General features: G+C 41.7%; 5 protein-coding genes across 16 annotated transcripts; 2 read left to right on the forward strand and 3 right to left on the reverse strand.

Moving 5' to 3' along the window:
• The first annotated feature begins 6,704 nt into the window (after nucleotides 1–6,704).
• On the forward strand, nucleotides 6,705–13,457 carry zgc:63972 (protein CutA homolog). The gene is made up of 6 exons (XM_062413011.1): nucleotides 6,705–6,971; nucleotides 7,892–8,040; nucleotides 9,191–9,250; nucleotides 11,142–11,187; nucleotides 11,280–11,329; nucleotides 12,695–13,457. The coding sequence occupies exons 1-6, from the start codon at nucleotides 6,873–6,875 to the stop codon at nucleotides 12,795–12,797; spliced, it is 507 nt and encodes a 168-aa protein (XP_062268995.1). The 5' UTR covers nucleotides 6,705–6,872; the 3' UTR covers nucleotides 12,798–13,457.
• Nucleotides 13,458–43,683: 30,226 nt separating this feature from the next.
• On the forward strand, nucleotides 43,684–172,268 carry dab2ipb (DAB2 interacting protein b). Of its 7 annotated transcripts, none has more exons than XM_062412761.1 (16): nucleotides 43,684–43,798; nucleotides 96,254–96,375; nucleotides 103,777–103,895; nucleotides 138,308–138,461; nucleotides 140,346–140,444; nucleotides 143,470–144,024; nucleotides 156,252–156,396; nucleotides 157,717–157,861; nucleotides 158,545–158,781; nucleotides 158,888–159,089; nucleotides 159,701–159,888; nucleotides 161,390–162,275; nucleotides 164,498–164,635; nucleotides 168,654–168,856; nucleotides 169,259–169,346; nucleotides 170,547–172,268. In XM_062412761.1, exons 2-16 carry the CDS (start codon nucleotides 96,325–96,327, stop codon nucleotides 170,712–170,714), a joined length of 3,378 nt encoding a protein of 1,125 aa, XP_062268745.1. In that variant the 5' UTR covers nucleotides 43,684–43,798; nucleotides 96,254–96,324; the 3' UTR covers nucleotides 170,715–172,268. The 7 variants fall into 7 exon arrangements, with proteins under 7 accessions (XP_062268745.1, XP_062268746.1, XP_062268740.1 ...); XM_062412762.1 differs by having other exon boundaries at nucleotides 96,254–96,366; XM_062412756.1 differs by lacking the exon at nucleotides 43,684–43,798 and adding an exon at nucleotides 83,614–84,222.
• A 5,316-nt stretch (nucleotides 172,269–177,584) lies between these two features.
• On the reverse strand, nucleotides 177,585–198,884 carry ttll11 (tubulin tyrosine ligase-like family, member 11). Of its 2 annotated transcripts, XM_062413487.1 has the most exons (11): nucleotides 197,926–198,884; nucleotides 193,395–193,494; nucleotides 192,802–192,935; nucleotides 190,127–190,246; nucleotides 189,956–190,024; nucleotides 189,567–189,851; nucleotides 188,864–188,959; nucleotides 188,662–188,774; nucleotides 182,169–182,417; nucleotides 181,729–181,835; nucleotides 177,585–179,560 (listed from the first exon to the last, which is right to left on the reverse strand). In XM_062413487.1, exons 1-11 carry the CDS (start codon nucleotides 198,454–198,456, stop codon nucleotides 179,256–179,258), a joined length of 2,109 nt encoding a protein of 702 aa, XP_062269471.1. In that variant the 5' UTR covers nucleotides 198,457–198,884; the 3' UTR covers nucleotides 177,585–179,255. The 2 variants fall into 2 exon arrangements, with proteins under 2 accessions (XP_062269471.1, XP_062269470.1); XM_062413486.1 differs by having other exon boundaries at nucleotides 189,956–190,246.
• A 3,722-nt stretch (nucleotides 198,885–202,606) lies between these two features.
• dipk1b (divergent protein kinase domain 1B) lies at nucleotides 202,607–207,914 on the reverse strand. Its single transcript, XM_062412272.1, has 5 exons — nucleotides 207,401–207,914; nucleotides 206,426–206,560; nucleotides 205,161–205,268; nucleotides 204,752–204,928; nucleotides 202,607–204,509 (listed from the first exon to the last, which is right to left on the reverse strand). The coding sequence occupies exons 1-5, from the start codon at nucleotides 207,467–207,469 to the stop codon at nucleotides 203,697–203,699; spliced, it is 1,302 nt and encodes a 433-aa protein (XP_062268256.1). The 5' UTR covers nucleotides 207,470–207,914; the 3' UTR covers nucleotides 202,607–203,696.
• A 1,191-nt stretch (nucleotides 207,915–209,105) lies between these two features.
• LOC133975624 (small ribosomal subunit protein uS2m-like) lies at nucleotides 209,106–229,180 on the reverse strand. 5 transcript variants are annotated; one of them, XM_062413624.1, is made up of 5 exons: nucleotides 212,698–214,855; nucleotides 211,562–212,614; nucleotides 211,245–211,361; nucleotides 211,036–211,156; nucleotides 209,106–210,554 (listed from the first exon to the last, which is right to left on the reverse strand). In XM_062413624.1, exons 2-5 carry the CDS (start codon nucleotides 211,584–211,586, stop codon nucleotides 210,008–210,010), a joined length of 810 nt encoding a protein of 269 aa, XP_062269608.1. In that variant the 5' UTR covers nucleotides 211,587–212,614; nucleotides 212,698–214,855; the 3' UTR covers nucleotides 209,106–210,007. The 5 variants fall into 5 exon arrangements, 4 of the variants coding, with proteins under 4 accessions (XP_062269608.1, XP_062269607.1, XP_062269606.1 ...); XM_062413623.1 differs by lacking the exons at nucleotides 209,106–210,554; nucleotides 211,036–211,156; nucleotides 211,245–211,361 and adding exons at nucleotides 214,862–218,039; nucleotides 221,017–221,394 and having other exon boundaries at nucleotides 211,956–212,614; nucleotides 212,698–212,786; nucleotides 212,915–213,029; XR_009924770.1 differs by lacking the exons at nucleotides 209,106–210,554; nucleotides 211,036–211,156; nucleotides 211,245–211,361 and adding exons at nucleotides 214,862–218,039; nucleotides 221,017–221,396 and having other exon boundaries at nucleotides 211,956–212,614; nucleotides 212,698–214,682.
• Between the last annotated feature and the right edge of the window lie 59,178 nt (nucleotides 229,181–288,358).

Here is a 288,358-nt window from a genome sequence, read left to right on the forward strand (position 1 = left end):
ACAAAAAAACCCACGCACATCAGAGCAGCGGGCCCTTAAGCTGGTCGTTTCCTTATCGCCACGTTGCACAAAGCAACCCATTCATTAGCATTGATTTCCATTTGAATGACCATCTATCTCTTATTCTGTTCTCCACCTTGTTCGTTCCTCACCTTCCCTGCACCGCCTCTCCTCCGGCTCTAAAGGGATTCCTCCTCGCGGACGGTATACAGCGGCTGAACTCCTGTTAATTGCTCACAGCAGTTGGAGGTTATCAGCAGGCTGGCAGTGAAGGTCTGAATAATAAGGTGAGCTGAACAAGGCCCAGGTGGAAAACAATGAATACAGGAAAGAAGAGGCTGCTTTCTTAGCGGAGAGGATGAAGAAGGGAGGAGAAGAGATTAGATGAAGTGGTTGCAGATTCAGGGGGGGTGACTCATAAACAGGATAAATAGGAGCGAAGGCAGTTGCTCGGCTGATTAAGCGCTGTGTATAAAAGGTTGCCCTGAACGTGCCTCTGGCTGCCCTTTCCATGGCGATTCCTCCACATTTCCATAATGCCACTTTCTGATGCTTCGGCCTAACTATAGGCCGGCCTCAAAGTTTGATCTGTGGAATGGACAGAACATCAGTGAGGTTATTGATTTATTTTTTCAAAGTAACCTTGCATTTGCATTCCTTTCCTGATCTCCAGAACGGAACCATAACGCCGGGTTCACGCCGGACGCGTAAGCGACGCCGAAGCTAGGCGTAAGCGCAGCGCCAATCCTCTGGCTCCCATCCACTCCCATGTTAAATCGTTGTGCTGAACACACCAGACGCTGAAGCGTAGCGTTGCGCCTCGGCTGCCTCGCGCCGTGCAGCGATCGTTTTGGCGTCGAGTCTATTTTTTTCTGCTTGACGCGAGCGTATCGCGACAGAACACACACTGAAAAATGATTTCAAGCGATATTTAATATGATATAAATGATCAAATATGCATCCCATACTTTGTATTCACCTTCTGTTGTCCTGGAGTTTTAATTTTACCACTTTTAGCGACCACATTATTAAATGTCCCCCTCTGCCCATCCAGTACACCCACATAAGCAGTCATAAAGATAAAAAGAGAGAGGGGGGGGGGGCTACGTATTCTCCACATTGGTTTGAGTGGAGAATACGTAATTTACCCCCGACACCCGACATTTAACGGAGCAAACAGCTGAGAAGTTCGTCAACATGGATGACATTAAATTAATAATTGAAGTGGAGAAGTACAGTGAGTTGTATGATCCTCTTTACATGTTGTATAAAGAAAACACTAAAAAGGACACATGTTGGGACTCTGTTGCAGTTAATTTTGGAGCAACAAGTAAGTATATGCTTGAAAAATATGATTAAATGTCGTTTTTACTGCAGGCTGATAACAGCAAAAGAATGTGATAGTATAAGCGATTACGCCATGCTTTGGTGTCCGGTGTGAACCCGGCGTAAGCCCGCCAACATGTTTAATTTGTGTGTGTGATTTAATTCATTATGCTGAATGCACGTCACCGATCATAGCATCCCTATGGAGCATGTTCAAAATAAATACTTACAGGAGGGTTCGTGAGGCAGTCAAGAGCAGTACTCCCTGTTTCCGTTGCACACACACTCTTCTTCCATCAAGTCTCCACTGTTCATCCTCCACTTTATTGCCTGCAGGCACTCTAACTTGGGAGTCTGAAGTTATTATGCTCTCCCCAATTCGCCGAATTTCGGTGCACTCAGCGCAAGAATGGAGCGGGACTGAGCTAATTCTACCTGCGTCAGCACGAGGATTGCTGCAGACGGCTCGGGGAGGAAAGTTTAATGAGGAAGCATTGGGGCTTGGTTTCTTTCTGTGTGTGTGTCGCGGAGGTGGCTCCCTGCGCTCCGGATCGGCTTCTCCTTCTCAGCCAATCAAGCATGATGTGATTCAAGCCTCCAGCCACTCTCCCAAGAAAAGATTTATGAAAATGTTTCACTTTTCCTGTACGACAGCTCCGGAGTCTCCGGACTCTCTCAAAATCCAATCACAGGAAGCACCCCATTTTTCTCTCTTTGTCTCCCCTCTTGTCTTCCCTTCTTCTGTCTCTGCAGCTCACTTTTGTCCCCACGGTGCTTCTCCATTTTGCACATTATCGCACCTTTGTCCTCGCCTCCAAAAACTGGGGGAATAGGGATGACAAATCCCTCTTCTCAGCAGGGATTGCTGGAGGGATTTCTCATTGACGGTGGCTGATTCTTTCATGCTGCGGTGGGGAAGTCAACGCTCCTATACCCTGCTTTCCTTTCGCGGCGGGCTTAAATGCTTACCCCGTGGTTTTGGATATGAACAGTGTGCTTATGTTGCTAAACAAACACAAATGCGCTACTTCTGCTATCTTTACTGGAGAGCAGGAGAGGAGTAAACAAAGTGACAGTCAGCTCAGTTTTCTGACGAATGGCCTGGAGCGCTCCAGTAGCTATGACATAGAAGGGTATGAAAGAAGAATGTCAATGAAGAGAATGGGAGAGATGTGAAGTTCTGAGGCTCCATTTTATCGATCTGTGTGCACTGAGCAAGTGCATTTATGGTGTGTCCAAATCAGCTTTAGCTCGTTTGTAGCGCCGTTGAATGTGTATAAAGATGGACGACATTACAGCTGCCCAAAAGAGAAGCCAACACTTCTTGATTTCCCCCTGGTGGTTGGCTGCAGTGTAGGTCACAAACCCAGCATCGCCCATGTTAGTGGATGGGACCAAGCTAAAAAACTAAAAATACAAAATCTTTCTGTCATTTTTAGGATCCAGATACATTTTTTTTTTACTTCTTTAACATTCTGAGAGATGTTCTCTGTCTCCAGAAACTTGACAATTAAACCCCAATTTGGAATTTTGAGACAATTGTTATGTTGTCAGGGTTTGAGCTGAATCAGAAAACCGAACATGGACCAAGAAAGGAACAATACAATGTATCGTGAATATGGACAAAGGGGAGAATGCAGGATTTTTTTTTTTTACTTTTGTAATTTTTTTTCAGATTTGCCAAGGAATAATTCATGGATCTTGATGAAATGAATCAGGCATATTTAGGAGACTGATATCAATGTGTGTTTGTAATTTGGTGCAGCTTGATTTAATTCAAGTGGACTGTTGGGCCTCGGCATAAGTATGCACTTTACTGTGTTCTACACCACAATAGCATAGCTCCATCCCCAGGTTGCTACAGCGCAGACTCCTAATGAAACAAGATTGGCCCGAGGTGCCATCATTCATAGAATCTTGGCTTCAATTCTGGACGGTGAGAGGCAGTCGAGATGCACCATCCATCTTTATATACAGTCTAAAGTCATGGCTGCGTTTTGGGTGTACCTTGCAGTAAACCAATTTGTGCACCCTCCTCTGTAGGTGCATTCTATCTTGACAGTGTGCCCTGAAAACAAGACCTTTGACTCCAGACCAGGTTTGTGTTAGTCCTGCAGAAAGTAACGCTCCATGAGAGCTCATTTGGTATTTAAACAATGTGGGCTCTGGAGGGGGAAAGCTGCGTCGATGTGAATCTACAGCAACAGACCGTTGCATAAGGCTTTGCGCTGCTCTGCACCGGCTATAAGATGCAGGCCCATGGTGTTTGTGTTATCCTTGAAAGGAGAGAGGTTTCATTACCTGGGGGACCTCAGCCAGGGGATGTCTTGGCGGCGGTTTATTTTTTTCTCGTTGCTTGTCAGAGATGTGGTGCTGCCACATAGACATCTGTGGGTTTTTATTTTAGTCACTCAGGGAATTCAGTGGCACCGGCAGGAGCCAGACAGGCCCGGGAATCAGCCGTGATGGATGCCTATGTCCGTCTGAGGGGATGGAAGGGTCACGGGAGTTCACAGCAGTGATGGAGACACTTCCCTGCTCGGCCCCCATGACTTTTTTAATTAACCTCTTTGGGAGCGCCAGGCAATTCCTTTAGAGATAATCACAGCCTGGGATGTCCCTTCATTAACACTTTCCTCACCTTCGCGTGTCTTCTCGTGTCCACAGTATCTTTCCTAAGGTCCCATACCTCCCATTCAGTGCAGTAATGGCACTGCCACACAGTGAGAGTCCACAGAGTTCCTTCCCCTTCTCTTATTCCCCCACCGCACTCACACATTCTTTGTTTTCTGCGCTCCCTTCATCTCTCTAATTCTCCCTGCTGTAATTTGTTTTATTTCACAGCAAGGCAACTTCATTGATCGCACAGAGAGACAATTGCAGTTTAATGGAGAATTAGTCGAGGCACCTCTTTTTCACAATCCTTTGTGCCTTCCTTCTTTTCAACTCTCACTTTCCCCTCTTCGCTCTTACTGTAGACCTTGTGGCCTCGTTATATGCAAACAGACACAAAGCATCGACGGAAATAAAGAAAAAATTATCTTATTTTTCGCATTAGACTTCTCAGGGACCAAAAGGCATCGGTAGCTTCTCCTCAGGGGAAGCGAGCCCTTCTGAGTGATGCCCCGAACAAGCTGATCAAATGCCTCTTCCCCTGGCTCCTCGCCTTTCTTCCCATCTCTCTATTTTGGCTGCCTTCTTTCATGTTGGGGAACAGTGGCTTAGGTGGCTCTATTGGAGTTCTCTGATGGGCTCTCAAAAGAAGCCTGAGTGAGCTCGGGAAATAAATTGGTTTGGGGTCTGAGGCGCCGCGGCCCCCGCTGGCGCCCCCTGCCGCTTGCTCTGCGATCCGCGTCGCGTCGGGTGAACGTGGAGGGAGGGTGTTGACGGGGAAGATGGTCAAGGAAAAACAAAAGAAAAAGGAGAATGGGATGAGTCACAAAGAGAATTTACTTTTCATGTTAGGCGATGAGAGTTTTATACATGTTAAATGCACCCTCTACATTTAATTTATTCTCAATCGAGGGAGAGGATGATGGAGCGGGAGAGAGTGATGTGTGGACCCACAGCTCCCCCATGTGGACATCCTGCACAGTACCACTTTTTATTTTGACAATCCAGACCTTCAGTGAGCTAACTTTATTCATCAATATTGAATTTTACGACCAAACCACAAATTTAGCTGCCATGCTGAAATACTTTTCCATTTACTCATCTGTTTTCCTATGTCTGGGCCCACACCATACCTCTGGTCTGTAAATGCAAATAAAATGCCAAGCAAGGCTGAATCAGTTTCTTGCATCAATAATCCAGCACTGAATTATTCATACTCCTGTAAGATTCCTGTTTGTCTTGAATCTTCATCATTCGCATGCAAGCGAACAGTGTCCTTGGATTTCCTCTGTAGCTTATCTGAAAGGACAAGTTGCTTTACTCACCGTGTGTGGTGAGACGTGTGGGTTGAGTGCACCCGAGTCACATTGTACATCTGTGTGTTCGCAGGGAAGCGTAAATTTGTTGTCTTAGTGACTGCAGTGACTTAAGTGCTTATAACAGTTTAGTTGCTGTGGTGAGGGTTTGTTTCGTCCACACGAATACGAAAGGTGTATATCGAACTTTTGTGTTGTGTAATTATATTATTTGATCTGCTCAATAAGAGGAGCCTACGGTGGCCCTGAGAGCTCAACGCAGCAAATACAGAATCACGCAGCAAATACAGAATCACGCAGCAAATACAGAATCACGCAGCAAACACAGAATCACGCGGCAAATACAGAAACGCACAGCAAATATAGAATCATCTTCAACTTCATATTGAGAAAAATGTCATTTCAACAAGATGAAGATATAAACTGCCTTGAATTCCATATGACCGTGGCGTTAAAGTTTGATTAAATGCCATCAAAACACGAGGTTGTGTATCTCAGGCATACATCGTCAAAGTGTCTCCAAACTAGACATGTAAGACACAAGTGCCGGCCTGATGACATCTACACGGAAATCATGAGAGAGAGAGAGAGAGAAACTAACTGATCCCGACAGCCATTCTGTTTTGTGTCCACATCCTTCCCGCATCTGATGGTTTTCTTGATTACAAGCAAGAGCAGTGGGAAAAAACAAATAGATAGCTCAGCCAACATGACCGAACCCAACCGGCCTTTCAAATTATTTTGTGGCGTTTCCTGACAATTATTGACAGGCTCAGCTCAGGTATCCACACACTCTTGTGCAGGCGGTGTAACCATTCTCCAGTCTACAATGGGTTTTTCGAGAGAAAACAACTTTGCGAACCCTGCAACTTATCTTGTGACCATTTAGATTACCACTTACACAGGAGTAAAGTTCCAACACTGAAGCGAATCCTTACAAAACAGTGGAGCTTTGCATTAACCTAAACGCGCACACACACACACAATATCTCTTCTCTTTTTTCACTCTGTCTCTCTCAGTCTCACGCAGGCATACACAAACACACTCTCCTTCTCCCCCTCCCTCCCTCTCTTATCTATCTATATCTCTCACACACACACTAGATCTCTCTATGTCTGTGTATGTCTCTCTCTCTCTCACTAACACACTTAAATACACTCTCTCTTTCTCTGTAACACATATACACACACACACAATCTCTCTATTCTCTCGCACACTCACAACCTCTCTCTCTCTTTCTCTCCCTCCCTCCTTCTCTCTCTCATATACACACCCACTCTCTCTCTCTCTTAGTGAGTTGTGTTCACACACAGTTAAAAACACCAAAGCCGATTATGACCCCGGGCAGGAGGCAGGGGCAGCGGATCGGTGAGCGAGCAATTTGATTGGTCCACTGTTGTGTCAGGACGAGTGAGCAGCCAATTGAACCTCCAGAGCCACCTGTCAACACACCTCTTGTTTAAAAGCGATGACATCCCACACCGCAGCTGTTTGAGCTGGGCATGGAGCGGGTTTAGAAATGACAACCCACCAGTTATACAGGGACAGGGACTGGTAATGAATGAACTTGTGCACGGTGTGACCCGCCTTGTGTCTGCAGCAGCTGGACTGAGGGGATGACATTCGCTGCCACCACCAGGATGCTCCTCCAGTGGTGCCACAAAGAGGCCCTCTCCCACTCTGCCCTCCGCTCGGTGCTCTTCATGTCATTAATGGTAAGAGATTATTTTGATGGCCTACGGAGGGATCATCTCAAACATGAGAAGCTTTTTTATGAGCAAAGTAACCCATCATGAGAAGAAATTGGAAATACTATAAACCTTTTCACTGCAGCCATTTTTACATGAAACAGTAGTTTAACACAGGCTTTAATACTTATCACATTCTTTAAAGTGATTGAAGTAACTGGTGACCACTTCTTCAAGCGTAAACATATAAAATGCCTCCATGCTGCTCCTGAGGGGTCCTCCAAGTGTCCATAAGTCCCGAATTTCCAATTTTACTAGAAACGGCTGTTTTTATCCTAAATTTCTGCTGTCATCCTCCTGTGGAGCAAGGGTCATGTTGGCGCGCACGCACTGCACAAGTTGAAGGATGTTGTCACCCGTTACTTCAATTGTATTTGACTGCAGCACTGTCTATCCCTGATTTTCATTTTTGGGTGAACTATCCCTTTAATACTCATCACATTCATTTAGGTTTTGCTCTATCGCCATAATTCATGTGATTAGTATAAACACCTCTGTTTGCCAATAATGTAATTAATGTAATGTAAATGTATATTGTGATAACTTTGTATTTGTGTCCTTTAGCATGTTTGTGTTGCATGTGTCCATGTCTGGCTGCAATGCTGTAAAAAGAAGTAGGGCAGATTATAATTTGCTTGATGCGTCCAGGTCGAGCCAAGGCCCAGCTGTAATCATTTTTCTGTGTAGGACAGCGCCAAATAATAAAGGGATGAATAGTGAATCCAATCCAAACATGGCAAACCTCTCAGAGGGTGGGAGATAATTAAATTGCACTTCCCCCCTCGTGCAGACGTATGTGACAACCAGATGTTCACCTCATTTATGGACAGACCCAATTGTCAGCCGCCTCTTTGAGTCTGTTGTTGACATGTCAGCGTCCCCTCCAGCTGCTGGTCCTGTCTGTGTCCCTGTTTCCTGGGTTGTGGTCCATTGGCGTCCGGCTTCACTCAGCCCTCACGGGGAGCTACGTGCCAGGCCACCACTCGGTGCTGCTCCTCAACAGCCCCAACGAACAGGCAGCCAAAGACATCGGCAGGTACAGTGCTGTAGGTCACCGCAGTTGTTTCAGGTTATGTGTCACAGTCTCTAAAACTGAATGGCAGCTATTCGAGAGCATAGCTTCACCAAACAGCCCCCTTGAATTCAATCAGGCCACACCATTTATCACCCACTCATAAATATCAAATCCTTCAACGTTCCAGATTTTTGTCATCAAGATGCAGGAGTTATGCCCATCAGAACGTTGTTAAAACTGTCACAATGTTAAGATAAAGATAACAAAAAAATTCGCTACTTTGTTTGGATACACACCACAAATTGAATAAGTACTTTCCTTTTTACAAATCTGAACTTGAAATCAAGTAGTCCAAGACTTGCATAACATATGAAAAAGAAATGATAATCATATCCCATCCACTAAAGTTGAGGTGGCAGGTTTATGCCCTATACTGCAGCCAACCACCAGGTGGCGATCAAGAAGCATTGGCTTCACTTTCGGAGAGCAGTCACGTCGTCCATCTTTACTGTATATACAGTTTATGCTAGCTTCATATTTACCTCACAGATATAAATAGTATCATCTCATCCATCTCTGCAAAAAAAAGTCAATACATTCTGGAATTTTCCTCAAATCTGGATGCTGGTTAAATTTTGTCTCTTCGGTGTCTGAATTGCGATTTGTAATTTTATTCGAAGTGAGGGTAACACTCGTAGTCAGTGAGGCATTAGTGACTTTTCTTTACAGAGGGGAGAGACACAATCTTGTCAACCCCACAACTGGTGGAGCGCTGCGTTTGCACTCTCATCTCCCTGTTTTTTTGTTTTTTTTTTGCTGCATGTAAATGAGCTCAATCAATTTACCACATGTCAAGACGAGAGAGTAGCCACAGAGCAGACGCCGGAGAAGTAAATCACTTCGTCTTCCACGAGCCCCTGGTGTGAGGAGGGAAGATTGGGGAGCTGGTGATAAACTACGATATTAGCTGAGCTGCGGCGGAAAGCAAAAGTTTACTGTCTTTTCCGTAGAGGATTTACTGCATTCCAGTGTTTTTCCTGCAGCTCACTTGAAGAGCACCATAAAGAAAAAGGCTCTGTTTCATGATGCAATTGATAAACAGCTGGTGTGACCCCCCACTCCCTTCCTTGTTTCAATCCTTGCTCACTGTTGTTCTGTCTTCTCTTTTCAGGGCGATCATGGAGAGGCGGCTGGCAGCCAGTGTTAACATTCTCTACAGGACCTCCACAATGTAAATCATATCTGACCCCCACCTTGACACAACTTTCTACCAAGCCCAACATACTGCTACTTTTTGGGGTTTGAAAACACATTGATTCTGCCACATCTTCACCCAATGTCTGCACGACTCCAGAGTTTTGGAGCCACTAAAATGGAAATGTTTGGAAACGCTGTTGAACATTTTTGTAGAAAACTCTGCGGCAGCATTTTAGTCTGAACATAAGGACACTGAGATGTTTCGAAAACGATGATGCAAACAATCTCACGCCCTGATTGGGTCTGTTCTGATACAAGGTAGCCTTCCCTTATTCGTCGGGCTCCTGTCACATGACCCCCCCTTCAACTGGAAAACAACAGGCATTAACCTCGGCTACCGATGTAGAACGCAACACGGATAATCAATTGCAAGCGTTGCTGACCCCGTTGTCTTTGCTAACAGCTGCTGTGCAATAAAATTCTCCATTTTATAACGATACAAGTGTTTACATAAGTACACGTGTAGCTGTTATACCAGCAATCTGTGACAATTGCTGTCTCCAGAGGGACACTCATGCCCATTTTATCCGCAGGGTCCAATGATGTGCCTTTTCAGACGTGTGAGTCTGGACTGAGACTGAAAATCATACGGACCAAAAACACCTGTATGGACTGAGATCATTTTAGTTTTCAAACAAAAACGTAGTCGTATAGATGATGCCTTGGTTATAATGTCTCTCAGACACGTAGACACCTATACGTTTATGCAATCTACACCAACTATATGTTCTAGACTGCATTGCTGTTGGCCGGGGGAAACCAGGGGGGTGAATGGGCGGCGTCCGATAACTTTTTTTTTTAACCGTCACTGGAAAATGTGTGGCAGTTTGGGTTCCCAAACAATGATAGTGTGTTTATATGCACGGCGTAGCTTTCCTGTTAATGTATAACCATCAAAAGGGACAAGGTAATAAAAACTCAGGTGGAGTAGAGGTGACAAGTCGACTGAATAGAAAAGGTACAAACATCAAACCTGAAACCCAAACAGAGGTTTGAACAAAATAAGGAAGATTTTGTTGGATTAGTTTAAGGTGGAAGTTGTTTTTGGAGGTGTGTGTGTGTGAGTGTGTGTGAGGTATTACTCATATTTTGAGACCTAAATCCATTTACAATCACATTATCTGGACGTGTCTTCCTTTTGTGGACAACCAGCAAGTCCCCGAAACATAAATCATTACATTTTAAGGTGAAGACATGTTTAAAGGTTGGGTAAGATGAAAGTGACGACCCTTGAGCATTTATTGTTCTGACAATAAATGCTCAAGGGTCGTCACAGGGTCGTCACCTTCATCAGTTAAGTGCAGATATCAGAAACCTCCACTGAAGTAGGTTAGCAAATTATTTATTCGCTTTCTTGTTTTTCAAAAGAATTATCACCAAAAACCAAAAGGCAGAAGAAAGTGAGAAAGTGAAGTCTAGCTGAACCTCTTCACTCCTCTTTTTCAGTCCTCCGGTGCATGACCTCATCATCATCAGGAGACATCTAATCATCTATTAATGGATATTTGTCTTGGAGATTCTCACTTAAGACAAATGAAATCCATGTACTGCTTCACATTAACTTTGGCTATGCTTGGGTGTATATTGATGAGGAGTGTGTTTCAATATTTATCATCACATTTGTCATGCAGCATTATTATGGACTCTCAGTTTGTGGCGTTTTGTCTTTCACTGTCCACAAATAAAAAGTAAAAAGAGGCAGTTAATGTCATAAAAGCCTCGAGAGGAGCAGGTCGGCGATATGACGACAAGCTGTGACTGTTGTGCTCTTTCATAAACTACCGTTTTTACAAAATGTAAAGGCTCTGAACCTCGTACACACACACAATCATTTACACAACGTCTTCTCCTCTCTGCGTCTTCAGGTACTACTGGAAAGGCGAAATCCAGGATGCAAGTGAAATTCTGATGGTAAGTGTGGTGGGAAAGTCTTCAAGTACTCACTAGGCCTGTTGAGACGGACGTCAGGGCTGTAAGATGAGACGTCTCTGTTGTTGTTGCAGCTGGTGAAAACAAAGACCTCCCGGATCCAGCAAGTCACAGATTACGTGAGGTGAGGTGTCGCCTTGTGTAATATTCATTTATTTCAGTGTTATTGCAAAAAAAACGTGGATGTATTTAAGGGTTTTATGCTTTGTTAATGCTGTGCACACTGCTGTAGACGTGCACTGTGGGTATTTTCAATGAAGGCCTTAGTGTGTGCGTGGGAAATGTATTTACTTACAAGTTGGTACAGAACAGCTTTGATTTGGAAAAGCAGTCTATGTGATCAAACAACATTTTATTCTTAAAGAGAATAGTTTATAATATAGTGACATTGCTTAGATGCTCAGTTGTGTAACTGTTGGAGGAAAGTGAAGCAGAATTAGTTGCATTTGCTTCAAATAGGGTTGTTCTTCAGAGGTTTGACTTAATAAATGATCCAAATTCAGAAGCAGAGACATTCCTAAGGGAGATAATGGCCATTGATTATTAGCTTTTCAATAGAGCTGCAGTAGTTACTGGACGTATAATGCCGTTATCTATACATTTACATTTTGCAATGTCAGGTGCAAGGTCTTACATATCCTAGGTGAAAATTACAAGGAGGAACTAATCCTTATTTCCTTTTCTAAACTCAGCATCAGGGGCTTTAAACATGCTGATCTACACAGGATATCTTCTAGATCTGCAGGTTTCAGGCAGTGAAGCCCATGATAACATGGTCTGAAGACAAGTAGGTTGTTTGCAGTGTCACCATTATTCAGTTGAAGGTCGTGTTGTGAGGGGGATTGAACAGGTGCAGCCGGCTTTTCCTCTTTTTTTGTTTTTGTTTTACTTGGAAACCTCACTCAAAACAATCTAGACGGGATGTAGAGGTTTGAAGGACGCAAGTGTAGAAGTCAAACGGCATAATCGCAAAGACCAAATACATTTATGTGCATAAAAGGGCTGTTTTTTAAATACCGTAGGTACGTGCGCCAATAGGAGGTTATTATGTTTCCATTGCTGTTTAACTTTCTCTTGGCAAGATTATGTCAAAGCTGCTGAACCATTTTATAAAAAACTGAAGAAACCATTAACCTTTGGATTTGATCAAGGGGGCGGATCCGTCCAAAGGTCATGCATCTGTAGAGGGCTTATATCTATGAACATGTCGAAGCTACATGCGGATCCAGTTAATTATCCCAATTTGTTGAATCAAAAAATATTCAGTTCAGTTGAACAATAAGATTTCCTTTCAGAGAATGGACATTTTTTCATGTATTTAATGTACGCAGTTTGCAGTAAATGTGTGTGTATATTGTAGCTGATCTGAATATTTGTGTGTGATGATGATAAAATGGCCAATCAGCCTTGGCGGAGGTACGCACTCTCCGATAGCCCCTCCAGTTTGTTTTATGTGACATGTTTGCGTTTGTGACGCTCCCCCTCCAAGGTCTGTGCATCCCTATGCAAACCCAGAAGTCCTTAGCTTCCCGGTGGAGGACGGCAGCTTGGCTTACATGAAGTGGATGGATGAGGCCATTCCAGATGACTGATGCACCACCAGAATCAAATCCGCTCTCAGCAGCAGCGGCAAAAGGAGGAAAACAGCGATTTGTGTGCACGCTGTTGTTTGAAGGCTTGCCGATCACTGTGGTGCAGCACTCGACTGAACCAAAGTTCAATACGTGACATTTACATTTTCTCATCTTGCTGCTCGGATCTTTTCACAGCGAATTCCACAATAGACTGTGGAGATATCAGCCTTTATACCACAGCCTCAGACAATACTTGTTTCTGATTGACTGCCAGCTGTCAATCTTAAGTGTATAACACGATGGGGGGGGGGGGCAGATCCAGTCGACCACAGCAGAAACCGACACAACGTGGATTAAAGCGACTGCTAACTAACTTGTGAAGGCGGATGACAACTTGTATCATGCATTCTTCCTCCACCTCTTGCATTATTGATTTGGTATGGATACACTTCTCATACAGGTAACACTCTCCTCTAACAGCAGCAATACTTTACAGATGATCACGAGACTTGGTGGAAAGATGCGGTATGGGTCAGGAAAGAACCCATTGCCCGGGGTGTTGATATGGATCAGGTGGCAGATCCTCTTTTTTTTTTTTTTTTTTTCCTTCTTTAACATTACGGAAATTTTTGTGTTTTACAGCATTTTAATTCATTTATAAAATAAAAAATGTTTTTTAAACAGGCACGTCTGGGTGACTGATATTTATGAGTGTGTTCAGTTTGGTGCAGATCCAGATAAAAATGCAGATACAGTGAATTTAAATGTGTTTCCATAAATTGAGTGCAGAGTGTCAATCTAATGCTATTTGTTATTATTGAGAATTTGCATTGGCAGTTTTGGAACATATGAAGGGTATGACAATACGTAGCACAAGGGAGATTGGTTTGTCATTGTCACTTATAGCCTCTTTCTGATCACATAATTGCCCATACATGCATACCTACACACATATATTAAATGATATGTCGTGTCGTGAATTGGAAAGTCAGCTGCGCTTTAAAAAAATGCTGAGTCCTTACAAAATAGAAACTTGCTCAGCAACACTGGAGGAAGGAACGTGATGTTAGAGCAACGTGCAGGGACCAAGCATTCAATACTTGATTGATTTATCAGGCGGTACAAGAGGAGCACAGACCCGTGTGTGCTGCCTTAATCTTTCCTTTATTGGCCCGGATGTTGTAGGTAGTGACACAGAACTGTTGCCTCATGCACAGTTAAAACTAAGATGCAACACTGCTGAATTTCAGTTCTGGTGCTCTGCTTCCAGAGGAGCGCAGCTTGATGAAACATTATAGCCTCCTCTATAACATCCAAGTAAGCTGCACATGAATAAGGATAAAACAAACAGATGTGATTGATAGTACTTTGAATTATTGTACATTTTGATCTTTAAAATCTCGTCTGTCTCTCGTGTATCGCGGTGGACTAGTGGCAGAAACTTGGACTATGGGCAGAAAAAGGTCTCTGGTTTGTCTCCACGGAGAAACAACAAAAAGGAGAACCTGGATTAATCTGTCCAAAAATCCAAGAGGATTCTCCCTACCCTGTCTAGTGCCACTGAGCAAGGCACCTTACTCCCCAAACATCTGCTCCCCGTGCGCCGTACATGGTTGCTCACTGCTCTGTGTGTCCTGCACCAGATGGGTCAAAGCAGAGGTTAAATTTCCCTACATGCATGAGTGTGCTTGTGCATGTCTGTGCATGTGTTTGGGACTAATAAATGCATCTTAATCTTAATCTTAATAGAACTGCTGCGGATGTCTCACTTGGATAACACATCCTTGATCTTCCCAAGAGTCTTGCAAAATAAAGGCCAGACTCAAATTACATTGAACAAATACAAATACATCAGGTCTCATATCAGACAAGTTGAATATATATATATATATATATATATATATTTGTGTACAACTGCATTCACAATGTCATGTGGATGGATGTATTCAAGCTGACAGTTTCTTTTCCTTAATCCTCATAACAGATTAACTGTAATTAATTTGATAATAAGAATATAACCTTAATACATTTTGAATATAAGATTAATAGATCAATTTAAAAAGAGTAATTGGACAAATGCACATGACAACAAATACAGTACATGAGTTTCTTATTATGTTTATTATGATCTGCCTATACATGTTATTCTCACTTTCAAAAACAGCTTCACTATTGTTGAGGACAAGAAAATGTCATGAGTCATGTTGTTGGTACATGGAGAACTGGTCAGCAGTGTACGCTTACCTCATGAAACAAAAATACGCTGGAAGCAGTGGTCTGCAGGGAGAGCATCCGGCGTGAGGCCTGAACAAAGAAAGTGCAGACATGGTTTAGTCCGGGTGTTTGGTGTCTGTGGAGCCAATGTAATCCTCCTCATGGCCAATGATCAGGAAACTAGTGTGTGTGCGTGCTTTTGCGCGCGCGTGTGTGTGTGTGTGACAAAGTTACAAAGCCTCATAAATTAAAAGCACACAAGTAAAACAGAATAAAAACACTGGAACATGAAGTCTCAATACAAAAACTACAATTGAGTACAATTGTGGAATGCAGTAGTAAAGTAAATTTGGTGTGAGAAGTTATGGCATGTATGATTAACTGAATACAAGAGACACTGGCCACTGTGAAAGCTGAAACTCTGTCCTGTAGTGTCAACAAATGATCACTAGATGGTGGTGTTTCTTAACGCATGAAAAACGTGAATCGCCTGAAAGTCATATTGAACTAATTGTAGTTTTTGTATTCTTTTTGCAAACAAAATGCACTTTTGTATACATTTTAGAGATGTTTAATTTCCTGAGGTGTCTTTTGAAAGGTGTCACAGCAACCTTTTTTCTCTCCTCCACCACCAAGATACCATACAACGCTCTCATCAGCTTTTTGATCACCGACGAAGTGTTGGAGGCAGTTTTTTGAGCTTTTTTTTAAACCCATGTCCTCTAAACCAGAGAAGATATTCATTTTAAGAGATATGATATATGATTTGTGTCTCAAATCATATATTAAATTGTATTTGTCCCGCCCGTATTCACAAATCACAGTTAACAATCTGTACAAGATGCAAGGACGTCTTCTGTCTTTGACCCTTGACTCAAGTCAGGACCAAAACATTTTTAAAAAACTCAGGGAGAGTCACAAGTGATGTAGCAACAATGTTAATTCAAAATCAAATTCATTCTTAATCCATGTTCCATTTAGTCGTATTTCTCATATTAATCTTTTTACCTGCACCGACTCAACTACCTACGTTAGTTTTCACTTGTCTAAATATTAGAACAAAACAAATCTCTGTATTTCTTTATTTTACAGTGTTTTCAGTGGAAGCTATGGTAACTGAGGATTACCCGTACCATATACATGAATATTCACTCAATATGTGTAAAGCCGAGTCCCTCTTCCCCCTCTTCCTGTGTTTTCATTAAATTCTCCATGGGTTGCAGAGGAAAGAACAGGATAATTAAGAAGAAGCTGGATGAGACGGACACACACAATATGCTCCCACTGTGCGATTCAATAAACTGAGGATCAATACACACCACACACACACACAAACACACACTGTGCCCATGTGAGGCAGGAGTAGTAAGCCAGCACAGACTTTTTAATAAAATTGTGAGGATTGGCTCAGAATGGCACTTGAATTCATGAACAGCACTCTAAAGAAAAGTAGTCCATAGCTAATTATGCATTTAAGGTAAATTACATTTCCCCCATTCTCTCCTTTCATACTGTGCACAACTACTAACAAGTTTGATGGACACGCATATGTTGTATGTGGTCAGCCCACATATTCCTCATGAGTTGTCATTAATGGCTTTATTCATATTAATCATTTACTGATAAGAAAACCAATCAGGTTGCCAGGTTGTGCTGAAATCTGCCACAGAAGATAAAAAGACAAGCTGTCTTTTTGTTGAGACGAGTTCTGTTGTTTGACTACAAACTGTCTAGAAACAGGTCTACAAGAAAAATTAACAAAATGGTCGACTGTATAATCTGGTAAAACCAAATATAGTGTTATCCTTATAGTGTAACTGTATATCATAATCCCGTTTTATTTTTGTTTGGGTTTGAGACATTTGGAGATATATCATATTGCCATCCTTATAATTTTGATTGAGAGTCAGTTTAGCCATCGGACCTGAAAAGTCATTGATAATTAGCAATAATAGTAATTCAAATTTATAATAAATTGATGTTCTCTTCTCCTTTGTTCCCCACATTCTCACATCGTAGACCTTGTGATCAAGTCCAACGTTGTATGTCACCTCTCACCTTTTGTCATAGTTCCATACAATTATATATTTATTTATAAGGGCAGCTCAGTGTTACAACTGTCAGTTCACAGCAGGTCACCAGGTTCACGGTTCCACAAGGGTCTTTCAGATATGGAGTTAACATGTTCTTCCTCGTTTCTGCAGGGGTTTTCTCCAGGTACTCCAGCTTCCTCCCACAATTCCCACACGCAGGTAAGGTGAGACTCTAAAATTGACCATATTGTTAAAGGTAGTTTATCTCAGTTGTGTATCTCTTGTTTGGCCCTGAGATCCGTTGGCGACAGGGGGCACCCGGCCTCTCACCCAATGTCTGCTTGGATTGGCTCCAGCCCTTCCTGTTTCCCCTCTAAAGGATAAGCAGCATAGATAATGGATGGATTTACAGGGGTATAGCACAATGACTGTGTGGTGTAAGTGGCTTTTAAATTATTTACATGCAACCTCGTATAAAGTGCATTAACAAAACTTTACTTTATATGACTGGATTCAGCACCGGCTTTAGTTTTGACAGTTTGACCCTTAATCCTTAAATGTAGTGAGTTACCATTAAAAACAAAAAAAAATTATTTCAGGTGGTTTAGGAACAAAAATGAACACAGGGTGCAAGCACACTGTGTTGTATTCTGTTTTAACACCGGTGTAAATACTGGAATCCTGATGCAGAGTGACACAATCTGGAAAAAGGCGGCTGCATCAGCGTGAATACGATGCAAATATGAGAAGAATATATTGGCTGTAGAGAGTTAACTCCAGAAAAACTGCTCATCCCTGGGGAAATGCAACATGAGTATACAGCAACTCAGACCTGCTTCATGTTTCAAAATTACATCTTTTCTGCTTTTTTATTTGAAAACTCAGTGTATTAAATAAAATGCCCCCACCATAGAACTAAATGGAATTTTTACGTAGGTAGAGAATGGGATTTAATATTTAACACAGTATGTGAGTGCATGTCACAGATGCAGCCACGTTCACGGCCCTGTTCAGATCATAGATGAACTGCTGCTGTGACTTCCCTGTGTCACATGGTAGAAAACCAACTATTCTTCTATAGAAAAAGTTATTTGCTAAAATGCATATTGTGAGAGTCCAATGACAATAGGCAAGTTCACGGGGTTGCCCCGCAATGAAAATTCTTGAGTTTTCTTTTGATTTTCTTAAATTATAATGATGATGATTATCATTTATATTATCATTATTATCCTTATTATTATTACTAGTAGTTGTAGTAGTAAGTTGTATAAGTATGATGTAAATATTTTTGCAGTGTCATTGAGAATTGGGTGGAAGGGGGTGTGGGGATGATTATATTAAATATGGAGAGACAATTTCTATGTATGTTTTATTTGTGTATCTTTGTTCTCTCATTTTACATATATATATATATATATATATATATATATCTTTTTTTTCCCTCATAATATTTCATAATATCTCCTACGTTTTCTGTAAAACAGACAGAGCTGAAAGCAGAGAACACGTCCGACAACTGGTGTGACCTTCTCCAAATGACCAGGTCTGAAATCGCAGGGACTTTGAAGTGATTCCATGCATTAACTGACTGTGAGTGAATTGATGACTAAGTTGATTTACATCATTAAAGAACTCAGCCCCCCCAAAAAGTCATACGAGTGCCTGTAAGTGCTTTTGAGGGCAATTAAGAGCCTTTTGTGAGATCCACGGAAAAAGTCCTGGCACCCAAGCATGCATAATGGCCTGTGTTAGCGGTCATGCATAATTATACTGTTTTGGAAAACACATCGCATTCCTTGAATTATAAACTGTAAGTTGAATGCGCAGAGCAGAGCCGGTGTCAGCTGACGGCGGCAGGGTTATCGTCAGCTGAAAGAGAGGAGTCTCATTCATTCTGCAGGAAGTCAAGGACGACATTATTAATAATCTCTCTCCAATCAAGTGTAGACGATGATTCATTTCCTTTAGAAAAGTGCTGGTGTGCATCTTAACACACGGGAGGGAAACAAGGAAGAGTAAAGTTTAGGACTTTGAGGTCTGCAGCAGACAGGGAAGAGGTTTTATATTTATTGCACATGACAGCAACAACTGGTTTGAAGTTAAAGGGGGAGGTCACCCCAAAAATGAAAATTCAATCATTATCTAATCACCACTTTGCCGATGGAGGGGTGGGTGAAGTGTTTCTCTCCACAAAACACTTTGGGATATTCAGGGGTAAACAGCATTGCAGAAAAAAAACCAATACAATTGAAAAAATGGTGACATCTGCTTTAATCATAAAAAAAAAACATAAAAAAACTTAGAATGCCTACATACTGCTCGTGTGGTGTCATCCAAGTGTGCGTAAGCCCTGACATTCAAAATCAACTTGAACCAGTGTCAGTTTTTATGCTTTTTTCCATTTAGGGCTGCAAATTCACTAAAGTTAAGATCCACTCTGACCCAGCCAAGCAGATGTTGTGGTGCGTGTAAGCTCTGAATAGGCTCGGTGCTCTGCTTTGCAAGGTTACACGGAGGGGAGGGAAGAGTAATGGCTCAAGGCCTGTGTGAGTGACTAAAGGTGATTGCTTTTCTTCGTCTCCTCTGCTCCTCCTCCTCCTCATCTTTCTCAGCCTCTACAAAAACCCCTCCCTCCTCGGGCTCCTCCCTGAATCTCTGCCCCTGTGCACCCCATAAATCCTGATCTGCAGCACATGTGCTCCGAGTGTGGGACATGCACAGTCACGCCCCGCCGAAAACCAGAATGAGAGAAAGCGAGAGGAGGAGAGATTGGAGACACTTGGCAGCCGAGTGATGAAAAAAAAAAGGAGTTTGTCTTCTTCTCCCATGCACCTTCCTTCTGGCTCTGCTGCTCCCTCGCTCCCTCCCCTGAGCGGCTACGCAGACTCCGTCATCAAAACACACAGCGAGGCATGCTTGCTCGTGGACACACACACACACACACTCTCCCACAATCTCACACTGGAGCAAGATGCAGCAGCAAGAGAGCATGTCTTCTGATTCCCTGTCAGGTAAATACAGAGCAAGATGTGCATCAATGTCATCCCCTCCCTTCTCCTCCATCATTATCCATCTCTCTTTCCCTCTTTGTCACCATTTAATGCCACATTCTTTATTCTTCTCGTTTCCCTGGCTACTCTCTCCCATTCTCCCTCTCTCTGCCTCTGTCTCTTTCACTCTGATCTACTTTATGCTCATGAGTGCATGTGATGTGCTTTAAGAGGTGATAACTGCGATGAGTGTTGTTGTAGAAAATCAGGAGGTGCACCTTATTTTTTTTTTCCATAAGGCAGCGCTGGAGGGGAGAACGTTGAGGTGGAGTCAGCTCCTCTGACTGCTTCCCATCCTAAGCCCAGCTGTTGAAGTATATATGGACTATTGCTTTCTTCTGACCTATATACAACCACAAGGCTCGTGCCACTTAGGATGCAATCCCCTCGTTTTCCTTCAACTTGCACCATGTTCAGTGCGCTTCCAATAAATGTCCTCATCGGTTAAGAGTTTTTGGGTATTCTGGCACAGGAAGTTCAACAGCTGAGGTGTGGTTTTGTGAACAGTGGGAGAGTGTGGTTGCATTCTGCTGCGTTTGGACTGTGGAGGCTGGAGTCGTCCTTGGTGATGAGGACATTGCTGCTGGGTATTGATCTGGGAACTGGACGGTGCTTATTCATCTTTCATTAGTTATGTACTTAATTTGATTGCCGACAGTTAACTGTTAACCCCGAGGTTAAAAAAAATCATTACTGCTTTAAGTCTTACTCCTGAGAATCAATGCATTTAAAATCTGGAGAATTATGCTACAAACTTGCTTGTGTCCTTGTTGCAAAGAATCATCTTCATTTGGAGGAGTCCTCCAAATGTACAAAAGAAGAAGTACAAAAACTGGAGAGTAGCGATTGATGAGATGAGATGTTGTCTGCAAAAATGTAAACATTAGACTTTAATGCTCTTCATTTAAAAACCCCTTTCATTATCACGTCTATTTTAAACAAGCGAGCTGCTAACAGATTTTCCTCTGAAGTAAAAATGCATTTAATCTGCATCTATGGGGATACCTGGGGGCAGAGTGGGAATATATGAAAAAAACGTATTGATCCACACACAGGGGAGCAGACAAGTCAGAATGAGGTAAACAAGAGGAAAACATAAATAAAAAGGCAGTAGAATGAAAATAGGGAATTAGAAATGCATAATACGTACGTAATATACATCTTTCTCCATAGAAATATTGTTTGCATAGAAATGTTATTGAGTAAAGGGCAGTGGCACAGGACGATTGCACAAGCCAGTAAAAGTGTATCTGTGTAAAGATATTGGGATAGCCAAATCTATCTATATTTAGCAAACTATAGAAAGTTCTATATAAATGTATAGCTAGAAATTCAACAATAGTATGCAATAAAGTATGAATATATAGTAAAGGTATATATGTCCCAGCATGCTGTGGGTAGAAGGCAAGGAAGTAACTTGCATTTGTCAAACTTAGCACTTATCCTGCGCTGAATAAAATGACTGATATTTGTTATGTTTGATATTTCGTTGCAGGCATTACAGTGACCTTCTGTGTTTTAAAGGGTCCTTCACTGTTACTGATGCCATATCAGTAATCTCCTCTGCAACTGTTCTTGGAGACAACTTTTGAATAATCTTACTTTGTCTCAGCGTCGCAGCTGCACCGCGGCTCCTTCACAAATTCTTTTCGGACTGAGGTTTTATGCTTCTTAGCTATGACTTTGCTCACCACAGCATGTGTCACTCACTCACTAACATTGTCTTGGCAAAAATGCGACCTTGTGAACGTTTCGCTCAAACTCCTCCAAAAAGCTTTAAGTTCATTCGACATCATTTGTCCTCAGAACTCGCCCAGTTTAGCTTTAGCTTTGTTTCCAGGCGTGCTGACGCTTGACATTGGCGTTTTGCAGTCTTGGTCAGAATCATCTATTTATGATCACACAAACAAGTTGGTAGAATTCCTACGTGGTTCACCATGGAAACAGCCCCTCTCAACATGAAAAGCAACATAGACATTGAAATAGACGCCGGTAGTGAGTGCAGAGTTTTTAAGACGCATGCACAACATCATTGGTGCAGAGAGGTCCGAGTCTTTTTGGCAGTGGGGATGAATTGATGCATGTGCAGTGATCTCTAGCGCCTCCCAGAGGGCAACAGGTGGTGAGCAGGTGGGACAGGTCAGGGAAATATTTGTGTGCCCTTGTGATTGTGCGTTGGTGGCGCATTGGTTCAACAGATCGGACGGGGCCAGTGCCAGTGAGCTTTGATGGTTTGTCGACTATGCATTCTAGTTCTTTTACGTGATTGACAGTCAACGTTTTTCGTGTTGACAGGTCACCAACACTAATGTGTAATGAAGATTTGAAACCTAGGGGATGCAATATGCACAATTCCTCCTTTATGGTATTGATACATGGAAAAGAGATGGAAAAAAAACAGGCGAAATCAGCACATGTTCCCTTCAGGTGAGGTGCAGTTGAGATTGGAGCAGTGGTGTGTGATTATTTCCAGTGTGCTCTAAAAACAGAAACATTGCATCTCACTTCCACACTCGGAGTCTCTTTAAACGACAAACAACTAAACAGAGTTTTTTCAAAAATTGCACCGTGGCATTTGGAGGAGGACGAAAAAAACATAATGTTGCCGCTGCTGCTGCCGCGCTAGTGTTTGTGATTTATCTGCACTTCAGACATCACTCCTGTTTTTCTGACACGCTGCCTGTCACCCATCGGCGGTTTCAACCGAGCTCCCAGGTGAAATCCTTATCGGCGCGTCCCGTCGCTTCAGGTTGATTCGCGTCACCTCCGCTGCACGGAATCCGAGGTGATTGTGGTACAGACGTACGTTCGTCCCGGTGAACTTCTCAGACAGATGGCTGTTATTAGTAGCGCACAATTCAGCAGTGAACAACAGAGGCATCATTTAGCCTTAAGTGTGTTGTATTGGCCTGCAGCAGTGGCATAGCAGGTGGCAAGCAGTGTTACATAATGTGTGCGAGTGCAAGAGAGAAGGTTCACATTGAGAAAAGTGTAAGGCACCGAAGAAATGACTTGTTAGTGGAACGACTGGCATCCTCAGCCTGTTTTAGTTTTGGGTTTCACCGCTCTTCTGTCTGATGCACATTTTGTCTGACTGCCTTGGCACAGTTTCTATAACAGTTGTTATTGAGACGTGGGGGGTGGGGGTGTTAAAAAGTTAATCAAAGAGCCAAACTGTACAAAAGAACTGGAAATCAAGATAGAATGACACACACACACACACACACACACACACACACACACACACACACACACACACACACACACACACACACACACACACACACACACACACACACACACACACACACACACACACACACACACACACACACACACACACACACACACACACACACACACACACACACACACACACACACACACACACACACACACACACACACACTTTTATATTGGTGCCTTGCCTTGGGGAGGATTGCATTGTCTTTGGACTGGGGGAGGAATCAGGAGAACAGAAAACCTTTGCAGACACGGGGAGAACATGTGAGCTCCACACAGAGAGAATCACATACATGCATACTAACATACAAGGGAATTCTTTAGCAGGATTTAGTTGTGGTTTAATTAAGACTAGCTTTCCTCTTCCAGGACAAAACTGTGCATCAGCAAAAAAGCATCAGCAGAACAATGTACAAGCTTTGGACTCATTCTATTTCAGAAAGACACACACTCGCACAAGAAATGTGAAAAACAAGTCCTGTAATCATTTCCCAATGCTCTGAAATAATGAATCCAAGAAGCTTTTGGACCCTTTTCCTCTTGTTTTCACCTTCACCCTTATCTGAAATCATAAACACTGTGTTCAGGGGAGAGGCGCAGCAATTTATTCAAACAGCAATTTGGTTCAGTTTAGATTCTTTTAGCCAAGAACTCGAGTCTGACCCTGACAACATATCTCAGTAAATGAGATGCGTTAGGTGTCTGCACTCAAAGAACAGATGGAAATAATGGAAAAGTTATCTTCGTTATAAAAAAAATGATGTGAATTTGAAAGTTTAAATGTAGCAGTGTCACATTTATCTCTCTCACACCGACACACACAATATATGTATATATATATATATAGACCAATTTCCAGAATTGTGAAGAAATTGTTCCGTCTTCAGTGTGTTCATGTGTTTTGAGGTGGGAATGTGGACCAAACAAGGACGCTGTATTCAAAATGTGTTTTATTTATGTGTTTGAAGCATTCACATAATGCCTCTATACCAATATTTGTATAAAAACAAAAAGCAAAGAAGAATGATTAGTTGTGACAGGCATATAAATAATTTACATATCCACGTTAATCATAAAAAGTGTATGTATTGGCTATAAGTGTTGGCTGCTGGTGAGAGATTGAAATGTAATTTACACGTTTGAGAAGTTAAAATCAGCGTTTTAGAGCTGATTGTTAAAATGTGTGGATTGGTTTAGGAGTGACTACGTCAGCTGCTGGTGCACCAAAACATTCCGAGCTGTATTGACTTGAGATGCCGTTCATGGGAATTTTCTCAGACGGGAACTAATCGTTCTGATTATTCCTACACCAGAGACTTCAGATGTTGTGTCTGAAGCTGATGTCCTAGTTTCCGGGGTCACGACCTGTAACGCTTCTGATCCATCACCGCTGCCGTCTCCTGCCCCTCCTCTACCACCTCTGTGTCTGGTGGGCAAGCCAGCAGCTGCTTTTTCGGACTGAAGCTTGAAGTCCCACAGGATCTTTCCTCTGCCGTGTTCAACCCTTTTCAGTGGTTCGTCCCATCGGGACTTGGGATGTTCCTGTACTCTATCCCAGCCTCTTGTTTATGCCTCTCAGGGTACACTGACCCAGCTTGCATCTTAAACCCTGCTGCTATGTGCTGGACCAGACCCAAGGGGCTTCTTTGCACAGCACTGCACCTCAGGTCCTGCCGTGGTAGCCCCCAGCCTCTATGGCTCAGGTAGGGCTGCTCTTATGCAGAGCCGCTGCACTGCAGGCCGACTGCTCCACATATCAACGGCTCACAAAGCTAAAATGAAATTACAAGTCGGGCAGCATTGAGGCAGCATGAACTGAACTCATATTGGGGCCAGCAGTTGAGCCTGTTTTGCCTGAGGGTCCGCACGCAGCTGAGCTAGAATTTCCAAACAGGAGTGTCTGGATCGTAATCGCATGCACACCGGAGCAGTTTGAGAGATTTACTGAGAGCGGGTTACCAATTTTCAAGCTCTTTACTGCAGGGACCAACAGTTTGTTTCCAAGTCACTAAATCAGAGTCAACTCCTGCATTATTATATTTGGTTGAAGGACATAAATTGGTTTCTATTACAATAGGGACTAAGGGGGGGAATAACAAAGTACACAATTTAAGAAACCAAAAGGAGTGAAGAAATCAAATCTGATTTGTTATTAGGTGATTATTAAAGCAACACTATGTCACTTTTACGGTGCTACAGCGCCCTCTGCAGCCACACATGGTGATTAATCATGTTCACAATTTATTAGGTGGTTTTGATACAAAAACAAATCAAAGCCTATCGTTGTGTTGAGTGCAGCTCTGACTGTGTAGTCCCACTTACTGAACCTGAAACACAACTTATTGCTGGATATTACCCATGACCCCCGGCTTTTCGAGCCACAAGAGCTGCTGCTGTACCAAATACACCATCTCTGTGCAGAAATCTGCCGTTTCCTGGCTGAGTATTGGAGATAACTCTTCTTTGCTGATCCCAAGTCAGTGATGCATCAAATTCATTTTGAAGCTGTTATTTATGGTTGAAAGATGTGTAATGCTGCTTTAAGTCACATGTTAGGAAAATGTTTCAGTAAAAAGTTAATTGGAAAAATAAAAAGATGTTATACTTATTGCATAAACTATAGTTTATGAATTCCATTTTTTTTTATCCAAGGCAAATGTATGTATTCATCCACAACTTGTTTCTGCTGAGGGTGAATCACAGGTAATCAAATTCTAAAGAAAAACATTAAAGGCTTATTTTCATGACTAATCCAATGTCTTTCATTGTGATTTTAGTAAGGTAAACGTTGTCTCTCCATGAATCGCCTTTCATTCCTTCTTCCTGCATTGGGGACGAGGGTTGCGCATTTTTCTCTTTGTTTAACTTTCCATATACTGCATTTCTTTAATGAATGTATATGGTCATTTGTCAAACGCTTGAAAACCTGAAGCGCCCAGGCCTCTGAAATGATATCAACCCTGACTGCTCACAGATCTCATTCTTTCCAAGCATGGCTGTCTTCATTAATACATCGTTAAGTAATGTTGCGGCCTTCTTCCTCCTCTTGGGACTCAGCTCAAGGCCATCATTAATCATATTTTAATTTAAAACCCTGTAAAAGAAAAGCAGGCCCATGCAGGTCCACCACAATCTGTGTCCTCTCTCTACTCATCAGTAAGACTTGGTGTCTGCTTTCACAAAACTTCTGATGAGTTTTTGTACTTTGCATTTTGTAATCTTTTTGTTTTTTTTATCAAATGGAAAACTGTTTATAGACAGACAGCAGTAAACTTTAATTTATGTAGTCACTATTTTGGGTCTTTTTCCTTACTCCAGTCGAGAGTTAAGGACACAGGAGGTCGCACCTTGTACTTTATAACAATTACAATTTATAATATAGGCCATATGTATCAAAATGGATTGATCATTATTCAGCTGATTCTCAAAGCTGTTGAGATGAGGACCCTCCCTGTTCATTCATCCCGTGTATCATATAGCAGCAGATGGGTCACACGTCTCAGTGTCCGGTGATACAGAGTGAGAAAATCTGGTCCCTGACACAGGACCAGACAAAATGGTGTCCAACCAGCAGCTGCTGAGAGAGTTCAACATCTGGGTCAGCTAGTATGTCAGGAAAAAAGATCCTCCATCACAGTCGAGTGTTAAACTGCCAACTCCCACTCAGCAGCTGAGAGCATTCAGTCACGACTTCAGAGCAAAGGTGACTGGAGTTCACAGCCACAAGGAGATGAAATGGAAATCAAATCTTTCACTTATTGACCTGTTTGATTCAATGGGTCATATTAGTATTCAGGTGTTATCACTTTTATTTCCTAGTGGAGTTTTTTTACTTCTGTCAAATGGGATTGTGCAGAATGAACTGAGCTGTGAGTCGTGGGGACCATGGAGGAAGCTGTTCAATTTGTGTGCCGATTCAGTTGAAGTGGAATTCCAATATTTTTAGACCGAAGCTCACATGTGAATATATGAACATTGCATACAACAAACTTTGGAATCGGTGCAGTGGATCCCCTCTGCATGCAGACTTTGTATTTTTTTTCCAACCTTTTTTCAAGAGCTTGGCCTTTCAGTTTGAGTGCAGGATTGATTTCACGTTTACATTCTATATTTCCTGCTTTCCTGAGAAATTTCACCTGTGAACACCACACCTGGCATTCTATTGTTTTGGGAATTTTGAAAGACTTGTTTCACTCAAAAATCTATCGAAAAAAAGCTCAGAAGAAATTAAATCCAAGAGCAGAGCAAATTTAAGCACAAGCAGGGTAAATTCCAGGGTTTTGAGAGAGAGCATTAAAAAAAATCTGAATGCAAAATCAATAGGTAAATAAAGATAGGAATAGTGGCAGTGGATACAATGTAGTCTTACGCGACAATTAAAGACAACAAAATGGCGACTAAATCTGTTTTTTATTTGAATATCATTGGACAGGGTAGAGCTTAAAGGTTCCCTGTTCGAATCCCACTTCGACTTGGTGTTGCTATGTAGAGTTTGTTCTCTTGAAATAGAATCAGACACATTTATGGTGTTGTGGTCTTTGAGTTGTACAATTTGGCATAGATCCAGATAACAATAGGATATATTTTAATAATCTGAATCTGACATATTTGTTTGACCATTGTGGGGATGGGTACTTTACAGAGTACTGTACTACTTTTAACTCAGTTTTTATCATTCTTTTAGCCAAAAGGATTTTTGCCATCACAGAAACACAGGGACACACGGACACAATGTTACTTGCAGATCATCTTTTTTTCCCACATTTAGTTTTCACAGTCCTGCTGTTCTTCGGATAATCTAACAAGCTAACTGTTGATTTATTTTCTCAGTCAAGCATTTTCTCAGTAAGAAAATGTAACAATTCTACATTTTACAGGCCCCCACGCTACCTCATGGATGCAGCGGGGGGGGGCCTGCTGAGATTCAATAAATTGTTGGACACTAGGAATGAGAGAACACCAGAGAGTAACTCTGGGTAGAATGAAGGGTAATGGTTAGAGCATCACTAAGTCACCGCTCAGACCAGGTATCACATGAGATCAGGTCACTCAAACCACGTTTGGAGGCGTTTTAAATGCATCCTGGGCCAAATATGAAGAACTGCCTATTCTACTGATGTCCTCTGACCTGCAACGCTATGAATCAGGTGTATTTGTACTCCTCTTTAGGACCATACATTGATTTCTGTTTTGTCCAGTAAAAAGCATAATACAGTATTAAAAGATATTAAAACTATTAAGGAGTCACCAGTTACTTTAGTTGCATGGAATTTAAATTTAAAGTTAAATTTAGCTGAGGCACCAGAGGAATCTCCTGAACTTGCCAACGATGACATCATTTAAAGTCAATAATGTGGCTGAGAATGAGGAGAATCAATCTCTAATCCTTAATCTGGTGATCACTCCTGCCCGTGCGTCTCTCACTGACCGCAAATGGTGGACTGATCCATCAAAGCTCTGCTGTTATTAGCTGACACCAAAACATGACATTACATGTCTTTTAGCTGACGCGATTATCAAAAAGTTGGTAATTTTGGGGGGTTCAGCTTTTTGCTCAAGGACATTTCGTCATGGGCTTGGATTCGAGGACCCCTCAGCCACAGCCCCAATGTCATACAACTTAATTAAAGAACACATTTACAAACATAAATGTGTTCAAACTTCAACCACACCTTTCATTTTTCTCTTCATCGTTAATCCTTAAAAGTCTAACCTCTAAAGAGATCTTTTCTGTCTGAGACAATATATGTGGTTGTCCGGCCCTCAAAGAAAGTGCCCTTTTACAGACTGTGGAATCAATGCCAAGCTATATTCCTTAAAGCATTAAAGCGGTGTTTGTGCTGTCTTAATCTCTGCCTGAGAGATCTCGTGCTTTTTTATGACATGTCATTAAAGTGCAGGCAAACACTGAAGGTCAGAACATGACATCCTGTTGTCATTGCACCATGTTCTTTCTTTGAAACCCCTTCAACTTGTATCAACACCGGAGTCTCCAAGACAACGTGCGCACCACACACTGACAGTTATTCATCAGCACGATCCGTATATGTAGAACGCTGATCTTTGATCATATCTGCTTTTGACTGAGGGGGCCAACAGTAGATGAATTTTTAATTGCTTACCAGAGGCCACAAAACTACTCGAGCTTCTTATTCAAACTGAGACTACAGAGGCTTTCTCCTTCATTTTCCAGCTGCTTGTTGCATTGACTGGCTGACGCAGCTCTTCGTGGCCAGTAGTAACTTCATGCTCTATGAGCCTGTTATTTTACAAGTATGGTTCAGTGAGACCCTTCAGTCCACTCCAGTGTAAATGAGTGGTTGTCAGTGGCAACATCCGCTAGACTCGAGCTATAAATGGTGCTAGATTGACAAAGCCTTATTTGTGCATTTGCATACTCTCATACCATTTTGGTTTTACCTGTTTTAACCCTGAAGTTGGGATTGGTGGCAACGTCCTGCCATCTCTGGGGAGCTCTGTGAAGAGTTTCAATCGCTGCAGGTTGGGGCCTTTGCAGAGTCGCTTTGTATGAGCAGAAATCACGATGACGCTTCTCATCAGCAGCTCAAACCCAGGGGCTCTAAATCTCTCAAAGCTGCACGGAGCATGCCGGTGGTGCCAGCGGCATGTAGACAGGCAGGATTTATAACTTACTGTGGGGTTGCAGTGGATGCATCTGTTTCTTAAGTGCTTCTTCAGCTGGTTTTGATGAACGCACAGACTATACCTCCCTGTAACAGTTTTTTGGGGCTATTACTTGTTGTGCATGACACAAAAGCAAGTGGTTAAGCAAGCGTGAATTCTCAAAACAAAAAAAATGGCATTTGCCATCAGTGACACTGGGATTCCTGATTGAGCTTGGCCTGAAGTCGGAGCTCAGCCAGGCGACAATGTGTGTCAAAGCACAGGGGTTACTAAATAAATCATGGGTGAACTCCATCAGGATTTTTTGGTGTCAGAAGCTGCACCAATTAGCCGGCATGTGCAATAGCAGGGTCCTGGAACTGTCAAACCTGAATGCATCGCAGCCCAAGTCCTCCCTGAGAAAGGTCTTTTCCACATCTTGTGCAGAAGTTAACACTGACAGCATCACCAGGGGGGTGCTGCTCATGTCAATGCATTTTCTGAACATGATCATGTGCACAAAACATGGATGTGCAAGCGAAACTTAAAATGTAGTTTGTTACTGAAACCAGCATGAACTCTTTAACAATGCAAAGATGCACCAGTTCTGTGATCCGCTGTTATTTCACTATTAACGCTCCTGGAAATAAATGTTGATACTTAACTCATCCTACTTGTCACAACTGAATATTACCTGAGCATTCACCCTTAAGAATCTCCACTGCTTAATCTATTTTTGTAATATTCCAGTTTGCACTGGAATCGTACTCTGCAGTTCATGTCCTGTCTACCCTGTGCCTCTCTGACTGCTTAAATGCAGTTTGTTGTGTAATTATATATTGCGTAACTTACATATTTTTTTACTTTTGTGTCTACCTGACTGTTAACACGGGGGTTTAGAAAGAAACTGCATTGAATCTATGTCCTGTGCTCATGGCAGAACTCACAGTAAAGTTGACTCTGACTTTAAAATCAGAGGGATATTGGGTTGAGAAAAGTGTCCGCGGAATTGAACCTTCAAACATTTTTTCATACTCCTGCACAAAGTCTACTTCAGGTGATCTGAGAGGCAAGAATCCACAGGACGTGGGAGTAGAAGGAGCACAGACTGTTACATGACGATCCAGTCAATATTAACCTCTATTTTGTGCGGTACCCTTGAAGGAAACCTAAAATATCCAGAAAGGTTGACATTGATGTACCTCAGATTTGTTCCAACCGCGGTCAACTTGGTAAATCTGCAGTCAGCCTACATACAGCCTCATATCTTCTGTGTTTTGAGGTTCAAAATGTCGAACCACGTCCTCTCTCCCGCTTTCCTTTTCCGTAACTCACAGGAGCAGGGAAGCAGGTATTTTCAAACAAAATGCTTGTGAGGCATCTCCTCCGAACTTTGGCGTATCGATCTGAAACCATTAGGGCCTCTTTATATTTGCTCTATCGTTACCTGATGGAAGGACTCTGTAGCAGCCGAGGAGCGGTGAGCTTTATTGTCATACTGCGGAGCAAAGCTATCGATGCTGAGCTGGGAAAGAAAGGCTAATTCTGTGCAGTTATTGATCTCAGTTGGCTGCTAATGTTTGGAACACAGGAAGCAGCAGCAGTAAAAGAAGCAGCAGCAGCAGCAGCGGAGTAAGTGGATGCAAACACAACGTGACCGTGCCTGTCACCCGAGTCTGATGAAGCATCTCGGATTGGAGCGCTGCTTATCTTTTACACACAGAGAACAAAAAACACTCGTCCATGACATCGAGCGTTCACGGACACGCAAACATCACTGCGCACTCTCCTTATGAATACATGATCTATGTTTCCTCCCCCCCCCCCCGCCTTTCATTCAGCGTCAGTAAATTGGGCCTAATTACATAACTGCCCTACAATAAAAGGTAACGAAAAACAAAACAGCACGCTGATGTGGATCCCAATCACAGCCTCTTATTTAAGGACTTTGTTGCTGCCAGGTAAAAAACATTTGTCAAAACCAAACATCCACTTCTGAAATATAATCTTCTGTAACGTTATTAAGATCGAGAATTCAAAAAATTATAATAAATAAATATTGTCCTTTTTAAGAAGATTAAAATGTTTAAATATGTTTCACATGCAGCATGTACCCAGAGTACTCTGGATTGATACATTTACACCACATGGTTGACCTTACCATTTTCTATCAGAGCGGATGTTATGTAATCAGGTAAAGCTTGTAATATGCAAAGTAAAATGACCAGTGTGTCATAAGTGGATTAGTGGAATACGTTATACTGTTAAAAGGGCTGTTTTCAAAGAGGTTTCAATTTGCAAATGGTGTTTGCGCCCACTGTGCTGGGATTCATACTGTACATCTTCTCTACTAGCTTCATCGCCTATTAAATGGTCTTCGGCTGTGGCGCAGCCCTAATCCCACATGACGAATTTTCCTTGGGCAAGATAGTGACCCGCACATTGCCCCTGATGGCTCTGCAGGCACTGTTTGAGTGATATGATACATAAAGTGCTACACATATATGCACTGGATGAAAGTGTGTTTGAAACTGTACTGTGAAGTCATGAAAAGACCATTTACCATCTCACATGACACCGTCAATACTGTGCAATGCAGCTCCACATAGGCTTTGTGGAAACAATTCTATACGTCTTTCTTCTTCAATCAAAAAGCCATTGAAACATTATGCTTTTCCATCTTGCATCTATTTCTTGTGTGGCTTTAGTTTAGATATGCCGAAATGAAACCTCTGCACTATTTAGTCTGAACAAGAATTCATTAATAAGGCCAGAGTTTTTGGTCACTGTACCAAAGTTGCAAATATGTACGGGCCTTTGTACGAATGGTGTTGAATGACCTTGTGACATTTTTTACTTCCAACCTAAAGTAACTATCTGCAGGATAAACAGCAAAGATGTGCTTCATAACAAAAAAAAAAAAAATATATAATATAGACTACTCTTCAATTTGATTCCTTTCATGGACTTTTAGTATCGTGCATGCTGGCTTACTGACATGTCTTATTTGGATGCTTACATTGGAATATAGTTAATGGTATTTGTCATACCATTACTTTTCATGTGATGACTTTCAAATATTTATTACAGTTACAACACTCCACAGAGGAGGTCCACTCAGGGAAGATAAGTACAAATAAGTTATTTATTATTCCATCACTCCTTTGTGTAATATTTATTCCATTTATCTGAGCAGTAACTTGTTCTGCGTAATGTCGCCTCTATTAAAAGGTGTTACTTTATTCAGATTTGTCATTATATTCTAGTATCGTTTATACTGTCTGTATAGAATGCAATTGTTTTGAATTATAGTGCAAAGGTCAGAAAAGCAGACATTGAAGATTTTGAGTTATATGCAGGTTTTAAATGGGTTGTGGGACATTAATAAACTATTTTTTGTTAATATCTCACATGCAGTATTTAACTGTTCTGCCACAGCCAAGCAGCTGCTATGCTCCTGCAAACCAGCTCTAGTGCGCTACCACTTATCGCCATTAGATGGCGTCTTACGCTAAACATTGATATTGAGAAAACAAGTCAACTAAACTAAGCTAATATTCTTTTTTAACCCGAAGACCCTTTAGAGTAAACACAAAACCCAAACAAACACATACACAAAAATACACAAACAAAAACAAACAAATTCAATCCGTTTCCCAAGTTGCACCTGTGTTTGAGACAAAATGGCCGCCCAGAGACATAAACAATCCATTGACAGTCTCACAACTTTGGAAAACGTTTTTTTGAACATGATATAAACATGATACAAGTTTTTTTTTCACCTGGAAGAAGAGTAGAGTCCGCAAGGCTTCAATAAACACGTTGTCACAGCAGTAAGTGCATGTTTTTACAGTTTGAATCAGCACAGACTGTCTATCTATGCAATTAGCTGTTAGCAGCTAGCAGTTAGCCTGAATCCCACTGCAGATGAAGCACCATTATCATCAGCATAGACTCAGAGTGTTTTAGACAGAAATGTTGCTGTAAGAGAACATGTTGAATAAAATGTTAATATCGGAAGATCGATTTTTTAACTCTTTAGAATTACAAATAGTTACAGCTACAACTTAGCAGCTACAGAAGCTGTATTTAACCGTTTTCCCATATTTCCTCTCACTCTGCTCCTCTGTTTATTCCATGGGAGGACTAGGGGGCCAGGATATTATCCCAAAATACATATTTTAGAAGTAACAGTTAGATTTACATCTAAAATATTTTGTGTCATTTGCCAACTTTCACCAAATACCTCCAACTTTTTTCACATTAACTCTGTGGCACAATTCTGAGATGACTGTTGTCACAGAACTAAAAGAATATTTTATAAACGGGTTAAAGACGTTCAAATCAAAGACTGAATGTTGAGTAAGTTAATGCTTCTAATGCCATCTGTTGAAACACAAACAAATACCTAAATAAACGTATTTAACACCCGTACATTCACACATTTTGTATTTGTGCATTTTAACGTCAAGGAAAATCAATATTATTTTCCCCATGTCAGGCAGGCAAAGACTTGGTTAAAGGTATTACTGATTTATCGCCATTGGTTTATTTTTCCTGCCTCATACTGTGTTATAGATCATAAAATGAATAAATAAATGATTGACAACAGAAAAAAAAAGAAACCAGCAAGGCCATGAAAAAATAAATCCACATACTTTATATCATATTAGTCCTTGAGCCTGTCGGTCGTCCAGAGTCTGAGAAATGTGGTGCCAGTGAGCTTCTTTATGGCGCTGGACCTGCCAGTGATTTGTGCGTCTGCAACTGTGGTCCTCGCTTTCTATTGTAGTTGATACCAAACAGCTGTGTCAATAGATTTAATCCATGAGACGGAAAAACTTGGCGCTGATCTCCCGCTTCAGAGATATCACTTCTGTGGCTTTATCGAGGGAAGCGAAATGCTCAACCTCCCAAGCTTTTTAGGCTTCCTCACCCTCCTGTCTCTTTTTCTGTCAGTTCTCTCCCAGTATCACCATTTTAAAGCTGGTGGAACTGAAGCTGAAATTACATAATTGAAATACCGCCCGGATTAAGAAACCTGCCTCTGAAGAAGCTCCGCTAAATGGAGAACGCTGTGCTCCACCTTCTCCTGTCCACAGCCTGAGTGTGAGCTGATCAGACAGATGCTGTCTGCAGTCACTGTATTTCTCAGTGTGCGGTTGTGTGTGTGGGATTGTGTATTAATGGGACTGTTTACTTAGACTTAAGCTACGTTCACACTGCTGGCTTTGGTGTTAAAATTCAGATTCTTTTCCATCAACTTTTTATATGTGGCTTCACTCGGGCCAGTATCAGACTCGAATGTGAAGTGGTCATGGCCCTGATGCAAGCGTTTATCCTTTAATTTGTTCTTGATGCATTCAAACATAGAACGGTTATGATACGACCCCTCAGGTTTTGCTTGTACAGACCTCTGACACGTCCGATGAAGCAGATTGACCCAGGATGCAGAGTTTTAAACAAAAGGTGTCCTTTAAATAGGTGAAAGTATTTCACAGAAAAAAACACAGGGATAAACACTGGAGTCTTACACAATGATGCAGAGGACGGGAGCTCAGGAGTCAAGGCAATACAAAAAGCATATGAGACAAAGCACAGGAGATTCAGACAAAACATTACGACGAAAAACCAACAAGGACAAAGGGAAGCACAGAGGCTTATATACACACCCAGGGGAGGCCGGGGTAATTGAACACAGGTGGAACACATGAGGACTGGTGCAGACAATCACAAAGACAGGAAGTGAAGAAAGAAAACACACTAGGAGCAGGGCCTACAAAATAAAACAGGAAACAGAACATGGAGTAGGAAAACCAGAGACGCAGAAACAACAACACATACAAACACAAACAAAAGGATATACATGAAACACCAGGTAATAGTAATTAAACAGAAAACACTCGGAAAAACTCTGAAAAATACAAAACCATGACAGATCTAGATTGATGTAAAAATGTTGCATTATATTCCGATGTGATTCAAAAATTCTGATCTTGTTTCAAACACTTGTCTGTTTTTGAAAGAACCAAGAGAAAAAAGAATCGCTCACTTCTGTGGCCTCCATGTTTATCCCCGACTTCTTGTCCTGGTTTACTTCCGCACACATGGTGACAAGGCAACCTGGGATGTGAAGATGGTGTGATGGAATAAGATGGTTAAATGATACATGACAAAAAGTTTTCATTGCATTGTATGAATAATATGTCTCGTCTCGCTTTGAAACTCAGAGAGTCTCAGAGAGAACACTGGATTTTTTTATATTCTCTTTCCCACTTTTACATTTGAGAACAGAGAAGAAAGTCACCAGTTTTCAAGTTACTCCTGGAAGCACAAACACTTTTAAGCAACTGTATAAAACAGTCACTTTTCGTCAAGCATGGTTTTAATATGAAGCATTTTACAGCGCAGCACCATTAGGCATTTTACTCTGTCTTCAGGAACTTTATTGTCATTGTGCAAGCATAGTGAAATTACAATAGTCTCATTCTCAAATCAAATATTGCCTGTTCTAATTATTTACAAAGGTTATATACAAATGGACAGATAGATATAAAAATAAAAAGTCTGATAAGTGATAAATCTCATGAACATTTCTCTGTTTATTTGATTTCAGTTGAGGTGTCAGGTGATCTGAATCTGCACTGATATGTTGTAGTGGATGTTTTTGTCCAAGTTCATTCATCAAACATGTATTTTCTTATTGTATGCAGTCAGTGTGAGGGAGCCTGTTTCACCGAACACATTTGTAATGAAACTGTCAGTCTCAGTCGGTGGTGAGTGATGTGGTCAGTGTCTCTGTCACAGTAAGCTACGTGTGGGAGAATCGATGGAGCGGAGTTTCTGGGTGAAAAAGCACATGTATTGCTTTTTTTCCTGAGATTTGTCACCTCATCATTGGAGATGGAGGATAATCCAATAAATTCCCGTTCCACTTGTTTTATTTTTACCCCTTTGTTCAGCCAACATCCGACTGAAGTGGAGAAATCCTCCAATCGCAGCCTTTTTTTTCATTCCGTGAGCAAAACAGGAATTTGCATGAATTTTTAAGTTTTCTTTTCATAAATTCTGGGTCCATTAGACTAAATCCCCAACTGGTCTCCTCTTATACTATTAATCTACTTTATCCCTCATTCTATGGACTTTTAAAGACACCACTATTTAAGCTGTTACTCCATATACTGCACAAACACCGGACACGATATGTCTTTCCTCTGCTTTTACAAATGATATCTATCCTGATCTGATTGTGTCTCTTCTCCTCCGCTATAGATGTGCGTTGTCCCACCAGACACCGGATTTCACGTGGCCACTCCTGTGAAGAGCGAACTGTGTGGAACCCGCAGTACTCTGTGGTCGCTGACTGTCAGATGCTGCTTCTGAAGGATGAGGAGGTGGTGAGAACAGACCACACAATCTCTCTGTCTGTCAAGTCCCTTTGTGTCACCATTGTTTTTCTCATCACTTGTTTGTATGTGTGAGTGTTCTTGTCATTTAAATGTTTTTTCATTTGCTTCCCCTTTTCTGCTTTTTTTTGTAGCCCTTTTCCATCCAAGCATTTCCCCATTTAGATAGATAGATAGATAGATTACTTTATTCATTCCCGAAGGCCTACTATTTGTAGCCTATAGTAACACATTTTCAATTCATGTTAATATCCAGGTTTTAATCCAGTTAAAAATAGAGTCAAGGTTACACAGGCTATGCGGCTGCACCAAACCTTTTTACCCTTCTCCCTGCTTCTGGTTCTTCATGGACGGATGCGGACCCCAGGCCCTGGACAAAACCTCCCGATTGACCCTGGTTCACAAATGCAAATAGTACACGCACGCTGCACGGGCCCGAGGGCATGTCTGCATCCACACAGCAAAGACCACTTTGAAGATATATTTGGACATGTTAAATTACTGCCATTTTCCGTCTTTCATTCATTTCATGTACCACAAATATTAATATTCAGGAGTTTACATGAATGAACGGCATAAAACCAAACGCAAATGCAGTTAAAAATATCCGACCTAATGCAATTGTCTTTCTTCTTGGGTGGCTGTGACTCAGGTGATTGAGTGGATCGCCTCCTAGCGGTGGTTTGACTGCTCGATACTAATTTATAAAGCATTCAAATTCATTTAGCATTTTATAGTCATGCAACATAAAACCATATCATCTCCAGGGTTTTAACTGTGTAGTCTGCCCTTGCATGATGTTTCAGGATTACCAAAAATAGCTTTAACACAAAAAATATCTTAATAATAAAGTGTAAGGGAATGGGCCCCATTGGCTCCTGACACTGCATCTGCTCACTTTGCCCATGTGTTAATCTGTCATTGAAGGTCTTGCATCAATCAATAATAATAATAATGAGAATTATGATAATAAATCCCCAGAAACGAAGTTATAATTGGAAACACAAGGTTCTGACTGAACTCTGCGTAGGGTGTGAATTAATTCCATCATCCCACATCAGATATCATCAGTCGCCAGGTTAAGCAGAGCAGAGTCTGGTTCTTTGCCTCTGTTGTTTTGATGAGTATCACACAGGATTACGGTAGATTCTATGAGATTAGAGGTCCTTGTTCTTAAACTCAAATGAGGAGTCGGAAGCAAAATCTAAATTAACCTCTGTCGGCAACATCCTTTCCCTGCTTTCTAGCTTTGTGTGAGCGACACATACCCAGATCCTAGAAAGGCGTTTTCACCTATTTGATAATGATATACATTCACCATGCTCTTTACACATATACACCTGCTTATTCCCACTATTACCCAATCATGCCAATAGGGAAGTGCAATATGACCAAAATCCCCAATCTAGTTACTTCAGTCCATATTCATTAGATTATTTATATCATAACTTGTGAGTCCTACATTTTCGCGTGTAGGTGCAACAACATCTATTACCTCCTTCAGTTTGGCCACAAGCAAAAAGCCTCTTGCATCATCTGAGTCAGGTCTTGTTCTCACCACTCGACTGCACTTTTTTGGCTGTAATCCACAGACTTTCTCGGCACAACTAAGTAAACGAAACAGAGACGGGACAGCAGCTTCACTTAATTTATACATCAAACATCAGAATGAGGGAAAAAGAGTGAACTCATTGACTTTGACTGCGTCAGGATTGTTGGTGCCAGACGGTCTGGTTATAGTGTTTCTAAAAGTGCTGATCTCCTGGGATTCTCACACACATGCGTCTCTAGAGATTGAACTCAGAAAGTGTAGCGAAATAACAAAACATCCAGTGAGTGGGAGTTCTGCAGATGGAAACACCTTGTTGATGAGAGCGGTCAGAGGAGAATCATCAGACTGGTTGGAGCTGACTGACTCACCAAAACAGGGAAAAAATAATTTCATATTCGAATACATTTTATTTCCGGAGAGACACTGATGGTGGAGGCAGAATTTGGCTTAATCAGCATGAATTTGTGTATCCAGCCTACCTGGTGTTATGAATCCAGACCGGTGGCACTGTAATGGTGCAGGAAATTACCTTATTGCCCCATTTTGAGCCCCTTGATACCAGACAGTCTTTGCATGAGTCCACTGTTTGAGTATTGTTGCTGCTACGTATCCGAAATTGCAAGTTGGTCGACCTGTCATAACTTTTTTTACAAATAAATTCCTGGTACATTACGCTGTAGGGTTAACACTGCTCACCTTTTTTCTTTCATTGCGACAAAGTTGCAAAAAGCATGTATCATTTTGTAGCGTTTATCTGTCTATATACAGTATATCTTCTTCTTAAACTCTGTGCTATTCATTAAATGCAATTGTCCAATAAATTAATATGAATGAAGACCATTTTAAAGCTCTAAGAACAGCAACAACACCAAAAACACTGACGGTCTGAGATCGCGAATGGGAATAAAAACAATTTCTCTAGTCATTTGGTAAAATGGCAATACATATTTTTTCCTTTTATGCCACATCAGTTCCTTATCAAACCCTATTTAAAATAAAGTTAAATGACATGTAAAGTAAGAAATCTATAGACCCAACTCAAGGAATGTCCTTAAAATTGATGGGCTATTTATTTGCCACCTCATGATGTCACATACTTAAAGTAATGGAAGAATGCAGCCTCCTGAGCACCTAAGTTGATGTGAATAGTTGATCCCTGTGGTGCTCGAACATGAATTCAGAATCAGAAAAGGATGAAGTCGTCGAACTGAAGTCGTGTGGCCTCAGTTTATTTTCTTCTGACATTTCTGACGTTTGTCTTGTTATTCCTATCGACCCATCCACAACCTTTTTCCACTACAGTGCTTTTTGTTTCACAGCAACAAAGAACAACAGCTTTTAGCCGCATCCATCCAGACACCCAGACTCTGAAAGGTCGTCCATAACACGGCAGGATTTCTGTTATGTCAGCAGACTGTAGGTCAAAACGATTATACAGTCTTGTAATAGCTTGCTCCAGATGAAGGTGGGGTGACATGCAGGTTGAGAGAGCAGAACAAGCTCTGTTGAATTAATCAGAGCAGCAAAACCGCTGTGAATATGCAATCATGCAGAAGATGTCAAAAATTTCCAAGCACGCCTGAGTGAACTGCGCAAAATGTCATGGCTTCAGATGTCTTATTAACTATTTTTCAACAGAATGATAAGACCATGTGCTGATTCAAAATATGTCAGTTATAGCTCCATAGATTGCAGAAGTTTTTAATGTTGGGGTGACAGTCATCAGTAGAGATAGAAAACTATTATCTACTGAGGAGGTCTCGACCCCTGTCTGATTGTTTGTTTGTTGTGAACCTGGGGGATGGATACGGTATGGGTTAGGAAGGATTTGGTGCCGCTTGATGGAATTTATGAGGCTGGTGGCCTTGGCGGAGGGGTGGGCTCTACTTGTTACCTTTCTAGTTTGTTAGTTGGTTGATTGGATTGTTTGTTCGTCTGCACGACTACACGAAAACAATCAAATGGATTTCCCTGAAATCTGGTGGAAATATGGGACATGGGCCGATAAAGAATCCATCACATTTTGGGGTAGAGAAGAAAGAGGCAGATCCATTCATATTTTTTTGCTTTCTTTAAAATGTAAAGTAAATGTTTTTTTTTTATACATTTTTTGGACATTTCCACCAATTTCTAACGGAATTGTGCATTGATCTTGATTCTTGTATTTCTTCCAGCTCTAGCAGATTTAGATGTGGTTTCATGAGGGGGGTTGTTGGCCCCTGGCTGAGGTTGTGTTTTTTATTTAATGTAGAATTAGAATTTGTTCTTGTTTTCCATTTGATTCATCATTCCTCCAAGCAAACATCACATGAAGCAGCATTTCTAAGAAAACATTGACGTACAAAGCTGACAGATTTATAAATCATTTTTTCAGTATTGAAATGAATGAAGTAAAAATAACAGTATGCTGAAGTTCAGCATATATTTCAATCTTAATAAATGAATGTTTGTCTTATTTCACTTTTTATATCTTAAATTTTGTTGTATTTCTACATTTTGTACAACTTCTAGAAAATGCTTGAGAGAAACTGAGAAGAAAGTAAGAAAGAAAAATCAATTTGTACCAGAGTCCATGCACAAAAGTTTTGATTTATAGTTGGCCGTGAAGGTTTTTGCTGTAGGGCTTTTAATAAACAGTGACTCCATTTTTATTTCTTGCCCTCTCATTGAATTGATCAGAGTTTCTGTTTTCTATTGTTCTCTTAGGACGTGATGGAAAACAGAGAATTAAAGTGCAGCATCACTGAGAGCAGCTGATGCCGATAGAGTAATTTGTAAAAGGACGTTTACTGAATGAAGGACTGGCCTTATGTGCCAAAGCGATTAGGTCCTCTGCCTTTTGTTCAATCAATTTGACACGTCCCTAATTCTAAGACAACTATGCTTACCCTATGCTGAAAGAAAGCCAAAAAGGAAGATTACAGAAACCGAAGGCTATGCGAGTGTGGATAACAATCTCAACATTCCCCAAGTGTGTCACATGCCTTGAGGCCTGCGATCTGAACCTAATAAAAGGGAGAGAAAGGTGTGATTCCGAAGGGATTTCCAGAGTTAAGACGTTTCTCATTTTCACCTGCAACTCGCCGTGAAGCCTGCAGTTCTTCCTCAAACTCATGAAGCCCATTTTGAGCCAAAGTAGTGGAGAAGGTACGCTCATTACTCTCATCTACATTTCTAAAGCTCCACATGATGGCCAGTAGAGGGGACTCATGTTTGATTTTGTGGTTGTGCCAACAGCAAGGGTTTGCAGATTTATGCAAGTACTTATACTGAGATTTGCCATTTACATCAGTGATTATGTCTGTGGCCAAATCAATAACCTTAAAGTATACCTATTTTGCTTCTCTCAATCTCTCTTTCCTCTACTCTTTTTACATAGGTTTTCTGTTTATGCAAAAAGATAGTAAAGTAAAAAAAAACGAAGTCCCCGGTAAACCTCCCCACCCCCGACAGAAGAAACTGATCCTGAAGCTCTTGAAGCTCCTGCAACGCCTCGTCAGCAGTCCGGCTGATACTTTTGCATCATTGTGATGTCACAATGCCCCACATTTGTATAATGCATGGCTAGCAGCTAGTCGTTCATGTCTGCTAACAAAGCCACAGCTGTGTTCAGCCCAGACAAAAAGTAAATGTAAATGGTGGTGTGTTGAACCCCCTGTAGAAATTGGCAAGCCGTGCAATTCCAGGATGGAGAAGGCCATTATTAGAGGTGGATGACATGGCTTTGAATATGTGTTTATTGTCTTTATACTTCAAAATAAACGTCATGATAGGGTCTCTGCTTTGGCCATCTGGAATAGCTGCTTCTAACATTTATAATTAATGTTACACATGTGAAAATATAACCCCCTTATCAGAGGTAATAACTTATCACTGAGTATTTCTAATTAACAATTGGATGAGTGTGTGAACTCATGGATTTTCAAATGAGTCATTATTATAATTAGCCACAGATAATACAGCAGTCACTGCTTATGACTCATTCACAATTACAGCACAGTACTGTATGTATCCATGTCACCCTGAGTTAACGCAGCAAGGTTAGAGTTACAGCTCGTCTTGCTTTGTCATTACAGCTCAGACGCGCAGACACTGTCACTGTCATTACATCAGAGAAAGTGAGAGCGAGCGCTGTCCTCAAAACCAAGTCCCACGTGGCGCGCGAGTAAAGAGGTGACTCGCAGAGAGGACGAGAGAGAGAGAGCGACAGGGAGATAAACAGACAGACATGGAAACGGAGCGGCCGAGGAAACAAGACGGACAGGGTGCTGCAAAGAGTTGAGGTGTGAGGATGTTCGATAAGCCCATTATCACTCCGTGTGCTGGGCCCTTTCTCTTTTTTCTCTGGCCTCACCACAGCCGCCCTCCTTCCTTTTGTCTGTGTAATCTGCTGAAGCCAAACATTTGGTATGCAAGCAACAGGAAGATATGGGATGACACAGACTGATGTGCTGCTAACGCCCGCTCGGTATTAGCCAATGACTCCTCATTTATCAGGGCCTCTGCAGCTATTGTGGGCTACCGGCCCAACAAAGCATTTAACACGTTTTTCCAGAATGACCACAACAGAGAAGATAAGGAGCCTGTGTGACTATTGTATGTGCATTTCTTTAGTTTATTACTTTTCTTTGTGTTCTTTTCTTTGTTCATCCTCTATCTCCTTTTTGTGCCCACTTTTTATCTTTGCCTTTTGTTCAATGTATTCAGCCTTTTATCTGTCTTGAATTTCTTTCTCTCTGTCTCCATCTTTCGTCCTTTCTTTCTCAGCGGATTCCTCCCTTGTTTTTGCAGGAGAGGCGCTCTGCGTCATGCAAGGTTCACCTCCTGCGACGCACCATCAGCGTTCCAGTGGAAACCCAGTTTCCAGAATTCCACAGCCAGCTGTCCACTGAGAGCGGTGAGTAGCCCGAGGACATACCTCGGCAGTGATGAGGATGCGTCACTATTTCCATGCACATAGTGGAATTACTTTAATTGCCTGCTTTACACTGTTTAATTAAATTAGAACAAGTAATAAATAACCTTGAAATCCCGATGTTTAACACTTGTTTAACGTGAGTATGGACACATTAAGTTTAATGACTGTGCAGCCTGTGGAGGAAAAAGTGCTTTTTTTATGGTTTGGCTCCACTTTTTGGCCTTTTTCCTGCAACTTAAGCAATCAGGCAGATGCTTGTTAGATACAATGTTAAAATGGGCAGTGTAACTCAAGAAGCAATCAGTAGCTCTTCTCTCAGCTCCTCAGTGACCCTGTTCAGACCTGCTATTAACAATCCATCCAGTGTGATAACAAGTGGACAGCTCTAAGTACATGTGTGAATGTCCCAAAATGTATCCTGAGATTACGCAAACCACATTCAGCGGTGGTCTGGGACACATGTGGGCCACATATGAAGGACGGCCTACTCAGCTCACGTCCTCTGACCTGCTACTGTTTCATGATAAATGATCCAAGTGTATTTCCAACCTTCTCGAACCTTTCCAACCCATACATTTATTTATTTACGACCACCGTCACAATATCAACAATGACCAGCAGGTAATTATTGATACTTTTTCCTCGTCTCCTGACTCCTCTCTCTCTCGCTCGCTCGTGCTAACACACCCGGACACAAACAGAGACAGTGACATCAAAAACATCTGTAAACGTGGGGGAAAAAACGCAAATGACGCACAGGATGATTTGCATAAAGGGCAAGCCGGTGAGACATGATCTCATGTGGTCACAGGCATTCAGAGACAATCTCAGAGCTGACAGTTTGTGATCGGACGCCTGTCAATACCACGTCGGAACAGAGCCAGTGACTTCACCAGTCATACACTTACACACGCAAAGTGAGCTTTGCATTCATGCCTGCATGAGCCTTTTCCAGATCGTTGACTCTCCTCCCTTCTCCCACATATCCACTAGATGGAGAGCTTGCTGCTTCACAGCGCTCCACTGCACTTTATGTCTCGTCCTAAGAACTCGGACAGACACTGAAAGGTTTTGCAAAATGCTGATGTCATGTTGCATTTTCCCTATTGCTTTTATGACGATGTAATAAAATACAGTTGCTCCCTGGTTATGTAGACTTATGACTATGGACATGATGGAGCACTTCAGTCGGACTTGGTGGATTTGTCTGAATCAGTCACAGTAAGATACGAGGTGGCTCTGAGGTTTGACATTCAAGCGTTTGCATCCCACGGTTACCGTTGCTGGGTTGTTGGCAGGCATGCACCATGTAACCTACTGCCTTTAAATCAGTGTGCGCAGCATCTGTTAAGTTTAAGTACTCTTTCATGATGTCATTGCATGGTTTTGTCTGGACCCTGTATATAGTACAGTACATTGAGTGGAGGTTTTATTGAGTTAAGTGTTTTCCTGAGGTGTTGTTGCATTCTATCCCTGCGACGGTGTGTCTAGACGGCATAAAGATCGTATCATTTCGGACTTGGCAGTGTTGTGTCAGTATTTTTTAACCAATATGATAGTTGCACGTTTCTTGATTACAGTGATGCTTTGTGCTGTGAACTGAACGAAATCTTTCCGCAGACACTGACTGTTTAAACAGTGCTTTTTCACATCTAAACAAGTGAGTCAGTGAGTTTGTGGTTGCATGGATTCACAGTATCATCTCTTGACCCACTAACTTTTTCATGGAAGCTATTTAGTTCAGTAGTAATAATGAAATATTTACTTCGGGGCACATTTACAGATTTACTTCGTAATCCCTAAGGACATTTTTATTTATTTCTAAGGTAAATGTAGTTAAAGCATTATGTCAGTTAGTGCACGTTAGAAATGGTCTCATTTCAATGTTAAAATCATTCTATCGCATCCCGTATGTCCCGAGTGAGGTCACATTCTGCTGTGATGAGAGCCAGATAATGAAATGAGCAGCGACGTCCTTCTGTCTCCTCTAAGTTATGGCTGTTTCCCAGCATTCTCTGCACAGCACATATTTTGCCTTTTAAAGTACAAAGTCGATTTTTTGCTACAGTAGTTTACTGATGCTTAAACACACACAACAACAACCAGAAGAATTTTTAAATATGTGCATTCCATTTTGTCATCTGTTTACTGATGTCATAGTAATGCAGATACAGTGTGAGATTATCATACTGGATGTGTATGAGAAGGGAACTGGCTAAACGAATAAACATCCAGCTCGTTCACCAATTACAGAGTTATTAGCAAGTCTGTCAACAACTTTTTGAAGCTTTCCATGATCATTATGTAAGATCATTTCTTATTCACTAATTCAGATTAACATACCATAACATGCACTTCTCTGCATGTTGGCTAGAACACAACAGATTAAATTATTAATTGGGATACACACACTTTTTTTTCAGCCTCTCATGGCTGATATCTATAATTGATGATATCACAGTTTTAGTATTGAATGGATTGATTGTATGCGATGCCCACATCATACAGGGCAGGTATAGGGTCACTTCTGAAAAGTACTTGTGGCTTGGAGGGGTATTACACAAAACCCTCCGTCCTTCAGCATGGAAAAAGCTTGGCCGGCAATGGGTCAAAGCTAGGTACTGATTCAGTCTTTTTTTTAAATATGTATTTACAGTATATATATATATATATATGTACACATATATGTATGTATTTATAGAGAGAGAGAGGTATATAGATATCATTTTTAGTACAAGTATTGAGTTCCTGCTTTGATTAAAACAGACTTGTTTACCCTGGTCAGCTGTAAAATCATTTACACATGAATAAAAAATCAAGAGAAACCTTCAGTACCATATCGATAAATGGATGCATGATGCATTTGTTTATATTTGTGCCCACCGGTATGAAATTATAAATCATGCTTCATATCACAAAAAAACACTCAACACACTCACATGGTCTCTGCTTTACTCAATAATTCATTGCCATAGTTCTCACCTGCTCTTGTCCTTGAGAGACACAGGCTTTTCAATAAGCAACGCGATGAATAAAACCCACACTGAGATGAATAGGAATCCTCAGCAAATCAGAGAGCACTCTCATCTCGTCTCATCCTCCGACTGAATAGTGAGCGGAGCCACCCCATCTCTTTTGAACTCTTCGTGGTTTTGGCACAAACATGCCAGAGACGGAGAGCGCTGTTACACTCCCAACAGACCACCAAGGCTTAATTTTACTTGGGTGGGAGTATTCTTTTTTCTGGTTGATGCTTCAAGTTCTTCACTGTTGGTTCTTCAAGGATGCTGGGGCATATGCTGCCCTATTTTCCAGCTTTCATTGCTTCCATAAATATTTTTCAATAAGTTTTAGATGGGATTAAAGAGAGTCGGATAACTGACCGAAGGCTGTTGAAAGATTTTGACATGCCTTGTAGGCAAGATACTGACTCTGATGTATTTTGAATATCTTAAAATTCCCTCTGATGTTTAATTTAACTAAGTCCTCCTTGCCTCCATCTTTCTCCTCTGTTCAGAATTGCAATCTGTTTGTCATTTGTCAGAGTTGTGTTTGTTGACTTCATGCCACTAATGGATTGTTCTGCCTTGTCAGTATCTTTTCTGTTGTCACTTGTATCAGTTTAAATGAAAAACAAACTCAAATCTTCTCAAATATGGTAAGATATAGCTCATCAACCACATGTTATAGTTCAGATAAGAATGTTAACAAGGTTAGGGTTGGCTTGGCTCTATTTGCTTGTTGCATTTGAAAGGGCAGGGAAACTGTGTATACAAAATCAACAAACAGCCGTACATATGTTTCAAACCTCAAAAATGTTTTGTATTTATAATAACCGGCTGCAATCGCCAATGAGAGCGAGCTGATCATCACCAACCAGATCTAACATACTTGTACAGCTCTAAAGCAACAATACATTTCCAACTCCCATCCAGTTCGCGCTGAAAAATGTATTTGGCATTTCCGCCTTCTCAGCCATGACAACATCCATAGTTTTTTCCTTTTATGTTTTTCGCTGCAAAACAGAACACACAATGTCAGTCCTCCTCCATGTATTGTTTAAATTTTGAAGCCACGTTTAATGCTCCCCCTTCCAGTTCATAAGGTGGCAGTAATGCACCTAAAAGTTGTTTGGCAACCACCCTTTAAAAACTGAAGGAGAATCTTTCCAGATTCCTGGAGATTCCAAGTCTCTGGATATATCCTATATAGATGTATAAGAATATCTTTAGTTGCAGCGTTATTGTTACCTTATACTGCTCAAGTTGTCATTTGTAAGCTAAAGTAACATGTGCTGTTTCGTGTGCCTGATTGAAAAGTGAGTTGAAACCCAGCCAGCGAGCCTGGTCAGGTTTTGGACATTACCCATTGTCGCAGTCGTCGGGAAGTTTCTAAATTGTTTTGGCATGGTGGGGTTTTCCAAACTGATGTTGCAAAGTTCTCGTTATGATGAGAATAAATTATGCTGAGTGTGAAATTGATCAAAGTGGAAACATTCAGCCCTGCAAGCCCCTCCACCCATCTCTCTCCCCACCACCACCACAATGTGGAAACTGCTCCACTCTTTCTCTCTCTCTCTCTCTCTCCTCCCTCCCATTCCGTGCTCTGTGATACTCTCTCACTCTCCCTCTCTCTTCCCACTCTCCAGAGAGGGGTTCAGTCAGACAGATGTAACACAACAGTGGAAGCCTGAGCTGAGCTGGCAGGCTGCGGGGGCCAGACCAGAGCCTGTAGCTCTGACAGGGGAGAACAGCGAAGGGGGGACGTCAGCAGCAGAGGCAGCGGCGGCGCGACAGAAGAGGAGGAGGGATATCAGTAGTTCTAGTAGCAGTTTCACTATTTGTAGTCCAGTTGCACAGCTGACTTCGGAACATGGGTGTGTTGATGCGGGTGCTCATCACCCTGTGATTCGAACATGGACCCTGACACCAGCACCCACCCAGGGACGCAGCATGGTGAGTGAAAGATCGGACACAGTGAGAGTAATACTTGTGGATAAAGTTTAGTAGCGTGTTCGTGAACAAGGGAGTTGGGTCACATGATTTTCAGGAAAGATTTCCATTATGACTAGGCTCTCGTTTTGGTTCTAAGCCGTTGACTAGGGCCTCTGTGGTCAAATGAATAGGACTTCAGTCTGTTCTGTTGGGCAGGGGTTAGGGGTGTTACATGGCAATGCGATGAAATCAACTGCCTGCTCAAGACACTTTTTGCTCTGATGACCTTTATTTTCGTCTAACATTGTCCCATTTTTCAGTTATGTTTGTGCTCGGTTCAGTTTGTGGCTGTTTTGGTTCCAGCCTCCCAGAGCAGGAAGCTCTCCCCTCGCTCTGCAAATGGAATAATTAACTATGAGGGCCGTGGGTGTACCGTTCCCTTTTCAAAAACCGCAAGATAATTTGATGGTTATTTGAATGTGTATGCTTGTACGCTGTGTAGCTGTTTCTGCATGTGGGTGTTCGAGTTAGCGATAGAGCTACACAGAGGATTGAAAGTGGGAGACAGAGCGAAAGGAAAGGGGAGAGACAGAAAGAGTTATGTACACAAATAAATCCAGGGGGATCTCAGCTGCACTGTAGGCCAGTGAGAGCGCTCACTCTTTCTCTTCCCCCTCATTTTCTGCTGCCTCTTTTTTTCCCCATCCACTGTTCCAAATTTTCGAGTTTAATCTAGGTAGTTAAAAGGCCGGGAAAAAATTGGGTGTATTATTAACTGGGCCAGAAGAGACGATGTTTTGTCTTCATGGCCGACGGGAAGGACTCTGCTGCGCTGCCGATGAAGAATGTGGTTAACTGAATGAGTCAACAGAGAACATATTTCAAGAGAGCGTAGTTGCCCTTCGCCAGCGTCAAAGCCACATTTGCTTTATATGCACTGGGCTCCCTGCCATGATGGAGAAGGAGAGGCAAAGAGAGGGGTAAAGGGGACTGCTAAAAGATAACTTTCAGCGTTCGTAGCCATCTCCTCAGACGTGGTACTGTGCGTTTGCAAATAAGTGAGTCGTTGAGTTTTTTTTTTCTTTCTCACCTTCACAGTGAGGATACCCAAAACTGTCATGTCAGCTTCGTGCAATAATGTTCAAGTTCTCCTCTCAACCTTGTCAGCGTGAGGAGACCTGCTTTCTAAAAGGTCTAGTATAAATAGAACCAGTGGAAGTAGAAAGGACAATGATCTGATATCACCTGATTGCATTCTCACCTCAGGCTTGCTCAGTTCACGCTTCGCAAGGCTCGCGGGCAGCACTCCTCCCTCGTTCTCAGACACACAAAAACACACGCACGCATGGAGATGTTGTTTACAGCCATGCTTTTTTCTGTGTATTTTGAATAAATTGTTGATTTCGATCTTATGTGCAGATTGTGCTGCAAATGCATCCTCATTCAATACACTGTTTGAATGGATAGAAAGCAGATGATTGTTCATGTTGCGCTAAAGCCACCATATTTACATTTAACAGGAGTCACTTGAATGCATTTGTCTTCACAGCCTCAAAATAAGCATAACCACTATTTCATAGGAGGGAGGAAACTAAAAAGGAAGAGGCAGAAAAAGTCCTTATCCGTGGACATCAATGACATGTAAATAGGTCTGTATGTTTTAGTCCTAGTTGAGAAAGGTTGAATGCTTGCTCACTGACTGGAGGGGTAAACACAGGGACACAGTGTGTGTATTTTTGTGTGCTTGTGTCAGAACTATGATGAGACCGGGATTAATCCCGCTGAGATTTCTTCTCTTTCTTTGACAAAAAGTTTTCTGAGGAAAAACAAGGGCTTTTTCACTCAATTTCCCCTTTGAAGTGAATTCGAGTTTTGACTAAAATTCCCAGATTTCATCCAGATGAATCTGCGGTCTTTTGGGTGACAGCGCTGCAGGGCTTTTGTCTAGAAGAATGTTCAGCTTTTAATAAAAGACTTATTCTTGCATGTGTTGTCATGTGCTAAATTTTAGCCAGAGCAGGGTGGTACATGGTGTATAAATTTGGGAACTTTGCTGTCGGCTTACAAATTTTAATCTAGTTTTAAAAGAAGACGCATTATCTTGTACTAGGCCTTATGGTGACATTAACTTTATTCTGGGATAGACGCTTTGTTGAGTTTATCGGGTTTCACTCTTCAGCAGATGAGTGTTGTCAAAATTGTTCAGAGACCAATGATGTTTAGTCTGTCCTGTTTCAAACTGTAAACACGTCATTGTATGCAGGCCTGTGTTTGAGCATATTTCTGTATTTCCATCTTTGGAAAGCAAATCTTGATTTTTAAATCTGAGGTGGAAAGACATTGTAGATTTTGTTTGGTCTCCCCAATTTAAGTGTTTAAATGCTTCACCTCTGTATGTTCACATGAAAGTCACAATTTATTTTTAATTTCTGCTATTTAGTGCAAAGCCGGTACTCTAGAGTGGGTTTAACTGACACTTATTGTGACTTTAAATGATGCTATGAGAGATTTGAGAGTTAAACACAGCAAAACATTTCTGGCCTTCACACCAACTTGACTCACAACTGATACGGTCAGGTATCTATTCTCCTCATCCTCCATATTCCATGTTTGTAGCAATGCGCAAAAGCATGGTGGTGAATTGTACAGAACAAATATTACGATTTTGACTTTTTGACTCAGAGTTACTTCTAAACAGGGCAGGCCAGTGTTATGCCCATAGTTTTGTGCACACAGCTCTATAACAGAATAATGTTTACATTGTTACAGGATTTTATAATTTAATTGTTCAGGAACAATTCCATAAGCTTTACTGAGCCAAAAGCATGTAAGAGTTTACTTTTTTCTATTTTTTAATGTGCATCAAAACTGTCAGGTTCTGTCGACATCTAGCTGAGACTGTATTTCACACTTGGCTTTAAAAATTTTCTCGAGTGGTTGCTGTGGTGGGATTTTTCTTCCATGCTTATATTTGACTCTATTTGTGGAAGAAACTGTGAAAGACAGAGGGGAAAAAAACACATACACACATTCGCAGCCATCATCTCCAACAAGAGGAATGCTGCGGTTATATGCATAATGGATTGTACAACACTGTGAGAAACTCCAAATGAAAAAGAAAACGCTGGAAAAAGAGACTTGACAGTACAGAGAGAGAAAGAGAGAGCGAGAGAGACTGAAAATGTTACCTCCTGTCAGTGGCCCATGCCTGGAAGCTCTTTTGAGGGACACACTGCATTTAGGCCTACTACAAAGTTCTGAAACAGTCCAGAGGTCAAGGACACCTTTGTCTGACCCCATTTAGATAAACCGTGAACCCTGACTGTCCAAATGCGGCCTGAGCACTTGGCTCCTGATTTGTCCTATGGGTACCTAGGGCTGCTTCTGTTGGTGAATGTCCCAGAAGCATCAATGAGTTGGCCTGACATTCATCAAAGGAATTTGTGTCTTTTTATCAATCGGTGGAACTAAGGAGCCTCAAGGACTCAGGTCAAGACAATTCTTTTCCACAGTTCTATTCGTCTTTCCAAAGAAAAATCAAACCAGGCAAAGATGTCGTTGGATGGTACAAGTATGCGGAGAAGAAACAAAATACGTTTAGCTGAGTTTGTCCTTTACAACACTATAAATCACATAATTTTATATTAAAACACACAACCTGACAATTTCAACCTATAACAAATGTTTGTCTCCAGACCTTCAATCTCCTGTTTGGGATCAGTTAAAGTTGGAGGGTTTAATCAGTCAGTTTTATGCCCTAACCAAAATTACGGCAATTGTCACAAAATACAAACATCAGTTTGGATTCTCTTGCTTTTTCTCAGCCTCACATTTGCCTCATACTGTGGCTGTCATTTAAATGTCAGTTACAAACAATTTTATATCAGTAGTCCTAAAGCAACTTAGATATTCCTCAACCCAGGAATCAGCCTTCATCAACATCCCCCAGAAACCCTGTTCACCTCCTAGACCTATTCCAGGTTTAAAAAAACTATAAAAATGTTTATATTGTATTGTATTCTATACTAAACTTTAGAACTGCTTTTTTGCACACCTGTAGGCCATCGTAAGTAACCTTAGCAGAAAAAGATCCACAGCTGTGAGGTCCCCATGACACACAACAGATGAAAAGTTCATCAAACCGACTGGTGCTGCGATGGTGGATATAAATAACACTGCAAGAGCAGAGCTAAGCAATAACCTCCGAGAGCTGACTTGTGGCCAGCAGCAACAGTGGCACGACTCCATTTGGCCCTGTTTGTCAGAAAGCCACCCTGATGGGGGGACTCTCTTTCAGTAGAGTCACTGCCAAGAGGGGAGGGAGGGGAGACAGGGGAGTGCAGGGTATATGAAACGTTAGTGTTGAAGGAAAATTGTACTGTCACAAATCACCGCCTGTTATGTCGCCGCTAAGCATGTTTAGTGTGGTTTCTTGCGTGGGTGTTACAGTGAGCAGTAGTGTGTCCGTGGTGTGTTTTGCTGTGGAAGTGTGTCGTGTGTCTAAGTCGAAGTGACAGCGAGGCGGTAACAATTGAGCCAAACGCACTTATGAGCTACTTACATGCTCACGTGTCGGGAATGTGCTTTTTTTCGCGTCTGTGTAGGTCTTATGTAAATGTGCTGGTTCTGCACTGAGCGACGTGGGAGCTGAGAGAGGTGGAAAGTACCGACTGTGTGAAAGCTGGAAAACTGGTGGAGTCAGACATGGTGGATGCAAGTATTTCCCAGGGAGATAGGAGGATGCAGGAATCGTAGGATAAACTGATCCCAATCTGTGTTCTGTTTATCCATCCTCATTGTTTGTGTGGTTTACCCAGCTACAGATCTGTGATGATCCACCAGGGTGTTTGTTTCAGTGCCAATACTGGTGGGAAAAGGGGGTAATTGGAGCCTGAAATTAGAGCTTTGGGATTAACGGCAAAATATAACTTGAGATGGTTGATTCTGCTTGTCTCTCGGCTTTGTTTTCACCATCACAATGAAATTACGGTTATGGTCTGTACAACCCGTTAATATAAAGACGGCAAGGTATATTTGGTGATGATATAACCAGAGTAATTCTGTGAAAAAGTAACCAATTAATGTCACTCAATGTAGTAGCATTTGAAGATTTCGTAGATGGCAATAAAGGTTACTACTGTTAATCTGTTTAATTGCCTTGTTTCATTAATATAAAATACAATTGCAGTAATCAGATCCTGTATATTTCTCAAAGATTAGTCAGAAGCACCTATTATATCAGTATTGAACATTTACAAAAGGAAAAAAAAGCTCAGCGCTTTCTCATGAATCCTCTTTCCTAGAAATTTAATTTCTGCACAACTGAGCTGCAACAATTGTTTCGTGGGCAACATATTCACTGGCTGTATTATTTTCAAGAGGCAACCTATTTTTGAATAAATGCAACACTACCTTTTTTTAATGGCTGTGCTTGCAGAGGTGGTTGAAGTGGAAGCTGGGCATAGACAATGCATGACTCTCACAATAGAGAATAGGCTCCACATCCAGAGTCCAGTCTGTTGTTGGAATTTATCAACAAAAGTAGGCTTTTAAGTAGTTTGTAAATTTAAAAGTTATAATTAAAAGTTCATGTTCTGTTTTTACTAAATCAGAAAATACTTGTTGCATAACTTTATAAAGGCTTTGCATAAAGATAACCATGATTCAACTCCTCGACTCACTCTTGTGTTAGTGCTTCATTGACCGTTGGTGCCTGATCGTCATTACGAGCCCAGTTTCATGCTTAGGCACAAAACCTAGCCGGATTTCAAGCTAACGTGCCATGCTAGCTATCAATATAATGCTGAAGAGAATTTGCTGCCTTTGCCTCTGCGTTCCCTTCAGCGTGATTTGATTGGTTAGCCCCCATGTTTGTTTCAACACGAGCCGATTGGCTGGTGCATCCACTGCTCAGCCTCTATTGTACACAGCGTGGCAACGTTGTCCCATTCAAAGTGAATGAGCAGCGTTTCGGTTGAATTGGCCAGGGCATATGTCCAGGGTGATGCTTATATATATATATATATATATATATATATATATATATACTGTACTGCAAAATGGTAAATTCAATGTGGAAAATTTCTTTTGTGGCTTTCCAGATGCATTAATTAACAACAAATCCTTACAGTCAAAGAAAATATAATCTATAAGCAATAATGTTTCTGACATTATTAACTGCTGGGCCCCAGGATAGCCCAGTTCTAGCCTTGCAGTTTAGTTGTGTACATAAACTACATTTTTAGGAGCAATTTCAAGAATTCTGAAAAATGAATCCTTCCAGCTATAACGACTCCCATATCTCCAGTACTAGTGGAAGGAGCTACAGTAAAGCATGAAACAGCATTTCTATGGGGCTGTCAGCAGTTATAACGCAAAACAATTGTCGATTCATGACAAGGCCCTCGGAGTTCAGTGTGTCACCCTGGATGAGTTGCTTTAGGGGATCTCTGACAGTAGAGAGTGACAGAAAACATATGCAGAGAGAGGCGTGATTGGTATGTGATAAATTTCTGTACGAATCCAGGGGGGCCTTAGTTGGTATGCGGTGCATGCATTATAGACTGCCGGGCCCCAGGATGCCCCAGTTCCAGCCTTTAAATGTTGAATTCCATTTGGAATCCCTCCACCAAAAGCACTTGCTGGCATGGCAGCGGCCTGACCTCACGTGCCGCACACAAGTGCCTTTGTCTCAAAATGGCAGATGTTGGAATTCCTGACCGTCCCATGTCCAACTATTCCTGCAGCTGAAACGCACACATTCCTCCGTCTCTTTCATGAGGAGGCAGAGACGAGCCTGATGGAGTTGGACTGTTTAATGCGGTACTTCTTTACGACACATAAAGTCAGCTCTCTGAGGAGCAAATTGTTATTAAAGTTGTGCCTCAGGATAAACATTTATTCAAAAGACGCACAGAATGACAGAACGACTTCTTAAGGCACATCATTAGGAGGCTGTACACATTATGCAGATTGTGTATCTCCACTGATGCTCTTTTGTCACATCGACACTATTCTTCACTTTCTTCAGATCTCCCTTTTTCTTTCCTTTTCATCTCCCTCCTTACATCCTGTATTAAGTTTCCATTGTTGCTGTCATTCTACTGATTCAGGTTCAGCAGAAACCTAAATACTGTTTCTTGTCATCACTGTGCATATTCTTAACTTTTAATAATAATAATATACTTAATTTGTTTAGCACCTTTCATACATGAAATGCAGCTCACATACATATAGATAAAAACAAAAACATGTTCAAATTTAATTCCTATGGAAGAACAGATTTTGAGTAACATGAGAACATTACAAAATTACATTACATGTAAAAGAAAAGGAAAGAAAATTAAATAAAATACAAAAAATGTAAATGCATGCAAACAGAAAAGGAAGAATGTGATAAAAAATTGCAGGCAGGTGCAAGATCTAGTTGGAGGCTGAAATAAAGAGTAATATTTTCTTTTAAAGACGTTGACTGAATGACGTTTGCTACTCCGAAATCTAGTGACAGCCTGTTCCACAACTTCAGAGCGTAATTTACAAAAGCTGCTTTACCTTTTCACACGTTCTTTGACATAAACACACACAAATTGACTCAGGAAAATAAACAGAGTGACAGGGGGTTAGGGATCACTGAGACGGAGAGGGAGACAAACAGAGAGGAGGTTAAAAGCGGAGGCGTGTCTGTGTTGTCTATAGAAGGGAACTTTGCTGTTTCACTTTTTTGTCCATGTGTAACTCTATAGCCCACATACCAAAGTACTCACTCACTATGTCACTATAGCCTTTAGGTTTCTGTCTGTCCCTTTCTAACTCTCGCACCGTCTATTTCAGTCTTTTTCCTGGTAATTGTTTAGTTTGATTTAGACGTAAGATAAAACTCTGGCCTAAACAAACATCTTATAGGCTTCCTGATTTGACCTCAGTCAGGCTCAACCTGTATTTAATTGTTTTACATAATGAAAAAAAAATTCCCACAGTTTTATACTTGGGAATTCTCATTTCACACGGTAAGATTGACATTTTTTAATGAAGATGTGGATCAAGATTAAGTTGTGCAACTTTTCTCTCTTGTTCTAAAAGTAAAATTTGTGGACTTCTGTCATGAGCCGTTTACAGACATGAACTCTGGAAAACGTCTGGCTTGTCTTTGTTGATGCGTTCGCTCTCAATCCTGTCTTTCCAAGTTGACGTCTTTGTTAGTGTCTTATACTCATTGTCCCTCATCAGCAAAAACACACTCTGTGACAACATCACATTGAGCAGCCTCTCAGTTTACAGCTTTCTTTGGACGTAAACAGACTCATCAGGTCGAACTCATTCTTCATCTGACACAAAAGCAGTAAATGGTCAGTCATCGTACTTTTACAAACATTTCCCCTTATGTATAAGACACTATTTCTAAATGAAAAGTTTGTGTGGTAGTCTTTTTCTGAAACATGGCAATTGCATTTGAATTACATGTAAAGTGGTAGTTGTGTTTTCATTGAAAAATGTAGAAAAAACCTCACTAATTGTACAGAGCTGTTTAGAATGATGAGGTGAAGTAAACATGCCGATCCTCCAAAATGATTCTTCACAAGCTCTGCTGAGCAACAAACAAAGAGACAAACACACAACAGGATGTTTGGCTGGATATTTTTATAGTTGTGCTGAATTCCTTCAGAAGCGAGAAACACATGAAAGTCATAGATCAACGTATTTATCCCTTCCTCACTGATGTCACACACAGAGCAATTTGTATCATTTCACATTTACGAGACATGTGGAAACTGGGCGGTTTCCATTCTGGGTTTGGAAGCCACGACTCACTAAATGTGCAGTGAAGGAAACATGGAGCTGTCAGTCATCAGCTCTTTCTAACCCACTGGCTTTCATAATGCTCTGTTGAAGTAATTAGAGTTAGCCTAATTGCAGACGTAAAGGCATCTCACTAAAGGAAACATCTTGGCTCCGTAATTTTCTGCCATATCAGTCTATTTCCCTTACACTTACAAAACGTAATCATTGAATAATTAAATGGTCTATTAAAAGCTACATCAGTGTAAATACATCCAGAATCCTTCTATAATGATACAGTATAGTAGCAAGAGTGGAACCTTGCATTTAGATCTTTTCCAGATGTGCTCCTGTGAATTCTGGTTTGGTATATGGGACATATGCTTCTTATAGAGCTCACGTAAAGTGTATATCAAAGGTTTTGCATTTCTAGCCACAGAGGCAAAATGGCTCAAGGTATTACAATGTTGATCCGTCAGTCTGTCTCTTTGAATGATGGATTGCCGTGACAGTTTATACAGTAGTTCATGGTCTCCACAGGATAAATCCTGTTGACTTTGGCGAGCCTTGACTTTACTTCTGGTGCCACTATGAGGTAAAAGTATGAGAGTACGATCTTGCAAACAAATGTAGGCAGACGAAAACATAGCAAAAAGGTCAATGATTTGATCGGTTCATTTCAATTTCATTGATTTGGTCTGTGACTAAATACCTGCCAAACAAATAATGTTCTGAAAATGTTCATCTGTCAATAATGTTAAGAGATAATTAGCATGCTAACATGCTAGACTAAGATGTAAAAATGTTAGCATAGCAGAGGCCAGAGGTGACTGTGGAGATCACACGATTTTCTTTACAACACACAAAATTCTCTTGACACTTTCTATGGTGTATTGTGAATGTGTGTCACCACTTTTTTACTGGAAACATTTGTTTTTCTTTTTGTTTCTTTCATTAATTCAGTCTGTTGCGTGTTAGAAGCGTCGTCAACCCCCCGACTCGCTTGCGATGTATCCAGCCTGCTGAGTTCTCACATTGAATTCCGTAGAATTTCTCTGGACATTTTACTATGAGTCCAGGTGGAGGAAGTCTGCAGATAATCCAGAGGCTCTCACTCAGACATTTACATTCACACAGCTATAGTTGCCAGCATGACTATAGACCTAATGTTAAAGTTATGACATAATAGCGGACTGTGTTTCATTTCAAATAATATGTAAGATAACCACAGGGAAACCTCATCACATGATGTTTTTCTCATGACAAAACACTAAGCCTTTAGTTTGACTTGATGTGGAGGAGGGAAGGAAGAAGCTGAAGTAGAAGTGAGATGGTGTGAATAGCTGGAGGAGGGGGAGATCTGATGTCACCTCTGTGGACAAATGTCTTGCTTGACAAATGTGTAGCCAAGGACAGCAGCAGAAACATGAGAGTCCTGTTCCTTTGGCCGGAAGGAGGAAGGGACATGGGAAAAGACCAGGAAACATCCCAACACAGCCACAACATAGTCATCTGTGTTTTAAATAGTTTTGTTCTGCATACATTATGAACTTTGTAACACTTTAAATCCCCCCTGAAAAAGATAACATCTCCAGTGCGATAAACATTTAATTTAACATGTATTTTTCTAATTCTATTATATATATATACGTTTTCATCCTGAGATATCAATACGAGTAAAATGTGAACGTAAACAAAGAGTGCTCAAGGAACAACATTCATGATCATCCATGGAGCCACTGTAGAAAGTATCCTGAGTGCACAGCAAACTTCAGCTAATGCTTTAAAGCTGGAGTGTGGTGGGGAGGCCCGGCCTGGCCCCGCGGTTTTTGGTCAGCTGCAGGGAGGCCTCCGATTGGTTGGAAGGAGAGGTAGGAATTCAGCTCTAGAGTTCTAAACTCCTCCCCCTCCTCCACCTCCTTCTCTGAGCCCCAGGCGCTGAGGCAGGACAGCGTCCCCTGTGCACACACACACACACACACACACACACATGCACTGGCTCTCTCTCTAACTCTGTCATTCTCTTTCTCATATGAAAGGGGGTGCAGGACAGGGAGTTACAGGGATCTGAAAACAGAGAGCAAGGAAGTGAGAGAAAGCAACAAAAGGCAAAGAGAATACTCTCCTGCCCCCTGTGTGTGTGTGTGTGTGTGTGTGTGTGTGTGTGTGTGTGTGTGTGTGTGTGTGTGTGTGTGTGTGTGTGTGTGTGTGTGTGTGTGTGTGTGTGTGTGTGTGTGTGTGCGTGGTGTGTGTGTGGGGGGGAAGCTTTTTTTCTCTCTCTCTGTGAGCCTGTGAAGGGGGGAGGACCTGAACCCTGTTAAGTGCCCCTGCAGGAGTCCACAGGACCATACACACACACACACACACACACACACACACACACACACACACACACACACACACACACACACACACACACACACACACACACACACACACACACACACACACACACACACACACACACACACACACACACACACACACACACACACACACACACACACACATACTTGCTCACTCCACTGCAGCTACTGCAGTCTGAATGATTGCAAAGCAGAGAGCAAGGAAGCAGGAGTGTGAGAGAGAGAGGGGAGGAGGAGGAATCGCTGGAGTTGCTACTTGTTGCTCTTGGATTTTCTGTGTGAGGATTGAGGATTGAGGATGATAATACTTCTGCTCCCCTTGCAGCAGCGGGACCTTGTCTGAGGTGAGCACTACAATCCCACTGTCTTTTTGTAACAACTTTCACTGGCGAGTAATTCTGTGAAAGGGAAAAAAATGTGGGTCTGACTTAAAAGTTCTTGAGTATTTCCAGTTTGATTGCTCTCTTGGTGGAATGGCGGAGGGGGGGTTGAAGCAGAGGAGAAGGTGTGGAGGGGGAAGCTTTTTCACGTGCCTGGGGAAGCAATGTTTATCACGCTGATCTGTCTGTCAGAGAACAGAAGCGAAGAAGGGGGTGAAAGAAGCAAACTGTTAAGAAACGAATGAGGACAAGGAGGCTGTTGACTGAATGTCCGGCTCGCGGACACCAAAGAGCTGCAGCATGTGATTGTGAGCTGTGCCTCCACAAACGGGACAGCAGAAGATCAGAGAGAAAAGGCTCAGTCCAGCTCTCACTCTCTCCATTCTCTCCTCTGATTAATGCCTCCCTTTCTTTGGCATGTGTTTGTTTGAGTGTGTGCAGCTTCAGGGGCTGCTTGCTGAGAGGACCGGGCAGAACAAATGGGACATTTATTCCTAACCAGTCTGCTGTATATATATTCATGTGTGTGTATTCCTGTCGCAAAACACTGGGGCACAAGCGCAAGGTGGTGTTTAACTACTTCAGCAGTGTGCAGTCCTTATTTATCAGCTCCTGCTTGATTACAGTGTCTTCTGTAGCTCCACCGCCACACAGAGCAGCTCACTTGAGTCGGACTCATCATCATTCCTCCACCAACATGTGTTTACATGCTGCAGACGTGCTGAATGACAACAGTTTAGAAAGTTGCTTTTGTGAATTTAAATCTAATGAGTTATATTAATTAAACAAGCATTGTAACTTTTAAAGGACATTTGGGGAACGGTCTTAAAATGTACAGATTGAATGAAAGACATTTTGGGATGTAAAGTTTTCTCTTGCAGTAGTGTTGGGGTGTGGGGCCGGCATTGTTGTCCTATTATTAGAGCAAGCCGGGCCAGCCAGCAGCTGTGGGGAAGGAAGCAGCCTCGGAGCAGCCGGAGAAGAGGGGATTACTGGGAAACACTGAGCGGGAATTATGGACCGACCGGTGGAATGGCATTCCTGAAGCTGGACGAGCCAGTGGAGGGGAAGATGAGCGAGGCCAGAGCACCAGTCAAGGATCGGTGTGGGTCACAAGAGTAGAAGAAAGACATAGTGAACAGTGATCTGCCCTAATCCACTGTAATTGCAGATTATAGCTGTGGTACATCTGGATTACTTTGGTCGTGGATTTATTGACCTGGATTTTGTTTAGGTCGGCAAGTAATACGTTTTTCATTAGATTTATCCATTGGTTATTAATCTACAATATGAATCTATCTAAGGAGACGTCTTCCACTTGTTTGTGTCTTCAAAAGCAGCCCATGACTCGCAGCTGTTCTTAAAGCAGGGAAAAAGTCACATCAGCCACAGCCATGCTTGTTTTTTTGCATGGAGAATTACTGATATGTTGTTAGATCAATCATTAAAAACAATGCATCAGTTCTCTGCTGAACAGCTAATCAGCTGTTGGAAAAACACATCAACCGAAGTTGGCATAGAGTCTAAAGCCTGACTGCTATATCGTTTGGCCGACATAAGAAATCAAATGACATCGGTATCAGTGTTTTGTGTTTGCCGATATGTGCCAATATAAACATTGGTATCAAAACCTATGTTGGTACTAGCAGTCGCATCAGCCCCTATAAATCCATATTGGCCCGGTGTCTAATATTTTCCTACAGATCACAATACAAGTAATAATTACAGCCTAATAGAATCTCTCACTGAGTCTGCTAATTCACTCTTTGTGAAATCGTTATCTGTGAGGGGCCCAGGCAGTGGAAGCTGACTAATTGTTCCAAGTTAGTGAAAGTGGAAGAAGCTTCACACAGATAGTGATTACCCTGTGATTGACTACTGTGATAAACTGCTGTCTCATTGGCTGAAGAGATAATAGCGTCTTAGTTCTGCTCACATCTCTGCGACCTCTCCCCCCTGTAAATCTCCCATGTGTATTCCAGGGGAAAGTGCATCCTTGTTGTCATCAATGACTTTGTTACCTAAAACTTTGGACTTTGTTTGGTCATCTTTTACAGCATCGTTAACTTTATGCGTATCACCGCTGCTGAGTTTTCTCAGTATGTTTAAAGCTGTCTATCCCGGCCGTGATGTATTCTGTCAGTTTACTTTTTGGGTGAATTCGCCCATGGAGATGTTGTGAAACTGTCTTATCACCAAAGAACTGGAACAAGGAGGTTCCAGATTGAGATCTCTTGTCTTGACCGTACTTGTTAAGATTCTTTTAAGGATTGCAAAATCATTGATCAAATTCCAGCTGCGTTTACTCTGGAGAGGATGTTGTGTTGACGCGGGTGGCATGACTCTGAAGAAAATGAGAGTCACGATTTTCTAGCTTGAAGGTGATAAGTGATTTGAATTAAATCAAGTTTCATCTGGTTTCATTTCCTTTTTGTTCATTGTTTTTTTATCTGTATCTCTAAGTTTTTCTCTCGCTCACTCTAATGCACTGCCGTTTCTCTGTTACTCTGCATCATGTGGGTAAATTCTGGGTTTTCATTAGCTAAGGAAGATGAACTAAGGAAGTTGAAGCACCATTTTGGGGCTGCTTTAGATTCTTTGGAAGCAGGTTGGAGCTGTCTATTTGTTGGTCGGTTGGTTTGTATTCTTTTTTGTAAGAAACAACTAAACGGATTACTACAAACATGGTGGGAAGATGCAACATTAGTCCGGGGGGGAACCCATTACATTTTGGTGCTGATCTGCTTTAGCGGATCTGTATTCACCACGTTGTTATACATTGTGAGATAGGGATTAAAAAAACAAAAAAACGTTCCCGGAGTATTTGCAGAGAATTATTATATTATCTTGATGAAAAAAAATCTGACATGTTTAGGTAGCTGATATTTATTTGTCAAACTTGGTGCATCTTAATTGATTTTAAAGGGACTGTTGGATTTTAGGCACTCTACTGAGTGACATTATACTTATACAACTAGAATAGCAAATACAAACAAACACACTGGTCCATTTAATCAAAATATTTAGCCCTTTAACAAGATGGTCTAGTTTTCTGTATTTATTGTTGAAGTCTTGAGTTCTCTCACTGTCTGCAGTGTCTTCTCACTAGGGCTTGCAGATTTTTTATAAGCAAGGGACCTGCCCCTCATTTCTTCCACTCTCTTCCAAGCTTTCGTTTTTCCCCTCCTCCCCTCGCTCTCTGAAGAACAGCCATGTAATTAGTTGTTCATAAATCACAGACAGCAGAAGGGATTTCGATATATGTTTGACAGCAATATATGGGGGTGGCTTCACCTTGCATGTGGATTATGGATTTGGAGAGTAGAAGGGAAGTAGAGGGTGGTTGTTTAAGTTACAACATAAAACGTGTTAAACAGGGCATGTTTTGTGAGACACTGTATCTCGGTATGTGTGTGGGATCATGTGAGATAAACAATCTGGTTATTGTGTGTCTCAATTTCTTTCACATATCATGTTTGGGCATGTGGGTGCAGCTGTAACCTTTGTGTTAACTTAGCAGTAGCTGCATGTTTAGATCCAAATCAGTTTGCCTTTTAATAATTGTGGAGTAATTATTCATTGTGGCCTTGTTAGGGCAGTGAAGTGCTTAACATCTGAATTTAGGTGCCACAGAAGCCGGGAGTTCTAAATTATTTGGTCTTTTTGCACCAAAACACTCCCACTGCTGATGGAGGAGCACAAACTCACGCTTATAGTGCAGATACATTAGAGGTCCTGCTGAAACAATTTATTGAGAAGAAATTGAGTTAAAACATTTGCAAATATTTTATTGTAATTAATGTTTCTTCTACCAATGAGTGGAGGTCATATAATTGTTTTAATTCTATCCCAAGAGGAGGAAAGCAATAAATTCTGTACAGCTCCAGTGGGATCCTCAAACCTTAAGCTTTCACAAGCGCATCTCTTAATATGTCATAAAAACAACATTACAGTGGACATTTCATCTCTCTGTATTTAGTGTGAGTGTGTATTTACACATGGCTTGAGGAAGAGCACTTCAAGGTATTGGCTGATGTGCGTCTCTCATAATGACATTATAATGTATTGATGCATTGAATTTGGTTATGAATCCAGCTGGAGTCCAGATGTAGTTTTTAATAACTGAGCTCTGTGGCTCCTCCCTCTATATGTGGTGCTCCAACCACGACCGGATGACCAACCATGACCTTCTATCGAAGCTGCCAGATAAACAGATCCATGGGCTCAATGTCTCTATGGATGTATTTATGTAGGCTTAGAATTTAAATAAACACATTGTAGTGTCAGCATGTATGTTGGCCAATGCGACAATTGGGAATTTACGCCGGGCTGATGAACTGTTGGACTGTTAAACTGACCTTTTTGGCCATTTTACCAGCACCATCTCTGTGTGCCTGTAGTTGGTTGTGTGCATGAGAAGTTGGTACATTTGGTGTTCTGGGCTCACTGGGATTGGGGCGGCCGTGGCAAAGGAGGTAGAGCTGGGTGTCCGCTAACAAGAAAGTTGTTTGTTCGATCTCTGGCTCCTCCTGTTCGCATATGTCCAAAGTGTCCACACTGAACCCTAAATTGGCTCTGGCAGCTTTGGCCATCAGTGTGTGTGAATGGTGTTTTGATAGAAATGAAAAGTGCTGCATATAGAAGCGTTGTAGGAATGTGTGAATGCTGATAGTACTACAACAGCTCTAGTTACTGTAAATTCAGTCCATTTACCATCCATTTACTCCACCAATCAGTGCACATGTTCTATTATGGTGCAGTTCCAGTGTCTGACTTTGGAAAAGTAGGTTATAAGTGGAGAAATGCAACAGTGAACAGCTTGAGCAAGAAGGCAACATACTTTAGCAAACTAATGATGGCATGTGGTAAAATTAAAATAAATTGATGTCTAATTGAGTTGCAGAGACAATGAGTCAATATCCACTTTCAGTCAGACTGAGAGGCATTACCTGTAGCTATGCCAAAGGCAGTTCTGGGATGCAATTCACAATAAGTTAATGTTCTCTTGAAAGTGCGTGCACTATTTTGAATATGCATTGTTGGTGTTTATTTGTGTGTATTTAAAGGTGTGACACTTTTTGTGTGTGCCATCTGGTCTGATCCAGCCTTGTTGTGTTGCTTCCAAACGAGCCCACCCATTGAGTTTTCAATGAGCCAAGAGATAATGGAAAAATATATTAGGGCTGGTGTCTGTGGGTGTCCATCAGTGGATCAGTGTCTAGTTTAGCTGGTTCATATAGTGTTATGTGTGCAAAGAATTATGTTTTATATTGCCTGCTTATTTTTGCCTCTTCTATATTCAGAAATTTGTTTTTAGGGAAAGTTTTTATTCAATGTGTTGGATGTTTGTATTTGTGCATTCTCTTCCACAATTATTTTCCTCATTTCAAAACCAGTCCACGAAGAGTGGCAAATTGGCATTAAGTGTGAATGTTTGTATGACCCTGTGTGAGTGAATGATATCACTCTCAGTATGTAGTAGCAAAATACTTTCCTGTCAGATAGTAGACGACTCATCTCTGGCTTTGTTCGACTCCTTTTTTGCCTTGTCGCTATGCCCTTGTATCGTTGTAGTTCACTTAATCAGTTCAGTGTTTTATTCCACAGGATTTATGACCAAACAGATGAAAATAAGACCCAAGTTACAATAAATCTCTGTTACTCTCTAATGGAAATCTTACAAGTGAGGAACCTTTGATGTCCACTTTTCTTGCTCCTTTATATTTGTCTTCATCCTCTTTTCAAATCTGCCTCGAAATTGATTTACAGATTGATGATGTCATCCCAAAGTTCCAGACAAGCTGATAACCACTAAATCTGCAGGGACAAAATCTGTCACTGAACCAGCCCTCTGGCTGTTAAATCAAAATGAAATTGGAGTGGCAAACAAAACATCTACTGTGTACGTGAACTAGTCCTTCTACTGCTCTACCTGAAATCTGAGGCTGTGTTCATATCACTATGTTTTGAAAACACTGTTTTCAAGCTAAAACCATCTTTTTTCCAAATGAGCGTTTTGGATGCATATCACGGAACCGCTCACATACACTGGGCATGCGCATAACAGTGTACACAAGAAGCATTTGGATGTAGGTTATAGAATAGTCACAGATTGCTTGAATCATTGCACATCTCCTATGCAGGTTAACAATGGTATCATTGTAAACTGCAGAATTTAATTTAACTTGTTATTAACAGGGCCAGCAAATTGTAATTGATTAACCATGTTGTGCTCTACACTGGTAGCCGAGGCTAATGGTGGTTGATTTCTCTCTGGTCATGTGACAGGAGTCTGATAAATTAGGAAAGGCTATGTGTGGACTGAAAAGACCCAATTAGCAGGTTGTTGTGAGTGTTACAGCATCGTCTCCAAGCATCTCAGTTTTTGCCTGGATTTTGGAACACATTCCCTGCCCCTTTAGTTGTCCTGACTACAACAACTTTATCCTCTTAGTAGTATGGATGTACTTTACAGAAAAAACAGATTGGGGTCAACATATTTGCATAATGGCGTGAAAAAGGGGTTTTCACAGAGTAATTAAGTACTTAACTTGCTTTTCAGTGTGTATTAAACATTAGCACTTTAGATGGTACTTTGAACTCAACATGTGCATGTACTTTTATGCCTCATCTCTTTATCTATATTTAATTTGCACACAGATGTTTTTGCGTACAATTCACGAGTCTTTTATTGTTTCTATGGCAACCAGTCAGGGGATCAGTAGATTCAAATCAGCAAAAAGACTCATGCTTCCAGAGAGAGACTGGTTGATATACCGACTGAACACTAATGTTTTCCTCAATAAAAAGACAGATTCATTTTCTTTCACACAAGAGTCCTGAGAGCAACCTTATTTTTTAGTGTCACTTTCATGATGCAAACATTCTCTGTTCATCCGCTCTCTTTCTCGGGGTAGCTTAAGCCTCTTTTCCACTCATCAAAAAAATCCCACTTACATCAGGCTTTTGTCTGCAATGGGAATGGTTACATTCTGCAAACACTCCTCGGTTAAATGATTTTGCAGAACTTCCAGCGTTTTGAGTGTAAATAGCCATGAGCTTTTCTGTACTGATACTAATATCTTGGGCAAAAACGTGCAACAAAAATGTTTTATTTCCTTGTATCGTGCAAGATGCAAGCGATTTTAAATCTATCAGTTGCAGTTGACTTTGAAAGAGGGACTGAAGTAAAACATATAAAAGTGTAACGACCATAACAGTGTCACTGGTGTCCATGGTGCTTTCGCCTGTTGTGTTTAGTGTTTCCTGCCGACTATGCGTTGGTTTCCGGCGCATTCATGACATCGGTCCTGACTCACTGGCAGGAAAAAAAACTGATTGACCAACTTTACTGGAAATGGCCTTTTTTCAGATCTCAGTTGATCCCACGCTCGCACACACACACATTTACACTTGCTGTGGTTGTAAGAGAAGTCATGGTGATCATATTAGAAGTTGGCCTTACATGCTGAGACAAAACAGAAAACAGGAAACCGAAGAAACTGAACTCCACTCCCAAAGGTTCCCCCTTTCCTCCGACGTACCTCACTTCCTCTCCCATAACTCCCCACCTCCCACTTTGACCCTTCCAAAGCACACATTCTAACACTATGGAAGACGCTATGATCTAATATTTAGATGTAACGTATAGTTTGAAAGGATCGTGTAGAGGTTATAACAACCTGTTTTTTAGTACAACATTGAGCTGCTGTCTAGTTGCTTCTCTCTGTCTTTGTAGAACCGACGGGTGAAGACTGCACTGTCCCAGATAGTTGTGCTCCTCCTGTGTCCTGCCCTCGATCTCTCTGAATAGCTACACAAACACAGACATGCTGCACATAAGCCCTAACACGTACAGACACACAAGTTTTACCTTCTGTCATTTGTACTGTGCCACTTTGAGGTAAAGGTAGATTTCCTGAGTGAAGCTAAAATAAAGAACTCCATGTCTGCCCATTTCCTTCCTGACAGCTACCATTTCAACTGAGGAAGGACACAAACACACCCGTAAAGTGTCTGTGTGTGTGTGTGTGTGTGTGTGTGTGTCTGTGAGAGAGAGACCATGAGATTGCTGTTTATAGCCTGGATGTGGATTCCCACGCTAGATAGAGTGTTGCTGATCACAGTGATGAGTGCATTTAGAGCCTCGCTCGGAGGCAGACAGAATTCACTTCAAGTGTCTGTTTAGATGTTTATCTTTGCTTCATGTTTGAGTAGATCTGTGTGTGTCTTTGTCCCCACGTGTTTGTGGTTGGATTTGCTCGCAGTTTCCCACTGACTGAGTTCCTGCGGCGTGCAGTGCTGAAAAGGGCTCTTACCAACTTTTCCACATGACATGAAATAAAAAAGGTGTATCTCAGCACAATCAGCAGTTCAGGCTTTAGATTATAAGTCATCAATATAAGTTCTACTTCAATTCCAATTTTGATTGTTCCTTCAACAAACTCGCTTTCAGACTGATATAAGACAAGCAGATCAAAATATGGTGAGACCACTCTTATGGTCTATCTATCTATCTAAAACCGTTTTCAATTAAATAAATGTCAATATAGTCAATATTATGTGAATGAAGTGGATATCTATACTTTAAGTCACAAGGTGAAGAGGATACTTAGAATGTAAAAGCAAAAAGTGTTCGCGTTCATTCAAGTCAAAGGAAGGACTTAACTGACCGAAACATAAATTACCGCCAAGTCAGTAGCCTTTTCTCCAACCATCTGCAATGTGCTGTAAACAAAAACATGTGACTTTGGCAGGGAAATGCACACATCACGTCCTGCTTCCTGCGTACTCTACCCAGGCACCAATCCTAGCTTGAATGTTTCAGATAGCAGCTAAGAGCTAAATGCTAATGCCAGCATGCTGCAATGCTCACACTGACTATGTTAACTTGCTGATCCATTTTAGTTTAGCTAGCTATAATTTGTTAATTAGCACAAAACAGAGAACTGCAGAGCCAGGTGGGAATGTCATCCATTTTTCAGGTATTTTGTAAGAGCCAAAGACATTTTGACTTGATTGTCGTGCTGGATAAAAAGTCAGAGAATCGCTAAATTGTGTACCCGAGGGGTGCGTAATTGTGTGCTCCAAATTTCGTCAGAATCTATGAAATGGTAGTAGAATGATTTCACTCAAAAGCAAAATGTCATAAAACCTGAAGTAGTAGAAACGCGAGCAACACTTGTATAGAGAAAAACTTTATTGACAATAAAGCCTCCTACGTTTTTACCTCACCACAAATGTGTGTATAAACGTTCATGGCAGTCCTTCAAATAGTTGTTGGCATATTTCAGTCTGGACCACAGTGGTGAACTGACACACAGACCAGCCGCCCATGCTGCTACTGTGGCTAAAAATAGGGACAGTATAATGAAATATTGGGGGTAATGTAGACGCTGTCGAGAGCATCAACTTCTGTTTTCTGCAGGCACGAGAAAACAACTAAAAACACACCACATTTTTAATTAGTAATCTTCCTGATGTAGTGAGTCTTACACAGGCCCTGCAGGTCAGTCCAGTAATTCCCTGCATTGAATTTGTATTGAACACAAATAAAAATGAACTACTCTATTGGACACTCTGGGGTAGAAGGTCTTGACACAACTGTATAAATCTTGTAGTGATTGATGTCGAAAGATGAAAATTAAAATAAAAAGATAAAGTGATTGTTCAGGTTGAAGATATGCAATATGGTACATATGGTATGAAAAGCCATGGCTGGGCACGGCATGCCAGGACATGGCTTGATTTGTTAAGGAATTGAGTGGAATGTTATGGTTGGGCCCGGTTATTCATGACATGTAATGGTTTGGTTTAGCATTGCCTGGTTTGGCATGGAATGAATTGCATGGACATAGTACACCAACCATACACTTGGAGGAAATGTAAGCGAATTTGATACCTTTTAAAGATCTATCTATCTTTTTAATTCATGTATCATTTGTTAAAAGAGCATTCACCAGAATTTAGTCTTGCATGGATATTGCAGTAATTACCATGTGGTTATTGGGAAGTCAAAGCAGCTCATTAACATTTGATAGAAAGCTTCAACTAGACCTAAATATGTTTTATCATCCATGAAACCATGGATTGAAGTCAGCAGACTTGTTAACACTGACTCTGATGGATTGCGTGTGGCTTAAGAATGACCGAGTTGGCTGATACCTACTATCAATTTGACTTAATTCTTATGAAGTCATCTGCATTATTTGTTTCTCCTCCGCTCACGAGGAGCACTGGCATAAAGGCCAGACTCTGTGTTCCTTCATGTGATCATCCTTGCCGTATATTTACTACTACAATTAGACTGAGATGGCAGCGGCTGTTCTTATGCCATGAGTCTGTGCCTGCAGGTGAGAGTTCAGCTCAATACAACTGCACAGCAGCTGGTGGATAGAGACGTTTTTGTAGCATCATTCATTGCCGTCCTCAGTATTGCCTGTATCGCTGCCAAAGCTGCAGTCGGGCGTCCTGAGCCTCACTCTGTGGGCCACTTAAATTTCACATGGCCATTTAACAAATCATGTCTATTGTTCATATCACAATGGAGTCTCTGTGGCTGAATGAGACGCAGCGACCCTCGTGTGGGCTGTGATTGAATTCCATGAATTCCTACATAAAGAACATAAAGTATTAATGAATTAAAAGGGAAACAATAGCAGGTGTTATCTTTATTTAAATGAGATATCACAGTATTATTCAAGAATTCCACTCCATTAGTGGAATGTTAACATATCCGCTCAGGCGTGGGGGTTGTTGTGTCACACATTTGCATTGTTACTGTAGAACCAGAAGAAAGGAAAGTGAGCAAATACAGGAAAAGAATGAGAAATGCTGGTTCTCACTCACAATTACAAAGAGAGGGGTGATGTTAAAGAGAGTAGCAATAAAAAACTGAGGAATGAAGTAAGAGGAGGATAATTGAAGTGCTGCAGTCTCACTTCTGTAATGACACGTTTCTGTACCTATAAACCAGCTCCCTGCCTCTGTCTGTCCTCTTATTTGGTTTCCTGCCTGTTGACAGCCTGTCAAACACTGGAAAGAATCCTATATAGTCCTATATATACACTGTTCTTTATTATATATAGCACATGTTAAGTCTAAATTGGCCTCAATCTAAATTTAGTTGTATTTAAGTTTATATTTGACTGAAACAAGCAGACATACCATTCAACGTTAGGCCATGGACCACAAGTCGGAACCGAGCAGAGTCAGACCCAAACCTGACAAGCATTCATTTTTTTAATCAAAACCAATCCGAGCCTGATGTCTTCCCGATTACAAGCACGTGGTAGATAGAAATCAAGAAGATGGTAATAGAAGTAGTAGCACTCAACCGGACTGGACCAGGATAGCATTTCAACATTGGCCACCAAAAATCCATATTGGTCAGACTCTAATATGTGTGTGTGAGTCATTTCCCATTACCATGATTTATTGTCATAAAAACAGTCCAAAATAGATGTCAAAAAACGTGTACACTAAAAAACATGGTGCTCACACTGTAAATCAGATACCACTACATCATGTATAAACCACACCACTGTTCCTGTTCAAGATAACAGATGCCTGATTGTGTTTTGCTTCTATTTTCTGTCCGAGCGGCACCATCAGTCCTGTAACAACTGTTTTGGTAATTTTCAATATTGAGAAATTTATGAAAATTCTCCCTCAAAACAGCGCAACATCTCATTTACTCTTCCATCGCTCTGCCGTAGCGTGATGTTTGACCCTGGGATCTAAAGGGGAGTGGCTATGTAGATTAAATAAGCACAAGATTACTAAAAGGAGATGGCCAACGAAAACCTGCAGGAGAGATTACGCAGTATTATGTGTGTGGTTCTGCATGCGTGAAAACATGTGCATGTCCTCATGCCCCCCTCCCAGTGGGATCAATGAAGTTTCAATCTATTTGTATTAGGAAGGGGGTGGGGGATGTAGATGTGAGTTTGTGTCCTGCAATCCGTGGTACTTTCTCGCGTGAGTGCGTTTGCGAGCGTGGTCGCTTACTTGTTTGATTTGTTTTGCTTATTTGTTTGATCCACACAGGATTTACTGGAACAGATTTCGCTGTGCAAGCATTCACTTCACTGTCAACACCAGAATGTGGGCCATTCACACTGTAATCCCGACATTGTCTTTTTGATGGGCACAGCACATGAGCTAACTACGTGTCTGTGTATACTGTCTCTCACTGAGCGTCCGCATGGGAAGAACACAGAGTGAAGGTACATGCTCAAACAGTACATCCATAAGTTGATAGGGTATTTTATCATCTACGGGTTTTTGATAATCCACACATGCTGGTTTCGTCTTCTTAAATATATATTATGTAACAACTCCTAATTAAAATGTCTAAAAATCCACTTGCAAGGTCATCATCGGCAATGGTGGTGACGACAACTCCCATGATACCAGCTTCTGTTTTATATAACTTCAAATTTAATTTATTTATAATTCTTAGTACAGACAGACCAAGTGAATCTGAAGAGGTTTGTTTTCTCTTGCACTTTTTCTTACAATTCACAGAGCGCTGTTTGGAAAATTAATTTTGCCCATGAAGAATAATTCAATTTGAAACTTAATTTAATTAAATAGTTAGGAGAGAAAAAAGGACTTTGAGACTCTAAGGAGCCATTTCCTGCTCATTGCATCGATGCCATTCAATTGCTCTCATGCTTTTAAGTTTAAGCACTCATATGTAACTACAAGCGTCGGTCAGCAATTTAGGTCCATAGGTGTCGACTGCGGTTTAATGAGAGCTGTTGCTGTAAGGTAAACAGAAATGGAGTGGGCAGACCTCAAGCTCGCAGGATTTGCCCTGTGGTGTGAGCTCAGCTATTGTGTTTGGTGGCTCTGTGGGGGTTCATGTGATCACAGGACCACCAGTGGAGAAGGCTGATAAGAGAAGAGGTACACAGCCACAGGAGTGACCTCTGGCTATAAGCAGATCCAAGCAACTGTTAAAGCAACAGTTTGGTAACATATTGAGATTGCTTTACAAAACCCACTGCTGCAGTTTATCTTAAGCTATTCTGTGTAAATATTGTTCCTCTCCTGTGTTCATCACTGACCTGAGGCAGCGGTGGTGGTGGAGTGACCAGCCCAATCACAATTAAATGTCCAATAATTATTGTCATCTCACAGGTACAGTAGGTGGTTATCTCATGTAGTGGAGGGTAGAAGGAATATCCTTTTTCAAAAATGATGATTTAAAGCTTTCACTTCAATGCCCAATCATTGCAGGTCTTGTAGGTTGGTGCGTGTGGAACCTCACATAACTACCAATGTGGGGGCTGGCCGTGAGTGTTGCATGTGCGTTGCAGACAGGCAGCAAGGTGTTGACCTGATGTGAATAGGCATGAGGTGGGATGCCATGGTGACGCATTATTTATGGGAAGGCTAGCAGAGTCCCTCAGCGATCCCCATTTGGAATAGAACTAATTTGAAGAGCTCTGATTGTTAATTACATTTTTTCCTCTTTCAACGGAAATTACAGCCAATGTTTGAATAAGGGGCTTATCAGAGAATCTCCCAGGTTACTGTCATGATGGCTGTTCCCCAGCTGCTACAGGCCGATGACTTCATAACAAAGAATCTTTATATTATCCTGCACATCGTTTTGCATTAGGTTTTTTGGAGCAGCCCAGTCTGAGCTCAGATCTTAACTCAATGGAGATGCTTCAGAATCACCTCAAGAGAGCATATCAAACCAGAAATCCTAGAAATCTGGCTGAATTGAAGCAGCTCTGAGGAACAACAGTTAGAAATCCCTCCTGAACGTTGTGCAGGTCTGAGCCACATCTGCCAGAGAAGCTTGTTCGATGATATTCCTGCCAAAGGAGGTGCGAGGAGTTATTAAATCCACTGTTTCCACCAGAGCTGTGAATGCCTATAAGTTTGTTCAAGAAGGACACAAAAGAGAATAGATCTTCATGTGACTTTTAGCATAAGAACATTGTGTTTGGCGGTAAATGTGACTTAGATCGGATAAAGATCAGATCACATTTTGTTACCATTTAATGCAGAAAATCAGGTCATTCCATTGTGCTTACATTCTTTTCCCAGTGTATTTAACTGTTGACAAGCAGTGGACTTGTGTCACTTGTGCTTGCGTGTGCATGGACAGTGCTGTATGTGTTCACATTTCATGAAAATCCAATTTGTGAACAGTAGCTGCCAGCGCATGACAGCGGATGGGCCGTATGACTGTGTGTGCCTTTGTGTCACATTCGATATTAAATTTGGAAAACAATATTGCCAGAGGTCTTTTCTGTGCTCCCCTCAAGTGGTCACTTCATTAGCGAGATCCCTCTCTCATCTCTTACTCCCTCCCACGCTTCATATTTGTGATCTTCATTCCTTTAATCATGGCAAAAAAAAGATTTCACCCCCCTCTCCTCCTCCTCTTCTTCCTCATCCTCCCCTATCCTGCGTATCTGTTTGTCTCTGGCCAACAGTGTCACACAGACTCCTCTGTTCTCAGTCTGTCTGTAGTCCTTATAATGAGTCCTGCGCGGGACGAAGCATTCTGCAATTTGGCCTTTACTCTAGGGCCAAGAGGGAGAGGGAGGCTTGTATAAGAGGAGGAAGAAAAGGCGGCACAGATAGAAGGCTCCAGTCTGTCACTGTAGCAGCAGGAGCACACAAGTGCAGCCAAAACCTTTTGTGTCTCTGAACTTTAATGACAGACCGGAGATATAAAGTAAGCCGCGCTGCACAAAGAGACACCCGTAATTACTGAACGTACACATTTTGACATGGACGTCCTGTGTCTCACTCAAACAGTCCATCAGTTCCTCGATCCTCCTTCAACTCCTGGTTGGATGTGATTCGACTGAAAGGGTTTGTCTTTAGTTTTATATAAATCATAATTCTGCTCTATAGTTGATAGATAGAATATAATATGGAGCCTCACAGCAGGAAGGTTCTTGGTTTGAATCCCTGTTCAGTTCTCACTTATCTGTGTGGAGTTTGTATGTTCCCCTTGTGTCTGTGTGGGTTTTCTCTGGCTTCCTCCCCCAGTCCAAAGACATGCAGAGTGGGCTTAGGTTAATAGGAGAATCTAAATTGTAGAGTAGGTGTGAATGGGAATGGATGCAAATGCTAATGGCTTTCCAGGGTGTACCCCATCCAACCGAGACCCACAAAGGATAATGCAGTATAGCTAATGGATGAGTTTCATATTACATGTCCAAATGAACCTGATTCTCAGCTGCTCAGCTGGTGAATCGAGGCATCTTTTATGTCCCCATTCGTTCCACTCTGTCAGACCCCAGAGTAAACCATGTGGACAAGTTTATTATGCTTCTCTTCATTAGCAAGCAGTAGTAATTGTCTATCCCCCAGCATATAATGCAAGGGATATTGTGCTCAGTGGGTCAAAAAAGTGTGTGTCTATGCTAATTTTGTTTCCAGAGCAGAAGAAGAAAATCATTTGGAATATTTTTCCTGAAAAAGTGGTGACTTTTGGTGTGTTTGGTTTCATTTCGAGAAGTTACAGAGCATTAGGTCAGAAACCCAACCTGTGGCTGCTGCAAGAGAGTTCATGTGTCTGAATGAGAGGCACCCGCTGTAGCTGTGGATAGATAGACTTCCATTACACTATTAGAATAATTTCAACTTTTACCTTAAAGATATCAAGACCACGATCCGCAAATGAAGTGAGCCAAAAAATACTGAGATGATGTCGACCTCTCATGTACTCTACATGATGGATCAAAAGGTCATCAGTTCCGTTTTGAGTTTTCCGAAAAATGTAAATACGAAGACTCTTGTCTTATAATTATATAACCAGTATTTGTAAGAAATTATTTGTCTTCTTACAAATGGTTCAGTATTGGAAAGTTCAGAAAGTGTCCATGTTTGTTTACATGTTTCAATGGTTTGTTTCTGTCAAACCTCCATTTTATTTTGCAGAGATTGATGGATGTTTTATTTGTAAATCTCTTTGTTCACTGATGTCATTTAATTAGACAGTGATTTTAAACAGGCTCTGTTCTTGGTCTCTCTCTTTAATCCGATCAAATCCCCGAGCTCCTTGGGATGAAACTGAAGACCAGACGTCTTTTATCTGTTATTAGAGAGCGGCCAGTGATTTCTCTGTCTTTATCTTTGCCCTTTCTACTTTTTCTCTTGTGGATTAGATCAGATTACAGGATGATTGGACAGAACAAGACATTGTGATAGAGTGGGCGGTCAGCCAGCACAATATATCAAAGTGGATACCAATCACTGTCAGATCTGCTTATACGCCATTTTTTTTTAAAATATACATTGTGACATGATTCAGTAATTAGAGGTTGTGTTGAACCATTTCCCACAGTGAAATAATTGTGTGGGTTTTTCTTTCAATTTGAGTAAAACAATTATTTAGTGCTCTGAGCACCAGCTGTACATCACCATGTTGTCCAGAAGAGGTCAGTATTGGTACACATGTCAGCTACTACTTGGCTCAGTCCCCAGGATACATTACATGTAAATGTAGACACGTGTCCACGATGATGTAATGAGCGAATGACTCGGTCACGGATTAGAATGCACTATCTGCCGTTAATGTAGAGCTGAAACTAATCAATTAGTTGATCAGAGAAATATTCTATAGTTATTTGATTAATTGATTATAATTAATGTATTTTTTCATGCTAAAATGCTCCAGCTCCTTTTCATTAAGAAATCTAATGAGTTTCACAGAAATTGTAATAGAATGTTTGGATTTGTATAGACCAAACAATTACCTGAACAAACAGACTGCCAGCCAAGCCACCAGGGGTAGTCTGGGGCTCAGTATCTCCTCCAAGGACACTTCAGCGTGTGGAATTTAGGAGACTGGGATCGAACAGCTGACCCTCTGGTTAATGGGCGACAGAGAGAAAGAAAATTATTACATTACATTACATGTCATTTAGCTGACGCTTTTATCCAAAGCGACTTACATTTTTTTTAGAACACTCATCATTTTATGAGGGGCCATCTAGGGGTTCAGTATCTTGCCAAGGACACTTAGGCATGCAGATGGGATAGAGTGGGATTCGAACCGGCAACCTTCTTGTTGCAGAGCACCCGCTCTATCCACAGTTGGTTGCTCTTTACTCCAGTGACTTTATTTTGTATTTAAAAGTTTTCTATTAGAGGGAGAACTATTATCTGCCCAAGGAGATTCAAGGAGCAGCAGCCGTTACTTCAGGCTTCTCCCCCGCTTGTAATCCATACTAATAAGTTTTGTCAGTTCAAGACGAGTATTACCCAGACTCCGATTTCTACGGTTTCTTATCACACGGCGTCTGCCCTGTTATTTCCGAGTCTATAGTCTAATCCCAAAGACTCCCTCTGAGGTCGTTTTGCTCCCATTTGCAGTATGTAGTATATTTCAGGCACAACATCAGTGTGTGCCACTTGATCCATCCACTATAGAGACGATAGGATGAGCTGTGCTCGGGATCGATACAGCTCTCCTTGTGTTTTTGTTTGCCCTGAAAGTGGAATTACTTCCACTTTCCCCTCAGCTGGAAATTTCAGTGTTTATATAATAAGAAAAGTTGGTGACTTTTCAGGTTTTGGGTACAATTTTCATTCATGGCAATGTGTCTGTTGTTCTCACAGGGGTTTCAACCACTGTTTTTATTGGGAGTGTTTGCTTGTACATGCACTTATATATATATATATGCATATGTATATGTATTTTTCTTGCAGTACGAGCCTCAAACGTCAACCAAAATATGGTAAAACAAACAGCAGGAGAAAAATATAAGATTTGTAAAGCACCTTTAAAACTGAAATTGTTGGCTTGTGTTTATTGTTCCTTGTTAAGGCTGATTTATGCTGTCTTACATATGAAAAGAGATTTTGTCTGTTTCAAACCAATTTTAACCCATCACTACCCACTTACCTCCATGAGGACTTCAAGGTGGTTAAGCACAAGAGAGCAGCACAGATTAGATGGAGTATCTGACAACAACAAACCCAGTTACAGTGGAAGAGGTTGTGATAATGTACCTCTGAAGAAGAGGCAGCTGTTTTCCCTTGTGACCAGGGAAAGTTATGTCTTATAACTGCAGTAGCTTCGTACCAGCTTGCAAAGTCTTCAAGTTTGTTGTAGAAATTTCTTCCTCGTGTTTGTTGATTACCACGATTTCCAGTGGTACTGCTCCGCTTTTAGAAGACTTGCACAAATATGGATGTAATGAAGGCATAGTATTGACAGAAGGCTCTGTCATTGTCCACAGCATCTAATCTTGAGCCTAAATTAGCATAAGGTCTGCACGTTGAACTTTTCCAAGTACCAACAAGTTTATCTCAGGTTCAAACTATTGACAATTTAAATACTTTTGGCAAAGTGATGACATATCTTTTTCTCTCTAACCTTCTCTCTATTTTCTCCTATTTCTTCCATGTGTACCTGACCCATCCATCCATTGCTCTCAACAACAGGTAAGACATTAATTACTTAAAGTGTGTGTGAGAATCTCAAAGTGGCAAATAGTTCTCTTCACATCTTCCATCTCTAGCTTTCTTTCTCTCTTAAAGCAAACAATATGCAGACAGATTCTTTCCATCTTTCATAGTTATCGAGGACAGAAACTAAAATAATAGATGAATAAATAAATTACTTCATAAATCATATATGCATGGACAAATAAGTAAGTAAATATAAAAATACGTATGCTGTTCCATTTCGAAACTGTGTGTAATTTATTTTTTCTATGTAGTGAGGAAATCTATTTTGGGTGTTTACTGTATTTTTTTACAGTTTGCGTCCCCCATAGAATCCTGGGTTTCTGGTTTCTTCTTAAAATAGGACGTCAGTACGTAGTTAACCTGCAGACACCATGTTTATTTCACTATCATTCTTAACTTAATGGCTTCTGCTGATCACTGCAATCACTACAATGTGTTCATCGTGATTAAACTTCTTTCAAGTGTGTCTGTATCCGCCTGAAGAGGTCTGTTGTTTCCATACCATACCACTCTGCTCTCTGATAGTGATGGTTTCAATGTGCTGACTGACTGGAAAGTGGACACTTAAATACCTAATGGAAACGCTGAGTATCATAATGTTGAGTATGCAGAGAAACCGGCAAAGCGATATTATCACTATAACAGCCAATGGAAGTATTAAAGCAGAAAGTAAGATTACACATTATCGCAGTAGAGAAAAGGGTCTAACCCACTGGTTGCTCTAAGAAGGTGACATGGCATACATAAATGGGTAATCAGTTGACAAGGCTTCAGTCTTTTCTTAGAACATTCAGAGATGAACACTTGATTCTCCAGGTTAGATGTGTTCACAACCAACAACAGGAACGTTTCCGGAGAATTCAGGAAGGAAACGATGCCTTGTTTGAGCATACAGGAGGCGGGCATGTAGTTCCCTCCTCTGCGGAAAGCAGGTGTTTTCGTTTACGGTGATTCGACACTGGCGTTGGACCTTATTGCCAAAGGATCATGAATCTTGTTGTCTTTTCAAGTTCTCATCTTCGTCGGTTTCTTGTATGTGTAGAGCTCCTCTTTTTTACCCCAAGATGTTTGCATTCTCTACTTAAGTTTTGCTCAAGTCGTTGTGAATATGCCTTTTCTGATATATTCTCGCAGTGACATTTTCTGGACATTTTACTCGGGGTCTGGTAGGAAAACCAGAGTTCTGCCCATCTGAAAGCAGTTTAAAGCTAGGGTTGCTAATCCTGGAAAAGCTAGAAAGAGCAGGTTACACCAGCTTATTCTTTATAGGACTTGATTCATTGATTTGATACGGATTTCAACAAATAAGAGAAATAAGTGTTACGATAATTAATTTCCAACTTGACCATTAAGAGAAATATAGAATATCAAAAGTCTTTTGTATCTACTCCACTCATTTATTTTGATAATAGCCAAAAGACCAATGATCTTAGGTTTCTATGGGAAGTAAAACATTAGACCTCAATAGTTTCTCATCTGCCCCTCTTTGGCTTCCTCTTAAGGTGTTAACCTGTGGGTTGTCTCCTCCCACACCCTTGAACCCTTTTTAGACAGACATGACCTGCGGGTCAAATCCGAAGGATCGCCATTAATCCGGGGGGGGGGGGGATCTCCTGCTGTGTTCTCACTTCGACTTTTGGATTTCTACAGATATTATACTAGGAGGTCAGGCTGATAAAGTCTACAGAAACTGCGGAGCGTCTCACTCGGACATTTGCGTTCACATATGCACCTCTTCCGGAAAAAATAAGGGGAACTGTGGACGTTCAGTATGTCTGAAAGCAGCATTAGAGGTAACCGCTGATATTCACATTAATACAGCATCTCTCGGTTAATTTCACCTCAGTTTCTTGACCTTTTATCGGCCTCTCAACCGCTCACTGACTTCTTTGTCGTGGAGCGGTGGGAGGCCAGCAGCAGCGCGCAAACTCTGCACGCCTCTGATTCTCTGGTCTGCCTGTCTATAGAGCCTGCAACTCATTGTGGATAACTAGTCCCACTGTGGCTCTTATGCAGGAAAGAAGAATCACTCTGCTCTGCAATTAAAAAGGTTGTGTGGCCTCCACACGCGTCTCCTTTGTGTGCCTGAATAACACTCAGTGTTACAGCCAAATGAGTTCAGTTGTAACTTAAATTTGTGTGTATTTATGTGATATTACAAACTTGGTCTTTAAACCTAGACCCACTGCGTATATATCTCCTTTTTTCCCTTGAGAACGTGTCTCCAGGGTGTTTCATGAACTCAGCAGTAGCAGTGTGAAACCGGAGGGCCTTTACATTCCCTCCGCTACCCGGCGCGAGCCTCTGACTTGCTCCGGTGTGATATATACCTACTAATGGTCGTCCTGAATACTCTCCGTGGAGCCATGAGAACAGTGGAGCCTATGTTAGAGATTTACAGACATGTACACACACTGCTGCATTCTTTCGTCAGGAGTTTATGGGCTGAGGTAATGACACGACTCCACACAACGTGTAGTGTTATGGCCATCACCGCTCTCAGGAGCAACAAGTGGCATCAGGGTGAACAACTGAGCAACTACAGAGGAGGAGGAGGAAATGTAATGCAGAGGGAGATTATATGAGAAAGCAGGAGAAGGAGACTTCGATTATCGGTACAATCAATAGACGGTTTCCTGCTGGGACTGAATAAGTCTGAAAACTATTTCATAATCTGAATATAAGGCCATAAAAAATCTTAAATATGTTAATGTGTTAACTGGGTGTTAATTGTGTCACCATTTATTTAAAGCTACTTGCATCGTACTTAGATAGTAGTTTTTTTCATGTGAGGTATTCTATTTTAATTTAGCTTTTTACAAGAATACAAAAAAACCTAAGACTAAGGATAACTTCTGTTTCTGCCTGTAGTTTGAGAGATAATGTGGGTTTTTTAAAGGGTTATAGGCCACTTACCTTTAATTATGGGTAAGTATAAGTCTTTCCTGCATATCTGTTGCTCTTGACTAAATGTAACTCATTATGGTCTTTAAAAAGTCTTAAATTGAACAGTTTGAAACCTGCAGAAAATAAATTCAGATAAAGATTTATTATTTGTCATTTGTTGACACTTTGGTGAAATTATTTTGTTAATTTCTTTCTATTCAATCCAATATTCACCTGTCAATCACAGTTTGGATAGTTCTGTTGTGTTTGCAATGCATTTTCTCTTTTGCAGACCCATCTCGAGTCTGCCTGCACTGGAGTTTTATCTCTTTTTACCCACAGTGACTATCACTATGCTACTTCCTCTTCTGTTTTCCAAATAAAACTTTATGACCACCAATGGAAATTCAGTTCATGGTAAAGGGACCGTATTTATACATCACTTTACTGTTCTGCCATCACTTGATGTCTCATTTACACACACTATGAAGATTCAGCATCAGTGCCACCCAAAAGTTATTTATCTTCAAAGAAGAAGAAAATACACACTGTTTTTCGCACCAGTTTTGCCAAAGGAATTAATTCATGAGGAACATTACAAAAGTTTAATCGCAATTTCTGGTTTGCTCAGCATTAATTCCTAAAACTAGAATCTTTCTTTTCACTCATTGGATGGAGGCCGGAACAGTTTCTGTAGCTGTGGTCTTTTTTCTTTCTTGTAGTCCTGCTTCAATTTGTTGAGTTTCTCATGGCACTGCTTCACAGTACGGCTAATATTAGGTTTGCTAACTCTCTGGAGATCTTTAAATAAACCTTGTCTCTTATGGACCACCGCTTCCAATTACCTCTGAGAGCCTGGACTTTGTCAAATCTAAAATCGGTAGACGCCACAGGTTTTTTAAACAATCAAACAATAAAAAAAAAAAAATTCAAACTAAGGAAAATACATTTAATGGTACTAAACCAAGAGCACTGCAAGCCCCATTCAAAATATTCAGGGTACTTTGTAAGAGTACTCTCCACGTGACCAGGGACGTTTTTTGGGATGTGAAAAGATTTCTTCGAACTTAATTAAGACCTTGGTCCCTTTAGTCAAAACTTACTGCAGAGGTTCCTTGTTGCTGGGATCAAGATGCAGCTTAAGTGATACAAAATCAATCCTCAGTTTTACTTTGGAGTGAAGCCAGTCGACAAACAGAAAAACCTATGGAACTGGCTGAATTACTGAAAAATTATTTCCTCAGGTTAAGTCATATATATATACATATATCATAAAAACTATTCTTATAATACTATGATACATTCTATTAATATTTTAGTTATTCTCGACAATGATTACTTTTGAAATAATCCCTTTTCTTCAGGCCCAGTCATACATCATGATTTTAGTCACAGTGGGAAACAGCTGACACTGCTTAACCTCAGTGCACCGACATTGTGCCTGCACTTCATTGTGCCTCGCTGTGGACTATGGTCCATCTGGCTGACCCTGTCACTCTGAGCCCGCTCCGATTGGCTCCTTGCCGCTCTCGACTGCCCCATTTACATCTGTTTCTGATTGGCTGTCACTCCCTTCCATGCCTTCCTTCCTTGCCCCAGGGAGGCAAATTGAAGTTAAGTAGGAAAGCCCGGAGCGTGATTGAGAGCGCAACTGGATCGGGAGCTGCTATCGGTGAAAGGAGGTTGGCGGTGGCATTTTTATAAGTCTGACTTGTTTACTGCGCCAGATGCTGTTTGATGTCTGAGGTTGTAACAGAAAAGCTTTGATGGAGGGATGTGAAAACACCCGGATTTCTGTCTCGACTCCATTCCACTGAAGCTCTTATCTGTGCTTGTTTTCCATCCAGCCCTAAACTTTTTCAACTGTTGCTCTACATAACACACACTCTGTCTGTCCGTTCCACACACTCACACACAGACACAGGAGTTGGATATATACGTGGATTTGGACATAAAACACTTGAATTATACGAGACTCATTTAATGCTTCATGAATACAAAGGAGCTGTCTATAACATTCCTTCAGTGCACTCTGGCACTGGGAACAGGAACAGCTTTCCTGTCATTCAGGATACACGCTCACAGTGTATTCCGGACATCATGCCTCTGGGATCTCGCTGTGGGAAACTTTTGAGGGGGAGTGTTCAAAGGTGGAGCAGCAAAAACATTATTCTGAGCTTGTAGGAGAGGACACAGTATTGAGCAGAAGGGGAAGTTTGATGGTTAAATCTTCTCTTTCCCCGCCTCAGTGGGAAATGGTTTCAAGGTGGAGCGGATTTGATCCTGACACAATCCATTTGGACTTAAACTGAAGTAGATGTGTGTCTTGTCAAGTCGGTGATAAACAGGGGTTGCACTCCATGAGAACTTTGCAGGGGGCTTTTATCTGCACTGATACCAGACCCAAGAGGACTTGTTTTCAGTGGCGCCGCTGAGAGATCTTCTTGTTGTTGGCCGTCAGAGCTCGGGAACTCTAAGCACCATGGCTGGGGTCACTAGGAAGGGGTCTGGGAGACGCTCGTACTACTACAGATTCCTGGGCAAGTCTCGACTGCAGCGTCAGCGAAGCCGGTCCCGCAGCCGCACCAGGCCGCCTGCCAGGAGGGGTAATAAATACTTCTACTACTAAAAAAAGTCCTGCACGCAGCAGATTTTAGCCTTGTTTACACCCAGAGACACGTGTACAGTAAAGCCATAAAGTTCCTACACAGTGCTATAAAATAACCGTTAGTGTAGCTCAATTAAAGTCCGATAATCACTTTAAAACTTTGTGTTTTGATATTGAAATGTTTTTCTTGTCAACATTTTGTGAACAGGCAGTTCTCCTTTTCTAAAACTTGTTTCCCTTCATGTGAGACCTGCCATTTAAGTAACATTATCTTCTCAACCCATGGCAACGCTCCACTGTTGTTGATGTGTTTTGACTAGCGTGCATAGTTGGAGTGAGATGACAGCTTGGCGTCACTATTCACACGGTGACACCACTCTCAATATCACACCACCGACACTAGACTTCTCACAGCTTGGCGTTAACCTGCAGCGTTCCAGCCTGCCCAGGTGCCTTGCCGTGCAGTTATGTTTTGTATTCCTCTTAGCTTTTCCTGTGCTGCATAACTACCTGTGTTCTCTGTTTTTCCATGTCCTCAAGCTCCCCGTTTCTTGACTTTGCTGGCGCTCTTCCTCTCGGTAGCCAGCTGCTGTCCTTAACCGCTGCAGGCAGTGTTTGAACTGTTAGGTAACAATGATAAGTCGGCCCCCAAGGCTTTAGCTCAAGTTACTTGAATTGAGAGAAAAGAAGTAGCTCTGAAATCTTCAGCATGTTGATTTATTTTTTTCTTTCTCTCAAGTTAACAATTGAAAATGCTCAGTAAGATATTAAGTAGGAGTGTGTAGCGCATCTGTTGCTCTCTTTGCTGTGGAATCTGATGCAAGCATTTATTGTTTTTTAAGGCAAGGAAACATCGGTCTCAACTTCTCTCACCAAACCTTGCTTGTTTCAGTTTTCTCTAAAAGTAACTTGCCGTGTGAGTAAATGTAGTTGGGGTGAGACAGACAAAACCAGTGGAAGTGCTTGACTGTGAGAAGCTGCCTGGCTTGTATGGCTTCACTTCGCTCCTCTCGCTGATGAAAGAGGCGCTTTGAAGTCTCTGCTCTGTATCATTCAGTCCTCAAAAGACTACACACACACACACACACACACACACACTGCCTTGATCTTTGCAAATAAGTCCCCTCAGAAAAAAAACCACAACACTTTTGGGACATCACACATTAACACAATAATGCACAGACAACATCGCAAAGACACATCCAGCGACTCGCCAGAGCGTCCCAGATATTTTTTTTGCAGCGGCATAAATGAAACGGTTAACGTCGCACTCTGCATGACCCTCAACTGGTAACTGTGTGTCAGTGTTTATCAGGGTATTCCAGAGATCAGAATGTGCATCCATCGGCAGATTTCATTAGACCTCTGTTTGTAAAAATCACATGCCTCCAGAGGATTTATTATGATTTAGTCAGTAGATGATTATTGAGGCTGCGCAGAATGTTGGAGCAGCTGTTTTTAGACTTGGATAAGATGTCACGTATTATGTATGCTTTGAGATTAAACAGATTTTTTAACCAGCTCTCGCTAAGGAGGAAACTTTGTTGCAGGAAAAAATGAGATTACCCACAGAACTCACACAATTAATTCACATGTTCACCACCAATTCTGACAATTACAAAGAGTCAAATGATCAATTGTAGTTTGACTAGAACTTAAAGTAGCTACAGTCAGTATTTTCCTCTCAAAGTACCTTACAGTAGCAATTTTTACTATATTTATTTCTATAGTTTTCTTTTGTTGTGTCTTGCTTTAAAACAAATTACCCTTTGTGGCTAAACAAGGTTGTAGATAAAGCTGGAAATATGTTAGTTTAGATTCCATAGCTTGTTCCTGCCACCTCGTAATGGCTGAAACAGTAACACTAACCCGGTCAATATGATTTATTTTGGTGTGTCAGATATTAAATTCACTGGTTTGGACCAGAACGGATCTCCAATTTCTCACTGTATTCATCAATAATGAATATAGTGATAAAAGATTTAATCAATGTTTCCATTCCTTTATCTTTTCTTTAATTTCATTGAATTAGGTCGGTTAGGACATAAAATGCATGTAAGTAACAGTTCTGTGGGCCTGGAACTCGGGCAAAAGGTTACTTTAGTTCACAACTCAGCCTAGCACGGATCCGTGACTTTATCTGGAGGAAGTTACTGGAGCCCCTCTTGACGTGTAAACTGTCACTGGGACAGATCAGGTGTCAGTTGCGTGAGCTCATGTGTTATTGTTTTCTCTGCATGTGTGCTACACGTCAGTTCTTCGTAATCAGTTCCTGGAAAAAACGTATGTATCAGTTCAGCTGGTTCAGTTTCCCCTCTTCTGTTTTCCGTCTTGTTCGCTGATATTTACATCCAAAATGACGGTTTACCTCAAGGAGGGATTGTAAAGAGACGAGAGGCGTCGTTTGATCTGACTTGTTACTGAATTGTCCTGTGACCTTTTCAGAAATGCAGTCATCCATCTCACTTTTATCTACATTGCTTTTAACAGGTTTAAAGTCCTCACTAGTCGTCCTAACTTTTGTACACCCTTCTATCTCCTTGGAGAAACACAATTTGATGAAAATTAGGTCTCTGAAAAGGGGGCATGCTTTTATCAAAGTTTCTGTCTTATATTTCCTGCTTCATGTTGTGCAAATTACTTGGCTGACTTTCGCTGTCATCATGCTTGCCATCAGCTAATCTTTTTTGCATGATATCAGAGGGTTTATGCAAATATTGTGTTTATCTGTCCTGCAGGTATGTCACCCTAATCCACTGGTTGTTCCCTGGCAGAAATAACTAGCTTGTCTTCTTTTCTCCTCCATTGATCTTACTTAAAGAGCCGACAAATGTCATCTAAACAACATTTGGCAAGTGTGTGACAGAAGTGTACACACGCATTTAAGTTGGTGTCTTTCTAGATTACACAAAATTCCTTTCCTCCAAGATATCTCAGCCTCCTAACCCACACTTAACCACTTTTAAACCTCCCTCTAACCTCAGGGTCACATTTTGGTAGATAGATTTTTTATTGTCTTCATAAAGAAGATTAATCTAATATTGGCTTGTTTTTGTCTTATGTTGCATGCTGCTATGTGCAGCTCTTTCCCTGTCTCCAGTCTGTATGCTAAGCTAAGATAACTGATTGCAGATCATATTGAACAGATGAAAACGAGAGAGTGGCTGTGATCTGTCGACCAGTTTCTCAAACCGTTCCCTTTCATGTTTGGCTTCACTTCTTACACTATTATTACAGTGAATGGAATGAAGTGGTGGTGGAAGAGGCTACCAGCCAGAGTTGGTAAAACAAGTCAGGTCAAGTCTTTGCCTTGGCTCATTATCACATACAATGTAATGTCTCAAAAGGGTTTTATGGGTCCACATCAACAACAGTTACAGTATTTAAAAACAAGGAAGAACTGCGCAAAACAAAAGAAGAAATATGACAAAGGAAAAGGAAGGAAAAAGTGGAAGAAACGTTTAGAGAGGAAGCAGATTAAAACTAGAGGAAGGCAATTATATAACAAAACAGAGGTTCTACAGTATGAGATGTATGAAGCCTAATTTAAATATAACAAGACCAATATAATAATTCCCCTTAAACAAGCTTAAGTAAAGTAACTGCAATGAAAAAAGAATCCCTTCCTTCAATGTACAACGTTCCAGAAACAAGCAAAGAAGCAAAGGAGTATCTGAAGGAAACCATTTAATATACAATGGACAGTAACAGTACAGGTGATACTTCCAGCAGCTTTCTAGAACGTGTTTGAGCTGCCCAATAACAACTCAATTATGCATTACCAGCTACTGTTATTGCAAGTGATCATATCATCAACGAGTAGCTACCAAGAAACATTCTTGTTCTATGGAACTGTGTCATGCTTCATATCTTTTTGTTCAGTTAATCTGTAGCCGGATTTTCGTCTGGCAGTGCGTTGTGAGCGTGTTTGTTTGTTTGTGTATGTGTGTGTGTGCTGATGGGAAGTGAGGACAGAATCCAGGCTGAGAGCTGGGAAACGGGGGCAAAAGAACACGGACAGAACATGACTCAGTGTCCGATGCATCACAGTTTCTCTCGAAGGGTCGGGAAGCACGTCTGTATTAATTATTTCTGCATCTGGTATTAATGTGATGGAGAGATGAAATAGAGATTTAGAGCGAAGTGGTGTCAAGTTTACACTGTCAATCTGTCGCCAATGGAATCACCCTGCTTGGTTTCTTTAAAGCAGATCAGCTGCAGCAACCTCTCAGAAATTAAGATCTTGTTTAAGTAAAGACTTGACAGCTCAGGCATATGAATTCTTTCATCTTTTCCCCCAAATTCTCAGCTTTACCAATTCAATTTTTAGCACATACAGGCAGGCCAAAAGGCAGAGGGGGGGAATGAAACTGTAGGAAGGCAGTATGTCCCATCTGCTTTGGGCAGCTCTGTATAACAGGATGTGAAGTGAAAATTAATCAGTTTGCCTTTGACATCATATAAAGGAAGCACAGACATGAGACAGAGGGAAGAGGCAGTTGAGTTGATAGCAATCAAACGCAGAAGTGAATTGTCAGTATTGTCTAATTGTTTAACCCGCGATTACATAGTCTCACTTCTGGAGCCTGTGTCCTTGTCTACCCTCTTATCCCTCAGCCTGGTGCACGCCAGAAATGGGCCAGATGACAAAGTGCCTCTGAGCAACAGAAGAAAAGTCCAATAACAGTAGGACAGGTGCAGGCTAATGCCCCTTAATCCATGGATATCCACTCAGATTACGACCCGGAGCCGGGGAGCAGTTTTGGGGAAGTAGCTGCAGAACTATAGGAGCTCACCCTATATCTGCAATCTGTCAACATATACAGCTGACACAATGTGCAAATAGGGATTACTGTCTTCCCACGCAGAAGCCTGACGTTATGAAACTAGAGAGGCTCCTAGTAGAGCGCACCTCTGTCATTCCATTTCAACAGTCCCTTAAATTCAATTCATTTGCACCAAGTCGCACAACTTTTTTAAAGTAAAAATCCATACATTATATTAAATTTTTTACAAAAATGTCAAAAAGGCCCTATCTAGCAAACCTGGATCCACCCCTTTGTCCTGATCCAAAATTGTGTACACTTTCCCTGGCCCATATCCCATCTTTCCATTGAGTTTTAAGAAGATCTTTTCTGTAGTTTTTGTGTAATCCTGCTGACAGACAGACGGCAATGAATGAATAACGAATCCCTGATAGCTTTTACAAAACCAATCCACCAGATTAGATATCAACAATCATGCAAAAGAATCGAGCACATCTGTCATTTTTGTTTGTTTTTGTTGGGAGAAAGGGTCGTGTTTGCTTCTCGTCTGCGTGTGGATATTATTGGAGTATGTAGGGTCGCAGACGGCATCGCAGGAATGTTGCTGCCGCGTCGCCCCTCTGCACAAACACAAACTTCCTCCCTCTGCACCCCACTCTTCTCCTCCTCCTCTTCCTCTTCCAGCACTCTGCTCTGCCTTCCTATAACGCGTCGCAGACAAAGGCATGCATGTGCCAAACTAAACATGAAGCAGCTCTCTGAGATTTCGATTTGAATATGGTTGGTTATAGAATCCTTGTGTTTTTGAAAAAAAACAAAAACAATGCAGTGCTGCTTGATGCTGCTTATATCTGCACGTTTACACCGTGATTGATGTTTTGTAGACTGATGCCTTCCATATTTCATTTTGAGGCAGAATCCCAGCATCATTTCCGGCGGCTGTGAAATTTATGATGTGTTAGCAACCCTAAATCAGTGTAACCGAGCTCTGAGTGAATGCACTGTAGACTGTGTCCTCACGAGAAGTTGTTGTAGCATGGAACGTCTGCCGAGTCGCTCCAAGGAGACTGAGCGGCACCTCTTTATCACCCCATCATCTCTGCACAGAGTAAATAGAGCATCTCAGAGGTCAAAAGTCCAGCGCTGTCCTCACTGTTTAGTGTTAACACATAGTCCCTGTGTACACAGACGAGGAAACGCACTCCCATGTCTCTCACACACCAACACATGTGTTCACTTAACCTGTGCATCCATGCTGCGGCTGTGTGGGCCTCGGCTGGATGGAGGATGGATCATCCTTCCGCTGGCAGACGGATATTCCACTAATGAGATGCTGCTGTGTGACTTCTTCTTCCTGGCCTGATCGTACTTTGATTGATATGAATTCCTGGCTTATATTCCGGAGAGTGACACAGCTTTATTGCAGCACTTTCAGCGAGTCGAGACAAATTCCGTTTTTTCTTGTAGTTGAGTGGGGGCGGGAAAGTGATGCATTTGTGAAGGAAGGGGGGGGGGGGGAGTGGTGTGGACCCAGAGAAGACAGTCCTGCAGGTAGACAGAACACAGTAAACACAGTCTGACAGCCTGCGATTTCTACTGTATAATTCACCAGCCCATAGAGAACATATGTGTGTGTGTATTTTTCCTCTTCTTTCACCTCCTGTCAAAACACAAAAAACTCGACATTTTCTCTGAGGCTATTTTTCCTCCCTGAAGGCAAAGACTTCTTGAAATACATACAGACGCCGTTCTTCCGAACAGTCCTTTACTGTGTTTATAAGTGAGATGAACAGAGTTATATAGCTGAGATACACACTATAGTCAATATTTTGATATACAAAATGGACCCACTGATAATTCTGCCCAACACTGCAGTTCCTCCTACCTCTACATGGGTTTGTAAGACGTGTTTCAGCCCAGTGTTTTGGTTTTTTGCTCTGCAGTGAGACTAGGTTGCTTCTCTCTCACCACTCTCAAAGCGCCATTTTAGCTCACAACATGCAGCTCTTTGATAAAAAGAAAGAGATAGAAAAAAAAGTCAACATCAAAAACGAAAAAGAGTTATGGAGTTATTTTAGTCAGATCAAGGATGTCTTTATTATTCTCTGGGTTGAATTTGATGTCCATCAGGAAAAAGTTTCAACAAATAAATTAATATTAGAACTCACAATAAAAAATCTGTGGAATATAAGTAAAGCATACACTGCAGGCACATTTTGCATTAAACACACACAAATTAATTCAAAGACCAGTCAAAATAAGATATTAACATTTAAAAGGCCATTGGGAGCCAGGACAAAGAGCTACATGTTGGCAGACAGAACTACCTATATCTGCTGGACTTGTAAAGAAGCAACTTTTTTATTTATTTGTAGTTTCGAGCCAAAAGGAGTTAATATCGGTTTGAGTATTTACAGTTTGTTTTCACTACCTCCAAGTGGCCAGAAAATGTAGAGCATCCTCACTAATTAACAGTTGGCTAATGAGTCTTGGTGACTAACACAAATAAAATAACCGTTAACTTGCAAAATATTGATTATTTTGCAAGTTATCACCCCTGTCCATTTGGTTGTCTGATAGAAGCGACCAGATTTATGAGGGTGTGAGATTTAGTGCATCTTGATCGAATTTAAGGGGTTGATTAAGCCTTGGCTGAGGTACGGGCTCTATGCTGAGTTCCATTCTAGGCACCTATTGCGATTGACACAACATTTTTGACTGATTTAGCCAAATCAGCCGATCAGCCCAAACAAGAAAGTCGTAAACGTGTGTGTGCCTGTTTATGCCCAATTAGCTTGATTATATTGAAAGAATGCTTCAGCCAGTCTGTACGCATCATTTTCTGAACGGAAAGGCAGCTACAACACTCTAACTGTGTATGTTATTGCACGCCTTGTGGATGACGCATATTTTCAGTGATGTGGTGAAATAGAAAAACACTGTGGTCCATTTCCACTAGACCATAGTGTCAACACAATTGGTGCAGTGTGTAGATACTTTCTTTTGCAGGCTCATTAAAAGCTTCGTGCAACAACTTGCTCACAACAACCTTTGTGAATTCTCTCTGTCATCATGGAGCCTCTTAACCAAGCCAGCTCCTCAAGATGAATGATTATGAAGCAGACCACTCCAGGCAAAATACAAATGCGTGTTTTTAAAATAAACACAAATAAGGACTTTATGCAAAATGTTCATTATCACTTCATGATTCACTCGGTGCTATCAGTTGCTTCTCGTCTGTTTTTCTAACAGTTTTTGTGACACATCACCACCTGAATACCCACTGTGCGGTGCCTCTGCTCATCTCCTGCATGAATCAGTTATGCTTCATTCATCCTGTTTATCTTTTGCCTCAACAGCAACTGGCAAAATGTTCAGAATATTGAATATTCTCAGTTTTCAAAAGTGGAAGAAGCTTTGAACTTTTTCTGCCCCCCCGTCCTCATCCACAGTTGGAACTCTGCACACTGGAATATCCTGTGTTGGCAAGGTCTGAGGGGAAGGGAAGGTCTGGCACTGGTCACTGGATGGAGTACGCCTTGGTGGGGAAACATGCAGTCTGACTTTTATTAGTAAGAAAATATGGAAGGCAGCAATAAGGAGGTGGATAAATAGAAAACTTTCACAGTAGCTCCCCCCCAACAGTTACTGCTTCACTTACAAGAGTCTACACAAGACAGGAGCGCAACAGAAAAACAATTTCCAAGGATCTTATGTTCTCGTCTGCATAAGTTTGTTTGTTTGTTATGTTGCAGAACTATAGAACATTTACTGAACTGAATTCTGTGAAACTTTGTGACATGGCCCAAGATAACTTTTTAGTGCAGATCCAGAACAATGGAGAACCCCGCCCAATTTTTCTCCATCAGTTTTTCTGCATCGTTACCCACAGATTTACTGCAATCTATGGCGGTTGCGGGGGTGCACTTGCACTCACCTGTAACATATTCCGACTGACAGGTACACACACACACATGCAAGAGAGACATGTATTGCATGCCACTTGTGTGGACACGAACACAACTGCAGCTGAAACCATGATGTCTGACTGTATGGATTGTAAAAACGTTGGATGTTATGCTGCACAGAGTGACAATGCAGGTTAAATCTCATATTTTTTCTCTCTGTTCCAGCACTGTCTTACAAAATTAACCATGACCAGACATTTTTTTCATATACCAAGTGAAAGGACACATGTAAAACCACTGGTTTATCTCACATATAGTTTTATTCTCCCCACTTAAATTACCTATTAATAAATAAAGAAATCACAGTCCTAACAAGAACAACTTTAAACATTTGTTTAACTAAATTAACCAGATACAATGTGTTATTTTGAGTTTAGGATGCTATGGTAGATGTTATTTTTTCTGTTTACATTTTTGACAGAGTTAAGCTCACAGTTTCCCCCTGCTTTCGGTCAATATGCTAAGCTATGCTGTTATGCTACTATGTGTAACTTCACACGTAGCGTAGAGATGAGAGAGTGGTGTCAACCTTTTCATGTACCTCTCAGCAAGGGGATTATTTCCACAACTATTAAAGTGAAGTTTAGTCCTCAAAGAGACACATTCGCTCCCAGGCTGCTTCTACCTCGACCTCACACATATACTCCAGCACACACACAATATTCTAGTAACTATTATAGGCAGCTTTAGGCCCCCCAGGGCCTTCACTGGCACTTCCAGGGTCTCATTAGCCGACTGTGAGGAGGGCATGAGTGAGGGTGGAATCAAGAGGGATTGCTTTATTTGTGGGTAAATGTTAATGAAGGGTAAAGAAGATTTCTAGGGAATGTGTGAGGGCAAAGAACAAAATCAAAAGGTGAAATGAAGGGGTAATGACAGATGAGGATTTTATGTGATGTGACGTAGAAGATGAAGACAGAGGTTTGAAGGGAATCATAATTGGAGTGCATAAGAGAGGGAAGAAAATGGATTGGTGAAGGAGGATGGAAATAAGTGAAAGGAAGAAAGGTAGAGAACTGTAATGACACTGAGTGGAGTGAATACCTCCGTCAACAGCCGGTAGTTAGGCTACATACGTTTTCCTCTGATGAGGGTGTTTTCAAACGATAAAACAGTGTGCCGGTGTAAACAAGTGTAAAAGGGAAGCACTTGTTTGTTAGTTGCAGAAAGAGCTAGGCAACAAACTAAATCAACACAAATGTAAGCAACTGTATCATTAAAAAGCTGTAAAATCAGACAGTAGTTATTAAGCGAGGGGAATTTTTTGTCTATGCTTTTGCAGAGAAGCGTCTCACGCAGGTGATGAGAAATGCGCAGAAGCAGGCACTGAAGTTTCATGCAGCAATCAGTTCATGACTAAATGTGTGCTTGTGTGAATGTGCTGCGAGTGCCTGTTAAAGCAGCCAGCTGTGCACAAGTGGGGAGATTTCCATCAAGAAATTAGGAGTGAAGGGTGAATCTGATGAAGTTGAGCACAAACACTAATTTGTGAAGAGAGAAAGTGAAATTCACACTGGTGTCTTAATTGTCACCTAAGATTATTTCCTGGAATGATTTCCACTTCATTCATTTTATTGTCATGACAGCAGATATTTCATTTCAACCGTATTTTTACTGTTGCAATGAGGGGGGGCAGGAAAGGTTAAGAAGTTTAACATTGTAAACTTCTTAACATCGGCTTGGAGTAATACAACATTTTTAAGCCTCTAAGCTGCTGATGGTGATTGTGAGCTTACAAAAACACCTTTTTGGTTTGGAATACATCATTTCCGGAACACAGTGAGGAAATGTCTAAAAATTTGATACAAACGTTCACTTTGACTGAGAGGAACTCATAGGATTTTGTTTATCTGAGGTCAAGGTCCCTGTGACCTTGCATCTCTTTTGTCTTGCGATCTTAAGAACGCAAAAAGAGAATCCTTTCAAATATGCAGAGCTGTCTCTCTGTGAGTACACTGAAGTTAAACATATGAAGTGTCAGATTGTGTTTCCAAGTCCAGACAAACATTAGTTTTGTATCTGGAAGCACAGGCGATCAAAATGAATTTGAAGGCATATAAGAGCCTGTTGTGTTTAGAATCCAGAGACGTTACATACCCAGTGACTGAATGACCAGTTTGTGGGGAGCTCCCAATAAAATAAAACAGTCCTTATATATAAATGATAAATTCAAATTGTAGTTTTTGTTTTTAAACAGGATTTGTTTTTTTAATGTGATTTCATCCTGAGTAAAGTCACACTGCAACATTCAGTAATTTCATTCGTTTTCAATGTTGAAGGCAGTCGTAGATCTGGAACATGACCTCAGAGATGTAATGACCACATGTGTTTCACAAAGGCCTGTGATTCGCCATTATCATAGCAGCATATTCAGGCCTAGTCTGACAGATTGTGTCATTGTGTTTTCTAAACTTTCATCATGTGTAAACTGTCAATGTGTCACAGTGTAGGTATCACTGTGGCCTAAAACCACCTTTTATTTATCATGGGGTAAGATCAGTTCACAACAATCTGATAATCTGCTCTGTACCTACAAGCTAGCACTCAGCAGTGATGGCTATCAGAAGTCTGTAGGGACTTGCTTGCTCAACACTAACATTACTCACGGACATGTCCAGATTTGCTGCTCCCACACATCTGCACAGTGCTCGTTCCCATCTGAGGCTGCGCTGTACTGTGCCACACACACACACACACACATGCACGCACACACACACACACACACACATGCAAGATAAAAAGATAACACATTCAGATAAGTTCAGTAAACAGGGAAGAGATGAGAAGATCAGGAAGTGAAAGCGCCAGTCTATCACAACCTGAATGGGCTAATTTCATATATTCATGGAGGAATTGGTAATAGGATGCAATCCGAAGAAAACTTCTCCAAATCAAATTTTAGATCAAGAAATTTGTGAAAGATATATCAAGCCCTTTTTTAACTTCCTTTGAAATGCTTGTCTTTGTCTCTGAAACCAGAGGGGAACCAGTGAGACTGGTTCTGCACAGAGCTCATAATTATACATACCCATCTAAATTATAACTTTGCATATAAAAAAAGTATAAAAACTTCTCCTTGCGTCCCATTTTTACTTAGAACAAGGTGTCGCCTGGCTTTATCTCCATAGTTCAGGCACAGAAAATAGAAGTGGCGAGTAGTAACGATCTCCTTGAAGTCTCTGCAGAATACCAAATAATTGTATTCCCCAACATCTTCATCCACTTGATAATCATATGGTATCTATTTCACAATGCTAAAACAGAATCCATAAAGTAAAGATCTCTCTATTTGCAGAGTCTCCTCCAGAGAGGACCGGACGCCGACGCAGCGTGCCAGGCGGCTCCTCCGACAAGACCACACCCACCATGGAGGCGACGACCGCGGCCGCCACACCTTTCAGAGTCACCGTGAGTACTGTGAGTGGGTTCTTATGGACCATCTGTGTCTTTGTCCTTCTATTTGTTTTACTCTCTTGGCTTTCCTTGTTGTCTCCGCATTAGTTTGCCTTAGGACATGGGTGGGGATCCTTTTTCCTGTCATGGGCCATTTACATTTTTATAATATCCTTTGTGGGACACATAATAAATGATTGAACACATATTGAGCTGCTTCTCTTTAGCAAGCATCTGATGTCAGATGGTAGGGATGTGGATGATGCCACTCACAGCTGGTTTTAGCCAAAGTTCCTCATATAAATCCTCAACTTTATGTAGTGGCATGGTTGCCCACCCCTGCTTTAAGAGTTTGTTAGTTATATAACATGGTTTACAGAAGCCTTGTCTGGCGTCCAGATGGATGTGTGCCAGGCTGAAACTAATTTACTTCAAATATTGGAACAGGATCTTTGATGTTTGGCTTCTGAACGTCTTGCGTCTACACATCTCGTGCTCAGCCCACTATCCCCCTCTGACTTCTAAGATCCTGTGTGATTTTCACACTGAATATTATTCACAACCTGCGCAAACATTCCACACCTGTGCACTGCACACGCAATACCATCACTCACTCAACTACAAACGCACCTCTCCATCGCACACACACGTACACACAGAGTGGTCCGTTTGCCTGACATCTTGCTCTAATTCCAATCCAGACTGCTTTCGGACATGGTTAATTCAATAGATAAACAGCCAGTTAATGAAGCAAAGAAATATGCCATGAGTCATCAATTTAAAGCTAATTAGCAATTAGCAGTGCACATTTTCATAAATAAATAATGAGCGGGGAGATGAAGACCCGCAGGTGAACTGTAAACAGTAGATGCTGGGCCAGCAGGGCCACAAGCTCTCAGTGCTCAGTCATCAGCCTTTTGTAACGGCTCAGCAGGTACAGTAACGGGCCAAGTTAAGCCCTAAAACACCTTGAAGCTGTGTCTCAATTCAACGGCAGCATCATGCGGCGGATCCGGTCTAAGTAGCCGGCGTCAGCTGTATCCTCTAAATGATACGGTCTGGTCTTCCTATGGTGTCACCATTACATCCGTCGCCTACTAACAAAGCTACAGATGAAAAAGTTCTGCTGTTCATTAAAGATGTTGAAAAATGTTTACCGTTAGCTATTTGGTTAAGTACTTACATTTAAGAATACATTCTTCTGGCGTTTTCTCCTTGCTTTTTGCCGCGCTTTCCTTCTTTGAAAAATATTTTGTCAATGGAGCACAAAGCATAATGGGATATGCTGGGCCGGGAAGGAGGAAACCTCTCTTTTGTGGTGGTGGAAGGACACATTGTATCTGTATCACATCGCTTATATAACAAAGTGCGACTGTAGTTTTCACATAGCGCGCATGTGTGTAAAGTCACTGCAGGGAACATGACTGTCCTGTCGATTGCACTGAGCACTGGAGACCACTTATACAAATATGCAACAGTGTTCACCTTCAAACTTCTATTTCCAAATAATGTCCCAGAGTGCGGTGAGGGATGATGAAGGACCGCCCACTCAGCTGACTTCTCTGACCTGCCACATTTGAAACAAATTGTCCACACTTCTCAGTGTCCACACGCTCATTTGTTCGTAACCACCGCCACAATATCGACACTGATCACCACATAATGACATCCTCCTTCGTAGCCTCACTCATTCGGTCCTTCCTGACTTCGCTCGCTCTCTTTATCTACACCGACACACAGACAAACGTTGTCATCAGATACATGTGTAAAGTCAAACCGGGGAAAAACAACATCAATGTTCATCGCAAACAAAACTCACAGTGGTGACTATTTGCATATAGAGCGGGGAAGTGAGATGAGTCAAAGATTGGATATTTTCAGGATGCATTTGGCACCTGTGTGAACACACGTACATGAAGCTGAACACTCGGATCTCTAAAGACAGACTGACGTTAATACCAGGTCTGAACATGGCCAGAGTTTCGGTAAAAGATAGTGCTCAGTCTAACACCAAAGTACGATACCTCCACAGATAACTACTTGACTTGATCTGCCCTTTGAAATTTATATCGCTTTCTTTCTTTTAGTGTTAGTACCTTTTCTGTTTTGATGACTACATTTTTGCTATTTTGACTCCTTTATTTATAAAAACAATGCAAATGCAGTCGCCGAACAGTTTTTATATGATCAGGAATGTATTAGAGAGGGAGATGTAGGAAAGAAAAGAAGATCAGGGAGCTTGTAGGAGACAGACAGGGTCAGATGGAAGGGCTAAATATTGATTAAGTGTCTTTTAAGCAGCTCCTTGTACTCTCCAGGGAGGAAAGAGAGAGAGAGGAATACTACAGCAAAGTCATCCTGTCTCTATCACATGACCACTTTACTTGCCTCCTGTCCTGCACTTTTCCTTACACTGCCCCCTTCTGACATGGGATTTTATTGCAGCAACTTATGTTTTCACCAACATCTCTTGAATACAAACTAGTAAACAAATTATATGTGATTAAAAATGTTTAATTCGCAGATCAGGTTGGATGAAGAGAGGGACAGGATGTAGGCCCATTTGGCACGCAGAAGTGTTCGAATGAAATCAGGAAGACGAGTAGACAGGCGGTCGTATTCTTCTTCTCCTCCTCTCCTCCTGCATCTCCCACGTTTAGCGATGACAAACCTCCCCTCACTCATCTCCCTCCAGTAAAACAGAGTTGCAGTGACATCTAAAGTACCCCTCCTAGGCCTTGAGCTAAATCTGTCAAAATGTTTTTCTCTCATGTTCTTTGCAGACTGGGTTCAGTGTCTACACACACACACACACACAAATGGATTCAACATGCACACACACGCACATGCAAAAGCACATCCTTTGGTGCCTCTCAAAAACTATTTCTCACCAGCAGGCAAGGACGAAAGCTAAACTCTTGGCAAAGCCTCATCTCCCATGACCAATTCAAAAATAGTAAAAGATTGCATACATTAAATATAAAAGTTATTATTTACTACTTTCTCTTTTTTCGGGCTTATTTAAAGAGCCTAAAAACAAACCTTATCAATGTCTGTCAGGTCCACGTCCCGCTGACTGCACTAAAGCTAGCTGGATTGATTCTCAATAGTGACTTAGGTCCTTATCCAATCTCCCCCTGACCCCCCCCCCCCCCCCCTCCTTCTGAGATAATAGCAGGGGGTCTAATTGGACAGGTATGTCTCTTGTTTTCATCAGCTTGTGCTCGAGGAGGACAAGAGAGCCTGCTGATAGTCCAGGCACTGATTCTCTCAGCCCCCCATTAAGGAAGCCTGGAATTGCCAAGCCAAGGGGAATAGAATTAACTTGTTGCAAGCATTTGCTTTAATTTCATGAAAAAAAAAAGACATCTAAAAAAAAGAGAGAAAAAAGCACAACGATAAAATTGAGCTGTCCTCTTGTTCTGACTTAATGGGCTTGGACAGGCCGGGATTACGATCAAGTATGCGCACACACACACAGATGCATGCGCAGAGGTAACACATCTGTACTTTTGACGAGGTAACATAGTTAATATGAACAAACACATTATTTTCACTGTCATTTATGTCCCTTCACAACCAATCATAGGGTCTGTGAAAACCTGGATGCATGTTGATTTATTTTGTTCCATCCCCTCTTTCCTCCTAATTAGGTGTCAACCGTGGAAATGTGGAATAATTGAAGCCCTCATCCATATTCACAATAACACGTGACACTGTTATGCCCCCTGTGCGCAGGCTGTAATTGCCTCGTCACGCTGCTTTGTATTAGTATGTGTTTGCACCATGCGATGTAAAAGAAGTTACAGCAAATTCAGTAATTTTTACACACCAATATCAGAAATTAATTGAGCCATCTCATCATATGTTTATGGCTTTTATTCAACCAAGCATCACTGGGGAATTATAGTTCTCCTATGTGTCATTAACACATTTCTTCAACACACAATACAACAATGACATAATGTACAACGTCTCGTTAGGTGTCAGTTTCCATTGTGTGCGCCGGCATCACCGGCCGTGCTGCTTTTAAGAACTGAAAACGAGACATGGGAGTAGGGAGATGTCAAACTCTGTACATGAGTGTGTCAGCCGTCACTTTCCTGATTCACAACGACCGATGTCATCTGCTTAAACGAGTGCTGATCAGAAAATAAACCAACAGGGAGGAGGAATTCTGCCCTCTGCAGCTGGGGCCCTGCTCTGCTGATCCCTGAGCCTCCGGCGTCCTCGTTGCTCGTTTGCAGAACCTTATCCCCTCGTTTTTGTTTCATTCTGCTGCTTGTTTCTATCTGCCACCTCCACATTATGCCCCACTTTTTCCATTTATCCTTCTCCTTTATCTCACACCCGCCTCCCCTGGAAGGAACTGGTCTCACCTCTATTTCCGTCCTCAGTCTCTCTGTCTCTCTCTTTATTTGTCTCCTCGCTTATTGTTCCTGTTGCTCTTCCTGTATGAGTAGGTGCCAAAGGCAAATTAAATGCAAAAACGTGCCGTGCCTCCCTTGGGGTTTAATCTGGTGTTAATACAGGCATCAATCATCCTTACTGACTGACTGTAAGTGGGGGAATTGGCTGTTCATATCTGCTGACCTTCTCCCTGCAAGAGCATTGACAGGCAGATATGATTTCTCTTCACATGCACTTGTCGGGTGAAAAAGAGAACAATAAATACAATATAATCAAGAATAATTATAGGCCTGGGACCGGGTACCTTTCTGGCTCTCTCGTCTCCTCCTCCACCCACTCTTTAGAGTCCATCCATCAGGGGAAGGAGAAAAGTAAAAAAACACACAGAGAAGCCATCAGTCCACCTTGCCTACAGGGACGCGTTTCTGTGGATGGGAAGCATTTTAATTTTGAGAGCTGTGAATATGCCAACAACAGCAGGCACAGACTCTCGAGGGGCTAAAGGGAAGAGGCAAGGAATTATGATGAATTTGGAGGGGATTGTGAGTGATGATATGCTGAAATGAGAAAAGATGTGTGCCAGTGTTTGTGCATATGTTTGGGCGTGGGTGATTGTTCTACTTCATCACCATCGTTGCCATTCAAACTTTCAAGCCTCTCCATGAATTCTCTTGTCATGTTGTTGAAGGAGGTAATCTGAGGTCGTGCTATATGCAGTCAAGGGAACAACAATCCCATTTCAAGTGCCATCTCATATTTATCATTATTCAGAATGGTGCCTATGCTGATTTGTCCTCAGGCCAAAACGCTCAAATACACGTGTGGCGTTAATAATGGGTTTAAAGGGTGAAATGAAAGTTTGATTCAGAAAGGGGTTGTGTCACTAACAGGTCTTTTTTAATAGCTTATAATTATAGTGACTAAATCTGATCTATTATGTAGACAGTAGCCACTGATGATAATGATACATGAGCAGTTTGATTTGTCAAATTTTTTGTGACAGTAACAGTTCACCCCATTTTTAATAAAAAATAATTAAAACCAAACTTACCTGAAAAAAAAATGAGCATTTGAACAAACACCACTGTAATAAAAACTACATAAAATTATTGAATGATTACTTAGACTTTTTAGTTTGGTCCATGTCCCATCCCCTAACATAGGAGGCCCGGTTTATGACCTTTACTGTAGCCAGCCACCAGGTGGTGATCAAGCAGCTTTGGCTTCACTTTCGGGAAACTGTCACGTCATCCATCTTTACAGTCAGTCTATGATCTTTCCTGTTGGGAATAAAAACTCCCACAGCCTTTAAACTCTTTCAAACACAGTCTCGCTGTTTTAGGTTCGTCGTCTCTAAGCCCGAACTGAGTTATATTCACAGACTTTAGAAAGCTCCCCCAAGAGCCAGAAAAAAGATTATACAACTGCTTCTACAGGCTGAGGAGTCGTCCCCATGTCTACTAAACTTAACTTCATGTGCATGATCGATGGAGGATGCCTTAATTTATTCATTTTGTTCTTGTTTTTCAACATTTTTCCCGAGCTGTCTCAACACCATATGAAATTGGCTGTAATATTTAGCAGATGCAAATACTTCCTCGATTTCCTATGAGCATTGCATTGCGGAACAGCACTGGAAATAAACAACACGCTAAAAAAAAAATCAAGATTTCTTTGGGAGAAAATGAAGTATTAACTGAGTAAATGTCAGTTTTCAGTTAAGCATATGGTGCGAAACTGGGACACAGCTATTGATTCAGGACACACACACACGCACCCACACACACACACTAATGAAAGATTGACACTGTTATTGGCGTGAGCTTGAATATACCGACATTAGCTCGTCTTTGTTCCCTGCTTGGAGTGCTCCCCCGATGACAGGCGTCGTTCGTCAGGAGGCAGCGGCTTCCTCTGTGATCAGCTCGCAGCCTGTCTGGAAGTCACTCTCTAATTAAACCTACTCCATTGTTGCCCGGGGCGACCTATTCACACTGTAGGTGGTAATTATACAGGTCTGATGACGGCGGAAAGAGGTCTCATTTTTGTCGCCTGTCACCTGTCTTGTGGAATTCATGTAATAGAATGACATATGGTTGACGTCACTCGAGTTAAACGAGTGCCTTGACTGCACTCTTACCTTTTTTAGTCTGTTGTTCAGCCTGTGAATCAGCTGCCCTGTTGTTGGCTTATAATTAAAGTTGCACCCGAGCCTGTTCGCTATCCACTCACTACTTTTTCTCCTGCACAATGCGCTATGTCCTCTTCATGCTGCCACCTTGGCTTCCTGGTCATCCTTTTCTCATTCCTCTTCTCGCTTCCCCTCCTCCGTGATCTTCTTCGTCTGCATGGCCAAGACGACCGGGGTCCAAAATAAACTTAAACAGCATCCTGAGATTCCTGCACCACATCTCATTTTGGTTCATGTGCTCTCGCTCCTTATGCCAGCCGGCAGTTGCCATGGCGACGGCGAGGTGCTTGGGGGAGTGCGATTGCAGATGTTGGGAAGGAGTAAACACACAGACCCAGACAAAGGAGGAAAATTAGCAAACTAATAAAGGGGTGTACCCGCTGAATTAGTTTGTGAAAATAATTACAAAACACTGTATTCAGAGGTCACAAATACAGACACAATTGGCGCTGTTATTGTGCCAAAAGTATTTCCTACCGGCTTTTCTTCTGCTTGTGCTCTGTTGGAATCCTCTTTTAGTCACGGTCCTGTGTGTGAATGTGCTTGATGTTGCTAGAAGTTTTGAATTCAGGAAATATTGTGCGTCTGACCTTGTGCTGGCTTCTCTTGTGAACATGGCTCCCAGCCTGATATGAAAAATCTATACCCATTTGTTTCTCCTTTTACTGCTCGTGACCTCGGGCCCTGCGGCAGGTAAACGTTGGTATTAATGTATTCTGTCCCGCTGCCAAGTTGAGAGCCAGTGATTGACGTCCCTGAGACTCTCCCCAGCTGCACCTCGCAGTGACACCGCTGTATTGACTGTCTTTGTCTCTCTCCATCAGGGGTTTCTGAGCCGGCGGCTGAAGGGCTCGATCAAACGCACCAAGAGTCAGCCCAAACTCGACCGCAACTCCAGCTTCAGACACATCCTCCCCGGCTTCAGGAGCGTCGACAATGACAGGTAGGGGTTCGCTGGGTGCAGCTTTGTTTTGCTCCTGTGTTTGTCCGCCGCCTTCCATTCCGGCGCCTCGCTCCTCCTGATGGCTGGTTATTCAGGTCACAGTTGACGTTTTTGTGTTGCGTTGTCAGTATATTGTGAAAACCAGCAAATCCCGACTCTCCAATCTGTCACTTCTAATGCGTCTCGCTCTTTACTCTCGTTCTCTCACAGAAACCCATGACGAGTCTCCTCTCCTCTGTTCTGTCACGGCTTGTCTCTGCAATATCAAGGTTGTAACCTACTTACGCTAAAGTAGGAGTCTTTTGCTTTGTCTGGCCATCTGGACAAAGCAGTAGAATTAATATAAATACTGGTCGGAATAGAATGTTTCCTCGAAGGGAAAAGTAGAAACTTTCAACAGGTTGGATTGTTGTGTGTTACTAACCAATCGCTTAAAAAGTAATGCTCTAACCAAGCACATGTCATTCCTTCAAAAACGAATCAGATAACCAGAACATTCTTAGTTGGATTGGATGTTTTATTTAAACACACCACGTACAGCATGTATGATAAATATATACAAGCAGCATGTTGGTATTTTGGCTCTATTAATAAATACCAGCTAATGCTGTTGTGGTGATTGACCTGAGATACAAGACCTGTGGCTACAAACATTTCCCTCTGTATAAATTATAAGTATTTAGACTTGTAGTCGATAGTGGATTTATGTCACTAGATATTTTGTTTACATGCAATTCTTGATCTCTTTTTTCTGGTCCTTATCGATTCCGAAGACAGAAACACAAATAAATAACAAATATTTAACCTGAATAGAAATAGTTTCTCCTATAATCCTCTCCATCCACTGCCTCAGAGTCTAAACAGTACAGATCTGGGTTGGGTCTCCTGCTCACGGCTCTACAGCACGTGATAGTGTGTTTAGCTTCAGGCTGCGATAATTGCCCATTTCTGATTGAGTCTACTAATTTCCTCAGAAACTCGGCCACTTGGCAAACATTGACCCTCGCCTGACCATCTCAATTTGAATTCCAGACCAGGCCGCGTGGATCCGTAACCGCGCCTCCTGCTCACCCCTCTTTTTTCTTTATCGTGATTCCATACACGGGCGAGTAACAGCCATCATTCCCAGTGCCTGTTTGTAGCGCATCTGGAGAAGAGCCAAGGTGTCCATCTGTGGTTTTAATTAATGAGAATGCTGCATTTGAAGAGATGTTCTGCTTTTTTTTCTGTGCCTCTCTTCTCTCTCTTAATGAGGCATTAACATCACTGTCAGTCTCTCACAAGAGAGAACGCTACCAAGTGTTTAGCGTGGAACATGGCGAACTCTGCAGTCGTACAAAATGAGCTCATACCTCCTCTTCGTCCCGCTGTCTTTTCTCATTCTCTTGCCCATTTAAAAAAATGTTTTATCGCTTCTATCATTCCAGCTTCACCTCTTTCTGTCCATTTCCATCTCATCACTCTCCAATTTCATCACGCCCTCAGTTTCTCTATTTTTCAAACAGCGGAACGCTATCCTAAGCTATCAGCATTTATGTTTCACTCTTCGATAAAGTGCTCCGGGGAGACGGCAAATATCGGACAGGAAATTGGAATGTCCAGGGGGCGGCTTATCTCACCTGGATTAACACACATGCACACACACCTCACTTACAAATGCACTACCTGACTCGTATATTTAATGATCTCCATACACAGTAAAGGAAGAGAGAAATGCCATAGATATCAGTTTGTGTGTGCGTGTGTGTGCGAAAAACAAGTGAGAACGCATGTAAAGGATGCAGAACAAGAGAGTAATGTGCTGAGAGCGGGAGTCGGTGACGCTCCCTGGCAGCCTGGGAGCAGTCTCCCCACAGGGCAGAAGACACAGCAGAAGAAGAAGACGGGCAAGGGAACTGGCAGAGGTAGAGAGGGAGGGAAAAAGAGACATGAGACAAAGTAGGGAGGAGGGAAGGAATCCTTTACCCCCAACCCCCCCTCGGTGTGCAGATGTTCAGCCTTGAATATGAAAGACGCAGTGGAGCGCTTAACAGCTCGAGCGCTGACCGCTGTTGGATCTCGCTGTATGGGAATAAAAGTTGCATGTATCTCAGTTTCATAATCATATTTGTTTTGCGCAGCATCGTGTTTTACGTGTCGATGCTCAGTCTGTGTGTGTGTGTGTGTGTGTGTGTTTGCTGTGATGACATTGTTAGGCCCCGTGGCCTCAGGTGGTCTCAGGGGCGAGACCTGCAGATGGGGAGCAGCTGGACGTCCAACATGAAATATTCATCTGTGTTAATCCGAGGCTGGACACTAACTGAACACTCCTTATCTACATAGCAAAGCAGAAACACATGGAATGCACACCAGCACTGCACACAGAAAAAACAGTGATTACATTATATTTGCGTCATAATATGAATATGTAAAATCGGAGACAAGTTTTTTCCGGAACGGAATATTTCTGGTTTCTGTTTCTTGTTTAATCATACACAGGCTTTGGTGGCCCGCAGGTAAACAGTCTGTGCGCAAATTAACAGAAATGCCATTTGCTTCATGTATTTGCATTCATACACAGATGTTAATAGAGATGTCTATTTGTGTTTATGTGTCCAGCATTCTGTTAATGAGGTCGGCAAAAAAAAGATGGCAATACTAGTTACCAGCTAAAAGACTCACATACGCATTTCTTTAAGCTCTTTGGTTCACTTTAAGAGACCTTTATTTAGACATTTCAGTTTAGACAATCAGCGCTCTGCAGCTGCAAAGACACCATTTGGAAAAATGTAGGCTATACTATGTGTTTGTTTCAATACAACCAAGTGTCTCTGTGCAGTGGTCTGTCATTGTTCGGTGTGCTGACCGGATAATGTCCTCTGTCCTGTGTCTTGTTGCTCTCATCTGCTCTGTGTTATTTTCTTGTGTCGGAGATGATCTGACCCTCACTGGCTTCTGCTCGTCTCATCTGATCAACTCCGACCTTGACCGGACACACTGATGAATATCACAGTGGGTCGAACGTGTGGGCTTTTAGTATGGGTACGCAGTGCACTATGCCATCTTATTGTAATGTTTTTCCAAAAGGAGTCGGCAGATGTTATTCAAATGGAAGTTTTTTCAGATACAAATTAATTAATCACGATAAATAAGGCGTGTCTTGTCTTGGCTCTATTTTAGTTTGATATAGTTTTATTTAAAAAGCAGAACATGTACATACACATTTTGAGCTGTGTTCGATGTTTTTACTGGTTGAGTCCGTGTTTTTCCGTTGTATCATACACAACCTTGCTCATTCCCACCGCTGCTCCCAGCCAATTCCACTGATTGCCAATTGGTGGCGGCAACATGCAAAGAAGCATCTCTGTGTGCCAATAGAGCAGTGAAGTGTGTTGGCAAGAAAACGTGAATAATCCAGTAGTATGTCATATTCAGTGCTGTTTCTCATCCTCTGTTCTCTGCTGCTGTCCTCTTCACAGCATAGTCCAAGCAAGAAAATTTTTTTTTTTTGTGTGTGTGTTTGTTTTCTGTGTGTTTTTAGCCACACACATACACTCTCAGTATCTCTCTCTTTCTACCCCTCACAGACAGACAAACCCACACACTACATACAGTCATACCCAGTGCGAGCTTCATTGAAAGCACGCGCACACACACACACACACAGACACACACACACACCTACATCCTATATCCTATTAAGACAGTAGCCTCGCTCCATCTTCCTGTCCATCCAGTCCCTCACTGTGGGATCATGGGAACACTTGTTTGTCTGGAGGTAGTTGCTACAGGAGTAGTTTGATGTAGCTGATGGTTTGTGATTATGTCTCCTTGTATGCATATCTCTGTGGGTTTTGTGTGTGTGTGTGTGTGCGCCTGCTTGAGTAACTGCAGCTCTCAGCACTGTGGGCACCGGTGACTCATGCGCCTTTATGGAACGGCTGCTTCAATAACACAGCAGGGAAGCCTTTTTTGCCGTCACTCTCAGACTTCAGCTCGGAATATCAGCAGATGGATAAAATGGCTGAACAGATTTGTTACATCAGTATTTCTCGTCCCGCTCCCTCTGTCTCGCACGTCTCAGACAATCTGCTCAGCATATTCTTCAATTATGTTTGCGTTGCAGGGAGCCTTATACTGCACACTGGGAGATATATGTTCGTCAGGGGCGTAATTACAGGGATGCACAGAGGATTTCCCCCCCCCCCCCCACCACACACACTTTTTCAGAAGGCAGTATTGGACGAATCAATCATGATTTTTGTGCAGGGAAATTATCTTTAATTTGCTGCTTGCTTTTCTCCAGGCTATAGTTTTATAAGAAACACATATTTTAATATTCATATTGCTTTGAGGTGCAGGAAAGATATCAGGGGCCTATTAGAGAACTTCCCATATATGTAATGTGGTTTTATTCTGCATGTCTCCCCCTACGATGTAAGTCAATGTAGTGTCTATTTTCTATGATAAGCATTTTTTAAGACATGAAAGAGACATTTCAATCATAGTTAAAGCCAAAGCCCTTTTGAGGATTTAGGCTTGCCCCTAGTGCGTGTGTCCCACCTTTGAAATATAAACTCCACCTCTGATAGTTGGAGAGGCTCAGGGAGGATAATGGATGGACATAATAAAATGTCCAGATTTAGCCTGACCTATGGTTCTGAGAGAGTAAATAAACATCAGCCATGACCTATTAGGACTATATATATTATTAGCCTTTGTTTACGAATAAAAATAGTAAATTCGACCTGCATCCATTTATCCATTTTCTATATGGCTTATCCAGTAAGGCTCGCAGGGGGCTGGAATCCATCCCCAGTTGTCATTAGGTGAGAGGCGGGGTTGAGTCTGGACAGGTCGCCAGCGTATCTCAGGGCCAATATATACAGTGACAAACAACCATTCACTCAGCGACATGGCATGCCATTTTTGGGTGAAAGTAGCCTTTACTTTAAGTATCGAAGGGTTTTGATCATGGAAAGCGCTCACAAGGATATCTTCCCCTCACTGGGGTCTTGAGTATGAGTCCCATGAACTCTGTGTCGTCTTCCCTTGTATTGACAGTTGTAATGTAACGTTTTCAGAGACCATAAGTCAGTGAGGCACCAGCAAATAAGAAGGCTTCACTGCCTGTTACCGAGTTCAAGAGCCCTTCATACAAACCTCCCCGCCATCTCTCCGTAAAGCTGCAGCAATGGGTGCCATGGTAATTGTTGCAGGTAGGGGTAAGAGTGAGTTTGTGTGTGTGTGTGTGTGTGTGTGTGTGTGAAGCAAAGACGGAAAGAGAGAGAGACAGACATACATAAATCCAATAAAGTGATGACATTTAGAGTTATTAAATTCTGTAAACATTCCCCAGGTGGTTCGACTGCAATATCCAACCTTTTTCTATTGCTCCCTCCCTTCTTCAGCGTTGTTTCTCCCCCTCCTCGCGTCTCACTCCCTCATTCACTGACAGTCAATCCCAAAGTCTATTAACCCTTCTTAGTCCCTGCCTCTGTTTCTCGTTGACTCTCCTCTCGCTCTGGGTATGTTTATTTCATCCGTCTCTCTCTCTCTCTCTCTCTCTCTCTCTCTCTCTCTCTCCGGTGCATTCCTGTTCCACTATCATTTGTCACGTTGGTCCTCTTATCTGCGTCTCTCAGTTATGTTTGGAGCTGTTGTTTGGAGCCACAGTTCACTGGTGGATTTACGCTACATTAAGCCCAGTCGAGTGCTCAGAGACTCGCCCCCCCCCCCCCCCCCCTAGTCCCCTCTTCTTCTCTCCCTGCCCTCGCCGCAGCCTTTTGTGCAACAGCCCCAGCGTTTCTCTTCCTTGACTCTCGTCTCTTTCACATTTGTGAAGGAGACGCGGTGGACTCTGGTTCTTCTCTGGTTCGACTCCACGGAGAAACAACAAAAAGACGAACCTGGATTGATCTGTCCAAAAATCCAAGATGATTCTCCCTACCCTGTCTAGTGCCCCTGAGCAAGGCACCTTCCTCCCCCAACATCTGCTCCCCGGGCGCCGTACATGGTCGCTCACTGCTCTGTGTGTCCTGCACCAGATGGGTCAAAAGCAGAGGTTAAATTTCCCTAACTGCATGAGTGTGCCTTTGCATGTGTTTGGGACAAATAAATGCATCTTAATCTTAATTATTTGCTTGCTCCTAACCCATTTATATTATGTCTCTCTTTTGGGGAAAATGTCTCCTTTACCAGGTCTTTGTGCTCCTTATTTCAGTCCCACTCCTCTAAAGCTGAGGGCCGCTTTCCAGAGAGGGATCGTACTTAATAGTGACAACAATCAGATGTCCGATTTTGTTTTGTTGTTGCTCATCTGGAGACACACAACAGCAGTTCTTTCATTATGCTAGTTGCTGCAGTATAATTAGGCCGAGGAAGAGGGCATCCTCCTCCTCTTCCTCTCTTTTGCATCTCTCCTCACTCCATCTCATTTGCAATGTATCAGCATTATTCGGTGAAGATGGATCAGAGCTCTCAGGGTATTAATGTGTTGCACAGAGCAGGTTCCACTTACTACTGTGCGTTATTGAGCTGCATCCCGTGCACATTCAATGAAGCCATCAATAACATCTCATCTAATGCCTCTAATTTGGTCATGATAACACGACTTCACAGCCTCATCTGTCTCTGTTTCTATATCTCCTAATGAGCATTTTATTAATTCAAGAGTGATGTGGGGTTGTTTTGGTGCCCAGGCAGAGTTGGGTGTTTTTTTTATTACTTGAGAAAAAAAAGGTAATATGTCAGCCTTTGTTTTCATAAACAGAGTGCCTTTCATTTGCCTCAAGGACAGAGATGGCTCTTCAGTTTTGAGGTTGTAGCACACAGGCAGAAGAGTGGGTTTGTGAAAGAGTCCAAACAAGTTCTGTCAATGGGCATCGACAGTTTAGACCCTCAAAGTGGTGCATTACCTTAGACTGAGGACACAGCCTTCATGGGCTGTGCAGAGTGGGAAGGCCGAACCCATAGCTAGCAACATAGCTAAAGGTGAACACGGCGAGAAACTTTTAGTCGCCCCTGTGTTTTTTAACAGGCACACAGTTAGCTGTCCGGTTGAGTTGAAGCCTGATACTTACATTTGAAAGCTTAAGCGTTGGACATCAAGTCCCTTTACCGCCGCTACGATCGCTTTGGAAAAACAGTTCCAAAATCACAATTGGATTCTGGGATAGTCTCACCGAGGATGCTCAGGGTCGAAAGTACGCAATTAGTCTTCAACTGCAGCGATCCCAAGGATGCGTCCCCTGAATTGAGGCTACTCTCTACTCAGTGTTCTGAGCGAGGCTTGTTTCAGTTACTGCTTGCGTTCAAGCACTCAGAAAATAGACCATCATCATAAACTCAACGAAAATGATCCTCTCGTGTACTGGAAAAGTGGATGCTTGTGAAAGTCTGAGGGTCAAAATAGGAAAAACATCTTTGCCTTTGAATTGGTTACAGATAAAATTGTCTATAAGCACCTGGAAACATTTATGATTTTATTTATACTGTTTAGTCAGTCAATACTTTATTCAGTGTTACTGCTTTATCTCTTATTTAGTCAACTGCCTTGTCTGTTTTAATTTTTTTTTTTAAATAAATACAGTATAATCATTCTATCTGAAAACATTAACTACAAATTGGAGAGTACAGCTGAAACTCCCGCTGCTTTAAATTAATTATATGCTGCAATAAAGTTTGATATATAATTAAGGCAAACTTAAATTGTACCATCAAAAAGCAATGATAAGAATCCCCTGTTCTTTTTCAATTTGAGCTTATGTGCACATATACTCCAAATATCTTTGGCGTCACTTCTCCGCAAGTTATTTTCAGCTTATTATTTTCTTCCTTTATGGAAAATCCTCAGTGAATGGGGCAGAATGTGAGCATGATTTTCAGACTGTACTTTGTTAGACCAGTGTTGGACATTAGTTTTGATGGGTTTCATAACACATATCACTTTCCTCTCTGTGTGTAATTTGGAGCTGAATCCTCCTCAGGGTGTCCCGAGTGTTGTTGAGTGTTGTTGAGCCGAACCCCACAAGCCAGCTTGTGGGGTTCGGTGGTGTAGTTGATGTTTAACCCTGCTGGGCCATTCTGTGCGCGCGGCCAGAGGCTCTCGTCTCTTTCATTCGCTCCCCGGGTAATGAGCTGTAATGGATAGGGCCTCGAGCGTGACAGGAATACCGAGGGCCCCATCAAAGCAGCACCCTGCGCATCCCTTTAAAGAAGCGCTCAGTACACATGCAAACTGTCATTTATTCATTCATCCCTCTCTTTAATCTACTATGGTCAAAGACTTATCGTTTATTGATCCCGCAGCAGTATTATAAATATTAGAAACGAATATTGAATCTATAGGGATTGAGTTAAAATGATTGACAACAGTCACACACAGACTATTAAATTAATTATAAAAGGGAAAATATAACTTTTTGTCCAGAGATAAAAAAGCGTTTGGAAAGGACCTCGATAAAAAATGTAAATATAGAAGAAAATCAAGTGCATATGTAAAAGAGTTGAGAGAATGACAGTCCAGATGCTCAATGACTATCACAGAGGCACTAAATTACCATGGTGATGACTCTAGATGCCTTTTCACCACTTTCCCTTCACTATCAGGCCTCTCTCCCACTTTACCACTTATTACCCTGATTCACTCGGTTTGTGTGTGCGTGTAGGTGGAGCAAAAGAGTAGACTTACCATCACCATATAGCTCCCTATCATGATCAGCTGATAATGATCCATAGACTGTATATACGCCAAAGAATCTCAATCGCACGCCGGTGGCTGACTGCATTAAATAGGTCATGAACCCTACCTCCCCTATGTTAGTGGATGTGACGTGGACCAAACTAAAAAGTCAAGGTTAAATAAAGTACACGTCAAATATTATTTTCTCGAGGCTGTCAGTGATATGTCTGGAACTAGTGAAAATATACTCTCTCCTGGGTGCCATTGTACTGGGTGCTGAAGCGTCATGATTGACAGGACCTCTATACCGTTGCTCCATCCACTGATCCAAGCTGCGTAGACGGCAGCATCCATATCGGGGATATTTGGGCATGGCAAGACGAATCCTCACTGCCTCCTTCCTTTAACAGGTCCAATGATTTGGAGCAGGGGAGGATTTTCTTTTAGCATTTCCAGTCACCATCTGCCTATCCATTATGTTCAGAAAATTTAAAACAGGCAGCCTCTTTTTAGTTTTCTGCAGCTTGATCAGCATCATCCGTCCTTCTGCTTCTGGGGACGTGAGCCAGCAGTGAATTGGATTGCTAAATTGCGTATAACAGACGAGCTGGCTCCGCGTCCACCGGCCCTCCTGACTTTCTATCGACTGATCCAAGTCACATCTGGCCTCTATCCTCAGCACCTAATACAAACAGCCTGGCCTTCCTAAATGCTCTTGACTTTACCGTGCAGCCAATTGTTTGTGCAAAGATAAAGGAATCACCTGACGCCCTGTCGGACTGAATAACATCATATACCAGCCAGTGCACAACCTGTGTTCACAAGACTTCAGATACTTATGTATCCCTGATGTTTCAGTCTTGTGGAATGGCCTTCCTGTCGTGTCTGCGATGCTGCATCACTGGAAACCTCCAAAGCACAAAACTCATTTCCATCCATTGTCTGGTGACCTGCCTTCTTACATCAATCTCTTTGACTGCATCAACAATTTTACATTTTTTTCTCAACTTCCTAAAGTGCTATTGCTTCAATTTATAAAATGTTATAAATAATAAATTATGGAATGTATTATTAAAAAGTGTGTGAATAAACCTTGGGTTGATAGAACACCTCAGACTGTGTTTCTGGGATCCTGGTGTTCTTCATTATCCTGCTCTGGCTTCCTCAGACGCTGTCTCGCTAAGGTCAAACAGTGTCTGTGCTGAGGCTCGGAGACTGTGATATCTGTTTTTAAAAGTAAATACAATGACAGAGAGGAAACGCAATCCCTTCTAAAAACTTCTGCTATAAAGATTTCCCCTCTGTGTTCATTGTCTTCTTCATATTTGTATAATTCGTTCCATTTTCTTCTTGAAGTCTAATGACATTGTTTTGTTTTATTTCTTTTTAAATCACGGAATTTAAATCAAAATTCAGAGAGGTACAGATACAGAAAACGTCCTAAAGCAAAGGTCTGGACCATCATAATGTCTAACTAGATTTATGATGATTATATATTGAATTATTAGTTGTTATCAACCTCTTGTTGCCAGCAACTGACTGAAACTAAATATTTAAATATCATTCCCTTATTTTTGATTTGACAGTTTTTACATTGAAACTTATTGGGATCACAAGTAGATACTGATAATAATGACAAATAAATTATATATTTTCATTTCAAGTACACTCCTTGCCTTACAAGTCAAATTAAATACATGACCGAAAGCCTTTTTTGAAAATATGTATCTTAACATAAAGGGATACGTCATAGAAGAAGATTATAAGCAGTGAAACTTGAATTAGACTAGATTCCTCTTATTTTAGAGTCAAGATACTTTTCTTACTTTTCTCTGAGTCACTTCTCACTGTCTGTTATCTCATCTGATCGGGTGCGCCCATCAACAATGATTAGAACGCTTATTGTAATTCACATATTTGATTGGCTGAGTGTTGTCATCATCTCATGTGACAGCTCTGGTGCAATTGCTCTATGAGTTTCCTGAACAGCTAAATTAGTGCCACAAAGGCTAGAAAAGCTTTGCCAAAAAAAAGAAAAGAAAGCCCTTGTCAAAATGATTTAATAGCTATATTTCCGGACCCAGATCGGATGGTGTACGAGTCCGGATCGGTACTATGGTCCACCTCATAGTGATTCTTGCCGTAAATGGAGCAATGCTTGCGAGTTAGTTCAGCCAGCTTGAGCTTCACTGTTCTAATCGTGGAATATGCCACACTCTCCACAATCATCATAAGCCCACTCCCAATTTGGCGGTTTATTTATACAGCAATGATTTTTTTCCTTTGCTTGTCACTTCCTCTGCTGCCCTGCGTCGATATCGCTGCCCGTCAATTCAGCCCTTCCACCGCCCCAGCATCCACCTGAAGGCTCCGAAAAAGGAGTTACTGACTGAAATTAATTTAGTAGCTTTAACTTATGTTCTACGGATGGTTATGAACGTGTATAATAGTAGATCTTCGCCATATCATGTAATAATAAGGATGCAAAACCTGTTTAATGTCATTCTCTTTACTAAACACAGTTTTTTATGCGCTGTTAATGAAATAGTAATGCTGCGATATTTATCTGAAATGTCTCAAGCTGAATTAAAGAGAAGAGAGGCACTGCCATGTGGATCATAACAGCAGCGTAGCTCGGTTTGTTACAGTCCGACCTGGTTAGAAGTAAACATTGCATTACCAAGGTGTCGAGCCGTCTGTAACCCTCGGAGCACAAGCGTCGGGTTGCCGCCAAAAGTCAGCGGTGCATCTCGGCTGGGTCTCACACACCACTTGGTGTCATTCTCACGCACAAAACACAAAACGACCAATGCAAAATAACTCTTTTTGCCACTGACTACAATCAGTCACAATGTATTCGATTCCCTTACTGTGATGCAGACCGTTGCATTCTTTACTGATGGCTGTCGTTGCACTGCGTTGCATTCCCACTACACGGGGAATTGTAAATGAAGGGACAAGCACTGGATTGGAGGAGAGATGAGATGGCGCCAGACAGATCTCAGTATCCCTTTAAAAAAAACAAAAAAAAAACAGAGGCTGTGTTCTCTGAGTGCTGTCATCATGAGCTGGATTGTGTCTGGGTCAGACATTCAGCTTTTCATTGTGCTTCAGCTAACTCTCTCAAATATCTCCCTGCAATCACACTGCACTCTCATCCTGTCTATCCAAAAACATTGCATCTTTTTTTTTTTTCATATGATCCATTCTAAGGGCTTAGAGCATGCTGTGGTTTGGAAATTGTTTGCACATTACAATTTTGCACCTTACAGAAATATCAAAAGTTAAACTGCAGAAATGTCTATTTTAGGCTTATGTTGATTTTCTTTCTGAAACTGTCAAAGTGACCTGCAGTAATTGAGTATTTCTGGGATTATTAGATGGAGTCATAATGTTATTGAACGGTTGTTATTTTGCTGTTGATAACTATGGATATTATGTAATTGCTTAGCCCTAATACACCCCACACTTAATTGCATCGATGGCTTCACCTACACCCAGCTCCAGCTCCAATTCACATCTTTTTGTCAATAGTGGTACCAAGGCAGTGACCTTAAGCAGCCCGTTCAAAACTCGCATGATAGTTGTCGTTAAGATTATTGGCAACATAACCTACCGGAGCATCATCCCATTGTCTTGATGGAGCCTTGATGCTGGTGCTGGTGGGAAAGTGGTGATTAAATGTTGGCACTGGCTGCAGGAGCTGGAATCAGCGTGTTACAGGTGCAGCTAATCGGACTAATAAAGGGACGGTGATTAGCGGCTGGATGTGTGTTTGTGTTTGTGTGTGTGTGTGTGTGTGAGAGTGTCCGTGCATGCATGCGTTTGTGTAAGTGGTAGCTTTCGGCTCACCTAATTGGATTAAGTGAACCAGAAAGGATTCGCTTCTTAGATTTTTTGGAAACCGATGGGGTGATAGATAGAAACGGTACAATCTATGAATGGACCGGAGCCCAGAGGCACTGCTCAGAGGAAGTTATTAATGAAGAAGCATTCCTGATGATACCTTCATTAAGCTGTATTAAAAAGAAAAAAAGGTTGATCTTCAAAAGAAGCCACACATAGCGTGCTTCTATTAACAGTTATAAGCATGAGAGGGCTTTGCATCAGGATAAGAAGCCGATTGGTAAAAAGGAACGCTTCCTCCGCCGTTGCATGAAAACGTTCACGCAATTCAAATAAATTTAAATATGTTTTCACAATTTCTCTTAGTGTGCGCCAATCAGGGGATGAAGCATCAATGGGATAGCAAGATCCCACTGATGCATGCATTCCATCATTCACTAGTCAGACTCAGCTGTCAGTCATGGCATTTCCTCCCATTTTTTGATCATTTAATAACTAACTAAAATCATATTTACTAGAAAAACGTTTATGCATCATACAAAGGTGTGATAATTACTTTCTTTATTTTATGGTTGTTTTGACATTAAAGTCGGGTCAGTGTCCCATACACTTAAATGGGGGAGACAGGTTTTATGAACTATACTGTAGCCAGCCACCAGGGGGCAATTTAAATGCTTTGTCTTCACTTTTGGCAGCAGTCCTCTTTATATACATATTCTATGGTAATTACACAAAAATAGCAGAAATGCACAAGTATATTAATTGTATTGTTGGTAAATGAATTAGCCACAGCTGGTATAAGCCAGCTCAGCTGCAAGCACTTATAAATTCATGGAGTCACATTGACTCACCTCCAGAGATTCACACATTTGTTCATTCACTCATGAGTATATTACGTTGTATATTCTGCAGTAAAGTAATCAAACAAGGCCAAAGTACAAACTCCACCAACTGCACTGAATTGCACCTAACATCGCTCTCACTGTATGAATAAATAATTCATCAATAACACAAAGCTAGATCATAATAATATTGTTGTCCACTGTTCAAATTAGAGTTACAGATGTTTTATTTATTGCATGTACATGGTTTACTGAACCTGTAAACGTATAATTTTTTGTATAAAGCTTCATAAGTTATACTTTAACCTGAGTTTCAAACTGTCAGATTCTAACTGAAACTGAGTGAAATGAAAGTAGTTGTCTGTAGAAATATATATAAAAAAAGATATACACACTTAATAACATTTCTTAAGCTGTAAACTTGATAATATGTCTGTTCTATGACGAGATCATTGATATTTCCGACCAAAGATTATTACATCTGTTATTTTAAGCCAGCCTTAGCATGCAATGTGCATAATGTGGGTCTTACTTTCAACATGCAATTTATATCCATTATATAAATAATGAATATTATTTATTCACACAACTCAAAGCCCCCTGACCACTTCATTAAGCCTTCTCTAAATTCTAGCTTTAGGTGAAGTTATATTTGCGGCTGTAGCTTTTTCAGTTTCAGGAGGAAACAGGTGGCCAGCAACAAGCCACTGGGAAGGTTTACTGGTTTTGGTCTTTTAAAAGCTAACAATGCGCCTGTGACCTGTGCTTTTGTTTAAACTGGGTGTGAACTCTGAGCTCAGTATTTGTCCTCCGCACCCTATTGTGTGGACATTTGGTTTATGTGAGTGTGTCCAGGAAAATTGGGGGGGGGGGGGGTGATGATGTCATATTTGATGACATCATTGCAGACGTGCAGAAGCTGTGGTGGTGGCTCTGTAAACCAGCCCATAGCTCCACAGCTGCTCTGCCTTATCGGTGTGTGTCCTGCCCCGGCTCTCGCCAGTTCCTGCACCGTGTGAGCTCTAGAAATAGCCTCAAACTCAGCCCTATCTCCTCTGCCAGTTCACCAATTCTGGCTCAAATTGAGCATGGCAAAACCCTCCCATCCAAATTCCTGTCTGGAACTACAGCAGCAACCCTTTGGCTGGCCCCACCGGCCAAGTCACTTCGTCCAAAGCTGCAGCTCCAGCCTCATATGTATGGTGTGTTTTTTTCTGCCCAGGGCCCAGCATGAGCTAAACCGAGTCAACACTCTGGGCTGATTGCACCCCCCTTCCTTACCCCTTGCCTTTGCCTGTGCTGCCAGCGGTGGCAACAGAGGCAAGCAAAAGTGGCTGACAGGAAAAGCGCCAGAATTGACAGGACAAAGAGCACACAACACACACACACACCCCCCCGCTGGAGCCACACACGGGGGGGGGAGGCAGGGCCAAGCCGGGCTGCAACCACACACACATACATGTGATTAACCCCCCCCCCAGCGATCCATATGCAGGCTCCTCCCTGCGCAGGGAAACAGAGCTGGGAGGTGCAGTCAATCACTGACAGGGGGGGGGGGGGAGGGAGGGTTTAGCTGGACTCGGGGAGAGGGAGCAAGTGAGAAAAAGGGGACAAACCTTCATCATTCCGCAAATCAGAGGCAGGTTTTCGGGAGCTACCCTTTAATTCATTCATGTCAGAGTGGATGAACACAAGCATAAGAGAGAAGAGTGTGTCCCGTGTCAGAGGCAAGACAGGAAGTAGGGCATGCTCTGTGCAGGGTGTGCAAGAGAGGGTGGGAGAGAGGGAGCAGCGAGAGGGAGCGAGAGCATTATAGCGCTTATTCTCCACCCCTTGCCTTAGAGCAGAGAGGGAAGGAGTCAGGGAGAGAAGGAGGAAGAGAACCACAAGTAAGGAGGAGAAGAGGCAAGCGGCAGTCTGCATCGGCAGCAGTGGGGGGGGGGAAGAAAAAAAATGGAGCTTTGAAATCGCCTCTGCCCTTATCCATCCTAGCCTTTTTTCAATTTTTAATTTCGCTTCCCTCCTGTTCTGGCTCAGCCTCGGCTCCTCTCTCCGCTCGGCTTTGATTGTTCTGTGGAATTCTGACAATGGCTGGTGAGTGTTATCCTGCATTTCACATGTCACTCACCCTCCTTCGTGTTTCAGTTCATGCTGCTTTTCTTTCTTTCTTTATGTGCATATCTATGAATAGAGGTGTGGACTCATGTGTGAGTGTAGAGAGGATGCTTCAGTGAGACTGTTTACACTCCCCTGCCTCTGTGCTGCTGTTCGTACTCCAGCTGTGCTCGTCCCTCGTCTGTCTTTGCCTCCCTCTATCAGTGCCAATGCAAGGGAGGTTGTTCTGCTGAGCACACACACACACACACAGACACACACACACCTCCATTCTGCGTACGTTCAGGATATTCAAGCCATTATTCTGTAATTGCTTTTAGCTCCCAAAGGGCTTTCATTCAGAGTGGCTCATTTATGATGTTTGATTTGTGAATTTGCATATAACGCCTGACATAAAAAGGCAGAGGAGTAGTTTGGATTATGTGACTGTTGACCACGTCCTAAATGGCCTGTGTGACAAGAGGGCAGCCAGCTAACACAAATCAGATGACTGGGCCACGCTGTGAGGTCAGCCGCTGATTTTGGCTGTGTGGCATTAAGAGTCCCGGTCATATGTTGGAGGCAATTAGCAGTTTAAAGATAGGTGGCCGAAGGACAGAGAGTTTGGGGGGGTCTCAGGAGAGACACAGCTCATTCTATTTTGGACACATTTGAAATAGCTGCACAAGAGAGGAGGGATAAGTGGTAATGCGACTGTTGTTGGGTGGTGATCTTTTCGTCCAGGCTTCAGGAAGTAACTATTTGTAACCTGTTTCATTCTAGATGTAAAATGATCTTACTAAATGGTTCTAAATTGGTCAGCTGTCTCAGATTTGTTTTTATTTTCCAATGGGTTATTTAAAAGTATGTCCTCACGATGATTTTGTTTTAATTCATCATGCAAAAAAAAAATCACAAGGGTGTAAGACGAGCTCTACATGCCACTGACACGCATGAAGTTAGTCAGCAGCTACACATCAACTCTAATTGAGTTATTCCAGTTAAGCTGAGTGATTCCATTTTCATTTATTTACTCATTAAGATGCTGAATAAAACACTGCAGCTCTGAGTCTGCAACTTGTCCCCTGCGACATCATGAGGGAAGAGTTCAGTTAAGCAGCTTCCACTTCAACCAAACATTTATTCTCCTCAGAGGTGGCTTCACGGGAGAAAGCAATCTTTGGTTTGGTAGACACATAAATTACAGTTTGGTGGCGCTTAATGTGCTGATATGTTTCTGTGTGAGAGCCGGCGGTCCTCTTGATGCTGGGCCCTACAGAAAAGACGCTAACAGTGTGGTTCCTCTCCTCAAGCTGGGGTACTGTATCTGCATGCAAGCATGAGTTTTCGGTGCATATTAATGTATGTTGACATACTATGTGTTGATATGCTTATTTGTTTGCACGTGTGTGTTTTAGTATGTTCCAACAAGCGCGTTGATTGATAATCTAGACGGGGAATCTTAGAGTGAGAAATAGAGGTGTTAGTCATTCTAACAGTCTTGAACATGGAGCCAGAGGAAGGAGGGAGTGATTGGGGGATGGAGATAGGACGAGGAGTGTGAGAAACGAAAAATAAATAAGAAGAAATCACAAAACATAGGAGAAACGACAGACTTCAGTTGTTTACACTCTGATGTTCAGTGTGCTAGTTTATTTCCGGGTGACTAAATCTCTTATGTAATGTTTAGGTCACTGCTGTTAATTCCTGCTTCGGGAACTGGACAAACTAAACAAACTTATATGAAATGAAACACTGATGTGTCTTGATGTCAAATACATATCATAATCATCTCCTTGATAAGAATCGGGGCGGGCAGTGAGAGACGAGGAGTGGATGCAGAGCTGAGGCCTCGCACGGCGCCCCTCCGCCACTCCTCCCCATCTCTTCACGTCATCCTCTGAGTTCTCTGTCTCTGTGTAATTACTCTGTCAAAGATAATCTCTGTGATGTCCATTGATTTGCTGAGAGCTGATGAAGTGGAGCAGAGGATTTGATCAGGCACTTGTACAGGGGGGGGGAGGGAGGAGGGCCATGCCGGGCCGCGCCCAGGCGCAACGTGACTGGGGGGGTCAAAAGGTCAGACACACTGGTGGTTTAAAAGAAGGGGGAGGGAAGAGCCGCCACATTTAAAAACGCATAATGACCAACACTTACTGATGACCAACCAAACTGAACATCCCCAGAAGAGATTTAGATTTAAGAGATATTGCGATGGCCGCACCAGACAGCTGGTGAGTATGCACATTATGTACGGACGTGATACTACTTTAAATTATATTAGTTTCACCCAGATTAAACGGTTTAACCTGAGCCAGGCTTTACCAAATCAATTATCCCTGACAGATTGAGATTAAACAGACCGATTCAAATTCAGTAAATATAAATTGTTTTTTTTGTATGCACCGGAATCGGCTCAGTATCGGCACATATGCAAAGTTCAGGTATCAGTATCGATAGCTGGAAGGGACAAATGGTACCAAAACATCTATTGCAATATTCAGGTTGTCCATTTGTTATCCCTCATAAATTGTCATGTGTGCAGCAGTTATAGTTAACTTTCAGAAGTTGTCTCATTTTGTAGGTGCCAATGCTTTTGTGTTGCATTAATACCGCCCCTTCTTCCCATTAATTTATTTTGAAAGAGGAGGTTATAAATTAAATCAAGTTTGAATCAACCAGTTACATTTGACTCATCAGGATTTAAACACTTGTAAGAGATTGCTGGACTTTCTTGGAAAAACCAAACAAGCATGTTTCAGCTGAAAATGTTCAATTTGAAAAGGATTTAGAGGCAAATTCAAATGAAGCCCATGGATGAGAGGACGAGAGAATGACTCGCTGTACATAACAATGTCTAATTCCAGGGGGCTTGTATTCAGTGAGTTGAATGCTTTAAAAAATGTGTGATGCGTGTCAGCAAATTGAAGGTTAGACTGTTGACTTTGGTCGAGCTCGCCATCGAGAATGAAAGAGGGCTGCGTCGAAGGCATGCATTACCATTATTCCAGATCTCCATATAGCCGGCCTGGGAGAGGATGAAAGAGGAAGCATATGTTCATGATGGGGCAGAGTTGTGTGTTGTCAATAATTGAATCACTCATTCGCTCTCTCGCGCCCTGAAGGCTGGAGCACTGAGTCAATAGGAACAACAGGGGAGGAGAGCTCTCAAGTATCAGGCCTAGAAGTCTCTGTCCTCTCTGCTCTCAGTCTCTTTGTCTCTGTCTTTATGTGTTTCTTTTACACAAACAAACAAACACACACAGTAGATGTGAAGTCACTCTACCCCATCTCTTCACGTCAGTACTTTTCAAATTAAAATGGAGGGTAAGCTATAGGGGATGAGTTAATGGATGGAGGACGGGGCCTCTTGAATACCATATCTCTTCCTGGACATACTTATGGAGGAGAAGACATTTGTCTTAGCATTAGCTCAAACTTTAAAACACACAAAAACTTCAGCAGCTATTGACTGGGCGCCTCCCAGACCAGACCAGACCAGATCTGGATAGGGACGTATATACTGTTGACTTAGAAGTTAGGTTGTATTGACTGGATAGAGTGTACTAATGCGATAATTCGTAAGATGAAAATAGCCCCAAGAAATTCACAATTTACTTCTGTTTCAGTAACTTTAGCTCCCACCGTTAGTCTCAAGAAAATCACTGAACCTATTCTTAACAATTAAGGGGCAGCAAAACCGGTTGACATGCAAGTCACTTAACTTTGGTAATATACCAGGAAGAATAACAGGAAAGGACAGATCCTCCGGAAAATATTAACTATTGCAGCAAAATAATGTACTGTATGTGTAAATGTTACAAACTGATCTACTTGCAGTTGATTATTGTGTGGAAAGCGTCAAAGAGGTTCGTGAAATGGAAAGGTAGAGAAATGAATCTTAAATTCCATGTATCAAACAGATGAAGTATTTGTCAGAATAGAGGGGCATTTATGCTGCCTTTCATAAATGAAAAGAGATAGGTTAATTTAATGATGTAGCTGTCACTGCCCACATAATTCCATTGCCCTTTACGTTGGTATGGCTGTCAAGTCATGCATCCAATAGAGGCAGCAGAGACTCGAAAAGTTTCTGACAAAAATAGCAACGGTGGAAGATGTGTTGATAATATACCTCTTCAGAAGAAAGGGCTCCCACACAGTCCTCTACTTTTCCTTCAGCAGGATCCAACTCACATTAAAAACCTGTTCCTTGCCTGTAGTTATTTTCAAAGTTCTGCCATTGTTGACATTTTTTCCTCATGTCCTACAACCTCACTTCATTTGCATTATATATAGTATCATATTGCCCAGTCTGTGGAGAGATGACACTTTCATATTTAGCAGCAGAAATGTCAAAAGAAACGGAATAATTTGTAGCCCAGATTTACTGCCATGTTATAAACAATTATTCTTCCGGCTCTCCTCTTGGTAATCATCCTCCTTGCCGTCGTATTCATATTCTCTCCAGATGAGTCATTGGCGTGTTGATTTGATATCGAGTTGCTCTTCTCCCCGTCTTTATTTTTTTCCTCCCTCTATCAACATCTCCTTGTCCAACATGTCTCACCCTCTCTCAGTCCGCCACCCACCTCTCTGCGATGCTTGTGGAAGCTTGCCTGGAATGTGTTTCCCTCCGCTTGCCTCTCTGTCTCTTCGTCTTTACCTCTGTGCAACCAGGTGGTGCTCTGCTAAACAGGGTTAGCTGTTAGCAGGGGAATAACTTCTCAGAGGCGGGGGCTCCTGCAGACAGGCATTGAGCAGAGAGGGCCCCGTCTCTCCCACTCTCTCATGACCCTGTCCTGTCTGTTGCTGCATACTTGGCTCAGGACCCCGGCACATACCCACCCACACACTTCTTGGTATGATTTGAAATAGGTTTTTCTCACAAAATGTCACGTGGAATACAAACTTCGTATGTGTGTGTATGAGATTGCATGCATGCACTTCTCTGAACACACTAATGCAAGTACACGTGACAATGTAAAATGAGTTGTAAATGGAGCCACATGACTCTGAGTACAGAAGCCCATTGTTCAAAATGCATTTTCCTATGAATAATGGAGATTTGAGATAATTTTCTGCATTCCTCGCCGACTGCAGTGATTACAAACAAACCTCCACATGAAGACTAACCTCTCCTCCTCCTGCATTATATTCGGGAGCAGTCACACTCCAAACAACCCTGTGAAGTATGATATTATCATGACCCAGGCGAGAGGAATGAGGAAATCCCCTTGAGTGTTTAGTCTCTCAGCTTTGCCTTGGCTTTGTAGTTAACCTTTACCCAGCCATTCTCCAAAACAGCAAGGTATGCAGGCCTGTTTACTACGTGATAAGAGCAAGCAACTCTAATCCATTGCATCGGAGGCGCACAGGTACATTACACCACCTCCAGTTTCACCTCCCAAATGATATTTAAATTGTTTTGGAGCTGGAGAACCCGTCCACTTATAATAGGGTGCGAAGACCTTTACACTGAACGGTGCACAGTGACCTCCTTTGTGTGTAGTGAGAACGAGTTGATCATCGCAGACGTCTGCGGAGTTCCACTCCCTTCTTTAACATAATGATGGCTATGTTTTCTCCAGACTGTTGAATGATCGAAAAATCCTCTTGTCGTTCAAGAACACATTTCAGGAAAATAAATAATGAAACTGGCTCATGCCAAACTGGACCCGTTTTAGAGTATTTTTTTCAAAGATGACTGGCATTTCTGGGTCTTTGGCTTTTTTTTCGGAGCTCAAACATCAGTTTTAATTGAAGCGTCTCTTGACAGCTGTGACATCAGTCTTCCCTCACTGAGTCGCCAGCTATGCGCAAAACAACAACCATACGATACATCTGGCAGCGAATCTCCTCCCCAAACCTGGCTCATTTCTGTCCTCATTTCCTCCACTTCTCCCTCACTCCCTCTGTCTCTCCTCCGTACCTTCCTTCCCTCCTCTTTTTCTTTTTTCCCCAGATTTTTCTTTGACTCCCAATATCCGGCCAAGGACCCAGGATTTTCCCACAGAGTGTGGTGCTGAAGGCAGAGCTATTGTTTCTTGCTTACAGGGAAACGGGCAGGGAGGAGGAGGAGGGGGAGGAGGGGGAGGAGGCAGGCTCACTTCCTGGCTGCCAACTTGGGGTCTACATCAGTGTGAGAAAAAGCAGGGGGGACAGATCTGAAGATGACAGAGCAACTGTGTATCCTAGGGACTGACTTCAGCAAGAATAAAATATCGAGCTTTGCTCCATTTCCCAGCAAGTAGCACCCAAATAACTTTGTAAGAGGCTTGCAACTTCCCTACTTGACCCTTTTTTGGGTTGATTATTCTTTTACTTTCATGAATATTAGATATGGTGGGAGTCTGGACTGTCCTTCAGGGTACCTTAGATGAATTATTTATTTTGGCAATATATGAATACACATTTTGTTTCATTATTTTGCAATTTCCAAGCCCAACATAGCTAGCTGTAGCTATAGTGTAGAGTATATTCTGCAGAATAATGTAATAGCTCTTTATGGATGCATTATTTAGAAATTCACCCTTAACATTAAATGCTCATGTAATTTGGTTTAAGCATTACTTCATGGTAATACAATGTTGCTCTTGGCTATAGGCAGGCTTATCCTAAATTGCAACACTGTCTTTTTAAATGGGAAGTGGAGAGGGGTGTGTTATACATCCTTTGGGAGTGGTGTGGTTTAACTCTGAGGGCAGAGGCTCCAGCCACGTTCCCAGAGACTCAAAAATAGTCGGGAAAACACTGAGACCAGCCACTATTGAGGAATGTGACGGAAAAGGGAAGCTGCACGTCCCGGGGATCTAACTCGGCGAGGTTCTGCTGGACCATGTTTCACATATTCAGTAGATCGTAGGTGTCGTTTTGTTTTAATGCTTTATTCATAGCTGTGCTCACTGTCGTGGAGGGTTACAGCTGCAGCTGCACGCTGTGGTTTGACAAAAACCTCTGTCCCTGCATCCACCCACGGTCGTGGCCTATACGTTGTGATTTTATCTGGCTATTTTTTGGCGATAAGGAGGCACTGTCTACATGAGGTTTGAACGTAAAGGAAGGTCTGGAGAGTTAAATAAAAGGAGGGGAAAAGCAGTGCAGCTTAATGCTTGGAGAGGAAGGTGCTTGGAGAAAACCAAGGATATGTTTAGACTTGAACATGAAAACTATTCAGTGCCAGAGGCAGATCTTGGCTTTAGATCTCCGTATTGACAGTGGGCTACAGTGGTTCTAAAGTTTAGAACTAATAATGTGCTAAATCTGCCTCACCTGTCTAATTGTAGTATTAATACAAAATGCAACAAAGTGAGAAAAGTAGCATTTGCAGAGATCACAGGCTAGATTGTTTTATATATGGACGTTTTGTGCTGTGTTGTGTGGGAAGAAAGTCTCTACCCTTTTTGTTTTGTATTTGTTCTCTTTGTGAACTTGAGTGTTTGCCGGTTTCTTTGTCCAATGCCACAGGGATGTTTGAATATTCAGGTCAAGAAGTGAAAAAACACACTTCCTCATCTCCTCGACTTCTTTGCACATGCTGTTATCAGTGCCCTGAGCGCTTCACAGCTATGGAAGAGAATAGGCTTATTTTTACATTTTGCTTGCGTCTAATTTATACTTTCTTCAATTCAAGCTTAACAAATAGAGTGAATTTATTGTAAAGATACAGTACATGAACACAGCAGGGTCATGTGTGCTTTTACACACAGGAACTAGCACATTAGCACAGAGGCACAAACCATTTTCATGACCTTGTCTTGCCTTAGGTATTCTCGGCCACATGATCAAGTCTGATTCATACACCCCAATATGTGACTGTCTTGTCTCAAATAGTGTTGCTGTACATGTTTGTGGTTACAGCAGAGTTGTATTTATATTGTTAAAAGGTAAGGTTTGTTTCATAAATAATATTATTAATTTGTTATTTTTTTAAATCCTTTCAATGTCCCTATAAAGAAAGTCCTTTGCAGGTCCTTGCAGGACTGTAATAAATAAGACCAATCTTTTCTTTCGGAGCAAATGATACCCTGGTGTACCCCCGACCTTCCTGCCCCTGCTCTCACTGCATATAATCTTCACAAGATGGAGAGATATACACCACTGAGGCAGAGGCGATAGCCAGAAGTTAGCGAGCAAATCTCGGTAAAGTCATCTTCTAGCAGTTGTCAGTCAGTGTGTGTTAGTGTTTTTGGGGCGTAGCTTTGATGATAGGGTCAGTCGGAGGAGGTGGGATGTACCGGCTGCATATTTGTAGTGTAGCCTGCACTTACTCTTTTTTCCAGGATTACCAACCCTAGCTTTAAATGCTAGATCAATAATGGCTAATGAGGATTAGGAAATGGGTAATCCCAAAGTCAACATAAAGATGTATTTGTGACTTAATCGCATGTCTAGAGTAATACCATAAACAGCTTATCACATTGCAGTGCGTTCTCAAGTAAATATGGTAAGGGACACATTTTCAAACCACTGACACCTCATCACCCTTCATGCTTTAACAGTGAGGATTTCTGGATGGCCCGAAGCCAGAAGATATCAGTTAATTGGGTAGACACTTGGCCCGATTAGTCCGGTCGTTTCAGTATCCCTGGTGACAACTGTATTTTCCTTTCCTCCGCCTTCCATCCCTTCCCACTCTTCCTCTCTGCTGTGGTATTTTTGTTCAGAATTCATAGGTCAAAGGTTCCCTGAATAACAAAGTAAAAAGTAAAAGTCTGTTTTTCTTTGTTGCGAGTGCCGTTATCCTCGGTTCAAAATAATGAATCAGTCCTGACCTGTTGAGGTTATTCGTTGGCAGTTTCAAAGTGGACTGCGTTTGGATGGTGTTTTTTTAAAGGCCCTATAATTATCACAAACAAACAATGCTGTTTTTAAGTGTAAATATACAATAAACACATCAATTGTTGACCCACTGGTGTAACTGAGAAACCCCTTAATATTGGGTTTTAGTAATGAAGTTATGTCGGACAGAGAAACAATCGAGCTGGTCTCATTTTTCTGCTCAGCTGGTCAAGAAAAGTAGAAAGAAGAGAAAATAATATAACGACTTAAAAAACATTTGTCATGATGCTGGTACTTCTATATTTATCGGATTAGTAAATATTGTATGTGATAGTACAGTGCAATATATTTATCATATTTCACACATGAGGCATTATTGTACATAAATTCATTGTTTAAATAGACAGTTATTTTTACAGCTCTCTCTCCCTCATTTCTGTGATTGTTAGTGAACAAATAAATAGGATAATATATATTTCCAGTTCCCCTCCAAGGAGTAGAAGCTCCTACTACTTACTTACTACAAATGTATTTTTTTCCTTCAATCCCAGACCATTTTCTGATAAACTACGACTGTGTTCTTGTAGTATTAAGACTTTATTCTCAAAAATCAAATTTATTTTCTCATTATGGCCCTTATACTCTGTACGTGAATTTGAGTGTTTTTGTTTCCTGCTCGGGGGAAACCACATGTGTGTGAGTAGTCACAGCACATTGTGTGTCAGGAGTCATGAGACAGCGCTCCACCAGGCTGTGTGACTAAAACAGATATATTTACTCTTGTAAAGCCAAATTCTACCATGATGGTTTTTTTTCCCCATACAAGTCAGATTATAAGTGAATAGTTTTTAAATTAATTTACCGATCACACTGCGTCGGTTGGCTCCCAGAAGGCCATCAGTCATCAGTATGACATTCGCCCTTTGACTTTAGCTGTTATTCAGGGAGTTACTGTTTGGGCTGACCTTTGACCTCAATTTAATTTTCCTGCAATTGCGATGTGTTGATTGTCCTATTTTAATTGCCGCACTCCCAATGTAATTAGTGTGAATAAAGCGATGGTCAAACACCCACACTACCACACACTCACACATAGTGTGGTGTCATAAAAATCCATTGAACTGTAGAAGCATCATTATTTGCTCTAGTGACTGTGGACTCGTGGCTCTTAAAGCTGTCCAGGGAAGAGGAATGAGATGTAAAAAGGATGTACTACATGTGTCAAATCTTGCAGAGGCGGCCGCAGAATAATCCTCCAATGAAATCGCTGCAAATATTTACCAAACGTAAACAGTCCTCGCAGATCATTGCAGGCAATTCACGTGCTGTGTTTTGTAGATGCTAAATTGCGACCAGCAGTTCGCAACCAGCTGTTCTGTTCTCCGACTCTCGGCACATGACCTCAGAACTCAAGCATCGGCTCGGAGCCGCTCCAGAGCCGCTTCTCATTGCAGTGTTTTTGTCCCCCGCAGTGAGTGTCCTAGCAGATGTTACACTGAATTACCTCGCAGCCTAGTAGGAGGCTGCGCTCTCACTGTAATCAAGCTGTGTGTGTCTGAGTTAGCTCTTCCAACAGTTGTTCTCCAACCACCTGATCACAGTCACCAGCCAGATTTTCCCACAATGAAGCATGTCTGCTAGAGCTCTGAGTCAGGCATCCCTGCAGACTCATAATAAAGGGGGCCTAGAAGGGCTGATTATTTAGGAGATACTAAATGCTAAAGCTAACTCCTTCGTTCCCTATGTCTGGCATGTGTGTATTTGTCAGGGAGGCGTGTGCGCATGTTTATATGCGTCTCATTCTTGTCCTTAAAAGCTTCCTTCCTCTCTGTAAATGAAAGGCCATCTTTGTGCGGAGCTATTCCTTCCATTCTAAGCTAATGTGTGTTCCCCTCTATGGAGCTCTAACCGCCTCTTATTATTCTTCACAAAAGTGGTCACACTATAGCTTCATTTTTTACTTGGTGCAGTGATGCCTGGGGCAGGGTCTCTTTCTCTTTACCCCTCTTCACAGCATAATCTGTCTTTTGTGTCATGTGCATTAGTCCGCCGGCAGTGTAGGAGCCTAAAGATCCGACGCCGTCAACCAGCACAGGTGCTGCACTGCACTAATGCACTGGAGCTAGACTGACGGCAACGACGATGTATATTTTCCCTTTTTCTTTTCCCTAGCTGTCTTTGTTATTGATTTAATGGGCATTCGGCACAGCCAATTTAGGTCTTTGCACACCAAGTATAATTTGTCTGAGAATGTAAACAAACAAAAGTGTTAAATAAATAACGTCATGTTGTGCCAATCACGTTAACACAACGATCTTGAAACTTTTGTCGCTCAGTAAACAGTTTTGATTTTCTGGGTTTTCCACTTCTGTCAAAGGGCCTTCCAGAGAGTTGTTTGACTGCTCAGCTTGATAAATTATAGGCATATAGTGTGTGTGTGTGTGTGTGTGTGTGTGTGTGTGTGTCTTTATCTATGTATTTGTGTACCTTAGACATAATGCCAAACACCATTTTGGATCAACTGGATTGATCGGGACAATTGACAATTCAATCTTTGATCACAAGATTAAATTCTCCTTGTTCCTGACGGCTTCTCAGGCTTGGATGGACCTAATATATTCTTTTTCACTTTTCAAGAAGTGAGAGGACCACAAAATCATCCTCACCGTTTGACTCCAGTTTATCTCCGACTGAAATTTTCCTGAACAAATAGAATAAAAGGCCCCGTCAGACTCAGTGTGCAAGGTTTGGCTGACAAAATAAAAAATCCGCATGAAAAATGCAGACTTGGTTTGCAAAGACATCCACTGAGGTCTCAGATTGGAAGGTTGACCGGGGCTTTTGTATTGATAGTGTCTGTCTAGCTTTGATGAGTGTAGATTTTCTCTGAGGGGTTATTGGTAAAAGGAATGGTAGTTGAGGCTGTCACATTAGCTACATCTCCTCCAACTCACCCCGACCTCAAACTCTGTTTGTCTCCAGAGATCGTCCTTCCTCTGCTCTGTTTCTTCCTTTGAAAGTGAGTGAGGCTTGCTCTTGAAGGGGTCTCCTACCCGTCCTGATTGGATTTTGGGCTTGGAGGCCTGTAGCCACAAGTCAATGGTTCCGCTCACACATCCTTCGTTCTGCACCAGTAGCGTCTGACAGGATCCTTCTCGTCTCTTCCCCCTCACCTCCTCTTGACTACTCTTTTCCTTCTCGCTGCTTGCTGTGGGGCCAGATGTTTGTTTTGTTGTCTATATTCTCCAGCTACCCATCATCCAGCTGTTCCGGCACCCCTGTGCAGATGACATTTGACAGCTGGCAGGTTGATGCACCAAAACATATATTTTCACGGGCCTAACAAAACTCCAAATGCCACTGTATCGCTGAAAAACATGCGAATGAAGGACGTAAATCTGACACTGACACTGCAGTAAGACTTTCACTTCGTCTCCGAGCTGTTGGTGCTTCATTATTCACTGTGAGAATTAAGAAGGACTAACCACATCTGCTTGGTTCAAATGAGCGATCAGCCAGTGACAGAGCACTCCGCAGTGTGACAGACACTTGGTTGTTTCATCACAGCCTGTGGTCCTTTCCACTGAGTCAGCGCCAACGCAGTGGGAATAATGGACCCTTTATCGTGGGGCTTGATGCATGAATAATGGCTGATTTGTCCAGTTGCCTGTCTCTGCGGTGTGTGTGGTTTATCATCAACCTTGAACAATTACAGTGTGATCGTGCACACAGCAGGAGTTCCACCGTTAACTGTTTTGTTTTTCCCTGCTTTAATGTTTGAGTTGGGGCCCAGGTGCGAGCGGAGTGGCTGGTGTGTTGCTGGCTGGATGGAGCCTGTCAGTTTGAGCACCGTGTTACATGGCGATGCAGCTGTTCAGAGAATGTTGCAGGAATAAATTTGGTGAAAACTTTGCACTAGTGTAACCACTGGGCTTCAGGTCTCACCAAACCCCCTTGCAGGCAGCATTTCTGCACATTTTCTTTCATCATTATTTATCTGAGCTGAGAATGAATTTGTCTTGTCATCAGCATCGTCTTTGTGGTCTGTGTTTTCATTATTGGACTTTGGCTTGTTGATTACAGATAACATATCGGAATGCAGTAACATAAGGTGTTGGCCCATCACAGAGCCAAGCAGTTCCTGAAAAATTTATAAACAAACTTTCCTTAAGGATAACTCAAAGCATCCACATGGAAAAGTATTGCATTCAGTCCTGATCCATGCGTGGGGTTGCGGAGGTCGGCTGACATTGGTTGAGAGGCAGGGTACACCCAGGACAGGTCACCAGGGCTGACACATAGCGACAAACAGCAATTCACATCGACAGTCAGTTTGAATCTCCAATTGATGTAACCCCAATCTGGGTGTCCTTGGACTATGAGATGAAGCATGTAAATGCTGAAAGGCCCCCGGCCAAACCAAGATCCAGACCAAGAACATTCTTGCTGTTACGTGACAGTGCTAAATAGATTTTAAACCTATTGTGACTGTTATAACTGGGCTCCCTCTTTTATTCAGGTACCCCAAAACGGTACACCAAAATGCAATTTATTTTTATTTTAGATCAAACCTGCAGATGAAAACTAGCCTGCCTGGCTACATCTGGCTCATTAACATGCTGAACTCAAGTACGCGTGTTAATGAATGTGTATTTTTTCCATTGAAGAAGCATAAACATTAAATAACACATATTTTTTTGGAATAACTAATGTTATGCTCTGTGATAAGGATGCACTGGTCATATATATGTATATATATATATATATATATATATATATGGAGGCACAAACTTTAGCTTATGATTTCCACCATTTTCATATTCAAACCATTCACTGTGTCCTCATCCCCTGAAGGGCTGCATTCATTATGTTTGAGTAATTATTTGTTCAGATTGTATTTAACATACCATTAATGTAGCTGACACTTAATGTCCAAAGCAATTGACAGTAAGTCCACATAAAGGAGCAGGAGCCACAGAACTCGTCCAAAACTTTGTACGCCTCTGCCTGGCATGTGTTTATTTGGTCGAGCGCATTATTAACAAGTAATTGCTGTGCCAGTCTGTGAGTGGGGGAGCGTATTGATTGTTGTAGATGCTGCTCTAACAGCAAAGCAAAGTGCTGTGTAAACACTGTGTAGCCACGGTGAAAAACTGTTAGCAAGAAGACTTAACATCAGGTCGCTTAGCTCTGGAAATAAGTGAGGGCCTCTCCTGAGAGAAGTGCTTGTTGTGTTTAGGTTAGGCCTGAAGCTTAACTATGGTCTTTGGGGTAAGTTCGTGTGTTGGATGATTACTGCACAGTAGCGTGAGTGGAGGAGCAACACAAAGAGGGTATTATGTAAAGATTAACACCGCTTCACATGTGCTATAATGTGCTGTTGGTGTTGCGAATGTGATTGTGTTGGAACAATGCATATTTGTGATGCAACCCAGGTGGTTGCAGGCCTTCAAAGTGCTGTTATTTGGAGCCGCACCACATTAATTCAGCCTGTTTTCAACTATCGGTGCAAAAATAGTCCCTCGTGGTGCAGCCAGCCAACCATCAAGTCAGTGTGTCAGGGGTCTAAGTGCTCTAACGCCTATATAGGCCCATGGTTTCAGACTATATCAGATCCCAGACAAGCTATCAGATGAACTCTTTACAGGATGCAGAGACAAAGCACACTGGGTGCAGTCCAGACACACTCAGAATGCATTACTCTGCTCTGCTTTCTGCGGAGCTCGCTCCTAACTGGGTTTCTATTGAACCTCAGCAGGGCACAGTGCATCTAGTTCTCAGAATGTGCTGGTAGAATACAGATAAATAATTATTCAGAAATGTATTGATATAATAACTCTCTGCATTATCAAAACTTCTTTTGAGTCTGTTCCAAATGCCACAAAGTCTGTGAAGATTCTCAGCCGTTCAGGTCATGGTATCCTTAGAAGCTGTACTCTAGTACGAAGGCATATTGACTTGCTTGTGTTTCTTGAAGACGTTTCACCTCTTATCCAAAAGGCTTCTTCATTTCTAACTGACTAATTGGAGGTTTTAGGTCTTTAAGCTATGTAGGTCTGTATACCTGTGATGGGAGCTGTTATGTCATGTGAAATATCAAAAATGAAAGTAAGGAATTAAAGACTGGGACGGACCTTGTTGTTGTGGTCGCTGATTTTGCCTTATCTACTATAATCAAAGCATTGATGCCATGCTGGCTGTTGCCATGTGTCCTTCGAACTGGAGGCCAGAAATAAAGAATAGTATCCGTGCACATAACCAGCATCCATAGTTTGAGTCCAGATGGAGGGGCTTTTTTTCATGTACCTCCTTCTCCATCAACCCCTGATAAAAAAAAAAATACCATAGATTGAACGTGAATATGTAGAGATGAACAAATTCAAAGCAGAAAATTCATCAATGAAATAAATACATCTTTGTGTCTCTTTGGATGAAGAAACTTTCACACAAACATTTTATCTATATATATGTATGCAAATTTTTGTTTGTATTGTATCATAGTATTATACAGTGTTCTCTTGACAAAACTGCTCTTTATAGTTTGAGCTTTTCATTATATTCCCTTCTACTCTGTACATAGTTGTGAGGAGCCAGTGGAAGTTTCCAAACCGTCAGACACTTGTGTATCTTCTACATAATATGTGAAACATTCAAATAGCCAGAACGAAGCCCTGGGGACAAGGAGAGATGGATTAATTGGTAGCCAAGAGAGGCGAAGGGAGATAAACAAAGTTAAACAGATGAACTGGGAGTGGAAGAGTGAGATGGAAAGTTGTGTACCAAAAAAATCCACTTAACTTAAACAAACCCCCCTTCACCTCAGGTAAACACTCAATGAGAGGAACACAGTATTGGAGGGCTGTCAAGGACACCGCACATTTGCTGAGAATAGGCGATGCTGGGGGAGGGGAACCAAAGTGTGGAAAAATGAGGACATGAGGATGACAGTCATTGCTTGTAATGCTGCTTGTGTGCGGAGGCTGACACGGACAGAGCGTCAGGTTCGGCTTATGCAGAAGTTATGATGAGATTTCACTTGCCAGACGTGTCGTTCATTGTCATTATTACAAAGTGGCGCACAAAAGGCTCTAAATTACACGTTACAGTAGAATTGAATACAGTACCATGCAGATACAGGCGAGCATTATTATTCATCAGTTACTACTCCCACCATTTCCACTGACACTAATGTTCTTATCTTATGATATGCTGAGAGAAAAGAGCATTTCAACAGAATAAATATTTCTATATCACAACATGCAGAATATAATTCCATATTTTATATATATACTTTATATATTAGAAATATGCAAGTGCATAAGAATATTTGATAATGATGGCACAAGTTTGCTTCAGTTCAATTGTTTGTAAAACACGTAGACATCATCATGGAGGTTTTGAGAGTAGAGACACAGTTTCTATATCTTCCCGATTTCCCTCCTCCTCTTTTATTTGACTCGCTCACTGTTCTGCCCGGTACCCAGTCAGCCAATCACAAAGCAGAGCTAGTTGCAAACATTGCATCCTCTGCAGCTTTGGTAAAGGCTAAGAGCTCCTGAAACTGGATGCTCACATATGTAAAGCTGCCCTAGCGGTGTTTGCACATGTTGTGTTTCAGAGAGATGAGATTTGTGCATATGCATATGTGTGTGTGTGTTTGCTTGAAAACAGAGCGAGGGCGAAGAAGGGTGGACAGATTATTATCTACTTTGCATTGGACGGTGGATTTGACAACAAAGCTGTCCGACTGTACAACAGGGCTGCATGTGGCTGTTAATCTGTCATTACGGCTGCTGCATGTTATTCCTGGAATGCTCTTCTTTTAGTCCACAGCAGAGATGTACAGTACACACACACAAAACCACACAGAGGCTCAGACACATGCATGAGATTAGCGTGTAAGCCGTCCACAGAGGGCACTATTGAATGAATGTTCTCTCTCATTACATCAGCAATTGACCCTGTATCGTCTGCATTCCTGTAAGTATCTGAGTGTCAGGGGCTAATGTGTATGTAGCTGTTTACAACCCCCACCAGCATAGTAAGCTTCTTCAACCTCTTATCACTGTGAGAGTGACGAGAACACGGGTATGGTCGATGGCGGGCTAAAGGCGTCATTAGCATTAATGGTAGCCAAGATACACCCTCTGTTTTTGCACAAACTACACGTTCAAAGCGCAGCAGTGTCTGTCTGCCTTTCAAGAAGCATGCCTTTGCTGTACCATATCCGCTGCACTACCAATGTAATGTGATTGGATGCTGACTGCTCTAAGGACGTTATACCAATGTGTGGTTGCTATGGCCCGCAGCCAGTCGGAAACAGCGTCTGAAGCTGCAATGCTCAATGCAAACAGTTGAATTATGTTGGAATTAGCCACGACAAACAATAGCAACAGGGACAACACACATCTGGCCTACTGGTTCATTGGATTTGAGCAGGATTCGACCAAGTGTACTGGATTCAAATTGCTAACCCCCCCCTTTAAGCTCTTTGTTAATTGTTGCGTGTTTGTGAAGCTTAACGTTGGCCTAATAATAAGCTGAATGATGTGGATCGCTGCCACATGTGTAAGATCACTGCATGAAGACGCACTTGCTCTTTTGTGGTGACAGTCATTCTCTCTAACTCTTCTGAAAACACAGAAAGTAGGGCGACATCAAACACAGCAAACAGCAGAAAGCTCTTTACTTTGTCTCCTTCTATTCTCCGCCTGACGAATGGCCAAGAGAAAGGGCTCGAGGGCTGTCATTGTGAGGATACAGAATGCTTTCTAAAGTGCACTCTGGGCTCTCGTCATAAATATCCGCTCTGAGAATGCTATTTGTGTGGTGTGTGTTTGTTAAATGAGCCTCAGATGAGTGTGAGGTTTATCACCGTGAAACATTATCACATCATGAAAATAGTGCAAGTCTGACCATTCATGATAATCAATGATACAAATCGTTGCCTATTTGTAGTGTTTCCACCAGTTTGCAGAGCGGATTGACTCCTTGATCTTCCTTGTCTTTTCATTGACTCATTGCATAAAAAGTCATAAAGCATCCGTTAGCAGAAGCGGTGCATGGGCATGGATAGTTTGGTTCGACTTTGATTTTTTCTCAGGGTTGTTATCTATCTTGAATCAGCACAACTTTTACTGCAGGTGTTATGACTCATTCAGGATTTGACCAGAATAAACACATGCCACATGCAGTTAGGTTCTAATGTGTCATATAAATATATAGCTCAACCTAAATTAAAATAGAGCTTTGACTTATGATGAAGAAAAACCACACTGCTAGCCAGGTAGCCAGTCGCCTGTTTTCTTCCACTGTTTGTATTGGTCACTTAATGGATCACGATTATTCTTTGCCGTTTTCTGTGTAGCATTAATACAACTTTAATATTAATGTGAGCATGATTTGTTGTGTCAGGTAGATTTTTTCATCTGCAGTGGTGATGAAGACAACAACTCCCATGATCCCACGCTGCTTCAAAATGACAAACCAGGTCTTTTGTTGTTGTTTTGATTTGATTGTGAGACCCCTAGTGGTCAAAGTTGCATATTTTACATTTAATTATGAAATTAATAAATAATTTGTTACATTGGGGAAGTAATGAGCTGAAAAGGCTGCGGTGGCAGGTTGGGTTTGGAATATCCCAGCTCCATGGTCCTTATCAAGATGTGAGACTGTGATTTGGGTGGTGGTAGAGTGGGTCATCCACGAATCAGAGAATTGGTGGTTTGATTATTAGCTTGTCCAGGCTGATTGTTGAAGTGTACATGGGGCGGAACACTCAAACTGATAGGCCAGGCGCTAGATATAGAGGTGCTATGTGACTGTGTGTGAAGGGGTGAAAGTCAACTCTACTATAAAGCACTTGGAGTGGTCATTAAGACCAGCAAAGCGTGACTGAATGCAGGTCCTTCACCATTTGAATGTTTGCTTGGAGGTCTCGGTCTCAGTTTCTGAATTGTTTCCGCTCTAATGAACACGTGTTGATTTACTCATCCTGCTGAAAACTTGTTGACTTTGAGGCAAGTGGAGCATCCTCTCGTCGTCAGCCTCACACTTCACACCTGTCTCTTCTTTCACGCTCACCACGGACGCGCGATAATTCGTGCGGCGCATATGTTCCCCCTCTCCCACTTCCTGTCCTCAGACTCTGCAGGGTGACTCAATTCTCTCTCTCCCTCCTCTCTTAGATCTCATCTGATGCCGAGGCTGAAGGAGTCTCGCTCCCATGAGTCATTGCTCAGCCCCAGTAGCGCTGTAGAAGCTCTGGACCTAAGTATGGAGGACGAGGTTATCATCAAGCCCGTTCACATGAGCATCCTCGGGCAGGACTTCTGCTTTGAGGTGAGAGGACACACATACACACAGTCACAACATTCCCACTACTGGCTCCACTTTCATAAAATGATCTCGGTTCAATCACATATCAACATCAAAAGCAATGAATAAAATACCTTCTTTGTAACTTTAGTGTCTTTAAGCACATTGTTTGGGTTTGCTTTGGTATTTACATTCAGAAAATTTATTTGGCACTCTTTAAACGCCAACGTTTATTTGGTGGTTAAAATAATTATTAATTATTTAGACAATATTTGAATATGACATATTAGAGAAGTGTCTGACACACATAAAATACCAATGCAAGGTATAGGAAAATTGTCTTGTTATTTCATCAACGTTGTCTTCAGTCAGAGCTGACAGTGACTTCTGCAGGAAAATATTAAAAAACTCTCCGTACACAACCTGCACTGCACCATGTGTGTCAGGATTGGGGAGGCATGTGGACCCAGGATGCAGACTTTAAACTAAAGAGTATTTTTAATGAAAAGTCTTTTACGTAAAAATAACAAACGCAGGAATCTCGAAAATCAAAACTGAAAAGACAAAAGCGGACGGGAGCTCAGGAGACATGGATACAGACACACAGGAGGACAGGACATAATGACAGTTAGACAACGATCCGACGAGGACAAAGGGAAGCACAGATACTTATATACAGACACAGGGAAGGCAGGGGCAATTGGAAACAGGTGGGACTCATGAGGACTGGTGCTGCCAATCACAGAGACAGGAGGTGAGGAACACACACTCGGAGCAGGGCCTACAAAATAAAACAGGAAACAGAAAACATGCCACACCGAAACAGCTCAGACAAACATAAACACAAGGAAGTACAAGAAACAAGTGGTAATAATTAAACAGAAAACACTCTTAATGAAGAGGCTGAAAAACACTGAAAAATAAAAACCTTGGACAACAAACCGGTGAAATGTGGCAGAGGCAAAGTTAGCAACGACAGCTGGAGAACAAAGGGGGAGCATTCATATCCCCTAATGAACCAACAAACTGCTGGAGATCAAAACCCTGAGAATATTGAACCTACATTAATCAGCCAGACACGTGACTCCATATCAATCGTAATATTGCCCACATCTGCTGGGTTTGTAAAGAGGGTCTGTGGATTACACGGTGCCTGGAACAACTTTAGGAGATCATACCCAGTGTGAGTGCCGTGTTTACAGCTTGTTATGCTGCCACTTTTTTAAAGTTCTGTTTATGCAGTGAAGAAGCTACAGATTAAAAAAAAAGTTTTTAGCAGTTTGCTTTAGGATTCTGGGTCAGACGAAGTTGTGATGCTGTGTTCTGTTCCAAATTCCAATTCAATGGGCTCAGTCACACATTTTCTGGGACGTTTTACTCTTACCATTTACGGAGTTGGCAGGAAAAGTTCCGTAAAAATTCCGGGAGCACCTGACTCTGACATTTGCATTCTCAAGTCCCTCCGCAAAAATTTCAGGAAAATGTCCGCAGATGAGTAAATGTCTGGCCTTAGCTGAAGAGAGAAATGACTGAACCCTGTTGTATCCCATAATCTCTACTAATCGGTATAATCCTGCTCATTACATAATTTTGTCTTTTCAAAGAGTTTTTTGCACTGTGCATTTTTTAATCACTCAGTCATCACCCAGTCTGCCAAGCAGCCATCTCTCTCTCTGTCCATTCAGTCACTCCCGAACTCTGCCAAGTCATCATCAGGCTCCTCATGTTATCCCATATTTGTATGTGTGTGTGTGTATTTTCGATAAGCTTATTTGCAGTCACAGAACTGCTGTTTATGAAATTTTGTCAAAGCAATTTCTTTTCCACTCCCTCTCCCTCTTTGTTACGCATTAGGGGTTTAATCCTTAAAGCTCTAATTTTCTTTCTCTGTCTGCGTCGCGACGGCAGGTCACCACCTCCACGGGGAGCAAATGCTTCTCCTGCCGCTCGTCAGCCGAGAGAGACAAATGGATGGAGAATCTGCGGCGAGCGGTGCAACCCAACAAGGTGAGAACGTAAATAGGAGCGATGAGACCGTGTGAAGTAATCAACACTAATCACCTCATTTGCGAGTGTCCTAATTCCAAACCGCACCCTGCTACACAGACGAAGGCTATAAGGTGTTGACATCATGTCGTAAGTCATGCCACAACAGAGCCTGACTTTTGCATCCAGCTGTGCTCTCGCTGCACCTTGGCGGCAGAGGTCGCAGCGAAGAACACAAAGACTCCGAAAGTGTTTTCCTCCCGTGCGCATCAACGCTGTATGTAATCTTGACAAACACAGCTGTGGCAGAGGAAAAAATAAAAAAAGTCCAGATCTCTTTGCTTCCTCATCTGTCATTATTTAGCAAATTACCCTCTGATTAGAACTTTAGGATGAAAAAGATTCTTAATAGCGTTCGAGTTTCCCTTATCTCATTTGGCGAGGATGCTTTGCTTCTGTCTGTCTTTGCGTCTTTTATGATTTTTGAGAGATTAGATGCAGCTCAGTGTTTTTTCTGGCAAACGCGTAGTCTGGAAACAGATGGAACTCTTTGGAGATCGATAAGGAAGTTGTCTTTAAAGAGATTAAGCAGTTTTTTTTGTCACACAATTTACCACTTCACCTGCTTCTACTGCAGTTACCACTGTCAACTCTACTGCTTCTCAGAGATTGGACCAAAGATGAAAGCAAAGTATCAAAGTAAAGGAAATGCTTTCTCAAGCAAAGTGACAGCATGGAGATCTATTTAAGTAGCTGAATGTTCTTGTCATTTATTTATTTATTTCCACATAAAACTTATTTAGCTCCAAAAGGACTTAATGGTTAGCAAATAAATACACTGATTATAGCAGATAAGTAAATAGAAACAAACTTACTGAAAAAATCTAAACTTGAACAAACTTGAATGTGATAAGAAATACTCAAAATGGCGAAAACAGTCATTGAGCAAAATATATTTGATGGGTATTGTTACTTTTTAATCTGATCCATGTCCCATCCACTAATATGGAGAAAGAGGGATTTATTATGTATGCTGCAGCCAGTCACCAGGCGGCGATTCAGACACATTCACTTTTGGGGAGCAGTCATGTCGTCCATCTTTATGCACAGTCTATAGGGAGAACATTGAGAGGACATTATGCAGGAGGCAGACAGATCTCTCAAGCTGTTAAATTGTTTGGGGCTTTCACTCACTATTTGTTATCTTAACATCACCCTGAAGTCTCTTTTCTGTTTCTGTTGGAGAAGAAAGCAGTGCAACTTAGTAATTGTAAAATAAACTAGAATGATATCCACTGGAGTGACTACCTCCATCATAGCCCAACAGTTCCCTTGTGAAACCACATTTAAATCCACTAGATGGATTTTAATTTGGACCTGCACCAAAATTCACACACTCATGAACATCAGTCCCTTAGGATGCTTAATTATTTCAATCAATCAAGATCCATGTATTATGGAATTATGATATTGAATATGTGACATAAATTAAACAGAAATTCCCTGATCTGTCCCATTGTCCAGTCCAGTCCACCCCCCAAAATAATGTATGTGTTCTTTCTTGGCCCATGTGCCATCGTCAAATCGAAATAGATGTGTATTCCTGCTGACAGCAAGCAAACAAACAAAGCAATGGACAGAGTCGTCAACATGCAAACAACTCTCAGAGTGAATTACATTTGGCCCTTCTCTGTAGCTTTACGCCAGATGTGGGGTTAATGCTGAACCTGCACAGTTCATCTCCTACCGATCACTGATCACACGTGTGACCAAAAATATATTCCAACTCTGGATCTTCATGGAGAACAATTCTGTGGAGTTCTAACACTACAGAGTCTGAGGAACATCAGTTGACTGAGAACAAAATGTATATGACACATGGTTGTTTTTCATTGAGTTGCTTCAGAAGAAGGAGCCGTCCTTTCCATTAGGACGTGCTCACTGACTCGGCACATGAATCATACGAGTTGAGGTATCTGGCATCATTTGGGGAGATAAATAAGGAATGGAAGCGATTGCTTATCGCTGTCAGTGTCTGCAGGAGGGGTCGCTCTCTTGATTTCGTGGAGAACGGACCTGAAAATGAAACCAGAGTCACCTCACCCCGAGATTTTGTTCAAGAATGTGAGATAGTTAGATTAGTTGAGGGACTTGACATTTATGGATAAATGGGCGAAAACTGTGGGAATTTAGAGTGAGGGGAAGTGGAAGGATCTGGCCCTACTCAAGAAAAAGAGGATGCAGGAGGGGGAATAAATGTTTCTTGTAGCCGCAGATTGAAAAAGGCCATGATCCTCTTGATCCACACATGTAATGTTCTACGGATTAAATTATATATATCTATTTAATGGTTAATGGCAATGGAAACACTGTGGATGAATCTAATTTAATTGCACAAAAGATTTTTTTGTCATATAAAAAGCATCCACATAAGGTTGAGATTTCATAGCGTAACTACCAGCACTTCAAACATCCAAAGGCCTACTTATTATGAGAGGCTTCTGGTTTTCTTTCTAATTATGTCATTATTAGCTCCTCATGTCCTTCCTCTCTTCATTTTCAGCACTTGTCTTCAAGGCAATCTCAATAATGGGACAAAAAGAATGTGCCCCTCTCACGGCAAATAGCATTTCTGACATAAGAATGGGTTAGTGCTTTGGAATAATGTAGGTGTGAGATTTCTTAGCTTTAAAAGTCAGTTTTAAAGTTGAGTCAATGAAATGCTTGAAGTACTGTCTTGAAAGTACTTATATTTAAATTGAGAAACTTAAAAATCCAGTTGAGGCAGGCTTTGATTGATTGTTATCACCTTATTTCTGCAGTTATTTGATTCACTCAGTCTTGATTCGTTTTTAGGTTCATATTAAGTTTATTTATAAAGTTTATAACAAAAATTGATCATTAGTTAGAGTTAGCCAAAAGGCGCATTTTCATCTACAATGCCTTTGGTCTTGTGTAAAGGTGGGTTTTTTTTCTTTGGGATTTCACTGGTATTGGCAAAAAAGTCACTCACTAAACCCGAGCCTATCATCCTCTCTGTCTCCAGGACAACAGCCGCCGGGTGGAGAACCTGCTGAGGCTGTGGATCATCGAGGCCAAGGATCTCCCCGCCAAAAAGAAATACTTCTGTGAGCTGTGTCTGGATGATTCACTCTACGCTCGCACCACCTGCAAGCTCAAGACTGACAATGTGTTTTGGGGGGAGCACTTTGAGTTTAATAACCTACCGGCTGTCAAGTGCATCACGGCCCACCTCTACAAGGACACAGACAAGAAGAAGAAGAAAGACAAAAACAATTACATCGGACTCGTCAACATCCCCGTGGCAGCGGTTACCGGGCGACAGTTTGTGGAGAAATGGTATCCGGTGAGCACGCCCAGCCCCCCTAAGGGCAAGACTTCAGGGCCCATGATCCGCCTCAAGGCGCGCTATCAGAGTATGAACATCCTTCCCATGGAGATGTACAAGGAGTTTGCAGAGTACACCACCAACAACTACATGCTGCTGTGCTCGGTGCTCGAGCCCGGGATTAGCGTCAAGAACAAGGAGGAGATGGCGTGTGCACTGGTCCACATTCTGCAGAGCACGGGCAAGGCCAAGGTTAGTGCAAATAACACCATTGTATTTCAACCCCCCCCCCCACACACACACACACATTTATTCTCTCCACTGAGAAATAATGGATCCCAGAACCAGAAAATCCGACCATTATCTTGCCATGTGTTACAGACGAGACATAATAGAAGCACACAGAGGTTAACTAATTCTCTGCTTCTTGCTCATCCGATGAACTATTGACCCCTGCAGCCATAATATGCCGCAGACACAGACCAGACAGGAAGGTGATTTTCCTCCTGCTGCCCCAGCCTGTATTACATTTTTAACTCGAGCTAATCCTTTACATGTATCCCCTGCAGTGCTTCCCAGCATACCGATTCTGAAGGGAAGCACAATACAACCACCTCAGTCTCGAGCACTACAGACACGAGGAGATTAGTCTACCACAGTAGGAGCTAAGTCTCCCATGACAGCAGGCTGTTTGGGCTCAGATAGTACCATCTATCCAAAATAGCTGGTTTTCACTTCACTTTTGGTACCACAGCGTTGGTCTTTTCAGCGCAGTACAACAATCCTGGGCATTTTATCCATGTGTAAACATGAGAATATGAGATATGACAGGAAAAAACATCTTATTGGAAGCTGATGAGGTGTGAATAATAAATTTAGAGCTGAGCGACTGTTCATTTGGTTTAATCGACCAAACAAACAGTTAAATGTCAATTTTAAGGAGATGCATTCTTTTTAGTTTTTTCCACTTTTGGTGTTAAACTGGGTCACTCCGGCCTAGGAGGTAGAGCTGTCGTCCACTAACCAGGTCAGCGGTTCGATCACAGTTTTCCCCATTACGCCTGCTGAAGTGTTTCTTGGACAAGCTACTGAATGGGTCAGGGTATTAAACATATTGTAGCTGCAGATGTGGTCTGTTGGTCACCTGGTGATTTGGGGATTGATTGAGAAAATGATCTAATAATAGAAATGATCATGAGTTGCAGCTTTAAATAAAGTTTAATGCTTATGGTTTAAATTTCTAGTTTATTTTTGCTGGAAATGGGTGTCTATTCCCGTTACGTCTGAAGTTGTCGTGTTTGAGCTTTTAGTGAATATTGCTTCAGGCTGTTTTCATCGCTGCATCATTCACTTCTTTGTTGTCTCCCCTTTGTCACCTCAGTTTAGTTTTCTTGACAGTATCTCATCAGCATCAGTTTGAAACTTTTTCTGGCTTTATCACAGCTCAGCGGAGCGAAGAATGATTGGCGCTTAGAGACGTGACGTCTACCACAACCACTGCGTGTACCTCCAGTCTGACGGTTCAGAGTGACGGGGGTTAGAGGGCCACGACTGTTCCCTCGAAAGATAGTCACATCCTTAATTACTCTCAATTAATCCCAACCTTCTGAGCAAAGCACTAAATCGTATTAACTTATTCCTCATCTCCAAAATATTTCTTCACAGTGGGTTCTCTGCTGGCAGTAGGATGTGCCGCTTGTGAAATATCACAGGCTTCAGAGATGATGCCTCAAGATGGCTAATCATCAGAGAGAGCGAGATACTCAAATAATGTCCTTACCACAACTGTGTTCAAGAATAAGACAAAATCTGCATGAAAGATTCCTTTTAATAAAAACTTTTTCTTTTCCTATGAGGCTGTAAATACAGAGAAAAGCTGCAGCCTCCTTCAGAAGAAGAGGCGAGCAGCAGCCTTTGGACTGATGTAAACAGCGAGAATTAATGAAAGCCACTGTCTGAGTGAGGAGTGCGAGCGCAGTTACTGCAGCTTCCTCCTCTGAAAAGACTTTTATCATTCAGGGCACTGGGACGTGCTCTGACATATTTAGTACACGCTTCTCCTTCAGCCTTGATGGATAAAGCCGTCACATCATGCCAAACACAACATGCAGTCCCACCAGCAAACCACTTACCCTAAAATATTCCAAAGGCCTAATTAGGATATCCTTTACATAAACATTATTTTGGTCAATTTTGTGTCCTTTGCTCATTTCCAATTCGATGATGGAAGTTCCTCTTTCATGCGTTGCCAAACTCGGGTGTGGTTTTTCTGAACATGGCTGATTTATATTCGGGAATCGAGCTAGTTGCTTTTGCAAAGATAAAATCCAATAAGCCTACTTTGATTGTATCCCTGCAAATGTTTAATAGGCCCTTTGGTTATTTACCCTCCTTCTTCTTCTTGTTGTGTAGTTCAACTATCCCAGCTCAAGTCAAATCCATGAGTCAGGGCACTGGGTTTTGCTTAGTAGCCAATTGGAGCATCCTCTCTCTGAACTGCCGTGTGATTGGTCAAAGCCTTCTCTCATGAGGCAGATGAGGAAGTGTAGTTTTCTCTCACATCCCTTTATTTACATTAAAGTTATTATGAAATAATCTATCAATAACACCAAATATAGCTTACCTACCCCAACTTTAGTATTTACTTTCACTCAGGTAGTTAACTCAATGTGGTGTTTTTTGGTCTTTTGATTTGTAGTGTTACTTACTGTTACTAAAATGTTTCAATGGTACCTCTACAAAATAGCACAGTCTCTCACAGTGAACAGGTGTTGGAAGAATTCTTTTTGAGATGCACAAGTAACTTCTGCGGATGTGCATCGCGTTCAATCAGCTGTGCACAGGTAGGAAACAGCTTCCAACTTCAGCTGGCAACTGTTCAGAGATGCAGATTGGTGCTTATGATGGAAATTAGCATGCAGCACTTCTCGATTTCTGTTTCTGTCGTTTTATCATCCATCGCCAAATAATTACACCCGGAATATTCTGCTCCATTGCACCACTACTCCTTGTCTCCTGTTCTCCCCCAACTTTCCGTCTTTGTGTTCCTTCATCTCTCTTTCATGCTTCCTAGCATCTTGAGGCCACAGCTCTCTGGAGAGATGTCATTGCCGATGATGTATTGATGTCTGGATGTGGTGAGCACGACGGGCCCGTCCTGCATGGCTGCACAGATGCTGACTTTATGCACACCTATGTGATCACAAGGCATTAGTAGAGAGATAGCAGGTTTATCCGATTTGATGCAGGGCAAAGTCGGCTTGCAGCTGTATTAGAATTTATGTGATCTAAGGGGGGCTCTCACACCTGCTTGTTTGGTTCAGACCTTCTCACTTTTAGTTTAGTCTGAACCAACTGAGCAGGTGCAAAAGTTGCCTCAGACCACCACAAAAAGTGAAAAACGGATCGGCTTTAGGGACACTTCAGACCTTCGGACTAATCGCAGGAAATTGAGACATCATTGAACGATAGAAAAAGAAGCGGAGGTGGTTTTCAGACTTGCTTCTAGTCTTCGCCTCTGATGATGCCAAGGACGTACATATTGTTGGTAGAGATACAGTGGCAACGTTTTCTCCATTCAAATTGAAAGATTAGCCCTAGTGAATACAATGGAACAACAGACAACACACCAACTTCAGACTCACGCCCCTTTACCAACCAATCAATGTCCTGTATTGGAGGCTCCCTAAATTGCAAACCAAAACTAATCGGATCAAACGCAAACAGTGAACCATGGTCCGAACCATGGTCAGTGCAGGTGTGAAAATGTCCATAGAGAGCGCAAACCTCAAATAAACATTTTATGTAAAAATAAAACTGTATAAAACGAGCTGAACTCAAAATGAGAAGCCAGTCATATTATTTCAGCTCATTTCCTGTGTTATAAGGTCACGATGCCGCCTCATCCCCCTGTGGGACCTGCTGTTATGTCTCTACATCCAGACAGTGCTGTTAGAAGCTCCACAGTAACAACAACAAGCCCCGTGCTGCTCCGTTGCCTGGAGAAGTTCACCTTTCTTTCATCCCAAAATATCCACTCCTGGCACATATACTCTGCGTTATTGATCTAGTCTTCTCGACGCCTCAGCCCCTGGCGAGATAGGGTTCTAATTTTGTTGCCGCTCCTCTCAGCAGAGCGGACTGTTGGAAGTGACGATACGGAGGATTTATCCTGGCGATAACTGGCCAGAGGAGGGTGGCGCTCGGGTTATTATGCCGTTGTGTTTTTTATGTTATTGCTCCTCGAGGTAAACTAACAGCTTTGTTTAAGAGGCCGAAAAAATTTGAGTTCATCCTCTCTGAGAAAATATTTGTAAGCCTGCAGCGCAGCTTCAGTTATGTTAAACGCAAGTTTAATTTTAATGCGTTCAGCGCTGCCATCAGTGGGCAGTGATGCTCATTCCCAAAGCTGTTGCACATAGGAACACTTTGTTGTATGTATGTAAAACAGTGTGACAAATGATTTACTAACATGACAGGAAGCACTCTGGTAGCTCTGTATGCCTCTGGGCAGTTTTTTTTGCCTGGCTTTAATGAATCAGTCGTCCCCAGGGAGGGCCAGAGTGTTCATAAAATGCTAGTCACTTGTCAATACCCTCCACATTTACAGGGAAAATGTCAGAATCATAGCCTGTAAGTGTTGTAACGTACAGTGATCACATCTCCGGCCGATGCTGTCATTGCTTTTTCCCGTCATGTCCTTCATGCTGGTGATGGCATTGGACTCTCATGCTGCACTGTCCTGGTGTGCGCCCAGAGGGTCCAATAGCAGAGGAGAATGAGCTGGAGGCAAGGACATCTGTTACCTGCGGTTGGCCTGGGCCGTGCGTCACCCACAAAACAGCTGAATAGAAGAGAGGCTCTCTCCTCTGACTGGCTGACTGAGTTGTTCTATCTAGAGCTCCATAGGAAGCGACATTCAAATGTTTTTCGGTAGTTGAAACTACAAATATGTCTTCTTTTGGATATCAAACCCTCAAATTAAACACAGGGGGAGGTGAAAAATGTGGACCTTTAATAGCTATGATATGACTCGAAATGTAAAAACCCTTTCGGTGCATATGATGTGTTTACAGAGAATCTTTTGAATCAAATCCTACAAAAATGTGACGAGCACACTTAAAATGATGACTTTGGGAAACTGCAGTTGTGCAGGAGCCAGGAGGACACCGTTCTCTTCTTTGCAGAATAGAAAATGTAACACGGATTTGCACTTGCGGACGCTGCTCTGTGCACCTGCCTATATTGAACTAAAATGGATGATACAGGAGATAGATGTGTGTGCGTGCGTGTGTGTGTATGAGTGAGATGTGTTTTTCAGTGAGGGAACCAGGGTCACATAGAGTACAGTAGACTCGTCATGGGGCCATAGATCTATATGAGCTCTTAGCAACACAGGAAATGAAAGGAAAGCATTTCAGTGCACTTTCTCTCCTCACAGTGAGTCCTGTACAGTTTGGGTTACTGTGGCATACCCTCAGCCTGATAAATAATTCTAGCAGGATCTTTAGTGGCCGTCTCCTGCCAGCGTGCAGTGATGGAGGAGGGGTGAAAACAGCCAAACAGAGAAAGGTGAAGGTCTCTTTTTCATTGAAACTAAAATCTGCCATTCTGATTAGCCACTTAAGCTGTCTGGCTCAATGGATGGCATTGCCGGCCAGTTCAAGTATCTCACTATGAGCAATTAAAGTGAGATCATTTCATTTGTATCATTTGTCTGGAAAAGTCAATAAAACATGAAACAAGAGGAAGTATCTGAACCAACAAAAGGTTATTTTTAGATCAGGATTATAGGAGCTTAATTGTCACGTAGAAGTGGGAAAAAATGTCCTTTCAGTGATCAAATATACACTGCAGACTCATTGGCTGATAACATCAACACTAAATACGAGACAGAGAGGAATACACACAGACAAAAAAACATAGGCAACATACACAGCTAGTCGGCAAACATGATGTTCAGAAGCTGATGACACTCTCTGCAATACCCCCCCTCCAGTCAAACCTATCTTCATAATGATCACGTGCGCTAACAGCAAAATCAGGAGCGTGGCAGCCCTTCCTGTTTTTATGTTGCATGAAAAGCGTCCGCGCCTTCGGGGCGGAGCCGCTTCCATTTCGACTCGGCCTCCGGTCCTCTCCATCAACCCAGTATGACCCTCACAGGAAGAGCTGCAGGCTATGGCGCTGTAACATGAGCCACCAGTCTCTGGGGAAAGAACCCCTGGGACGCAGAGAGGGGTAGAGATGGAAAGAGGAGGAGGAGGAGAGTGAAGGATGGAGTGGCTGGAGTGATTCCTGTTTTCTCCTCTCCCTGAATATCAGCCCTTGCCCGAGGCTGGAATAACAGGCACATTGATCAGTCGAATAGTTAATAACAAACAGGTTTCAATTTCCCCTTTTTCCCCTCACATACACTCTGAGATCACTTTCCTATTCTGAGTAAGTGAGCTCTGCCTTTTGGACCACATTGCATCGGTGACAGTTCTCCAATTATTGAGCCCGTACACTTTAATTTCAAACAATATTTGATTTCCCCTATTATATAAATTATGTATTAGGCTCTTAAGTGTATGACTTCTTCTATAATGTTCTATCCATTCACTATGAAGGAAAAATCTATAAACCAAATGATCTCTTCAAGTGTCGGGCCGGGTTCGGACCAAACTTTTGAAATCATATTTGTGTTCAGTTCGGTTTCGGACAGAAAATTGCAGTGAGACCCAAACTCCACTATGATAAAAAAAAAAAGGGAAAGGATTTGTCCACATATTTTCAGAAATGAAATACTGGGTGAGCACTGGCCTGAATACGTTTCAGTTTTTTTAACCATTATAACAGCTTCAACTTTTTATAATATTTGATGCAAAGTGAAGTGCATTGATTTCCCTGTAGGTTATACATTGCAGAACAATGAAGCAGGGTAAGATTGATCTCATTAGAAGTAGCTGGAGCAGGCTGCATGATGTCGACTTCTTTGAAAAGACAGAATTTAGAAAAAAAATAGTCTCCAGAATTTCCCTTTTAAGGCATTTCATTGCTCTCGCTTTTGTATTTGTCTTCCCTTATATTACCATAGAAACACAACACACGCACAGAGAAACATTTGAGTGGGTACAAAGCATTAAACTTGGCCCTTTCCATCGATTTTCTTAAACTCTTTTCTTCCTCAAACTTTTTCAAGGTACAGCAATTGGAAAGGACAAGTCATTTCAGACATCACTGCGTCCTGCTCTTTGTCAGACTGTGAGATCCCTCATTCTAATATTGGAGATGATGTTGTTACCTAATACTTCAGGCAGAGACTACGTTTTTACATTTCATCTACTAAACTTGTAGCTACACAATGTGCAGTGGAATAAGGCCGAAGAGAGACGTGAGCACTGCACACATACACACACGGGCCTGTGCCTATGTGTTGATTATATTGTTGGACTTGACTTTATGAGTTTTTTACTGGCAAGCAACCACCATCTACAGGGAACTTAATCTTTTTCAACAGGGCCCCTCCCTGCTATATATTAGATCTGATCAGCCATGATGCATCGTCTTACCCTCCGCCCCGACCCTATCTTCATATCACCCTCTCTCTGCACTCTGTGTGTTGGTGGAGGAGAGGGGGGGCGTTGAGTTTTTTTGAAGCATGGTTCGGCTGATGAGATGTGGCAGCGATACAGAGAGCGTTCTACTTCTCCTTATTAGCGCTGTGGCAGAGGGAGGGGGCGACTGCGGGATCAAGGGAGTCGGAGGAAAAAGGCTGAGGGATGACGGGAAGGAAAGGCAGCGAGCTCCAGTCTCTCTTTAAGACGTGATTGTTCAGACTTCTATGACCCTGGTTCTCCTCCATGCGTCAGCTAATTACAACAAATCTCACGCATACTTAGCATCCCTGCCTGATCATTTTCTAAAGCATGCTACACTTTTTACATTTATATCTTTCATTTCTACGTACTGTATGTAAACATGATGTCGAGAACGTGAGTTGAACAATGTGATTCATGACAGGAAAAATAAAACTGGTGTACCGAAGAATTGGCTTCCAAGGTTTTAGAATGTGTTAAATTTTGGGCATCAAGATACATGAATTATCCCAACATCAAGACACTTAATCCCAACTGTCTATCCTCAAGAAACCAATAAAAAGAGATTAAGCCAAGTATCACGGAAATCTGTAGTTTATTGCGTAATCCTGCTGAAAAACAGACGCAGGTGCAGAGGTGAAAACATCCTCCTTGGTGGATGTAAATATTGAGGTTTCTGTTAACTTAGGCTATACATATACCTCGTCTGGTTTAGTCAATTTAAATTGATGTATTGATTACAATAAGATATATTTAAAAAAAAATGCAGTACATGGGAATTTGTTCAGTGATAGAACTGGACTAGTCATGATTTTAAAAGAGACATTAATGTTAGTACTCTAACACTAGTGCTAAACTGAGCTGTTTATTTACAACCTGCTAAACATCAGCTTGTTGATGTTATTGTGAGTATGTCAACATGCTGACATTAGTATTTATCTCAGTGCTGATACGACTGTAAATAATACTACTATTATATGCAGCACTTTTAACAATGCTTAAGGACACTTAACATATAAAAAAATAGAGAGAGCAAACAGCGGATTCACGATGGTCACTCTTGCAACTGCATGAACATGGTGTAAAAACAACTTTGATAAAAAAGAAAATCATTAAGGAGATGATCAGTTGGCGGCATGTCTATTTTAGTAGCAGCTGAAATGATAACCAACTGCCACCTGGGAGTTAAGAAATCAATCTGTAGAACATATGGTATCCAGTGAAAAATAGTCAATAGTCATAGATGGAATATGCAAATCCACCATTATGGTCGCTTTAATTTCTGTGTTGTAATTAACTGCCATGTTTATTCATAGAAATCCATGTTTGTAAGTTCTTATGTTCCACAAATAACTACTCAAGCATTATCCCATTATTATAAAAGATTATTTAAGAGGGAGGTGGGTCAAATTTTTGTGTTTAGCTTCTACCGGCAGAAAATCCCTCATTTTTCTGCCTCTAGTTTGATGTCTCTCTCTCAGTTTCCCTTCTCCCGCTCTGCCTCCCTCTTCCTCTCATTTCATCCAACCGTCCTCTCTAATCAGGCCTGGATTTGCCTCGCTTCAGCGGCCACATAAGGAGAGCCCAGCAGAGAGGATGGATGGGAGGAGAGAGGGGGAGAGAGAAGGAGAGAGAGAGAAGGAGAGGGGTTGAGGTTAGAGGGACAATTAGGATTAGGATGACATGTTCTTCCAAAAGGAAAAAGAAACACAGGAACCCTGATTTAATGACAGGGGTCCGTAAATAACCATATACTCTTCCTTCTCCAGTTTGTTCTATTAAAAATATCATACAGATGACAAGTGTAATTGTAATCATGGCGATTTTAGATTTGCTCTGACAACTTGGTATTAAATAAACAAACCAATAATCTAAACTCAATTGCTGTTTATATGAATAGGAATGTGAACAATTTAGAGCTATTAGGATTTTCGGTCTGTTCAAGGTTTCTCCTCTCTGGACTCTCACTGGGTCGCTCCAGGACATCGCTGTTTTGAGTCCGTCCCTGGGAAGCGCTCTTTATTCCTGGGTTCATTGTCTTGCAGCAGGGTTTTCCTTCAGGATTTCCTTGTTTATCCCTGCATTCATTTTGGACTCCCTGTGGCATGATGCTTCCACCACCAGCCATGCGTCTTACTGGGGATTCTGTGTTGGGATAATGTCCAGTCCTAAGCCCCTTTTCCACTGGTGAAAAAAAACAACTAATATCTGACTGTGTCTGCTATGGGAATGGACACAATGAGAATTCACTCCAATGTATAATTACTCTCTTCTTCTTCTACTTCTCTACTTTCAAAGTAGACACTGACACTGCACCTTTTCTGCACATTATGATGATGCGTATTGAAATTCCAGGATCTTGATTTTTTTTGTCATGGTCATGCATGCAATGCAAGACTGGCGAGGTGAGAGAGCTTCTTAGTTTCTTGCGTGTATTCGTGACATATCACGCGACTCACCAAAGAAATCCAAACTATATTTACACTTTTAAACCGGCTTATCCAAGTTTAAAAAACCTGCGTATATATATCTACTTATTTTGGTGTAAAAGAGGTATAACATGCTGCGAGTGCAACTCAGTTTTGGTCTCATCAGACTTAACTTCTCCATTTGCCTTCCTGTGAACAGTAGCAGAGCACCCAGCTCACTGCTGTGTGCACAATCTGTTCAATCTGAGTCTGTGAAGCTTGTAACTCAACTTCAGAGTTGTCGTTGGTCTCTTGGCGGCTTCCCTCCCTTGTCTCCTTCTTGCACAGTCTCTCTTTTTTATTTATGGTCTGTTTCATAATAATCATTGATTTAACTGTTCACCCAGGAATTTCTTAGTGGTAGAGAAATGTTCCTGTCTTCCTCCCCCGACATTTTTGTTCATTTACTTTTTCGCTGAGTTGTTCCATTTTCCTCATTTGTAGGTTTTTGCCTGGAGCACATTGACCGTCCAGATACAGGTGTATTTTTACTACAGTTTTATTTATATTACAGTGTATATATACTGCAGACAACTCTAGAGATGTAGCTATATAATATATTTTTTATAGGGTGGCTTTGACCCAGAAGGTAACTCATTGTTTATGATAGAAAAAGAGCTCCCCATAGAATTTCTGCATGAATGTGTTTGTGAATGGATGGATGTTGTCTGTAAAGTACAGCACTTTGATTGGACGATTAGACAAGAAAAGATATATTTAAAACAGTCCATTTACCATTCGGCATCTCCATTTGACCATTGATATGACTTCTAGAACCAGATGGCACCAGTGATGATGTAGAGGTCTGCACACATCACAAATCATTTATAACACATTGTATATAGTAAAGGTTGTTTTTATGTTGATCAGGGCAAGGAATGTCACATTTCATACCCTCTGTGTTACATGAGAACATGAAAGCCTCTAAATTCTGAGAGGAACTGTGCTACTCATGTCATTATCTTTCGGAATGAAAATAACCTATATACAGAAATGCGCCCCCAAAAACTCCAGACAGGCTGCTCTCGATGCACATCAGTGGGTGATTGGCTCCCCGTCGTGTATCTTTGATTAGCTGGATAACTGGCTGAACAGCGGCAGCAACAGAAACCATGTGAGAGGCTCTGTTGCTGTTGCTTGTCTCTTTCTCTCTGAACATTTGTCATTTTCCCTCTCTCCCATCGCTGCCACGCTGGTTCTCCTGGTTTAACAAGCTGCCAGGGGACCCGCATGAGAGTTCAACCACAAATTTGTTGAAGGGATCCAAACGCGGGGTGATTCATCCCCAGGTGGCTCCATTTCCGTCTCTGCCGATCGGACTTTGAATTTTGGAAGCTTCAGTGCTAGTCTCAACCTGTTACTTTTCTTTCCCGGATTAGTAATATATATCGTTTTCATGGAGATTATTCTTTCAAAAGATTTAATCATTAATTCACACATTAGTAAAAAAGCATTATAAATTGGCAATGTGTAGCTGAAAAGTGATAATAACTTGAAACTTGGGATGTGGAGCTTCCAGGCTATAAAACATAGCAGTGACTACCTACTTTTAGAACGACTCTGATTCAGGAAGTAAATTTCGTGAAGGATTATGGGTAGTGCAGTTATTTTCCTTGACTTCGTGAATAAATCAAATTTTTCTTTAAACACAGTTGATATCATACAGACTTGTGGCTTCTACAGGACCATGTTACATGGTTTCACAATACCGTAGCTTGTGGCAAGTCTACTTTTAATGGTAAATATATTAACTATCCAGAAAGAAAAGGATTTTTACTTTCAGTAACAACGCTGTTGAAGTAATAGTTATAATTAACTATTATTCTCCTTTTGTGTGATTGGGCATTTTTATGTTTCCATGCTCTCATTGTACAAATGTCAAAAATCTGTCTTTGAACATTTGAATGGAAGTGAAGAAAATGTTTGCTGCAATCACTTGAAAAATCTGAGTCCTGTCACAGTTTTTTGTTAGTTGGGTCATAAACACAAAGTTGTTTCTTTCCGTCTGTCTGTGGGAGATGTCAAACTCAAAGGATGAAATGAATGGAGCTATTTAGTTTCCTACCTTTTTATGGTAATGACAGAAATGATTCTCTCTGCGTCTTAATTTGGTCATAAAAGAAAACGTGTGTTGAAAACCTGTCACACTGTCGAAGTGTTGTGTATGGAGAGATGCACGCTTCTTCCACAGTGCAGGGGCCGCCGGTAACGCGGAGAAGTGATTCTTGAAATCATGATCATCTACATTTGTGCTGAATAAGATGCATTTAAGAGTATAATGTTCGCAATAGCTGCTAATAGAACATTCCCTTCATATTCCTGTCACAGTGTCCTGCTTTATATCTTCATAAAACTCAAGTGTGGTTAATCACATGGGATCATAGGATTGTAAATTGACCCTGTGCTTGTCTTGTTTTTTAATTTTCTGCAGGACTTCCTCACAGACTTAATGATGTCGGAGGTGGACCGCTGCGGGGAGAACGAGCACCTCATCTTCAGAGAGAACACGCTCGCCACAAAGGCCATCGAGGAATACCTCAAACTGGTGGGACAGAAGTACCTGCAGGACGCCCTGGGTGAGTCCAGCATTGATGTGGAAAAGGAGTGAAGGCAGATGCCATCAAGTTAGGGTCCATTCTGTTATAAAGTAATTATTGTTGTCTATTTCGATTATTTAGTTAATCCATGTCTGTCCCGATTAGCATTTGTTGTTGCTACCATGGCCTTCAGATTTATCCAGATTCATCCCTGGAATAATTTCCATCTTGAAGGGGGTCCTTGGCTAAGAAGAATTGAGAACCCCAGCTCTATACAATGTTAGGCTGTTTTATGATTGTACATTATAAAGATAAAAGTTGTTTAATTGTGCAAATTTGTCCAAATTCTTTCATAATATACTAAATGCGATATGTGCTGCTGTCTTTCTTGGAGTTTGGATTTTGTATTTATCCGACTGTGACGGGCTGAGACTCAGATTTGTAATAAATCATTACGAGCTGACTGTTTGACCTCGCACTCCCACTTGTACAGAGCTACTCCAAGGTTGGATCTAGAGTGTTTGTGTGTCTGCAGTCGTAACAATAAGCATCAGTATGCACCGTATGCTGTTTTCCCTCAGCCTGACTCGGAAATGTACACAGCGGTGGTTTAATCTCCGAACGGCACACATCCTTCCTGGCTCTCACCACCTGTACGCTGCTAATATTAATGCTTTGTGTGTGTTTTTATTGTTCTGTGTGAGTGTCTCTGTGTGTGTGTGTGTGTGTGTGTGTTTCAACTAGAAATGCTGCCTTTACTGACAGAAATACAGACGGCTGGTGAATTATGCATCGCTGGAGTTTCTGTTGTTTGACTTTTGGCTAAACTATTGGAATCATTGAAACTGCGACTGGGGCAACACAAGGACGGCCAAGCTTTATCTTTAGAGCACTAGGGACAAAAGCAGCTGCTTCCCCCATTTTAATGATATTGATTAGAGTGGAATAATGAAATAAAGCTGGTTGTTCACTCACTGAGATTGTAGCATTAAAGCTGTGTCTGTTACCAGAAAACAGGAAATGATAATAATGTAGTTATTATTACTCTGTTTTTGTGAGTCGAACAAGAAGCTTCTGGGTCTTTTCAGCTTGTTGTGTTTGTTGTCAAAGGTCAAACTATAGAGTTATCTGCTCTAAAACATAGCTTCATAACTATGTGTTACTATTATGACCCGACTGCAGAGTGTGGATGACAATGACAACCACTCTCCCAGCTCAGCTTCACACAACGCCAAATCCCAACAGGAAAAATAACGATCTTAGTTCTGTTTTTGTCTCATAGATACTTAGGGTAATTGATCTACAAAAGCCCACATGTTCTTTACGTACCTCTTCTTCTCTTTCATTCTTTGTTTTCAGGTGAGTTCATCAAGGCTCTGTACGAGTCAGATGAGAACTGCGAGGTGGATCCACCCAAGTGCTCGTCAGGTGACCTCCCAGAACACCAGAGTAACCTGAAGATGTGCTGTGAGCTGGCCTTCTGCAAAATCATCAACTCATACTGGTGAGACATGGAATTCAACTTGACATAAACAATTACTGTAGTAGTGTCTGATGGTCGTGTAGCTAATACTAACTGATAATAATAATAATATTGCCCTCCTGCTTTATTGCATTCAACACAACACTGAAAAGTATTGTTAATGCAGTCACAGCACTGCCACATTCTTCTTGTTTGCATCAGTGACAAATGCAGAAATAAAATTAATAATGGTGTAACATCATCAGACGCTCAAATAAAAAGCAAACAATTAACTGAAAATAGCTTATTCTGAATTTACATATTGCTTTATTTAATGTTTTTTAGCTGTAGCCTGTCTGAGGAGTTAGTCTTCATATGTTAATATAAAATTTTGTCTGTCGACTTTCATGTAAAAATGTTTTATTTATTTTATTAATTCAATCCACCACACATCCATCAATTTCTGCTACTTAACCTAGATCCAGGTTGTGTTTAATGATTAATGATATTATAAGAAATTACTATTTTACACTTCTGGGGATGACTGACAGAAATGGGTTGCTGCTGGTAAAAAATTCTATATTATATCTTTAATAATGTCATCTTTACCGGTTCTTCTTTGTTTTTCATGTGACCATGAACTTGTTATTAATAACACACTATGAATCAAATATAAGTATTAATCATCTCAAAATAAAATTCAAAAAATCTTTTATTCTCCACAGTGTCTTTCCTCGAGAACTGAAAGAGGTCTTTGCGTCGTGGCGACAGGAATGCAGCAACCGGGATCGACCGGACATCAGCGAGCGTCTGATCAGTGCGTCTTTGTTCCTGCGGTTTCTGTGTCCGGCCATCATGTCCCCATCACTTTTCAATCTGATGCAGGAGTATCCCGATGACCGTACGGCGCGCACCCTCACGCTCATCGCCAAAGTCACCCAAAACCTGGCCAACTTCACCAAGTGAGTTTAGACGCACGCTTAGCTCTCTGGTAAAGAATTGTGGGATTTTATGATAGGATACTTCTACATTACTCATTGTTTGTGTTCCCTCTCCCTGTAACATCAGATTTGGTAACAAGGAAGAGTACATGTCCTTCATGAACCAGTTCCTGGAGCACGAGTGGACCAACATGCAGCGCTTCTTGCTCGAAATCTCAAATCCTGAGACGATCTCCAACACGGCGGGCTTCGAGGGGTACATCGACCTCGGCAGGGAGCTGTCCACGCTTCACTCCCTCCTGTCTGAGGTGGTGTCTCAGATGGACCAGGTACTGGAGATGACCCACTGTATAATGTAGATGCTCAGATATCGTTAGATTTCATAGAGGGTTAGGGTTAGGGTTAGATCCAAAGCTCTTCTATTCATAATACTACAGGATTTGGATCATGCTCTACTACATTAGGATGTTTATCTTACATGAAATCAATCATTTATTGCTGCGTTACATAAACAGTGAGAGCACTGTGAAGCCTCGGAAACTGGGCGAAGCATATTAATGGTTTACCAGGACATTGACATTAGCTTCAGTAGCAGATAGGAAGCTTGTGATTATTAGATAAAGAGCAGATTCTTGTTGAGTTTTTTTCCTCATAGAGGAGCTACTTATCCTTAACCTTATCTTTCAATAATTCAGAAATCCCAGCGAGTCTGCTTGATACACCAGTCAATCACACAAGCTGGCCTACTTTATTATTTAGCGTGTTTTTCTGAATAAGAGAGTTGATTGCAAAGTGTAGGGAAAATAACTTGGTCTAAAATATATGCAAATTTAAAATTCAATCAAAATAACACTTGTAACAAATCCGATCAATGCTCCGACTGAAGTGGTCCAGAGTTTGTATTTAATTTGGCTGACTGTCAATTGTCAACTCTCTTCAGAGTGCGGCCTCGAAGTTGGGTCCTCTGCCCAGGATCCTGCGGGAGGTGAACACAGCTCTGTCCAACCCGTCAAGTGTCCAGATGACACCCGGGCAGTCCTCGGAGCAAATGGGCGCGCCGCCCGCCGAGGCGAGCTGTAGCATCTCCACTGGTCTGCAGAAGATGGTCATAGACAATGAACTTTCAGGGTAAGAAATATTCAAGATCTCAGCGAATACACACAAAGAAATCACACCTATGATTATGTATGTTTATTTGTAGGTTTGTTAGGCAGCAAAAACTCAAACCTTAGTGGAAGGATGTGCTATTGGTCAGGGAAGAACCCATTAGATCTTGGTGCGGCTTAGGGGAAATGTTAAATCAGCAGCTAATTTCCAGTGTATTGGTGCTGCTGCTTTTGACATTGGTGTCAATTATTGTAGTTCAAAGTATAAATATAAGGATAAGCTAATAGAAATGTAGCCTAAGTTAAAACTCATCAGGTCATGTTTGACTGTGTATGTGCAAAGTATCAGTCCTTGTTTATCCAGTGAAAAAACAAAAAGGCATTCAAATGTCCTTTTATCACTGAAGACAATAAAGCAGGTGTTTATAGATTTATAGATATTTTTCCATTACTCTCCAAATTATTTAAACTTTGAAGTCTTGGAACAGCTGACCTGTTCACGGAGCATCTGTTGCAGATAAATCCCAGTGCCACTTTCTGCTCTCAGCTTTGGCTCCCACTGCTTTCGTCAGCATGCTACTCTGGGCATATTTGATCACTGGCGATGTTGCGATTAGCTAATTGCAGAAAAGATTGAGACCCTCCCTCGTTGTAAAGTCAACCCTGATACTCTACACCCATTGTTTTCCTGCCTCACTAACCAGTTCTGCTGAGGGTTCATGTTTGTCAGGCGAGTGTCACCCCTATTGTTTGCCAGATGAAACCTTGTTTACTCCCCCTCGGATAAATACACACATTCGGGATGGCACCTTTATCTCACTTATCCCCTGTCCTCTTACTCCCTGGCAGAACAGTAACAAGGTGAAACTCAGAAAAGATTAACATGAAGGCACAGGGACCCAAAAGGAGGAGAGAGATATGAATAACAAGTCAGATAAAGTCTCAGGTAGATGAGTTTGCGCGGCGCGTAAGTGGAAGATGAGACAACAGGAGAAACAGGAAGGGAGTCAGACAGCTGGGATCGTTATGCTCATCGGGGGGGCTGGGATCAATTGAACTAATTAGTTAATGTCCCCATGTGACCTGATGTCGGAGCCGACCTGCTTTACTTTATCACAGCCACTGTTTGCTCACATATTGACCTGTGTGTGCATGTGTGTGTCAGCAAGCTGTAGGGATGAAACAGCATTGGAATGAGCTCACCATTCTGACTTAATCGCTTCTCATCCACCAACCAGTGACATGTAGAGCAGGAGAAAGGGAGAAATTGAGCAGAATGGAAGAGTAGAGAGAAATTAAATGAGAAAAGGGTAATGGAACGGAGGGATGAGATGAGCGTGATGTGACTGGCCATGCCATAGTGACATTTTTTGCAAGAGTGCTTTGGTTCGAAGTTTTTTTATTTTCAAGTTTACATTATCATTTTGGTATAGTCCCCTACAGGCTTACACAACGTTCAATCAACGACTGATCAATCCGTGATTGGCTGAGAGTTTAACCTGGGTCCCTTTTGTCTCTTTCAGATTGGTTGATTTTACCAGGTTACCCTCCCCAACCCCAGAAAACAAGGACCTATTCTTTGTGACACGGAGCTCAGGGATCCAGCCCTCCCCAGCACGCAGCTCAAGCTACTCCGAGACCAACGAGCCGGACCTGGGCATGGCAAATGGCAGCAAAAGCCTGTCCATGGTGGACCTCCAGGACCCACGCAGTTTGGAAGGTGGCCCTGGTCCTTGTACCTCAGACACTTTGGGTGAAGGCCCAGGATCTGGTGGGGGCTGGTCAGCCAGAGTCCCACAAGGCAACATCCTCGGAGGTCCAACCTTGAGAAGGCCAGGCCAGACCCCCACCACCCCAGGAACAGAAAGCACCCCAGGTCGACCCGCCCAACTGCTCGCCCCCCTATCCTTCCAGAATCCAGTTTACCAGATGGCAGCCTGCCTGCCTGTCTCCCCGCGTGGGATGACCGACTCAGGGTCAGAGTGCCACAGTTCTGTCAGTTCCCACAGCAACAATGAGGAGGGACCAGCAGGAGGAAAACATGCCTTCTTGAACCATGCTGGTGGTGGCGGCGGTGGTGGTGGGGGGAGCAGCGGGGACGAGTACGCAAGGCGTTCGGGCGAGTTCAATCGCCGACAACTATCCCTCACGGAAATGCAGCACCAGCCCACCGTCCCCAGACAGAACAGTGCTGGCCCACAGCGGAGGATAGACCAGCCCCCGCCTCAGAGCATCACTCGGGGCCGCACCCCGCCGAACCTGCTAAACAGCGGCCCCTACCCCCGGCCCTCGTCTGGCAGCATGATGACATCATCCCCCGACTGGCCCGGAAGCGGTGCTCGGTTACGGCAGGCCTCTTCTTCCAAAGGTGACAGTCCTGAGACCAAGCAGAGGGCTCACCACAAACAGGTACGGGGCTCACACATCTATTGAAGCTGGTATTTAAGATTCCAGACAGTCGACTAAAGCTGCTTTAGTCTGTATGATCACCTGAAATTTCACCGATAGAGAAATTCTCTCTTACAAAGTGCCCATTTGTCTCATAGCATGTTGAGGACAGGCTGTGTGGGCGGACTCGGTGCTGCACATTGTGCATGTAATGAACTGCAGTCATTGTGCATGTAATCACAGTAATTTGCATACAGGCAGCTCATCACTTTATTACTGTTTTACTGATCAAGTTTAGTGGGCTGAGAATGAGGGTGTAGGCACAATTAGCGTTTTATTAACAAGGGATATATGTGCCAGCAAGGCATCAGAAAACCTACACCCTCATGGTTCCGAACAGATCCAGTACACGACTGTGTCAGTGTATTGATGCAGTGCGTGTGTTAGCGTGTGTGGTCACAGTGGGAGCTTTCTCTTTTACGGCTGGGCTGCTGAGTGTGTAGTATTGGCAGGTCAGGACTACAAGGTTGTAATTAACAAAACTGGTCAATGGTTGCCCTTGGTGGCTGAAGGGGAGGGCATCTGCATGTCTCCATCTCTCCTGTGGTCTCCTCCCTTTGCAATAATCCACAGCAGGGACACCACACCCTCATTTAATTTGTACGTTCAGGGAACTAAGCACCCAGCCCAGGACTTTGAGTTGTGGGACCCTCCCTGCAGAATCTGGTTTTATTGCCAAGTAGGTTTGCACATACACAGAACTTGCTGTGGTTGTTTTGTGCAAGTATAAATAGGAAAAATAGGAAACAATGTCAAATGGTTTTAATCTGTAATAACTGTGATTATCGTGGTGATTTTGCTGATACTGTCCAGCATCAACCAAAATTAGCAAGTCTGAAAAGCGTCTTTTCCAGTGGTAAAAAAACCCACCAACATCTGTTTGTTTTCTTCCTGCAGTGGCAATGGATTACATCAGCAAGGCAAACTCCTCTACTGTCAGTGGGAATGGAGTCAATTGCCTTTTTTCAGTTGTTTACCTGTTTTTAAATTAAGGTGTAAAAAAGGTGCAAGACACAAGCAAGCAACGCTGGTTGTTGTACCAGAAACAAGCCAGAAGAAGATATGCTAATGCTGTAGCCATGACAACTGCTAACATCCACTCTCACAAAATTGTGCACAATTAACAAATGCTGATATTTTTCCTGACCTCCTCTTTTTCCCTTTTTGGTCAACGTGTGCACTTAAAAGTTGTCAGCCTCTGCTCCTTCTCCGCTCGGAGAGAAACTCGACTGTAAATTACGTCAAATGCAATAGAGACTCATACTGAGCTGATATGAATCGAGCAGCGTTCAGCAGTATCATAATATTCTGAAATTAGAATCAGCCGACTTTTGAAAAACAGTATGCACAACTTTGCACAGATCATTTACTTTTTGAAAGGTTTAATAAAAAACGTAAAATTAGCATATCAACAAACCTTTTTTCTTTAACCTTCATGCTGCACATTTGATATGGCGCTGGCTTCTTAATTATAGTTGTTTGGGTTATAGGTGAAATATACAAAAGTAAAAATCATATATATTCTGTTAAAGTTGATGGATCTTGATTATAATTTAATGTGGATTTATATATCCTATTCAACTGTCTCTATTAAAAAGTTAGTCAGTAACTATGGTACTGACGCCAACATCTTTGTAAAGTTTCGCTTCATGTGTGGGCCGACACAAAGTTTCATTTATTTGTATCCATTTGCCGTTTCAACATTTGGGTATTTTGACCTTTTTAAAAGCCTTTAATGCAAATTATTTGAACTATAAAACCATCCTACGTCTCCACTCATGGACTGTAAAAGGCCATCTATCAGAAAGGAGGCGGATGGAGCACACACACTCACACACACATTAGCAGCTCGTCTCTGCCTCCAAGCTGGTTTCATGTGCACACACTCACTCACGGAAATCAGGGCCTCAAAGTGTGTGCTGTGCTGCCCTGCATGTGTGAGCTTGACTACAGGAGTGTGTCCTCCATCCCACCTGCTGCTTTCAGTCCAGACGGTTTGGGTGCATTTCAAGCTGATTTCTGTTGTTTCTGTGCTATTGTTGTTTTGTTGATGTTGTTGCAACCTGCCTCCTCCCTGCTCCCCCTGCTCCCCCCGTCACTTGCACTCAGCTCATGTATGTCTGTATGTGTGTGCGTGTGTGTGTGTGCGTGTGTGTGTGGATGTTGTGTTGGTTTCACTATAGGCCCCCTCCCCTGTGAACCCAAGTGCGCTGGACCGCACAGCAGCCTGGCTATTGAATATGAATGTGCAGTATTTAGACCATGAGGGGACGGATCCCGAGTCACTGAGAAACAGAGAGGATCTGACTCTGGTGGAGAAGGTAACCTGCCTCCTCATCCAATTCTTGACCTTTTTGCCAATGCCTCCTCTTCACAGACCGCCCCGACCTGCAGCCGTTATGCTTCAACTGAACTGTCCTTCCTTTCTTTACCTCTCATTAGCTCACTCATTTACCCCCCTTCCCTTAAAACACTAATTATCTGCTGTATCTATTCCCGCTCTGCCCTCCCTGAGGTCCCTTACAAAGGCGAGACCAACCCTTATTACTTAAAGTTATAATATATGCATTGAGGTAAATAGCATATATAGTACTCTGCATGTGACCCCCTAATATCTTAATCTCCAATTTCCCTGAAATTGGCTACTCACTGATGTTGAAGCAGTTTATCACAGTGAGCAGCAAACTGTGGCTATCAGCTGCTGGAAAGTCATAGCAACAGCAGTAATGGCTGAAAGCCGTTATAACAGCAGACATAATTGTGAGGCTAAATATAGCAGGCAGGATTATATATCACCACCAGGACTTTCAACATCATGCTGATTACTATCTCGTTGAATCGTCTGGTGGTTTAAAATTCAGAAAATTGTGAAAGATGCAACAGACTAAAGAGATGATTAAGAATGTCTGGTTTTGTATTCAACCAAACTCAAATCTGTACGGGTTATTATTATCATATGTAAAGCTGGAATGAGTAAACAACTAGAATGGCACTCAGAAGAGCACGTACCTCGGCCAAGGCCCAGCAGTCCTCATATGAAACCCTATTCAAATACCCTTGATCCAGATTCTATTAGTATCAAATAGATCCCACTATTGCTATTTGGTGCTTAATCCATGAATCACCCAGTTGTTGCAGTTGGAGGACTTACACACTCAAAGAAGTACTATTGAAATGTTCTTAAAGGGGTTGTTCACAGAAAAGTGAAAATTCATTCATTATCCACTCACCACTATGCACATGGAGGGGTGTGTAAAGTGTTTTAGTCCACAAAACACTTTGGAAGTCTCAGGGGTAAACAGTGTTGCAGCCAAATCCAATGCAATTGAAGGAAACAGGACACCTTATTCAGACGTAATAAACACAACATGACTCCATACTGCTCTTGCGTCCACAAGCCCGACATTCATATTCGATTGGAAATGGTGTCATTTACAACATGTTTTTAGCCTAAATATCCTCTGATATCCTCCTTGGAGGCGCATTAAAAATCTCACCGAAACCAGCATAGCTCTCGTCCAAGGGCATGTGTGGCGTCTGCTAGCATCGCTACATCCGCTAGCATTGCTATGTAAATGACGCCGTTTAGATTCAAATATGAATGTTGAGGCTTGCAGACATTTGGATGACGCCACTTGAGCAGTATGGAGGCATGTTAGGTTTTTCTCTGATGCTTAATTACGTCGGAGGAAGTGGTCACATTGGCCGCAACAATGCTTAGCCCTGAAACTCCTAAAGTGTTTTGTGGACTCAAACACTTCACGCAACCCTCCATCGCTATAGGGGTGAGGAAATAATGAGTGAATTTTAATTTTTCTGTAAACTATCCCTTTAACCTTGTTACTTCAGCTCACGTCTTACTTTTGAGCCTTTATCTTGAAAACACATCCCAAACCCCCCTTTCTGCCCCTCTAACTATATTTGGAATGAACGTAATTACCCAAAGAAGGTGTGTGTGTGTGTGTATGCACATGCAGCACATCCACACAGACATGTCTGAGCTTTTGTGTGTCTGCTTTGCATCTACTGTATGTGAGAAATGGAGAAACAGTGAGAAAACAAGCTCTTTGCTGCTTCCTCTGCTTACGTTCACCGCTTCTCTTCTCAGCATCATTTTCAAATATTCACCCTCAGCTTCGCTTCCTTGCTTTTATTGGCTGCCAAATGCTCCCTGAATTTTTTTTTTCCTCCATCCGTAATGAACACAAACCTGTCATCCTAACGTAACTCATGCTTTATGGAAGCCAGCAGCCCAGTGAGGGAGAGCAACCAAAGAAGGCAATAACCTCCGTCTCACTCAAAAGAAGCCACGGCCACCTTAAAATAGCCGAGCAGCAACAAGACGAGGATTGGAAACCAGCAGCTTAGAAACAGTCTCAACAATACATGTCCCCACTGGAGGCATTTCAAAAATCCAAATTCATTTATATATACACAGTGTACATTCAGTGATCTGTTACAAATGAACAGATCACTGGTACATTCGTCTTTCTCGGACATCAGGACAAAATTTAAATTCTAATCAGTACAAACATCAGACAGTCAGCATAAAATAGTGTTTGAAATTTAAATGCATTATCTGAAACACAATTTTGGGCTTTAGATTTTCTTTTTGTACATCTTATTCTTCACAAAGCTGAGGATAATTCTTAGTATGATAACAAAGGACAAACTTTTCTGCAACATTACACATAATTTTCCATTGTTTATGCTCCTATTATGTTTTAAGGGGGAAAATATCAGTAAATTGGATTTATTAAATACATAAATTGTAATACAATTAATATGAATAATGGGACAATTAACTTCTAGGTTTTTAATTAGAATCATTGTATTGCTCTTTTTTTTCTGTTGTATTATTAAATATTTCTAAAGTTAGTTAAGGTTTATGTTCTAACAAATTAAAATATTGAAGTCAAACTAAGCGTCAAAGAAGCTTATTCATTTCCTCAAACATTTTATGTCCAAAATATATTTGTTATAGTTTGTTGTTTCCCCCTCCCCCTGAGTTAGCCACCTATGTTCCAGGTGTAGAGGACACAGGGTGAGACAGTGGCAGCGTGCAGACTACAATGAATTGTGCATCTGAAGGAGAGCAGTGCAGGGACCAAGGGTCAGATCAAAGGCAGTGGCAGAAACAGTAGATGTCCTTCATTCTCAGGGGACCCAGTGACAAGAGCTTAGGGATATTAGAGATGGAGAGAGGACTAAAGACAAGACAAGAAGGACCGATCTGAGGTCACTCTTCCACCCGGGAGGAGGGGGGGGGGGGGGGTGGTGGTATAAGAATGTCCCAGTGGCGGGCAGCAGAGTGACGAGGCTAAACAAGGTGACAGGGAAAGATAATCCGGGCAGCTTCCTCACTCAGTGTAATTGGATCCAATTGTTCAGGGCACTCTGATTGTTTGTCTTTCACTATGTGCTTCAGCATCGATGAATAATAAGGCCTAATATACAAATAAAATAGTCGTTACGGTTTTTGTTTAGTTTTAATATACGCAAAAAATGCTGATATATATGGATAGTGTTGATGAAAATGTTTATCTTTATTTCACCAAAAATTAATAGAGACTTTCGTTAGATTGATAGTTGCAATTTCAGAAGACAAGTGTTGAAGACTTGACAAGTCTTCATTTTTGGGGAGACGTCATGTCGACCATCTTTAATCAAAGTCTATGATCCAAATTGAATAACTACAACTTTGAATTAAGAACCACCTCAGAGAACAACCAGCGTGGATGTTGTAGTCTAGTGTATCACTTTCACTGGTCTTCCACTGATACCTCACAACATCCGATACTATATCCTCAAGATGTATTTATTCATATATATTTATATATGTTTTTTGGGGGGGAAATGCAGTTAACATTTGATTCCTCCTCTCATTCCCCCCTCGCTTTAAGACAGCGACTGCAGAAGCCTCTCTGTGGTCCAGCAAGAGGTCAGGCAGAGTTATTCAGAGCTTATATCACACACTAGACTCCAACTGCTTCCATCCCTCCCTTCTTCACTCATTCGTGCTGTTCTTCATTCTAAACTTCCTTTCTAATCTTCCATTTTTGTTTGTGGTGCAGCCATACAGGTTTAGTGCTTTCCTAAGAAATGCTGGCAAATGAACTGTGTGAGACCGAGGCAGTCTCTCTATTCAGAACAGAAATGATGGGGAACAACAGGACGTTATCTCCGACCTGATTGAGAGATTTCTTTTTTTTGTTCTTGTCAGCTATGGTAATGAAGAAGGGCAGCCTGCTGATAGGGTTGACGATGATGATGATGATGAAAATGATTACCAAGAGGGTAATGACAACGGCGCTGACGTCTCTCTGCGTCTTTATTCAGTACCAGCAGGAGATCGCGTTGCTGCAGGAGAAGCTGCGGGCGTCGGTGCAGAAGCTGGAGGAGTACGAGGCCCGGCTGAAGGGTCAGGACGAGCAGGCCCAGAAGGTGTTGATGGAGTACCAGGCGAGGCTGGAGGAGTCGGAGGAGCGCCTGCGCCGACAGCAGGACGACAAGGACCTGCAGATGAAGGGCATCATCAGCAGGTGGGGAAGAATTTGCCGTTTGGAAACCTTGTTGTAGTCTGAAACCTCCCGCTCCGAGTTGTCTTCTTGACCGGCGGGAACGAAGATGTTTTGGACACGATGAAGTAGGCCCTCGCAACCGCTTCGTGGGTATCAAACGACAATGATAGAACTGTTTACGTGTGTTTGAGACGAAAGTTTGTGACAATTCTGCAACCAATAACCAAATGCTTCCTGTGTACACCAGCATGTGCATTTCAGGCGTGTCAGTATGAACGGGGATTTAAATCGATACATGCCAAAATGCTTGTGTGGACAGAGATAGTTGAAGTTTGAATGAAATGAATGAAAACGTTGTCACATGGATGTAGCCCTTATTTTCATCAGGCCTGTATCACTGACTCGGCTTCATCTAATCTCCAGGTTAATGTCGGTGGAAGAGGAGCTGAAGAAGGATCATTCCGACATGCAGGCGGTCGTCGACTCCAAACAGAAAATCATCGATGCACAGGTCAGTTCGCCCTTCTTCTACGACACGCTGACTGACAGCTGACATTCCCGCTGCGCTCTCTGCAGATTGCATATGGTTCTCGTCTTTGTGTTTCAAATTTGTGTGTGCTGTCACTCGTGTCTTCTGCTTGAGGAAACAAAGGGTCACCGCAACACAAAGAGATGTTTAATTCATGGCCGTCTCCACTCTGGCATTGACAAGCCCGAATGGCTGAGCAGAATTTCTCAGCTCCCCCTCTCTTATAAAACATACATTTACAAATCTCTTGTCTATTTTTTTCTGTCAACATGGAGCTCCTCTATAATCCACGGTGGCTCTGAAAAATTGAGTTTGAATCTATACAAAGCTGCACTGAGGAAGTACAATGAAATCAATTTCGAAAAATTGTCTTTGTTAAAGATTTCTTCAGATCCTATTTCCTCTATATATTAAAAAAGCTCATTACATATGCAGGACAAACACACGCAGATATACACAGTTATGCATACGTTTATGTCTTTAGTCTTGGAAGTGATTTTACAATAGAACGTAAAAAAATAAAACTAGCTTGACATGTGGAAAAAAGAACCAGAGAGACAAACGTACATGGATGATTAATCTCCCTCACGCTGAAGCTAATGGGACTTTGCATCTGCAAACTAACACGGCACAGTAAAGCAACAAGATGTCCGTGTCAGCAAACAGGCAGAGAGAATGGAAATGAAAAGCTCATTATCTGTGGTTCAGGCCAGCCTCCGTCATACAGTGAAGACAGTGAGCCATGTGTGGGAACGCAAACAGACATTTATTAGGAGCGAATATTTTGTTTCAGCTATTATTTTCATCATTGTCTCATACAATTGGGATTCAGTCTTTTTTTGTTTAAGAGTTATAACTTAATCTGAATAAATTAGTCTGAGTTTGAATGATACAACAAATATAAACCACATCCTTCCATCAAGGAAGGACAAACAGGTGAAAACATAATCTCCTCGGCGCACATAACGAGCTATTTACAGTTAGTTTTGGGCTGTAATGAACACGGCTCACGATAAAGTAAAACAGGTTGAGCATAAGAATTTTAGAAATTTTAAATCTCCTGAGGAGGAACAGATCATTGTGGCATGTCTCCAAATTTAGATTGAGGTCTTTTTAGAGGCTTGTTACTGTGTCTCTAACTGTGTGTGTGTGTGTGTGTGTGTGTGTGTGTGTGTTTTGCAGGAGAAGCGTATAGCGTCGCTGGACGCAACCAATGCCCGTCTGATGGGCACTCTGACCCAGCTGAAGGAACGCTACAGCATGCAGACCCGCAACGGCATCTCCCCCACCAACCCCACCAAACTGCAGATCACCGAGAACGGAGAGTTCAGGAACAGCAGCAACTGCTAGACGGGCCGCTTTCTGCCCCCCCCCCCACCCCAGCCCACCCCACCCTCAGAGTGTGTGCCGAGTGCCTGCGAGTGTACAGTCAATCACCGACAGGACGCCGCTGTGCGTGCATGGATGCATGCCCGTTTGAAGGTGTGTGTGTGTGTGTGTGTGTGTGTTTTTAAAGAAGCAGACAGTATTTTTTAGAGGACATTTCCACTTTTCGGACACAACGTGTGGCGGGGGTCGAGGTCCTCGCTCTGAGGGGCCAGCCGGAGGAGGCGGGGCTGCAGCGTGATGGACAGATCATCAAAGGAAGCAGGATCACCAGACGGCCTTGGTGACGAGGGTGACGGCCAGAGGAGGCGGAGCGGAGCGTGTACATACGGACCTGTAAAGCTGTCCTTCAGTCTCACACTTTGCCGGCGGATGTTGCCGGACGCTCGGACAAATTCCAGCCCTCGCTACGCCTGGGACAAACCACTATATAACCACACGGAGCAACCCTCCTCTCCTCCTCTCCTTCTCTTTCTCTATTCTGCGCCCTCTTGACGAGCAAGTGGACATACTTATAAACAATAACAGGCGTTGAGGATTACCGTTTTAGTTTCCTTGAGAGGCCTACTCTAGTGCTTTATTCTAAAGTTACTCTTTATAAGGAACCAAATAGAAATTAAAAGAACAATAGATATTTTTAATCTCTTTATTTCCCTCCTCACTCCTGGGGTGTGTTCCTGCTCCTTGCCCCCTGTTGTCCCACCCCTCCGCCCCCCATGTAGTGCACTTTGTGAAAGGCTATTGGTACATGAAACGCCTTAAAGTAAGGAACACACCTCGACTTTCTCCTGCAGCTCCTCTATTTCTGCAACAAAAAAAAAGGCACAACGTAAAATACTGTGGAAAAATAAATTGTACACGCGTAAATGTATAATGAACACTAAAGAAAAATTCTATGTGATACTATATTGATGAAATTTAATATAGATGTATGCATATAGAGTATACACACATATAACACATATTTGATAACCTCAAATATAAAATACAGCCCTTTATTTAGGAGTTTTATTTTTCTTCTGTGACGATGAAAGACTGTAGTGTGTAGCGCGCTCTCGAGCCCTGGAGGAGGAGACCACGCGGAGCAGGGATCAGCACCGTCCACTGAGCCGCACTCCAAATTACCCACGATGCTTCGCCCTTTACGCACAGTATAATGCGCGGCACCTCAAAGAAATGTCTGTGCAGCTCCGGCCCCAGCGATGGGTTCCTCGCTCCGGTGCTCTTCGCTGCTCTTAAAGACGCAGGTCGGCTCGGCCCAGGTGGTGATTTGGGTTGTGGTCTCCCTCCTTCGGTAGCACAAGAGCTATTGAGAGACGTGTTCCCACGCACTCACTCATACTATACACTGGACTGGTGAGTCATTGTTACAATGGCGTCCCGCAACATTTCCCCTCTTAACTGCTTTGTTTATCAGTGGTAATGAAGTGTGCTGCATCCAAACTGTGACTCTCTTATTCCTAGTGGCATCATCCTCTCCTCTTTTGGCTCTTCTTTCCTTATTCAACCCCCCCCCCCCCCCCCCCCCCCCCCGTCCTCGCTCATCCCCCCCAAACTCTTCTGAATGTGAAGACTCACAGTTGGTCTTAACGTGGGGTTGCAGTCCTTCCGATCTCTCTCGTCATTACGCCACCGCATCGCAAGGGTCTATGTTTTGTATATTTTTGTATGGAGTTTTCTTACCTGTGACAGAATATATGCGTCAGGTGTGAGGCTCCGCATGCTTCATCCTCGCTCTTGCGCCCAACGGTTCCATCGGTGTCACCATTGTGTTTTTCGTTTTTATTCGCCAATTGGAAGGTGGTGGTGATGAATGGTTTGCTGCAGACATATATAGTGAACATATGATAGATGCGTGTATGAAGAGGCAGGACAGCCTGGGAATGTGTAAATAAAATGCCCACCTTATTTTTACCTAACGTTAACAGAGCTTTTTGTAAATGTATCTTGTGCTCAAACTCTGCTGTATCATTATGGATATTGTAAATACAGATTAGCTCAGTCGGTCATCTGTTCTCATTGGGTAGAACTATAAAGTTTAACCTGTCAGTGTTCTCCCTGTTTAAAGCTATTGTTTGTTTTTTTGTATTTAGAGTTTAATATCATTAGCCAAAAAAAATAGAAATAAAGGTTATATAGGGGTTAGACTCTCGGGAGGTCGCGGAGAACTCCTCGTTGGTTTTCCAGGCCGAGCCGAGTCCAGTCTGGATGAGATTCACAAGCACAAAACCTGTATTTCTCCTCAGTCTGGCTCTATGCACTTTTACGTTCAGTGGTTGTTGTTTATAATTAGATTTGTCTGTTTTTAGCACAGCACCGGTTTCAGGTGTTTAAAAAGAAAAAACACAGTTCAAACCCGCAAAGAGGGACTTTTTGATAAAGCTCAATCACAGGCCGTTGTATCTGATGAAGAGAACTATTTACAGCTTATTCCTGTTTGAGTCGAAACAAACAATGAAATCATACAGGACTTTTTTTCCTCGTCATATCTGACATCCATTCCTAAAATAATATTGTGATACTGCAGATTAAAGCAAGATGATGTTACTGTTGACAGATGAAATGACACGTTCTTCCTCCCGCAGTCGTCGATCGGAGGTTTAATTGCTCTTTAGCAGCTGCTTTGGTGTTGAGCAAATTTCTTTTCAGAATTAGAGGAAGTTTCAACTGGACTAACCCCCCTCATGATGAGTCAGAGGAACCTCACCACCCTCCTGACTTAAAAATCCAAGATGGCTGCCCCGTGTATCAAAATTAGTGAAAGCTGTATTTTTTACCGTTTATTCGCACTTCTTTCATTTAATATGTCGTGCACACAGTACTGTCCAATTACTGACAATATAAGTATTACTATGGTATTAGTAAGCATGACATGCTGCGTAATGCGTTATTATAAACTGTTTTTTGCTTACAATGGCTAGCTGGTAGTAGATGTTAAATACATCTTTTGGTATAGGGTTAAATTTCCTACGGTTACAATGTCTCATTAATTTAAATGACTGTTACACAGCTAAACTGAAAACCGGCCCTTTTAGCATTTAGCTCAAACAGTAACAGGGATTAGAATGGCAGGAATGAAAAGCGTGGTGCTGGTTCAGTACAAGTTAAACAAACTTGCTTTAAACTGCAGTGTACAATAATACCAATGTCGACCACATCAACACATCTTTACAAAGTAAAAGACCCACTATAGTGTTTGGTTTCTAATACGACTTCTCTGCCATCGGATCACTTATCCCATGTTTCCCCACCAAGTTCCCTTTTATGAGTCAGAAAACCAGGAGCTCGTGCTTCACACACACTTCAGCCGGTCCGGCAAAAATATCAATCAGAAATATAAAGCTATAAATAGAGTAAAAGATGTTGTATGTTTTCTATTATCTTGTAGAAGATACATTTTGTAAGTATGTTGAAAGTATAAAGTATTTGCTGGATTCTGCTTCCTTTGACGACGGTGACAAAACAATAATGTACAGAGAAATTTGTGTTGACAAAATGTGGCTGTGCAATTTATGTACATTCGCAATTAGACCTATTAAAGTTTTATTTAGCTATTTTAAAGCCTGGTCCTCCTGTGTCTCTCTGCATCGCTCTCATTGACTCTTCATCGGGACGCGTCCCTGGGAATCGAACACTCAGGCAGGTCGAGATGGATGACGAACAGCCAGAGAGACCATATGCTCAGACTTGGGCTCCCAAGGCAGAGTGGAGGTTATGATGGAGGGACCACTTCTCAGAGAGCCTGACCTACATACTGCCAGATTGTTATTCACCCGCAGTCGGGGGAAAACCTGAAATGGCCCCGACAACAAAAGTGACGAGGACACTGCAGCGACAATGTCTCAAATTGCTGCAAAGAAATGATTCCTATTGTATTCTCACAACGTTGTGTGATCGAATGGGGGGGGAAGTGGACCTCATTAACAGCAGTGCTGTGTGTATTTTAAAAGGAAAAAAAATCCTCTGTTGTTAATTGCTCCCTGTGAGGCTCACTTCCTTGTTTGCCCCAGGGGGCCGGTTCCACTTGGCTTAAGACTTGCATTTAGGAGATCAGGCTAATAAAACAAGCTACTGCGGGCGGTCCACTCTCCGATAATCTCCTCCACCCATCGCTCCAAAGTATCAAAGGCGAGAAAGCACAAGCCACTTGTTGATGGCCGAGACAACTTCCTGCCAAGTGCGCAGCAACGGCCAATGAGTGCATACTTCAGTTGGAAGTCTCCTAATGGAAATATCAAAGGAATTAATATCAGAAATATTAAATTGTTTTTTCGGAACTGGGGGATGGAACAGGGGCTCGCTCCGTTCCGTCCAACGTGCACCAACACAGTAGATGGCGATACTGCACCTTGAGGTTGGTGGCTACCTGCCAATAAACTGAACAAAGAAGAAGATCAAGTGGTTAGGATGGTGTATTAAGATGCATTTATATGTCCCAAACACATGCACAGACATGCACACTCATGCAGGTAGGGAAATTTAACCTCTGCATTTAAACAGGGGTACTAGACAGGGTAGGGAGATTTTTGGACAGATCAATCCAGGTTCGTCTTTTGTCGTCTCTCCGTGGAGTCGAACCAGCGACGAACCAGAGACCTTCTCTGCCCATAGTCCAAGTTTCTGCCACTAGACCACCGCCTCTCACCTACCAATACCCTAAACTGTACTGGTCATACAGTTTAGGGTATTGGTAGGTGAGTTCATGTACGTCAACAAATGGTAAGAAACAGCTGAACTTATACAATTCATATAGGAAAGTGGTCTGTGGCAGTGGACCTTGCCACAGGGCTCTCCCACACACAGCCAGAGACAGACATGTTGCTTTTAAGCATCTTTATTGAATCCAAACATAAACTTAAATCAAACTTAAAGCAGACTAGCTTTTCAGCTCAGTCTGGGCGTCTCTGAGTTCCCCTGTGAGCGCAGACACTGCCTTTTAAGCACGAGGACTAAGCACGAGGACCAATCAGCTAACAGCTCTCACCTGCACTGATTGATACTCTGTGGTGCAGGTGAGGGTGCAGGTGAGGGTGCTCCCCCCCCGCCACCACCCACCTCCACATGACTAATGATGAATGGACGTCCCCATAAAGAAGCTGCTGATAGGAACATGTTCTCTGAAGGTTAGTAGCTGCTCCGTAGATTAAGTAAGAACGTTCAACACAGCCATATCCTCCTCCTCCTTCTGACTGGACCACTCTTCATATATGATTCAGAGGGAAGAAGGAAAATGCATCCCTCGTTCTATTTCCGGTGCTCTCCCAGCCCCCTCACCTCCACATGGTCTAATTCAACTAAATAATTACTTCAGAAATTGTACTTTAGAGCAGGAACTTCCTTTGATGCTTTTAAACTTTACTACATTAGAAAGGGATGGTTAAAAAGTTCTTGTAAAACATGTATAGTTTTTATATTTCAATACCCAAAGACATCAAGCAACATTTTTTATGCCATTCACTTTTTAAATTTTGGCCTCAATTTGTGTGTCTAATCTAATTAATTAGCAGCAGGTTGTTTCATGACAACTTTATGTAATATTTGTAGTAACCATATGGTCGCCTGCCCGATCCCTGTCTATCCCCATTCCACATGCGTCAGTGTCCTTGGGCCTGAAGCTGAACCCCAAATTGACAGCTGTGCCAGCAGTGTGTGAGTGATGTGTGAGTGATGTGTGTGTGTGTGTGTGTGTGTGTGTGTGTGTGTGTGTGTGTGTGTGTGTGTGTGTGTGTGTGTGTGTGTGTGTGTGTGTGTGTGTGTGTGTGTGTGTGTGTGTGTGTGTGTGTGTGTGTGTGTGTGTGTGTGTGTGTGACGGGTTATTCTCGATTGTACATTTACCATTTAGAAATATGCACAATTTGGGGCTCAGGTCAATGAAATGATGTAAAGTATTTAAAATGAACCCCCACTTTTACAAATATATCATTAAAGTGAGACTCTGTCAATAAGAAGAAACAACACATTATTTTAAATTAAACATTGAATCCATCTGTCATAAAACAAACTTGATCAGTTCACTCACTCCTTATTTGGTCTGGAATGGCCAGTGGCTTTCATTGGCTACTATTAGCTTATGTTGCTAATTATGGTTGTGCAAGTGATATAAAAAACCAAGTCATGTATGTGGCTTTGTGAGTGCATCTTTACATGAGCTACATTTATAGTTAAATTTGGTCACTACTTGCCATAAGATACAGAAAAAAAAGTAAGACTGAAGTAAGTTTGTATGTAAACTTTATAAAGTACCATTACAAATTTCTCCACCACTGTAGACTTGTTTTGTCACAGTCCTAGCTGCATAATTTAATGGTCAGTTACTCTCGAAATTCTGAATTTTATATTTTGTATTTCCAGCCTGTAATTTCATAAGTACTGAAACAAATTAACTGGCTAAAGATTTCATTGGAAGCCAAAGGTAAAGAACTGTATATATTTAGCACTGGGATCCAACCAGTACAAAAACCACAATGATGACTCCAGACAGTGGAGCTGCAGCGTTAAGTGGTGTCCGCAGTCTCTGCGACAGAAGGTGGTGGACAGATTGGCAGATGGTTGTGCTGTGAAACATGTCTGAGGTCTTACAACATGTCAAAGAAGCTATTTCCGGCACCTCCATCAGCCTGGTGGAAGCCTGTAAATAGCACAGCCTGCCAACAGTGCTGCCATTGTGTCGCATAGTGTCCCCTAATGAGGTGGCAAATGGTGCCCATCTGGGAAATCACTCTGAGGTAGGACAGCAACCCCTTTACTGTACATACATGCAGTTTAGAGATCCTTGCACGTGAAGGCTTTGTGTGACTCGCTAGCGTGTCCACAGCAACACACTCACAACCTCAGTTTAAAGAGCAAAATTCATTTTATTTTCGTTTGCAGTCGTAACATTTCATTCAAAAAGTTTCATGATTGTTAGCAACCTTTTGAATCTGCATCATGTTGTTACGCTGCAGTTCAAAATGTACATGTCGAGTTCAGTGTGAGTCAAACAGCCGCTCATTCTGCAGCAGCTTCAGTGGGACTTTAAATAAAGATTGACGAAGTGATGGCTTCCCAAAAGTGAAGCCAAAACGTCTTCAATCCTGACTCCTCCTCCTTCTCCTCCTCCTCCTCCTGCAGGGTAGTCCACATCAGATAGAATATTCTTAAAGACAGCGTCTGTTAGTTTAGGTAGTTCTCATCACACTGATGTTCAAGTGTTTGTGTTTTTGAACTTTGTTTTGAATCACTTATTTGATCAAAACAGGGTGAAACGTCATGATTGACAGCTGAGACTGACTCGTGATTGGTCAGCGTGTGCATCGACCGGACCTCGATACCACGATCGCTACTGGGCTGGACCCTGACTCCAACTGCGCAAGATGGCCGCCTCCATATCCTGGGTATTTTGGCTTTATATCTGAGTAGTGGGGAGGTGGGGAGGCGTTGTCTGTCTTTAATTACAGTCTTTGTGTGAAACGCAGCACAAATAATTCTTAGCCAGGATGTGACAAGTGAACAATGTTAGGTAGCACTGAACCTTAATATTTAAACTGTACCTGTAGTGTAGAACATTAGAAGCAACAGCGCCCCCTCTGGTTGGCATCGAGTAACTGACAGCCACATCTCACATTGCATTAGGTTTTATTACAAAAAGCTGCGATGAAAAATGCATCTAGTTCTGTGCAGTGACTAACGATGAATGGACGTCTCCATGAAGAAGCTGCTGATAGGAACATGTTCTCTGAAGGTCTGAGGCGGAGGAGCTGCAGAAGAGGGCACGTGGCCTTTCTCCCTTTGAATACTCACTCTCTCTTCACTCCTCTCTAATGGGCTCATGGAGCTGGAAGCACAGCTGAGCCACCGGCATAGGCTTTCATCATTGAACGAAACACAAATAAATACAGTGCATACACACACACACACACACACACACACATTCTCAATCAGCCTCACATCCATTTCTGTGCAAATATAATAGTTTCAAGATCTTTTGTGCAAATTCAAAAGCATAATCCACATACTAAGGACACTCCCTTACACCTATGTATTTACTGAAGTGCGATGTGTGTAAATCTATTAAAACGGGGCATCTGGTGTTATTCCTGTTCATCGCAGTGTGTGTGTGACCAAACGTCGGTGAAGGGAAGCAAGTAGCTGCCCCTGCAGATTCAGTAAGAACGTTAAAAGCAGCCATATCCTCTTCCTCCTCCTCCTAACTGGACCACTCTTCATATATGATCTCAGCGGGAGGGGAGAAAGAAATGCACCGACCTCCTCACAATCCCTTTCTCTATTTCCACTGCGAAAACCCCTGCAGACATCTTCACCCTCGGAGGAAAAAGCAATCAGGCTGAGAACAGTCCTCCTGCAAGTCAACCAGCAGGGGTCAAGCGAGTCGTTTTCCCCGGCTCCCATCAGCCGAACCCTGCGGGAGAGCGGCTGACGAGAGATGGAAGCCTAATTTCCGCGCTCCTGCGAAGAGGGCTAAAGGCGGTGTTTGGGAGTTGAACGACGAGCTGCAGGCCTCTCCCGTCAGTTCTCCACGTTGGCCCTGAGTGTGCGATGCTTGAGTCGGGGATGCAGCCGGTTGTCCTGGCTGGCCGCCCTTCGGAGGGGAGCCGGGGAGCCGTGGTTGGGGCCGAGTGTCTGAGTCTTGGCGGCTCGAGGCAGCGCTCGGCTGCAGCTCACCGAGCGTCTGTCTTCGACGCCTGACTGGGACTCGAGCTGGGCCTCGCACAGCTCTAGCAGTGACAGCACCTGCTCCCTCTGCACCAGGGATTTGAACCTGCGACCTGCCAGTGAATAGAAGGCCTCCACAAAGGCTTGCAGTCCCATCCCTGAAAAACAACAATGGTGGAGGAAATAAAGTAAAGGAGTTAAAACTATGCTCACAACAAAATGTGGGATCTCTGCAAAAACCACAAAAGTATCACTTTATCTAGAATATCAGTCAGTGACACCACTTCTTGGCTTTTTATACAAAACAGAACTCAGACCAGTTTAAAAAGGGGAAGTTTGACAAAAAGCAAGAACAAATTGCCAACATTTCCATATCTGTTATGTCTGTCCTCATCCATTCGATGGGGGGAACATCATTCTGACTTCCCATAAAGACGGGAAACAGGAAGAAGAAGCGTTCCTGGCTCTGTCAAACAACTGTACATGAAACCAAAGTGGAAAAACCAAGAACCAGGAAGTTACTGGTCCTAGTGGGGAAGTAGTCTGTAGCTTGTTCGGAAAGAGTCGGTACAGACTATTACCAAATCATTTTCCATGCATGTCCAACGGTAGAGTTTTGGTCTTTCCTGAAATTTAGATCGACATATTTTCTCCTTTTAAAAAACATTTGGGTTGCCACATAATGAAGAGGACATTCTGCTTATTTCCGGCTCTATAGTTTTATTCTGGGACGACACCAGAGTGTCTTCACATGACTCAGAGTTCAAGTCCTTGTTTAACTCAGACTTCCCTTTTCACACCGCTGACTGAAGGCAATATTAGCTCAGTCCTCCTTAAGAGACCTCCTTAAAAAGCCCACCTCTGATTGGCCGAACATCTGTTCAGAGATTTATTTTTACGTACGTCTCCTTCAATACATGGTCTCATTTTAAATGAACATCTGACACTGTAGCAGATGAACTGTCGTCCATGACATGAGGGCCAGCATAAAAGGTCCCCCTTACCATTTGAAGCATGATAATAGAATATTAATGATCAGAAACTAATAATGAAATATGAATATATTGTTTGTGCCTTTGGGAGAAGACTACAGCTCGGAGGGTTCTGCTCTCAGCTCATTAAACCACTGAGCTGTTGCTGCTTCAAGGATCAGAGATATGGACTTTATTACTTTCACATCTCGCCTTAGGGACCGGGTCAGAAACACTGAGGGTCAACATCAGAGAAGGAGAGAAGCAGGAGCGGAAAGTATTTTCTGCTGCAGCAAACCCAAGGAAGTCATGGAGGGAAACAAATTAATGAGAAGGGGATTCACACTGTACTGACATGATGACACTTTGTCATCTGCTATACAATTAATAATAATCATAATCGTAAGGAAGGGAATAAAAAATATCAGATTTTGAGAAATAATACATTCGTAACATTATAAGGTTAGAGTATTAATCTAACGAGAAGAAAAGGCACAATATGAGAACAAAGCCGCAGTTTAACAAGAAAAAGTATTAATATCATGTGAAAGATTTTTTTTTTTTATGAAATAATCAACAAGGGGAACTTGAGATCATCAAATCTTTCTGCTGAGTAGACACAATTTTATGCACCATCTTATTAAAAGTCCTTCCACTTATGATAATGAAATATGATGACTTTATTCTGTTAAAACAAGTTTTTCTTGTAATATTAAGACGTTATTCTTCTAAATCCCTCAGACATGCTTTTCACTTTAAGTTTTAAAAGTGAAAAGCATTTTACTAAATGATTCCGTGTGTCCTTGTCACCCCAATCAAAGCATTAGGAAAACGTTTGATGATTTGCTTCATTTAAAAGTTCGCTGCCTCCTCCGAGTTGACGAACAAATCTTCCAAAGCACATCCACAGAAATAACAGACCCTGACTTCATTCTCCCTGAATGCGTATTAGCTCTTTCTCGATTCAGCCCACAAGCTCGTCTGTACGGGCCCCTTCCATCCTGGTCCACGTGATCTCCGCCCGTCCGCTCCGCCTCACAAACATTCCTCGCGAGGTGCAATGTCTGAATAATTCATGGGTGATAGTCTCTTTGCTGTCACATTGTGATCTCGGCTCATTTCAATTATGGGCGCAGAGTGTCGGAGGGAAACTGACAAAGAATGACAAGCAATTATCTCCAAGCACATTATTTGCTCCGAGTCTCAAGGATACTCGGCTCTCTGTCCTCTGCAGGTTGTTTCTCTGTGAGGGTTTTTAGCATGTATCTGTGCGTATGCGTGCACGTGTGTGTGTGTGTTTGTGTGTGTGTGTGTGTGTGTGTGTGTCCGTCCAGGCACATGTGTGTGTGTGTTACCTGCTTCTCTAGAATCCGTTGTTGCTCCTGACCAGCGACGTGTACTGTCTATGTAGAAGATGTCCACTGAAGCCATGGTGAAGTTACTGTTGCTCAGTTTACAGGTCCTGGAAACAACCAGACAACAGTTTATGTCCATGTGTTCACAATAGGACTCGGACACCAGCCGAGCTCTTTTCCCCAACTGCAGGTTTGGAAGGGGAGGGTGAGGTGAGGGGTATTCAGCTTCTACATGCATAAATTCTACACAATGAACCTTTTAAAATACAACTGGTAACATTAACAATGTATTCATACTGTTAGACGTTTTGTGATGTATTTGATGTTTTGTTATGATCAGCTGACTTGTATAACTATTCATTGCTTTCAGGATTCTACTGAAGATTACCAACTGCTTTGGCAGGAGTCTGGAGCTTTGGTAAAATAGATCTCATCTGTACCTGATGAAGGTCCGGAAGGCTGTGGGGCCCAGACGCATGTTCCCCTTGACACCGAGGAAGCGTATGAACAGAGATGCGATCCGCTCTACCAGCCGCAGGTAGTTGAACTGCTTGGTGTACTTGGGGTAGACCTGCTTCAGACACAGTGAGGGCAGAGCTCCCTCGTCCGAGCTCCTGTCCTGCGTCTCCGTCTCAATGGGAATCTCCTCCTTGTGCTCGAACCCACCAGGCCTCAGTTGGGAACTTTTCCTGTAGAACAAAAAGGGAAGAAAAAACGGATTATACTGTATTGCATTTCAAAGACAGACTTTTTTTTTTATGATTTGATAAGTTGACTGAGAATTTAACCAGTAGCTGTAGAGTAGAAGTAAATCGCTACATGCACTTGTGTGCCGTCCAGGGCAGAGAAACGGCCTTCATATCCTGCAGGACAGCAGTGCAAGAGCATGAGGCCAATCCAGAGAGCTTTTGTCTGCTGAGTTACCGGCTGCCAAGCACCCGAGGTAGATATATGCACCAAACATTTCACTTACAGCCTGACTTGGCCGCGGAAGAGGGAGGAATAATATTGCATGAAGGACAAATGACTCTCCTTTGACTCTTTTATCTCCCAGCCAAGGCACACACATCTTTTCACTGTCAGGTTCCACATCCTCAACGTTTATCTGCATCAGTATCTGAATCTATTATAGAGGGTTAGTATTTGAAATTAGGAAATCAAAGTTCAGCTTCTTATGAAGACAAAGTTGATACTCGGATACTTAATGAAGTCAAAATAAAGCCCAGAAAGGAAGGTCACTTGTGTTGTGTGCAGCTCTGGGACTCTGAGTTCTGCATACCCAGGTGATAACTTTTGAAAATAACACGGTGGATTGTTGCAGTTGTTTTAGTCTGTGCAGGGCATTAGTCAATGTAAGCCGGAGCTTAAGAGCCATATTGCCAATTCCAGTGCAGTGACTGATGGTGGACAAATTGAGGTCCTAAAGATGTCACGTTTGATGCCCGGAATGAGGGAGAAAAACCTATAAAAGCACTTATGTAAGTTCCTTAATTCGGCCAAATGAAGTCCATCGACCACCGATTCAATTCATCAGCGGGAAATAAAACAGGGGATTTTTCTAGATTATGTTCCTGCAATACCACAGGCTGCACTTTTGGGACAACATTTGTAAGTCCTTAGTTTTAAAAGTGTATTACACCTGAATACTTTGTTGTCCAACTCTTTGGATCTTATTTTGTGCAGTTTCATCAAGTTTAAATGTATTGGTCATACAGAAGAATACATTTGAATTTGTATTCATTAATAAAAATTGCCTTCTCAGTTGCAGCCCTGGATGGGTGTCAGGCACAGAAAAAAGATGGATGACGTGACTGCTCTCCACAAGTGAAGCCCCAACATCTTGATCGCCCCCTGGTGGCTGGCTTTATTGATTTCTCAAAGATGGTTTGTCATTCTAGGTAGTTCTTATCACACTGAGGTATGTTTAAATGCAAATGATAAAAAAAAAGTTATTTGATGCTGTAAAAACAGCCTGCAACCTCAGGATTGACAGCTGAGACTGGATTGGTCGAGATTGATTCTAGTCCGGACACTGAGACTGACGCCCCACACCACACCACTAGGATGTAACCGCCCATACCTGGGATATTTTAGCTTAATCTTTTGAATAACCTTGGGAAGCAGAGACATATTGTCCATCTTTATGTACAGTCTATGGTGTCAGGTGTGACTGGTTACCAGCTACGATCTGGCACCTACTTCATGTCCCATCTCTCGTTAGGCTTCTGTGCTTCTCCTGAGGAATTTGGTACTTCTCATAGAAAATGAATGGCAGCCAGGCACTCTACAGTCCTGCGTTTCTACCCGCAGGACTGTGGGGGCGTGTGCAAACTGTGCTCATCTGACATCTCCCTCCTCTTGGCTTTGTCGTCCCTATTACTCTACAGCACAACTAATTACACCTTTATCTTCCTTGTTGGTATGACAAAGTCGCAGTGACCCCCAGCACCTCCCATCACAGAGCAGCCGAGGGGAGGACTCAACTACCGGACTGAGTGAAAAACACCTGGTGCATCGGCCTTATTGGATGACACCGATAGTCAACGCGTGATTATGAAGATACACAGGCGACAAACAGGAACACAAAGGTAATTTCACACCAAGGGCATACAGTGCTGCTGACGACTATGAGGCACTTCCTTTGCCCATGAATTAGTAAGCAGTGTGAATGGCACTGAGAGAGCCCTGCTGAATGTTTAATAGAATCAATCATCCCTCGGCAGCCAGAAGGACACCGCCCACATCTATTTAGACAGGACGGACACGGCCCAACACAGCCACGTCTCGGACAGAAGCTGACAGCCAGACAGACAGCGGAGGGGAATGACGACGAGAAACTGACGGAGTCAAAGAGAGAGGGTAAAAGGTGAGGAATGGCAGGTTATTAAAAACACATTCAGAGGTGCCGCTGCCAAATGTTAGCTGAGAGTACGTTAGGAGGGCTGCGCCTAATTCAGCTGTCATTAACCGGCGTTAGTGCTATTTCTGGTCTTGCGGTGAGTAACTCTTCAAAGCTGCAGTGCGATTCAGCTCCAAAAGGAGCCAGATGTGTCATTGAAAAGAAATGAAAGGGCCTGTCCACGTATCTCAATTTCAGAAATTAGTTTTTTCAGAGCATGACTCATACAAAACATACGAAGACAAAATACTGCCGTGGGCGACGATAAACGTATTTTATACAAAGCTTACCTCCCTAAAAGAATAGTTTTAGCTTTAAAACATTGGTTTTAAAGCTAAGTGCTGTCTTGTTACCTTTGACTTTTCATCCAGATAATGTACTGTAATTCAAGGTAGGCAAATTGATGAATATCCGTTTTTTGTTCTCACCTATATTTTCACATACAGCTCATAATGGCTGGTAAAGCAACGTCACAGACAACGTACAAAGACCCAATGAGCTTGGTGCGAAGAAGTACGTCACTGATTTAGTCACTCTCCAATTCCTCATTTAACCCCCGGCTTTTTCTACTTTTACAGCACTTGTAATCTTAACAGTACCTTTGCATTGTGTGTCTGTCGGTTCTCATCCCTCTTTTACTTCATTTTGTCGGGTGAAATTCATACGGGATTGGATTGGGTCTGAACCCTGCGTTCTGAACGACTGAGTCCCATCCATCCCACTGCAGAACAGCTGTCAGTGGCCACGCTGCAGGTGTATTTATTTACAAGTAGACCATCTGTGCCGTAAACAAAACACTTAACCTCCTGTCACGGTATCGGGGACACTTTGTTCGCGCCCCCGTTAATAATTTGGAAAGTTTGCAAGGGGAAAAAACAGGGAAAACAAATAAGTCCTTCACCATTAAAATAAATCTGTGCTGAATATGAATGCATGCTTACGGCAGTAGAAATCGTGTTTTAATAAAAGTTATAATCCACTGGCGTCCCTGAGAATCTAGTCATGATAATTGGTATTTGAAGAGTTTTGATGCCATGCTAAGAGACAGAAATATTCACCCCGCTCTCCTCGCCTCTACTTATTTCCCTTAATCAGCCCCATTCCTCTCATTAGTCATTAATCCAATGTTCACATGCTGCCATCAATTGTGGATACTGGAAATCTTTTTGCCTGCATTCCAACATTCATGGCTTTTGATTTTACATGGATAAAAGTCAATTTAGCATTCAATGTCCTGAAATATAGAACATTGTCCATCAAACAAACATATGATGATCGTGTCCATGCAAACACACACAAGGAAGACTCTGTGGAAGTGAATGATTAATGAGCTCCTATTCAGGGCCTGGGTCATTGCAGTAATGATTACATTTTTCAGAGCATATCCAATCTCCGCACTAATTTAATAAACATTAGCCATAGCTAGTTGGGACATAATTAGCACGCCCCCGACCACAAGACACTATCTGCACAGCTGACAGGACACTTCCCGGTAATCACAACCTCACGTGAATACTAAATTGTCTTGTTTAAAATTGATTTTTTTTTTTTTTTTTTTTTTTTTAAATTGTGCCTGAATCACAAAAATAATATTACCAAAGTTGGATTCAACTCTCAACTCTCCTGTGATTCAGCATAAACAAAATAAAGTTAGTGTAAGTCAAAAAAAAAAAGTACTTGACTGGTCGATTAATCGCAGGAGATGTTCGATGGTCGGTGATGGGACGTTGAGAGAATTGTCCAATTGTCGTCTGACTTCCTTGTCCGCTCTGTTGGGGCTTTTCCTCGCTAACTTTGCTGCTGCTAGCGATAAACGTAAGGGGGGGGTTCAACTTTAAATGGCTATGCCTAGCGCTGGTATTGTTGTTGGCAGCCTTACTAATGTTGCAGCTGACAGCTTTTTCAGCTTTGGTTAAGTATTTCCACACCGTTGATTTTAGTCGAGCATCTGAATCTGGTCACACGGCCATGGTTCTGTCTGACTATTGTGCTCACACTGCTGTGTTGAAGTCTCTCATGACAAATATGACTGTTTAACTGTTCGTCAATAACAACAGCGCCTCCTGCTGCATATCTGCTGTAGATACCACTGCCATATCTTTGATAGAGCACCGTGCTAAACCCACAAATGCTCGACTAGTCTACAACGATGCAGTGTCAGCTAGAAGTTTGGATTTGACTAGTTGAGCCTAATATGTGCTGCTGATGTCAGCTTCACTCTGGGTCCTTCTTTCAAGCTTTTAAAAGAAGACACTTTACTGCTAACTCACTGCTAATCAATGACATTATTTATTAGCTGAGTGCTGACTGTGTTATCTTTAACCTCATGCTAGTTTATAAGCTATCCCTGATTTCTAACCACCCTCCCTATAAACCTCCACCTTATCACCTGACTTTGATTATTTTTGATTCCATTTCATTATTGTCATTTAACACCATATGTTGTAACAATTATTCCAATAAATTCTCCAATGTTTAGTGTTGTAGCATCGACAAATACAATGATACATTTGAATTTTAAACATGATCGCAAGGCACTATGTTCCTGAACAGCATGAACCCGCTGTCCATGTTGGAGTCACTATAAGCGGTGCTTTCCTTTGATAGAGGCTCTGAATCATTTCGTTTCTTTCCTGTTGTAGCTTGTGTGACCGTCCATTGAGACACTCACACTGAGATATTTTATAAAGATTTCCTTCCACTATTTAATTTGCTTAAGGAGGCTCAAAGGGTGTTGTGCATCTAAAGCAGAGCAGTGAAATAAGGCATTATTGTTGTGTTCTTATTCAGACAAACTAAATAATAAAAGCAGTTCCCTGGCTTTCATTCTCTGTATGTATGTTCTTCAGAGTTTAACCTTCGGGTCAAACAGCATTGACAGCAATCATTACTCTATACAAGGTAGGTAGCATACAGCTGTTAAAATATGTCCTTAGTTTTGGTAAATGCACTGATATTGGACCAGTACCCAGTACTGGGTTATCGGTCGATGGGCAAAGTCCAGCTATCGGTATCGGGAAGGGAAAATGGAATCGGAACCTCTCTACATAAGATGCAAAAGAAAAGAAGATCCTCAGAACTATGAAACCAGAAAAAGTTTGATATTTTTCTTGGAAAATAACTTTTATATACTAATAAATAATGAATCATCAGTTCATTATCTCAGCTATGAAACTGTATAGTGTACAGACACAGATATAAAAGTTTTTTTCAGGAACACCCACTAACTCAGGGCCGAAGGATTAAGTCAACAGAGACATTCTGAGGAACATTAAACTAAAGAATCGGAGGTCTCTGAAAGTACGTATATAAGAAATGTTTGAAAGGAATAGAAATGTAATTGTGTACACTGCGTTGAACCTTGGTATAATTACACACGCTAAAAAGCGAGGTTCTGCTGATTCGAGCTGAAGGAAAATGCAGCAATGCAGGAGTAACAAGGATTAAAATATTATAGACGGATTATATCAATAGGTTACTGGTCATGAATATAATAGTTAAGTAGGTATTATCCCTGAGACGATATCCCCCTCACTTGCAGAACAAAGCAGATCAAAAAACCTGATATGGAAGTTAATCTGGGGAGGAGGCGAGAAACAAGCAAAGGAAGCAGAGAACCAGTGAGAAACCAATAGGCAAGAAATGGAGATGGTGGTGGAACAGACACAGTAAATCCTCTTGTCACAGAAGAAACACAGATTGAGAGGAAGCAGGGGAAAAAAAAAACACAAACCCCCAATGGTAGAAGGGATTTACTGACAGGCACCACACAGGGCCAGTCAGCCAGAGAGATTGAGCCCCCAGACTCGCACAGTGCAGTGTGAACTTCCATCGCGGCTCGGCTGAATTTAATTTTTCCATTTAACAGGCTTACGGAGAGCTGTTGAGTGGTGCAGAGCTGGGCAGAGTGAGGTATCATGTCCTTAAGTGGACTCTGAACACCAGCAGAGGAAGAGAAGAGTGGAGGGTGGAGGAACGTCCGCTTCACTCTGGCTGTTTACTGTGTCGTGTACATGCATTACGTGTGTATTTACCCTGAAGGTTTCTTAAGGCCAGGATCCATTAGGCGCAGTGTGTCCCGGATCACACCCACTTTCACCTCTTCATCCACAGGACTGGGAACATACTCAAAAACTCCTGATGACACCTGGAACACACACAACGGTTTATTTTAGTTCTGCTCATATTAAAATACAATAACCACACCGCCATGGAGATACTGGTGTTGACCGTTACCTCTTTTTCATGTTCAATCCTCATGCTGGGGTTGGAGTTGACCTCTAATAAAATTGGCTTCAGGTTCTTCATGAGCAGGATGTCAAAACCTAAAATCTGAGACACAAGCAAATCCTTAATTATTAATGTATATGAATAAACAAATTCTGGTTGTGTCACAAATATAAAAAAGGGTTTATATTGTAAGTGAGAGCAATTGCAGCAAACATGGATGAAAAATGTATTTTATGCCTTTAAGCTGCCAACAAAACACATATTTCAACATTGTACCTGAATTATTCAAATAATTTGTTTTTGTGCCCCAACGATCGCTAAAATATACAAAACTGAGTATAAATATAAACAACAATATAAAAGACCAGGGTAAAAAAACAATAAGGAAACCATGAAGGATGACTGGTAAGTTTGTGGCCTGCAGTAGAAGGAGATGAGTTATAAAGCTCTCGTTTCATGCACAGGTAGTTTAACTCTCTGAGTGATTTTACAGCCTTTAGGGCAATCAGCTTCCAGGTCATCTGCCGCCTCCGTCTCAAGGAGGTGCACAGGGACCAGGTACAGTAACGACTGAATTTGTGTGACTGTAGCACTGTATGATGGACATTTATATCTGATATTTGAGTTATGACAGAGAGAAGTTGAGTTTTTCCACAGCTTTTCATAGCATATTATGTGAACACCTTACAAAGTCTTAGCTGTGACCCACCTGGAAGCACGTGGGTCCTGGTTTGCCCGGCGGTATATCAGCCTGATGGTAGACTCTAAGCTCAGGCACCACAGCGATGATGGTTTTGATGACGAGGGCGATGATGTCCGACCACACCTTCTTGATGTCTACGCCTTTGGCTGCGAGCCTGTAGAGGACGCTGGAGAGGGTCCGCTTGCTGCCGGAGCTCTGGCTGTCTGAGTGGACAAAGTTCCCACTGTGGACGTTGAGGGAGTAGTTTGTCAGGTGCATGAAGACATGGCTCAGGTTCTTCTGGCTTGGTTCCTACACAATCAAAACGAGAATGGCATTGATTTTGCGTACAGCGTAAGAACATAAGCAGATCTTCTAATGAAACCAGGCAACATGGGAAGCACTGTCATGGATACCTGGTATGGCTCGGTGCAAAAACGTGTGAGGCCTTCCTTGGCAATGTAGATCTCCAATGGCTCCAGAGACTTTATCAGCACATAGAGGCGAATATCAAACTTGAGCTTGTCGATGAGCAGCGGCCTCTGGATGTACTCCTGGACTACGCCCTGTTTGGCCTGTGCACCTACCATGAGCTTTAGGTCACTGGGGTCACGGATGAGGTAGATGCCGTCCCCCTGAGAACCCCCATCCGGCTTTACAATGAAGGTGGGATTCACTGTGGCATCGTTCTCCTTCACCATGCGAATCTACAGCAGGAGGTGGGAGAGAGAGAGAGAGAGAGAGAGAGAGGGGGATAAAGTCAAGAAAAAAAACCTTGATGACCAAGATCCCCAAGAGGAGATATAAAGAGAAGTAATCAAAAGAATATTTGCACACTGATTTCTTTAATTTTTGGATATTTGTCACGAGTAACCACAAAAAGCAGTTTTTTAAATAACTATTTATTTATTGACTGTGAAAAAGTGAAATAGTTATTCCCCCTCAGTTTCTAAATTAACCGATTAACCAACTTTAATTAATATTTGGGTCAGCATCACCAACTTCACCCAGGAATGATTACTGTCAGGCCCATTCGACCTAAACACAATGTAAATAGAACCTGTGTGGCAAAGTGAAGCAGCCTAAAAGGAAACAACACATAATGCCGCATACTAAGGAGATTCAAGAACAGATGCTGAACAAACTGAAATCAGCCAGTCTGGAAAGCGTTACAAAGCCTCTGTGAAGTCTCTGGGGCCACAGCGAAACATGATGACAGCCATTATCTCCAAATGCAGAACACTTCCTCCAAGAGCGCTTCAACAGCTCATCCGGAGAGCCACAAAAGAATCCAGACGACAGTTTTAAGAACTGCAGGCCTCACGTGTCTCCGTTACCCCACATGGCTGCAGAGGTTTATAATATGAATCACTGATTCCAGGGTTCCTTCAACCCTAATTAAACTTCTAGCGGCACTGTATCGATTCAAACCAGCTCAAATGCATCATCACTGGTCTTCATGTTGCACAGGTCTGATTAAGAACTGTATACATTCAATGGGGAGTTTAAATATCCAGCTTTCTATTATTTCTTTGAGTAAAGCTTTGTCAAACTAATCAACATCATATTTTTTTTGTTATTTGTGCCATTTTAGTGTTGAACACTTTATTAACAACGTGTAAGAAAGCCTCTGTTCGATAGGGATACAAATTAAATTTGTAATATATTAGTGCCCCCTGCTGGACATTGTATGTAGCTGCAATATAAAACTTCCTTTAAGATCATTCAACAATTCAAAGTGAAAAGTGCCCTTTGATATTATTACAAATAACTGAAACTGAAATGTAAATACTAAATGTTGGTTGTGCTGGAGAAAACAAAAACATATATCTTTAATGATAGTACTAGGTTTCTGTAATTAGCTCTAACTAATGTACAAATCACATTAAATAAATGCCACTGACTTTAGCTCTTTTGTCGTTGGAACCACTTTCCTCCAAAGTTTTTATTTTATAAACACATAAATGTGGATACTGGATAAATCTTTGTCCCTTCATTAATGTGCTGAGTGGCCCACTTGCTAACTGTGCGTGACTTGCCTGTTCATGGCACTCAACCAGGAAAAAGCAGGAGAGAGAAGCTCATTCTTCCCCGATTCTCTCCACTGCTCTTCCTCCCTCTTCAGTGTCGACACTCACTCACCGTGTTTCCTTCACAGGACAACTCGACTAGACTCAACCATGTGTTAAGAAGTGCCAGATTACTATAGAGGGTGGCACGCATGAATGTGTTACAGTGTGTCGTTTCCCCTCAAGGAAAGGGAGCAATGAAGCGAACACAACAGAGACTAAAACAGGCTGTACTATGTAGAACACTGCTGTGGCACTGAAGCATGGTGAATATCCACAGCAAAGGATAAGAAGAGGAACTGAGCTTGCTAAATATGATAAATCACTGCTTTCCTAATTGTCTTTTTATGTAGCACATATTGTGTTATTTCCTATTTCTTAATTGTATAATTTTTTTTTTGACTACAGTATTGTTTCGTCCTTAACTTTTTTTAAATTTGGACAATATGATCACATAAAGGTCACCATTATTCAAAAACTGACTACATTTTATCCTGTGAATTAAGGTATAAAAGAGTTTTAATCTTAAACTTGTTGTCTCTATTGGTGCAGACCTGGAATGAACAAACTCTCCCTGAACGCGTCTCCTGTGACCACTTGTGATTGGATCTCATTTCCCTGCTCTCTTTAAATACACATGTACGTTCTTTCTGTCCCTGAACACCTAACGCTGTTGTTTTCACCCTGTGCAGTTTGTTTGTGTCAGTGCGTGTCGGCTCGAGTGAGAGGGTAGAGAGGGGCTGAAAGAATGATTCATGAGTCATTCTGTGGTGATTAGTGTTGATATTTAGGACACAAACTAATCACTGCATTGTCACTGAAAAGCCTAAACATAGATTTGATCAAGTGGGAATCAGTAGCAAGTCAGAGGACTCAGAGAGCTGAGTAGGTGGTCTGAGTGATTGGATCTCAGGGACACATGGAGGATGCATGTCAGTGCATTAAGACCTGAACTTAGGACTGACCCCCTGTGATGGGATCACTCAGAATGGATGTTAATATCAGGTCTGAACAGGGTTTCTGATTCGCAGTGAATGCAACTATTCTGGCCTTCGATGACAGCTCATTTCTGCTCAGACGAGACAGAATCCATGTTTTGACTGATATATTGCACAATAATACAAAAGAGCATGATTCATTTTAATTATTCCAAACTGAAAAATGACACTGTTTTTGTGTTGCACAGCTTTTACCTGTGTGGAGAACTGCTGGTACTCCTCAGGTAGGATCCAGGAACGGGGATAGAAATCGTACTCGTCTGGGAACAGCTCCTGAACCGTCCTCATAGCCCGACTCAGGTTGATCTTCCTCAGCATTTCTACCATTCCTGTGATGCACAAAGCGCAATTCAGAGATGTCAATGAAAATGCACTTAAAGAATACGATACATCATATTCTTGCGCAGCTGTTACAATGAATGTAGCTAGTTTTACTTAGATAGATGCTATAGAACCACTTCATGATATCAGAATAGCATTTCCATGCTGTAGAAGCGGACAGACGTTGCAGTAAGATATTACTCCATGAAAGAGAGGGTTGATACACACTAATCACTTCAGTCTCTAAAGTAACAATTATTGCCATGGCACGAAAAAGGTTAGCAGCGCTGCAGTGAGGATCAGTGGGGCTTTAACTAAACCCCTCATGTTGTGATAACTGAATACTGAGTACACATGAAGTAGTGCGAGCTGTAATCGAGACATCTCTCCTCTTCACGCGTCAGTATGTGTGGCTTCATGTGAACAAAAGGGTGTAGGCAGAGTGAGGCAGAAGCTGTGTGGAATACCTGGGAACTTGTTCACCTGCCCTGAGACAATATTCTCGTTTTCGTGGAAGGAGACGCCATGCCAGTAGATATCACACGCCGCCCGTCTTCCCAGAGGAAACTGAAAACACACGAGAGAAAGGTGAAAAAAAGCACAACCTGCAAAATCAGATCCTTCAGAAAGACGTCATTCTTTTGCATCTGTAAATGACCATGTAGGATTATTCTTGAGCAATTACTCAGGGTATAGGAAGGGCGCTTGTCCTGCTGCTGACCCCAGTGAGGGGATAATCTTGCCTAAAGACGGTAGGTAGTGCGTGTTCTGTTGTGATGAGCTGGGAAAGAGGAAAGAAGTGATACTGTGAAAGGATTTAGAGAGCTCGGAAATCCTACTGGCACAAGGCACAGCTTTTGTCCGGGACACCTTTCCTCCTGCCCACACTCACACACTCCAAACTACAGATTGTGGCTCAAATGTGTTGTTACGATCAAGTTATAAGAAGAGGATATCGCAGTCATACTGTGAAAAGAATCATAATTTGAAAGTTTGGACATTCTGCGCTTCCATTTTGATTTTGAAGTATCCATAAAAATGTGTTATTATATCAAACAAAAAGAGTTCCAGCAGTGTTTGGACCCCCGGCTAGTAGATACACTTCTATGAATACAGCTTCTACTTCTCCTATCTCACTTCTGAGAGTTTCAAGCGGATTTTGTCTATTTAACTGTTTGTGGAAGTTTTCCACCTGTGGTGAAACCCATGGATACATTTTCAGCTTTTTAACAAACAGGATGAATCGCTGTCTTAAGTTTGGTCTCAACAGATGTCAATAAAACAGATTGTCTTCTGTATGTGAAAGCATCACAAATATTAGTATCATCTTACTTATGTGATAGTGATAAAGCTCCTACTGGAAGTGTTAACCGCCCTCTGCTTACATTCGTGACTCCATCAATCAATTATCTACAGTTCAATACTTCGAGAGGTCACAGGGGGGGATGGAGGCAATCCTGGTGCCATAGGGCGAGCGGTGTTCTCCACCCTGGACAGCTCGCCATTCCATCAGAGGTCAGATACCCAGAGGAAAACAACCATTCTCACCTTCAGTCAATTTAGCATCTGTGGGAGGATCATGATAAAAACATGCTGATAGTGATGATTCCTTATGCCAAACATAAACCTAAATATTTAACTGTACAGTATGTGATCCCCAATGAAAACATTGGAAGGAATAAGTCATATGATGCCACTTCAGTTAAAAAACAAACTTTCTGGAGGGCTTGATGACATTATAAGCTAACGTCTGTGAGAATATGAATACTATTTAATTTTTTGTTTTTGCAACTTAAACTGTTATGATCGCTCGTAAAGCTTTTATGCTTTATATTGGAGATATTTTGTTTAAATAAATATGGAGCTTGAAAAGAGCTTTTAAACTAAATGAGAACCATTTGGCTTTGATATATATCAAAGTCACAGAAGGTCAAACTTCCTTAGCCCGAATCTGTGATCAGAAAGGTTTCTTATTTGACCAAATCGGCAAAGCCAAAATTCATTAAGATCTGCCGCTTTGCTGCCCAAAACTGTGATGCTTTGACACGGACTGACGCATAACGTACATTCAAAGCTGCACTTCCTGATTCCAGCCAGCTCATCAGACCCAGTGTTAATATCACTTTACACGTGAGTTTCAAAGGATCAACACTGAGCTGGAAAGTATTACGTCACAAGTCTATCTTTAATGTAATATTATCACGACCCTACATCCAGTTGTACAAGAAGGTCAGCTTCTATCCTGATGTGACACGGCCACACAGTTCAGGCACAAGAAAGTCCAGTGAAAGAATAACATCCCGTTAATGAGTTAACTTGTGAAACGGGGGAAACCCTGGTTGACAGCCAGGGCTGCTCTAAATACAGACAGAGAGATGCCAGCGTGTAACCGTCTAATTACATCAGAGAAGGAGGACAAGTTCATCAGAGTCATTTCTCAGGGATCCGGCCCACAAATAGCCATCAAGTGTGCGTATGGAAAGATGGATGGACAGGTGCAGGTTCAAGCCACTGCTGTGGATCTCATCATGCACGGTTCATTTTCCAAATCCACTTTGAGCAGGAACACACTTTACTCACTGAAGTACTGCACTATAACTTAGCTACTTTAGCAAAAAAGCAGCCATATGACGGTTTTTGAGTTCCATTTGATCGATTGTGTCTCCAGTTAACAGAGCTTATAATTCAAGTCATTCCACCTACTATTCTATTGTGAATTTCCCCATGGGGATGAATAAAGTATGTCCTTCTATTCTCCAAACACGCTACAATGGAAGCCTCTAAGTGAGAAGTACCTCTTGCCTTTTAAAATGCATGTGCTTTCATTCAAAATGTCAGCCTCATCTCTTGTATTCTCATAAATAATACCAAGCCTGTGATTAAATGCACGGTTATTAGTCTAATTTACTGAACCCTCTGGCTTGGCATGGCCTGCCTCTGCCTCAAAGCGGACTAAAAGTCTATTGGATTAGAGGAGCTTAAGGCTAATCATTTCCCACCGTTTAAGAGAATGCCATATGCTGAAAGTCAGGTGACGGCCTCCTCTCAGGCCAGAGAACCCTGCAGATGTAGACGCGTAGAAATTTGGATGCAAAGTGTCCTTAAAGTCAAACTGTGCCACTAATCAGTCGCCAAAAAGTGCATCAGCGCCACATGTTGTAAAGGTGATAAAGTGGCAGGCTTGATATAACCCGATAAAAGAGATTTTCACCAATATATTTCATCACTGGTCCAAAAAATAGAGCGAGGATACTTGAGTTTCTACCTCGTCAAAGATGTTGACAGGTACTTTGAAAGTGATACAGGATCTACAGTGCCCTTGACTTTGACGGGGCTGGGTCGTGTGGACATGGCAGGGTAAGGTATAGTCCCTCCGTCTCCTGTTTCCATCACCAGACCTGAGAGGGTTCAAGTGTCACTGCGTGGTCATCGGTGACAAGCAGAGTCTTTACTTCAGCCGTCTCATCGCATCGCCCGTCTTTACTCATCATGCATAATGGAGATCGTGTTGATAATGGCCGAAACAAGGGTATTCATTGCATCACGTTCACACCCACCAGATGGTGTTTGTGGCTCGGAGTAAGAAGAACTGGATCAATTAGCCCTCTCATGAATCTTTTAAGGTTGTCTCTTTTCTTTTGGACTAACTTTCATCCACAGCCATCGCCTGTGGTTTTTTAGAGCGAGGCCCTTGTAGCTCTTTTTTAATGTAATCTAAAGAATACTGCGCCAATTTCTATTTTAACAACTCATACAAGAAAAACTTTGACAAATGGGAAAAAAGGCAACAAATAATTATACTTTAAATAAGTTATCTGACAGGACTTTGATGGCTTGGTACACTTAGTGTCCATGACAACATACACAATGATGGCTGACAACATTTCCATCAGGTTGCAGAATCAGTGTTCTAAATATTCGTTTGACTTTCGGGTGCATGATCAGCCCAATCCAAACCTAACTTCTCCAAGCCACTGTGATAAAGTGGCAGGTGGCGACTACAAGAAAAATGACACTACTCTGCCGTGTAAATATTTAAAACAGTTGTCCTGAACAGACATGACCAACACCGATCCTTTTTAGTGTCTCATGTTTTCCTATTTGACCATCTTCATTAATGTAAGTTATATATACACGTATGTCTATAAATTAATGTGAATGGTGATGTACCTGCTGAGAAGCTGGGTTGTACCATGAATTACAGATTTTCTGGAACGAATAGAAACAACCCAATAACATAATCTAATCCTGTTGAGACAGAAAAGGTTTTCCAAGGGGTGGCGAGCAAACGTAAATATGATTAGATTGATTTAAACTCTGACTCAATGACCAATAACATCAAAAGGAGTCTTTTACACAATGTTACATTCCCAGTAGAAGTGATCTGAAGCTGTAGGCAGTGCAGGAGGAATTTTCTCCTACCTTATCCACAGGGACAAAGAAACAAGGGCAGCTATTGCGTGTATCTGTGACCTCTGTGACTCTAATCCAGCACATCCCCGTCACTGAGCTTCCTCAGCATCAAGAGGACTCGTGATAATCATCCCTCCTGTGGAGCCGGTTCCAACAAAGCAACTGCCTGAAAGGCTCAAACTCATGACTTTTAGCTTTCTACAGTAGAGTACAGGCAACAATGAAGCCTACGGTCACATCACATGTGTGGCAAAGTCTAACTGTTAGACGCTTTTCACTCGCAGAGGGCAGTGAAGCAGAGAACCATACCACTGAGAGTCATTCATGTGCAGGCTTCCGCTGAAATGTGGATGTTATTATCAAATCACCCCTGCACCAGAGGGGACACACCCGTTGCTTACTGTTGTGTTTAGCAAGAGGAATGGGAAGCACACATGTTGTTCTCAATGGGGCAGAGTTGGAGGGCAGTAAATCAAAGGTTTCCCTGGATGCTCATTAGATCAGTAGTGATGCTCTGAGCAGTGTCAGGGATGTGAGACACTGGATCAGAAACATGTCTCAAACACAAACAGCCACGCCGCACACCTCTTTCCACTTCAGCTGCTTGATGCTGATCTTCAGAGCCTCCAGAGAGGTTTTGGCTTTCGACATATCCACTGTCACTGGTCGTCTCCTCCTGGCCGGCTTGAGTCCGTCCTCACGGCGTGTCTCCTGGTTGTTCTTGGAAGCGAGATTGGCCACACAGTTCCCGTTAGTCTCGGACTTGCCCTGCAGGACCTTCTCAGTTCCCTCGATGTGAAGGGTCCGCTCGTGCTCCTGCCTGTTCGAGTTTCTCCCCACATGAGCAGAGACAACGGACCCACGCGAGGACGCGTCTGGGGCGTGTGTGCCACCGGTGTTCTGGGCATCCTTCCCCTGCTTGGTGCGACCTTTGCCTCGGGGTCTGGAGCCGACGGAGCTGCTGATGATGCCGGAGGGGTCCGGTGAGACGGAGGCGGCGGGGGAGGTCGCAGGCAGCTGCTCCTCAGCGTCCGTATCCCCTCCTCTCCCAGTATCCTCGCCCAGTGCTTTCATCTGCTCGAGCTGAACCTTGACTTGGATATACTGATCACTCATCGTGCGAGATGCTGGACGGGGCAAGGCGGCACCACAACGGTGCAACGATCCAACTCCGGCCGGCTAACGTTGACCTGACACAATGTGGTCCGCATCTCTGGCTCAACGGGCTACCTGGGGGGAGGGAGAGCATGGCATTCACAGCCGTGATATGCCCACAGCGAGCGAGACACCGGTGGACATCTCCGGCCAAAGAGCTAGCACTAGCTAACGACAGTGTAATGATGCTATTGAAGCAAGTGGCTCCCACCAGCTGCTGCTGTCTTAGCCGCTAATGCTAAAGTGTTACTGGTGCTGGCTGCTGCAGTGAGGGCAGCTCGGAGAGGCACTTCCGGTGTCAACAAAAACTGCAGGCAGCTACCTTTAAACTTGAAACAGTGGCATATGCCTTTGTTGCCTTTTTCACACTGTTTTGGGGCAATAAAAGTTGTTTGTGATTCATTCAAGGAAATATATACTGGTTAATGAGCGTTTATCATATATTTAGTTCTCTCTCGGTGGCTCCACTTCTATCAGATACATATGATATGATCTTGGTGTCTATGGATAGCTAGGAACACAAAGACTGTAGGCTAAATAAATGTATATAATGTGTTTGTGTTTCAAGACAGCAAAGAGCTTACAACATTTGACTTTCCAATTCCATAAAAACAATTCAGTTTTACTATCATAAGGTAATTTTGGGCCCAAATGTTTTCCTCTGAAAGTATCTCAAAGTTTTTCTCCAAGGACTCAGCTAAATATACTAACATACATGAAAACATTTAAAATAGATTCACTATTACACCTTCAACTTCAAAAAAGCATCATTGCATATACCAGACACATGACAAACGAAGCTGTACACAACAAACAGCTACTGACTTACTGCTTTTTAACCAAGTTTTATTCTCATGCTCTCAGTATTTATATTAATTCAGTTAACTCCATGGACATCAATAATGACACAGGCTGGCTTATCCTATTAAAATAAAGTGAAATTTACTGACATTGAAGCAAGCTGTTATTTATACTTTCCTGGCTAACCAGTAATTTCAAGTACATCTCCACCAAGGTTACCGAGTACAAATTAAAAAGTAAAAAAAATGTTGCTTGACAGATACACATTCAAAATGTCAAAATAATCTCCTTTTATCTTGTTATGTTTGAGTAATTTGTGCAAATGCAGATCATAATAACTAAATAAATGCATTCAATTATAGCAAAGTCTATTGTAATTGTTAATCATGGAACCTTGCAGAGCTGCATTAACAATAATAACACAAACAAAAGGTTTTAAATATGTCGTAGAAAGCAACGGTATTCTAGTAATGACTGGGTTCAAGTGACTTTAATTTTAAAAAATCTCTAAGAGAAATATTTATTTGGGATTTCGGCCGTATTACAATACAGCATATATGAGCACAGAAGGTAGAAAGGAATACAACGGTTGTTAAGGAATGACACCACAAGTGGACGCAGCGTCGCCACCATCAATGCCCCGGAACAACAACAAGTACCTAAACGTTCACAGACCGGTCCAGCATGGCAACTGACAGCTGACTCAAATCACGGCAGCTGCTAACCCATGTCAGTGGCAGTTTCTGTCGCCACCGGAAGTGCCTCCACGAACAGCTGCCTCCACTAACATATAACTATTCTGCTGGCTCTCGGCTGCTGACTGAGTTCCACCTGCCGTCAGCCTGTCAGACCTCATTTAGGGAACATATGGTTCCGAAGCGACTCTTCAACTCATGACACACTTTAACTGCCGGTGCCGGGAACTACTTTTATTTTGAAACAAAGAGCGGCGTCTCTTAGAATTAAAGTCCTCTTTATTATTCTCCCTTCCCCCGTGTTGCTAAGCAGCAGGAGGCAGAGCAGCAGCCTCCATGTGGGGCTCTGAACCCTTTGACCCCTGCTCATGCTGCCTTCACTGCCCCTCGTAACTCCTGCCGCTGGCCTTATTGACTTCGTTATAAATAGAGCCGAGACTCTGGTGGAGTTTAGATTGGTTTCGATCCTGTGAGCTTCACTGACACCAGAATGTCCACAACGTTTTACGAATAAATGAATGGCACGGTGTTAAAAACAGAGAATAAAATCATCACACGGTAAGAGTAAACAGGGTGGCAGCGACCGAGCACAAAGACCAGAGAGTTTCTTTGAACAACTGGTCTTTTAATTTTGTATCCACCCACAAAGATGCAAAAGATAAACTTCACAACCCCTTGGGCCAGTAAAAAGGTAAATTAATCAAACTAGCCTCCAGTAACAGATGGAGACCAGTTAACAGCACCAGAAAAAAAAAACTCACCCTCAACTGACACATGGAAACATATATGGTAGCTGGTCAAGCCACTCAAAACAAGAAAGGGGGATAAACTTACACATTATAACATTGAAATGATCTACAGCCACAACATAACACCCCATTGTGAGAAAATATAATGTTAACTAAGGGGAAATAATTAAATATAAATATCAAACAATAATCAAAGACTAACAACTAAACATAAAAATAAGGAAATAATGTCCCGCCCCTGATAAACCGCAACATGGTTCTGTCCAATTAGTGCTTAAAGCCATTTAAGGTTGTTCTGCTGCAGCTGGGCCTCCCTTTGGTGACTGGCCAGATGACTCCAGCAGTAAACCCCCAGGAACTGGTAACCTAAAGAAAACTTGATTAGTTATCACAGTAAAAATAAAATGTAATAAATACAAGTATGTTGTATTAAACCGAAATGTGTCCAATTATTTAATAAATGAAGTGGGTGAATGTGCAAGGAGAAAATAAACTAAGCAAATAAGGAATTAAGAGAGGTTACCACCATGTTACAGAGTTTCTGTGTGTGTGGTTGCTGGTGCGGACATCACACAGGGTTAAACAACAAACAGGATGGGACTTTTAACTTCCTCTGATAAATGTGATTTCCTAAATCATGAATGTTGAGGACTTTTTGACCATCCTCACACATTGCTGTCTATTCAACTATATATTATATTCATTGTATATTACAATAAATCTGTACAGGAGAATAGTGCCTGTCTTATTCCCTAGATACTCCCTTCTCTCTCTAAGCAGTACCAAGGTCAGGTTATAGATAAAGGACCAACCAACAGTACATTGTGGTGACTACGTTGAGGGACTTTCATATCTAGGTCAGATGATCCAGACAGAGAGGCAGCAACTTCAACTCTTGTCCTGAAAAGACCTGGGGTCGGATTTATAAAAGAGTGCGTAGGATTCTTACTAAAAGTGTGCATACGCCCAAAAGCAGGAAATGGCGTATGCCAAAGCTAATTCCGATTTATAAAACCGTGCGCACGCAAAACCTGAACTCCAAATCCGCCCTCCACACGCGCAATTTCTACCATACATGGTCAATGCAAAGATAGTCACAAATATTAAATTATGAAGCTGACCAATGGGTTTCCACCATGAGTCCTGACGGAGGCAAGGCATCAAGCGATGTGAAACTTTCTGACACTGACATCGAGGTGTTTGTAAGTGAGGTGGAGGTGAAGAGCGACCTTATGGGACAGCAGTGAAGTCACTAACAAAGAAAATACACTGACACTCTGCCGCTGCTGCTGTGGATAACATAATGTGTGAGATTAGAAATCGCTGAACCCTCGCTTCCTCCTCGTCCTTCCATCCGCATGCACACATCGTGCAGAACCCTGCACCGGTGTGACGGCAGTATTTATCCATTTAGAGCATCGGACCGATTCCCTCACATCAGTGGATCCTTGCCTCCACTCTGGGATATTATTTGGAAAAGATACTTCATAGTACTGTACTGTAAGAACTCTTTGCTCAATAAGTTTAGAGAGAGACTGATATGCCTGTGTTCAGGACCTCCCTGACTACCTACATGCATGAAGTCAACGATTTTTACTGGATATATTTGGAGATATTTCAAAGTAAAGTCCAACATTTTCACTGCAGAATTGATTATTTCAGGTTACTTCAGAGTACTGTAAAAACACTTTGCTCAATAGGTTCAGAGAGAGACTGATATGCCTGTGTTCAGGACCCTCATCTTGTCCTGTGTCTCTGGAGTGGGACAAGCTTCGTCTCTGTGCAGCACTGAATGCATCTTGTTGACTGACGATTTTCCTCTATACTTACTCGAACTGCCGGGTTTAAATAAATACAATCTTAAGCCAATGTGTGGAACATTTTAATCAACTATTCATGATTTAAAACTTCATACCGTTTTAATTGTCTCTATTCCATTTCCAACATGTCCATCAGTGTCACATCAACACCAGCAGGGACATTTCAATATTTGCATTGTTCAATCCATCACTGAATCTTCTACCACAGCTTCATACTCAATTATACCCAGGAATCAACAATGTTCCACTTAGATTCACAGTTACAGTACAAAAACCATCACACTCTGGCACAATCTGACACTTTGTATCTACAAGGGAGTATCTACAAAACCACAAATTGTCCAGTACATTTTAAAAAACACTTCTTGACGGTCAGAGTTTCCCCAAATAAAATTAAAGGCATTGCCCTGAGATTTCTAAACCGATGAAGTTGCTATATTTAAAATAATGCTCAGGGAAAAAAATTAAAAAGAAACATACTGGGGGTCTTATGATGTTTTAAGATAATAGAGCAGCTTCCTCTCCTTTCTCATATTGTGGATTCCAGGGACGTGCACAGACATTTCAAAGGGCCCACTGCTCTAGCATGAAAAAAGGAAACACCCCGACCCCCCTTTGCGAGTGTAAGTTAACATACTACGTAGATAAGCTCAAAACACAATCATATCTATGTTTAAAGTCATTTACAGGAGACTGTAGCCTAACACAGTCACCCATCCAATTGCAAACCAGAATATTTAAACTTTGAAAACAAACTACATCATTTCTAAATATTTTATTTGACTGGCTTATATCACACTTTAATACGGTCAAACTTTAGAAACTATTGGGATAACTCATATCTATGCACCTAAAATAATAATTACACTTTTCTGTTCTCCAGGGGGGCAGCTGTGTTAAAGAGGGCAAACGAGCAGTTGCCCAGGCAACTTAAGGCCTGTGCTGTGCACGTCCATCTGAATTCATTAGTTCACAGCTTCCTGTTATTCACAGTCAGTTAAGGGAAAAAATATATTACAAATTGAACATAAGTAACCACCACCCTCGAGAATGCTTGGCACAGTTTCAGGAGAAAAGAAAACGACTCGTGTTCCTGTTATGATTCATAGTGCAGGCTGGATGATCTCAGCCTGTTTTCACGAGTACTGCGTGTTAGAGATTTTCTTCCACAGCAACGTCTTCAGGTTGTTGAGGACCAGCGAGTGATGCACCTCCATCTGGCTTGCCAAGCCGCTCAGCGTCACACAGGTGCGCAGCTGCTTCTCCAGGTCTCCGCGCAGGTCTGACGGCGCCCCGAACAGCAGGAAGTCCTGCAGCAGCACGCACACCTTTGCGAGATTGGGCTGCACAACCTCAGTGTTGCACTGCTTCACCAGCCGATCGCAGGTGGCCGTGCAGTCCCGGCCGTAGGTGCAGTCTGCGTTGGTCTCGCACCGCCGGCCCTTCAGAAACGCCCGCACAACCGCCTCAGACGCCACACTGTGCAGGTTGACCATCTTGCAGTCATATTTTGCGTTGTAGCCCACATGTAGTGGACTGGCGTCACAGATTAGGAAACTGCCGTAGGAGCCGTGGAACACCTCCTCCACAAACTCCAGCAGGCCTATGGTGATGCGAGCTCTCAGGGGCCACGTCGGCGCCAGCCAGTGGTTCAGGCCTAAACTCAGGGCCTCAGGGACCAGGGCCTGCAGGTAATGAGGCACCTCCAGCCTGTAGAGGGAACTGTGGCCCACTCGCTCCGTCACATACAAGTCTCCGCAGAAGCCGAGCAGCTTGGGGGTGTGCTCCTTCTCGTGCAGCGCCACCATCAGGAGGAACTCGTTGATCTGGAGGAGAGCCCAGATTGATTTGGCCTCGGCTAGAGTCACTTTGCCATCCTGGTTGATGTCAGCAAGAGTGATGACCCTGTCCACCAAGGTGCTCAGGGACGACTGATCACCAAGGTTCACCTGCAAGAGGGGGGGTTGACAGTGTCTGGTTAAATATGTATTATTCATGTATTTATTTATTTGTATTTGTCTTGTTACAGAGAGATACAGAAGATTACTTCCTACTCTTTTTTGGACTAAAGATGAACTCTTTATGTTACTTAATATTCATGCGTTGTTTTATTCCTACCTTTTTAAATAAACTGAAATTAACTAAACTGAAATCAAGGTGACAGTTTGTAATCGCTGAAAACAAAACAAACCTTGAGGTAACTGTGCAGCATCTCTTTAAATTCATCCATGGAGGTTCCACGAGTGGGTTTGTCGAACAAGCTCATCTCCTGTCGCAGCACAGAGGCCGGAGCCCCATCGATCTTCACAGGATCCTCGATGCCGCACTTGATCACAACAGGCCTCTCATTCCACACTCCACTGTACACCTGCACACATAGATATGTGAGAAAACATGCTTCTATATGCTTGTATATGAACATGCAGGCATCGATTGAATATAATTTGAATAAGCACTCAGGGACTGAACAGTGAAGCAAAGAACATCAACATAAATTTGCAAATGACTTCTTTAGCCAAAACTTTGTGTATGGGTGTGTATGTACAGTGTTTTGTGTGTGTGTGTGTGTGTGTGTGTGTGTGTTTGTGTGTTCATTTTACCTGATGTGTGGAGGAGGTGGACATGCAGTGCTGCAGGGTCAGAGTTCTCTGGTCACACAGAGCCTTGCAGGACGAGCCCGATATGATGCCCCTCCTGTAGTGGTCACACTGCAAAGCAATGTTAATGAGGAAGGGTTATATAATACAATCCACACATTATAACACATTAATGTTACCTCTGTTCTTAGTCATGTAGGTCACTTATTGTGGTTTTCAATGTGAAGTATACTGTGCAAACTCTCGTCCAATGGGCACGCTGCTTTGCAAAGGACATGAATGCCTTGATCCAATCCTGGTAATGCACACCAAAGAAGTAGCGTGCCCCATAATGCACCTTCCCTCCTCCAGTCCAGTGCATTTTCATGACATGTCCATACAAATAGAAACACACAAATGTGGAAGTTCACATGCAGGCACAAAAACTCCTGTTAGTCAGTGTCTTATGAAATGTCAGTGCCTCATCTGTTCCCAACAGCTGAAAACTCTGACAACAGCTGGACACAGTTGGAGAGCAGCGAAGCTATAAGGCTTTGCCTTTACCCAACAAGTGAAGGACACGCATGAAGGAAGAGGTCAACACACCCAGCCCCCTACTGTCCCTTCTGCCCCAGAAGACCTGATCTAAGATCTTCCAACCAACACTTGCAGGATCTCAACCAAAGTTTACAAATCACACCAGATGCTAATATGAGGCTATATTCAGCTGCTACTAATAATACATTTGGCTCAGTAACATAACATTTAACCAATGGGGCTATTTTTACTTAATCCTTTTTGTTTATTCTCAAGAGAGTTTAAATCTCTTTTGAGATTTTTGAGAGACATCCACAGTAAGCAAATAAATACAACCCTACCAAAAATCTCATAAATCCAATCAACACATCATCGACTGAATCAAACCAATTACAAGAATCATTAAAAACATCATATTATACAAATTTAAATCCCCAAGGGGAGGGTTGAGCTGTTTACAGACATGGACTTCACTGGAGAATTGGGTGTGGACTTTCTGCGGTGGATTCCTAACCAACAAGATTTCTCTGTTCGGCCAACACCAAAATCAATATGTATTTACAATGTTTCCTGTAAAGAGGATCTCCTGCTGTGTTCTGACATCGGCTCCTACATCCATTCTGCAGCCCACTAAAAGGTGCATATAGGGGATATCTGCGGTGATGTAGTTACTGGATTGGTGGCCTTTCTGATACGGTCCCTTTCTTGTCACCATTGTGCCGTGAGCGTCAAAGTGCTGAGACTGTACTTACGATGACCATATGGCAGACATGCCCACGGCAGAGCTCCGAGTAAGAGGCGTACTGCATGTAGATGACCCAGCTGGCGACCAGGACGCCCAGCCATGCCAGGAGAAGGTACTTCACCTTAAGGGCCGGGAGACGACTCTTCGGAGGGAAGCAGGGGCAGGAGAAGAGAAAACAGAAAACGGTGAGCCAAGAGAACGAGACAGCTGGTTGTAGAATCAGGACGACAAAACGCAACAGCGCAGTGACCGAGAGAACCGGTGTTGTCTTGACCTCAGGATACAATATAGTCGATGATGGAAAAATTATATTAAATAGAAGTACAAGTGCATCGGAGCAAAGAACATATTACATTGCAAAGTTCTGCTTTCAAAAACCAACTTAGTACGTACTTTTATTCTACTGTATTCCCTGATTTCACTTAATTCTAGAGTTTATTGTGGTATGAAATGATTGTGCTCACATTTCTGTCACATGTTTTAGTATTATAGTATTTACTAAATGAAAATACAAGTACATCGTGGGTTTTCAGTTTAACGTAATAAAGTACAGAATAACTTACAGAACAATCTAAAGCTCAACCCTACACTCACATTTATTTTGCCTACAATGCTCAACATGATTAAAAAACTCTTCATTACATCTGACCCTTGACTCACTTTATGTAATAAAGGTACATGAACATTTTAAACGTATTTAAATACATAAAGTTTCCATTTCAGGCAAAACATTGCGAGGTATTTAAGTTTATTTCTTGTTTTAGTTGATTCATTTGCTTTAAATTAAATATCATGTATTATATTGATTCTTTTTACTTTTGCTCTCGCTTCTGCTATTATGCAAACGTTACTGTTTCTAAGGTTTCGACCTGGAGTGAACTGCCCATGCGAACAGATGGTTGGACACACATGCACTGCAGTGGACCCCGACAACACAACCACAACGTGTGACATGATCCTGACGCTCCCTGACAGACAGTACCTGCAGGCCTTTGGACAGAGGGCAGAACAGCACCATGTGCACCAGTCTCCTCACAGCCCTGGGCATCATGAGCGCGCGCTTGTGCGTGTGTGGAGGCAGAGAGCAGAGATCACATCCTCACATCATCATCCTCCTCATCGTCAGCATCAGCAGATCCACACCAGTTACACAAATAACCTCAAAAAGACGCGTGTGATTATGAAGCCATGATGTGTCCTGCACCAACACAAACACAACCAGCCAGGATCTCAACTCCTCAGCACCGTGTCCTCATCCATCCCTTACTTTCCTCCCCAAACATGAATCATTCGCAGGAAAGACAACACCGATCACGATCGCGTCCTTGAAACGGAGCAGTTTGTGCTTCAGGATCCATCTGATGCAGGGAACTCTCCGCCGCAGCCAGGAGGAAATGAAAAAAGACGAGAAACGCCCTGAGCTGCGATCGAGAGAAAATCCGTTAATGATGAAATCTCTAAATCTGAGAGGACATTTCTGCGGCTCAGACACGAAACCGCTGATTCCCAGCGACTCATCACTGCGCCGCTGCTTTAAAGGGGAGGATGCGGGAGCTGCTTCTTTATTCTGCCGACATAAATCTGCTCTGTGTGAGTGTGCGCGCGCGCGTTTGTGTGAGCCTCATGTCCCTGTCTCTATGTGAGGAATGACACATGTCAACAGCACACCCTGTCTTACATATACTGTATTTACCTCCTGATTTACATGGAGGATTTGAATTATGAGCATAAATAAGACACACTTAAATATTTTCATTTTGCTAAAAAAAACAATAGGCCACTTGGTTCGTTTGTATATTCGGTGCTTGTATATTTGTCCACTTTTGTCTTGTAGGTAGACCTATTAAGCCCACTAACAATATGGCCACGTAAAACGTTATTACATATGACAAATTAAAATAGTTTAAAGAGAAAATTACATGTTTTATATTCTTTTAATTTCTTCTTAAAACCAGTTAAATCTAAGACAATAGAAACGTATCTTTACTTTTCAAACAATCACATGAAAAAATGTATTAAATCTCAACTAATACCCCAGCGGCCAATAAATCAAATAGTCCATGGCAAATTGACATGTTCTTGCTGAACTCAGATTATAATATTAAAAACCTTTTACTGGGCTCCATTTTGAGTTCCAAGAGGAAAATAAAAGATGTATATGCCGTTAGCCTTTTCTTCAAATCTGTAAAAAATAAACAAGCGCCTAATTTTATTTTAATGAAATGAAATCTATAGATACATTTTTTTTTTTCAATCAAATATTTCCAAAATGTATAAATGTATTTCTTCAATCTGCCTGCAGCTTTTCATTTTGGCCAGAAGGGTCGTGTTGGTTGCAGCTCAGTCCCTGAGCAAATACATGGAATACATATTTACTTTACACCACTTATTGGATTTCAGTTATCGATGCATTAATGTGTAATTTATTGTTGCAGCAGGTAATGGACAGGCTTATTTTATTTACTGAATTTAGTGTCGTAACGCTTATAACCCCCCCCCACAGGGATAAAAGTATCTTTGATTAAATGCATTATTTGAATCTGGATTGTAGTGGAGTACATGAATAAAGTAGCTAGAAATATATAATATAAATGGAAAAAAAAGATAATTGTGTTCATAAATATAATCCAACTGTGGCATGGATGTGGATTCACAAGAGGATAAGAAATTATACATTTGAGTCAGAGAAACAGTTTCCAATTTATATACACACAATATGCATTTATTCATTTAAAGGCTTTAAGACCTTTTGTTGCGACATGTTGCCGCACATACAATGTTTGAAATGAGTCCATGTGTTGCCTTGTATTTACTGGGTTTAACCTACAAAGGCTCATGGGTACAAGACAGTGGAAGCATGACAAGAATCTCGTGACTAGAGATGAAGATATAACGCAAACCAGGGGAAGCACAGGTCTAATCGTGACTGGATTTCAGTAAGAATAGTAGAACTATTCATTGTTTCCTTCTATATGTGCTTACTACATCCTGTGTAAGCAGTGCACCACTACATTTTGCTTGGAGAGCTAATAAGCATGAAGAGAACTTAAAAAAAAAAAGTACTATGTGACAATAGAAAATCCTTGTTTCATATTATCTACTATTGTTTAAATAGTTGAGATTGTGGTTATATTGCACAGCCCTCCATCTGATTAAACACTGGTATTGGGTTGATACTAAAATCCAAGGTCAGATTGGTGCTTCCCTAATGTAAAGGGGTTTTAGTTAATAACATTATGTTCTAACGCTTGCGAGTGTGAATATGGCAGTAACACAAAGAGCTGCCTGATTTTAGACGTCAACAACAGTGATGCACAACACAATTTATACCTTCACAAGTCATCTGCAACCCTCCTCTCTTACAGGTCTGGTATGGGGAAAATGTTGAGTTACGACGAGACGCCCATGAAACGGAAACATGATGCATTTACACAACTTCAGTCTTTATACAAAGACAGCACTGGCTAATTCAACTAGGCCCCATACACCAACATCAGAGCTTTTCTAAATATAGCTGATGAATGGGAGCAGCAGCCAGTCTTAACTCATTAATACACATGATTTAATGTCTCTTGTATCAGGAGATATGTCATGAGCTTGGCGTGGAGGGAGCGGTGAGGCCGTGCACCAGCTCCATCTGTCGCCTTTTGTCTTTGGCGCGGCTGATGGTCATCTTGAATAAGCGACAGTACAGCTCCATGGCAGCCAGAGTGTCGTCATTCCCAGGCACGGGGTACGTGATGAGGCAGGGGTTACAGTTCGAGTCCACCACACCCACTGTGGGAATGTTCATCTTCGCCGCGTCTCTGATGCCCACGTGCTGCTGGAACACGTTGTTGAGGGTGGACAGGAAGACGATGAGGTCCGGCAAGCGAACGCCTGGGCCGTACTGGATGGGGGCGTTGGTGAGGAGCCCCCCCTGCCAGTACCGCGTGTGGGCGTATTCCCCGCACTCCTGAGCGGTGCTCTCCACTAGGTGGCCGAACTGACGGCGGCGGCTGACGAACAGGATGACGCCGCCACGGTACGCAACGTGGGCAGTGAAGTTCAGGGCTTGCTGAAGGTGATCCACAGTCTGGTCAAGATCGATTATATCTTGGTCCAAGCGGCAGCCGTATAGGTAGGGCTCCATAAGTCTGGATATTGAGGGAGAGATAATAATTACAGGAAAGTTCAAACGTGATCAGAAAGACAATTGGTAAAGTGCAGAGTGTTTCATTTTTAATAACAGATGACAGAGCAAAAACGGATTACAGTATCAACAATTATCAAAACTCACCAGATCAGATACAAAAGTCAATCAAAAAACATTTTTGATTAATAAATTGATCAAGACTTCTCCACTTCCTGTTTGAACTTTTCTACAATGGCAATCTGAATATCTTTAGATGTTTGACCGTTATTGGACTACATAAGACATTTCAAGACACAATTCATACATCTTTAGACACCAAGACAATATTTTTTTTCCAACTAAATAGACCAATAGAACATCACAATGTTTCATCTGCTTCTCTGAAGGCAACTACATGGTAAAGTAAACAACCCCCACACCTTCTGAACCAGCAGCTCAACAACAGGGATTCACTTTGATTACGTGTGTAAAGTCAAACCGACCTGTGCCTGCAGCCTTGCTTATGTCCAAGATGAACTCTGGCGTCGAAAAGGTCTTTCACCGAGAAGAGCTCAGCCACACGGAAGAAGTCCGGTTTGTCCAGAGGCAGCCTCAGGACCTTTTCTGCAGGAAAGAGACATCACATTGACGTAAATCTGAGGGACAACACACAGCTCGTTCTCACTCATCCATCCCTGCTCCGGTGACTCACCTGAAACATCGTCGTGTGCAGGTTGGAGAGGTTTAGCGGACGTAGCGGTAGCATATTGGTGTCCACCACACGAGTATCCGGTGGTAACAGCTCGCAGCTGCCGAAGCCCCAACAGTCCTGAGCGAGAAACAGACATGTGACGTTAACTCGTAACAAGGGAGCACTGACAGCTAGCATCTCGGCTAGGTACTCTGCTACTGCTGGCGTTAGCGGTCAGTCGCTAACCGATAAATGCATACAATCGAAGCCCCAGGTGTGCTGGCTAGAGCTGTGAACTGCACTCACAAACCAGAAAACACTCAAGAGTTTAGTTTTACCTTTGGTCAGTGCTCGGGCAGCCATGCTTGCAGGAGTCACCTACCGCGGAAGGTCAGATTATGTCTTTATCATTTCCGGTTTACGGAGGAAGTCAATCATCGTTAAACTGAAGTACCGCCGCCTACTGTTTGGGAGTGGAGCATTTTTGTATTTTTCAATGAAAACTACTTCTGTTTTATTTAATCAACCTAGCTTAAAACAATGTAGTTGATTATTTAACAAAATTTTTGTTTTTTATTCTATGATTAGGTACTCAATCTCCTCGGTCACGACTTCAATGTTTCTCTATTAAATAAAAAAAGTGAAAAATGGTGTGCTCCATGGATCTCATACCTTCAGTGCTCACATAAACGTATACGATCTTAAAGTCATTAAACACAGTGTTTATGTATCTTACTTGTTGTGAACAACTTTATTGAAAAACTTCAACACCACTGGAAGCAATGCAATAATATTACAGAGCTATAAAATGTATATAAATATTAACGTCATGAAATAACTCCATAGGAACATGTTTTGCAATAAAGATGACACATTAAAGATATTCTATTAACAACCGCTGCAGTGTGAAGAGTAACCCATTTCATCTATGGACAACCCATTGGGAATTAAATATATAACAGCATTTAACAAAAATACTAAGATTCTGCATATTAGAATTTACTTTCTTCCTCCAAAACGAAATTCCTTTTACTTGCTGCATGAACAAATTATTAAACTTGAACTTTTTTCCCCCCATGTATTGCTGCGAATTTTGGACGCTCTACTAAATGTTCAACTTGTGTAACATTATAAACAAGGCATTAATCATTGTTTTCTAAACAAAAAAGAAATGGGACCATTAAGGGTATATTCCAAAATATCAAACTTCCATTAGTTCGGAACATAAAAACTAACAAGAAACTTTCAATAAACCAACACTTAAGATAGGTACAATGTAATTATCCAACAACCTGCAGACTGTTACATCAGACATTGTTCTACATGCACATTTTGAATGCAAATTCATGTTTTATTTGGTCATGCGTTGCTTGCTGGGTGCTTCACTTCTCCTGCAAAAAGATGGAAATGAACTGTGATGAAACATTATTGTTCTGTTTGATAGTGATCACTCGCTGAAGAGACAATCCCATACCTGTCCACTGGAACGAACTGCAGCTTTCTTTTGACGCCCTGCAGTCTCTTTCTTTTCTGCACAGGTATTCTAACGCAAGAGGCTTTCCCCTGCAAGCATTGCGAATAACATATTTAATACTTGCAGAGGGCCAGGACAACGTTTTGATGAACATCTGGCTTCATCACGAAAAGGATACAAATGGTGAAGCTTCGAAACTTGTTTTATTTTATTGTACCTTCTTGCAATTTTCAGACAGGTTCTTCCTGCAGAACATCCTGCTTCTCTCCTCTGTGGTGAGAGCTACGCAAGGTCTGATGGTGATGCCAGGGTCAATGGCACTGGACAAAGACCTGGGCAAGGCAGAGCAGGACAAGCATCAGACCACTCATCATTAATATAACAATCAAATACCGTACTTCATGAAAGCATCCATCTTAAGGTACAAGGGCTGCAAAGAATCCAACTATATTAATGAAGACGACCCACTGCTGTTTGGATCACACTCTTTATTACACAGATGCACTTAAGACACGGCAAAGTTTTTTTCATTGAAAGACACGATGAAAAAAAACAAAAAAAAACACTTCTTACAAAATATTTACAAAACCTGGCAATGCACAGCATGTTCGGTAACTTTTTTTTTGATAAACAAAAATAAATAGCCTTTTTTCACATAGGAATTTCAAGACAACTTTAACATGACAAAGAAATGAACACACTAAATATTAACTTGAGAAAAACAGAGAGAAGTAATAATGTGGCTTCTGTGGAAAGTGGAACGACACTTGAGTCGTAGAGGTGTCAAGTCCAAGACTGTTATAGTGGCTTACGTCAACAACTGAGCTTCAACTTCCCATCTATCAATTTAAAACCATACAGTGAACTAAAGGCACTGTTTCTAACAAACAAATTTGGGGTAAATTCATTATATCTTCTGTTTATCTGAGAATTGACACACGCTTGTTCCACTACAATAGCTCGGCAAAAAGGTGCCTAGTAGGGATCGATGAAGTTTGACATTTTCTTCTTATGTACAAAAGTTAGAAAGGATTTCGTGAATCAGATTTGAATTTGAGTTTGTTTTTTTTTACAGTGGCAACAGGGGCGTTTTTACTAAAGATATGGATTTAGGAAAATTTGACATGTGATTGTTGCATCTACATATGATATCCACAATAATAGGGTTATGGTTCGCTATTAACAAATATTGTCATTATTGTGAGTGACTAATCAGCCAATTATTTTGTAAATCAACTGATCCATCTTCTATTCTAAGGAACGTAGTAAAAAGAGGCGAAAAGGCCCAAGGTGACATCTTCAAATGTGTTCTTCTCCTACGACCGACAGTTCAAAAGCACATAAATTAAGCAGTGTATCATATTTTGATGATGAAAAGGAGCAAACTTACATTTGAGAAGACGGAACCAGTTTTGAAAAACACATTAAATATTTAATCTTCTTTTGATCAATCAATGGTTTCAGCTCTATTCATGTTTCCGATGCACAAGCCCCCCCTGCTCCCGAACCACCTTAGCAATGAAACCAAGCTGTGTAAAATCATGTTTGATGTACTGGACATCCAAATTTGACATTTCTAATCATAAAATATATATTTGTGTTCTGGCTTTTATTGAGATACAACTAAATAGGACATTGATAAAACATGAACAATGATTACTTTTTAACTTTTGCACATAAAATGGTCTTTAAGTTTAGATATGACATATTTTTCTGATTTATAATTCAAGGTTTTCCAGTGACACCTAAGATAAGATACCATCCTTACTTTTAGAATTATGGACTTTTCTGACAGGTTATTTTCTGGATCAATTCTTTTGTCATAAAATGTCATGGATATTTAGGACATTTTCTGCAAGAAAGTATTGTGAATTTGGATTGCAGTTCTACCCATGCAGTCTGCCTCTTCAGTCAGTGTATTGTTTTTCAAAGGCTCAGTGATCTGGATCAACCTCTTGTCATAATGGTCCCATTATGTTACATTGCTGTATAAATGTACAAACACAAAATGCCTGTTTAGTTTAATTGTATTAACAAACATTCCCTTAGTGTGTATAAATGAATAGGATTGATTGTAATGTATTTGCAGGGCACAATCAAAAAAGTAACTATTATAGAAGTTGGATTATGATGCAATGGGAGAGTGACCAAAAGAAATACTTACAATGTGGAAAAGCCCTGCTTCTTCTCTGGATTTCCCCTGTTGACTGACTCACAATCTGCCTCATCTACAAATTCTTCCTGTTTTCTTACTAGTTGCATTTCTTTATCACCTATCTTCAATCTCTTGCCTTCTTTCTTTATCTCAACTAGCAAATCTGTTTTCTCCTTTCCCTCGCTCCTTTCCCTGCTTCGAACCTGGACATGGTTGGTCCTGTTTGATTCCAGTTCAACAAACACACTCTTGTCCTTAGGCATATGCACCATACTCTGCGTCTCTCCTTCTAAAGGGCAAGTTGAGCTGTGGCCAGGTGCCTGGCTCTGTGTAAAGGACAACCTTGGTTGCTGCCTGGGAGAGGACAATATGTTCAAAACAGGGGATCTGTATTTGGCATTCACAGTCTTCTCTGTAGTCCAGGGGCAGGGTGCTACACTGGTCCTTGTGGAGGACCAAGCAGAGACTGGAGTCTGTGAACTGAGGTGGATGCCTGTGCTTTGATATGGTAGAGTTGCTGATGCAGTCTTGCTGATTTTAGATGAGGTGATAAGGAATGGTAGCCGACTGAGAGTCCCTGTGTCAGTAATTGGAAGTCCCAGGCTCTGACGCCACTTGATTGACTCAGAACGAGAATGGGCAATGCTGGAAGTCAAAACCGGTTTAAGTCTCTCGGGCTGTGGGGCGACTTCCTGTACTTCACTTCCTCCCGTGTTGGACCACCTTTGCTCGGTTCTAGCAGCCCCTGCCCCATCTGCTGGCACCAAAATACTTGGGCTACATGACTGGACTGAGGACGGACGTGACTGTGCACCAACGGTTGAGATGTCTGGCACCCAACTCTGTGGGGTTGGAAGAGACTGTCTAGAGAAAGGGTTGGTGATACTTTGTCTTGGAATTTCAGCCAGCTGATTTTCCTGTTTGACATCTTCTTCTCGAAGTGGGCTACAAACCACAACAGTACCATTCTGTGATACATCTGCGTCTTTACATTTCACTGCAGTCGGAACTTTGGCCTTTTCAGCCAGAAATCTTCTGATCTCTTGCTCAATGCTATCGTCACTGTCTACTGAAGTACTGTCTTCCTTTACCTCAAGAAGAGTGTGAGAGTTGTGCAGCGACATGGAGTCTTGACCGTCAGTCCCTTTCAATGTCCGTGTTTCACCTCCATGCACATCCTGCTTTCTACTTTGATCGGTTTGTTTAGGTTGAGAAAAGGTCTTCTGACTCAATCCAGTCGTATCTTTCACTTCATCTTTATTCTTCCGCACTTTCTTCACAGCACTGCGCTTAGAAAAAGGCTCAGGTTTGGACTTTTTGGTCTGTGAGGCAATTGTTAGCAGTGATTCTTCATCATTAAGGCACATCCTTGATTGCCGCTTCAAGTCTCTTGTCTTTTTCTTTGTCTTCTTTTTTGTCTTGAGCAGGTCTTTTATAGCAGTGTCTAGGTCCTCGTCACTGTCAAGTGAGCTGCTTTTATCTCCACTTTGTTCAGTCTTATGTAATCTAGCTATTGGGTGAGTCTGACTGTTTTTATCAATACCTGACATGATGGGTTCGCTACTGTTTTCCTCTTTGAATTTTCTTCTTTGTGTCACCGACAGTCTTGAAGGTTTCTTCTGGGTTGCAACTTGTTTTGCTTTCACTTTTTCTGGATCATTCTCACTCTGAGGCTCTTGGGTAACAGAGGAGCAAGGTGGCAGTTTGTTAACTTGGGCCTTCTGCTCAAGAAAATTTCTGATCTCCTGCTCAATCCCATCTTCACTATCGATGGAGCTGTCATCACTTTCCTCATCTGGGCAAGTGTCGGGAGTTGAACACTTTGAGGGAGATTCATTGGTGGCACAACTGCCAAGGTCAACACTGGGATGGAAGACTCCAGGCAAAACAGTTTTCGAAATGTCCAATATTGCCTCAGCACACATGAGCTCTGCCGTTGTGTTCGCCTTTGGAGGAGCAGGTGTAGGTTGATCTTTAAGATATTCCACTTTAAAGGAAAGTAAACCATTTCCATTACCTCTCTGGTTCTCTGATAGTGAATTCTTGGATATAAAAGCAGATGGCGGTACAGACTTCCCGTCTTTCTCCATTCTGGTCTTCTTCTTCCTCACTTTGGGTTTATTCATGCTTCCAATGCTTGTCCTTCCAACACCTGGTATAAACAAACTACTGCAGGGATCTTTTGTATTCGTGAATGGTTTCAGGACACTCTTCTCCTTAATTTGCTTAAGTTGGTAGCAGCGAATAGCTTCTTCAATCCCATCATCGCTTGTGGAATCAGACTCCCCTTTGATTGCAGGGAGATTTAATTCTTCACCTATGTTCTGCTGCTCCATTTTTTCTAGCTGGTATCTTTGAATGGCTTCTTCGATGCCATCATCACTACTGGAATCATTGGAGTCTTCTTCCACCTTTATTTGGAAGGCTGAACTTTTGTTCATTGGAATTTTATCAGAATCTAATGTCTTCACAATATTGTCGTTAAGGGAGGCCTTTTTCTTGTGAGACTTTTTTACCGGTATAACAGCTGGTGCTGCCAGGGTTTCGACTTTGAAACTGTTTGGATAGGGGTTGCTTGAAAACATGAACGTATTAATGTCAGAGATCTGTTCAGAAACATCAGGACTAGCTGTATTCTTCCTCTGAATTTTGGAAGCTTGGAGAAACGTGGAACAAGGGTCTGCTTTGCGTTTGTTATCACCCTTTTCTTTCAGGTATTCCACTATTGCCTCCTCAATTCCTCTGTCCACAGAACCATCACTGTCGGAGTCACTGCTCTCATGGTTGATTGGGGAGGAGGCATCAGCTTGCTGGGTTTCAGTGGTGCTTTTAATTTTGGAATTGGCTCCTACATAAGAACCCATTGCAACCTTGCAGACTTCGGAATGATCGTCTTGACCTGATAGCACATTTCTCTCAAGCTCGTCGCCCATCTCGAGTGAGGACTGGGTGCTCCTAAGGCTCTCTATGATCATCTGGACCTTGTCTGAGATAGGTGTGCCTCTGGTGGACAACTCCGGGTCAGAGTCATTGAAGCAATGAAGGCTATAGCCTCCAGGTGGGCCACATGTTCTCCATTCTGTTGTCACTGCGACAGGTGGCACATTCATCAAGTACATTCTAGTGTAGGGTGAGGTCCTCGACCACTGGAGTGCAGCTGCCTCCGATCCCAATCACATCTTTCAATCTATGAAGAAAACAAAAATAGTTCCAGGAAGGTCAAAGTAAATTCAAAATAATCATCTTCATAATATATATTTTATATCAATTTATCTGTTGAACTTTTGGTATAGTGTTATTGATGAAACATATATTGTGATAGCTACTCCCAATTTTTCAGCGACCATCCATAAGGAGTATTGATGCTTCAGAGGCATTTATTGTGATATAACTACGTTTTTAGGTGCATTAAAACTCTTACACAGCAGGCAAGTTTATAATCACATCAAACTATTCATGGTAATTAACCACAAACACTTACATATTCTTAAACATTATAATTGTTTATATATATATATATATATATTTTCTAGTACTATGCACTCCAGCAGCACAAGAACACTTTCCTACTGGACACTGACCCAATCACATCATTGCATTCTGTACCATAGGGTCAGACCAATTCCTGTATCTGTAATATGCATATGTGATTTATGTATGTATGTCGGTGAGGTGTATAAGTGTATAAGCTACTGGATGATCAAAATTTCCCACGGGATTAGTAAAGTATCCCTCTATCTATCTATCAAACCAATTTGGAATAAAAAAAAAGGTATTCTCAGAGATTCCGATTTAGTAAAGATGCAGGGTCCAATGTAAGAGCCTCTTCTTTAATAGGGTGCATGCTCAACAAATTAGCAATAATGTAATTACCGCAAAGTAATTGTCACAAATGAGCCAAGGAACCGGGACCCCAGGTCAGTTGTCCAATTTGTCCACTTAGGGATCCCGCCATAGGGCTTCCCTGAGGCTGTGATGTGAGCCTTAAAACCATATTTTAGCAGGTCACATTCTACTGCACCTGGTAATGTGATGCCTTTTCTATCATAAGTCCCTTAGACCCATTAGTTGTCAAGTTTATTATGGCATTGGGTAATACACATTCTTTTACTGGTTGACATTTACTTTCAAACACATTTTACAACCAAATTATACAACCAGGTGTTTTCCAAACCTTTCTAGACCAAGGTAAAAGAAATCCATCATCTCAGTAGTGAATTTAACACATCTTCTCTTTCTTATATAGTTTAGGTTGGTAAATAGTACATTTATAGGGCGGGGGCTCAGTGAAACCCCCTAAAAGAGCCCTAAAGCTCCCCAGACTCCTCTCAATCAATTTGAGAGTCACATATTCTATATTTATCGAGCTTGACAGGCATCAGGGAAACAGTTCAGATCAATAGTTTGCACTAATTAGCCAATTAAACCTTCACATTACTTCCTCCAAATCAACGCAGGTAAGATGCTGTAGGAGTAGGATCTGAAGTTACAGGTTGTACTTTATGTTATTAGTTAAATGTTATGTTGCTTTACATTCATGTTCGATGGAAATGTTGTACAGATATGGTTTGGCATTAAAACCTATTAACTTCAGTAGCTAATTTTTGACTTGTGACCCCTCAAAAAAACCCAGCGCCTGGATTCTCTCACCTTAGCAAGGTCATAGTAGAACTATTCAATGATTCCAGATGTGTACAGCAGATTTGTTTCCTTTTCCTCTCCTATTAATCATGTTCACATCCCTCCAGATTCGTTTGGGGACTCCCTGGATGTGCCCTCCTGTTTATGGACGGGCCTTGTGTCCCATGGTTGCAACTATTTCACTCCACTTTAGTTCTGATTAAACTATTCTCACAGACGGAGCTAGGTTTTACTGCCAACACTATTCACACATAATAATGTCATATGTAATAATAAATCACCTCGGACATTTCACTTGCATTTTTCTGATAATACAGTGAAGTTCTGCACTTTGTAGAGTACTTCAACTACAGTAAAGGATGCGAGTATACCTCATCATTGTTATTGACACTGTCTGTCTTTACATCCGCTACTTTATTGCTTTTCACAGTCCGGATTTTGTTCTCGTAGATCAGAATGCTCTTAAATACAAGTTAAACCAGTTAAATACCTTCTCTAGACTGCAGATGTCGGTTAAATGGTGCATAGACTGTTATCACCATGTGTTGCACACATATTGAACAGAGGACGGACTTGTCCTGTGGAGCATGAACCCAGTAGGATTGGGACACTGTCCTGTGAGTTAACGTGATACGTCCAGAACCCGAGTTAAACCGTGCAGCAACCCCCCACGAACAAGCATGCTGTCGGGGACATTAACAAGGGCGAGGAGTCGTTTTTGCTGCGATGCTTCAAGGTGTAGCTACATCCACCCCTCCCGGCTCAGTGTGCAGGCTGCACGGACAAACAGCCACCGACTGCAGCCGGATCCTGAGTCACTACATCTCCAACAACAGCCTCGTCCACGGGCTGTTGAAGCTGGTGGAAGGATGAACCAGGATGTGGTCACCGCAGCCGCCCCACTGAAAATATGCTGAAAGGCGCATCGAGCGAGCTAAAGAGTAGCATCGAAACCCGAGCCCGGTCAGACGCCAACTTTGTTTGACACATCATGTGTACAAAGAAAGTTTCTCCAGACCTGCCAGCATCAGTGGGCACCATTTCCATCTATTACACAAGCGAAACGTGTCGCTGCAAACAGTTCCCCTCCCGGACGTGTTCCTTGTAGCTACAGACAAACCCCGGCTGTCCCCGTAACCGCCAAGCGGCAGCCACTGCACCGCTGCCCGGCATGAGGCGTCAGGAGACTCCGCAGAGCAACCATGTTTCTTGTGGACGGCCACGGTTATCAAACCCCGCTAAATTCGCTATGTGGCGCCGCTAAACTCGGATTAAATACCCACGGACGTGTTGAAGTTAAACACGGAGGTGCTTTTCAAACGAGAAAGGACGGGGAAGATGGGAAAACGGCGGTGGGAAGATCCGCGGCTAGTCGGTGACTTGAAAGACACAAGCGGGCCTCCCGGCTGCTGCAGCCCCGGCATTTTCTCCGCCGAAGAAAGCCTTTGTATTGGGCCACAGCTCGCACTCCCAGCCCCGGCTCTCTCCCCACGGGACGAGACGGTGCACGAGTCGAAACTTACCCGGTCAGGAGACACGGAAGGGCCGCTAGAGAAGGAGCGTGGCCATCGCCGCGACGGTTAAAGGTATTTCGAGAAGCCGTCGAGGAGATGTGTCGGTGTCCGTCTGCAGCTCACACACACACCGCCTGGAGCTCACCGCCGAGTGCCCCCTCCTCCGCTCCGACTGCCGGGCGGACCAGTTTCCTCCAGAGCCCCAGTCAAGCCAAGCCTTTCAAATATGGCACCGGGGAAATATGCACACTCAACTTCCTATTTGGCGATATTCTGCCCGATTTCATTACAGAAAACCCTCTTTATCGTCTATTTATCGTACTTTAAGGCACGAAGTAGGTTTTATGGAAGCAGCTTTTTCGTGCAAATAAGCGTTAAAATAGTTCCCCATTGTATCCAAGAGCAACGCCTTCCTATCACAAAGTTCGTCTCTCATCGCAGAGGAGTTCGATAAATTTAGAAACTCAAATTCATGATCTATCAACTCTGGAGTTCTACTGGAATAAAAAACCTGCACATTTAATTTATTTTTATAATTATTTTCTGAAACTTAGTCGAGGTTCCCCCTGAAATCCGCTGTACAACTTGTCACTGTTATATCTTTATAATGCCCCTAAAAACATGGGATTAATGTCCCCACAAGGTCCTTGACATCCATTCGGAGACATTCATCCCTTGATTTCATTCGTATATTCAGCAAGATCAGATATGTGCCTATATTACACCTAGGGCTGCAACCATAATGATTATTTTCATCATCAGTTGGTAGAATTTCATTATCTTCTTCATTAATGATATCTAGGAAATGACTAAATACAATGAAAAATCCCAATTACACGTTTTTTTATCTGTGTTTGTATCGCTTTTTTCAGACCGACACCCGGAACCCAAACATATATACAGGTTATTATTACTTAAAAATATGATGAGCAGCCATTAATCACATTGCAGAAGAAGCAACAACAGAAGTTTATGCAATTTGGCTTGAAAAACTACTACAACGACTCATCGCTTATCAAAATATGTTTCTAGCCTTCAATTTATGAACTAATCTGGATAACCCAAACAAATCAACATCCTTTTTAGTTTTTGTGTACGTTTTAATTAGATCCTAGACAATAGACAAGACAATACGAGTACTACAATATAATTCAAATATCATTCCAGGAATGAAAATGCATCATTATTCCTCCCATTCATGGCACATTCTTTGTCCCCAGTCATTGGTCCATGCCCTTGAATTTAAATGAATATGCAATATCTATAGTGGTTCTCTTTGCAGTGTTCACTAAAGCACGTCTGTTGAAGTAGGGGCACAACAGAATGCACAGCTGTGACCTCCTCAGTATAACTCTTTTAGGAAGGTTACTCTACATCTGGAGGTTAATTACAAAGAGGTGGCTTGGCAGATTGAATCCTGTAAAATATACTAAATGACGATACATTTGCCAGATATCTTTCATCGTGCTCACTGCAACATGCCCCCAAAAGGAAGCACTGTACCTTGGACCCTGGAGCGTTGCCATTAGCTTCAATAACAACAACATGGAAACCCCAGAGGATCAAAATCAAGTTGAATGCATCCACACAGAGATTTGAAACTGTGTTCACAGCCAAAATGCTTGTGAGCCGGGATATTAAACATTTACCACATGTGACGCAAATGCCCCTGAACTTGACTAGACACCTATTAATCATTTGACTTTTGCTTCTTTGCACAAATTTGACTTTAATCTTGATTTGATGAGTTGCCATGAATATTTGTTACTACAACACAAGTGAAGGTTTCCTAGTTTTTCTTGTAAACACCAGCAGACACAAGAGAGCACATTATATGGCAAAGACCAAGAGGAGCACAAAACAACTGAAAGATGGTTAACTGAAGTTCATTTAGTACATCTAACCTGTTTATTAGGCAACTATTTAACTCTGTGGATATAAACATTCAGCCACATAATTGACACTGGATAATGGGCTTGTTCAGAGTTATAATACTGAGAAATCTCAATAAGAACAGAGATATTACCGATTTTTGGATCATCATTTGAAACCCCAAAAAATCAATTCGATTAATTATATTGATTATTATAGGTCGATTAATTGATTTCCAAAAATGTGGTGTACATAGTGCGTTATCTGGAATTAAGCAAAAATAGGACAAACATGCTCTCATAATACCTTCAAGAATCCATTTTCAAATTAATTGACATTATTTTGTTAGAATTTAGGGGATAAAGAGCAGGCTCATGTATCCTGATGCATTTTTCTTTATATTGTGACACAGTTTCAGTTTTGCAGCATTACCTAACATCACTCCTGTTGGAACTGTCCACAAAGTTTATTATGCATCATCTTATAAGTGTGATTCTGTGATCTGAATCTTCATGGAATGGAAAAAAAACACACTGCTACTGCTACTCAAAGCTACCAAGTTTCACATCATTGGATACTGTGAGTTATGCATCATGTTCTATTTGGTTTCAAGTTGGCTGTTGGTCAATAAATGAAGTCTTTATTCTGATTCAGAACCATTTACTCCAGTATTGTATTTCTTATTGATATAATAAATGGCCACTTGCATCTCAGCATTGAGACTTTTAGGGCTGATTATGATGATATTATAATTACTATTTTCATTATCAAGAGATATCTTATTCATAATGTTTTGCTGAAAGTTGATGGAAATCAAAGAAACCAAGGATCAACAATAGTTGTTATTCTGCCAATGGAATTGTTTCCATATTTTGAGGGCCTGTATCAGTTGGTCCAACTTAAACTTGTTCATGTTAACAAAGAAGCAAAAGTGATGAAGTTCCTTTGCATTTTGTCACCTTCTGTGATGTGTTGATAGGTGACTGTGGTTCAAATTTACTATTCATTACTGGCTTCAAGTTGTCATTAGTGGCACACAAGAAAAAGTGTCTCCACTGCACGTAGTGAAAATTGCCTAACACTCTCTTTACTTTGGCACGCTTAATGATTGGTGCTGTGTGATATTCCATAAGGATTTAGATTCTCAAGTTTGAAATCGTCTCAGTTTCACAAATTTGAAATACTTCAAATTTTCCAGTGTGTAATATTTAGGTGAAAGGGATCTTTTGACAAGAATTTAGTATAAAATAATCCTAGTGATGTTTTCAAGAGGGTGTTTCATATAAATCATAGAAATTATTGTTCTATTTAGATTAGAACAGGCCCTTTATATTGAAATACTTTATATTTACATCAGAGGGGGTCCTCTCTATGGAGGCTGCCATGTTTCTTGTAGTAGCCCAGACTGGACAAACTAAACACCCTTTGAGTTTCTATGTAAACTGAAGGTTACCAGAGGTTCTCTTTCATGGTTGGAAGGGGAGGATGAGGTGAGGGGTATTCAGCTGCAACATGCAACTTCACCACTTTATGTCACTAAATTCTACACACTGAACCTTTAAATAAATCTCTTTAACTATAAAACCATTTTCCTAAAGATAAGGGTTGGTTCAACGCATGAGAGCCACCCTTACATGCAAAGATGATGTCGATATCCATATATTAATGAATATAAACAACAGTAAAAAAAATGAAATGGGTATTTCAATACCTGTGATTATGGTTTCTTTATAACAGTGAATTTCATGCATATAACAGACATAGACATGTGAGTTGAGTAAACAAGTGGAAAGTAGCATGATCTGCAAAATTCCCTAATTACTTACTTTACCCACATTTTACCTACTGCATTACACTGACACTGGGATAATAAAGGCATCTACGCAATAAAATATTTTTACAATCAGCAAAATAAATAGAAAAATAGGTAATAGGGAGGATTTTAAGTCCATATTCAAACAGTGTTTCGATGATAAAACTCAGAACATAAAAACTAATAGTGAACATGGAGCCAAAATACTATAACTATACTACTATACTACAATACACCACAGTATTCACTTGTATACGTTCTATTTTGGGATTCCCAATATTGTCTTCTTGTCCACTGCTCCATTTGCACCAATAATCACTGCAAGTAATTAACCCATTCAGTGTTAATGTGACTAAACCTTAGACTGTAAATAAAATGACATGTCTCCACTTCCTGCAACTATCCAGAAATTAAGCTAAAATATCCTGGATAGGAACACTGTCTTGTTGTGCAATTGGAGCCAGACCCTGCGCAGTTGCAATCGGGGGATGGAGCCTGCGATACACCCACTCGACCAATCGCAAGTCGGTCTCATCTTCTAATCTTGATGTTTCACCACATTTTATATAATCAAATCACCTATTATAAACTTACAATAATGAGAATAATCTTTTGTCCAGTTTGACTTTTTAGTTTTGTACATGTCCAATTCATGATGCATCACCTATACTTCAACCTGCCACCAGGTAGCGATACAGACACTTATACCCACTTTTTGGCCGGCTCGATGTCGTCCACCTTTACATACAATCTGTGGCCTAAACCAGTTTGCTCTTTCTTCATGGTGTTGCAGAGAATGGTGACAGCACCACAACAACACATTGCTACGCCCCTGACCTTGAAATGTTCTTCGTCCAGTCATTTGATGTTTAAATTTGCATGCAGTAGCGGAAGGGCTCAGCCGGCTCTCGATGCTTGGGTAATAAAGCTGAGTCTGATGTCAATAATAATAAGGACCATGTGAGTCTCAGACCAACTGCATCATTCATTTGATTATAAAACAAAGACGGCTTGATGGAAATACAGTCCCTCTCATGCCTTTTACTTTCTATCGCCATGTTTCTGGTCATTCACCAGAACATGCTGTCAGCTACGTCGAGCAAAAAGACACCACAGAGCAAAGAAAGGAGGTTCAGCACCATGGACAGCAACCACTCACTCCAACCTGGAAGAGGAAAGCTAAAAGGGGACATGCACCTTATGTCTCCTTCACCTGGTCTTACAAACCTATGGAGGTAACTGCTGCTGTCAATCAGAATACTGTTATTGCTGAATTCATAACCATAAGTAGACTAGAACCTCTACAGTAGGAATGTGATCAAACTGATTCCCCGAGGCTGCAACTTGGCATCGCTGGTACTTTGTGCTGACTCTGATTTCTCTTTCTAGGTCCTGATAATTTGCCCACATTCTCTGTTCACTCAGCGATGTTGTTTGTCTTCATTATGGAACAAAGAATGATCCACGGCCGATTAGCAGACCAGACTGAACAAAAATGCAGAATTACTATACCTAAAGGCTTTCTACATGTTTAATGTGAGGTATAAAAGAAAGCCCACCTGTTTATCCAAATACATAAAAGCAGACACTCTTTTAATTGAGTGTTTTACTGTTATGGTTCAATCTGCGCTAAAATGTAGAACTAGCCATAAATTCAACTTAAATTAAATCTACCGCAGTGTGGAATACTGCAGGTCTTTTTATGTCTTGGCAGTCACATTATTAATGTCCTCTTCCAAATATTTAAGTTGACCATGTTTTTTTACTTGCTAAACAATGGTAAAGTTAATAAATAAATGTGAAATTAAGGAGCTTAAATTCACTCAACTGCCCTTAGTACAGCTAATGTCCTAATCAATACCTTATGCATTGATTAGAAGGATCCAGAAGCATCAAATACACATACAGAAAGAATGATGTTTTTATGTTAAAATATTAACTATATTATATATTGGCTCCATTTGATAACTAATCCATACCAATACTTACACACACTGGTGCTATAATTGAATCCTGGAAAAAGTTAAACTTCATTAAAATTGGCATGTTCATCACTTGGGACTCATGTAGATTGGAATTGATTACATGAAGTCCATACTTTGTTGGAGTTGAAGGAGTAAGAGGAGACAAATTAATGCATAAAACACAACACGTTCGAAAAGCTGATAAAGAAAAAGAAAAACAAGTACCACATTACCGCTATAGAGAGAAAAGTTGGACGGAAATTATTTCCGTCCAACTAAATCCAAGAAAACAAATCGATAAAAAACACAAGCCATGATTAAATGACTTTGTATTTAATTAAATTTTCCTCATGTTACCAGTGGAAGAAAATTATAATTAAAGGAAGAATTGATTGGATCACAAAAGCCTGTGTTAATTACCACTGTTATAGGAACAAATTGAGAAAGAAAACTGGTATCAACCTTAAGAAGCACGACGCTCAGTGTAAACACACAGATGTTTTTTCTTCTGTCGCCCTGTCAAACTCTAGTCTGCCTGAAGACAGCTCATGGCTGACACAATCAAACGCCTGAGGCAGAGCCACAAACAGGACAGAGCAGTGCTGCTGCTCAGAAGAAAGCGGTAAGTGATATAGTACCAACACTTTAGTAGCTGTAAGGATTCACATGAACTAATGACACGTCTCAGTGACACAATTAAAATACTGTTAATTAAAATTGTCATCAAGTTTTTAAATAAAAACACAATAAAAAGCTATTCAGACTTTTGTCTTATCTTTAGCCACAACCTAACCTAAGTTAGTTTTTCTTCAAGATGCCACCAGATGGCAGTGTAGCCCTGCAGGAAATCAGACACAATGAACTATACTGTAGCAGTAAAGAAAAAATAAGCAGGTGGAAACTGAACTGCATGAGCACACATAAAATAAAATGAAGGAATAAATAGTCATTAAACACATTTAATTGAAGGTTGCCTATAAAGTTGTATAGTAACCATTATATAAAATCCATGCTTTAGTTTTCAAGGCCTCAATCAGATTTTCTGGCTTCACACTTATTTTTTTACTTGTATATAAAGACAAAATCTTCTTGCACCAATCATTTGTCAATATGGCAGATTGACTCCCCTTAAAAAACAATACATGCATTTTGTGTTATGAAGAGTTAATGTCAGCAGCAAGATTCAATATCAGCAACTACAGTCTTTTTAAGATTTTTCCTCCCTTAAAGAAAAAAAATCCCATCCTCAGTATATTTCTTGTGAAATCTTCAATCTAGCGTAGGGTTTCTCATTGGAGACACAGTGGTGCTGCTACAGGGGGCAGCAGAGACCCAAAACGCTGCTTCAATTTTTCTCTTTTGCAGTATTTATTACATGCCGACAAGAGGAAGATGGCGCAGCAACATATTTAATTACATCACAAAGTTCACAGTCAATTTGTCTCCTCTCAATCTGCATCATCTCCTCACAGGAGCTTGACGACCTCATGTGATGGCTGACGTTTGTAAACCAAAAATTAAACTGATCTGTAGCCCAAAAATTCCCACTGGGGCAGGGACATTATCGTTCCTATTGCGCCTGTCAAATACTAAAAGTGCATATGTCTCGCAGGTGTAGACAAACAACAATAGTGTGATGAGATGAGGCTGAAAAGAAAGAAAGAAATAAGTGCCCTCGAGCCCTGGCACAGACGCTGCAGAGAGAGACCTTACAGTAAGAGCTGACGGAATGAGGTTTTACAATGAGATGTAAAAAGGCTTGAGGATGATGTTCAGCGAGAAAGCCAAGACCCCTGCTGTGACCCTTCTCCCACTCAGCACACATGTATACACATATGCAGATCCACCCACACAAAGCGCAGTGTGCCAGCGCTGATCTGTTTTGACAAAAAAAAAAAAACGCTCCGTGTTTGAGCCAACCACATTAATCAGGAGTGATCTCCAATGTACCAACAAAACAGCAGAACCAACTTACTCAATGAGGATAATAGCTTTATGGCACCTTCTGAAACAGCCGCAACAAAGGGCTTCACAGAAAAAGGACAAGAAAAGAAAGCTACACAAATTAATCTAATAATGTAGTTAGCCATATTAATTCAATGCACTTGGGGCAGGAGCGAAGGGGCAGTGGGAGTGAGATGGAGGTCTCTGAAAGGTCATAAAACAGTATATGCTAACAGAACGCGTATCCTCTTTCTTGTACAACGCCATGACAATTTCCGAACCATCTCACAGGACGTTACACCCACAATCATTTTCAGAGAAACACCTTAAATGCTAAACGCTCAGGCACCATATACCATTGCTTACCCAGTGATGATGAGGAAAGGGCGAAGACTTGCAGGGAAATTGATAGAAAGTAACAATGGAGAGACCACCTGGAGTTGCCTCAGGCCCACAGTGAGTTTTGAGATCAGCAGCAGCTCCTGCACCGCTCCAGGCGATGTGTCCGGACTGCACTGGAGGTCATGGCGACTACACACCGGTACACAATGTTCTCCGGGTGGTCAGCAGACAGTCACGGCCACCGGTGAGCGTTTGGTTTGTGTAAAAACAGAGGGTGTACTTTGTCCACAGTTAATGCTAATATTTGTGGTGGCTGATTCCAACTTTTTGGGGTCAGTCGTTCACCTTGGCAACGCGTGTGAATGAATATGGGGGGTGGAGCCTCTGAAGGACCAGTGTATTTATTTGTTTTCAAATATCAACAGTGATTCCCAAGAATGAGTTACCCTACCTTTTAAGTGTAGAACCAAACATTTTCCAAACAGGAACCTAGGTTACATAACTGTTCAGCATCCTCTGAAGTAAGAAAGCATAACACATGATTAAATCTGACTGATTCTCCAGTTAACTGAGCAGGCAGAGGCAGGAAAACCTGAGCATATATTGCATTTGAGTCTTTTTTTTTCACGATGAAAGCTGCCTTAAAGTCATATGTCTCAATGTGAAATGTATGTAGGTTAAAACTGAATAAACTGTTTTTGCAGCCGCCAGAGGCTTCAATCGGTGCATGATATTGTTTTTTGATGGATTTACATCCTGGCAGCTTATTTCCCCCTGAGTTTTCTATTCTTGGAGTGCATGTAAGCCTTTCAGAGAGAAAGAAAACAATGTATCAGCTTGTCAGGTTTGACAGGGAGCATGATTTAATGATACACTGAACTCTGACATCCTGTTCACGTGAAGTCGATGGCAGAACGGTGGCATCGGGTTTTCAAGATGAATTGGCAAACTGTCACTTGAGGAAATTAAACTAGACTTTCTTTTCCATTTTGGAACTCAACCACATCAAGAGCAAATGCATTTGTATTAAATAAATCAACAGAATCACAGAAATGAATCCTATTAATTCCGCCCTGGGTTTCTGCCAGTGGCGGCTCGTGAACCATCAAACTCAAGCCAGACTCAACAAAATCAACAAAATCAACACAACACACAATATGCCAATCCTGTAGCCTTCATCGAGCTGCATTACTCAAAGCACATCCAGTTAGTCAACTCTGTTTCTCATAGAAAGAGAGGGAGCAGCCTCGGGTGTGAACTTGTCCTCATCCCTTCCCGGGTCGGTCTGGAACAAGCTCACTTGGTCCAGCCTCAGTGACAGCGGTTTTACCTGGGGGTCGACCAATCACAAAAAAAAAGAAATGACTGAAATCATTCCCTATTAGCTGTAAATAAAAGTGGGAGTGTCTTGGGTGCACATTGTTATTCACAGGTGCTTACGGTCTATCAGGTGTTTTGTATGAGTAAACTATTATTATCCAATGAAATTATATTTCACATGTTAAAATAGGATTAACTTTTTAAGCATTTTTTTGCTATCGACCAACAAGTAAGCATGAGACGCTGCCCTGTTGCATTTGGCTCTCCTGCTATTTCAGCTCTATGGCATATTTGTTATTGCGATTTTACGTCCTTGCCTTTTCACAGCAGATCATTTCGATGCCCTGCAATGTCGCACAGAGGCCACGTTGCATAACCACTTTTCCTTCTCAACCTCCGAGACTGGCATCAATTCAGAGGTTGTCTCATCCAAAGACGATCTACATTTTTCCTCACAGGGCAGAATTTATTTTTTACAAGACAAACGAGTCACATTTACATTTTTACACCGTCTGTCTTTGCACCAGACTTTGTGCTTTAGTGTATTTTACTGCCTGTAATCAGTGGCTGGCACGTGAAGTATGGGAATGTAATGGCCGTGGACTTCACGGTTGAAAAAGTGTGGGAGGAGATGAATGCTGTTATTAATTTCCATAGTATGAGTATTACTATGAAAGCAGCCAAGTGATCCAGAATAAGCTGACATTTTGAATGCACAGATTAGAAGTAAATAGAGTAGCATACCATGGGTATGGAGGTCAAAAGAGGCCTAAATCAAAACGACAATATAAACTTGAAAATTAAAATGTAATTTCATCCTAGTAAGATGATTTTCCACATATGTATGTGTTAATTTAGTGAGAATTAACATGAAAATGCAATAATTACATTTTCATGTAGGCGTTTAATGAAAACACATAATTATCCGAAGTGTTTTCAAGCAGTACAATGAATAATATTCAAATATTAATATATTGATTCATCAATGCAAGAAACGTTAAAGTCACAATAATTAGGTCTAATCGTTACAGCCAATCCTGATACTGTTGTCTGTCGGGGCCTCGCATATTTCAAGACTCCTTCAGTGTATCGCTTTCACATTTGTCATGTTTTAAGTAAGTGACAACCGCACCAACAACTGGTTCTCCTGTTTTGGGGTTCTGCGTAATGAGTCGAGTTTCAGGTAAACAGCTCTTTGTGCATAAGTGGGGGTGCAGCCTCATTGTTCTGCAAACAGCCCATTCCAAACAGACAGGATCAGAACAACAACTTATCATTATTTTGAAAACGACATTTGACAATTAGTTCCATCGTCTGTTGTACTCTGGGCAATATTCAAATACAATTAGCGAAACAGCCCCCCAGTCTATTGCATTCACACATCTTCATCATCCAACTTCTTGGGTGTCAAAATTAAAATAAAATTTGTCAGCCCTCTGATCACGATAAGTCTTCAGTTAGAACGTCAGTCATGGTCTTTAGGTGGGACGCTATAGGCTGCCTATGAGAACCTGACCTTTATGATGATTTGAGTGATGGTTGCAGTCTGTAGTACGGCTCCCCTGAGGCGCTGCAGAGGTCTTGGAAAGCAGGACTTACGTCCACCAGTTCCCCATACTGGTTCTACAGGAAACACAGTCAAACAGGTGACACTCCTTGAACTGGTATAGTTAGAGTTGTAATTATTTAATTATAGTCCGCTATAGGCTTCCATAGTGGGAACAACAGGAGATATATTATGTTGTTTGTGTCATTACCACTTTGACGCTGAAATGAATGTAATTAATGTGTATAAGCTGATGAAAAACATCTCTCATTAATGAATTCACTGTAGGTCACTCTGTGACAGAGGATGATTTAATGAGCCTGGGATGCTGTATACAGCTAAGTTTGCAGACGCTGAGTGTGCGTTCACCCTCTGAGCTCTATGGACAATGTCATGTCTGATAAAAACACCATTTCTAAACCCAACAACCCTTTATCATCTACACACAGCGGGGTATTGATTGTCAAAGAAAGTGCATTTAATTTCTGTCTCCGCAGGTTGGCTGAGCCCAGCTGTCTTTCAGACCCCCCTCTCTTTGAGTAATGGAATAATTCAGGGAGAGAAAGACACACACACACACACACACACAGCCAGAGGAAAATAGTGAGTAGACGTACGCCTTCAACACATCTGCTCCATAGGGAATGATGATTTGATGAGTTCCTGTCATGAAAATAACATCGCTGTAATGCAACTGGGAGTTCTTCCACCACTCACTCATTCTTTCATTTGAATATGATTAATCTTCTGTGTAGGATGCTACCTCTGATAGATCATCTGCATTTGCAAACTGTCTTTTCTCCTCTGCATAATGGAATGGAATTTGAAAGCTCATGATAATAATCCAAAAATAAAGCTTTAAAGAAAAAGAGAAATCGAATAAGGTTTTATTTTCCACAGGTTTTTTTCCCACAATTCTCAATAGCATCCTTAAAATGTAGGTGTTTTACATATTAAAGACTAAAATTCTTACATTTCTTATTTGAATTTTGCTTAATTAGACTGTAACAAAGTACATAACATTTGTTTTTCTAACATTTAACATCTGAACACATGAATTTATGGGCTGAAAGCTTTCTGGTTTATAATTCTTGTTTGACCGTTTTTTGAAAAAACTGATTGAATGCAGATGCTTCCATATAAGGAAGATTCTGGACCACCATGTTTAACAGCACTCTTCACAACTACAGTTGGTCAATATACTGGAATGATACATTGAATTGACATATTTTTACAATATAGCTTATGTGTAAACTGAAAATGATGTTACTACTAACTATTCATTAATTCAGAATTGCTCCATAATTACAAAAAAGCAATTCACAAATACAGTTTTTTCTGCAATAGGAGAAAACAACATTAAACAGTCAACTAACTTGTCCTTAAGGCTGGTCCCTTCTGGTTGTGTGCCTGTCAGGTCACCGTCAGAATGAATGAACGCATGTAGCTGTTGTGTGTCATTGGACGAGCATCATGTCGACCATCAAGATAGGTAGTGGTGGAATGTTGGTCTAACTCAGAAAAAATGGAATATGACAATTTTTGGGTTGAAGTCAAAGACAAGCCAGTGTGCCTCGTTTGCAGTGACACAATTACAGTGATTTGAAAAAGTGAAATCTCAAGCATCATTACAGCCAGTAATGCTCATGAATTAGCACCTTCTAGGGAGCTTTGGTGCCCAACAAGAACATTACACTTTAAATATCGTATTCGGACAAAGACAATGTTATGCAGTAATGAGTTGTGGGTAGCAAGCTAATTGCTAAGAAGCTTAAATCTCATTCAGAAGGAGATTTCTGAAGGACCCTGGTTTCTATTGCAGAGCCGCTTGAAACAGACAATCAATCATCTTGTCTGAACAAGACATTGAAAAAACTCTGAAGGACAATGCAAGACATTTCTATTTTTACTCTTTGGACTGTGATGAAACAACAGACATAACAAAAAACAAACATCTAATATTTTGTCCATGGGATCACTGTTCAGTTTCATACGAGTAGAAAATTACTGTCTTTGTAAGCCATAGATGGAACTACCGCAGGTGAGGGTTTATTCAATCAAGTTGTTTTGGCAAAACCAGCTGCGCATATCATGACCAGTATCACTACCGTCTGACATCAGGCGCCTCAGAAAAGAGAAGCCGCTACAGCCGTTGAGCTGCAAATGAGATATGTGTTTGATCGATTAGTATGGCCTGCAGAAGCTGTTCTAAGACTTTAAAAGGCCAAATATAGTCAAAAGGTTCCCCACACATGTGTTACTGTGAAACACAGCTTCTACTACATCTCTATATCTGTGTAATGTCATGTCTCTGACCTCATTGTCTGTTTACAGGACAGATAGTGCTATTGCATATATGAGAAAGGCCGTATGGACCAATTTGTGTTTGTTGTCCATGAAGCTAGAAAGAAGGCAGTTTACTTATTCAGTAAGGTTTTGAGTTAGACATTTTCAGAGTTTGTAGCAGTTGACACTTTGTGCCTTTGGGAGTGTTTGTGAATTTCAAAGTATAACCATATGTCTCCTATAGGGATGGTATCCCCACAGGTTTTCTTTTTTTTCCCTGGTAACCCTCCCTCTTGGGCTTTTACAATCACATCCAACCTCATTATAAGCGCAGATGACATCATGTGCAGTCGTTCCTTTGTCCCCCAAGACATAGAGAGCAGCGGTATCACAGTGAGCCCTGAAGAACACAGGAGAGTCGGTCCTATAGGGCAAACTAATCAAATCTGTACATCATCTGCATCTGTTTTAATGGAATGTGTACATTGTGTGACTTGGTGCTGACCCTTTAAATTCAGCTGCTACATCGGCAAATAAGGTGAAACAACAACATTCTGAGGAAACTGAAGGATGCTAATTGATTTGTAGTGACACAAGAATGTACACTGACCTAAAAAAGCCAAAATGCAACAATCACATTGTTTTTTCTTTTACAATTATGTGTCTAAATCACTTTATACCACTGAACATATCTGCCTGTTAACTAGATGTTATTTAACACTTCCATTCATCGTCAAATAACACAGCAAGATTAACACTGAGGAAATTATCACACATCCTGCTGAGTTCTTGGCAGCTGGGAAGAAAATGTTTGTCTAGTCGATGTGACTTTTAACCAGATTGCCCCCTCGGGTTCAGCACTGGGATTGGAGTGAAAGGTTGTCTATAAAATATGCATGTCGCACTAGGGGCTAGTGGTGGAGTGTGTGTGTCTGTGTGTGTGTCTGTGTGATGGGTGCTGTGCTAAAGCATTGCTTGAGAACCGCAGAGGTGTCGAAGTGTTATTACAGAACACTTACCTGATAAATTATTTACGTATAGTAAATGTACCGTATTCTGTAACTATAGGTATAGTAGTTATAAAACAATCGCAATTCAAATATAAATGTTAATCCACACTAGGATGTCGGTTGATATTAAAATATTAATGTAAAGTCAATATTCACTCTCTGTGTGACACACCTCTCCATACAGGAGACTGGTATTGTCTATTTTTGCTATTCAATATTAAAATCAGTTGCAGTTTTTTGATTTCTCCTTACATCTGATCTCAGACCAGCGCTCTGTCCCATTCAGCATTTTGTAATGTATCTCTCACAAGTTGCAGCAGCAGGTTTTTGTTTCTATCTTGACTAACAGCCAATGCTACTCATCCTCTCTGTCGTTTTCATGGACGTGATTCGTTTCCTGTTGACAAAGTTCGGTGTTTGACGCACAGGAGTGAAAAGCAGCATTCTTTTGTGTTGATAGTGAGCAGGCAACTCTGCTTACCTATTTATGAGTCATCTAAGGCCACTGCTTTGTTTGTCATTTAAAGTGTCACATTTCAAATAAAAATATTGATCAGTGTAGTTAATGGACTTTGTGGATGTGTTTTGATATTGGCCGATAATGTACATAATTCCTTTGTCAAACGCTCTGCGGATATATGTCTCCAGCGAGTCAACAACATTGGACCCTGGGTTAGAAACTGACTGATGGGATATGGAATATACTTCTTAATTTAGTGCAGGTTGCTCAGTGATAAATATTTTAGCTTTAATTCAGAGGACTTTGTAGCTCAGGTTTCACCAACTGAAAAGTCCAGTAACAGATTCACCCATTTTAAAAATGGTACTTCTAATGATGCTCAGTAGTAGAAACAAGCTAGTGGTAAAAAGGGAGACCTTGAGGCTACACCTTAATAACGTGTTCATTAGTGGCTTCTGCAACCAAATCCTTGAGCCAATTTCTCATGGACTCTCTCAAGCAGTTTTCAAACATGTCCTGCAGAGGCTCTCTGGAGAATTTGAAGCAGATTTTCTCTGCAATTTCCCTTTAAACATTCAGAGCGCAGCAGGAGATTCTCTGCTCAGAACTGTTCACAGCAATAACAACTAATTCTCCATAGGATTCGGTTGAGGGGTGGCAAAGCAGGCAGAGGCAGGATGGAACGTCTCATTTCCAATGCAGAGATCACATGATGTGGTTTCCGGCACATCGAAATCAGCGTCGGCCCTCCTCACCATAAACTCTCCTGAAATCCTCCCCAGTGTCTTCTATGGCACTGCTGTCATCCTGTGATATATATGCTATTTTTGTTTCTTAATTTTTGCCTCTGTCATGTGTTTAAAGCGCACCCCCCCCCCCCCCCCCCACACACACACACACACACACACCTCGCTCACTGTGAATCCAGCAGGGACCTCCTTCTGTGTTCTCACATCGACTTCTGCGGACTATATACCAGGGGACCCGATGGGGAAAGTCTGCAAAAGCTCCGGAGGCTCTCACTCAGACAGATGCGTTCACACATCCAGACAAACTACGGAGGATCTGCAGAGTTCAGCTTATGTCTGACAGCACTGAATTCAGAATGAGAGGCAAAATGCAGTTCATACAATGGTGAGAAGGCCCTTGGCCTCACTGCCATTACTGTTTCCACATTTACTGAATCCTCCTGCAAGCCATCACATCCTCTCTACAAGGCGAATGAATAAAGGTAAGGGCATTGCTGTACGGTACCTGCCAGTACAGTGGAAATGTGAAATCCCCCCCCCACCAAAAGATTTCCTGCAGCTCCACAGCAGTGAATCTTGCATTATGAATAAATTCAGCCAGCACGTAAAGATATTTGCCCTTCTGCTCGTAACCTTGCTTCTATATTTCAGGTGATATCTAATGTGGCTACAGGGTTAAGGCTCCTCAGAGGTTATCCACCTTTTGTGTGTTCCAAGAAAAAAACTACACCCATCCTGAAAAGAGTATAAACATTATCTACTCACGACGAATAGCTTAGCACATATCTGATAATGTTCTTCTGTGAAATAGATGTGGAACGGGCATGCAATTTTTGTACAACTTTCTTAATTAATGTATTTATTATTATAATTGTTTCTAACAATTGATGCACGTTAAGCTTGTTAAGATGTTCCATAACCTGGCCAATTTAACCAAACCCAAAAACCGCAGCGTCCATGAACATTTTTTCTTCCAGGGAAACATGGACATGCGAGGGTTCTGCTGTGCAGATGGAATCACTGGATGGTGGTTTGGAAAAATGTCACCTCTCGTCTGCACTGCCAACCCTTTTTGTTGGTTGCTAGGAGACAATACTGTAGTGCCTAAAGGTTTTCAGAGATTATGTAATGTTCCAGAGACCTACTTTTTCAGCTTAAGAGTGAGACGCATGTTTGCAAAGATGGAGGATTTTTTTTTATATTCCAGCCCTAAGGGAACCTGCAAACACGTGTACATTTGAATCGCAGGTACAGGCTGTTGAAGCATGCAACCAAATTGATCAACTAAAGTAATGACACAATTACAGTGGTGTAAACAGCAAACCTCTATCCCATGTGGATCATGTCATAGATCAGAAATCACGCCAGGAATGTAAATGATTGCACAAACTGCATGATGTGCAGGCATACATTTTCTTTTAAAAAGGCTTGCAGCTTTCTCCCTGTATACCTCCACCAGCGGGGGGCAGTAAAGGTCTTTATCAGGGTGACACATGTTGTTCGTCTTCCTCTTGCCTTTTCTCCTCGTTAGGTTTCAATTTGCTGTCTACCCAGTCAAATTAAGTTCTCACAACAGGAGTGGAGACAGTGGGTCGGAAAAGACCCACAGCGAAGCCTAATTCGGAGAAACAAGGGATTTCCCAGGAGGCCTTTTTGGCTACATAAAATCCTGCCACAACCCTTACCAAAAAAAAAACACCACACACCAACGTTGTGCAGATATTAGGACAGTTTATCCACTAAAAACGTGGATGAACTGTTTCTGGTGTATCCAGAGTAAATAACATGCTAATCCTCAAAGAAGCATCGAAAGCTTAATTTTTGGCTTAAACAACAGAAACACTGTCAATCCTCCAAACATCTGTTTTATTCAGGAGGCCAGATGGAGCCTGTAAGGGCTATAGGCAGGAGAATGTGATTTGAATTCAGGGTTTAGGCAAAAAGTATTATCAGGAGTTGCGTTTAAATAACAGATGGACACGAAAAAGTTGAATTGCACCATTTCCTCAAAACACGTATTTGTAGTTGGGGCGTGCTAGTCTTAAGGCCATGAGTCAAATTATTAATGACAAAGCTTTAGAATATGGAATTTTGAGGAACAAAGATGAGGTAGGGAGAGTGACAATAATAATAATAAGTATTTGGAATGATGAGCAACTCACTATACAACACAAGGACACTACACAAGAGGTTAAAAACAAAATATACAATATAATCATTTAAAAAAAGCTACTTGTTTAGAGTTCCCTGCATCAATCAGTCCTTCATACCAGCGCTTCTTTGCTCTGTCTACAGGGTTTATATCTATTCTATTTATTATCAAAAAGAAAACAGCCTTAAACTAAATGTCTCTTATTGAGGTTTTCTTTTATCAGAGTCTGTGGCCCAAATCATTGTCTCTGTAATGCAGCTGCAGGGCCGAGGCTGCACGTTCCATGATTATCAGTTCTATGAAGTTCTTCAGCCAGTTATCTGAACAAAATTAGGTTGCCTCACTTTCCACTTCATAAGTATGGCATATTAGGGTTCATTGTGTTGATTCTTCTGTGGGGTTATTTATGTTCTGTATAAAATTGTAAAACTGTATACGTTTGTTTTGAAAACACATTTCTCTAAAAATCATAAAGGTTTATAAAGTTTGGATTCTCCATTTGTCACAATCTCTTTTAATTGATTAACTGTATCTCTGTCTGTGGCCAGGATAGTACCCTGTGATTTAGATTTCTGCAATATTTATAAACTAAACTTGTAAATACTGCAGAAAATACAGATAATTAAGATTGTATTTAGCTTCCATGTCATTTATTAACATCATTCTTGCCTGCTTAACGATTTGTACCAAATGTTTACTATTCTGTCTTTTCCATACCTTTGAGAGTCTTAAGAGTCTTCCCTCCAGCAGTGAACAATTTGTTCTTTTGAGTGAACCATATCCAGCTGCCGACTTCAGTCTGTTTGTGATCGGGGTGAGCAAGGGGGTATTTGCCATTAAAGGGCGAGTACTATATGTACATTCCTACACTGCCCTTTCTTCTGCATTTTAGCATTTCTGCAAGTTTGTTGAGACAAATTCTTGTTTTTTATTACCCAAAAGAAACATTAAAAAAGTTTTTAAATTGTTTTCATCCGGTATTGAAGAAGACATCATAAATGACAATCTGGGGAAAACATTCATTTTGATTATCTCTGCTCTTCCCCACAGAGTGGCAGGACTCGCCGTCCGATCAGGTCCTCTCTACTAGTTTTAATCAATTTAGGTCCATTTATTTCAAATATCTTGCCTATTGTGGCTGTTATAATAATAATAACACCAAGATATTTCAGTCCCTCTTTCTTCAAAACTATCTGAGTTGTGCCAAGATGGCTTGGGAAATTCATACAGTGAAAGGGGGTTGCTTCAATCTTTTTCCAATTGATTTTATATGTGTGGACTGAGTTCTGGATTTGAAAGAAATTGTTTGTTGGTTTGCTCCGATGGCACCTGCCAGAGATTCCAATGCCAAAATAAATAGTATTGGAGACACAGGACATCATTGTCTTGTTGATCTTGTTAATTCAAAACGAGGAGGACACAGGCAAGTGGTTTCAAATAAAGTGCTCTAATCCACTGCATACATATAAGGCCAAGGCCATTTCCTGCTAAGGTGTGAAACAAACAAGACCGTTCGATCCTATCAAACATATTTTCTTACAACGAGACCATGAGATTTGAGAGCTGTTGTTGATAAGAACCGATGTCAGTGTCATTGTTCTGTTGACAAAAGTTGAGTCTGACATGGTCAATCTCCTGCTTTGTTCTCCAGTGGTGAAAGCAAAACTCTGGAAAATGTCCAGACCAATATGTCTAGATATTTTTCATATTTAATCTTTCTAATAATTTCAGAAATCTCTGTCTGTTTTTTTGCGGTGCGATTTGGATACGTGATGCGTTCATTATGATTTAACTTTGAATAGAACGGTGACCAGTGCTCTGTAGCAGCCGGATGGGACTCATCATCATCAATCATGACAATAGCTCGTTCTTGACCATTGGCAAAGACTAGTGATTCTCCAGTACGACGTTCTGTGTACTGAGTCGAGCTTCACTGAACTTTGAAAAAAAAGGTGAACAGCTCTTTGTGCAGCAGAGGTGGTGAAGTTTCTGGGGCTCTGAAGACTGAATCCGACTTACTGCAGGTCATTCTTACATTTTCAGAAAGAAAGCTGCAACCAGCATCACCACAGGCCAACATAGAACTTATTCCAAACAGTCAGGTTGTCAGAACAGCCACGGGACTGAAAACAGCTAAAGTTACTGCAATGGAATGGTGTTTGCCCTTTTTTTTAGCTTTAGCCTATATCCAACAATAACGTAATTTTGAAAACACACATACCACAGAGATGGTCATTCTGTTCTTGCTCATTGTATCACCTGTCCTTTGGTTATAAAGCCTCAATAAATGGATAGGATGCCTGGAAGAATGAAACTGTTTGAACCACTAGAAATAGAATTTTAAATTGGTTCTGTAAATTGACAAACTCGCCTGGAAGGAGGACACACAGAGGGTGAGCCGTCACTGCAAGCAGTTAGGCTACTGGTCTAATGCATGTGTGCACACTCTGCTCCTTTTTAGTTTGATCCTCAGTGCTCAGTATTTATACGTGAGTATATAGATATAGTACATTTAAAAACTACAAATGTCAGGCTGTATCATAAGTACACTGGAATACTAAAGACAAAGGAGGGCTCTCTAGAGGCATTAGCCATATCATGTTTGTGAAAATCTATCCCAAGTGTTGTCTAATAAGACATCAATCATCTTTTAACAGATTGATCCCTGGTGTTTTTATTCATTGGATATGGTGGCTCTGAGAGACAGACTTCGTCAGTGACGGTATTGATTTAGTTTTTCTCCAACAGTTCAGTAGCCTTACTAAGAACCGCTGTCCACATAGGAAACTGGAGAAGTGTCAGGCTGTCATTCTTACCTCGAAGATCTTGATAAAACTCACTACATTTGGAACTTGTTCTTTTTCTTCTCTGCCAGCTGTCATTTTGTTTGAAGTACATCTTTTTATATCTGTCGTCTTTCTCTGCTCAGTTGGAAAAGGAAAAAAAAAAAACAGACAAGCCTGCAGCTACAATAAGGAAGAAAACTGAGTTTGGTTCATCTCATAGAGAGAAGCACACATTTATTGCTAACGTCTTTTTTTTTAACTCCTGAGGTCCAATTGTAAGTAAATCTCAGTTTATATTTAATAACTTGCTCTCTGTATCTGAATGTAAATTGTGACATGACTACGTCCACGGTCATCCTCTTTGTCAATTTAAGTAGTTCTCTTCACATTGATGTTTGGTCAAGTGATTTTTTTGGTTTTAATAAGTTCAATGCTGATGATTGACAGATGAGACTGACCCACGATTGGTCAAGCATGTGTATCTGCTGCTCTTTGCTACCGTGGATCCATTGTGGTTTCAAATTATTTCGTTGGCACAAGACTCCATGGTTTGTACCTGGGATATTTCAAGCTTCACTTCGGGATAGTTTGGAGCAATGGAGATGTGTCGTCTATCTTTATTTGTTGTGTAGTCTATGGTCTGCACTCAGTGATAGCGCTGCTTTGAGCCTAAATTAATTGTTGTTATAATATTTAATGTTAGCAGTTAATACAAAGTACAGCTTATGCATGGGTATGTTGTTTGTTTTGCAGCTATTAGGTGAGGAACAAAAATAGCAGAGGGTCACGTAGGGTCAAGTATAATTCATCCTAAATATCAATACCAAACGTATGTCAATCAACCCAATGGCTCTTGAGAGATATCAATAACTGACCCACATGTCAACCTCAGGGTAGAGCTAGAAAATAGCCAAGGTTCACCAAAATACTTACTTTCATTATCCCAGTCCAAGTGCCAGAACCAGATGGTTGCCTGGCTGACTGACCTAAAGCTACACTGGTAACATAGAGAAAAAACGATCGAATAGTGGCCTCTGATGCGTTACCCACATTTCTCTTATTTTGGGGAATGTGTGTGTAACTTGATGGATGGGTTTGTTTATGTGGTAGAAGAGGCTGATATGGTGCAATATCATAGCTTGCTTCTGTTTGGGTTGAAATCGATGTAGCCTTGCAGGCGGTCCACACAGTTAAAAGATGTATATGCACACAAAGGGAGAAGTTCACTTCCAATTTTACCATTCTCTTCTATATCGACAACAGTTCCACACAACACCACAGAAAGTGTCAACGCTGCCTCCGCCACAAACAAAACAAATACGAATTACAAATAGATCAAACAAAGCCATAACGCACATCTTGCTGGGTGCCAAATCACATCCCCGTCTGTTAGATCTGTTTGTGTGGCTTTGTTATTCGAAGGCTTTATGTGTTTTGAATTTGATGTTTGTGCAGTTGACGGATGCAGACTTTTTTTTTATGATATCACATATTATTTACGAATGTTTGAAAAGGTATTGAAGTATGATCATAATGGGAACTCTGTCTGAGATGAGCGTGAATGAAAATGATTTATTTTAGAAAGGATAACTGACAGATCTCTCTGAACTGATATGTGATGTTGGAAAAAAAGCTTCATTCTCTTATTGGTACTTTCATCGGTATATTTTATGAATACAGGGTATTTTGTCTGCTATGCATCCCGCTGTTCTCTTATCTCCCATGTGATCTCCATCTTCGGGAAGAAGAAGCGCCTGCTGTGAGAGGCTCAGAGTTTCCTGGCACGCCTGGAGGGCCACGTACCTGAGGTGATTTGGGATTTGTTGCGACAGACTTTGCTGTAGTGGCAGTGCACGGGAGGTGAAGAAGTTGCACCGAGCTAATGGCCCGTTCATTTCCGTTGACAGGACACTGGCGAATATGGACCTCGGCCATAGACCGAAGTTATGTTCTAGCAAATATTGTTCAATCCTCAGCGGATCAAAGGGCTGAGAAGTTATTTGTTGAAAAAGAGCAGTGGAGGTGCATCAGCTCCCATGAGAAGACGCAACAATTGAAGAAGGTATAATGGATGTCCACAACGAACAAAAGGGAGAGAGGGTAAATTTCAACAGGGCTCGGTTTTCAGGAATAACCCCTCAAATATTCTTGCATAAATGATCTAAATGATGAGATTGGAGTATATTACGATATAGTAGTATTGTGTAGGCTGTAGCTTGTTCAGCATCAGGAAACTAACAGGAAGCAACACAGTCCATGGATCCACTGTCCTCCACTTATCCAAGATTGGTAAACGGAGGCAGCCGCCTTATGCAAACCTGTCCTCATTTACCTTAGCTTTAGTAGATCTTCTAGAAATTGTTGCAAACTCATGCTACATTTGGATGCAAACAGCTTGTGCACAAATATGTAACCTGACCGTATTTGCTCTTCTCCTTTATTCAGGCGCTATCCATTTTGTGTGAGACAAAGCACAAACAAAGTCTAATAAACATGTGATTTATTAAATAGGATTTGGGGTATATGACACCATCTCTGATTGAAAAACAGAACACATCACTTTCCATTCAAACACAAAAAACAAAGAAATATAAATATCTTGGAGATTTCCTTTATATTAGATTTCCTTTATAATGTAAATGTTGCTGTTGCCTTTATCCATGAGACAAAGTGAGGTTCTGGCGTGAAAAAAGATGCCCCAGAGAGTTGGGAGTGGGAGACAAGACATCCGGTCGTTGGCAGCAGCCAGATGCACTGTACATCCCGCAACTGAACAAACTGCAGCCGAATTATTAATGCACATTTGTAAGCTTGAATATACAGCACCTCTCCCTGTGATCATACCTTATTCATGTCAGTTCCGACGTCTTTCACATGCACGTTTGACAGCTGCGTCATGAGTTACGCCTTAATATATTGCCCCGACCTCATATAAATATGTAATCATGGCGTATTTACTGCTGCTGTGTGCATTGGGCGGGGTACGGTGTCTATGCGACACCAGAGGCTGCCCTCCGTGGCAGAGTGCTGATGAAGGTGGTCAGGTGGAGGCAGGGCTGTCAAACACAGAAACCCTTTACCAGGCTGCATCTGTCATGGTTTTGTCAGAGCACTCAGTGCACAGCCAGCGAGAGGGAAATAAGGGCAAGAAGCCATTTTACAGCACAATGCCCCGCTGTTTATACACCACTCAGAGGCTGTTCAACTGGAATGTCACTCGGTGTTTTGACAAAGATATTGAGCTCCAAAGTCTCCGGCTCAAAGCATTTATTGTAACCTCCACCCTCCTCGATGCCAGCGGCCACTGAGCTGAAAGGGAGAGCAGCAAATCACAGGCTGCAGCGCCCAGAAGTCAGATTGAACATCTCACATGTCAGCTGTCACTGTGTACTTATGGAATATGGAAGCAGTGAGCAGCGGAAAGATGACGTTATAAACCTCAGCGGCTGCCTGGGGCTCTAATTTTACCCATCAGAGATGTGTTCACAGCTCCTGTAGGAGCGCTAATGCATATGCAAACATTAGTAAAATCTCTTTTGTGGCTCAACAGGCAGCGGAACAAAGTCAGATACATTCCCTGAAGAGATGGCAATTCTGAAGGCTGAAGAATGAATGTCCCTAAAAATCGGGGAGCATGGAAAAGGACTCATGTGTGTGTTGGAGGCTTCAACCGAAACTTTGCTCATTTACTTTGGTTGGGGTCACGTCAAGTGTTTCAAAACTGCATTGTGGTTCTGTTAAGCAATGTTGAGCGAACATTTATTTGCCCTATATGGTGGACTCATTGTTTCCCACATTGCTTCGTGAAAAGTAGAGTACAACCGATGGTCACTAACCGAGCAGTATACACCATCATGCATTGCACTCGCTGCGGAGAGAAAGAGAGAGGGCAGCATGAAAAGTCTGACCTGTCATAATAGTGTCAATACAAGCAGAGCACCACAGGATAAACTGTGGCCACCAACTTTATATCTATATTTAGATAATGGTATTTGAATAAAATTAAGATTAAGATTAAGATGCATTTATTAGTCCCAAACACATGCACAGACATGCAAAGGCACACTCATGCAGGTAGGGACATTTAACCTCTGCCTTTAACCCATCTGGTGCAGGACACACAGAGCAGTGAGCGACCATGTACGGCGCTCAGGGAGCAGATGTTGGGGGGGTAAGGTGCCTTGCTCAGGGGCACTAGACAGGGTAGGGAGACTCTTGGATTTTTGGACAGATCAATCCAGGTTCATCTTTTGTTGTCTCTAAGTGGAGTCGAACCAGAGACGAACCAGAGACCTTCCCTGCCCATAGTCCAAGTTTCTACCACTAGACCACCGCCTCTCCCAAGATGTGACAGAAGTGGGACACATCTTGTGTTTTATCTTAAAGTATTAATACTAGGTGTAAAAAAAAAAATTTGATATTTATCGTGGGATTTTCCATCCAGCCGACGTTGTTGTTGTTGTACGTCATAATCCTGTGACGATGACTTAATTATCGATAAAAGGAAAATGTGTCAAAGCCTTTTTTTCTTTTCCCCATATGCTTACTAGTCACTGACAAATATAAGTCACTTTATAGTGAAGTAGGGATTAGTGAGCCGGTTGATTTCTGACACAGCACTGGTGTCAAAATGGCAGCAGTTGAGTTGCGTTGTGATTATTATCATCGGCCCCAGACGCAGGAATAAAAAACGACAATAATCTTGTTTTGTCAGTGTTGCAAAGTTAAATGTGGATGATTGTTCTAGTATTCTTTCAGCTGCTTCACTGGCTCTTACAATTACAACTACAAACTCCGACTATACAACAGATGCTTTTTTTGGATTAGAGGAGAATAGTGATAACTGTTGTTTCATGTTGAATTAAAACTAGAGTGCCCATTTGTTTTTGAAAATAACAGCCTTTTATAATAATGAGGCTGCATAATTGTGAAAACACATTGATGAATCTTCAACAACAATAAATACCGTACTTGATTACAGCCATTTTTTATGTAATACTATACTGTTTCTTCTTCCTAATTTAGCTCTTGCTCACTCACCCACTCATAAGACTTACATCATCACATGCAAACAAAAGACTGCAGCTTTATGTGATTCACAGTTTTCTCCCTGTATATTCCCTTCGTTGTTGTTTTTATTCATCTGGTAATGTTTTATTCTAGGTGCACTGATGATGTGCTCTTCGAATCTAAAGCCTTGGCATGTTTTTCTTCCCCTTACACTGGATTCATATGAAACTTTAATGATCTCTGTGTGGAAACTGGGTCATTGCAGCAACTGGGAATATGAGGTAGCAATAGCCAAACGGAGAGGGGTAGCACAAGTAGAAAGTATTGACAATACAATACAATACAAATTTCGCAATATGTACACATTATGTATACATTCTGTATACTCTAGGTTAAAAGCAGATACACACATGCATTCATTAATAAAAATTTCTATTTTCCTATATTTCTTCTAAGATGTTATAGTCGGAGGTATTTGCAGATTTTCACTCATCAGTTTCCTTGTCCATTGAACAGCATCTAATATCATCATCAATAGTGCAAAAGCTTTGACTGGGGACTTTTTACAGTCTTTCTCAAACATTAAAATGTCCAGCTCTGCCCCTGTTACATCAGTCCATCCTCCCTCTGGTATAGCTCTTTATCCAACCCACTGGTTTGCTTTGTGACTTATCTTCTTTCCCTCGAGGTACCAAGTCCCGGAGGCTCGTGGGTTCTGCAGCTGAGCCCAGCTGTGCCCTGGGGGAAAAGACAGAGAGAGGTCTTTCTTCTTGGGGGTAGAGAGGTAAGGATACAGAGGACAGGTTGTGGCCTGCGGCGCGACTGCGATGTCCAAAACTACAGTTGGCAGTGCAAATGCAGTGGGAGCTGCGTGAGCGGGTTTCCATAGTTGTGACCCACAGTCAGTGTCCATAGAACATAGGACAGTGGGAGAATGCTCTGATTCAATTATCCTGTTAATATTCAAAACACAGACATAATCCCTCAAAGCTAAATCAAGGAGTCCACTATGGGGGGGAACTGATTTGCGACCCATAGTTTCTTTTGGCATATTTAATTTGAATTACTAAGAACCTATGACCTCACATTCAAAAAGATTACTTAACTTCTACGGCTCAGTTCGGGATATACGGTCTATAATTTAAAAGGTATAATAACTCAGCTCTGTTCCTGTGTTCACTTACAGTTTAGGATTGGAAAGTTATTGTTTACATGTATGGTTTTTTTTTAATCCTCTCTAAAACTTAGCAACGTCAACACATCAACAAACTACAGTTAAGCTACATTAGAAGGAAGTGGTATTAAATTGGATAGATATATCAATGTCCTTATAGCATAAAAACAGTTAAATGTATATCTACTACTACAACTACCATCACTTATTAATCATAATCATAATAGTAATTTAAAGATGGAGAACTTGGGTGCTGTGGCCTCAGATACAGATGTATGCTCTTTAAATTGTCCTGACAGAATAATACAAGTGACAATAAGTACATTATTTGCAATGTAATGGAAAACTGCATTTACCTGCATCATATGGTAGGTTTGACTCCACAGCCTCCAACCAATCAGAATGGTCAGTGAACATTGTGCACTCATAAGCCAAAACATATGATGACTGACAGATGAAGCTGGTAACGTTGATTATCTTATATTTATCTATTTTAACAATGTGACATATCAAGGTTTGTATCAGATAACAAGTGAAATTCATTTTTTTTGAGTCAGTGTGGAAGATGTGAGGAAAACCAGAGCAATATCTGTTTCCCTTTTTCTGAATTTCCCCTGATTTATTTGCTGCACCTCTGGGAGAACAGCATCCTCTTTACCAGTGAAATATGGCTCTACTACAGCTCACACTTTTGTTTTCCAGCGAGACATTAAACATCTTTTCTCTTCTGGGTTTTATCGTATTGGCAGGAAGCTGATAAAAACATCCCATCCCCTCTTTCTGTAGCAGATGCATTTGTTTGTCTACATCCCAGAGCTAAGTGCTTTTTGCAGGCTACGGCTGGGCCACATGTGAGCTGTCATTTCTATAGTAGTTTTCAGCTGCGGCTGCTGTACAGTAGTAATGGAAACATACGGGAGTAGCCGCTCTACTCAGTCCCCACTGGCTACAGGCCTCATTAAAGCTGCGGCAGGCTCAGTGGCCTGTCGCACCAGATCTCGCTGCCCATTTATCTGGGGCTGACCAATGTTGTGTGTGTATGTGTGTGTGTGTGTTTGCACCAGTGTGTCAGTGTGTGAGAAAGCCAGGATGTGTGCTAGGGAATCAGTAGGTCACTGTGTTAGAGATGTTCATTGTCTGCGTCTACTTGCTGCTTTCACTTCATCACAAGCGTTTCGTAAAAGATACATCTTCATATAGAAGAATCAAGTGTTTTATTGATGGTGTACAAATATTTTTGCAGGATATGCAAAAAATGGAATGACGGCCATATAAAACCCCATTTGTTAAACCGGATTGATAACAGAGAAGCATGCTGTCCATGCTGACAATAACAGGTAATTTATTCAATGCATAAACTGTTGGCGTTTTAGTTTTGCATAGTTTTTTTGCTCGCCGTTTCAAAGTCCTTGCACTTCTCCCACTTTTCACCTTATTAAAATTCCCTGCAGGCATAATCCAAGGACTCCCTTGTTCCCGAGGTGGATCGTTTTACCTGTCAGGCCACATTTCTGCAGGAAGCATTGTAAACAACTCTTGAGGAGAGTGACAGAGAATTGCTTTGTGTGACACTCAGGAGAAGAATGAAGGATGAATTGTTGCAGGGACCTCAAAGTGCTTAAAGAGCATATGCAATTGGTGAAGACACTGTATGATGCACTGTGATATATGAAATAAATTTGTTGAGCTCATTTTTCGTCCACACATGCATCACAAACAGATCTGTCACACCTGAAAGTATGGACCAAAGTACATGTTGCATTGTTTACATTTGACCTTGTTAGTTTTGGTTTCACATTGTAATTTAGGGGGTAAACTAAATATTATTTGACTCACATACGTCCTGTCAACACCTACGTGGGCTGCGTCTACCTGTGCTTGACACTGACTGGTTTGTAGATGTGCGTGCGTCTGATGTCGTTGTGTTGTCCATTTGGCTCTTGTATAAGCTTTTTAAATCAACTGATTAATTTAATCCATTTTGTTGCCACTCTAATATCCTTACAGTATTACTACCAGCAAAATGAACGTCCTCATATAAACATGATATCGTCTGAAGGATGCAAGTATTTCTGCAAGCTGTTGGTGTTTGATTGACAGCAGGACTTACAAGGGCACCCAGACGAGGCGTGCGGCTGACTCTGCACGTATCTGTAGCTTATTAGCCAAGGACACAGAGCATTTTATCAGCAGTGGCATTGAAGAAAGGCGAGAAGGAGAGGGAAAAAAAGGAGAGAGGCAATTGCCTGAAAATATCAGTGTGAGATTTACTGATTATTTCCAATAGTGCGAACAATTTTGTTAGACCCTTACCTAAATGTGTTAAGTTTCCACTGCGGGAGATGTTCTGTCAAAAATCTGTCTCCAGAACAAGGTTGAGACGACTCTAATGACATCATCCAGAGGTTATCTTGTCTTTTAAGATTTCAAAAAACATGAGCAGGTTTCACAAGGTGAAGAGGAAGAAATCATGAATAATAAACTGACTCTTGTGTATAAAGATGTGTTCATTTAGAGAACACTTGCCCCCCCAGACTTGTACCTACACCAATTTAACGACAGCTTAATTGATTATATTTACTTGCTTATTTACTATTTTATGTTTTATGAAATTAAATATTATCTTAGAATATAAATACACCTGTAAAAGCACATTTCAAAATGTGTTTCCCCCTGCTCCTGAGTTAGTCCTGTACCTGTATCCTTTATAATTTGATTTGATTCCCATACCATTGGAAATAAATCTCACATAGGCTATGCTGATTAGAAAAACTCAGTACCCTGCAAAATAGATATCTATTAAATTGTAGTTATCGAGCCTTATACTGGAGAAAATCGAACTTCTGAATTTTTGACAAGAATATACATATTCGCTTTTAGTGGCCCTATACTCATGAGTAGTCTGGAAAAGTTGTCTGTAAAGGTTACGATTAATGTTTTTGGCTATAGTGCCTTTCAATCACAAGTCTGGTGGTAAGGACAATAAAAACACAATAAATGGAAAGTTTATGCAGAACATTTCCATGAGGTCAAACAACAACAGCAAATAGGGAAAGAGACAGGAAATCTGTGATTGGATTAGATCTAAGAGGCGGCTTTACATTTCTAATAGCTGCACAGCCGGGGAAAGTTCAAGCAGAACAGACGTGTAATCTGCACTCAAACATCTCTTATCAATCAAAACTGCTGCCCAAAATATAATTGCAAACTTGGACAATGTAAAAGCAATTAAGCTAAAAATATAGAATACACTTCTGCCACACTGTGTTATTGAAACTCTTGGTGATTGTTCTTCCTGGCACAGAGAGTGGATTTGTGGCACACTGAACTCATAAATAAAGAATTTGGTCCAACCTACATAAGAGGGTGTAATGAGATTGGAGGTTTTGTTTGCGTTTGTTTGCCACATTTCTGCTGCCAATGTGCTGAACCCCCCCCCCCCCCCCCCCCCCCAGGTGATGGTAACCTGGTTTTTAATGCATTTTTTCCTTTCATCTATTCAGCATTTCCTTTCTAAGATTCATAAAAAGAATGAATGTAATAGGCAGGTCACACAAACCTTGTGCCATATTCTGAAGAGTGACGAAAATGTGATAATACATGTTCACATCCCAGGTCTTGGAGAACAGTAGAAAGCCAGGTTAGAGTGTAGCAGAACAACAACGTTCATTTAAGAGGTAAAGAAGTCAGAGGGGATGAATGGGTCGATAGAACATTGCACCGAAATATGGGAGACTGCATCTTGTTTCGTGTTTCAGATTTCTTGTCAGGACCCAAATGCAAGCAGATAAGAGCAGTGAGGAAATTTCATTAAATTTGCTGGCTTACATGGTTTCCTGGCAGGCATGTAGAAATCCAAATAATTCCCACTGTCAAGGACAAATCATAGGAATGTGTACTTAAACAGACACGTCAGGAAACTCCAGTGAATGATGAGACTAAATTGAACGGGAACGGACAAGAATCAACATACGAACCAACAAAGAAAACAGGGTAAATACACGATGGTGATAGAAATTATCAAAACACATTGGAGCGGGGGCGACTTCACAGTGATATGGGAACCAGACAAAGACAGGAAGTACAGCCAGTGACACTAGGTAAGATACTTCAAAGTAAGTATTTCAGTGTTTTTATGTTTTCTGAAGGCAGGGGTGTAGAGTGTTACAACCCAGTTTTTGTCTCAGAGTAATGGGGGTTACACAGCACCCATGGTCTCTGGCAGCTCAGCCTTTTTTTGCAACAGTGCAACAAATGATTTGCATTCACAAACAGTGGACAGTGAACAAAAGTGCTACACAAAGGGTGGGGGGGTCGGAGGGTGACGTCAAATCATAAAACAATCAAAAGCCCTGTTCCTAAACCCTGGCCCTACTGCCCTGACTGACAATAGTAAAACTGCCTGCTTATTAACCTAAACTAGTCTCCATATAAATAACAAAAAACATCCAGGACCCATAAGGCCTAGTGAACTCACAAAAAGGAAACTCGATGTATACCATGAAATAAGGAAAAAAACTAACTGAACGTTAGCCCACCAAACAAAAACTTAATCACTGAACACGTGCCTCTCAAGTTACCATTAATCAAAAATCCTAACACAAAGCACTACGAGTTTACAAAACACACAAGAATTTACACTACGAGTTTACACAGATGAAGTGAAACAAATCTCAGCCACCCCACTCGACTTTACACAGGCTTTCTTGTAATCTTGCCCATGAGGCCAGGAGAGCCAGATTGGTCGCTGTGTAATTGGCCGTTGGACGTAGCAGGGCGGTGCAGAGTGCTTCACCTGTGGGTAAATAAGAGAGACTCCTCCACATCTTATTCGGTGACAAAAAAAATGCAGAGGGCCGTATCGAAGAGTCATCCAGGTTCCCCTTTGCCTGGGGACCTCAAAGACCCTAAAGTATTCCTGCCTGAGGGGCCTCCAACACGCTTGGAAGGCAATGGTCAGACGAGAGGTAATCTGCAGCGTCACCACTAGAGGCCACTAAATCCTACACACGGAACCTTTAATCAAACATATTTTGTAACTCTAATATTTCTCTAAATCTCGTCAAGTTGTTATTGTGTCTAAATCCAACAAAACCAAAGGCACCGAGTTGACACCGTAGTTTTTTTCCCAGTAGTGACTATTGTGCTTCTGATTGTCACGTTAGCAAACTTCCTTATGTGTGATTCTCGATGGCATAGACCAGTGATTCTCAGTACTTGAAGGTACTCCAGGGGGTACTTTTTTTTAATATATTTAAAATTAGCATCCATTCAAAAATCCTTGAAAAGTTGTTATTTAACAAATATTCAATAAAATATAAGTGTAAGTTCATGAACTAAATTTTATATTCAGTAGGCTTTTCAATTTTAATTATCCTAAAAAAACAGAGTCTCCCCCATACCGATGGTTTGACCCAACGTGGCACACGCCACCTGTCATCACCTGTCATCACCTGCCTTGAAAACTTCAACAATGGAGTCGAGTTTAAGTGCAGCAGCCATTCTGCTGAAACACGGAGGGACAAGCGCCAAAGAAGGCGAAACCAGAGCAGAGAGCCTTCCCTAAACAACACCGTGAGAGCTTGTGCCTCTTCGGAGGAGCGCTAAAACGTAAAAGTTTTCCGTTGTGAAGTAAATGATTCATAAAAAGAAGTCCGCGTCTCTACCTGTACCCTTTCAAAATAAAAGCATGTAATACAAAAGCGGAAATTAAATTGTATGACCTTAAAGCGAGCAAATATTTCACAATAAAATAACAGAAAGAAACTTCAATAATATTAACAATAACATAGATTGGGTTATTTACCCTTTTTGTTTTTTCTGTGGGGAGAGATTAGCCAACAGTGGCATTAAGCCACCACATCTTCAGCGGTATCTCCAGACAAAACATGAAAGTCATGTTGGTAAGCCACCTGAGTTTTTTAAGAGGAAACTTCCTGAATTCAGGTCATCTCAAGACATGATGCGAAAAGCCTCCCCGAAGCAAACGGAAACAAGCTACCTGTCAGTATTCTTTTCGATCCTTAACGAAGATATTTTAAGATGATAAATATTTTAAAAAATATGTTTTGAGCTAATCTTTTATTTAAAACCAAGTTAATGATTTATTTTTTGGGAAGAAGTGTTTGGCTATAATTAAGTTCATGAGTTCAGTTTGAGAGCATATCGTTATTATGATCCCAAAAGAGTTGATAATTATTTTGAGGTGCACAAATCTTTATTTATATTGAGATAATAATAAAAGTCTTTAGTTATTTTTATATCTTTTTATTTCGAAATAGTTCAAGAGAGACCACTACAAATGAGCAATGTTATGGACATTGATGGAGTTTTAAATTTGAATGTGTCTAGTTACAAGGCTTAATAAATCACATTACATCTTTCTTTCAACCAAAAATGCTTTGGACTGGTTAGGGGGTACTCGGCAGAATTTTTTCTTCGAAGGGGGTACGTCACTGAAAAAAGGTTGAGAACCACTGGCATAGACAATGACAATAGACACGTTTAATGACTTGTTGCCATATAGTGGCATCTAGGTATTTGGATCATGCAGAAATTTATATAAAATGCAGGATGACATGTTGCCAAGTCATGAAAATGAATCTGTCTAAATAAATCAAAAGTTGAGGTTAGCGACTCCAGTCTACATCAGCCACATCTAGCATAACACATCCGAATCTCCGAAGAGCTGTCAAGTTGGATTGTGGGTAGAATAGGCCTGACGTCTTGACAAGGAAATTAAGAATGCATGTATTTAAAAAGGCAACGTCTCTATTTCGGCTGCATCATTAACAATGCTCGATGTTTTCAAGTGGTAAATCGTGAATCTGGCAGTGTAACAGAAGGGCGACGCTAATCTGGTCTATTACTTTATGCAGCTAACAGCCATAAAAGAAGCTGGGATGCAAACTAAAGAATAAGGGGTAGGAAATTAAAAGATAATGTGTTTAACATGATGATGAACATGACGATCCCACGTCTCAGACTGAATGACGGTGTCGCAGCACTTCCTGCCCCTGAGCAGAAAAGGAAACAACAAAACAACTTTGTTTTTCTACCTGTGCGCTGTAAGAGGTGTGTTCATTGTTTTTTTTGTTATGTTCTTTAGATGTCAAGATTCCACATTTTTCACATTAAATCCTCCCCCTTAATAATATCTTTGTCACACTCCTGGCTTTGGCTGTGACAGAGTCATTACTCATCAGTTTGATGGCAGTGTTTAGAGAATGGTCTGGATGCACCCACTATCAAGAAGGTGCCAGAACGTGATGTGAATATGAGAGTGGAAGGGTTGATGAGGCGAACACATGCTTTGCATACATGTGCCCACTTACTAAGATGTGGAGCTTACATATATTGAATAATTTGCTTGATAAATGGCTAAGGCAAAAATTGTTGATTGTATATTTATGGCGACATTTATTGTGGGTTACTCTGCAAAACTCCCTGGGCTTGTTTTTGGTAGAACATTTGCATGTCATTCGGAGCTTACTATCATTAAAATGGCTAATTTCTCACAAAGAACAGTAAATGACAGGTCAACTGTGTGATTTGTTGAAATAAAAAAAAATGTACAGTGACGAATGTAGGATTTTTCTAAATCAGGGGCCATATACAGAGTTTAAACACATTTTGTCCAATTAAAAACCTTAGAAAATAAAAGTTTTTACCAAATTTTCATAGTTATTGTTGATATTGTTAGAAAGAGACAGATTTTTAGAGACTGAAATTATAAAAGAATAAAAATTACTAACAGGAAAGAGGCACTTCAGGGGTCAACCATCCCTGGATCTGCCCATGAAGCTCTACTTTGTCTTACCTGCAGCCTGAGTCAGACAACAGCAGCACAAACAGAATTGATGCACACGATTCCATAAAAATTAATGTTATGATCAAAATGATGTGTGTAGTACACAGACTGGTGACACATCAACTTGAAATAATATCTCTATAGCCAACAATTCATTTATACAACTGTGTTAAAGTGCATTGCTGCTTTTGGATGAGCTAATAGATGAGATCTGTTTTTACCCCTTTACGAGGCTGTGTGTCTATTTCTTCTCTGTCTTTTTAGTGTAGGAATGATTCTCTTGAACGCACTGAATTAGTAATAACAGATCTCTGACGTGCAGGAAGAAAAGTCCCAGCTTAATGGGAAGTATGCCAGTTTGGTTCCATCCTTAATTTGCTCGACAAACACATCCTCGGTGAGAGGAAGACATAGGATTCAATTAAAATGAATCAGACTCTCTTGCAAATATCGTACGACTTTAAATATGGTCCGGGATACTTCCACAAAGAAGATAATTGATTACAGGTCTTTTAAAAAATACTATGGAATGTAACTATGTATATGTACCCACTTAATGCGCTTAAATTCAGATTTTAACTTCTACGTGTACTTTACTTGAATCTCCATTATGACACAATGTGTCCCTCTGAAATATAAATTTCAGAGGGACACATTGTGCTTATAATTCCAGTATGTTTATTTTACAGCTTCGTTGTTGATTTGCACCTTTTACCTACAAAGTTAAATTTGATTTCAGCTTAAGGTGAAATAAGGTGCAATGGGTTATAGTATTCATATACAAAATACTATTACCTATTATGAATAATGATTAAATAATGAATAAATTACAATAGCGTAGTCATTTTTGGTCTCACTATTTTACTTTGTGTATTCAGTTGCGCCTGGCTTTTCTTTCCTTGCACACACATCATCCAAATTTGCAGTTCAGCCTTGTGTACATTAGTGGCAATACTTCTATGAACACACTTTATTGACTATATAGTAAAAGAAACATTCATTCCCAAAGTATCCACATTAGGAAGACAGATGACACCATAAAGGAAACAACAATACCAGATGACAAAGCTTAGCATTAGAGAATGTGCTCATTGCTCCTCAGAGCTCGTGCAAAAATGCCTCTGGATAAACTTTTAATAAGCATCTTCCTATCCAGGGTGGGCCATTAGTACCCAGACAATAATAACAACAACAGTCCAAAGAGTCCATCTACTGCTTGAGCCAAACACCAAAGAGATGGAAGAGAATGTGGAAATTTCCCTCAGCACAGAGTGGCTATGAGGAGTGAAAGACAGTACACACAAGTTAAGGTACACACTTCTACCGGAGCATGACTGCTTTGAACAAAAACCCTAAATTTAGAGAGGGCCTGAGCAGCCTAGACAAACACAGGAAGAAAACACTGTAGGGTTTGGAACAATTGAACGATGAAAGGATTATTACAGCAGGCCAGAAAAGGAGAAAACCCTCTGAAGTTACTCCCCGTCTGTCTCAGGTTGAGTGCCTTGACCAGTGACAGGCCCTGCAGCAAACCGTGGATCAGAATCTAGTTAACCTCCTGTCAGAGAGGAAGCTGTGGACCAGATAGCCACGGCGCTGCCTTGCTGAGTAAGCCCGGTCCAACAATCGCCCCAACACCCCCTGGCTGTGCGACCCCTCAGCTGTGAAGGGCTCCCGCAGCTCGCTGATCACCCTTCCAGCTTTTCTGCTTAAAAATAGGACACGAGTCCCAGCGCGTCTCATCGCCTACTCAGACATACAATTTTCATGAGACCCTTCGCTCACACATAGAAACCCAAAGGTCTCACGTTCTATTAAGCTCTCTGTGATCGTGCGATGTTATCAAATGCCTCCGAGCCCAGCTGTCAGTTCGTCTGTGACAAATCTCCTGATGGATGAGATTGGCTGGAAAAACAACAGAGCCAGACGAGTGCATAATTATGTGGTGTGTGTTTATCGCTTTCGTTCATCTCACTGTGGATGACTTTGTCGTAAAAAGTAGAAATCTGGGAACAAAAATCATTATAACCACGTGACCACACACATTTCATGTTGCTGGTGAATGCCTCACAATAAAAGCAACCCCTTATTGCAGCTGTTGAAAGATTTTTAATGTGAAACTTCGAAAGCAGAATGTTTCATGCACTGTACATTTTAGCAAACCCCCAAATAAGTCCATTAGCCGCAATTATCTCGAAGTCAAATCAATACCCGCCACTGCTACGACTGGAGAGAGGAGCCTCCTGTGCCTGATTATAATAGCAGTGAAGATTTTTGAATTTAATTTGAAATCATACGCATGCTGCATAAACATGCTGTATACACACAAAGGGTTAGTTTAAGGAAGTTCTGATCTTGGAAAAGTATCTCAACTGTCACAGCTCCTGTGCTTCACAGTCATTGCGTTTTCTCAGTGATGACTGTGAACTAGTGCCTAGCTTGAGGCTGTCAAAAGGTAATACTTTCCAAGCACCAGAGCCCATGAGGGCATATTCACCACTGGCTTTTTTTCGTCTTTATGTGATCCATTTTGATGTTCTGGCTGGTTCAATGTTTGTAGTTATCATCATTTTAACTTTGGATTCTTCAAGAGAAAACCCAATGCCCGCCTGCGTTGAGTTAATTTCTACCCATGCCTGTACCGATGAATTAGTCAGATAACCATTGGAACCCATCCTGTGCCGGTCTCTGGTTTCAGCCATGGACAGTAACTTGATACTTATAATTACAATGGACAGGCATAAATCATTTCAAGCAGTCATGTAAATAGGTCTAGGATAAGTTGACAACAGAAGAAATGATAATATTGGCGACTCGTTAACCATAACTTTACGTGTTGTTTTTCCGATTTGAGATCATCATTTAATCTGACACCACATGAAAACGTAATCAGTGCTCCACATATCTCCTATGCATCCCCTGGGCTTTAGTAGTCGAAATGCCCCAGTGCTGGGAATGGTAGACTCTATCATCACCATTAAAGACATACTTTTGAGGCTGGTGGGTGGATATTATTAGTCTAGCTGTTTCCATATTGTCGACAACTAGCAAGTGGTATCAATTTTCTCCTCTATCTTTTTGCGAGTAGGTGAAAATGTACATTTCGCTAAATGTTAAGCTAGACTTTAATGGACTTTTTGTTAAACTGGATCTATGATGTTGCAGTCTAATGCCTCCACTCTTATCTCTGTTCCCTCTCCCTCCCCCTTTACCACCTCCCTCTCTCTTTGTTTCACTTCGTTCATCCCTCTGCCTTCTCTAATCTGGATGGGAGGCTAAATTACTGTGTTATTATAGTCAGTGGCTCTTGGCTGTGTAGCTCTATTAAAACAGAGCGTCTCCGTATACTTACTGATTGTCTGACAATCCAAATGGGGGGGGGCAACGCTCTCAAATGCTAAGTCTCTGCGCACACCTTTTATGCACCGTGCGTCTCGTGGTGCTGCTTCGAGTAATGAACTAGTTAGAGAAGTTTATGATTAATTTTTGTTGTCAGCAGGGTGGAATCTTGCGTTGGGTCATTAGAAGAACAATATATTTTCATAAATAACATCAGTCATGCACACATACACAAACACACACACACACATACACATGCAACACTCACAGTGAAGCTCATTATCTCCTAAGAGTTGGCCCCGTTTCCATTCCTCCAGCAGAAGAGCAGAGGTTTGTGAAATCTCTCCTGGAAAAGCACAGCACCACAGAGGCCGATCCTGACCCAGATTCATTTCCTCATTGTTATAGGGGTGATGCTCAGATTCAGAGCTCCAGGTGGGATGTAGATAAACAAAATATATATATATATATATTTATATTCCCCAATTCTTAAATATACACTGACATCTATCTTTTTCATATATTTTTTCAAGCTGGAGCGGATACGCTGTGGTTACATAAGCTGTTTAAGAAGGTGGCATCATGTCAAACTTGTAATGTTGTTTTTTGAGGAAGTGGTAAGTAGCAGCGGTTGTTTAAGGCTCAGAGGAGTATAGACGGCAAGAGATGGGGAGTGACATCACGAGGGAGGGATGGATTAGATTTAGCAGCCAGACGTGGACTCTACAGACCACTAAGCTTTGGATATGGAGCACAAGCGAGTAGCGGAAGTGGAGAGGGAGCTTGTTGTGATGCCACTTAGCTTGCACACTTAAAGATGTTCTAACAAAACACCCCACTGTCATCCCCCATGCTGCCAAGTCCCAGGAGTCACTTAAAAAAAGGGAAACTTGAGCAGTAGCACTGTAATTCCACTTCCCCGAAAGCTTTTAATGCCTCAAAGAAAAAAAAGAAGGGAGACAACAAGCGGCACATAGGGACAAAAAAATGAAAAGATTCAAAAAGGAGTAAAAATCTGTAAAAGCACATAGCCACCAATTACCACTTTTCGGATACCACAAGCAAATGCTCACATCCATCAAAACAAACACTTAATCGAACATAATATGAACACAAAGATCTTAAAGTGCTTCTTCACATTGGCTCAGTCACTGATGATAATAGTTTTGACTCACCATGTGGCTCTTTGTATCATAAGTAGGGTTGGGTACTGATATCGTCCAAATCAGAAACACAGATTTTGGTGCCAGACCTCTGCACTGAAATAAATATCATGATTACAGGCAACATAACAAGTAGTGCAGAGGCTAAGTTATCAATACATTTAACTCTTTTGGCAGCACACTTTACATGCTTTAGGCAGGACGCAACAATAGCCTGTAAAGTTGGCTCGTAGCTACCTCAAATTTGACATAACCACAAAATACCAAAAGCTAAACGGTGAAAGGTGTGATTGTACTTCACAAGAAAAGATCATGACGAACTAAATGAAGCACCTGACGAATTACGGGATACTTTTGAAATTGAGTGGCTTGGACTGAATTTTCCAGTCTGAACACGTCCAAGCTTGATAATCAAGCCAGAGTGAGTGTTACCCTGTCACTGACACATATGGTTATTGCTTGTTAGCGTGTTACAGACATGTAGAGTGCCAGAAACATTTGCCCAGCAACCTCCAACATCATTTCAAAATTGTATTCTGTAATAAGCCAATAAGCTTATTTGGACCTGACACGCTGGGCCGGGTATCCACACTCTTATTTAAAAAGCCTAGCGGTGCTCCATGTTTGACTGCTTGCGTGACCCCATGTCAAGCACATCAGCTGGCAGTGAAGGTACCGGTAATTATTGATTTGGCACAATGTTGGGAAAAAAAACAACGATATCCAACCCTAATCATAAGAGCTGTCAGTGGGCCTTTAAACCCTCCACAGGGTTACATATGAAGTGATAGTCTCGCTGTTCCTTGCAGTACGGCAACTAGAGCGGCTTCTGATGGAATATTTAAGGCAGGAAGCTGGAGAATGGATTCTTGCACACTTCTTACATCTCCACACAGTGCACACACACACACACACATGCCCACTCCCTCTCCAGTACGCCCTTCTTCATTCTTCACGCCCCGACATGAGAGAGCCACACATAAACACATGCAAACATACTTTCAAATGTAAACACATACAAGTGTGTTTTCACAGCAGCACTGATGTTATAATGTGTACTCTTCTCTTTATCCATATAAGGGACGTAAAAAATGTGCACCCATGTCAAGCCCTGTGAAAACACGCTGGAATACGGTGTGACAGGAAGGCAATATGCTGTAAGATTAAATGCCGGAGAAGCAGAGAGGGAGAGATGGAGAATGTGGGCTGAGGGACAGAGTGGACGGAGGGAGAGGTGGGTGGGTGTTTTACAAGAGCACGAGCCAGGTCATGATGAATTATGTACTGCTGAAATGGTTCCAGATCCCATTGTTCCCTCCAAAAGGCACCGCTCTCTACAGGAGACGGCCCTTCACTCTCCATCAGTGGGTAAGACGTGTAAAGGTAAGGAGGGAGAGAGAGAGAGATAGAGAAAGAGGGATGGATGGAGGAGTTCAGAGAGGCTGAAGGAAGGCAATTAGAGAAGGGAGGAAATAGGCATGTCCATGAGCTGGAGTGACATTTGTTAATATGTAGAGTATATTTTTAATTAGGATCTATGGAGGGGGTATGAGGAGGGCGAGGAGATACAGCCGGGGAAGAGGAGTGGTGGTGAATTATAAAAAGGTAAAGAAAGAGAAAAAAAATGCAGACAAAGTGGAAAGGCTTTACTGGAAGCACATTAGAGAGATGGATGATGAGATGGACCCCTATTTTTACTGAAGAACAAACTGACTGACCCCTGCCTCTTTCTTTCTCTCACAACACCAACATCCGCTGATTCCACAAGTGCTGATTTGCATTAGCCAATTTGTTCTGGGGGAGAGGTAACTGCTGCCAGATCATGTTTACTGGCGATGTTTTTACCAGTGCAGGAAGTGTGCCATCCTTCCTGCACACTGACCTCATAGTATGATATCTGCTTGTGGCAACGAGGACATGTTTACACAGTTTGTTGTGGCTCTGATGAGGAAACCACTGAAGATGGTTATGGTTTTTGGGAAAGATCGAGGTCTTTTATTGTATATATTTCTAACTATTTAAGTGTAATCCACGTGTAATATAGAGAACCACTGTGTCTGGTGTTAAAATCCTGCACCCTGTTCCCCCACCAGCCTTGATCACCCCCCTCTGTATGACATGTGAGTGGTGCAGAAAACATAACGCATCTGTCGCTGGAACAGATCATCGCCAATCCAGGCACCAGCTACAAACAAATTAAGAATTAGACTCTCAATTACATACAATGATGTGGCAAGCTACCGTGCAGCTCTGACCACCAGGGGCAATTTGGACTTCAGTGACACACCCAAGGAGACTCATCTTATCGGCTTCACAGTTGGCTTGTGTGTTGTTAATGGACCAAAGAAGTGCAGTGTTGAATTTGCTGTGATTTGGACAACTGATACATTCAATCGTAAAACATTTTGACGAGGCAACCAGTGTGCTTTAGCGGCGAGATTCAGTAGGAATCATCGACATACTGCTGCTTTGCTTAATTCCACTGTTGTCTGACCACTGGTTTCTGCGTAGATTTTATGCTGTCTGCCCGACATCTCCCTCATCGCATTCCTGATGGAATGTTCAACCTTAAATTGTATTGCTTGTTGTTTTAAAATAAATTATTTTGACCCTGAACCAACTGAGTCTCACTCTTTCCTTGTTTTAGGCAGCCGGACGACCTACGTAGTTGTGGGATTCACACCACTTTGCATGTAGGCCGAGAGAGTGGTGGTCACTTGAACAGTGTGTTGTGATTTTTTTCCTTGCAGTGTGAGTTGCAGTGGTAGCGATCAGTGTGCTCACGTGGTGGTGTCTATTGGGGTTTGTGATAGAATCTCCCCGTAATTTTCAATATTGAATTCCTTTCTTAGGTCCTTGCATTATTAAATACAGATTTAATTGTGAAGAGACAAGTGTCTCATGGATTGTTCATCCCTAACCAAAAGTGTGAGACATTTCTAAGCATTTTGCTATAATGATAAGTGCCTAGAGATGTACGGCTCATTCTGATTAATCTGCACTTTTGTAGGCATTCTGCTATAAACAGACGGCAGAGAAGATTCAGGAATTGGGTTTAAAGAGGTAGGCTCATTGATCTCAGGTGAGGAAATCACAGACAAAGACAGGAAGTGAAACAAGAGAGAAACACACAAAGAAAGAAGTTTCAAAGTAAAACAGGAACTAACTAATCCAAACAGTGAAATAAAATAAACTAATATCCCAAATTCCACTAATAAAAAAATGTATCCAACAACAGAAAGTCATTCTGAAGCTCCTGATAGAGGCAAAATCGTGATAAATATACATTGGAGGTATATACTTTCATTGAAGGAAAAACTAAAGAAATGAATTAAAATACTGTGATCCAGTGTGAGTATGTTGACGTCCAGAATCTGCAGTATGTTCATGATGAATAGGCTATGAGGAATTAGGAGATGAATCGAATATAAATATTGATCAGTGTAATTTGCCATAAAATGTATTTAAGTTGTCCAGGAATGTAATTTTCAGAGGAGAGCAGGCATAACTGTTAATCTGTACTTTTACACTCTGTACTTATATCTGTGAAATACTGCAAGAATTAGCCTCATTATTTTACTATTACTATCTCAGCTCAGTATCCTGTGGACCTACATTCATACTGGACAATTCTGCAGCTGCTGATTTACGTCCAATGCCAACGCTCAGTGGCCAGGAGGAGAATAATGGTTCAGGGAGTTGGGTTATTACATTGGTGTGTTGTAAATCAGAGTTATTGCTATTAGACAGGTTATTGGGACCCACCATAGACATTCAGTCCAAAACACAATCATTTCTTAACCTTAAGTATTTTAATTCGTAATCATGGCATGACCAAAATCTTTGCAGAACCACCTGACATTATTGCCTGGTGAGAGGAATGCATTTCTATGCCTTCCACTTTTAATAATTAAACTGTCCTAATAACTAACTTCTTTTCTATACATAGTTTGGTTTCGTGTCCCTAATTCAATTTATATGGGACATGTGAGAATTTTGTCCGAAATTTGCTGCACACCTTTGAAAGAATAGGCCTAAAGCGTTGCTTTAAGATTGCTGGTCAAGACGCAGTGTTTATGTTGATTATAATATTATCAATATATCTACTGATATATTCATGTAAAATAATGTATGTGAATTTAAAAAAGGACTCTCCCGTATTTATTTGACTTAGATTTTGTTGGGAGCAAAATAACATCAAAATCAATAATGTGTTAAATTGACTGAAGATTATTTTTATTTATATAGTTACATGATTTGTCAATCAACAATGTCAACTAAATGTATTGTATATAGTAGCTTCATAGCTTTTATCCTAAATTGTTGTCCGGTCTGTCTATTTTTGACGAGATGTTTATCTAAATGGACAATATTTTGTCAATATGACCTGCACATTTGATCAAATGTCAAAAAATAGACTGCTTAGGAAAAATAACTTATTGAAGTGCTTGGACGCAAATTCTAGATACAAAATTATCGGAGTGATGATACACTCTGGGATGACATATGGACCCGTTGAGCTATGTGGACACGAGTCAGAAAGAGTTTAACAAAAAGCTGATATGTAATTGCATTTGAAGGCTTGTATTTCTTGGACCAGTAAAATATCAGCAGTGAGTTTCTTGATCATTTGAATTCTTTTGTTTTCATAGTGAGTAGATCTTGAATCTACTCATGTCTCTTTTCTGAGGGGAATGTTCTGTCGTCCAAGTCTCTTTGGCGATATCTTCATCAGCATCTGAGAACAATTAATAATATTATTACATGTCATTTAGCTGACGCTTTTGTCCAAAGCGACTTACAATTAGTACACTCAACATTCATGAGGGGCCATTTAGGGGTTCAGTATCTTGCCAAGGACACTTCGGCATGCAGATGGGAGAGAGTGGGGTTTGAACCGGCAACCATCTTGTTGGAGAATCATCACTCTAACCACTACACCACACCGCCCCTGTCAAGAATCACTTCCACCTGCTCCCTTGACCCTTCAACATCACAGCTCCTGCTTCACAATCTGTCACTGAACAAACTGAACATCTGGCAAGTAATAATTCCCTAATGAGAAACTCATCTGTCACTTCTTCTGTTTCTGATCTGAAAGTCCCTCATCGGAATTTAGACTTTGCACTCGGCTCCACAGAGATGTTTGCTCACCAGGACTCATCTGTGTATCATGCAGTGAATCATCAGGCAGTGAGGTGCTTCCGACTTCGGTCGCCTATTCAATCTCTGTTTCCTCATCATAGTGAGATTGTGCAAAATGCAACCAAATTATGATAAATTGTGCTTATAAGTATATATAAACTGCACAGAACGTCCTTCTGCTGTCATCATGTGAGATGTGCAGATTTGCATAATGTTTGTTTCAAATTGCCTCCTCTATCCACTCTTCACTGTATGCTGTCTGTGTTCCACAAGTCAAATAAATCAGATGTTTGCTTCTCTAGTAATCTGACTCTATCCAGGATTTCACATTTCCAGTTATTAATTTCTCAACTCAAATGACAGTCAAAATCTGCATTGCTTCCATGATGTCAAAGTCAATGAGGCAAACTTTAGAAAACTTTTAAAAAGTAGTAGCATTAAACAGAAACCCACAATTGACTATCAGGGCCACTTCAAAAGACAGATACAATACTAATACTACTACTAATAATAATACTTTTTTCCTCAAATTTATTCTTGTAATATTTTGACTTTTTTTCTCATCATAATAAAGCTTAATTGTTTTTTACAACTTCCTTCTCATTAAATCACAACTTTCCCCCCGCAATATCACTTCTTTATTCTTCTTCTATTCTTGTGTCTAAATGTGATCTTTATCAATATGACCTTAATACTTTGTTGCAGATCCCAAACCACTCACATCCCCACACTCAGACAATATTTGGCAAAAAAGGTTGTCTATTAAGTTTCAAAGTATTGCAGTCCTGCTAATTCCAGCTCAGAATTAAGCCCCTTTACTGGTTATGGAAATATTTCTGGTGCCTTATGAAGCTGCAGGCCAGGAGTGAAAAAATAAGCAGTTGTAGCGTCTCACCAGTGGTCCTCCCACGCTGCTCTAACTATCTCTCTCTCTCAGTGCCTGCCTTTACTTTCCTGTTTCCACTAGTTTCTGACTTCTGGAGGGAGTCATGTTTAAGAATAAACTTTACGCTGTGAGGTAAATGAACTAAATAACTGTCTGTTCATGTCAGACAAGATGTCCTGACTTCAGCAATGTGAACTTGCCCCTTCTAGCCAGTGCCAAGGTGGGGGCGCTATTACACTGGATCAGCCGTTTAATGAGCAGCAACATAAAATAAATCAGACCACATAATTCGAGCCATAACCTGAAGCTGCCTTGAGAGATAGAGAGCTAATTTTACCAATCATCCTGAATTTTAACAACCTTTTCTCTTTCACATAAATGGATAAAAGCCTCTAAGGCGAATCGTTGGGGGTGGGAAGCACTTTTATGGATATGGGCTGAACGAGAAAGGACGTGGAGGGGAGAGCAGGACTCTTTCTAAGAGCTGGAAGCATTCATCCAATACCTGTGATAAGTGATTTCAGAAGAGCAAACCTGGGATCGCACTCTGCTGCCATTTTTGGAAAAAGGTTGTGTGATCTCTCCTCTCCCTCCCTTCCCTCCGTGGCTTCCCTATCCCCATTCTTTCACTCTCACAACAGCAAGGGGTGTCTATTTTGAGGGCTTCAGGTGCAATCACAAGAATCAGTGTAAGCAAACATCAGTTTAAAGTGCAGCAGCCGCGTCAGTCAGTCGGTGCGCGATAAAAGATTCATGCAGTGTTCTTCCAAAATACTATTCCTCCTGTTCAGCTTTGATCTCAGCTTACTGCAAATCCAATAATGTTTAGAGAGGAGGAACTTTGAACAGGAATCTATCATTCATAAAATGCTTGTACAGGACAAACGATGCAACATGTAGACTTTTAACTTTGCTGTAGTGACCAGACTGAATATAAAGATGGACGATGTAACAGGCAATATAGGTTATGAGGGTCTCCTCTACTTCTCTGTAGCGCCACAGGGTGGCACCTCCTTCCTTTTTGTTGTATTTAACCAGAGTGAGCGGTGTACTCACATGCCGATGGACTGATAACCTGTCTTGTAACGCGCTGGTGTTGGCTGTGCATCATATGTGCGTCAACCATGGTCATGTATGACTAACAAGCTGATGTTAGAGCCGTGGAGACCAGGCTGTTTGGAGAAAAAGTACCAACGTGGAATATCTCTACAAATTCTGTGTCTGTCGACTCTGGGCTAGCAAACTATCCGGAGTTCAAGCTAAGCATCAAAGACACGTTGCAAAGTGTCTCCACTTCCTCTAATTATCCAGAATTTCAGCCAAAATAGCCTGTATAGTAAAGCCGCCATCTTTCACATTTGGAGCCTGAACGGTTGAGAGCGGGAATATATGAACACTTGTGAGTCAGTCTGACCTGTCAATCATGAAGTTGAATCCCATTCACAGCATCAAATAACTTATTGAAACCATAGTTATTGGAACAATTTGAACTTCTATATACATTAGTAGGATAAGAGATACCTAAATTGACAGAAACCTTCTTTGAGAAAAAAGTATATGATGTGTCCATCTCACATCTGCTGACATGAAGTAGGCGGGATTATGACCTATACTGCAACATAATCGTTATTTGGTTATTTCTCGTATCCTCTTCCATATCAAATATTTTCCAATAGATTTACTTTACGAAATTGTACAAAATTAATATGAGCTTGTACATCCACACAATCCCACGTAATGATATATTTATAAGTAATTCCATAACAAATAGAAATGATAAAAACCCTTTTAATAATACAAATGTTTAAATAACAATAAACATATCAGTTCCCCTTACATAGACATACATATCCAGACCAATATACATTGAAGCGTGTTCATCTAGTCTTATTAGACTATCTCATGCTATCTCATTTGATTCTGAGAAAGCTGATGTTGGCAATGAACCGAAAATAAAAACGTATACATCGGTTTACATGGTGAAACAGACACATAACAACAGTGGCCACTGTATTTTGCATTGGATGATTTAAACTGCAAACACTGTTTTCACAGCTCTGTTTTGTTGGTGACTCGGTCGTAAATCATGAGGCTTTAAAGAGATGCAGTGCAGTGATTTTATAGCAGCCCCGCTGAAAGAATATTTTGAGGGATGAAAACATCTCTTAGGGCAATTCAGAGCAGATCTGAAAATGCACCTCCCAGAATCCTGCACAGCACGAACATTGGAACTGAATCACCTCGAGGCACTGCTGTATTCATCTGGCACGCAACAAATCTATAACCTCGCCGGTGTCATGATATCAACAACAGAAACCTTTTGCAGATTCATGGTTCTTTTTTTTTTTCTATTTTTTTACAAAGAACAACAGATTTGAATTCATAAGAAGGATTTACATAAAATTACGAAAAATTTGGGAAAAGAGAGAAACAGAGAGAAAGATGATAGTTTTATAGAGAGGTATTTTTCTGGTTGTGTGCAGAAGGCTCCCTCTGCAATTTCACAGACACAGAGTCGCACAGTCTTAAATACCCACAATGGATGTTGACCAACTGAAGTTATCAGAAACACAAATACTATAGTAAATGGTAGTAAATATATACAAAAATAGTATGCAAATGTTAATCAACCTAGGTTGCATAAAGTAAATAAATGCTGATATATATAAATCAGGTTGAATAGTTGTCATAAATACTAAGTATCGGAGGTGTCTCTGTCTGTGTTCATATCTGTACGTATAGTCGGGTAACACCACAGCCTAAAATGTAACATTCAATAGAACATTTAGAGAAATGTAGGACATGTAGGACTCATGCTGGATTTTCTCCATACCTGGGGTCGGTCAATTTGAGAATCTAGATTGACCATACGTGTGAATACATGTGCCCTGGCAACCTGGCCCAGTGTTGTAAATCCTCAAAGAATAGATCATGATAGATGGGATTGAAAGTCTAATATCAGATTTTAATGTCGTCCATTCTGTGTTCATAGTTCTGACTAAGAAGTTTAGGGTAAAAAGTAGAGATACATTTTCAGATGTTGAAACTGTTAAGCATGTAATAGCACAGAGCGTTAACCTCAATTCTCAATTCAATTTATTTTGTCTAAGGCTGTTAATACACCTATGAAATGACTAAGAAATGTCAGAGATAGAAAGACAGACAGATCTTAAAGTCAAAGTATCAAATCCTGATTACAGCTAAATCTAAATCAGCTTTGAATGGGGCCGTGGATATGCTAATCACACAGCCTCATATCTTCCGGAGTTGCCCAAATATAGAGACATCTGTGGAACGAGGTACTTCTTCACGGTGATCACCAAGAAGTGCTGTACTTTAAACTTGGCCAATTTACCTAATGAGGTGATGAAGGAAGATGAGTAACTTGTCAAGATTTGTACTCACAGACTGGAAGAAAATTCAACAGAAGAAATCAGCTTGACACAAACACACCCAGTGTTTGGTTAAATATAGCACAGGAAATAGATATGATGGAAATAACTTAAAGTTATTGTTTAAGAGTGAAAAAAAAACAAGTCTAACAGAGAATGGGAAAAGGGATCAGGTTTAGAGATAAGTTTATCATTATCACAAAGAGCGCCAGCAATTTGCTTTAACGCCGAACTTGAGCTGCCATGTTCCTTCTCTTTCTGTTCAAAACCAAGCCGATTAGCTGTGGAGGACATAATGTTCATACATCCGACTGCTGAGAAACACTCAATGAACCCAATCACCTCGGCACCGGCCACATGAGTTATGTGTTCCTGTTTTTTTAATGAAGGAATACAGACACAACAGCTGCTGCTGCTGCACTGCCTTCACTTCGAACTCACGGCCCACACACAACAACTTTTCCAGCAGGTTTCTGGAAATGAATCTTATTTATTTGTCTACATGTATTGTTCAAAGCATAAACAAAACAGGATGCCATGGTTACCGAATCACACAGGCATCTACAAAGACCAACTGTGGGTTGTTTGGTTCATTTGTTTTAATGCAGCAACGGATGTGAGAAGTGGTGGCACATCTTTGTTGTAACAACCGAGCAGCTTTTACAAATATGCAGATGGCAATAAGGAAGTTGCAGCTCTGGTCTCGCCTCCTTTCTCCTCCTCTCAGTTTCTCTGTATACGGTACATGACAGGTTTGTGCCTCTCTCCTCCCACATGTTCCTCCACCTCTGCAGTAGAGTCACCGGTATTGCTAAATTGGCACTGCACCACGTTAACAGTGTCTCATAGGAAAACAACCTCCGGCGCCTGCGACAGACATGAGATCACCGACAGGTTTAGTCCGTCCTCCTCCATGTGCTGGTTACACAGCTGGATCGCAGCGAGGGACTTTGCAAACTTAACTCATCCAAACACAATTTTTCAGTGGTGTTTTTCTTGTGCGAACATAGATCCTGATGATTGTGATTGGTTTACACATAGACAAGAGGTACAAGCAATCATATACTGATATATCAGCACGTAATAAAGAAAAATAATCCTAAGAGCGGCTTGGGTCAAGGTGTGGCTCCTGAGTAGAGCCTGTGGGAGGCGGGACATGTTGTCTTTATCGGCGTCTTCTATGTGTACGGCTCCTCTTTTTCATCCTTAAATATTTGTGTCTTTTCTGTTTCTCATTTTGGTATGCATTGCATTTTAGAAACCTTATCAACACATCCCCTCACTTGTTGTGCATTTCTGGGACCTTTAATAACATTAAACACTTGCGTATCTTGCCATGGGGCAGGCAGGAAAAGTTACGGGTAATGTTGGGAGCAAGTGACATTTTCATTCTCACATAGAGCCCCTCCGGATAATTCCAGGAAAATGTGTGGACTACGAAAGCAGCAATAGGGGAAGAAGATGCTTTAGGAACCTTGGGTTGAGTAATGACTTAGCTAACACTACATCTAGAATCTATTGGCAGACTTTAATATTACCTGGATATTTTCCCCCCATCATTTCAGGTGTCCAATCTGTTGTGCAGGCAGGGATCTATCGCAGCCACAGCTCCGTCAAAAAGTTGATCGGTGTTTGTCCAACTTCACGCCCCCCCCCGGATTGGGAGAATCAATGCGCTGCCACAAGTCCGACTGTGCCATATTGTGAGCGACATGCTGAGCTGTGGAGACCAGGCTCACAGGACACAACTGGAAAGGATAGGGTACGTGCCAGTCACTACGGATAAATCAGGACCTGCGGGTGACAACCAGAGCTGTGGTCAGGTTCTCTATATGTGGGAGCCTCGGTAGTCTCCTGAAAGCAGTGGTCAGAAACTCTGGTGCAGTTGTGACTCTGATGTTACACAACATGGATAAACATGTGTGTGCGAGAAAACACAGGCTATACTGTTAAAAAAAAAAAAAAAAAATAGACACTAATATTCATATTTGTGATACACGTAAACCTTCCACAATAAAATAGTAACGGAATTTATGGTTGATTATTAATGGATGCTGTTTACATTGTACTGTTGTAGGAGACTATTATTACTCCTCTTTTTCGTCATCAACCCTGCAACCACCAAGCAATCTTGACTTACCAGTCACAGGTTTGTTAGGTGGGCAGGCATTGCTTTGATATGATGCTGAACATGAAAGCAGCCTGAAACACAGGAGTGTTGATGGTGCACTTCCTCAGGCCTGCTATATCAATACAGTTCATTGTACTTTATAGGACTAACACTATGTGATGAGGATTGCCTGTATACGAAACACCTTTACATGGAAACAACACAGTGGGGGTTGAGCATGCCTAGGTAGCTCTTTCAAATTCCCTCCACAAATAGGTCTCGACAATCAACACAACACCGTCTCGTAATGACTTTCTAATTAGCTCTCCCTGAGTGGTGAATTAGCAGAACAGCAAAAGTACAGATCATGTAGAGCATATAGATCATCACATGGTACCAACTCAACGAGGAGCTGCCTTGCCTTTTTAGTCTGTCTTAGTTTGTGGACCAGACTGAAATATCCAGAATATCCAAACAGCTACTGGCAATACTTTTCCTTTGACTCCTTTTTTTTTTATTATTGAAGCTAAATTTCACATCAATTTCAGGATTAAGCTCCATGAAATTTGGATGAAAGGTAATAATGTTGGTGTTCTCCCGACTTTGCCTCCAGAACTACCATCAGGTAAAACTAATTGTTCTGTACCTACTGCTTAAATGCATATCCTGCGAAGTCTGTGCCTATTTGCAAATTGTCAAGAGGATCACTTCACACAAATTAAAGACAGTTTAAATGTATCAAATAAATATTACATACTGTATTGCTCTCACACAGGGATGGGAGTCTGAGGGTTCGGTTCCCAGGACTGTGCTCTTCTGCTGTGATCACCGCTGACACCACTGTTGCCTTCACTTTCCACAGCTCCTCTGTCAGACCCTCAAATTATCTATATTATGTTGCTTGGGCTCGGAACATATGTCACCATTGCCCTCCCCTGCTGTTTGTCTAGTTAGCCCTCACAATTTGACCAGTCGGGATCTGGAAGTCCTGCTGGATCTCAGCTCGCTCATTCTCAACCACCTTTGGAGGTGTGTTCCATTTTGAACTTGTGACTTCCAGCCCATTACCGGCGTAGCTGTACCTGTATCCATACCAGCAATTTGTTTGGTTGTGGCGCTGCACCTTAAAACCGCACGTAACTCTTTAACTGTATATATTGTTGTTTTTTTATATTGTTATATTGTTTGATATTGTTGTTTTTAATTTGTTGTTTGTAAAGTGCACCAATCACACATATACATGGCAATAAAAATAATTCTGATTCTGATTCTGATTCATGCACACCATACCAGCCTGCATTTTACATCCTGCTGGAGACACATGGGGTCCAGTCACTTCTTCCCTCTGTTGATGGTACAGTACACGCTATGGAAGGTCCCTCCTCTTCCTCCTCATCATCCGTAAGTGTCCGCTGTCTGAGGTATTCACTGAGCAGATCATCACGAAAAGGATAGAGAATAAATAACCACTTTACATATTAATCATTAATAAGAGCTCATTACAATTTATAATTTGAAAACGGATTTTCCTGTTTCATGTTACCGGGGTAGACCTCACTGTGCACACAAAGATCACTCACTCTCTTTCTGTCTCTCTCTCACACACACACAAATACGATACAGAAGCAGGAAACAGAGAAACGTACATGTGTTGGACGGTGCACCTGGAGGGAATATTTTTCTTCTCCCGCTTTTCATTTTCACTTTCTCTCCCACAGTATCACATGCTCCCCTCCTCCCTGTTCTCTCCCTCTATATCTGTCTCACGCTCGCTCTGCCTCCCCCCACCCCATCTCGCTCATGTTTATTTCATCGGGCCCTCCAGCATCTCGGAATAAATAAATTATACATTTCATTATGCACTCATTTCAAAGCTCCTTTCAGGAAAGGGACTAAGCTCATTTGTCCCTGAGCTTCTGTTTATCCTAAATGACTGCATCAGACATGATCACGAGCGTCTCCGAGCCCCGACTGTCCGCTCTCGTTTGTCATGTTCCAGAGCTAATTCCCATGAAGTCCACATTTCCTTTTTTTTTTAATAACACATCCTGGCACAGATCCTACGATTAGACTCGCCCGGGCGGACAAAGAAAATATGTGGAAGCGCAGACACGGAGGTGTACTCCCATTTAAGATATTATGGTAGATGCTCGTCAAGTTGATGAGGCAGACAGGTTTTAGTATAGGGATAATATTTACACTGTCTTTTGTTCTTTGTTTCCTTCTACACATTGATTTTGACAGCAACCTTCACTGCTCCTCCTGGGTCACAGTCAATGTTTTGCTCATTTTAATGCCTATGCATTCGTTGTTTGCCGCTGTGGCCTGCTGGTGCGACCGACTGACGTTAGTAATGTTGTGTTCTTGGCCCTCTCTCCTGCAGGCGAGCCACTCACGCTGTGGGTCAGTTTGACCCATGGTGGCAGGTGAAGTGTCCAGAAAGCACTTCACACACGGACACGCAAATTGTCCCGTTCATCTGCCTGCACGTGCATTGAACTGCAGGAGATACACAATCCATATATAAGGGCTATACACTAAATGACGTCGATTCACACATGCACACGCAGAAAAACACACACACATACATGCGCTCATGTAGACACACGGTGCCAAAAGAAAGCTTGGGCACACTCTCCACCCCATATGGACCCTCGTGGCCATCTGTCCCACTGTGTACGTGCCAGGCTCTGCTCACTGAATCTCCTCTCCTTCTCTCTTCTCCATTGGACCATGGCGCTGCCCCACTACTTTTAGCCACTCTTACCTGAACTGTGGCAACCGAACATTCGCTTTAAAGAACAGCGTCCCAGTGGAGAAGCTCCCAGGAGCTGTTCAGTTTTGAACTATTTCTACTTTAGTTTTTTCCATGGAGAGTACACCACATATATCCAGTAAAGACAGGGCATTATGTGTGAAATCAATACTGTAATAGTAACTATTTGAACATTTCTTTTATTGAAATCTTTTTCAACATTTTGACATCAGAAAAATTTAAAGCAATAACAAGATATGACCACAATACAATGTCAGAGAAAGAATATATGTAATATCATACAAACAATATTTGTGATTTTTATCATCGTCAGCAAATACACACAGGGGAAGCACTGACTCATAGAGACGGATGAACGCGCTGTTGGTTTTTCTGTCGTTTTATTGAATTTTGTGACAGCAGGAGAAATAGAATAACACCAGCCTTATGCTTTCTATCACACGCCAATTGTCAGCTTGCATACAGGGTCATGATTTATACTCTGGTGGACTTAAAAAAGGCAGAAACACAAACTCAGATTAACAGTTCAAGTTGTCATTTGTTGCACTGATGAAAGTGACCTGGGATGGCGGGGGAACAGGAGGTAATGTCCAGGCAGGTCTTTGGGGTCTCCAGATTTGTATTAGCGATGGTGGCGAAGCAGAACTTGTCCTCTGAATGTGGACAGAGGCAGGTAACTGGGGACACAGAGCAAACAGAGAAAACAAAGCACAATGGGGCAAAAAAACCCTAACTCATAGGTACACAAATCAGTATATTCTCTTAAGAACACATCCCTCACAGTGTAGTTTGGAACTATGTGAATCCCTGGGAAATGACATCAACAACCGCTATTTGGAATCCAATCAATGCAACAAGATTAGAAGTGTTGGTTGAAGATATTCTGGCTTATAAAAAAAAAATTGAGTTTGCTGTTTACAAGAAACATCTTCCTATAAGAAACGTGCCTCACAAAAAAAAAACTCTCAGAAGACTCAGACAGAGATTTCGTAACATTTACATGAGGCTGGAAGGCTCACAGAGTCGTCTCAAAGCAGCACTGATGCAAATAGACATTGGTTGCCACCGCCCATAAAACCAAGAAGAAGAAGAAGAAGAAGTAAAAGGGTTGAGGAATCATTGGAGCTGGATGTTCATAAATGTACTCTCTGCAAATGCTGGTATGGAGTCTGGGGTCTGTCTTGAGACAGCACTATTTTCTCTCCAACACAAACTAATAATAAAAATGTAAATAATAGGAACCTGACAGCTTAAACAACAAGATACATCACCCATACATTTATAGTATAAGTATAAGTATAATAAGTATAATAAATACACAAAAGTGTATTTAAATGATAGATGATTAAATACATCATGTTTTAGAATTATATTTTATGGGTGGTTATGTTTAATTTCTGTCATACGATTAATGTTTTTAATCTTTCTGACTGATTGTGTTCTTTTTATTATTAGAGTCTCATAAAGTGAATATATACTGCATTTTTATAATATTATAAAAGCTTCTATAAATACAGACTGATACATATGTTTTATAGAAGATATAAAATGAATTAAACACCCTTAAACACAAACAACAACAACACAATGTCACTGCACGTTTAAATTTAGTCCCAAAGCCCCATGACACAGCACTATGTGGCTGGGAATATGTTTTGTGGACTGATGAAAACCAAGGTTAAGTTTTCTGGGGCAGCTCAACATATGGTGTTAAAAAATGGCCGCTGCATTCCAACATGAAAACATCGCCACAACTGGGCATTAACAGCATCATGATTTGCTGCCTCTGCCGCTTGCTCTGGACAGCTGGCCGTCATCAACAAGGGAAAATGAATTCCCAGTATTTTATCCAGGTATCTCACAGGATAATATCAGGGTGGCTGTCCGCCAGCTGATGCAGGACTCTGCTCATCCAAGTAAATCTACTGCAAAGTGGATTCAAATAAATGGAAGATCTCTGCAGCTTAGAGATACAGCATAGCCCCATTTTTATATCTGCTCCGTTCACTCCACACCTGATTAAAAATTCCCTCTTCCAAGCAGGCTTGTGTTACAGTCTTTATTCCTCTTTATAAATATGTACCCGGGCCCATTCTGGCAGAGTCTGCTGGGTGCTGGTGCTGGTGAGATCTCAGGAAGAGAATGACTCACACTCCCAAACCCGACACCTCGGAGCAGGAGGCCCCAGGGGAGCCAGTCTGTTACAGGGAGGCTGTTCATAGACGTTGATAGGCTCACCTGAAAGGTGTGATGCTATCCTCAGACATGTCACCTCGAACCTAAAAAAGAAACCTCCCTGCTGCCTGGCTGTGCCATTTTCGAACACCCCCCCCCCCCCCAGAAAACCCAGGGTTATTTTCGAGTTATTTGTTCTCTTCCACCGCTTTGATCACAGTCTCTTTCTTGTGTAAATTACAAACAGACGGAAGCTCTTGAGGAATCAAACATGAGTGGCAGCATTGATAAAGGGATTGAAAGTGGGAGGGGATGTTGTGTGTATACCATGACCTCATGGGCCATATTTTGTTCATATATTTTGACATTTTACTGAATAAATCATGATGCGGTATTAAAGCCATTGTAGGAAAAACAATGCAGAGCCCAGAGAGGAAGGCATTTCTGAAAGCAACGTTACAAATTAATTGGGAAACAAATTTTTGTGTTCGCCTCAATTCAACCTCTTCACACCACAGACGCTGCCACTTGAGGAAGTTCCCAAGGTGCCAGCACAGAATCACCATATTAGCAAAAGCATCTGGACTTTGAAAAGACATTACTGTGAATTGTGCCTGAGAACAATGCTGCTATTGGGAAGAGGTGATACCTTTTGTGCACCTGGACGCAATGGACACCCAAGGATATTTCATAATGCTCAGCAAGCTGCAGCGTCTGTGGTGGGATGAGGTCGATCCAACCTTGCAAACTAAAGCGCTGTCATTGACTAAAGGAAAAACTATTTTCTAATAAATTTACCAATTTAATCTCAGAGAGTATCCAAGTTTTTTTCTCGTAAAATTTGCTTGTGTGTTTTCATGGGATGCAGATTTGTGGGAGCTGTTCATATGAGCTGTTGTTTATACATGTTGTGTGCCTTGTACTGCATAGTATTTATTTGATTGTCAGTCATTTTTGATTAATTGTATTGGACTTTTTTCTGGTTAATTCTGATAAGAATGCACAGTCTTCATGCCTGTCAATAGACAATTAATTAATATTGGGTTTGTACATAAGGGTCTCATGGTGCACACACAAATAACCCTATTGTTGTCACCTTAAATGGTAAAGCTAATTCAACTGCATAAAACCTACTTTAAAACACGGTGGAAATTTATTGCCATGTATTGTTGGGATTTTAAAATCTTAGCTTTTCTGGGTGTCATCTAAACAAATGAAAGGAGGGTGGGGGCAGGAGCCGGTTCGGCCAGATATAAGGCCTTCACATAAATTATTAATAATAACCTTTTTCTTCTTTAATATGGAAATTAGCTAGAAATGTGTGTGCGTCACAACGCTTGTCAGTCTCACACATGTCTTGATAAAAGGTCTGATAAGTTCTGGAGGAAAGACAGAGTGACATTGTTATGGTTTAGTTTTTACAGCCGATAGAGCAGGAACACATTATTCCTTACTCAATGCTAGTTTATGAAACACAACATCGCGTATGGAGAGTTGCCTAGCAACTATCAGAGTAGTAGCGTGACTGGGAGTGGCTGCTTGTCACTTCCTGGATTCCAGTGACAAGAGGCGTGGGACTACGCCTGTGGACCAATAAGGGAGAACCAAATTGATTTGCGGTGACACCCTTCCATTATTTTAACATATCACATTGTAACTACTGTTATAATTATTACAAACGCCTTCTGTTCGGGCCATTATTGACTACCCCGTTTTAACTGATTTAGCCGAGGCTGTGCATGATTGCCCATGGCTATGCCTGTTCAACTTTCATTGCTTCTAAATAAATACTTGAATTAGATCAGTCCGGCTCTTCCCTTATTTAGGATAAACGAACACGCCGACAGTATGTATTGCCATGCAGACTAACAGATGAAAGTGATGTGATTTAAATGGTAGAAGGGATCAATCTGAATACGTTGAATGGACTCAGGTGGGTTCTAGATACGGAGACTGGAGGTAACTGGGGAGGAGGAGAGTTGTAGCATATGACTACAGCGATAGAGAAGAAAACTGATTTAATGATCGACAACAGGTTTAGACAGATTCGGTGAAGCTCAATCAACATGTGACAGTATTTTGACTTTTCAACTTGCAGGATCACCTACATATTTGTCCAAGGCAGGTTAGCCATCCCCTGCAGATGAGGATTCCTCAAACAGTAAGTCAGGGTTTCAAAACCTTGTCAATGGATAAACTTTGTGATTAATGTGCAAGGTTTTGTGTATACTTGTACTTTTTCTGGAACTGCTTCAAACAACTGCCTTGAAAGGAAAGTGGCTATCGCATGCCTAACAAATTGCTAAATCTCACTAGATCTCTTAAAATGATCATATTCCGGATGTCATGTCGTATTTGCATTCTGCACAATGTCCCTCGGTTTCAGCTTTTCATCTGTTTGCTTCCCTTCTACTCTCTGTGCTCATGTATGCAATATTTTACTGCAGCCAATTTCGCGATCGAGCTTCTCTCATTTACATATTTTTATGATTCTGTTGACTGACAATGGAACTGCTACCACATGGCTATATCCAAGCTGCTGCTCTGCGCTGATGAAATTCCAGATTTTTTAACCACAAAGTCATCATACATATAAGTTACAGACAACGGCTGCTGCGATTTCTGCTGCAGTACACACGTGCGCACACGCACACACACACACACACACTTAGCACTCAAAGGGACGATTTGAGGCTCATTTGTGTCTGTCAGCTGCAATGCAGTCATTTGACTGAGAGTGAAACTGGACAGGGAAAGAAATTGTTCGCGCCAATTCATTTTCATAGTCGGTTAGTGACACCCACAGTTGCAGTCCAGTCAAAAACAGCACGCTATCACACTAGACCAAAACAGGCAAGGACTCTAATGCAGACTCGAGGCTCATTTGTGCTCAATATTAGAGCAGTATATGGAGATTGAAGGAGCCTTCTGTCCGTACTCTGTGTTGATTTAGTCCCCGTTTGAGCAGGTACTTCTTGACCATAATAGAAGTATAATAAAAAATAACAACTCAACCAACATTAGGGATAACAAAAAAGCATTGGTACTTTTTCAGTACTGTGCATTTAAAACAATAAAATGTACTGATAGTATTGCAAATTACCACGCAGAACTACAATCAGATGTTCAACCTGAGGGTCCATCACAGAAACAAAACAAAGAAGAAAAATAAACCCCTGATCTTCACCTGCGACTTTTTACAGGCTGGTCTGGGCGCTATTTTTGTGTACAGCCATCCTTTGTATTAATAAATAAACTATACACAATTGCTTCAAAGAAAAGTATTCAATGAGCAATAGTACTCGACATAACACAATCTTATCTATTTTGTATCCGAGTGTTGTATCGAAGACTAAAGTTTTGGCGTCATGACTCAACCTGTGTTGCATTAAAGGCCTCCACAGTTTCCCCCCCTCTACAATATATCACAGTGAATGAGAATCTATGAATATGGCAGCTACAGCTTCATGAGCTTAATAAAGACTAATTCCATCTAGTTTGTGATTCCCCTGAAGCCATCCCATAAACCACTGCACTTAGAGAATTTTCATTTTGGGTACCAAACCTGATACTTCAGCCAATTGGGGTCAACCCACTGTTTTCCAGCCACATGATGACAAATGCTCTCCTTCTAATTTAATATCATCCTTATCTGAGACCACACTGCAACTCTAGATATCAAAAACAGAATTGGAAGTAAGTAAGAAGCCCCTTAAGGCCCATTTGTTCAGTCACATGACTTTTACTCGCCGCTTCCAGTAACTCATTAGTGCCGTCAGACAAAGCTGATCAATTTATGGATAGACATGCGCCCCTCTACAACGTGTCCAGCGACTTAAAGTCAATGTGCTACAGATAAAGTCAAACACATCCTGTTTCCTCAACTTAATTAAAGTACATCTGTGGTGAGTTGATTTGATTTAGAAAACAGTGCATCTAAGGCATAAACAAAATGTATGCAAATCCAATGAACTCTCTTCTGACCTGTAAGAGTATTTGAACTGTGTGGATAATAGATTGTATATAAATATGTACAACAGGTACTATAACAGGACAACTCTCTCCCACTATCAAGAAACAAAGCCAAAATACACTGGATATAAACACTGCCATCTTGCTCATTTGTATCCAGCGTCTGCCCAGGAGCAAAGAGGGGATGGAGCCATGTGATCAATGTCCTGGTCCACACGCTCAACCAATCGCATGTCAGTCTCACCTGCCAATCACAACGTTTCTCCTCATAACGATGTATCAAAAAACGAATTATAACCAAACCTACCAGAAAATGGGCACTTGAATCATAGTGTTTGCGATAAGAACTTTTCTAAATGTCAGATACATTTTTCGAGTACTTGTCCCATCTGATAATTTCGAGCCACTAGGGGGCGATTAAATGCTTTGGCTTCACTTTTGGAGAGCAATCATGTCGTCCATCCTTATTTGCAGTCTATGGTATGAATCCAAGGTTGGACACGGCACCGTGCAAAATTGTCAAAGGTCTCAGGAGCACAATGGGCTGTGTTGCAGTGTAGAGGGGACCATCTGGCCAAATCCAGGACAACTGAGGTCAAGAGCGTGGCAAAGACTCCACTCCTGAGCTCGTCTCTGTCACAGATTTGCTCTGGTGGAACCTGCAAAAAGGACGACCATCATCTGCAGTGCACAATCAATCTTTATAGTAGAATGGAGGGGGGGAAAGACGAGTGAAAAGACAGCAGATCCCAGGTGGAGTCTGCCAAATGCCACTCCGAGGCGTCCCAGACTACAGAGCGGTGAAGATTATCCAGTCAGATGTGACAGGAATGTAAAATGTAATTCCTCTTCATGTGGTGAAAAGCAGATATCATGCTGCCACTACAGAGAAGGACGATTAGTGAAGTGCGGGGACACCTCAGCAGCGGGGACCTGAATCGGTGGTAGATAAAGAGAAAAATGAAATATTGAAGACCTGCTCCAGAAGCGCAGGAGGGACAGACGACGCTGGAATGACGTCGGCATCCTTGAGTGGTTCCGTCGATAGGACTTCAATCTGTGATGTCGATGAAGATTTCAGTTCAGAGGGAGGGAAATGGGACAAACCAGCGATTAAAGCAGATTGAGGTGAAAGGGGAAATCGATGATCTCAGCCCCTGAAGCTTCTAAATTACTCCGTATCAAAAAGAGAGTAAAATAAAAGAAAACTGCACATAAATGTTTTTCTAGCTGTTGACTTTGAAGTTATGCAACAGTTCTCCACAAGGGTGTGGTTTTATTTCAACATGTATCGAAAGAAATGTCTACCTTTATGGTTTGGACATGGCTCGCGATACCATCATGGACCTTTGGGATGACTCTACGTCATGAGATTGATATATCCCAAAAATTTAGCACCCTCTATTTAAAGGGAAAGGGAAAAACTGCACTCATTGTCACATCTATGATGAAACCACATCTCTACCTGAGTCTGACGCAGACCGCCCCCTCCCATTTATTATAATAATGAAATACTTCTATTGTTGTCCAAGCTTTTTGCTTTGCATGTTTGACTGCATATGTGTTAGACCAAGGATCTTCTCAGACCCATTATGTAATAAACTCATATTCAAGTAAAGACAACCGAGTTCATTCAACAGAGATTAGAAAGTCAGACATCAGTGCCAATCGATGTCCTCAGGCACAGCTGCTTCAGTCTCATACACGCACACAGTCTACAACAGAAATGTTTTTTGGAGCAGAGAAGCTTCTAGCCTCCAGAGTATCCTGGCGGTCTGTTCCAGAGGGTCAAACGGCTGGGGATGACCCTGGTACTTGGGAATCAGGAAACTTCAGGAATGAGAAGCCATTTCCTTCAAGCTCCCTTAACCCTTAGATGCATAAGTGGGTCAAAAATGACCCGGTGAGGTTGTTTTCTTGAAATATCTTCGTAATGAAAATTTTTTATCATTTCATATTCCAGGTATTCCTCAAAAAACATGTTTTTGATATAATGCCATATCAGAAGTTTCACCCCTAAAGAAGATTATTTTACACAGCAAGAGCTGATACGTGTAAGTATTATCTTCATATAATATTGTGTGTGTGTCTTTCATGACTGTTGTTATTATTATTTATCAACAAATTAGCCTACTTTATAACTAGCTAACACTAGCTAGCTAACTAAGATAGCTAACATTACATATGTATTGTTTGTGTGCGTGTGTGTGTGCGTGTCATTCATGATTGTTGTGTGAAAGAGTATGTTATTATTAATTATCAACAAATTAGTCTACTTTATAACTAGCTAACACTAGCTAACTAAGTTAGCTAACATTACTATATGTAGTGTGTGTGTGTGTGTTTGAGGGTATTTATGTATATAGCTGCATATTGATCTATTGAAAACATTACTCTTATGCTTCCTCATCCAAGGTGTCATGGCTGCTAGATATACAGCTGAAATGGTCCGACAGATGCTGGATGATGGAGAGGCAGTAATGGGGTTGGACTCCGAGTCTGACATTTCTGATGATGAGGACCCAGACTATTGTCCAGGTGGCAGTGGCAGTCGTCCACCTGGAAATCCAACTGAACAGGATCAATCTGACTCAGAAGAGTCCTCATCTGTGTCCTCTGAAGAAGAAAGTGTCCAAATCATGTCCAACAGAATGAGTCGGAAGGGCTCTTACTGGAGCGAGTTACCTCCCACCCAGGGCAGAACAAAGAGCCACAATATCCTCAGAAGTCGGTCAGGGCCTGCACAAGGGCCTAGCACCACTGTCTCACCAAAAGATGCATGGGAGCTCTTTATCACTGATGATATAATACAAGAGGTGATGAAGTGCACAAACTTGGAAGGACGGAGAGTAGCAACAGCTGGAGGAAAAGAATGGAAAAATGTCACCAAAGATGAATTCATGGCCTTCATTGGATTGACCCTGCTTGCAGGAAGTGAGAAGAACTGGGATGTATCAGTCCGTGAGCTGTTTGGGAGTCCTCTACATAATCCCATGTACAAGGCCACTATGGCTGTTGGAAGATTTGAAGACATTCGCCGTACCTTGCGCTTTGATGATAAGAGGACCAGAGCCTTCCGACTGGAAACAGACCATATGGCAGCCTTCCGCTATGTATGGGACCTGTTCCTGGTCAACTGCAGACAGCGATTCATCCCCAGTGATTGTGTCACTGTGGATAAACAGCTTGTGCCATTCAGGGGTAGGTGCAATTTTCTATAGTACATGCCAAGCAAGCCCGCCAAGTACGGCCTAAAGATCTTCTGGGTTTGTGATGCACGCATCTCCTATGCAATAGATGGTATAGTTTACACGGGGAGACAACCAGGGGAAGAAGTTCAGAAGAATCTGGGGGAAAACATTGTCAAGCAGTTGCGTAGTAGATTTAGAAACACAGGTCGCAACATCACCATGGATAACTTTTTCACCAGTGTGCCTCTTGTGCAGCATCTCCTGGAGAAGGATCTCACTATTGTGGGGACTCTACGCCAGAACAAGCCAGACATCCCTCCTCTGATGAAGCCTTCCAAGTCCAGGGAGGTTCACAGCACAGAGTTTGGATTCAATGACAGCCTTACCATGGTCAGCTATGTCCAAAAGAAAGGAAAAGCTGTTGTGCTCCTGAGCATGATGCACCACGACAAAGTAGTGGATGAAAATAGCAGAAACAAAAAACCAGAAGTGATCACATTTTACAACAAGACAAAAGGAGGTGTAGACACCACTGACCAGATGGTTGGCACCTACACCTGCAAGCGCCAAACACAGAGGTGGCCCATGGTGCTGTGGTACAACATAATTGACATCGCCACCCTGAATGCCTACACCCTTTTCACGTCTCAGCACCCAGAATTCAAGAGCGGCATCACCAATGCACGACGGCTCTTCCTCAAAGAGCTGTCAAAGGAGCTTGTCACACCACACATGAGGAGTCGACTGGAAGGCTGCCCCCAACTGCAAACCACGATTATTGAAGCAATGGAAAGGTGTGGGGTGACACAAGCCACAACCCAGCCACAGGAAAGAAGCAGAGAGGGCAAACCAAAGAGAAAGAGGTGTCAGATCCAGTGGTGGGAGGTAACGAAGTACAAATACTTCTTTCCTGTACTTAAGTAGATTTTACACATTTCTGTACTTTACTTGAGTATTTATTTTCCTGACGACTTTTTACTTTTACTCGCTACATTTGAACACAGATATCTATACTTTCTACTTCTTTCATTCTCAAAACTGTCTCGTTACTTGAGCAGCGGAGGTTGGCGCAACGCAAGCCTGTATGCACGGCGCACCTCTCTCTCTCGCTCACTCGCGTGCCCACTGCCTCGGGAGATGTGCAGGTCCGGCATGCAGGGGGGGCGCGAGACCCCCCTCACGCGTGACCCCAGCGTCCGAAGGTTGGTCGGGCTGCCTTGGTCGACCGGGGACAAGCAGGCTGTACCGGTCATGATCCCTCTGCAGGTTCACCTTCAGGAACCCTGTTACGAGATTGACTTCCTCTAGAGTCCAGTTTGATCGTCTTCTCGGCGCTCCGACTCTGGCGGGGCCGATCCGAGGACCTCACTAAACCAATGAGGAATAGCGATGTGTGTACAAAGAGGAGGGACTCAATCAACACCAGCACATTCCCCATCCAATTTTTCCCTTTATAATGATCCAGGTTCTCCTGCAGGAGCTCTGGTCAGTTCAGGCTTTATTATTCGTTCTGAAATTTGGCAGCAAAACAAGGCTGTGTCCAGTGAGTTTTTCTTCTCTGTACTAGCAAAGTGCAGCTGTTAACAAAAGAGAAACTTTCTTATTTTGTGTGCCTAGAACTTGTTTCCCTTTGCTGAGTTATCAGAAGGGGCATTGTGTATCACTCCTGCTACTGCTGAAAGGTCCAGGTTTAGTGATATTAATGTTCTTAGGCAGACACAAGAGGCACTTGTTTATTCTGTTGTGTTGATTCTTTGTTGTCTCTAGAAGTTCAGATGCACTGGTCTACTATTTGAATCTCAATATCTAGGGTTCAAAATTTGTAAAATTATACGTTATATGCATATTGTTGTTATAATTTTTCAGCCAGTTGAAATAAATCTTGAGGAGAAACATTTTGGGTAGTTTTGTGTCTGTATAGACTATAAAAGGCACTTTCAATTTTTTATTTTTATACTTGTACCTTTACTTTTGATACTTAAGTAAATTTCAACACAAGATACTTTTAATACTTAAGTACATTTAATATGAGCTAACTTTAGACTTTTACTCAAGTCATTTTCTGACGGGTGACTTTTACTTTTACCGAAGTCACTTTCAAGTAAGATATCTGTACTTTTACTCAAGTATGGCTTTCAAGTACTTTATACACCACTGGTCAGATCTGCCCAAGTAACAAAGATCGCAAAGTCAACAATAGGTGTGGGAAATGCAATGTACCAGTGTGCAATGATCACAGCCAGAAACAGGTAGTTTGTCTGAACTGCATACAGTGATGAGACAAGAAGGCAGAACAGGGAAAAGAGAGAGGAACTGTCAATGACTGGATAGTCACACACTCACACACACGCACACACACACACAAGAGAGTGTTTTTGACCTGAACTGATCTGTTAGTCTAGTATAGCACCACCTACTCTCTGTGTGTCTTTCTCTCTGTGCCAAGTATTTTTGATTAAATGTCTGTCAATAGATCACTTTCACCTAAATCGTAAAGACTAGTTCATTTTTTCACCTTCAAACATCGTTTTTTGCCGCCATTGGCTCCAGGCGAGAGCCAAATATTCTTGCGTGTACAAATCCTTAACCACTACTATTCGACAAGATGTCAACAACCAACCAAACATACAAGAGGAACCTGTGAATCAATTCTTTGAACTCAAGTTTCTTCCGTGCTTAAACAAGAAGAAGTTCTTGTCTCCGTTGTGAAATATGCAACAACAAGACACTGTGACGAGCCTCAAAGCCGAACTCATCCGAGACATGGATGAGATAAACGCTCTCAAAGATGGACCCTCGTCTCTGAAGGAGCAGGTGGAGCAACTGCAGGAGGAGCTGAGAGAAAAGGATGGTCTCCTGAAAGAAGAGACCAGGGAGCAGCGAAAAAAATAATCGGAGCCTATGCGGACTGCCTGTTTGAGCTCACTGTGTGTGAGGCAAAGTTTGGGAGAATTGAGGCAAGTCTGCACCAGGAGCCAACTCTGCCCGAGACGAGCTTTAGCAGAGGGGTGGAGAAGGAGAACCAGGTTCTGAAGGAGGAGGTCAACCTGCTCAAGGTCAGACAGAGGAGGCTGGAGGAGGCGCTGATACACAAGAACCAGCTCATCATGAGTGCTAATGAGGAAAAAAGAGCTCAAACCAACTCTCACATTAACTGCCTGGCTTTACTCACCATCAAAGAACAGGAGCTGAAGAAGAGTCTGACAGAGGTGGGTGAGATTAAGGCTCTCAAAGATGGAACCTCATCTCTGAAGGAGCAGGTGGAGCAGCTGCAGGAGAAGTTGAGAGAAAAGGATGGTCTCATCCAGAAAGAGACGAGGAAACAACGTCAAAGCTTCAAAGGCTTCGCGGACTGCCTGTTTGAGCTCACTGAGTGTCAGGCCAAGTGTGGGAGACTTGAGGGAAGTCTTCACCAGGAGCCATATCAGCCCGAGACGAGCTTGAGAAGAGAGATGGAGGTTGAGAAAGAGAACCAGATTCTGAAGGATGAGGTCAACCAGCTCAAGGTCGGACAGAGGAGGCTGGAGGATGAGCTTATAAACAAGAACCACCTCATCATGAGTGCTGATGAGGAAAAAAGAGCTCAAACCAACCACATTAACTGCCTGGCTTTACTCACCATCAAAGAAAAGGAGCTAAAGAAGAGTCTGACAGAGGTGGGTGAGATTAAGGCTCTCAAAGATGGAACCTCATCTCTGAAGGAGCAGGTGGAGCAGCTGAGAGAAAAGGATGGTCTCCTGAAAAAGGAGACCAGGGAGCAGCGTAAAATGATCTGAGCCTATGCGGACTGCCTGTACAAGCTCACTGTGTGTGAGGCCAAGTGTGGGAGACTTGAGGCAAGTCTGCACCAGGAGCCAACTCAGCCCGAGACGAGCTGGAGCAGAGATGTGGAGAAGGAGAACCTGGTTCTAAAGGAAGCGTCAACCTGCTGAAGGTCGGACAGAGGAGGCTGGAGGAGGAGCTGATACACAAGAACCAGCTCATAGTGAGTGCTAATGAGGAAAAAAGAACTCAAACCAGCGCTTACAATGACTGCCTGGCCTTACTGACCACCAAAGAACAGGAGCTGAGTGAGATGAAATTAAGAGGTGGGTAAAATGAATGCTCTCAAAGATGGAACCTCATCTCTAAAGGAGCAGGTGGAGCAGCTGCAGGAGCAGCTGAGAGAAAAGGATGGTCTCGTGAAGAAAGAGACCAGGAAACAACGTAAAAAGCTGAGTGTCAGGCAAAGTGTGAGAGAGGCAAGTCTGCACCAAGAGACATCCCATCCCGTTACTATAATACAATAATAGCAACAATTAAAGTTGTAGATTCAAGAATAAATTCAACTAAAAATACACCTGTGTATCGATTTTTGTGAAGATCGGTCAATGTCAGTGTTAATTTCGTTGACGTTAACTATGACGAAAAATATTCGTTAACAAACTTTTTTCCATGACTAAGACGAGACGAAGACGTAACAAAAACGGATCGTTGAAAATAAAAACTATGATTAAATCTATTTTAACTTTCGTTGACGAGACGAGACGAAAATGTTGGTGGTTGACTAAGTCACAATAATTTTTTTAAACATCATCGTATCAGGCCGTCATGAAGTTTCAGGAGCAGGCGAGTGAGTGCGTTTCTCTGTGTGTCAGTGTGTCTGGCCCAGATAGCGCACAGGTCCCGAGGCTCCGCCCCCTGCCCCGCTCACTCGCTCAAAGACACAAGATCAGAGCTCGTTCACGTGAAAGAGCCGCTCACTGACTCACCGGCTGCTTCTTAACTATGGAAACAGTGAAAACACAGAGTTTCTCTGGTCACAGCTGCTCAGAGATCAGCGCAGCAGCTTCTTGATCAGAGCAGAAGCTGCAGTTGGTTTGTACCGAGCTTCAGTTTCTGTGTCCGCCTCCAGCCTGACCTGCTCTCACTTTTTGTTTTCACATTTAAAACTAAATATATATTTTTAAGCTATTAGGCTGAAG

Source organism: Platichthys flesus, chromosome 19, assembly GCF_949316205.1.
Source record: "Platichthys flesus chromosome 19, fPlaFle2.1, whole genome shotgun sequence".
NCBI lineage: Eukaryota > Metazoa > Chordata > Actinopteri > Pleuronectiformes > Pleuronectidae > Platichthys > Platichthys flesus.

Bases quoted from the DNA above. Each gene is read 5' to 3' on its own strand.
- LOC133975624 (XM_062413622.1), bottom strand. From the start codon at position 217,971: ATGTACTTGATGAATGTGCCACCTGTCGCAGTGACAACAGAATGGAGA. The intron at 213,030-214,861 runs GTAAGTATTTCT...TGCCTTGCCCAG, and splicing joins AAGCAGGGCTTTTCCACATT to GTCTTTGTCCAGTGCCATTG. The intron at 212,787-212,914 runs GTACAATAAAAT...CAATGCTTGCAG, and splicing joins TGTCTGAAAATTGCAAGAAG to GGGAAAGCCTCTTGCGTTAG.
- dab2ipb (XM_062412756.1), top strand. From the start codon at position 84,099: ATGGCTGGGGTCACTAGGAAGGGGTCTGGGAGACGCTCGTACTACTAC. The intron at 84,223-96,253 runs GTAATAAATACT...CTCTATTTGCAG, and splicing joins CAGGCCGCCTGCCAGGAGGG to AGTCTCCTCCAGAGAGGACC. The intron at 138,462-140,345 runs GTGAGAGGACAC...TCGCGACGGCAG, and splicing joins GGCAGGACTTCTGCTTTGAG to GTCACCACCTCCACGGGGAG.
- dipk1b (XM_062412272.1), bottom strand. From the start codon at position 207,469: ATGATGCCCAGGGCTGTGAGGAGACTGGTGCACATGGTGCTGTTCTGC. The intron at 206,561-207,400 runs GTACTGTCTGTC...TTCCCTCCGAAG, and splicing joins CTCTGTCCAAAGGCCTGCAG to AGTCGTCTCCCGGCCCTTAA. The intron at 205,269-206,425 runs GTAAGTACAGTC...ATTGCTTTGCAG, and splicing joins ATGTCTGCCATATGGTCATC to TGTGACCACTACAGGAGGGG.
- zgc:63972 (XM_062413011.1), top strand. From the start codon at position 6,873: ATGACATTCGCTGCCACCACCAGGATGCTCCTCCAGTGGTGCCACAAA. The intron at 9,251-11,141 runs GTAAATCATATC...CTGCGTCTTCAG, and splicing joins CTCTACAGGACCTCCACAAT to GTACTACTGGAAAGGCGAAA. The intron at 11,330-12,694 runs GTGAGGTGTCGC...TCCCCCTCCAAG, and splicing joins CAAGTCACAGATTACGTGAG to GTCTGTGCATCCCTATGCAA.
- ttll11 (XM_062413486.1), bottom strand. From the start codon at position 198,456: ATGAGTGATCAGTATATCCAAGTCAAGGTTCAGCTCGAGCAGATGAAA. The intron at 188,960-189,566 runs GTGGGTCACAGC...CTTGTGTCTCAG, and splicing joins CAGGACCCACGTGCTTCCAG to ATTTTAGGTTTTGACATCCT. The intron at 182,418-188,661 runs GTAAATACACAC...TTTGTTCTACAG, and splicing joins GGCCTTAAGAAACCTTCAGG to GAAAAGTTCCCAACTGAGGC.